Source organism: Numenius arquata, chromosome 17, assembly GCF_964106895.1.
Source record: "Numenius arquata chromosome 17, bNumArq3.hap1.1, whole genome shotgun sequence".
Taxonomy (NCBI): domain Eukaryota; kingdom Metazoa; phylum Chordata; class Aves; order Charadriiformes; family Scolopacidae; genus Numenius; species Numenius arquata.
Genome location: NC_133592.1, coordinates 734,898 through 1,023,255, shown reverse-complemented (window position 1 = coordinate 1,023,255; position 288,358 = coordinate 734,898). Strand labels below are relative to the sequence as shown.

The window sequence follows — 288,358 nt, the reverse complement described above, 5'->3', positions numbered from 1 at the left end:
TAACACCCAGCTGGCAGTAAAATTAGGTGCTTCCTGAGCATTATGTTCTTTAAATTGCTTTCTTAATGCTTTCTGCTCTATCAGGGCTGTCCTGCTGAGGAAAGGGCTAATATCTTCTCCCAAATTCAACCTTTCTCTCAGCATTGCAGTACAACCGAGAACAATATCCCTGTTGCAAATGTGACTTTGTATCACAGATGCTCGACAGGCTCTCCAGAATTCCTGCAAACCTTCCATGTCTGGAGGTGTTTTCAGATCCCCAGCTTCTGGGTTCGTTAGAGCTTGCATGATACTGGCTTAATGGGGACACTCCCCATTGCGCATCCCGGAGCGGCGAGGGCGACCCCTCGGCTCCGTTGCCAGGGAGGGTTTTGGCATCCAGGTGAGCACGTTGTTGCTGCTGTTCTCTGAAACAGAGATCGGATTCTGGCTCTGAGCCGTGAAACCGAACCGAGCGGCAGGCGGCAAAATCTATAGCAAGTCACAATAGTTTTCCTTAACCTGGAAGGGAGGGGAGGGAAGGACCCTACACCAGACATCGCATGTCTGATTACGCTCCATGCATCCACGGCTATTGAAACTCTCTGATTCCCCTGTTTGAGATTTAGCTGCAACATCCCATTTGTTACAAGCAGATATGTAAAGTCTCCTTGGTATTCAGGTTCATTTAAAGATTTACATTTTGTATTTCCTTGCTCTTTTTCTGACGATGTACATAAAACAGAATTGTAAATGTTTAGGGAAATCAAAGCTATTCTTAGATGCTTGCAATTCCACTAAGTTTGTATTCTCTAATTTGCGCCATGAAAGGAAAAGGAAATCTGGGAGAGGAGTTTGTAGTTTGCTTTTTGAGGTTTTCTTTACTGCATTTCCATTGAAACTTGGGGCTCAGACTTGTGTTTCCCAAGGCAATTTGAAAGTCTTCTCAGAAATCATTCCCTTCGAAGGACATGTCTGCAACCACCTGTCCTACCTTTGCAGGGAGCTGTAGTGGAGAGCTTTAAAGTTAATTCCAACAAAACCAGCTCCAGCAGATGTCCAGAAGCTCAGCTAGACTCCTCTACCTTGGCAAAACTGGTGATATATGAGTAAATTCTGCCTAACTGGCTTTTACATAAATGTTATGATTTTCAGGGCAGAGTGCGATGCCCAGCACAGCACTGAGGCAAAGCCCTGGCTGTAATAAAATTGATTCTTAATATTGTGAGCCAAAATGCCAATCCCCTTCTCCCCCGAGTGCTTGGCCAGCCCCATTGGTGCTAACAGATTCACGGTCCGTCCCTGCCTACGTCAGAGATTGCAAACTACTATGGGGGGGAGTGGGAAGAAGCGGTTTCAGATTAGGATCTCTGGAAGAAAATCGCTCCCCGGGTAAATCCAAGCTAGATGAAATCTGCTCTTCTTTTTTTCTTCTTTCTGCACAGTCAACATCTTGAGAAAGTTCAGCCCCAACTGGGAAGGGAAATGCTGAACAAAACTCCCAACCGGCAGAACGAGAATTTTCAAAGGAATGAGAATTGCATTCCCTGAAGCCAGCCCCGGCACTGCTCTTGGATCTCTGCTTCTGAATCTGAAATTTAAAAAAAATAATGAAATAAGTAAGGTTGTTACTTCACCCTTTGCCCAGGTTTGCAGCTCTGTGGGAAAGGTAGGTTTATCCAAACAAAAGTGTTGGAGAAGCTGTGTGGCTCGAAGAACAGAGCTCTGGAGTGGAATTCAGGAAAACCAAGCCCTCTTTCCTGCTCTGCCACCGGTCTGCTGGAAAAACTGAACACTTTCTTCTCAACATGTGCGGTAACGGGAATTTCCAGTCCAGAGAAAATTTCTCATATCTAAAATATTCCTCTGAATTAGAAAAAATAATAAAAAATCAGAGATGTGGAATTTTCCACAAATGGAAAATTTCGTTTTTAGAGAACACAAAGGAGAACATTCCTCCACACCCATGTTCAGCCGCCGGCGCGGCGTCCCTGTGTCCTGCCCAGCTCCAGGGACCAGCAAGGTCCCATGGCTCTGGCTGGGGACAGACGGCGAGGCTGGAGCCCCGAGGAACCTGCTCCACGGTTACCGATGAAAAACATTAGAAAAAAATTTGACATAACAAATTGTTTCTGGTGAAGATTTTTTTGATTCTCTTCTTAAACCACAAACGTGCTACCGGCTGGCATGGAGAGCACACGTGCTGAGGACAAACACGTGCCTGCTGTAGGGGACCTACCGGCTATATTCAGTGAAGGACATGCCAAGCTTGTGACTACCCCTCTGACAAAAATGTGCTGAACATCCCCTCCAGTCCAGCTGGCTAAGCCTGGCCAAAGGGCGGACGTTCAGCACATCTTGGTGAAGTTAGAGGAATTTGGCATGGTGTTTTACCTTTGGAAGTCAGCACCGGAGGAATGCTTTGCACACATGAACTATCTCATGCTCACCAAACTGCTTATTAGTTTCAGGCACTGGCCCCTGTATTATTATGGCCTTGATAACTTTATTAAATTCAGCCCCAGCTTATTCATCTCACAGAATGGCCCTAACTATTTGTAGATATTTTAAAGTAGCCATCCTTGCATCGTGATCGCTTCCAGACCTTGCTGAGAGACACGCATGTGTTTGAAATGCCTGCTTTCCTTCTCCATTTCACCATAAAGTAGCCAATTTAATTTTGCACAATACCATTTGATAACAACCATGTGTGTGTGTCTTCAACGTTTATGTACTTCAGAGAAGGTACTGCTTGGTCAGTGTGAGATAATTTCACAAAGAAAAACGGAACCAGATGTTCCTCCTTTTTACTTGGCCTCTCCATCCGCCGATCTTGTTTCTAACGTCAATCTCCACTCAGGTTTTCCATTACCTTGGAAGGGGATATCTTTACACTTTATGTTTTCATTACCAATGTGCCTGACAAAGTGTGCGGAGTAGCTGAGGTAGATGATTATCAGCTTAGCACCTCTGAGATCGTTATCAAATGGCGACAATGCTCGGGAGACAAACAAGGGGAGAGGGTGCACGTTGGGTGTGTGTTTGGAGGAACTCCAAAGGGAAAGGTCAACTTTTGGACCAAATCTTGTGGACAGTGTCCAGATGCCTGGGATGCAGCCTTGAGCATGCCGGGGAGGAGTGAGGGACATCCTCAAGTTCAACAAATGGGCAGGAAAATCTGAAGGTGAGCAGATGTACTCCCCCAGGAGCTTGAATGGGAAGTTTTGGAGACAGTATTATTTGGTGAGGTCTTGTTGCTGTTTATGGACCTCCTGCCTGGCTGGCAGGGTCCAGGTGAAAGTGGAAACACTTGGGTGAGTTACTTGTATGTCAGGAAAGAGAAGGGGAATTTTCCCAAAGTTGTAGAGCGGTAGGATGGGGAGGACAGAGGGATTTGCTGATGGAAAGAAGGAGGAGTTACACTACGTAGAAGTGCAGCTGGGCAGGGGACACCCCGCACAGGGTCTGAGTGAAAGCAGCAGCCTGGAAGAGTAGATACAGAAGTGCTGGAGACCCAGGAAAGCCCACAGTCTCTGAGGCCACAGGTGGAAAGTGGGATGGGACGTTTTGAAGTCACCATGCAGCTTAACGGCTGGTAGGCCAGGAAGGGACCTGTGACTGCAGCACAAGCTGCATCTTCTTCCTCACCCCACTAAACACGGTGTGCTGGGGGGCACCGAGCTCTCCTCCCTTCCCGGCCACCGGGGCTGAGCAGTCTCACTTCAGCTGTGGTCCAGCACATAGCTCGTCTCCATTTGGAGTATGAATGTCGGACACGTCACTGAGGGACGGATCCTGTGGACACATCGCTCCGCAGCAGTTCGAGTCCCAGCGGTTTCGCTGATCATGATGGGCAGAGAAGCTGAGCTTCCTCACTGGTGTTTGCTGTCACACACCGCACTCACAGCTTGCACTTCAAGGAGAGGAGGGAGCGTGTTATCTGCTTGGATATCAGAGTCGGGGCAGTCCTGTCCTACAAACAACCCACCCTTGTGGCAATGACACATCAGCCCCAAAGCCGCTGCAAAGGACAAGACTGAACAGGGATGAAGCAAGTGCAGAGACCTGCGAGCTTGAGTTGCCCAGCAGTGTTATTGCAAGGCTGTAAAGTTATGTACCATCTCATTTACAGGTGCTTTTACCTTGACACTGGCTGTTATTAAGCTCCATTAAGAGAACTACACTTTGTGATTGTCCCGTGACTCACCAGTCTTGTGACATCCTGGCAGGAGAGAGCACTTGGCTGCCTCTCGTGTGCTGGCGGGGCCAGAGAGCTTGGAAGGAGCCGTTATTGCAGGGAGTGTCCGGCCTCGCTCACAGCTGCCTTTCGGATGGGCAGGGATGGATTCCAGAGCAGCGCCTGGTTCCTCTGGCTTGGACCCATGGAGACCTGTGGACGGTTCAGAAGACAACAGCAGGAGTCTCTCAAGGACCTCTAAGAGAGACCAAGTCTTTTGGCTTTGAGGACATCGCATGATTTCTGCTTGTTGCCTTTCTTCACCCCTTTTTATTTTGGTTAGAATAAGAGTTCAGCATGAGCCTTGCATGTATTACTTTTCATTAAATCAAACCAAATTTGCAGAAAATCTTATATAGGCGTGAGCTGATCTTACAAGTCATGCTCATTGCCATGAATACCATATGGCATATGGTAAAGCACTAGACTGGGACCTATTCTCCAAGCAGCTGGCTGGAGTTGTGCAAATCCTGTTACCCAGAGGCATGTAGGCCAATGAGCAAAGGTCCTGTAGAATGAGGTCTTGATAATCACCGTTTCTTAGCGGCTAATCCTAAATGCCTTTGCTCCCTATCACTGCTTGCGGTAATAACAGCAGGTGCCCATGCAGAAATCCTTTTCCCAGCACCTTCTTCATGTCCTCACTATCCAAGAGGGAAGTTGAAAGACTTTATGACAAGGATACAGAAAAAACACTATCAATTTTTTAGAAGTCTTTTTCTCTTGAGTTGTCAACTGTTTGTGATTTTTTTTTTCTTTTGCAGCCGTTAAAGAAGTAATTTTGTCACTCTATGCACTTTCAATCCAGTGAACTGTAGGAGAAGGCAATTCCACCAGAGGCCTAGCTGGAAGGAAGGAGAGATATTTGCTTAATACATGCTTAACTGGAAATCATCTTGGCAATGTCTTAGCCTCACTGCAGTCAAGGTGGCTTTCATCACTGGAGGTATAATTTGTCTCTGCCTTTCCAATTGCTCCTTCCTCCCTTCCTCTCATCTCCCGCCGCAGCCTACCTGAACTAATAAAAACCCAGCTCCTGCCCCAAGCTAGTGAGATGCACAGAGATGAAGAACAGTGCTCTGCGCTGATTAGCACAGTCACAACACTAAATGGTCTGTGCTATTGCCTACTGGAAAGGTACTGGTGACAGCAGAGCCATTGCTCTGCCTTGCAAGGCTGGCTGTGACCTTTTTTCCCTCCAGGGCTCCTTGGAGCAGCCACCCACAGTCAATTGTTCCATTGATTTCAGGGGATATCAGATGAGATCTTTGGTTCCTGAGGGCAGGATTATCAGCCTGGGGTATCTAAGGTGAGGGCTCAGCTCCACATAGAGGCGCATAGATAAGGGACTTGATTTTCAGAAGGTGAGTTCAGGTATTCAGAGTGGCTGCAAATTCTGTTTACTAATTTAGGTACCGAAACCCTCATCCTCAGGTGTGTCACATGCAGCCTCAGGTATGTAACTCAGGTCACCCAGTTCGAAAAATACAAAATTCAGCTCCCTGTGTCTTGTCTACAGAAAGCACTTTATGTAAAGCAAAGTGTAAATCTTTATCAGTGGCACCATACCTGACCCACGTCACCTCCATCAGAGTCCAGATCTTCTGCTACCACTCGTTCGGATAGTGAGAGTGATGGAAGAGTGTTGTGAAAACGAAACTCAGCAAATACTGTGATGATTTTCATGCAGTTACAGGAATTTTATAGTCTAGCTTAAACCATGTTGTCCAAAGCACTTTGAAAAGTCCTGGAAAAGTGCCTTTGAAAAGAGACTGGTTACGATCTCCAAGCCCTTGTTGCTTTTCCTCATCCCACTATCATCCCAACACCCTGGTCCTTATTTTCTAGGTCATCCAGGCATGGCTTTCTCTTCTGTGAAAATGCTCAGGTCATTTGTTAGTGACAACAGGAGACAGATCTTTTGGTGATGTAAATCAATGTCACTTCAAAGCTTCAATGAAGCAATACTTATTTACACCTCAGATATCAGATCCTTATGTTTTGCTTTTATGTGTGTCAAAGTTCTTTTTTCTGAAAGGTAACATTTTGTTGCAAATTTCTATAATTAAGCCACCTCGTTTCCATGGCAATAGACACTATACAAATTAATAAAATAAATATTCCAGCACAGTTTAATTCTGGCAAAGCCATGCTAAAAACCTTTCCATCATTCCTCATTATGAAGGCAGCAAAACGTGCTTAACAGACTATCTTATCAAAATTAGTGAAAACATTCAACTTCCCAAAAAAACCTTCTTTTGAAAAGTTGTTCTAAGCAAGTTTCTAAAATCTCAGAAGTATTAAATCCTCATTAATATAAGCTCAATGTATTTATGGTGTCAAAAATGTGTTTTATAAAAGCCAAAAGCAGAGTTGCACAAGTTGCCTCATTATCAATAATCTAGCATCGTCCCTTTTATGTGTCATTTCTTTACACAATATACTATCATTTATGACTTTTAGCAAATACATCATGGCAAAGGATTACTCTCATCAGAGGCAGTCTTTGAAAAGGATATGCTAATTTCTAGAGAGCAAGAAAACATCAAAACAGTGCCAGCAAATAGCCAAGGGACTTTCATGTCTTAATATCCTTCAGAAGTGCTTTATCTCCTAGTGCAACGTGTATCATAATATAAACAGGAAATGAAACAGCCAAGGCATCAAAGAACCACCAGTGCATGGCTGTAATTTTAGATCAGGTTTAATAAAGGTTATCTGCAGCAGGCTAATCAAACAAAAGGGTGTATGTTTTAAAGCGCCATTTGATAATTTTCATTTAAGGCTCCCGATCAAAGAGATCCTAACAATGTCTTACTGACTCCAGATAGATCCCTTTGCCTCACTTTTCAAAGTAGCTTCGTTTATTGCTGGTAAAACTGGTTTTGATGTTCTAATTTTTTAGGTGGAGGAGAGATCAGAAACTGCTCTGGTTTCCTGTGCACCTTAATTTGAAAAGCAATAGAAGGAGAGCTGAGAAGGAAATGAGCAAATGCAGGAAAGGGTCAGGAAGATCTCAGGGTCACTTCTCCAAGCTTTCAGTGGACCACGATGCCCAGGCAGGGGCTCCCATCCCAAACACGATGCAAGGAGGGGAGACAAACCTGGCCAAGTCAGGTCATTGACTAGTTAATGTGAAGGCAAAACACCTTGGAAGTGAGAGACAGAGGCGAAAAAAAAAAATAGTAGCTTGATCTTGGCTTGTTGCCGAGGCAAGGCAGGAGAAGCCAGACCGGCAGCTTTCATGACACTTCTCATCCTTGGCCACCAGAAGTAGCCCCGCTGGCACCACCGACACACTGCCCAGAAAGGCAGAAAACTGCAGTTTGACTGTCCTACCCTCAGACTAAACCTGCAGATATTTTCCCCCTTGTTTTGTGGCTGATTCCTTGTTTGCACTTTCAGGCCAGATCTGATTCAAGTTCCTGAAAAAAAAAAAAAAAAAAAAAAAAAATACTATTTGATGATTTCTGGAAGCAGAGTAATCCTAATAGGAGAGACTGAGAGAAGCTGCCCTCCCACATCAAGGGAGCTCGATCAGGATGCCAGTGTCGTCTTCTGTATTTCTGGTTTATTAATTATTCTGTTTGGGGAGCAAAGACAGGGCTGAGAAATTTCTCCAAATAAGAGCTTTATCAAAATAGTTATATTTCTGGCAAGACTGATATATCCAAGGAACTAAACATAGTTCAAATATTTTGTCAAAGCTTTCTGCACCACTCAAGCCCAGGGATGTTTCACACAAAGAAGATGCTTCCTATTAAATATGAACTCTCGCCTTGAAAATTCAGACATGAAAAATTCTCACTGGGAGTGGACCATGGGGGAGACACAGTGGGACAGCAGAAAAAGCCTCCAACCATCCCAACCATCAGGTCTGGGCTGGTCTGTCTGTTTTGAGGAGAAATCTTGGCTCTTTGAGTCCAGCCTTCCCCCAGTTGTGTCCGGCGGAAGGGGCTGGTGGGGCAGCAGCCGCCCAAGCAGGGTTGACAACGTTTTTGTGACTTGTATGTTTGTAAAGCTTGTTGTTATTTTTCATGTCCAAAAAGCAAAAGCACCATAGGGGGTAGTGCTAAAGAAAAATCCAAATAAATAAAAAATTCACCCTTGGGTGCACTTAATACAGTTGGTAAGAAATGTGCTGACTCCCAAATGTTCTCCTTCCCACACACTTCACGAAATGCTAGTTTTATACATATACATGTGTATATATTTCCTGCTGATGCTCTCTTAAATATTTCAAAGTATTCTTATGAACCAATATACTTTTATCGTGGTATTTTTAAGAGCACAAGACCTTGGTTGTACCCATACAGCCTTGGTTTGCTTCTTTTTCTTTTCAAGTAAATTTTAAATTACCAAAGAAGTGCTGATAGTCACAAAAATCTAGTTATTGGCCATGAAAACTCAACCATAAGTAATCTCCCCCAAAACCAGTCCCATGAAATATTCATGCTTCAGGAACACTGTTCCTTGCAGGGCGGTCGTTTCTGATAGCAAATTCTTCAGGAGAAGCGAAATGGTGATTCCTCTGTTCTGAGAAATAAGAACCTGCCAAACTGCTTGGCAGAATAATCTGCTAAAAAAACAAACAAAAAAACCAAAAAACAAAACAAAATAAATCCCAGGACTAGCTGATTACAATACCCACAGCAAGCGTTAGGCTCCCATCACGGGCACTGGAGAGAGCAGTGCCAAGCCGCATCCCTTCGGCAGCTTCCGTATCGATCTCCAGCGTATCTGCAGCTGCCCTGGATCCCTCCCCACGCTGGATTACCGGCTCCAGCGCAGACACCGATCAATAGTCACTGAAGGCTGGTAATGACCAAACGTCAGAGACTTTTCAGCAGCTTTTTTGAACTAATATTGGTACTTCCTAATCCCATTATCAAAGTATACCATGAAAAGCACCATGACAGTGGGTACGAGTTGCCAACCTTTTGCAGATTCATATACTCGAAGCCAGAAGAAACCATTCGATAATCTTTTTTTCTGCTGACCTTTATTTCATGGGCCATTAGATTTCATCCGTATCAAGTCCAATAACCGGTGTCTGACTGAGGTACAACTTGTGCTTGGCAAAAGCATATCTTCAGAGAAGGAAACCGGTCTTGATTGAAGACATTGGAGCTGGACACTTCACCACCCCTTGGCACTTTAGCTCCGTGGTTATGACGGTTTATTTCTGGGCTCTCTTCTGCCCAAGGAAGTTAACTCAGGGCGAGGGAATGTGTGCGAGCAAAGACAACAATCTCTTTCTACTTGACCGTCTGCAGACACAAACACAGGCACAACAGCCATTCAGAAATACTCCACAATGGCTGCTATGTCTACAGGCTTTATTTTGAATTTGTCTGCTTCGGGTTCCATCTATTAGTCCTTTTCAGCGTGTTCCCCTCCCAACCGAAGAGCTGTATATTTCACAGTGACATGCTTTCTTCATGCCTCATCCCCATCTTCTACTTAGTAGCAGTCCCCAGGGCTGGGGCACGGCCATTTCTCATGTCACCTCCACATGTTTATTGTCCCTTCAGTCCTGGCCAAACCGGAGAGTGGGCGAAGCCTGGCCCCGGCTGTATTTGGAGGAACAGAGACATTTCTTTAGGTTCACACCCCTCTTTGCCTGCCAACCCCGGCACCGAGCTCGGAGGGGTTCTGCATCACCAGCAAAGCAGACACCTTGTCATGCGTGCACGTGTCTGGCACGTGGCCCTCCCCAAAGTTACTCACTGGTGGCACGGGGTGCAAGGCTGGGACTTTCACAGCGCCTGGAAACGGTATTTAAAAAGTGGTGCTGAGCTGAGTCCACCCGTGTGCCAGGAGCTGGGGCCGGGCACGTCCAATGCGGGGTGTGGGACGTGGCAGGTGGCTCTGCTCGGGGTTTGTCCGTGACCCCTAGTCTTTGGGAAAATGTGGACACTAGCTGGCAGGTGGCAAATAAAATATACATGGTGCAAAACGCGCCTGAGCTCAGCAAATAGTGTGCCTAAGTCCTAAAATTATCCAAGACAGTCTCCATAATCTTTATGGGGGAAAATTAAGTCTTCAAAGCAAGAAGGAATTTAAACTATCCCTGGTTCAAAGAAAATTGCCACATGCCGACAAACATTAAGAATGATAATATTTTGCTAAAGCCCCAGTAAATCATAGTGTGGTTTCTCTGCATTTCCTTTCCCATTGCTGTTCGTTGCTCATACATCCACATTCACACTGGGAGGTGAAGGAGGAAAAACTCCCTGTTGAAAAGAGAAGAAAAAAAAATCGTTTTAATTTGATACAATGCCCTGGGATAAGGTTTTGACTCAGTAACACCGCTTCCTGTGCAGGCTGCTTCTTCCAAGCCTCTCTGGAGCATTTGCTGAGTACCAGAACATCCCAACCTAAACAGAAGCTGTCAAACATCTTATCAATCTGTCATATTAACAACTGTAATTAAGAGCATTAAGCAAATGCACTAAGAGCCTCTCTGGGAGGGTGCTAGAACCTGTGTTTGCCTCTGTGTTAAAGTAATTGCTTCAATTACAGTTCTGGGTCATTAAATGTTTGTATGTACTCAGGGAATGTGAAGGAAAATGAGAAAGACCTGAGAAATGAATTTTTGTGACATGTTTTTGCAGCGTGACAACGTATTGTCAGTGCTCCCTTGGCCACAGAGGAGGCGCAGGGGGACGCAGAGGTGATGAGAAAGGAGCTCACGGTGCGGGCAGGGGCAAAGGCAGGTCTTTCGCACAAGTCAGGAGCAAAATTAAACCTTGCCCTCCCCCACTCCTGAACATTTTTCCCCCAGGCAGCTTCAGGATGAAGCAAGTTTCTGGATGGCTTCGTGAAGCAGGACAGCAAGGAGAGACCCATCTGTCTCAAGATGCCAACATCCCGTAACTCCAGCCTCTTGTTGTCCATCACTTGTGACTTTGGGGCGTAGGCAATTCTGGAGGCAGATTTTTACATTTGTTTATTAATTGACAAGTGAAGAAGTCTTAAGCAGAACACATGATGCAAACGCCCCCTCCACACACCCCTCCCCGCATCTTTTCCAGGAGGCTGGAGCTGACTCCACATTCACAGCTTGATCACATATGTGTGAAAGGGATCCAGGCTGGAAAACTCGAGGCTGCAGCAGCAACGCTTCGAGAACGGTGTCTGCCCCCGTGTCCCAAGAAAAGGTCTGAGTCCAGCAGCGAGGAAGGACCTGCCTCCATGCAAACTCTTCTTCACCCCACTCACCAGATTAAACCTTCTTGCTTGTGGCCTCGGATCTTCCAAAGTGATGGGTAACTCCAAATCTGGATGGTAATTCAGAACCAAATTCCAATTTAGCAGCTCTCTAAACAGCTACAGAGACTGGTGTCTGCATGCAACGACTGGCAACAGTTAATGGCTATCATAAGGTTAACGTTCAGTTGTAACAGTAAGGGTAATTGAGTAATAAGGACAGAGGAGCTGAGGCCGATCCAGCAGTGCCTCCCTCCCATCGCCGCATGCAGAGACAGTAAATCAGGAAAGCCAGTTCCCATTACGCAGTTTCGCCCTGAAGGAGCTTAGCTACTTTGGCAGAGCAGATGACATTAAACAGATGAAGAACAAAAATGGCTCAAATATGATTATAATACATATGCGTAGCTGTCTCAGACCCCTTTCAACTTGCACTATATGAAAATAACCTCATGAAAACAGAAAGACTTTTAGGGCTGAGCTTAATTGCAAAAAAAGCTCAAAATATAATAATTGCAAGGCCCCAAATATTATTAGTGTGAGCCAACAGCTTGCTCCAAACTTTGTAGAACAAAAAAGTTTGCTCTACACTTGCAAACCTTGCCATAAAGTAGACAAAGCACAACTATCTGCTGGAACAAAGCTATAGCTGTTTTTTAATGTGCACCAGGTTGGTTATTAGTCGTGCACCAAAACTTCTGTCACTGGTGAGTCTGAAGTCGAGTCCTATATCATCCATCCACTGCTCAGCATCGGGCAGAAGGGGGCACATCTGGACCCACCATTAGATCCCCCCACACCCTTCTTCTCTGCTGATCGAACCCCCCCGAACTCGATGATCTCAAAGGTCCCTTCCAACCAAGAAGATTCTGTGATTCTGTGATCTGAGCATCTCCTTTAAACTTAGCAAAGAATTGAAGGTGGAGCTGAGCTTTATTGCTCTGTTACAAGCCTGTCCAGAAAGCTTGGCATTGGATTGTACGGGGCTGTGTGGAATCTTCATCACAAAGCTTAAAACCCACATGAAGGCTGCTACGAATGTTTTCATGTGTGTGAAAAGAGCAGAGACCTTCAGAGAAGATTTGTGGCCCTTGTGACCACCTCGTGTGCGATTTACCATTCCCCTGGTGTGAACGTGGAGCTGGGTGAGACTCAGAAGTTCTGACAGAGTTTTGCTTTCAAAGTTGGGTTTGTTTAAGTGACTCAAAGGGGTGCTGAGCCACCTGGATCGAAGCCAAAGAAAATGTTGATGCAAATCCTGCAAAGTAAACCTACCCCTGCCGGAGTCACGTGCCGTTTAATTGTTTTCTATTTTATGTCACGCAACGTCCCCAATCTATCAGAGTGACAAGCAACATGTTTCATGAGGCAGCATGGAAGTACTTCTGATTTTCTTTCCACAAGGCTGGAAAAATCTACCATGTTCTGGCTCTGCCCTGCCAAACGCCTCATGCTTCCCTTTTTAAGAAACCGGATAACAAAGTTTAGAAACTGAATCAGCCTCAAGACCAGATGTCCCCAAATACCAGGGTAGTTCGTGTTCACTACTCCATATGACTCTGAAGCTTGTTCCTGAAGGTTGACTTGGGCATCCTCTTAACTTCCCACCCCTCAGTCCAAGACAGCTTTAGCTCATTACAGCAGCTCTCCATCTAGGCCGTTCCCCTAAATCCGCTTTTCTTCCCGCACCTCCTTAGAAAGACGTGGGAGCAACAGGGTGAATCAGTGAGTGTTGTCCCCTCTTTTTTATTTTTTATACCGAAGTCTGGTTTCCCATCACTGGCTAATTGATTCCTTAGTACTGAAATGTCAAGCTGTTGTGGTTGTCCATAACGATCTAAAGCTACAAACTCTCCAGTGCTAACACGACAGACAGTGACCTAATACCAGGCGATGCAGAGGCCAACATAACGTAACCGAGGAGCTGCCTGAGAGCCGCTGCTGCAGCATCAGCCCTCCTACTGAAGAGCATCTTCTGGAAGCAGCTCAGTTTCTGGCTGTGATGGCATTCGTGGCATTCCAGGATGAAATTCCTCTCCCCTGACGAGGGGCCTTTGCAGGCTGCTTCCTTCCAGCAGTGTTGGCCAGGAATAGTCTATAGGATTATGCTGGCATTAGATTTCCCAAACTTTTGGGATGTTATACTATTACGTGGTCAAAGGGAGGTGGGGAAAGTAGGAAGGCCATTAAAGATGGGAGAAAAGTGCTCTGGGAAGTGATAAAATGGACCTCAGTTTTCATCAAAGCTGCTTATCAGAGAACGGAAGAGCCACCTGGCAGCACAGCGCAAGGACAACCGCTCTTCCCACTCCAGCCCAGAGGAGGTGGCAGGGCAAAACCAGTTTCCTATGAACCTCTTAATACTGCTCAACCCCTTCTGAGTAGGGGCAGCCAGGTTTTTGTGCCAACACTTTGGGGGGAGGAGGGGGCAGAAATGCTTCTCTCAGCTCCATGTGGGTTTGTTAATTAAGGTAAATGCTCACAACTGGGCAGGTAAGGAGTGCTGCTGGGGCTGCCCTGGGACTCCTGGCAGGGAAACTCCTCTGGCACCTGAAATAGCTGGTCTTGCAGCTCTGTGGGGATTTTTGGAAGGTAAGAGCCTAACATTGTTCTTTTCTTTATTGAACTTTGGTGCTCCAAGCTGGAGAGTGAGTTCTGCTCTTGATGTAACCCTCAGCTTTTTGGTTTTGGAGGCACAGGGAGCTTGTTGTTTTCTGGATGGTGCAGAAGCTGGGGCTGATGGCTGCTGCTTTTTGTTTCCAGTGGGAGTTGATGCAAATAAATCCTGCTGTTTTGATCCACGTGGGTGACAGCAGCCCCGGAGGTTTGAAATAATGCTAAGAACAAACTTCATTAAACTTGCTGCGTGTCATGTGGCTTTCGTGCAAAAATAAAACCCACTGCCAGTGTCCACAGTTTGATCCGTGTGCTTTCAAAGCTCAGGAGGCCCCATGGTGAACCCAGGCTGGACTTGGGGTTTGCTTGGTTTTGGGATGCGTTGTCAGTCTTTTTTTTTCTCTTGTATGAGGGTTGCATGCATAAGTATGTGTGGTTTTTACTACCCATCAAAACTAAAGTGCCAGCCCCTTTGAAGTTTGTATTGGAGCAGATTAATTCAAGACTTTTTAGGATCTCCTTGCAATGGGCCTGATAGGGAGCAGGAGGAGCAGCCTGGGAACCACCTAGAGGGCTATGTCTTCCCCTCGTTTCTTCAGAGACACCGGATGCGTAACCGTCCGCGAAATGGGCTGTGTTATCTGGGTGTGAGAGATTGAGATACCTTTCGAGAGCTGTAAAGGAGTTGTCAGGGAGATTGGAGTCCAGGGCCTTGGACAGAAGAGATTAAAATGGTTTTGCGTGTTCGGTAGATCAAGGACCTGCTCTGTTTTAATTGAATTTGCTCCTAAATTTTTCTATCAGTGGTATATGGAGCATGAAACACACCTGTGGTCTGTGTGAATCAGCTGAGAAGGGATGAAATGCATTTTGCCACCCGTGATCCCCTTTAGAGTACGTGCTTGTTTTGGCTCCCGAGAAGAGCTCTGGGTTATGACAACAGAGAGGGGGCATTCTGGAGCCATCAGTGACATCTGCAGCCTCGCAGGAATGTGTCAGATAGTTAATTATTGTGTGGAACTGTAATTCTATCATGCTGGAACACAAGTAGTTTGTTTGGGTACTCTTTCCTCCCCCCACCGTCCCCTTTGCTGAAGATAAAGGAGTTAAGTTTAATCATTAAATCTCCATCTTGATCCATGTAGGTCACGCACTGAACCAAAGTCAGATAGCGTAGCATTTAGCAACCTTATCTCCTTTACAATAAAAAGCATGCAGGAAGCTGACTCTGTTGTCTGTTCTATTTTTTAATATACGTTTATTTAAAGAAAAGCCATCTCGAAAATGGTAGGGGGGGGGGAATCTTCCAAACAGCAGCTTCTGTAAACAGGATGAAATCAGATAAAGAAATTACTGTAAAAATATTGCCTCATCTCTAAAGCTCAGAACTTTTTTTTTCTTTTGCTCTTTTTTATCTTTGAGAAAGATAATGAAAGAGGAAGCTTGAAACCACATTTCCATTGATGTTTGAATACACAACTGCTGGATTTAAGAACTGGAGGAGATCAAAGAGAATGGTTTTCATTCCGATAAAATTATAGCAGTTCTGGTATAGGGTGATGGGCTCATTTATGAACTCTACGACGCAAATAGTTGTTAAGGCACCTTTTTTTTTGCAAAGGCACCCTTTCCTTTGCTAAGAACTAAATGAAAAATGCCTAGAATTCCTAAGGATTAATTAGGAGTGTGGCTAATAATGTTATAATAGATACATTCTAAGAGCGTACGTCTCTTTAGAGTATTCTCTGGGAGCATAAAACATCTGTACAATCCAAAGGGAATAGGAATGCCTCTTCCTTGCTACTGTACATTATAGTTCACGTGACATCAAAACTTAACAGCATCAGGTTACAAAAGTATGTATCCTGGCACCACGCTATGGTGATTTAATTTTTTATTAACACATACTCTGACATTCATTACTAAGTATAAGCTGCAAGTTAAAGCCATTCATGTATGCACAGCTGACAAAATTATTTATCACATGCTATGTTATGTTTTTAAACTGTGCAATAAAAGTTATCAGGAAGGGTCTATATAAAATGCAGAAGTGATACATCTGTGATGGAAGGGGAGATCTGAGGCTGCGGTTCTGTAGTGTATCCATGAAGACTTCCTGTGCCTGTGGAAAGATCTGTTGACCTGGGAAGGGTCTGCTTTAGTTGTTGGGAGATTTTTTTTTTTTTTTTTTTTGAGAGCTGAGGATTATATCGGGGCTTGTGTCAGCTGCAGTGTGGTAACCTCGCATTTGCATGCCCTGGGGATGTGAATGTGCTTTAACTCAGTTCATGCAGAAATGAATTTGTCTGTGCCGGTCATACAGCCTAGCTTGGCATGGAATCCAGTTTGAGGGATATTTATCCGCTTTTTCTTACACTTCAAAATTTGAAGTTTCACAGAAATCATATTCCACTTTGGTCACAGTGTAGTGGGAAAAATATGAACTTTCAGAACTATTTTTTTTCTGGTTTGTTTGGTGGTGCTTTGTTTGTTTGTTTAAATTTTGGTTTTAGGGGTGGGTTTTCTTGGTTTCATAATTTTGATATCCAAAACAAGTTGTGCTACCTCCAGTGCAGAGAAAGGATGAGGGCAGAGTGCTGGAGGGTGTCTTTTGCTACAGGTCACCTATTTGCATGGGTCTGTAAGGGTCGGTGTTGGCAGAGCTGAGCTGGCAGTGGGGAGGGAACCTCTTGCCCTGAGAGGCTGAGTGATAAGAGCAGTTAATGACAGTAACCCAGAGGAAGATGATGCTTTTTTGTGCTTGAGGAACAGGCCAGCTCCGAAGTGATGGCCAAGTGCGTGACTAGCATAGCTCTCACCTCAGGTTTAGGTGCAAGCTGCTTGCATTGCCTCTGCAGGGCAGGCACAGCCAGTTGCTACACGATTGCTTGTAAAAGGCTTTTTTTTCTGGGTTTTTTTGTGGTTTTTTTTTTTTTTTAGAGCAGACAGGTTCATTTTCTGTTGTTCACCGGCTGTTGGACTTGGTGGCCGTGAGCCTGAGCCCCACCTCCCCTCCTTTCTCCATTAGTCTTTTTATTAAAACCTTGAGCAGAATGTGGTTCTTGTGGTCTCGCTTCTGCCGTATCAGATGTGGCTTGTACGTCAAAGCACCACAGAAATGGGTAAGCTCTTACCCTGAATTATTTTATTTAGTTTCTTTTGCTGGCGAAGTGCCCCATGTGACAGCACACTGAGCTGCCCAATAGGAAGGAAAACATTGCTTTAACTTAAAAATTGCTTGTGTTCAGGGTGGGCATAGAGGACAGCTTTTGCAATTAAAATGGTGATTATCAAAGTCATGCCTAATAAAGTAATTTGTGACTTGCTGAACTCAAGTTAATGACCATGAAATCCATGGTTAATAACAGGAGGGCCATTAGTGTAATGGGTGACGTGCTGAAGGTAGCCAATGGAAGGCAATAAATAATATAGTATGTTAATGTGTGACAGTTTAAACTGTCACTTGAAAACTTTAATCCCCATAGTGAATGTTTGAAGTTTGTATTTTACTTTCTAAATGCCTTTCAGGAGCTTCTTGCTAGCTTTGACTTTCCGGTGAGACTCATCTTCTATTTGGAGCCAAGCGCTGAGATTGCTCACTCGTGTTTGAACCCCTACGTGTGTTCCTCGTGTCCAGTTTTGGAGTTGGCTGAAAATTAGCAAAGCACCATCAAGTCTCCATCCTGCTCAGCAGGAACTGAAGGGAAGAGTGGAATTGGGGGCAGAGCAGTAGACTGAGGAAAATGCACACTGAAAGAGCAGGCAGCGTGAAAATCGATAGGGAGAGGTGAGGAAGCGCTCGGAGAGCTCATCCCAGGCACTCGTGCATGGGCTGTCGTTGCCGTGACATACTCCAGGAATCGGTAGGGAAAATGCACAAATTCACTTCGCAAATGTAGGATGAAATGTAAAATGTGTTCATACTCCAGGGAGGTAAGGTCCCAAACATAGAGCCAGTCAGGAGAAATGCAGCCTAGTTTAAAACCCGAGCTTGTGCAGAAGGTGGATGGATGCGGTGAGATGGGATCTAGACCTGTTCTCCAGCTGAGCAACGCTCCTGCTAATGGTAGTAGCAGAGTAGTAAATGCACCTGCAGGACTTGAACTTTGAACGTTTCTGCCTTAAAAGTGATGGGGCTGTTAGAGAACACAACACTGCAAAACATCTTTAAATTCCACTTGAAAAGATGATTTGTTTATGACTTCTCAAAATGTGTCAGTCTAGCGCAGGAATGCAAACCACTTCATAAATATTGGAGCAAGGCTCGGCAATAAACCTGCAGCACGTAACAGTAACTGGTGCACCTCAGGTATTTCTAATTACCTGTTATCCCCCATCACCAGGGACATGCTCACCTGGCACAGAGGCGCACAGATTTCCCGAACTCTTCCGTGCGGCTGGCACAGATCTTGCTTGAATCACATGAGATGGACTGAGAAATTAAGATGGAAAACACCGGTGTCCAAGGGATATGGGAAAACTCTTGTTGATGTTCCTGCAAGGGAGGCCAGTGGCTGTATGGGTTTTGCTGTCACTCGAGGACAGTGGGAAGTGTCGAACGGAGGGTGCTGTGGCAGAGTAAAGCACCAGCATGGAAAACTTGAGGTTTCTGAACACAGGAAACAAATTTAACTCCTTCAGGCTTTCTACAAAGCAGTCCTTTCCATATGGCAATGGCTTCGCAAGTGCTTAGATGTGGCAGTGGTCTTGCTACTCCTCCTTCAACAGCTTGCACTGTCCGGCTTTGCTGCGTAGCATCCTTACTGGTTCGTGGTGGGCACTTAGCTTGGAGAGGGAAGAAAGCATGAGGGGTGCCTGGACACTGGGCCGTGCCTATTCCTGCGCTTGTTTTGGTTGGTCTCTAACTGCTTGTGCAGTGTTTGGGGTTTTATCTCTAATCCTAGTTGCAGGCAGCACTGAATTGGTGAGGAATGGGTGGTTCCTTGTTGCCGATACCCCTCGTGTTGGCTCTGGCCCTGCGGGCACCCGCCACGGTGCTTGCCAGGGAGCATGGAGCAAGTCCCTCCAAACCGTGGGTGAGCTCAGCAGCTCTGGAGCTGGGCGAGTGGGTGAGCAGATGGCTCAGGGTCCGCAATCAACTGGAACATGCTCCTCGGTGGTGTCCTGGCCTCGCACGGGGCAGAGGGATGAGCTTTGGTCGGAGGTGGGATGCACCACTGCTGGCTTAATGGCACCAAAAAAAGTGCTCGCACCCGTGGACTTTAGCTGCTGCGGCAAAGCCCCTCTCTCAGCAATAACATCAATTGAGAGAGGAATGCAATACTACATGCAGTACGTGCTCTATTCCCACCTAAACGTAAACATGGTGTTTTGCATCTACAACAGCATTTTTCATTCTGTGGCCTCCCAACTGCTCTTGTCTTGGATCCGGCTGTCGGGAACGGGGTGACTGTGGGTACCGGTGGGTGCTGATACCTGCTGCGTGGCGATGGCTGCGGGTGGCTCCTGTCACCTGGGGTTGGTTGAGCTTCCTTTTCCACTGGCATCTTGTGAAACTGTTTTAAACTAAAACCAGTGTTTTCTTCTGCCTGGAGAATGCAGAACAGCGTTTCTGGAAACATTGAGGGGAAAAATACAGCACTTGTTAAGGTTATTTCAGACATTCAGAAGTTACTGACTTAGACAAATGCATAACAGTGAATAATATAATATCTATTTGTTCCAGCTCAAAATGATCTATAGCTTTTCCTTTGCACTGGGAATAAAGTTTAATCTATTCATATGCTTCAAAAAAAGCCCCGTTGGGGCCATTAAGCACTCATTAATTATTTTTGTCGTAGGTGGCTGGGATGTCATTGTAATGAAATATGCATTGCCTTGTACTTGCAAAGAGTCATGGGCTCGTGTTTATCACGTAGGCAGCATAGGTTTGCTTAGCAAGAGGGGTGGCTATGTTGTTGTCTCTCAGAAAATGGAACTTTTTTTTGCTTTTGGGTTGTGTTCATACATATTAACATAGTTAACTTCCCCTGGGAAGAGTTACCTGCTGCATCAGGAGGAGGAGGGCAGCGGTGCCCGAGAGATGGGAGTGCCATGGAGCAAGGCACAGCAGGCTTCTCCAAAAACCCATTGCAAGGGAAGGAGCGAACCCGTACAAACCCAACGGCGTGTGTGTGTGCAGCCCCGCGTTGCAGCCTGGCTCGTTCTCGTCGGACTCTCCCCCGCCGTGACGCTCGGTGCAGACCGAGGCGCTGGTGCCAGCACAGACCCTCTGCCCTGTGGCCCCGTGCTGCCCGTGGGTGCTCGGTGCGCTGGGGTGTGGGCACAGCCCCCAGGCAAGGCTCGTATCATGAGGCCCTTTGGGTCCCCTTTTCGTGGGGTTCAGCCTCCAGCACAGTCCCCAGTCCAGGACTTGCGCCGTCTCACAGCTTCCCTCGCCGCCTCAAGCCCGGGCTGAGCACCTTGCTGCTTTCCCCGGCTCTTGCTCCTCCTTGATCCTAAGCACTGCTCCTCTTGCGGTCACATCACGGAGCACTGCGTTCCATTGACTTCCAGGGTCTTTGAAGGGGCTTTGGAGGAAGCGGAGACCTGGAATCTGCTGCACAAGCTGTTGGTGCCCTCCAACACCAGCCCAGGAGCTCCGCCAAAGCCAAGCGCAGACCTTCTCGTACACAGGTACTGCCACCGTTGCTTGGTCCCACGTCCCCTGCCAGAGAGCATCCCGGGGGGCGAGAGCAGGCTCCCCTCGGTGCTCTCCCTCCTCAGGCTCTGAACAAGTCCCTCGGGGGAAACAGATGCACAGACCGTGCTGGTGCTAGAGGAGGAGGAGGAGGAGGAGCGCAGCCAAGTCCCTGTGATCTCCCGTTGTTATAGCTTCATCTTGAAGCGCTTATAGCACTCTCTTAGAAGTGCGTTTTCCATATAGATTGTCCACCTGAGGATACAGGATCCCTTTGTAGGCATTAGTTAGTTTAATTAAGTTTCACCATACTTCTTTGAGGCAGGGAAATGATGTTCCCTGGGTGTTTACACCTATGTAAACTGAGGCACAGAGAGGTTACGCATCTGCGGGAAAGTCCAGAGGCAGTTTGCAGGAGATCTGGTTTGGGGGATAGTATTTCCTCGGGAAAGAAGAAAGAAGTCCTGAAAATCAGGAGGGGAAAAATCCAAAGCCAGAAAAGCCTCAGAAAAGGGAAAATAATTTTTTTCGGAAAGCTACACATTGAAGCAATTTTAAATAAAGCATTTGGAAACAAAGCGCAGCAGTTAGCTTAAAATTAAAATCTTCTGGTGGGGAATAGGTTCTGCTTCAAACACCAAGGTCTTAAATGCGGGTCAGCCCTGGGTTTAAGATGGACCAGGAGGATTTTCAGTGCAAAATTAGAATTGCCAAAGGGGTGAATAGCATAAACAAGGAGAGGGGGAAGGATGCTGGGGGAGAGGACGGCAGGGAGCGGGACCGAGCTGGGGCCGTAGAGGCGTGCAGCTTGTGAGAATCCCTCGGCCTGCCTTAGAAAATGAGTTTTGTTTAGCTAAGCCCCAACTCAAACACACTTGAAAATTCAGAGTTTTACCAGCCTGGTATCGAACTGTGAACAAGCCGCTATTGTTCAAGTGAAGAATGACACCCCTGTCACCCGCGTTTCGGGGATGCTGGGGAGTAAGTCTGGCTCCTCCGGGCGAGGCAGGCACAGCCTGGTCTTGGAGTGCAGCTGCATACATTAAAAAACACCAACATTTGTACACACAATAAGCAATGTCAACCCTTTGTCTTGCCCTGCCCGCTCTTCTTCTCTCCGGGGACCGATCCAGCACTGCTGAGTGACCCCCCCAAACAGAGGGGAACAGCCGCTTGCCGGCGGCCGGCACGTCTCAGTGCTCGGCAGAGGCACGGCCACACTCCGGGATGGGAATGGGTCGTGCCATGGATGGGCAAGCGACTCTTCCCTGCTGAGGAGCTGGGAAATCGCAGCTGCACCCGAGGACTGTGCTCGCTCCCCGCGATGCCAAGGTCTCATCCAGCACCCTCTGGAGCAAGGCTGGGTTTTGGCAGCTCGGGAAATGCTTTTTCCTGCACGAGACACGAGAAATAAATGAATAAAGAGAATAACAAGATGAAAGCGTGGTGAGCTCAGACAGTGTGAAATAGCCCCGGGTGATGGGGAAGGATGGGTGGGAGATGACGGCAGCCAAGCCTGGCTCGCTCTGCCCTTTGCTGTCGTTCCTGCCCAGCAGGACCCTGCATGCTGAGGCACCGGTGAGCGCTTGCCAAGGTGCCAACGGGCTACTGGCTGGTTCTCACCCATTTCTGCTGCTTGGGCACCACTACAAAAATCCCCAAACAGGCAGGAACGGGCCTGTTTCCAAGGGGAAGTGCAGTAGGCTCTGCTGGCAGTTGGGCTTTTGGAGATACTTGAGGGTTCTCTCATATGTGTATCCCTCCCATCAGCTTCCACTTGGGCCACGAGTAAGACCTGTGGTAGGAAAGTGATGTGTACCTGCCCTGTGATGGAATGGATCAGCACTATTGCTTTGATATGGGACGGATCCTGGCTGATTCTCCAGTTGCTGTTGCTTTCTAGGCCATACTTGCTATTTGAATGACTTAAAACTGCAATTACTTCACAGGAAAATGTCTTCATCTAGAGTAGATCTGTCACCACAATGGTGGTGGTGTGCTTCCACCATGGTAGTAATTTAAGGTGATAGCTAAAGATAGTATTGGTAGCGCTGTTATTAGATGCTCATCCGATCCCAAGTGTTAGACACTACCATGGTGTCTAGGCATCTGTGCTTGGCTTTTAAGCATCTGTGCTGTTCCCATCTTTCTCTCCATGACACCCTTCTCCAGACCCGGGGAGATGCTCTTTTCATGGCTTTCTCCTTGCAGCAATGAGGGGGGCAAGGGCTGGAAGTGCAGCACTTCCCCTGCTCCATAGCCACCTCTCACCCTCCAGCCATGTGCTGGAAGAGCAAAGAGCTGTTTGTGGGGTCTGTGGGGTGCAAGCAGGACACAAAGGAGGCAGGAGAGAGAAAAGAGTCCAGCCTTCCCAACCTGGTTTACTCTAAGTCACCCAGGAGCGGGCTCTGTCCACCAGCATGTCTGGACCAGTTGGGGACTGGCAGAGGGGTCTCCAGTCCCATATGTGGTTCCACAAGCCCCCTGACCCTTATCCGAAGGCTGTGATATTCGCTGTCGCTGTGCAATGAGGAGCATTAGAGCCGCAAATGATGTTGGTCATCGCTTTGCAGAGCAGGGGGTTTATCTGTGGGCAATTCATGTCCCACAGAAGCTGGGGAAAAGAAAGCAATAATTGAAGCTCATGCCCATTTAAAATACCTTACATCAGAACTGAAGAACTGACGCTGTTTTTTCCATTGCAGAAATTATTTGGCCTTGAACCATTCAGACCTCACTTGCTATTCTGCAATTGAAAAGAGTCTTTTGTGAGGATTTTTTAAAATAATTACTACAAAGCACTTCAAGAGGAATTCTGATTGTCGTCTATTTTTCATTTCATGCTTTCATGACATTTTTGTTCAAGGATGAATCTTTTATGAAATGTCTATTTTAGGTTACACCCTCCAGAACCTTATTATTTGCCTTAAAAAATCCATCATGGGCAGGAGCATATTCTTTAAACTCTCCCATTAGTATAACTAAATTCATCAGAGTAATATTACTATTCATGCAAAATAGGTGTCATCTTTCTTTAAACCTCTTGGCAAGTGGTTAAACTGATTTTAACAAGTATGCAGTGCCAACTTCTTAAAGCCTTAAAAAGTCTGAAGATTCCCAGGCTGCAAAGGACTGTTTACATGGTTAAAATTATACACATATCCCCTCTACTTAAAACTGTCCCCTCATCACATAAGACCCTTGCAAATCCATTCTGACTTCAAACGAAGGAAAAGTTTCTCTTCCAAGAATTTTTTTTTTCCCCCTGTTAGCACAGCCTGGGCTTTCCAGGTTGTGAAAGCCACCAAATTTAGCTCAAGGGCCAAATTTAGCTTGTAGTTTCATGGGTGCTTCTCTCATTGAGAGAGAAAATTAATGAAAGGCCTTGTATTTTTAAAGCCTATTGAAAATGTAATTGTAGAAATAAAAGACCTAAAAGATTTTAGAGATCCCATTGTCCACTCTTGTAACACGTGCTGTGAAAACATCACAAGTGATGCCACCAAATCCCATGGGGCACTTTCTTCTGAGCTGATTGTCAGGTTCATGAATCACACCTTGTCTCCTTGGCTGCCCTTGCCCTTCCGAATCCCGACTCCTTTCCCGCAGTTGCTGCAACGAGTGACTCTTAATGACCCTGCTGCTCAGAAAAAGAAAACTTCAAAGTTGCATCCACAATGAATTCATGGGAATTAATTGTTTTAATTCACAGAAATGTTCAAGGTGGGATATTTGGAAGCTTGTTCAGCCATGGAGCAGAAAGCCGTGACGTGGCTAACACAGGCAGGTGTAGCACGGGCAGAACCTGCCCAAAGTATCTGCAATCACTGCGTAGAGTCACAAATTGGAAATGCCATTAAAAAATTCAGAGAATTGTTCCCATCTGAGATCTGCAAGTTATGGGACTGCATTTGGGGAGCTGCTTTGGCCTGAATTCTGCATCTTTATTACCCTCCCTCCTGGCCTGAAAAACTCTTGATAAATTCATTGAAATTCTGATTTTCCCAGGAAGGTACCAACCTAATGTCCAAGAATCCCATTTTTGTTCAGGATCCTTCTCTCATGTCCAGTCTCACACTGGAGGATGTCTCAAGCGCTAGGAAGTTGCTGTGCTGATCCAAGCACAAAAACCCCAAGGATTTGATAAAGTGCTCTGGCACAGGGATCGCACAAGCTATTGCATCTACTACATGTGTTCCTACTGTATTCCTGCATTTTATTTTATTTTCTAACTGTTTTTAGCTGGGCTAATCTGCAAAATGAAGTAATATTTTCAGGAAAACGCTGCAAGTCGTATGCTAGGCACGTTTGTGTAAGTCCTCTCATTTTTACAAATGCAAGTCAGAAAACTGAGAAGCCAACAAGTGCCTTGAAGTCGAAAGCTGTTAACATCTCCTGGTTTGATCTGGGTCATTGTCGGAAAAAAAATAAAAATATGTATACATAATGTGGTGGGGGAGTGGGATAAATGGTCAGCCACAAAGCACAGATCCGGATTTGGATCTAAATACCTTAAAAGTTCAGGAGTGCTCATATCCTGAGAGCTGGTTCAAAGCCATCTCTAGATTACATATACCTGTCTGGTCGTCTTGTTGTTCTACCTGTCGGACCTGAACAGCGACCAGAGGAATATCTTTCTTGCAAGGCTCTCATTAGAGAAAATATGAATTACAGAAAGTAACTCAATACCTACCCAGGCTTGTTGCCATACTGCTTTCCCACTTTCTTCAAAGGAAATTTATCCTGTATTTTGTGTGGATTCAAACCAATGCACAAAGGAAAATATGTATGTTTGTAAGCCCAGAAATCAGATGGGAATCTGCGCTGCGGGAGATGGAGAGATGCTGACTGCAACGTAGTCTGGTCAAAAAGTCTCCATCTTTATTTGCTGCTAATACTTTCAAGATAAAATATTGTTTAAGAAAAAAAAATAAGAAGGAACTTTATAAAGCATTAGGTGTATCCACTTGTCTGGTTGTGAAAGGTGTGCTGGCTGGTGGAATTGCTTAATAAAAGGTATTTTGAGTACTTGATGGGTGAAACAGGACGGTGATGGAGCACGGGGCTGGAGGTGACACTGCTGTCATTCGATGGTCCCATCATTTGCTCTGGTTTGTGTAGCACATCTTTTTAGGTGCTTTTGTAATAGATACAAATACCAGTGTTGGAAATAATTTCACATGTTCCTCTGCAAATAGGTGATACATATTCTTCAGAGTTTAATGATTTTTTGTGTGTGATTGAGCAGTATTTTGGCAAGTGGCTTCGCAAGGGCAAAATCCGAGCTGGCAGGCCCCTAACATTATTTTGTAAAGCACCTCGGGATACCTGGGGTCTGAAAGGAAACTCTTTTATAACGTATCAATCTCTGCGCTTTTTATAAAGTGCGCTGCGTTTATTTGCAAGGCTTCTGAGACGTGTTTCATGGTATAAATCGGGCCATTAGGAGAGTCCCCGGGAGCTGCCGCAGCAGCAGCTGAGGCTGGGCTGGATTCGTGTCCCCAGGACGCCCCAGGAGTGAATGGCCCAGCTCCTCCGCCAGACTCCCAGCCCTTAGTGACCAGCTCGTGACAGCACTAATTAAGAAGCAGTCAACTCTCGCTTTCAAAGTGAAAATGCTGTCAGCAGGCGAAGGGAGAAATCCCTTTCCCTTGGCAGGAGGCTGGTTAGTGGGACAACCGCTGGACAAAACTATGGAAAACACAAAGCACTCTGCCTGCCGCTCTGCATACAATGGGACGTGGAGCTTTGAAATGTAAAAGTTACGTAGCCATCACCTTCCGCAAAGAGGAGAGAAGAAAAGTGGTGAAGTACAGAGCCCAATTGCACTTCCCTGATTTTCTTTTTCATTTTTTTTATTAAGGCTGTTTAAGGTTCTTTTGATCTCACTGAGATATTTATTATCATGGACTATTTGTTATGAATGGTGGCATCATCGAGAACCAAAGAGAATCAGCTGTGTATCGAAGGTGGCTCGCTTTACAGCAGAAAGCCTTGGGACTCTGTAGCTTGAAGGGCCTTGGATGCGGGTTCTCGTCAGAGGGGTGAAGGGCAGCGGGACCATAAATGGGGCAGGATCTCACCTCCTGATGATGTGTCAGAGGGATGGGGCTCCCCCATGATGCGCCACTGCCCGAGCCCCTTGCAAAGGTTTAATCAGCAAATTAGGTTTTGGTGCCAAACCCAGCATGGTTCAAAAACGGTCTCTCTGAGCCACCAGCTGTGAACTGGTTTTCCCCTGTTGCCTGGTTCCACGCAGAGGCACCGTCCCCTTCTAACACGTCCCCAGTAAAAGGAACGTTGGCTGGGTTCACCTTCGGATGGATGCGCTGGGGGCTGAGCACAGAGCAGAGGTGGCCTTGTGCTTTGAACAGAATAATTAGTAAAAGCCAGTTAAACCAGTGTGAATCCAGAGTGACCCAAGTGTCAGCCCAGCATCTCCCCTGGTAGTCACCGAGCCGTGCAGGGCTCATCACTCCTTTTATTTGGCCCCGAGATGCTGCAGTCACTCCCTGATTTGGGCAGACGGCCCCTGGGCTCTCCGTACATGGCAGGGCATCAGTGCAGGCTTGGCTTTGTTGTGTTGAGTGTACAGCGCGTTTTTGTGGGAATACTGGTTATTTCTCAATGCCCCGCTCACAGCTGTGAGCCGTAACGCGGCTGCAGGTTTGCACTTGCCGGCTCCGTGGCAGCACCGTCGTGTGAGATGTGCAGGACTTGCCGGTGGATGGGATGGGGCCCATCCTGCCCACGCTTGCACTGCCCAGAGCTGCCCCCAGTAGGGTTTAGGTGGGTTTTCAAAGCGGGGGTGGTGTCCAAATTCTTGCCTGGCTTCTCTGCAGCATCGAATATTGCTGAGCAAAATCCATCCCCTAACGCCGCCCCGTCTGCAGGATCACCCTGCGACGGTCGCATCACACGTGTGTCCTCCATGGGAGGAACCAAGCACCAAACAGGCTGTAACTGAGGTTTACGGGGGCTTGATCCCGGGATCACACGTTCGTTAGCCCAAGTGATGTCAGTGGGTCCTTTTTCCTGTCAGTACAGGTTGCAGCATCAACCCTCTGTCCTGCGAAGTGTGCGCAGGTACTCGGAGAGGAAGGTTGTGTTAACGAACCTTGTAACATGGGAGCAGTGAAATTTCACCTGGAATATCCACCCTCCCAGCACCTAAAGAGCAGAACAATGTCAACAAATTGGACAGGATTCAGAGAAGAGCAATAAAAACGATGAAAGGGCTGGACTGATTTATGAGGAAGGATTAAAAGAGTTACATATGTTTAGCTTGGCAAAATGATGACTAAGGGTGGGATATGGTATCTGTCTGCAAGTATGAGAGGGGTGTAAATACCCAGGGAGGATGGGAATTATTTAGCCTGGTTCAAGTGGGAATAATAAGATTAAATAAAGGAAATAATCTTTGTGACTGGGTTGAAGGAAAAAACTCTTCATGGTTAGAGCCCATTTTCATGTGGAATAATCTCCCAAAGGAAATAGCTGAAGCCTCGGGACTTGAATCATTAGAGGGGAATCAGGGGAGCGAAGCACAGGGAAAATGACACAGGAGTTTGGAAAACACCAATTCCTGTGATTCCAGCCGTGCCATGAGAGCAGTTAGGATGTTTATATCCAGCCATTAACTGATGCTTTGATGTGGGGAGGGAAATAGAGAGGGAAGAGGGAAAAAAACCCACCCAACAATTGTACAAATTATCTAGGTACTTGAAACTGCAAATTCAAAAGGGAAGAAATTCAGAGCATTAGTGCGAGTCTCCCAAAGAGTGCCATTGCCAAGCTGTCAAGGAGGGTTGTGAAACTTCAACCCGTGGTGTGATGGGGAGAGAGCTGGCCTTGTGCATCCATCGGTGCTCGTGAACCCAGCCCCAAGCCCCTGCCTGACAAACCAGCTCAGGATCAAGTGGGAATCAAAATAAAGCAATTAACAGGCTTCTAGTTACCCTAACAGCTTCTTATTTGTACAGTGCCTTTTCTAACAATAATTATAAGAAAAGGGTTTTCCCCTGTAATTGTGAAAAGGGGAAGAAAAAAAAAAAGTGGTAATAATATGAAGAGAGCAACTCCACGTTACAAACAAGAACCATATGTTGACTTATCATGGGAAATATGTAAATACAGGCTCGAGCTGATCCGGAGCACATGTTGTTAGTCATGAAGCAGCTATTTAAAATTCCACGGCTGGATCATTAACTTCACAGTATCCTTTATGGAAGACAACAGAGGGCAAATAATCAGAGTGGCACTGAAAATAGCCTTTTTCTGAAGAAATCTCATTTAATCGAGGTTTATAGGAAGCCCTTTGTGGTCCGTCAGCTGAATCAGAGTGGGGTCTCCTCTGTGCTGGTTAACTGGGATGGCTTTCTCCTGCACCAGTAACACATCGTGGCTCAAAAATTCTCTTTGAATGCTCAGGTTACACCAGAAATGGTCCGTTATCACCTCGCTTGTACTGTGGAGCAAAATAGCTGCAGAAAGTGCTAACTGATTGCTCACCTCGAGTTCCCATTTGAAATGTGGTTTACCTGGAAGGATGTGGTGACTGATCACAAGCTGGGAGGAAGGTTGGTCCTGCTATTTCTCTAAAGCTGTGGCTGTGCAAAGCTTGTGTTCAAATCTTTGCTTTGCCGCATATTTTCTTAGTCATCCCGGGCAGGTCACTTCTGCCTATCATCTCTTTCTTTTCTCTGTCGATCCAGACAAGATGACTTCTCTCTGGGGCCAGCCATGATCAAAGGAGGTCTAGATTGAAAGAGATTCCATAATTAGGAAAAAACCTCATAAAATGCAAGAAAGAGATCCTGGACCCCAGAGAAGGCTGTGCCTTAAGCAAATGCTTTAGAGCGGTGAAAGGATGGATTTAGACTAATGCAATAACCTGGATGGGCATCGCCTCGTCCCCCTTGGGCTGTGCAGGGAGAGAGCAGTTGTGTCTGGAGCCTGCTCAGGCGGTCCCAGTTTTGGCATTTTTGTGCAGCAGCATCTGCAGCGAGCCCTCGGCGGGAGGCAGGGTGAAGGGCTGGAGCTCAGGCAGGGGCACAGGGTTAAAAGCATTGCTAAGCCCAGGAAATTGGGACCAAACGTTCAGCATCCTCGGTTTCCATCCCAGAAAGTCTGTGCAAGCCAGAGTTTTGCAAAAGTCCTGATTTGCACATGCCGGGGTATTGTTCAATACTTTAAAAAAAAAAAATATAAAAAGACCTGTTTCTGTGTCATCTTGGAGCCCAGCTTGGTCACCCAAGAGCTTGGCAGTGCCTAATGCCAGCTGCCTTTCCAGTGGCGAGGGAGCCCGCAGGCATCCCCAAACTGGCCGCCCAGTGGGGTTCAGGTACCAGCAGCTCTCTGAGAGATGCTGTGCAAGTGGTCCATGGGATGAGCGAGTTTCGGGGGAGATGGGAAGGGCTGAATTCAGGACCAGGTCAGGCCCCACCACAGTGTCTGTCTCCTCGTACCTCTGTGGCTGCTGAGAATCACAGGCAGGGTCAGTACAACTCAGAGACCCCCAGGTAATTGGAAAGGCCTCTACAGACTTTATTATGGGGCAGAACAACCTGCTTAAGATGATTTCTCAATCTAATCACAAGGGACACAGGGAAAGGGAACAATCTCCATCACTTGGTGTTTCCTCCTACGGCAGCAGCTCCTGACCCCAGTGCTGTGCAAAAGCAGCAGCTTTGGTGTTTCATTGCAGCCACCCCTGAGAAATATACACTTGGGTTTGTCTTCACTTACTAAAAGTCTAGGAAAGCTGCCGTGAAAAGGTGTCCATGAGTGGCCTTCTTGTCCTTGAGCCCCAGAGTCCGTGGAAGAAATAACGCGATGAGATGTGGCGGCAGGGGAAGGTCTCAGGGGAAAGCTGGGCTCATCAGCGGCAGCTCCTCCTCCCCTTTCTCTTGTGTGATGTTCAGTCGCAAACTCTGATGTCCTGACAGCCAGCACTGTGTGGGATGAGCTGCGTTTGGCTTCTCATTCTTGTCTTGCCTATTAAGAAACACAGATAAAAGACTTTCTCCTCCTTCCCCCCCAACCCCACTCTCCCCTTAAAGTGAAGCACCGCATCTTCCATGTTAACAACAAGCCCAGATAGTCTGGTTGTCTCTCAAGCAATTTAATCTCCCTGTGTTTAGCTGTGTAGGGCCAAATCCTGGGCAGATGTGACTTGGCCAAGTTGGCTTCAAATCCACTCCTTGCATCTTGGGTGGGTGCCCTGACACGGCCCCAGTGTTGTCCCCACATCGCTCCCAACCCCTCGTCCCACCCGCAGTCCTGAGGGCATCACCCAGAGCTCTTGTGCTCCATGTCCCCTGCACGCAGCCCCCACGGGGCACCCACGCAGCAAGCGCCACTGATGCCATCTCGGGGAGAGGCTGCGGATCAGAGGCAGACAAGCAGCGTGAGGATGGGGGAAGAAAGGAGTCTGGGAGAACCAGAATCATCAAAAAGTTGTTGGAAAGAGTGAGAGCTGAAGGGAGAAGCTTAAAGGAAGCCATTAATATTAATTCAGGGAGATAACAGGAGTTCAATGGCCTTATGAAAGAGGGGAAAAATCACAACTGTAAGTGCAGGAGCCACTGAGGAAGATAGGAGTTGCTCTGAAATGCTCCAAATGGAGCAAATCCTCAAGTGGTGTAAATGGGGAGAGCTGCCTCTGGGGTTTGGGAATGGCAGGTGACAGCGGCTGATGTGATGGGGAGTTAAAGCAGAAATAGGGGTGCAAACTGGCTGTGCTGTCCAAAGGACATTATGGGGTGTCTCACTGCCTTGGGGATGTTACGGGTGTCTTGGTGCCCTTGACTCCCATAGACTGTGCCCGTGCCACAGCTTAGAGTTTGAGACTATACGAGACTGAGGAGCAATCACCAGTCCTGGGGCTTAGTGCAAAGCTGTGACCCTGCCGATACCTGCATCTTAATGGTTAATTATGTGCAGAATTAGGACCTGCTCTAATAAGCTGCACAAGGGGAGCTCTGAGCCCCAGGGCTGAAGCTAATGCAAGATAAAGTCTAGTGGTGATGATCATCTAGTCTCTGATACCCGCCCAAAATATGCCATAGCATCGACTGAGGGTGTTCAAACACTGACTGGAGTAACCTTTTGCCTCCCGGCAGCGTATCCCCTTCAAGCGCTCTCAATTCTGGGTTTTTCTTTGCTTCACTGCTGGACCAGCCACCTTAAATGCAAAGCCCAGGCACGTTATCCAAATTGTGGCTGGGTTTCTGGGAGCAGTGCTCAGCTGTAAGACTCAAAGCCACCAGGAGAGCGCTGCAAAGCAGCTGCTGCCACTCAGCTTTAATATCTGATTTCCTTCTTGATGTCCGGGCTGTGCTTCTTGTTTATTTTTCTTCTCTGTTATTGGCCTTTTTTGCTATTCAGCCCCATAACTTATCACAAGAGAAACATGGCTTTTTTTTTTTTTTTATTATTAAGGTTTTATAGTGCTTCAAACCACAGGGTGAAACCTCTTCACGTAAAAGCCCAAGTGGAGCCTGCGGGAATGGCTCTGCGGGGGAGGATTTGCCGGGGAGGGGACAGTGATGTGTCCCCACGGTGTGCCAGGCGTTGTACCACCCTCCCCATGGCCGCATCCAGCGCAGGCTCCACGGCAGCCAGTGTCCTGGCTTTACTCTCCTCTGTGCATGTGTTCAGTTTGAACAGGAATCACAAATCTGGCGTCTTCTGACTTCTCAGCTCTTGAGTTGACAGTCTGAGCCTGGCCTTTTTTGTGCCTCTTATTAAATAACTCGACAGTAGCTCGGTTAAAGCAATACCTCTTACACAAATGCAGCAATTCCCTAATCGTGCTGTGCCAGCGAGGTTTCGATTGTGTTTTTCACATGATTTGGCTGCAAAAGGGACAAAAAGTTGACAAGTCTGACTCTTAGGGGCTGTTTCTAATTGCACGCCAGCAAACGCGACTGTCCAGGCAGGCTCCTGATGTGGGGCAGGATGGTGTCTCTGTGCATCTCTCCCGCACAAGGCAGTGCCACCTGGGTGTGAAGATGGGGACAGTGATGGGGACAGCAGTGGGGAGAGTGGCACTGTGCAGCCGGGGTGCTGCTGGGCTTGAGATGTCCCAGGGGCGAGTGGGGTTGGGGACCCGGCAGCCCATCTTTTGCGGGGCTATGGGGCACGCACGGCTGCGAGCCGCAGCCGCCTTCCCGGGGAGCTGGGGACGGGCAGGTGGGAAGCTGTGACTAAACCTCTGACTTCAGTGTCTCCTGATAACAATGAGTTTGTTTAAACTTGCATGATTTTTTGAGAGGAAGCAGTGTTTGCTCTTTTGTTGGTTTGGGGTTTTTTTCCTTCTCTTGTGTTTTGACAGTTTTGTTTCACTGGGGCACTTTTATGAGGAGCATTTTATTATTTTACTATGTTATTCATCTGCATTTTAATTGCACACAATAAAACTTGAAAGCTCCCAGCAGAGAAAATCCTATAGTACTTCCCATCCTGTCCCACTGGGGATGAATTGCTGGAGTCACGTCATTTGTCAACAAACAGGGCTGAACCCTTTGTAAGGGACACACTGATTTTCCTGAAGTATAACAGTAACAACTTTTAATTGCTGTTGTCAAATGGTTAAATTCAACCTGCCTTCGTTTTGGGGTAACAGGGGGTGTTTTGAATGGAGCAGGTATTGTTTGGAGGCAGGACAGGAAAGCCCCAAGAGCACCAAGCCCTCTTCCCAAATGTGTCATCTCAAAATCCCTGGCAAACGCTGGTACCCAAAATACCGGGGGGAGCATCCGAGCCCCAGCAGCAGCTCTGCTCTGCGTCCTGCCCCCCGCACTTCCAGCACTGCTCGGGTTTGGGCTCACTCTGCAGAGAATTATCTAAATCAGCTAAAACCCCTTCCCATTCGCTGAGTACGGTTGGGTTTGGTTTTGTTCTTTAATCTCCAAAAACCAAAGAATTCCTGGCTAAATTCTTCTGGGGAAATCCCTGAAAAACTCCCCTGCGAAGAGAGCACTGGAGCGCATTCCCCATCCGCTGCCGAGGGGCTGAGCCCACCCCGACCCCGGGTCCTCACCTGCCCGGACCCCGGCAGCAGATTCAAACCCACAGAGCCCCCAGCGCTGGCTGATTCTGCATCCACGCACCAAAAACCAGAAAATTCATCTGCGTGTCCGGGTTAGACCTTCATGTCTCTGTGCATGAGCTTGTGCTGCGTTCCTTGCAAGCACAGGCCAACATCTTGCACTTGAAAGATTATGGGCTGTAAATCACTTTACTCTCCACCTTTCTAAGCCTCTCTGTTGTCTGACAGTCTTTTTCTCCTTGTAATTATTAAAGGGAAGAAAAAAAAAAAGCAAGTTAAAGTTTTCATGCAGAAAGTGAAGCAGCTCAAATTGCATCCAGAAAAAGAAAAAAAAAAGAAAAAAGTAATCTTCTATTAAAATATCATCCCTCCAGTCCTTCCCTCCACCCCCAGCTGATATTTAAGGGGATCAGAAGCAGAATTGCAAGGCAGCATTTAAATCAGCCCGGCTGCGAGCTTCATATATTAGTGCACCTGTGTTTCTCATCAAACGTGCTACCAAAAGGACTGGTTAAAAGTGCTTTGATCTGACTTTAAATATCCCCAAACATCAGGAACTGGAGGTATTTTAATCTGATTTTACTGGAACTGTGCCGATTTAAGGAAAACAGAACCCAAAATTAAGTTCATATTTTCCATCAATCTCTGGAGTTTGGAAGGAGGAGATTTTTACTGAGAGTGGGGATGGCAGGAGGATAACCTCAGCCCCGCCGCTGTCACGGTGCTCGGCAGGAGCATCCTTGGAGCAGACTCTGCCATCAGCTGCTTAGATCAAGAAATTTGGTGCTCCTTCCTTTTTAGACTTTTTTTTGTGGTCTTTTTTTTTCTTCAATTTCTTTCCTTTCTGCATTTAAAATCTGAGTTTCTCTTCATAACTGTAAAGCACGTGAGACATTTTCACTTGCAGTCTCTCTTAGCAACCATCTCCTCATTCAAGAGGACAGTGTTTCTTATCCTCAGGTTTGAATGCAACTCCTCTGGTACAAAATCCTGAGTGTCATTTCAATGCCCGGGGGTCTGATCTCACCTCACCCTGCCTGACTCCATTGCACACACCCATATCCCTCCAGGGAATACTAGAAATCCCCTCTCCATCCTCCCCCATCTGCAGCCCTCCAAGCGTTGAGATATTCTCCAGAGCATCAATGGTCTCTCATTAGCTCCCAGCCACGTTTGCAGAGGAGTCTGGCAGGACCAAGCCCAGAGACTCAAACAAACCCCTGTTTGTTTCCTGCAATTCCTATTTTCCCTTCCTTCTGCTGTGTTTGTGCAAGGCAAAGCCGGGCTTTGACATGACACTATTATTAGCTCTTTCTCTCCTGCGTCAGAACCTCGGCCGGTGTCACCTGGCAGCGCCCCGGTGACTTGGAGCTGAGGATTCAGCCCGGAGAACAGCTTTAATAAGGAGTTTATTCTCAGGCTACCTGCTCAGCAGATGTTTCTGTTTGTTTTGTTTCATGTTTACTTTAATTCTGCTCCTAATGTGCCTTTTATGATGTCTTCTGGCAATACTTCTAGACCTGCACTGGATGGATGATAGCCTCTGTTGTTGAAGGCAAAGCTGGCACGGCTCTGAGCTCTGTTATCTTCAGATCTCTACAGTTAGACTTAAGAACTTGCTAAAACACTCAGCTGTAAGCTTTTTTCCCAGGACAGCCCAGGATTTTCCCCGTGTGTCTCTGTGCTCCTCTCCTTGCCTTTGCAGGAATTGCTGCACCCTACAGCAGGTCCAGCCGCTGCCCCTTCAAAGCCACCTCTTACCCAGCCATGGCCAACCAGACCAGGCTGTGAGGTGCTGGAGACTCCCTTTCACTTTGTTGCTGGACAAAAAAAAAAAAACCTTGACTTTAAAAAGTAGGATTTTTCAAGCAAATGAAGCTGGCTGAAGCCATAGGAAAGAGAGATGTGCAAGCACAGAAAAGAATGAGACCGTTCTTGGTGTGGTGGTGGGCTCATCAAAAATAAAATGCATGCCCAGGCAAGACAGGCTGAAAGATTATCTCCCAGCCTGAGACAAAAAAAAAACCAACCATTTTCTTTTCCCAGTGGCCGATTGTTTGGCTGGACGTTGATTGAGAGCTCGGGCTCAGATAAAGGCTGGAGGGTTGGTGATAATATCAAAAAAGGCAGTTGGAGTCTGGGGCCAACCAAGTTGTCATTTCCTAATAGTGCTGCTGTCATCCAGCCTTCTGGGGCACTGGAGAGTCTGGAGGGAACTGTTAAAAAGTATTTTAAAACATAAACTTAAACCCTTATTCCAGAGCAGTTCTCTCTTCCACAGACCCAGCCCAGCCTTCTCTTGGATATTGTGCAAAACTTCAGCATTTGATCAAAAAAAAAAAAGAGAGAAGATAAAACATATAGGTAGAAATCAATGGAGCCTTTAAACACTGCGCTCTGAAAAAGGCTGCACTTTACTGTTGTCTTTCTGAACCCTGTGAAATGCTGGGAAACTGTTTTTAATAAACAAGAGTTCAAACAGTGGGGCTCCGTAGCCAACAGTCACGCCTTAAACTCTAAACTTTACATGAAAACTCTCAGATCCCTTTGAACTCTTTTTTTCCTCCCTGGCAGAGGATTCCAGTGTTTATGCATTTTTTTGAGATTGCTGGCGGGATCATGAGGAGGGTTTTAATATTTTTTTTAAACAATCTCCTGCCTTCAGAAACCATTAATGCCCACTAAGAAACATCAAGGCATTGCTTTGAAGTGCCTTCTGGCTACAGCCCTCTTACACTCTTTGGTTACTGTGCAATCAAATAATTAAATGGAGTCTAAAAAAATTCTTTTACCTGGTAATTAAACACCCCATGTTGGACAGTTGCAAGGGTTTTTAAAGGCATTGCAAATCTACAAAGACTTGAAACACAAAAGCACTACATGCTGCTAGAATAAGTGAGTGGACACTTTCTCCCTACTTTGGCAACCTGTCGCCCAGGCAAGGTAGGAGCTCGCCCTCCTCTTCCCAGCGGAACCAGGATCAGGGCAGTGACTCCCAGAGGAGGAAGGACAGAGCAGAGAGTCATAAATTAGCAAAGCTAAACTTTCAAACTTTTTTTTTTTTTTTCATTTGTTTGTTTGCTTTGGAATAAACAGTAAGGAAGAAAAAGTTGGAAATAGTATTTTGGCTACTTCATCAAATGTTGAATTACGGGCCGGCGGCCATCCCGAAAGGCCATGAAGCCCAGTTTGGATGAGAGCTGTCTCTCAGGCTTTGGGCGTTGGGCTCCGTGCGGCTCTGGGGGAGGCCAGGAGGCGAATGCCACCCGCGCCGGGTGGCACGGGGACACCGGCACTGGGCCACAGTTGGCAGGACTCAAGCTCATCCTTTTCTGGAAGGCTGTGGAAGAACAAGGGCATTTTGGTGAGAGCTTCAAAAGAGCGGGGCGGGTATTGTAATGGGGTGTGTTGCTATCCTACGTCCAATAATAATTCCCTGGCTGGGAGGAGAGGGAAAGGGCCACCTCCTCTGCTCCTGTGGAAACTCCTCTCCCTTCAAGGTACCCTTTTGATGGAAGCTTTCTGAAACCTGGTTGTTTCACTTCCCAGAAGTTAGCTGAGAAAGTTTTCTCTGGTTCCAACCTAAATTGGCCCTTCCTTCCTGGAGCTCTGCTTTGATCTGGGCATTTGAATCTCAATGCAAAACGCTGGTGCTTTGCCTGGTTTTTGCATGGCAACAACACGGGGCAGGATTTAACCCCTCCCCAGCCATGCTCCCCACCTAGGTGCTCCATCCGCTTCCCCCTCGTTATTCCCAAACCATCTTTGGGTACCAACATCTGTCCCAGGAGCGGTGTCTGGTCCCCAAACCCTGCCCTTCATCTCCATCCTGCAGGGGCTGGTGGGAGGTTGGTTGGTTGGTTGGTTGGTTGGTCTCTGAAGACAAAGACCCTTCACCTGCTGCATTATTCTTTAATGTTTTAACTTGAAGAGGAGAGACACTTTGGTGAGCAGCTTGCTGTGAAACGGTTGGCAGTGATGTTGTGTTTGTAGGGCTACAAGGACCCTTTAGAGATGTAAGGACTTTAGGAAACAAGAGCTTTGGAAAAGGCACAAACCCTTTGCTCCAAGCTCTGCCAGGCTGCTACAGCCCCTAGCGAATGCTTTGGAGGGGTGGAGAGTTTTGCTGGACTCCTTGCTGTTCGTATTTTAGGGCTGGATGAGACCTTGAGGGACAGCTGGGGTCCCTCGCAGGGATGATGCTGAGGCTGCAGCGCTTCTCTTGGAAGCAGCTCTGCAAGCGGGAGGAAAGGGAAGAGCCAAGGTAGGAGCATCCTGGCCACGCATCCCGTTTATCCTTTGACTTTTGAAGGCTTTTGGGGGGATGAGAGCTCGCTTTGAGCTGGCACAGCAGAAGGCGAGAAGAAGGGGAAGGCGAGGAGAGCTGCCGCGGGAGCGGGGAGCCGGGAGTGCTGCGACTGCAGATGAGGAGGCAGCGCCGGTGACGTGCATTAGGAATGACGGGGTGGTTGTTTCAAAGCAGGACGAGCTGTAGGGTTCAGAGATGTTCCAGACTCCTGCAGGGCCCAAGACAAATGTTGAAAGCCAGAATTCCCAGAGGGTCTTTCTGTTTTTCTTTTTAAAAAATAAAATAATAATAATAATAAAAAAGATCTACCTGTCAAATCTTAGCAAGTGAAGTGCTGAATTAAGGAAGGCAAGACTTAATGGGCTTTCTTCCCTAAAAATAGATCTCATGAAAGAGATGAAGGGCATTGCCCAGGGAGGTCAGCCAAAATCATCTGAAATTATGCTATCACCTAGATCTGATGTCCAAAATTAGCCTCCTCTCTCGTTACGTGGGTTCAATGCTCCCTGAAGATTAAACGCATCACAACACTCATTTAATTTAAAAGAGAGGCTAAAACATATGGCATCCCATGGTTTAAATGTTAGAAAAATTCAGCTTGGGACTCTTGATTATGATTAGTAATATGCTAATGAAGGCAAGAGAGGAGGGAGTATGTGTGTGAGGAGGCTGGGCAAGGCTGCAGGCAGGAACTGGGGACGTTGCTGGGAAGAATGGAAAGGACCTGAACCAGAGCTGCTTTCACCGTCCAGAACTAGTCTGATCTTTTTTTCAGAAGGGGAAGGAAGATGATTTGCCTTAAATAATTCTCCAGCCTCCTCTGTGTGGGTGTTTTCTGGGCTCTGTGATTAAGAGAGAACATTAGAAAGCAATGAGGTAGGAACCTCGTTTAAAGGCTGAATGTTCCTCTCTTTTTTCCTTTTTAATTAATCTGAGGTTGCTACTGGAGTGGAGTAGTTGGATGAAGGTGTTTGAGGAACATGAGGTTAATGGAAGGTGAAAGAGGAAGGGAATAAAATTGCCAATACGAGCCAAGCAGAGTGTGAAGCAGCAGATGCTCCAGCCCAGCCGGCGCAGGGCCGACTCGCGGGTTTAGAGGGAATGAACTCCCTGGGTGGAGGGGAGAAAACAACCTCAGGGAGACTCGGGAAAGGCTGGGGGGAGCCAGCAGCACTGCTGATCCCAGCACCTGGGAAAAGGAGGAAGGAGTTTTCATGGGATTTCACCAATGCAAAGCACCCTTCCCAATACTGGCGCCGTTAAAAATAGTGCATAGCCTGTAGCCTGTCTTTATGTTCATGAAGGAAGGGGAAATTTTGTCACTGTTTTGGGGACTTTGTTTTACCATCTGCGAAATGAGCCTGCAGAAGGGCACTGGAAGGGTATGGACAGCCTTGACGTGCCTTGGGATGCTACAATGGTGTGTTGTGTGAAGGATGGAGCCTCCCATACCCTCTGATAGAGCAGAGGGGCTGCGGGGACGGCAGCAGGTCCATTAGTCTGTGCTTTGGTTTCCTGGAAAAAGGGTCCCCAAATTATTGCTGCCTGGTCCCCGTCTCCAGTGCTGCGGGAGGCAGCCAGCATCCCTCCTCCACCCCTCGCTTCCAGAAAGCAGAATTTTGGAGGTTTGAGTTTGTTTTATGAATAGGAACTACTGTTGGATGTCAGTTCACGTATCAGGGATGCCTGTCCGCCCTGCCACAGGGCTGGAGCATCGCATCCCCAGGCACAAACCTCTTCCAACTGCCCCACGAGGATGTGCCAGCGCTTGAATCAGCCCCTCAGAGCCCACTGGTTTCTGGCACTGACACCGTAAGTGCCTCCTGCTCTCATACCCAATGCTGGGAATTGAAAAATCAGAGGCAGAAATCATGACGAGAGGAGGTTGGTAATTTTTTTATTATTATTTATTATTATTATTCTAAGCTCATGATTTTGGGGGCAGCCTCATACATTTTTTTGGATGCTGGCTCAGATGCTTTGCACCCACTGAGCCCGGCAATGTCAACCAGCCAGGGTAGAGAGAGAAGAACAAAATATATGTCACTCATATCTGCTGTGACCTACCCGCCTGCGAGCAAGGGCTGGGATGCATTTTGCATCCAAACGCAGCCTATTTTTTGCCAAGGGAAGAAAAATGCTCGTTTCCAGGTTCCTTGTTCCCACTCACCTCAGAGAGGAGAACTGACCCCATGGCTGCCCCCTCCTCAGCCCAGCCCCACTCCCCATCGCTTCCAGCCTTTATTTGGGACTGAGTAAGACCATTGCTCATCTCCACACTCCCCCAACAAATCCCAGCTGTGAAACACTTAGGAAAGTGGGGGCTTTTTTCCCCCCAAAAAAAAGCCTCTAGGCGATGGATGCCCATGATTCCCAGCCTGCTGCTCCCTCCGGCCTCCGTGGCTTGAAGCTCCCAAGGACCGTTAAAGGTCCGTCAACGTGTTTTAATTGTGCAGGACCCAGAGCCGGTGTTTTTGTTGGACGGTGACCCAGCCTGCAGAGCAGAGACAGGCTTTGAAGCTCCCCCGGCCGCCGCTTGCCCCGTCCACGCCGCCAATTATCCACCGGGCGACGGGCTAACGCGGGCAGGTTTACCTACCTCCGTGGGTGTTGTGGGGCTTAATGAATGTTTCCAGCGCGCTTTGAAGATGAAAAATGCTCTAAGTGTAAAGTATTAGTGTGATTTAAGCGTGTGGAGCGGTTAGGGCTCGCTCACGCCGACCTTCCTGCGGCGCTGGAGAACTGCTCGGGTTTGCTTTTGCAGAGCAGGGCTCTTGCTATTGATGTGTGTCCTCTGGAAAGACCCAAACTGGGACATTTTGGGTCCCTCCTCTGGAAGGACCCAAACCAGGACGTTTCACAGGTACCATAACGCTGCAAGCGGCTCTGCAGGCACTTTTTTTTTTTTTTTCAGCATGAGTTTACATAGCTTTCCTTAAGCCTGATAAACTTAAGCTAAACTAAAAAGGATACTTGGGTCAAAATAACGTTCTTGCTCCCTCCCCATCTTCCGTACCATTAAAAAAAAAAAAAAAAAAAGGAAAAAGGTTGGATGTTACGGTTTTTGAGCTGTAACAGCAGAACTTTCCCACGCTGCCTCTCCATTTAGCAGCTGACAAGCCAGACCTGTAATCACCATCTTTATCCCGAGACAAGCTAAAAAAACAAAATGTTTCTGAAACGCTGAAGGTGGGTGAACATTTTCAGAGTGTCACATATTAAGGTTGTGTCTAACGAGCTCCATGTCCCACTTATAATTGAAACAGAAGAGAGTATTCACTTTTCATTCATTTTTAAAAGACTATTCAAATACCCTTTCATCTCTGCTAAACAGCCTGCCATGTATTTGAAGCCATTTTATATTTTGTTTCTACAGACATCCAAAAAACAGAGGTATTTTGGAACATTGATAGAAAGATGCAAAGGCTTGTAAGGCAGTGAATGGCTTCAAGCTGCCTCAAACACATTCATCTTCCCAAGAAGAATTAGGCACAGTGTGATTCATTTTAATAGCAGAAGAAAAATAATACTACGATGTAGTGCTAAGTTCCCAACCTTTGATGATAGACTAAAAAAAGAGAGAGGGGAAAAAAAAATGTATCTTTCTTCCCTTATGTTGTTGAAGTCTCCCTACACCCATCCGTTATGTCCAGCTTATCAATTAAGATGAACCCCATGAACTTCAGATGGTTTTTTTAAAACAAGGCACCATCCATTTAAATGTGTAAAACTGCCTGCAGCTCCCTTGAACTGCAGGATTCAGTCCTGAGCTCTGTGTACTCGGTGTGAAGTTGAGCCCTTTGAGAGAAGTTTTACTGATGTTTTAAATGAAGTCTTCTCATACACACAAAATAACCCAGATAATTTAAAAACCTCATAGAAAAAATTGGGTGGAGAGAGGAAAAAAAAAAAAAAAACCAAAACCCTAGTTGGTGCCATTGGTCTAGCAAAAGAAAGGAGGCTGGCTTTGGTTACCAACAGGACAGACCAAAAGCATTTCCACAATTGCTTTCCCAGGGCCACTCGCTTGAGCTGGGGAAGGTCTGGGCGACAGCTGGGAGACAAATCCATCCCTGCTATGGGCAGCTTCCCCCAGGAACAAATCAAGCTCGTTCAGCTATAAAATGGGTTTTGTACCGTACGTAGGGTGAGAGGGAAGGTGTGGGCAGGAGCTCCCCGGCGTTTGTCCTGCTCAGCCGCTTCCATCAAACCTCTCCCCAGTTCGCCTCGGCCAAGGCAGCCATGTCAGCCAGGAGGTTACAAAGCCGGGTTTTGCTCCGGGAGGTGATGCAGGTGGATAGTCCCAGCTCCATCGCACATGGGACCACCCTCCATCACCTAACGATGAAGCCCTCCCATGGGCCATGGCTTTGCAGAGCTCCAGCAGCTGGACCATGACATCCCTTTGGACATCACACCTTGGCTTCGTTATCCCACCTACAGACAGCCCTCACTCCTGGACCAGCCCAGTCCCTCCCCATCAGGTACACTGGGAGATGCAGTCAGACTACACTCAACTTGCAGCCAAATTACCTGAAAGAGCTGTAAATGGTTCAATCATTGCACTGAAGCACAGCCCCAGCCTTTGCCTTGCCTGCCTGAGCTGCAACCACTTCCCAGTAGGAATAGCTTCTGCCAAGGGTCAGCTACTGTTCCCAGCTACCACCATACATGAGAAATAAAAAACCTTTCAAGGCATTAAGGGTGAAAAAAAAGTCAGACAATATTAATTTGAAAAATATAAAATTTTAATAAAGGCTACATCTCTTAATTACAATAATTATTGTACCAAGTAATTTTTTTTTAAATGAAACTCTTTATAATGCATAATTTACAGTTTAAGTAGAACAAAATGCCATGGCAAAAGTCATGAGTACAGGACTTGTAATAAAAGGCATAAAATATATTTATACATAAACCCCTTAAACAAACAAGGGAAAGCTTGAACCCTGAATATAGGGCGACGCATGGTCTGGTAACACCATGCAGGCACAGGTACTGTACTGATTAAATTTTAAAAACACTAGAGATAGTGTATTAATATTTTCACCATACATTTTTCTACAATATATACAGACTTACACAAAGTAGCAATGGCAAACAGAATGCACAGATTAACTTAATCAACACAAAACCCAACTGTAGAAATGCAAGCTCTTTCTCGGGAAAGGGCCGCTCTGTCCCCGCGCACACCGAGCTCTGCCAGGGCTCGCAGAGCCTTCCACCACGTCTCCCACGGCCTCGCCTGGGCGCTGCGAAGGTAAGGCCAAAAAAACCCCCAAAAACCCGAAACAACCAAAAAAACCCCAACAAAACCACACAACCCAACCAAACCCCACCACACAAGGCATCACGCGCTCCACACCGACCGGGAAATGCGCCCCATGGCAGTCACATGCCCCCAAAACAGAAGTTGTGCTGAAGGAGAACAGCGACACTGAGTCAGCTACGGGGAACACACATGGGGCTTTTTTTTTTAAACCTGGCTTTTGCATCGTGTCCTTTTGGTGTGCTACGTAGGGAAACGGGAACTGGATGGCTCCTTCTACAGCTCTCCCAGGCACGGGGTTTGGCTCTGCTCGGACACCGCAGGGAACCCTCACCCCTGGCAGCAGCAAAGCAAACACCTCACACCGCAGAAATCCATGGACAAGGTAAGGTTAAAGTTGCTGTTGCTCTATTGCATCTAACATATTAATGCTTAAGACCTTTATTTCAAATTAGAGCAGCATAGATTAAAATGCACCGGTCTCTAGATGAATGGTAGGACAGTATTTTTATTTTGGCTTTTATTATTATTATTATTATTTCTTTAGAAAAGTTTTATCTTCACTTGGAGAAATACTGGGCACAACGTCACTCCTTCCCTCCTCCCCCTTCAAAAAAAAAAAAAAAAAAATCACGAATGCACTCACAGCCAAACTCCTAAATTTTAGATAGTGGGAACAATATAAAAAAATAAAATAATCCTTCCTCCCATCACCCCACTTCCCAGCCCTCTCTTCTCCATTGTTAAAGCAGCATATCCAAAAACTGGACTTAAGGGAAAACAGACTGGTCAATAAATATCAATAAGGATTACTGTTAAGGTAAGCTATACACAGTTTCTCTTAGTCCATAGATTTCAGATCCCCAGGAAATCATATATTATGTATGGAAGTCTCTCAAACACGGTCTGAATCTCCAATAGCCAACAGTGGTCATGTTTTTAATAAATAGTTCAGGGTTTTTATCATCTCAGTACCCAACTCATGAATAATAAATGCCATTTTTTTTTTCCTCTAAGGCTAATTCAGCAAAGTCTTCATAGACTTCACTTTTTTCTTCATTGGTTCAAAACTTTCCTTCAGAGTTTTTTTTTTTTTTTTCCTTGTCATCACTACTGTTGTGTGTCCAAAGACTTTTCTAGCTTAACTTTTCTTAAGAAACACAGATGCCATCAATCAATCCTTTCTACTTTCCCAAGAATCCTTCCTTCGTACATGGGCAGGATGGTTTCGTCTTCCCAAATCTCTTCAAATACCGCACCGCAGTCAAACTCGTCGCTTGCCTTTTTGAAGTAGTATCTGTGGTAAGGAGAATTAAAACACAGTTAAAAAAATCAAAAGGCAAAGCAAAGGATGCTCTGGCAGTTCTTTTAACCACAACATTTCCAATCTCTCCCTCCTAGGATGCTCTTCCAGCGCCCAGCGTGGCCCGGAAAGACCTCAGGGCTGCTGAGGTCCAGCACCCCAGGGCTGCTGGGATGGCGATGGGACGCAGGGAGCAGGGCTGTGCACACTCCTCCGGGGTGACAACAGCTTCCACAGTGAGTAACTTATACGCGTTGGCAGTGGATATCCTCAACCGTAAAGAAAATTGGAAACCGCGGTGATTTCTGGTCAAATATCTTATTTAAAAAATAAATAAATAGAATTTCAAAGCAAAGCGTTCTTAAGGTTCCCCTCTCTCCCCACCTTCTTTCATGTGTTTTCTTGTTTCAAAGCTGAAGCCCAACATTAAAATTAGCAACTGTTATTAAAAGGAGAGGCTTTTTAGGCATAGGGACGGATTAAAAGAAAACCACCTCAGCTTCCTGCAACGCAAAAGCTGAAACTCTGCCGACTGAAATAAAAAACCCAACAGCCGGGAGCCTCACATTCGAAACACCCAAATGCCTAATTCACATATCCATTTTAAGTGACAGAAACTCCCCTATTTGCTTCCCAGCAGTGGGAGCACGGGACAGCCCCAGTCCAGCCCATGGGACCCGGCACCGGGAGGTCACACGGAGCATCCCGTGTCCCCACTCCTCGGCTCCGGATCCTCACATCACGAAGCCAACGCACCCCCCCACCCCTCCTGTGTCAAACAGTAAGGACCCCTCTATTATCCTGAATTAGACCGTTCAGCTTCTTGATTAAAGGTTCCTTTTATCCCGTTTGGAGCTTTCTTCCTTCTAAGGCTGCTTAATTGCATATGCCCAAATGAAGGGCTTCCATTCAGAGGGGTAGCATTTAGGGAGCCTGTCCGTCTGCCGCCGCACACCTCCTCGGACATGCTGCTCCCTCGGAAAAGGGCTTTGCCATCTGATCGCCAGGGACGGAAAAACCTTCATCACATGGATCACAAAGAAAAATATATACGAAAAAAAACCCCAACCTAACCCCTCCCCCGCCCCTCCCCTGTAGTTTCCAGACAGCTGGGGTCGGAAGATGTTTGTTAGGGGAAAGGGGGTTGCAATTATTATTTTTTTTAGGATGGGAAAGGAGATCAAATTAAACTCACTTTTACTATTAAAACTGAAAGATCCACAGCAGAGTCTTAGAATTTGATTTTTTTTTTTTTTTTTTAAGTGACTGTTGTACTTGACATTTTTAAAATACTCAGTAACAACAGCTTGCAAACCTATCTATTTTTAGGGTACATTAAAATTATTTCGGTAGGGGGATAAAAGCTGGTGTTTTAGTCAAAGAGATGAAACCAGCTCCATTTAGTCAAGGTATGATTAGGATTTATTTTTGTAAAGTCATTCCAAGCTGAACTGACACATGTTGCATCTTTAATGGCTCAGCAAGGAAAAACATCTGAAAATAGGTCCTTCGGACCCTACACTCAGTGAAGTCAGTGGCCCAACTCCCGCCACCTTCCACGCTGCAGGTCAGGGCCACGACTCCCCAGGCCAGCGGCCTTGAAACAAAACCAGAAAATCCCAAGGAAAGTCTGAATGAATTACGAAGAACTGTCTCTTCCCTTTCCCCTTCTCCGCCCCGTTCCAGATAACGGCCGCTCTTCCCAAGAACTTCCTCCACAAGCCCAAGCGCTGGCTGTGTTTACAAAATTTTTATTTGAGAAAACACGCTATGACCTTTTACATAATTACAACCTTATTTCACAGAGAAAAAGGGGAAAAAATAAAAAAGAGGAGGCAAAGCAAAAAAAAAAAATCCTCCCCTACAACATCTTCAAACAAGTCACTCTGCTCTTATTTGCTCAGAAATGGGCTTTCCATTGAAACGTATTTTATGTGGCAAGCTTTTTTTTTCTTTTCTTTTTTTTAATTTTTTGGGACATCTGGCACCAATCGAGGCAAGCAGGCCTGGCCTTACAGCTCTGTTTTGAACCGCTGCCATCTTCAGATTACCCGACACCACCCAGTCTTTTTGTGCATGTACGTTTGTTTTTTGTTAACGCCGTCAGTATTAAATCACTGCTTAATTCCTTCTTTTTTTTTTGGGGGGGGGGGGAGGATCAGGGGGTGAAGAAGGAAAGCAAAGGGGTGATTTCCCGGCGACTGGGTTTTCCCGGGGGCCGGCCGCACGGCTCGGGCATCGCGGGAGCTCGAGGTACCCGCCTCGCAAACTGATCCAATCAATAAAGAATTTAGAGAGCGGAGCATTTCTGCATGTCTTTGTGCATTAAATGAAAGGCAACGGCTTCAAAGACATGCTTATTAAATGTGCCTTAAAAAGAAATCAATGCCAGATGTGACCAAAGCAGCCTAGTTAGTGCCTCCCCATAACACACACGCTACTCCGGGCACTGCGGACCTCTTCCCTGAAGGTCACCTGCAGTTTCGCTCAAAGTCCAGCCAAAAGTCAAAGCTTAGATCAAAATGATTCCCTGGAGGTACACACATTTGTGTAATTAGTTTCACCTTGTGTCTGTGCAAGATAAAATACTGGGCACGTACCCAAGTTCCTTTTATAAATTTCTGTATTGTCTTTACCCAGGTGTAAAGGGGTGAGATCTAAGCAAAACGTTGTTTCATCCTTGTCAGTCACTTAAAAACATTTTCCAAAGTAATTACAGTCTGACAAGGCACAAATAATTGCCCCTGGAGGGACTTTCAGGCCACAGAGGTTTTAGGAGCCTACTCCTGCACTGGGGCATCACACACAAATGTTACAGAAAATAAACAAACATAATAAAAAAAAAAAAATGGGGTGTTTTTTGGGAGGGTATTGGGACTACACAGCCACTGGAGCAGTGGCACACCAGTGATGGGGCGAGGAAAACTGGTCTGCAACTGGGGCACGAGGCTACATCTGCCAGAGGAGGAGTGCAGCAGATCAGGAGAGGCTTTAGGGGCTGGAAAAATGGCACAAGGGTGCAAGAAGCCCCTGGACCTCTCCTGGAGGTTGGCCAGGTTGGGTGCACTTGCAGGTTGCTGCCATCTGATGGCAGCTGGGCAGGCTGCAAAGATGGTTTTGGGGGCTGACTGGCAGTATTCCAGCCCCAGCCCCACTCTTCAACAGCCATAGATGGACCCCCAGCTTGGCTCTTCCAGCCTGAGGGCACCCTTGCGTGACCCACCTCTGAGCTGCACAGGTGGACCTTCCAAAGCTAAAGACACACCAGTGATGGAGCACCGTCTGGAAAGTCCTCATACCAACCCTAAGTGACCCTTTGGAGATTAAATCAGAGGCTGCCAGTTCCAGGGCAAGCATTCTGGCTCTTTGAAGAAGCAAATTCAAAACTTAGAGCTGGAGCTTTCCTCTCCTGTTCACACTGCAGGAGAAGCACCGAACAGATGATCCCACCAGTGCCCAGAACCACCAGGAAAGTACAGCAAAAATAGCCAACGTGAAGCTACTGCCATGGGAATTAGAAGAGCAGAGGAAGCAGCAAACTGGTTAAACTGGGAGCTGGGCCCTGGAAACCAGACAGGCAGGGTATGTTTGCGTTTCTGAGGAGGACCTCGGTATCGCTGGCAGAGCTCTCCCTGCAGGGGAGAAGTTTTTTTTTCCCTAATGAAGAGAAAAGTGAGCTTGCTACGTCTCGGCTACACATCCACTCAGAGGCAACACCCCAACCTTTCACTGGCCGCATTTATGGCCACACCGTTGCAAAAAAAACCCGATTAAAAAAAATTGAATGAGTAGGCAAAGCAGGAGGCCAGCACCAAGATGAATGCTGACCCCAGTGTGGAAGCTGAACCCCACCGCTCCGTGCCTTTGCCACAAGGCCATCCCAGCTTTTCCTGGTATCCAAGCTTTTTGGAGAAGGGTTGGAGCAGGCTGCCTGCCAGCCTGCATCCTTCTGCAGCTGGGGGAGGAGGCTGGGGAGGGAGATGGAGAGAAGGTGTCCCCACAGCCAAGCTGCAGCTCAGGGCCCCTTTCTCCAACTCCAAGTGGCTCTTGGTTTGAGTGGAAAGAGAGTAAGATCTACAGGCTCTGAAAAGCGAGGTAGATGTGTTACTGCAGGTAGACATACTGATTCTTTTGACTTATTAGAATATGCTAAAGAACAAACAAACCACAGATTCTTACCTGTAATTTCCCTTTTTGCTCAGCTGTTCTTTAAAGTGCCCAAGTGTCAAGCTCTGGGCCTTTAACATCCTCCTGTAGGGAATTTCTTCTCCGCAAAAAAAATAGGTGACAACCAACTCACTCGACTGAGAGGTGTGAACAACTGGCAGTTTCTTTGGCTCTTTGTGACTGAAAAACAGAAAACACACATACAAAACACTCTATTTTTCCATTTGAGAACAAGCTGTTTCACCGCACTCCATCCAACAGTGTTTCTGCCACACGTAACACTGGGCAGAAATATCCTGGGTGTAACCCAAAAGAAGTCAGATATTCCTGTACTCGCCACCGGTTTGTCACAACCGCCTTTGCACAGCCCTTCCCTGAGCTCCCACAGCAGCTCCTGCTCGCTGTGATGGTGGGACAGCAGAGACCTCATCCCACCTTGGGGATGGGAGAACCAAAGGATGGATGTCTGCTGGAGGCACCAGAGCAGGGCCATGGCCCAGGTGAGCGTGCGCAGGGCTCACCATGGGCCAACCTCTACCCAGCCAGCCCCAGTATTGTACACCTCCCATTTTAAAAGGCTTGTTTCATCTGCCTTCATAAAAGGCATCTGCCAAGCTTTCTTCTCATGCACAAAACCACCTGCAACCACCAACAGCTAACAAAGCAAAACCACAGCCAGATTCTGCACCTGAAGCACACAGGTAATCTCATTTCTCCCCAGTAAGGATAAAATTAACTGCATCTCCTCATTTGCACTAAGAAACCCTTCTTAAAGAATAATTAAAACAATATTACCCAGCAAAATGGCAACGCTCTAGTGAGTCCGTGCAGCCAAATCTACAACTGCTTCTGAGGCAATGTACACTTGGCATGTCAAAAGGTCACAAAGTGTTAGTCCGCAGTAATTTAGTCTTCCTAATTTGTTCTAAGTCTTTGTAGAGTGGCTTCAGAAAAAAAGCTGCTAGCAAAGACAGCTGGTGGACTTAAGGTCAACCAATTAAAAATGAAAGGCTCTAGTCAGGTGGCTCAGTCTGGACTTCAAACATTACTCATTGCTTAAGATGAAGAGGGTAAGAAAGAAAACTTTAATTATTTAGGCCATTTTAGACCTCTCTGTAGCAGATTTCTTGTTAAAAGAACCATCCTGTAATTAGACTAATCCAATCTTTGTCCACTTTACAGGAATGCAAGTTAAAAAGAGCCAGAGACAAGATTTGAAAATGTTTTGTTCCTTAAGAAGAATGTTTGAAAGATGAAATTTCAGATATAAGAATTTCCTCTCTTCAAAGCGCAATCCATTTAGCGAAAATATAATTATGAGAGAGATATATATATTTCCCAACCCTTTTCTGCGCGTGCAATACTCACTCTTCTGTCATCAGACTTGCATTGCAGAAAGGGGAGTTTCCCCCCTGAACAGCAGCGGAGTGGTTTCGATCCCTCTGCTGATTTGAGGTTGAACATCTGAAGAGGAGAGGGGGAGGGCAAGTGGGGAAGAAGGGAAAAAAAAGAGGAAAAAAAAAAAAAACCTTTAAAAAAAAATTGTTGAAATACAATCTTCTTAATTGAAGTCTCCTGTGGGTCGTTAAGTTCGCTCTTTGTATCAACCCTCACATGTTGTAAACAATCAAAGGAAGAATTAAAAATGCTGTGGGCTAATTTATCCTTCCATACCCAAATGAACGATAACCAGTCCAATTCTCCACTTGGTATGTAGCTGGAGTCCGTCCCAGAGGAAAAATGGGCAAATTACAGCCATCAAAAGAGTGGAAGTAATAGTCTAGGATTCAAACTATTTGCGCCGGGGCAGGGTGGGGTTGGAATAAGGAGGCTCATCCTTGGGGCTCGGCCAAGCCGTGCCGTCACACGTCCCCACGGTCCAGCCCCATGGCTGACCCTCTACCTAGAGGAGGAGGACTCCATCCACGTCCACCCACCGCCTTGCCCACCATCAGCCCAAGCGCTGGCTGAAGACGAGCTCAACCTGCCCCCAGCAAACTTCTGCTCCCCCTGCTGCCCCCCAGACCCCACCGCCGGACCGGGACCATCCCTCTCGCGGCCGTTACCGTTGCTTCTGCGGCTTGGAGACCTCGGCCAGCCGGCGGCACGCTTCCTCCAGCTGCGCCAGGGTGTTGGGTGGGGTGAGCGGGGGCATGGCGGGGTCCTGGACGAAGGGGTGGGCGGGCTGCGCCCCGCGCGGGTGGCTGCCGGTCCCCCAGGGGTGGTGGCGGCCGGGGGCCCCCTTGGCGAAGTCAGAGCTGTAGGCCTTCTTTGTGCTTTGTGTGCTTGGGGAGGGGAAGAAGTTGGGTTAGAAAAGCTGGAAAATATGACTTTAATAGCAGCTCCTATTCTGCTCGCTCCCTCTCAAAAGTCTGTCATAACATGAAAGGAGGTTTATTGCCAAAAACATGACATTTTTGTGGTTTTTCTGGTTCTGCGGAACAGCTTTTATATTAAACCGGAGGAGCAAAGAGTCTCATTTGTTTTTAGCGATTGTAAAAATAGACAGCCCATGTAATATATAAATATTTACCGGGAGCGATATTGGTGTAGACAGCTGCGTATTTACCTATGGGGCTTGTGCTTATTTTGTCTCTCGCTCTCCAGCATCCACTGCCAGACGTTCTGTGCCCGGTCCGCCTCGCCCCCCGGGAGCTGCACCCCACCAGGGCCCGGCAGCCCCCCGTCCCCGGCCGGCAGGGCGACGCTCTCCGCTCCTCTGCCCGGCCTCTTCGGCAGTGTCCCCATCCTGCTGATGGCGAGAAGGGGACAGGAGCCCGCCGTTAGCCCCCCTGGGCTGCCGCGGGGCTGTCCCCACCAGCCCCCATGTAGGGGGATGATGGGGTGATGGTTTGGGGTGGGTGTGATGGAGATGCTCGGACTTACCCGAAGGGTTCCAGCGGAGGGAGAGGGGGGTCCGTGCTTTTGGGGTGGCCCTTGCACTTGGGGTAACAGTAGTAGTCGCCGCCCGCCGGGCAGCAGCACTGCACCCGCTGAGCCGCCTCCGCTTCGATCTGCTCCTTCGTCTTGGGCATGGTGTGGTGGTGGATGTAGTGGTGGTGGACGTGCTTGGTGGTCTGCTTGGTGATGAATCCCTTGCCCACCAAGGCGCAGGTGGCTGGCGAGGCCATGCCGGGCTGCAGCTTGCCCGTTGGCAGGCGGTCGGGGGAGCGGGCGCGGGGGCTGTGCCGGCCCATGCCGGGCGATTGGCAGCCAGGGGTCTTCAGCACGCGGGAGAGATGCTCGTCCAGGATGGCCTGAGGGTCCTCCTCGTAGCTGCTGGAGGGCAGGAGCGAGAGCGGGTGCTGCGGGTGCTGGGGGTTCACCATCTCCCGACTGCTCTGCAGGCTGGCGGGGAGCTCTGAGCCCTCCTTCTCCTCGTCCTGCCGGCCAAGCGATGGCAAGAAATAAATGCAAGGGGACGGGGAGCTGGCGAGGACACCCCCTCCCCACAGGCTCACAAACTGCAGTGTGATCGAAACGCGTTCCTCCCCGTGGACAGAATATGGCCCCTTCCCACCCCCCCAGCCAGGCAGCGAGCTCTCCCCGGCCCCGGGAGGGTTAATCCTCCTACCTCCTTGATTTGCTGCAGCCTCTCCTCCAGACTGTCCATGGTTTCCTGCTCCTGCTTCAGCTTCTCCAGCCGGGAAATGAGCTCTGCGGCGAAGGCAGCCGGCTCCACCGGGGTCATCTCCTTGGGAAGACGGTGGGTCCTCTACAAGGAGCAGGGACAGAAGGCACAAGGCATGTTTAGCGGGTGGCGCGGGGCGCGGGCGCTTAGCCGGAGCGGCATCGCCAGCCCCACTACGCTTGTTGTGTCTCCATGTTTGGATGAAAAGACGACCGCAACTAGGCATGGTCTGCTCTGGATTTTTATGAGCTAGTGCTGTGGCCTCATGGAGTGACATCCTCCCCACCAGCGTTTGCCTTCGGCAGGAGCAGTTGGTCGCACTCTGAGGAACCCCGCTTGTTCTCTCTGTAGTACAACCAGCCCATCAGTAGCTACTCTGAAGTAGAAAATCTTCAAAGACTGTTGTCAAACATCAAAAAAAAAAAAAAAAAAAAAAAAACCTCTGAGGTGGGAGGGAGAGACTTTAACTCAAGGAATAAAGTGAGTATAAACAGAAAGGAGTTGGAAATTAAAAAAAATAAGATGGGGGAGAAAAAGGGAAAGGAGAAAAAAAAAAAGAAAAAAAAAAAAAAAGAAGTCAAACGGTTGCAGATCAGAGAAGTGCTGGTAATTTATTTCCTGGCTACACACTGGGCACCTTTGAGGTAGTGTTGTCTCAACAGTGTCCTAGATCTCTTCCCCCCCCTCCATCTCTTTGTACAGAAAATGAAGAAAGCTGCTGCAGGCTAGCGGTGCTACACTGCTGAGCTTGGCTGCCTCAAGCAGATCTATCAAGGGAAAAAGGGAACATCTCCAAATCAAGTGCAGAATATAAAAAGGCAAAATGCGAATTTCTGCCAAAAGAAGCAAACATGGCAGGAAAAGGGGAGGAAAAAAAAAAAAAAGAGGAAAAAGAAACCACCCACCTGACTCTGCCCTCCCTCCTGCCACCCCCACACACCCCACTCCTCGCCCCCACTCTCCCTCTCTCTCCCCCCCCCCCCCACCAAAAGCAGAAAGCTGAACTGCCAACTCTTTCACATACTACCCACCAGATGAGGTGGGGCCTCTCTCCGGCAACCACTTAGCTCCAGAAATGATGTGAGGGTAGAAAAAGGCCACTCTGCTGGAAATTGTCACTCTTACACAAGCTGGCTCTATTCAGTCCCTGATCAAAGCACTGCCTTACAGAGAAAGTCGATTTGCACGCCCTGGGACAAAATAATCTAATTTACAAGCTCAGGCTATAGAACTTTCTTTATGGAGGAAGGGGAAAAAAATACCAAAAAGAAAAACCACACAAACCACCCCCACCCTCCACCAGAAATATCATCTATGATTTCTTGCTGCTTAAGACAGCAGAAAGAGGAGTTTTAGCATATTAATCTCAAGACAAGATAAGTTTATACTTGTCTGTGTAAACAGTTTATTCACTGCAGGAATCAGGAGTCTGCAAGTCAACTGAATTAGCAAGTCAGCGAGTTAATTTTTGAGAGCACAGCAACGCCACGAATCGGATCCCCTCCAAGCAAGGCACGTATCTGCTGCTAATGCCTCTCTTCTGGGAGATCCTGCTTCCCACCAGCTTCCAGACAGTGTGCTTTCGAAGGCCACCAGCGATGCGCAGGAGGCCAAGCCCCGGTCTGCTCAGCACCACCAGAGGTGTCAGGGTGGTGGCCAGAGCCAAGGCTCTCACTAGACCCAACCAGATCATCTCTGCTTGGATTTGGACCAGGAGGGCAACTCCAGTGCCACTGAAAAGCCCTAATTAGCATCTCATTGTCAGGGAAAGACCAAAATATGAGTGTACCCGAGCAGGTTTTTCCAAGGATGCTGAGAGCCCACGGTTCCTGCCCAACATCAGGCAGCATCTCTTCTCTAGCATCATGTAGGGATGGAAAAGTTCTCTTCCTCTGTTCCCTCTCCTCCACGTGTGCCCATTCCCAGTCCTGGCAGCCCCCATGGCCAACCCAGGCCCTACAGCTCCCACCTGAACTTACCGGAAAATGAGGTAGAGAAACTTGACCGTTGGCCTTGACGCTCCGATGCATTTCCCGCTGGAGCTGCTTCTTGCTCCCAATTCTGTACGGTGGGATCCCATCTCTGCACACGGAAGAGAGGTCACCGTCAGTCGGGGCTCTCCCCATGCTCTAACCAAGATGCTTCTCCACCACCTCTGAAACCAGCCAGGCACACCACAGGTCCACGTTCCTAGAGGTCCTGAGCCCTCTGGACGTCACCCGAAGCCTCAAACATCTGGCAGCTTGGGAAGTGCCTGTGTCATCTACACTTGTAGAAGTGCCATCTACATGGATGTGCAGTAATTAAGCAAAAGCTGAAAAACAAGCTGAAGGCAACTCAGCACGGGAAGACGCCCAAAGATCCCATCAGCTTCACTTCTGAGGCATCTCACAGAAAAGCCTTTCCAATGCTAGGTTTCTGCTTCTGCCCTTTATTTTTGTTGCTTTTTTCACCACTGAATTACGCTCTTTTAAGCCCACAACTTTCCTCAACCTCTGGAACACCGCATGGAGCATTGGCATGCCGGAAACAAGAAGGAAGAGGCTGAAGATGGAGGGCCACCAAAAGGCCGCTCCCTACTTAAGACCAGGGATGTTTCTCCTGCCCTGAGGCTGGCCAGCACAGACAGGCCACCACAAGGCACGAGCGAAACCGGGCTCTACCCCCCAGGCATGACACTGCTGCCCTCGGCCACATCGGGTCATGGCCAGGAAGCCATGAGACGACACCAGGCGAGGAGCACCAGTGGGAACAGCCCCCTGCACAGCCCGCTGGAGGCAACATGGGGTGTTTTCATCCGGCCACGCAAAAAATTACCTCAGTTAGGATTAAAGGGCCTTCTACAGACAGCGGGGACAGCCGGAAGAGCATGCCTGGAGATCCTGAATGTCTAATTCCACCCCTTCCCTCAGACTGGCTGAATAACCTTGATCTCCGATCCCATCCCTTTCATCCACCTGCCCCCACACCTGACTCATCTCCTCAGCGGAGAAAATAGCTCCTGCCCAAGGAGGAACGGCGGCGGCCGAGCAGACAGCGGTGGCCCCACGCTGCTGCCAGAGGAGCCGACATGGCATGGCATCTCTGCATGCCATCTCCTGTGGCCACGGTAGTGGTGGTCACACACCGACATGTTTTGGACACGCAGACAAAGCACAAGGGAAGGCCTTCCCTGAGACACCAGGTCCCTTCTCTTGAGGAGGATGATTAAATGCCATTGCTCCATGCTCAAGGTCTGAAGCACGCTATTGCAGACCTTTGTGAAGGTCTTGGCCCAAAGCATTCTGTTGCCGTTAAAGTGTTTTAATGACCGAGATCAAGCTGCAAAGCCTGGAGTGAAAGACTGGAGCAACTTCATCCTAATAAACTTGGAAATATCTTTATAATGAAAGAAAGCATGCTGGGACCACAAAGGAAGTCCTCAATGCCACAAGATGAACATCAGCCTCATCTAGACATGGTCCATGAACGAGTGTTACAAGTGAAAGGAGCTAATTGTCCTAATGTCCCTATTGCACAACACAGGGCTCTGGACTGTTTTCTGGAGCAGCAGCCCAGCATGCACCAGCCATCACAGCTGGCCATGGCCACCAACTGCAGCCGCTGGTGGCCACCAAGCATTTCTACTCCATGAACCCATGGGGCAACAGGGCTGGGGGCACATGACATGCCTTAGCTTTAGGGGCGGATGGAGGAAAAGCAAATCTAAGGTGCAAACCAAATCTTCTGTATCTTCAGAGAAGCATTTGTTCAGGCTTACTGAGATACGGGTCTCTTAGGGAAGACCTTCATAGGTCCTTCATAGGATAGCGAATAACAAGTAAAATAGGCATTTTAAAGGTAGTAAAAATGCCAGCCTGAGCACATTACATGCATACATACATACAGGACTAATCCCGTTAACATATTCAGTTAAAGAGGAGGTGTCCTCTATAAATGGCAATCCAAGAGGCCAGATGGGGAAGAGTAGGGAAGCAGATGAAGATCTGTTTATTCAACATGAGGCACCCATGGACGTGACCAAGGGGCAACAGGGAGCCTCACGGCCCTCCTGTGATCCCCACCTCCCTCCAGGTCTGCAAGAGCGAGATGCTGTCCCCAGCTCCTCTGCCACGGCCACCAAGCTGGGAGCACCTCTCCTTGACGGGTGACCCCAAGCTCCCAGCTCCAGGAGACCACCTCTGGCCAAAGGGACAGTCCTGGCTATGGAGAAGAAGCGGGGACTCGTGCCATTCCCAGCCACGGTGACTTGAAAAGGAGAAGGAAAAGCAATGCTGACCCAACAGCATGGCTCCTCACTTTATTCAAGATTTGCCCTCCTTCAGGTCGGTACAAAACTGCTCCTTCCTCCTGAAACTCCTCCAGTTCCACCAGAGAGCCCCATCAAAACTCCTGCTCCCTCTCCTACAGCCCTGCCTTCTCAGGAGACTTTCACAACTTGTGACAACACGCAGAATTAAAGAAAAAGAGATTTTTTTTAAAAAGAAGAGTTATTTCACCAGGATGGGAAGGCTACGAAGCAGCTCGGGAAAACCAGCCTGGGGAACGAGGAGGGACTTTTACAGGCACTTTGATGCGTGCTGTCTAAAGCTAGGCCTTCCATATAAAACAGGGGGGAAAGGACAACGCCAGGGTTGAAGGGGTGACCAACCAGTGATCTCCGACCGCAGGAGGGCAGAGGGACAGAGCCGGAGGCAGCAAGAGATACAGGGGGTGGGGGGACCCTGATGCTGAAGCAGACCCTCTCCTCCCCCCCACCAAAGGAGAAAGTGCCTTTGAAATGAAAAGGCTGAGCTTGGCCAGAGGTTTCGGGGCAGGAGAAGGTTAACCCCAGCTCTCCAGGTGCCACCTCTCCCCTTGCTCCAGCAGCAAACATTTGCACTCACTCTCTTGGCTACAACAAGCTGCAGGCTGAGGAGCTACAGAGTTTAGGCACCAAATAGTAGAGTTTAATTATAAACATTTCAGCTAACCAGGCTGGGGCTAAGCCAATCTGTTTCTGGGGGAAACACTAGTTTGAAGTCTTCTACCCAGTCAGCTGCCATTTAAGCTGAGCCAATTATCTTAGCCTTTTGACTCAGATGTGCCTGACCTAACCTGAATGTAGTTTTACTGCTGCTTTGAAATATCAGACTCATGCGCATATGCATTCACTCCCATCTTCATTTGGCAACGGCTCTGAAACAAGCCTCTGATCTTGCCAACATCAAAAGCCTGGTTTGTAAGATAAGGTAATATTTGAAGTTTGCTCAGCAGCATTCCCCTGTGTCCAAAGTAAATCCATAAATAAGATATAAGCAAATAAAAAAAAAAATCCCCTTCCCACCCCCCCCAATCAAGAAATGGAAATATAAATTTGCATGATGCTTTGTGGCTATTACAAAATATATATGCACAGACTGATCCTTGGCCTCTGTAATGAAAAAAAAAAAAAAGGGAGATTGGGCATTATTTGGAGACTTCTCCTAATTCCAGCACAGTTCAGATTTAGATTTATTTTTTTAAAAAAAACCACTCACTTTACTGCTGTGTCTGACAGACTTTTCCAGAACAAGTTTTTCCTCTTCAGTTGATACCAATATAAGCCAAAAGAACTAATTTGCATTCGCACTGACGAAACAGAATAAACCCAGGTCCTCTGTCGAAGCGGGGGTGAAGCCTCGCAGGCAGACGAGCACCGGGGCTCAGCCCGTGGAAGCACAGAGGGTTTGTGCCCCAAACACCTCCACAGCATCTTCAGCAACCACCGGAGCCAGGTGCCAGCAAAGGCAAAAAAAAAAATTCCCAATGTTTCACTGCAACCTTGGCAGCGCCCTCCGCCTCTGCAGAGGAAGTTTTACATCAGCCTTAACTTTAAGCCCAGCCTCCAAAACTGCCAATTTACCTCTCCCACTTCCAAAAACACCCAACATCCCGCCCGCTCCCGGCCCCGCGGAGGGAGCGTGGCTACAGGGATGCCCGGGGGACCGGTTCTGCAGCAGGAAATACTCCTCCAACCTCTGCCATCCTGCTGCCCACCCCCCAGCTCCCCCCCACCGCCCCCCAACCTGGAGCTGCAGGCAGTTTAATCAGCCAAGCTTCCCCAAACTCTCCCAGCCTGCGCGGGCTATTGTTACGGCAGGAAAAAACAGGCAGGCTCCTTTCAGGCGCTGCTTTATGGGGAGCTCCTATTCACTTGTTCAAGCAAATTTCAAAGCGGGCTGCTGCCCTCTCATCCCCGCTAAGCTCCCCTGGACTAACAATGGGCTGAAAGCGATTCAGTTAAGCCTTTCATCCACCATGCACTTTATTTCTCACTCAGTGCTCTCATCTGTATAAGGCCTACAATTGGCATTGCTGTGAAGAGAGGGTATAATCCTAGCCCTGTGAATCCCAAGTGACCCTACACTGGTCCAGAAATGACTAACCCAATGAATGCTCTGTTGACACATGATCACATACAACCAGAGCCAGTAAGAAGAAATAAAGAAGTCACCCTATGATTCAGCTCTTTTATTTAATGCCAATATTGTTCAATAAGGGAATCTGGTGGGACAACAAACTATTTTTTTCCATAATATCAGTTCAAAACACACATGTGCAATAAAAAAAAAAAAAACAACCAAACAACTTTTGTTTACACATCAAGGATTTTTGGTAAATCCTGTTTTCCGTAGCGCATCACAGAGCACTATTGACTTTAAAAACCCAGCATGCAAACCTCTCCGAGGAGCACACAGTTCTCACCAGACACGTCCGACAGAGACACTGGAGAAGTGTCACCCCTGAGATGAAGATGGGGAACGCACCACCCTGCCTACAGGTGGGCTTTTCTACAGCACTTGTACTTCAGTGAGGATCATGGAACACAAACGGCAACATCTGCCTTCTGCCCAGTTGAAGAAAATGGTCCTTAAGGGCACTGAGTGAGTCTCACTGTCTCCCCTACAGACACAAAAGCACCATTTCTCTCCTGCTGGGGAAAGCAAACTGAGGAAGAACAGTCAAAGGACTTGCTCCCAGATGCACACTTCTCGGCAGAGTCAGGAGGAATAGACAGATCCTGCAGTTCCTGGGCTCGGCCACAGCATCATCTCTCATCTCTACGTTCCTGAGACACCCAGACCTGGTCCATGCAGCTCCACTCAAATGGCTCTTTGAAGACTGCCCCAGCCACACTCAATGAGCAGCTATTTGCCCCTTCAGGTCACCGGCCCTATGAATGTACCTTCTGACATTAATGACAAACCTTAATTACAGAAAGTACTTCCTACAGGAAGTAATCTCCTTCTCTTTGATGACTGATAACTAGTTAAGGAAGCCTGGCCTTAAGACAAAGGCTTGGGGAGACATGCTCCGTGGGTTGGTCAGGGAGTACCATTAGCACAGGGGAAAACACGTCTGTCCAGCTGCAAAACGGCAATAGAGGGATTCATCATGTTCCTCCATCCGATACCTCCGGGGAGTGCGTGAAGAGCGAGGCCACCATGCCCTGCTCCACCTCTAGGTTTGGGCGCACACCTCGGTTTCGGCAGCCCCTAATCAAGGGTGAGCAGAAGTGAGGCGATGACCCCGGACCCATCACTCCCGTGAGCCCCCCCCGGTGCATCGGCGCAGCTGAGTCACAGATGGCGCACCCCAAAAGGACCCGGCCCACACAAAGTACTTACACGCTGCTGTCCGTCATTGACATGGAGTCGTCCGTCAGGGCATCACTAGATATTTCACTATCGTTCGCGCTGGTTGCTGGGGCAAAAACATAGCCAGAATTCACATGGTATGGGTTAATGGGATCGTTCCTCTTGAAGGACCTAGGGACAAGCAGAACAGGAATCTGGTTACCAGCCAGCCTTGGGCTAGAGGAAAGCACAGAGGTTTTACGGTAGCACTCTCCATATGGGAACCATGCACACTGGCTGCTCAACCTCTCCAGAGGCACCAAACCATCCATTGCTCAGGCCAGCAGCAGCCAGGACACGCTCTGTCTAAACACACCCAAAGTCCAACTTTAAAGATGTTGCTTTTGACACAGGAATCACACTTTAGAAAATCCTCTGAAGCACCTCTAGGTGCTTTGACACCTTCAAAAACTTGGTCCTTAACACTTGGTGCTCCACTGCTGAGGCCAGCAGGAGTTTTGCTGTTGGCATCAGCAAGCAAAAGATGAGGAAGTTCATAGCTCAAGTCCCACTGAAAGCCATTGAAGCATCAACTAATAGATGCTTAAGTCTGCTCTGAAGACAGGGGTTAGGGCCCCCTTGGGAATACAAGTCACGGTATCTGTGTTGCCTGAAACAAGAGAACTGCCTGAAACTACTGGAGCAGGACCATCACGCGTCAGGGGAGGCATGGACAGGGCTGAAATCTGCTGTCTCAGGCTTGGCCTCCCAAAGATGGGTGCCATCTTCCTGGCATTATAAAAATATGCAATAAAAAGGCCCAGTTTTTAGGAGAACCTACTACTTGTTCAACTTTTGGGTGCAGAGTTGGGTGGGGAAGAGGAGGATGAGGGATGTGAGGACAGGAGCAGCAGGTGGTATCAATGGGGATGCGTGTTACTGATACCAACACCCTTGGCTTCACTTGGAGAAGCAAACCCAGAGCCCAGCCCGGATGCTCGAGTCGAGTACCCAAGAGCAGACACATGAAAAATTCATGGGCAGTGACATGAGCTGTGACGGAGCGTGGCGGGGTCACCATGGCAGGGTCACCGCGTCGGGGGGGACCTGGGCCTCCCCCTGCCCGCTACCTCCCATTACTCCAACTTCCCAGCCAGGATCAATATACATATCTTGGGCAGGCGATAAGGGGATTATGCAGGGAGGGTTGAAAGCCGAGTGTTAAGGTGCACATTTTGTTCCTCTTCCAGGGAAAGACGGGGTTGTTAAGCTTCCGCCTTTGTATATCAAAGCAAAAGGCCTTGTCATCTGATAAGGATGGCTGATTTTAATAATTAGGGCCACTTACCCAGGACTTGGGGGCCTAAGGAATGTGCCAGCAGGCTCGGCAGGTTTTTTTTAATGGGCTTTCCACCTCCCTGCCCCCCTGGGGGTCGGAGGGGACCAGCTGGGTCTAAGCAAGCAGCAATGTCCTCCCACCGCCCCACTCTCCATCCCTCACCACCAGCCGGGCACCCCGCGCCACCACGCATTCCTGCTCCCCCAGCACCGGAAGCAGGAGCCTCCACAAAGGCTTAAGTTTAAAAAAAAAAAAAGTTTGAAAAAGAAAAAAAAAAAAAAAAAAAAAAAAAAGAAAAAAAAGTAGGGGGAAGCATGGTGGGGAAGATGGGCCTCTCTGGTATGAGAGGCGCGGGGCTGGCTGCAGGCAGGTATTCAGCCCAGCCGGGGCTGCATTCCTTTCCGAAGGAGGCCAAGGCACTTCTGATGGGGAGATCAAGATGTTAAAAAATACATAACTGTGAAGAATGGAGAAGCAAAAAAAAAAAAAAAAAGAGAGAGAGATAGTAAGGAATGCCACAGGAAAGAAGTTAAATCTTCAAAGATAAATTAATTCCACATGTGGGTGAAAGCTAAGTTATCCAACTGCTACAAAAAAGTTCCTCTAAAGACCATGTAGCTTCTACTCAGATTCAGGGGGACGTGCAGCCCAGGTGACCCTGCCCGCGTCCTTGGGGGGCTTTTGGGTCGACTGTGTAAGGGATGCAGCTCTCGTAATAACTGTTCGATTTGAAACCATCTCAGGTCTTGAGAGCCCATCCGAGAGGCCCAGGCAGCTCAGGGGTGTGTGACGGCACAGGACCACCACCTCGCTGGGAGGTGGCCGTGTCACCCCTGGTGTCACCCAGGAGGGCCGATTTGCCATGTCCTCCCAGCAGAGGGGAGTGCTGGAGGGGCCGGGGGCGCGGAGGCAGCGGGTCCCTATGAATATGGCACAGGGAGAGGAGGTGTGTCCAAACACAGCATTTGGAAAGATGTAATTAGAGAAAGTGGCCAGAACTAACTCATCTTCCCATCAGTACTGAGCTGCAGCACCGATTCACCCACCAACACCTCACAGACAAAAAGAACCCCCAAAGTTCACATATTTTTAAAGCCAGCTCCCCCCAACTCCACCTCCAACATCCTTTAACAAAACCAATGGGGGCTGTTTGGTATGTTTAATTTTTTTTTTTTTTTTTTTTTAATTTGACCACCTTACTTCAGTAATTGCACCCAGATGCATCAAGTTGCCCAGGAGGGTTTTAAATTCCAGTGGAGAGCGGTGGTCTCCTGCCGCAGATGCTGCGCACACAAACACACGCCCCAGCTCCAAACTCAACATGCAAAGTGTTTTCAGCTGTCAGGTAGCAGTTGCTCTGGAGCTTCAAGGAGAATGTCTGATGTTTCTCAGCCTATTCTTATCTTGATGCGATGACACACAGCGTGTAACTCCCTCTACGCTGTGTTAGGCGATGGGCACAGAGGTATTACAGCACCATGAAAATTTCAGGGGGTCTCGGCTGTGTCCCCTGTTACGAGGGTGCGATTTCAGAGTGGGGAGTTGTTGGGTTTTTTTTATTGTCAAACTCTGTTTCTTAGAAATAAAAGCACTCTGGCAGTTCAAACCACAGATTTATACAGAGAGGGAGCAGAAAATCTGTAAGGAGCATTTTGAGGCAAAACTAAATCTCATTAAGTATTTTCTTGGGACAAACATCACTGGGCAATCATGGGTTTAAAGACAAAAAAGAGTGAAAAAATGTGTGCACGAACCTGGGGAGAAAAAATAAAGTATATTTTAACAAAACTACGTTAATCACTGCTTCCATGCTCTAATTGTAGAACACTGCTTAGAGCATAGCTTTACAATGGCATCATTTACTTTGATAATTGAAGCCAAACTTGGTTCCAATAACTTCACACACAAGGAGCTCCACCGGCGGGTCCTTTCAAAGGCCAGGAAGCGCTGGGAGCCGGCAGAAGGCCATCTGCAAGCCCCAGCCGCCCCAAACCAAGGCCAGTCCCGCTGATGCGAGAGCTTAATGGGAGGCAGATGAGTCCACCTTGGACGGAACAGAACCGCCTCACCGAGCGGCGCTGCAAAGGAAGGAGCCCTCTCTGTGTACACAAAGTCCTGCGTGATAAATTTAGCAGCGCGTATAAATAATAGCTGGAATTCCTGGAGCATGGGGCCAGGTCCAGCGCAGCGTGGGGAGGCCAGTTTTAACCACACCACAACCTACAGGGGAGGGGAGTCGCTTTAAAGGACAGAGGGAGGTTCTGCATCTAAAATACCCCCAGTATTAGGGCTCCCACCAGCCAGCCAGCAGTTCCCATGCAGGCGCCCGTTCCGCAGCCAGGTGCAAACACTGGGCTTTCACTTGACTTCTCCTGTTCACGTCCATCACCGACGCTGGGGCCAAACAAAGTCTTTCAACTCGTTCAGTTTCTGTGGTCTCCCGTTTGCCGCGTTTTTGGCCGTGACTCCATGCCCTGGGGTTTCCAGGTGGTCCCCCATCCAAACACCGGGCTGGCCCGAGATTGCTCTGCTCCTGCCACCAGGTGTGCTCTGCCCAGCGCTCCCGGCTTTGGCTGGTAAAATCACACTGAAACCCACTGAAACGAGCGGCAGGAGCTTGCACAAGCGCTTCAAAACCATAACACACCGAGCAGAAATTCTTTAATTCCATGGCACACGAGAAGGGAGGTGTGGTTTGGCCACTCACCAGGAAAGACTTTGTGCAAGCTTCAGCTCCAATCCTAAACGCAATCCTAACCGCCGAGTGATGAGAGATAACCCATCCATATGCTCATCAGCTTCTAGCACATGCACGCACCAGTGGCTTCACAAACGGGTAGCTCAGGGAGGAACTGAGAAGCATCTCAGCTTGACCTCCCTCTCTTTGCATTGAGATCTCTTGGCCCCATGGAGAGCAAAAGCTCCTGGAAATTCAACAGAAGGTGATCAAAGCAAAATGCACCACCTAATGTCCTAGGAGGGTAGATCTGACATGTGAGGAGCAAGCTGCATTAATCCCCGGACAAAAAAGAAAAGAAAAAAAAAAAAAAGAAAAGGGGAAAAAAAAAAAGAATCCAACCCAGCACTAATCAGGCAAGCAGCCACCGTTCTGCGAGAGCTCTCCTGGACAGGGCACATGTGGGTTTTCAGCAGGGCCTGCAGCTCTGGTAGAACATTACAGCCAAGCCCTTCCAGCACTGAATATCAACAAAGGCTGAGAGATAAAAGCATCAAACATCCCCCTCCTGGAAAGCAAGCGAAGGGCAGCAGTTCAAACCAGGTTCTGCAGAGCAGCAGATGCTCAGACAGTAACATTCAGGCATGAGATGAGGATCCCAAAGCCCAAGTCCTCCACAGACCAGCTGCCAGCGAGCATCCCCCCCAAACAGCCCCCAGCAGGAGAGGTCCAGAGGCCACGCCAGGACGAAGCGCATCCCTCCTGCCTGCACCCACGCCCATCACCCCTCCATCACCCCTCCAGCAGAGGACCAGAGAGGCCCCTGGCTCCACAGCACCCTCACGGGCAAGAGGACCCTCCCAGCTCCCGGTACCGGGAAGCCCAGCACAGCTGGAAGTTCTCTGCAGGGCAGGAGAGGAGGACGCACTCCAGCAAAGCCTCCCCAAGAGAAGCCTGATGCCCTTTGATGTCCATGAATCACAGACACACTCTCAAAATTCCTGTAAAGGAGATGTCAAACACTCACCATACCAAACCCCAGCCTCCTGGGCCAGCAGAGGAGAGCGCCCATCTGCCAGCAGAGCCCTCTCCTCTCAGCCCTGATTCAACAATCCACATTTATGGCAAGGGTGGGGAGAGGAAAGAATACATTTTCAGAGGATTATACAACTCATCATTTGCTCATCAGAGACTCCCTTTTCCCATCCCCCCTTTCACTTCGAGATGGCTCTTAGTTTCTGCACCCTCACACCACCGTGCCTCCAGCATTCCCAACAAAAGAGAAGGGTTTGCCAACGCAGGTGCACCCCAAGCCAAGGGCATGAGAAGACCCTGCCACCACACAAGGCTCCCCAGATCCTCACAAACTGCCATCAGACACAACCGCGGCTTAAAAAGTTTAACTTTGAGCACACGGCCAACAGGAGAGCACCAAAGACCTCCAGAGGAGCACCAAAGACCCACTACGACCCTGTACCTGGAATGTCTCCATTACCTTAAGCACTCAATTTGAAGTGGCCTCCCGTACCCACTGGCTCAAAGCTATCCTAGATGGCTTTGACACGGTACCAACACCCAACGCGATGGGCGAGGCTGCACATCACACCCGTGCGGTCAGAATAAAAGCAGATTTTGTGCAAAGTTGCGGAGTTTGATGTAGTAAGTGCATACATTTCCTCCTCCACGACCACACAATCGCTTCCCACGTAACCAACACAGTTAAACACTGGCTGATGGTGGAGCTGGGGAACTAGGGGGTTACATTATTCATGCGCCTGTATGATCCACTCTCCTACTGCTCTTCATCAGTTGGGAAGTTGAACCAACAATTAACGCATGTCCGGAGGACACGGCTGCTATGAAGTTTTTGATCTATAAGAGAACTGGAAGAGCCAACAGGGCATAAGAGCACAGGATTGTGTTTTCCTCTGAACAGAGGGGATAAAAACCCCAAACCCAGCCAACACCCCCCAAATTCCAGTGTTTGGGGGTATGGGGAAGCCCCCGTGCTCCCAGCCCCATGAGAGTCCCAGCCTCCCTGCCAGCTCCCCAGCACGCCCCACCACCAGCCTTCCGAAGCGCCCTCCCCAAGTCCTGAAAGTTCAGACCAAGCCCAGTTTCCAGGGGTTCCCTTACCTGTATCCGTTCTCCATCGTTTCCGTAGCTCTGACGTTCGCCGTAACCCTCAACGTCTTGCTGGATAGTCCAACTACCGAAGGCAAGATTTTGTTTTTAAAGTCTGCACAGCTCCATTCCTCTTCTTCGTTCAAGGTCGGGAGATAGCCACAGACAACTTTTAAGCTCCCCAGCCCGTTGCTGTTGATGTAAGCAGGATTCTCCCCTCCACTCCTCACATATTCGAGGTATATATCAGAAGTCAAGAACATCTGGTAAGCATTTTCCTCCATCACAGTCTGAATCTCAGTCTGCGCCTGATCAAACATGATGGAATCTATCTGCTGCTTCTTGATGCTATCCCTTATGTAGGTCTTGGTAGCAGGCTTGAGCTGCTTGGAGACGATGCTGTTGTTCTCGATGTACCTTTTGTATATAGCTTTGGCTACTCTTAAAGTTTTGGTATCCTTAAGGTCCATCTGCCTGAAGCCATTGCAGGCAAACCAGAAGTCTAAGGTATCCACACATTTTTCCCTTTCCAGGAAGGTCCGAAAAAGATAGGCACCATCTTGATCTCCCAACAAGGAATGCAAGGATTTGGTCCATCTGGCCAGGGGGGAGTCCGGGGACGCGCTGCCTTCCGGCTCCCCGAGCCCGTTCTCGTTCCTCCGCGGGGCAGGAGGCACCGGCGCGGCCTTGAAGCTTTGGCTTTTGGGGAGAAACGAGCTGGCGAGTTGGGGACACGGTGCTTCTCCTTCCTCCCCCGGGACAGGGGGTCGGGGGGCGTCTTCCCTGAAGCTGCTGCTGGGGTCGGGGAGGTGGGCGAGGACCGCGGCGCTGCTCATGGCTCCGGAGCCCCGGCGGGGGGAGAGGGGCTGCCGGTTCCTGCGGGAGCCGCCTGCTCCTCTGCCTGCCCTGCCTGCCGTCAGCGGGGGATCGGCCGAGCCTCCTCTCTGCGAAGGGGGGGGGGGGGGGGGGAGAGAAAAAAGGAGTATTGATCTAATCAAAACCAGATCCTCCCAACATCAAAGACAAAAAGTAAACAGGCTTTTCAACTCTTCACATTCGGGGGAAAAAAAAAAAAAAAAAGGCAGCGAGAGGGCGGCCGGGGCGGGGGGGCGGCTCTATCGCCAGCGCGATCGCCACTATCGGACCCGCTCCGCCGAACGCCCGGCGCGCTTCTAGCGGGGGGGGGATAAGGGGAGGGGGGTGTTTAGCGCTGCTCCCCCCCCGACGGCTCCCGGCAGCACCGGCCGTCCCTGCCCCGGCATCTGGTTTCCATTCCGCACCCCCCAGCCCCTCTCTCCCCTCTCCCTCCTCCAGCGCGCACGTTGCGCGCCCCCAGCAACACCGCGCTGCCGGGGGCGGCCTGTCCCGCGCCCCCCACCGGGGGGGGGGGGGGGGGGTTGGGGGCGCTTCTCTGTGGAAATCGGATGCTGAAGCAGAGACACCCTCAAAATAAAAAAATAAAATACCGGGGGGGGGGGGGGGGGAGGGGGCGCGTTAAGGCGCGTACCTGGGCTCAGCGGGGTATCCCAGGCCGGGCGGGAGAGCGGCTCCGCGCCCCTCCGCGCCCCCCCCGAGCCATCAAACCCGGCTCCGGAAAGAGGAAAATCAAACAGAAAGGGGCACGGAGCCGGGGGGGGAAGGGGGGGCAGCCCCCGGGCGGCGCCGACCCCCGCGGGCCGGGCTTCCCGGCGCTGGGGCGCCCTGCAAAATGATAATAAATAATAATAATAATAATTAAAAAAATATTAAAACCTGCTCCAGAAATGGCGACGGGCTGGGAGGAGAGAGGTCGGAGCTGAAGGGGGGGGGGGGGGGGGGAAGGGGGGGAAAAAGTCCGGAGCGACTTGGATCCTCCGAGCCCCGAGCCCAGCCCGGCCGCGCCCGCGGAGGAGGCAGCGCGCCCGCGCAGCGCGGACACCCCACGGCGCACACCGGGAAAAAAAAAAAAAAAAGAAAAAAATTAAAAATAAATAAATAGATCTTTAAAGAAATCCGATTTTTTTAAAAAAATAAGCGGCCCGCTGCCCCCGAAGTTGCCACTCACCGCGGAGCCGGAGCTCGCTGCGCGCCCGCGGCCCCGCCGCTCTCCGCCGCCGGCAGCGCGCAGGCTGGCCCCGCTCCCCCCGCGCCCCTCGCTGTCCTTCCTCCTCCTCCTCCTCCTCCTCTCCTCCCCGGCGGTGCAACCGCATCGGAGAGCATCGGGAAAGGGGAGGGGGGGGGTGAGGGGGGGGGCTGCGAGGGAAGGAGCCCACTGCGATCCGCGCCTCCCTCCTCTCCCTCCCCTGGTTATTTATTTTATTTATTTTAAATACAAAAGCGCTGGTCCCTCCCCCGCCTCCTCCCCCTCCCTCCGCCCCCCGCCCCTCCCCGCCCCCCCCGGGCTCTCCCCGCCAGCGCTGCGCGCATCAAAGCGGAGGCCGGCGGAGCGGTCCTGCAAGGGCGGTAGCGCGGCTCCGCGCCGCCCGCCACGCTCTCTCTCACACACACACACAAAACAGGCCCCAAAAAATTAAAAAATAAAGAAGAAAGTGGGGGGAGGGAGGGGGGGAAAATGGGGGAGCAACCCCTGCCCCGCCCGGTGCCCCCGCCCCCGAGGAGCGCGCGGCGTGCGCGGGGACAAGCTCCTGCCCGGGGGTGGTGGGGTGGGGGCTCACCATCGTAAGGAAAATAAATTAATTCTATATATTTGGGGGAGGGTTTATTTTTAATTTTTTTTTTGCCCCCGCCTCTCGGCATCCCGGGAGCGGCTACGGAGTTGCCAGGACCTTATCAAAGGGAAGCGATCGCAGCCGCCGCCCCCCGCCCCCCGCCTTAAAGGGGCAGGCGCTCCCTTCCGCGCCGCTCCGCGCACCCTTCCGCCGGCCGCGGCAGCGCCGCGCAGCCTCTTCCCCTGGGCGGCCGGCGTACTGCAGGGCGGGGGGGTTACTCCCAGGCATCAAAACTTGGCGAAAAGTTTTCATCCCAGCGAGAAAACGGGGCGGGTCCCCATATTATTTTTTTTCTTAATAAATAATCCGAAGGCATGTTTTCGCTGTGCATACTAATTAAACAATATCTGATTGCAATGTAACTGGCACACCAGCAAAACCCCGTCTGCAGTTGTGTTCACATCCCCCCCCCCATCTGTTAAATATTAAACAGACACGGAATGGAGTTTTTTTAACTTCGCACAAAAGGTTTTAATTAGGGATTGGCCCCCAAACCTGCCCTCCAGATCCAAGGCGCCTCCTGCCCTCCTCCCCGAGACTGGACGGGGGGGGCTCGGCGGTTCCCTGCCGGGGGGCGGGCTGGGCTCTGTCCCCCCCGCCTTGGCATCACCCCCCCGGTCCCCAGCTCCGCGGAGGGGAGCGCAGAGGAGGCGGCCGGGCGCGGTGAGCCGGGACGGAGCTCAGAGCGGGGCAACGGCAGAGTAAGGCGAGCTTTTGAAGTCGAGCTCTGCTTCGTTTTGATCATTATTATCATTATTAATCCCCAGATTACGAGCCCTGCTCGAGGCCCCGGATGGATTCTCTCCACCGTGTCCCTGAGCAAAGACTTTGGGACCAAGCCCCACTCTTGAAGCACTTCTGCAGGTCAGCAGAAGACCCCGTGTACCGGTGCCCCCGCTCCCCAAGCCCCTGGGCAGGGTCCGCCACAGCCACCACCACCTCAGGAGACCCACGTCTGCCTGCCCCCAGGCTAGCAGCTGGGCTCAGCACCCCGCAATCCCCCTTTTTCCTGGGAAAAAACTTTGGAAAATGAGCCCGCTCTCCCTGGATTGCGGGGTCTGCTGCATGCGGGGGCCAGGAGGGTGCCGGCAGCCGGGCAGGGCTGGGCAGGTGGCAATGCCAGGGGGCAAAAAAAATGGCACCTTCCACTTTGGTGTCCCTGAACATTGTTTGTGGCATCTCCTGGGAAATACAACGGCAGAGTTGCTCATCACTGAATCACAGAATCATCCAGGTTGGAAGGGACCTTTGTGATCGAGGCCAACCATTAACCCAACACAGCCAAAACCACCACTAACCATGTCCCTGGTCACGTCCCATGTCATCAGACCAGCCTCTCTCCCCTTGCCCACCCCCCGCTTGACCTGATCCTAAATGGGAGGATGGAAACGAGAGTCATGGCCATAAATCCACGTCTCCCTTCCCACCCAAGCCACCTTCTCCTTATGCACCATTGAAAAACCAACGGGTTTGCACCACGGCCAAACACGGTGCTTGGCATCACCCCGCGCTGAAGAGCTCCCCGTTTCTTCCTCTCCTCTAGGCCCTGCTCAAACCACCATCTCCACCGAGATGACACGCAAAACACCGACCAAGCCCTGTGTCGCGGTGGCCCTGGACGTGGCACCCTTTGAAGCTGCGATTTCATCGGCTCTGGGGCGGGTGAATCCATCCCAGCGCCACGCACAGCAGCCAGAGCTGGCCATGGACAGTACTGGGTGCCCAGACTGGACAACCTGGGCTAATAATGTGAAATAACAAGTGGGTGAATGTGTCGTTGCTGCCCAATTACACATTTTCCAGACCTGGGAATGGCTACCATTGGGCACGGGAAGCAAACTTTCTGCCAAACCCAGGAGCCGAGCAGTAAAAGCCATTTCTAGGCACAGCAAGCAGTTACGAATCATTAGAATTACTATTAGTTTTGCTAATGATGATGCCAAGTATCAACATGCCACCATGTCAGATGCTACGGAGCTACGCAAAAGGATCCTGTCCTGGGAGAATGAACAGCCTGTGTCCCCTGGGCCCCTTGCGGTGGTGACAGTGAGAAGACTTCTAGCCCAAGACCTCCAGCCACCAGGAGCTGATTGATCACCTCCTGGTACTTCTATCTTGAACTTGCTTTGAAACCAGGTTGGCATAAAAAGCTCTCTGAGCCCCACTTAACCGTAGCGCTGAAAATTAAGCCATTATGATGGAGGCTGAAAGCCTTGGACTTTTCCACCTTGGAAGGAAATCTCATTAAGTATTGTTCACTATATTTCATAAAAACGTTATTTAACCAACTGGTTTCCCCCAGGCCCCGTTGTGCAGTGACACTGCCCTGCACCGGGAGTCACTTCCAGGAGCTTCATTCACGGCACCCCGTGGGATGGCGCGTGCGTAAGAGCAGCCCACCCAAAGACCTGCCCACCCCACCCTCCTCTTTGTGACGGTCACCAAAAATGGATGCTTTGGGAACAAAATTAGAGGAGGGCGAGCCCCTGGGGATGTGGCTTTGTGTGGAAGTGCCGGCGGAGCAGTTTGTCCTCCCCGAAGCCGCGGTGGCCCTGTTCATTTTCGGCGTGTCCGGTCGGGGAGTCTATTTTCTCCTCCTGCCAACAGGGAAGAGTCACGTAGTGCCTGGGATTTGAAAGTAATCTGATGAACTAGGCAGGCGGTGGCAGGTACAAGAAGGTCTTCCAGAGCTTTCTTCATCTTTATCAGTTTCTGGAAGTCCTTGTTCGCAGATCTACAGGGAATCTCTGTGCTCAGGTAGCAGCTGCAGTCATCAAGAAAGCAGAGTATCTTTGAATTTCCTTCTGATTTTCCAGTCTAAACTTGAATCTGAATTCCCAGGCTGAGCAGAAGAAGAATTAACTATTTATATTTTATTTGTTGGCCCTTCTGCGTTTTAGGTAAAAATTCAGTAAAGGTGTGAGAAAATGACTGCAAAAAGCTGTGTGAAGTAGCGTCACGCGGCCGTGCTGATGCCCTCACGGAGCCCCTGCAAAGGCCAGACGCCTCCTCTCCTCGCTGCCGGCTGCTGTGTAACACAGCACCTTCACAGACAGCGCAAAGAAGCTTGAAGTCAGATTGTGGCACCAAAAAGGAATAATTTTAGATGAAAAGAGTCACTTCACAGTGAAGCTACATAATAAAAAAAAAAAGATTTTTTTTTTTTTTTTTTTAGATCAGGTAATAAAAAAAAAATGTAGGAAAGAAAACCCCAGATGAGCCATTAAGGGCTGGAGCGTCGGTCTCAGAGCATCGCTCTCGGCACTGACGGACATCACCCCGTCCTGCCCCAGCTGCACCCAACCCACCTGGCTCCATCGCTGCCTCTCCTCTGCCCACAGGGCTGATAACGTGCTGGTGTCTCGCTCCAGAAGAGACATCCCCAGGTTGTTGTCTTCCTGCAGAAAACTGGGTCGAGCGCCAGGAATGCTAAGGCTCTGAGGACCACACTGGGGCTCTTCTGTTCTTCCCCAAACGCAGCTTTGTGGAGATGACAGCGATGTGAGGGGCACGATGGAGTCCAACAGCCTCAGCAAATAATGACGACAGTAATGCTGAAATTTTAGATTGTGCTTTTCATGAACTACAAGTCCTATAGCAGAGGTGAAAGCCAGTGTCCTCCATTATGTACAGGGAGACACCGAGGGCCGGGGAAGCGCCTTCCTTATGGACAACACCGAAGCAGTGAGGAAGCCAGGAGATGCCGCCCCACGCCCGGCCAGCCCCCCTGCTCAGGGCAGAGGAGGCTGGTGTTACTAACGCAGCTCAAAAGTGCTTCCTCTGCTAAAACTATGGTGAGATCACAGAGACATAGATGGAAACCATGGAGGACAGGTGAAACAAGCATGCCGAGCTCCCTCCTCTCCGTGCACGCCTCTCACCGGCCCCTGCATGGGCCCAAATCTCCCCCAAAGACCCTCCAACCCCTCCTCTCCCAGCTCCCCGCTCCATCCAGGTTGAGCAGCCTGCTCTACTGGAGGTGTCCCTGCCCATGGCAGGGGGGTTGGAGCTTGACGATCTTTAGGGTCTCTTCCAACTCTGACCATTCTATGATTCTATGATCCCTTTGCCTCCCCTTCCCCGGCCACGCAGGAGGAGGGTGAGCAGCGCTATTTACCGTCCCCACCCCGGCGAAATGCACAGCGGTGGAGGGCTGAGGTCCCGGGATATAAATCACCTTCCCGGCAGGAGACCCCTCTGGGATAAGCGCAGCCCAAGGACCCGCGCGACAGCGACAGGGCGCTCTCGACCCAACAGCGGTGTCAGTCAGAGATGGGACTGACGTCAGCCGCCCTGTCGTACGCCCCGCGAGCGGCGGTGCTCTCGCTGGTGGTCATGTTGATAACAAGATCAAAGGCTCGCAAGTATTTCAACAGAAGTGCTGGGAACAGTCTTGATCAAAATAAGAGGAAGGCCCTGTGTACAGACGACATGAGAGGTTTGCAACCCACATCTGAACCTTTGAAGTTATTCTTCCTTTTTTTTTTTTTTCATAAACTAGTTTAACATCATTAGTTTAAGAGGTATAAAACCGATCAGCTGTATAATCTCTCTCTCTCCACTGCAAGCAGAGAGTATGATCCACACGCAGACACGCTTTTGCAGTGGGGAAAAAAAGCACTGCCAGAGATACTCAAAAATAAGACAAGAAAACACACAATTAGTTTTATGGGTTTTGAAGTTCATTTCATAAACCAACGTACTTTTGTTACCGAGTATTGCCAGATAAGTCCGATAACATTTTCCCTTCCTATAATCCTTTTAACATTTCCATTCCCCCCTACAGACTTTTTTCCTTGATGTTTTGTTCAGCGCACTCCCTGCTATCTGCACACGCTTGGCCAGATTTTTTAAGACTTAAAAGGGGCACCGTATCAGCATTAACCATTCTACGAGAGCTGATAAAACACACATAAGCACTTTGCTATCTATTAACATTTCTGAACTGCTTCCTTCACCTGCACGGAATAGTGATTGGAAAGAGGGTGGGGGCCAAAGAGGCGAATAAGGATATTTATGACTGACTTCCCACGACTTATTTTTTCCACAGCCCCTTCCTCACTGCGCACGGACGAGACGTCGCTTCCTCTGCTCGCTTCTTGTTTAAGTAGCCGGTAGGAGACCAGGTCTACAGGACCTCTGATGGGCAACTGCTTGCCTGGATGTGTGCCACGGGGATGGGGTGAGGGGTGCAAACCCCACAGCCAGGGTCTGCTGAGCTCCTCACAGGCAACACGGAGCCCAGACTTCACCCTTGAAGGTAACATTTAAGCCCTACTGAAATTTTTCAGTCAAATACGGATTTTTTGATGGAAAATTGAGCACTGCTGTGGCTGCTGGGGTCATATTCATGTTGCCGTGGCAGAGGCACCGAGTGTGGTCCTCTTGTCAGACCCAGGCGATAACTTCTCAGAGAGTTCCATTCAGGGCCACATTCCTCCTTGCTCCATCTCTGCCCCCTGCTTCTGCTAGCCATGATATTGATTCTGGGTTTGCTTCACAGACAGTATACATGTGCCAAGGAGAATCTGAACCTAAAGTGGTTTAAAGCCCAGTTTTTGTTGGGGCTTTCCCTGCCCTCATCCCGTGGGTGCTCATGGGGTGACCTTCAGGCACTCCACCACACAAGCAGTCCAGCTTGACACAACAACAGCTTGTAGGTGTCCATCACCCCGAGAGGGCTAAATCCCCCCTGCTCCTGGCAGGGTTTGTGGCAGTTTGCTAAAAGCACTAAGAGACAACGTGTCTCTGGCAGCTTGGATCTTTATCTGCCCAACGGCTTCAGAATTAAGGTCTTTAAGGGCTTCCCTTCAAATTTGAGACGGTGCAGGTCCAGCCACACGTGCCCTCATCCTGCCTCCTCTGCGCTCCCACCTCGCCCTTGCCCAGGGAGCGCTTGGCAGCCAGGACCTGGCACGTGAGGTCCAGCAGGAGGACGTAGGAGAACCACGGGGAGGTGATGGAAGCATCAGTGCTAGCAAGTCCTGAAGTAGATTCCATCCTATTTTTTTTTTTTTCATGGAAAGGGGAACATTTTTTCTGTGCATGCTCAAGGAAGTCCTTCTGCCTGCACGGAGCAAGCGGGGTGTGCGGACTCTCCCTCCGCAAAGGCTGGACACTCCTGGAGGAGAACATGGCCAGCCTGATGGTATCTTGGCAGGACTGTGGAGGAAGTGAAATATATGATGTGTTACTAGCCTGAACTGATGGGATTTGATTCTGCAATATAATCCTTTTTGTTTTCTGGCTGGCTTCTATAGCTGTGTAAAAATGGTTACTTAAAAACTCAACTAAGTATGAAGTGTACTCACTGCGAATCTCGGCGAGGAAAGGAAATCCAAATGTTTTGAGTTTAACTATTAAACATAGTTTCCAGCTAGTGTGCTCAGAATTTGAAATTAAACAAATGAAAGAAACATGTTTCAATGGTTTTATGCAGGCAATAATGTCATTAACAGGAAATAAAGAAATTGGGCTTTGCAGCTGCGGCACGAAGTTTAACCCTTCCCGTGCAGCAGGGCGCCTGCTCGCCCGGCACAGCACGGTTTGGCCCCCGCCCGCCCCTGGGCGTCTCCCCCCCCCGCCCCAGCAGGACCCTGAACATCCCCATCCACACAGCCCTCAAAGGGTGATGATAATGGAAAAAACAGGAGGAAAGAGACAACGGTTACGAGTGAATAGGCTTTCCCGACTAGTGGAAAACTTTTAGTTCACAAAGTCAAATAAAACTCTTTGCTTCCAGGGGAAAAAAAAACCCAACAAACCCTTTATGCACAGTTATTTTTAGGTGTGCTGTCAAAGTTGAGTACCCTAAAATTATACCTGTTTTGGTTTGTTTCTGCCTGTCGATTCAATTCCCAGTATCGGGGGGATGGTGACAGGTATGAAACTCCAGCCCTCGCGGTGTGTCAGGAGCGGGGTGATCTCTCCACCCTGCCGCTCACAAGCCGCACCAGTACCGAGGCGTGTTGAGGTCATCAAAGAAACCTTATGTTTTTTAAGGATGTCTGTATTTCCAGGTAGGAAATACAGACTGGAGGGAGGAGACTTTGCATGGAGAAAGGCTCATCTCCACGTCACCCACTGGGTCCTCAGTGCAGACCTGGCCCCCAAAGTCACTGGAGGTTCCTCTACACAGAGAGTTGCACAACCAAGTCCCATCTCTGAGCTCCTGGTGCTGGAAACAGCACTGAGAAGAGCATCCCCAGTATCTATCAGTCAGAGGGGACAATTACCAGAGAGGAACCAGTAGGCAGATTTTTTAGTTATAAGAGGAAACAGTGGATAGCTAATTCTAAAAAAGAAAAAGAACCTACACCTGGGACTTCCCATCATGTAGGGGAATCAGCACGATCCCTCAAAAGACAACAAATGCCCTTTGGTTGGATTCCTCCTTCTCGAAAGCCACCGCTGGCAGGTTGATGGAGACAGCCTGAGTACTAAGCTCTACCTCATTGCCTTGAACCAAAGGAAAAGCCCCAGAGGTTCCCTCTCAGGTACACCTCCGTTCAAACCAGCAACCAAGCGGCCGTCAGGACTCATGCTGTAGGACCTGACCCTCCACCTCAGGAGCACTGACACAGCTCTTGATAGAATTTTCTAGAACTAGAATCAGAAGAAATTCATGGTGCCTGTGGGGCACAGCATAGACCCAGCTGCCAGCCCTTGTCCTCTAGAGGGTCATCAACATCCAGAAACGTTATTTATTACCACGGGGCCACCCTGCTCTCAAGCAAACGCCGCTTGGGAGAGTTTTCTCTGGGCGTCGTGGCGCTGGGTCTGTCGGGGCCTTTCTGCACAAGAAGCACAAAGTGTACATTTTTGGGACCATTTCACCTAGTATCAGATGCACTGCTCCCCCTTCTCTCAATGTATCTAATTTTTATTTTTTTTAGCAGATCTTTCTCTGCCAAAGCCCTATTGATTGTATGAAAAGGTGTTTTCTTCCACTCTGGGAGCCTCCACCGTAATCCTTTCAAGAAAGGTTAAACCATTAATATTGGCATCTTTGTTTCCCCTTTTCATTACACGTAGGGGAAGCTCAGTAAGCATGAGGTCAATCTCTCTCCAGACTGGCCCCAAAAATGGCAGCTGGACACCCATTTCATTAAGAGTCATTAATGATTTTTTTTCTTTTCAGTAGAAATCCTCATGCTGTGGGAGAGACCACCAAAATATTATTTTAATCTTTTCCCCTTCTGCTATTTATGCCTTCTAATCCTTGCATAGAAGCCTGGAAATCACCTGCCCAGTATCCTTTCTCCCCATAAGAAACTGGGGGGACTGGGAGCCTCACTGTATCACTGAAAATCAGGAGAAACTGAAGCGTTATTGGAGTGGCCCCACCTACAGCCACTGAAACCAGGTTCTGGGCTTCTCCCTCTCCTCCCAACGTGCCTGAAATTAAGAAATGTTTTGGTTTTTTTTTTTCCCCCTAACTTGAGTCTCCTGTTACCTCGAGAGCGTATTCCTGCCCCTCTCACATCACCACCGACAACCCCCCACTCCTTTTTCATGGCATTTGCCTCTGTCCACGTGACCATTCCCTCCCGTCCCTCCAAGGGCCCTTCCAGTTTGTGGGGTTGTACAAGACGGAACCATCCCCACGAGGGTCCTCTGGGGACCGAAGCAGTTCCCACCTTGCTATTATTACACTGGAAAAGACCAGCACGTTCCCTCCCACGTGTCCCATGTCCCCCTCTAAGGTCTTCTAATCAAACATGCAGATCAGCTCATTAGCGATGACGCAGCGGGAGCCCCCGACAGGGGATGGTGGCCATGGCAGGAAGCAACGAGGGGAGCAGGAGTTCGCTGTCACCTCCCCGGTCCCAGCTGCTTCTTCCTGCCATGAGTTTGTTTTGCAATGGGAACGTTTCCACCTCGGGGAAGCTCTAAAAACTCCTAGAAAGCAGTAAAAAGTCCTCCCATGGCTAATGCAGAGTCAGGTTGTGAGGGCTACAGGACAACTACGCTGCTGAAGTATCTCAAATTATAAAAATACTGGTTCTGAGGATTTTGTTATCGATACGTGTATCGGTCTGTTTACCCCTGTGCATGTAAATCCCATCAATGCAGCGAGCTGGGGACGATGGTCAGCCCTCAGGACAATGGGGCACCTCCAGCTCCACGCTCCTGCCAGGCCTGGAGGAGGCGCCGGTGGGATGGGTGGCAGCTCCAGAGGCAGAAACGAACCGGCAACAAGAGGCAGCGGTTTCCGAGCACGTTTTGTGCAGACCCAGATCCGCAAGTCAGAGCTTGCCTTGGGCATCTGTAACGTGTTTTAGCGCTGGGTCCCGTTTATCCACCCCATCTGTGCAACTGATAATGGACTCATTAAAAGCACAGCAGAAATGCTGAAATAACTGCTTATTATTCCAGCCATAACTTTAGACAATAACATAAATTCCATAGGTTTAACCAATATACCGTTGTTCTTTCATTACACAGGTTCGTACCGAACATGAGAACAGAAAGAACAGCTTATATTAAATTGATTTCAGTTCATAAAGAATGTAATATCAGTGCAGGCTAAACCCCAAGTTATTTAATACATTTAAAAGTATGCAGTTTCCACAAGCTTATACACGCTCACATCTGCTGTTGAAGCGAGCGCAGATAATGAGACTCTCATGCGATACACCTGACAAGGCTGGAAACGCTGATCTGTCACGCGTGGCCGCGAGTGAAACGACGAAAACCTGCGGGGCAGATCCCTGGGGTTGGTCAGCAGCGAGCCCTCGCCTCCAACAGCTTCAGTAAAGCCCCGGCGCTTCGGGCCGCTGATGTTTTGGCTCTGCCTTCCCGAGCCAGAGCAGCCGGAGGGTTTTGAGCGGGGTGGGCGCTGGTGGGAGGATCATTGGGACCCCCCCGTTCCCCAGCCGGGACACCACGAACCACCCCGGACGCACACCCAGCCCTTTGTCCTGCAGAGCGCTGAGAGAATAACCCGCCCGACGCTCCTCTGCCGTTGCACTGCTGCAGGTCAGGAGGAAAGGGTTACACCAGTATAAAACCTGCTGTACACCATTATAAACCAGTAAAAAATAAACAAATAAATTCCAAGCGATTTGTCTCCTCTTGATGACTTTGCGGAGGCTGAAGCAGCTGGGAGGTTCTCTCTGACTACCTGAAGTTGGATGGAGCTGGGACACCAGCCGGGGGGGGCGGCAGCCTCCCTGCAGAGGGGAGCGGGGGGTGGTTCTTGGTTTTGGCAGGAGGGAGAGCCCGTTCCCTTGGGCCACCCCCTTCATTGTGAACGCTTTGTGCATTCACCCAGGGAACTCAGACCCTTAAAAATAACCCTTCCCTGCACAAAAAAAAAAAAAAAAAAAAAAAACAACAAAAACAAAGAAAAAGGCTATTTATACCATTTATACCCTGGATCAATTCCTGGGCCTGATTCACTGTGCGTCCCCAGGAGCCTGCCCCGGCCAAGCCAGCCCAGGGTGACATTGGGGGACAACACTCGTTGTCCAGGCTGTAAACCAGCCTGACATCTACAGATGACTTTTTTCCTATAACCATCAGGGGTTGGAAATGGGAGGACTCTTATGTGCTCTAATTATTTTGATTTTAGTTCATGCGTTTTCAGTTGATAAATGTATTTTTTTGCATGTACCTCTCATGGCTCCTCCCCGCCCCCCCCAAGCTGAGTCAGAGCTGTTCCTTCATGTGCTATTTCCAAATTCTTGGGTTTAAATGCCTCATACATGGACAGCAAAAGGGCCAGCTCCAAATGCCCAAAGAGGAACAGGTGATTAGCCAAACTCAGGGAGAATTATCCATCCACCTCAGCAGACAAGTTTAAATATGGATAAAGATAGTTGGAATTATATAGATACATTTTTTTCCATGTTGTTTTCTGTTTTTACTTCTTTGGGATCATTCAAAGGGAGGTTCAAGCTTTGATCTTCTCTATTGGCAATATTTTTTTCATCTAGGTTTTTACAGTTTGAGAAGAGATGTTACATGCTTGCAACAGAGACTATCAATATGATGTGGGTCTGAACAAAAAACCTGGTGTCAGGTTCTCCATTTGGAGTGTTACCTCAAGCTTTGAAGTTTGTAATGATTCAAAAGCATCTAGAGCTGCTACAAATGTTAATAAAATTAAAGCCATCTGAAAGTGAGGCTTGCATGTGCCTTTGAAAGTAGGTCTGTGATCAGTTATTACCCTCAATTACCTTGTTGTCCACTCTTTTAGCTCGAGGTTAAACTCTTAACACTTTGCTTTGAAGTGGTTATCCTTTTATCTATGACCGGACTGAGGAATTTAAGGGCAATAATCAATGAGAGCTTCATAAGAATAAAGGGGAGACAAGGCAAGGAAAATAGGTGTGAATGTTCCCTTAACGGCTGGCTGGGGGTTTGGAGGGGCTGGGAGGGACACTGAGCTCTGCCATGATCCTTTAAAAAAAAAAAAAAAAAAAAAAGGGAAAAAAAAGACAGAAAGAGGGGAAAAAGGGGGGGGTGATGAAGAAAGAGAAGAGAGAGAGAGAGAAGAGAGAGAGAGAGAAGAGAGAGAGAGAGAAGAGAGAGAGAGAGAAGAGAGAGAGAGAGAAGAGAGAGAAGCCCCAGCAATTTCCAAATCACTGCTAAAAATAAAGCAAACGCACTAATTCAGGGCGGGGCCGGGAGAGCACGCAGAGGTGAAGCCCTCATCAAAGGCGCGGGACGAGTAATGAGGCACCGAGATACGATTAAAGTATTGGCTTAATCACGGCTTTGATGTCCGCCATCGCACCTCACCCTGCCGAGCCTCAGCGGGGACGGGACGGGACGGGTCCCCCCACGCCGGGGTCCCACCGCCCTTCCCGGCCCCCAGCAATGACCCCCCACCCCAGAGCAGGGGGTCCCTGGGCCGAGCGTTGGCACCGGGAGACGTACAGCAGGATACGGGTGGCTCTGTAGGATGCCCCAGCAAGGGGGTCTCTGCCCTTGCCCGGGAGCAGCGGCATCTCTGCCACCCGCACCCCATTGTCCCCTAGAAGGCCCCCGGCCACCCATCCCAGCTCCCAAAACCCACCACAAAGCCGCCGTGGGACGCAGGAGTCCGTTCTCGGAGGAAGGCAGGGCCAGGGGAGGGGGCTCAGAATTAACCTGGCTGCTGTCTTGGTCTTGCCCGCTCGCTGTCAGCGAGGACGCTGGGGACATCCCTCGTCCCAGCCCGTGAGGACCCAGCACTTCCCCGGTGGAAAGGCAGCCACCCTCCGCTTTCACTCCGGCAGGGGAAAATTGGTGTAATACTCCCGGCCAATTTTTTTTTTTTTTTAATCCGAGGTGCCTAAAGCAAGGTGTTGAAACGCCTGCTGAGCGCGCCGAGTCTGGCAGGGGATCAAGCCCAAATGGCCTGGTTTTCTGAAGTCCTGAGCACAACCTCCACCACCGGCGAGCGAGAGCCGCGTGTGCTCAGCATCTCCCAAAATCACACCGCTTCCCTTTGATCCAGTGCCAAGGTTTGGATCTGCGTGTCTAATTTAAGGTGCTTGGGTTGGAAAATGTTGACAATTATTGTTACTCTAAAATTAAATCGGTGCTTAATTATCGAAATTGATGGTAACTTAGAGTGGCACTTTCAGAAGAGCCTAAGGGAGTCAGAGGAGGTTTTCAAAGGCAGTTTAATGTCTCAGGGCCACGTCTACCTCCTCGCACCTGCAGTTTCTTACTGACTGCTCCTGCTTCGGCACCTTTAAGGCCATCCCAGAGGTGCTGAGGTCTCTTTACCGAGAAGGTACAAGGTGGACCTGAAACCATGAGCACAGACCAGTCTCCAGCCCTCCAAATGCACTTGGCTAATTCACAGTGAAAAATCAATTGGCTTTGGGTGCCTAATTCTCCTATAATCCTTTAGATAATCCCAGCTTTAGGCTTTCAGATACTGATAAAAAAAAAAAAAACCAAAACAACAATACAAGAAATTTGTGCAAATAGAATAGAAAACAAACTTGTATTTCATATAACTTTCAGATACTCTGAACTTAATACAAAATAGGTTGAGGACAATAGCAATAAAATATTGCTCAAGAGAGAGTAAAGGCACCGAGACCACGAAGCCTGAGGCTGAGAACACTGTTTCGTAATTAAGGTAGCCTCCAGACAACGATTGTCATACGCAGGCGTTGCTCAAGGACCCAGCCATTATTGCTTTCATTATAATTTTTCAGGAGAGGATCTTTTTCTGGCTTGGCTCCACCTTCACTCAAAGCTCCCACTGGCCCCAGTCACTAACGAGAAAGCGTTGATTGAGAAATGCTAATGACAGCCTCCACGGGATGCAAAGGAGGGTGCCCGCGGGAGCCGTGCCCTGCGAGGGGCGGCCATGGAGCGGGCTCGTGGCACCGCGGGTCCAGACCAGGAGGTCTGGGAAAAGAGGTGACACCAACCAGGGACATCAAATGCCACGTGTGGGGTGAGGAAACCCCCGAGAGCAGCCCAGCGAGGTGGGGATGGCTGGACCTCATGGAGCGAGGGAGGGCACGGCCGATGCACCCCGGGAGGATGCTCGTGCTGCCACAGCCCAGACCGGGTGCTCACTTGCTGGTTAAACGGGGTCCTGCTGGTCCTTGTGCATCAAACCAGTTGAAAAAGGACTGGCAGGAAAGGTTTTCCAAAGAAAACTGAGCTGACTTTAAAAAAAAAAAAATCCTGATAAACCCTATATTGCAACCAAATAGCTTCTTTTTTAAATTGCAATACAACACGGGAGCTGTAGTTTCTATGTCGTGTGCTCTACCCTTTTCCATAGCCCTCGACGATGGCTCCCAGGAGAGGCCGGGCTCCGTGCTCAGGCACAGGGAGGGTGGGGGAGCCGGGGAGCGGGCACGCGCCTGGGAAGGGGCAGTGACAGGGATCCCACACCACGACATCCACCATGGATCGCTGCTGAGTTTCAGCAGTCACACATTCTGGGACCCGGGCTGAAATTGGCCCTGGAGTTTCAGCTTTGCCACAGAGGGGGGGAAAAGCATGAATGAGAAACTCCTTTCTCTTTGTAGAAAATTTAATTACCCATCAAAATCCCAATTTGACTAAAAAAATTCATTTGGTCATAATTACACCATCTGGTCCTGAGTGAATCTTATTGGAATGGCAGGATTAGCTCCCGTCACCTGATGTTACGTTGAGCATGACCGTGCCTGTCTACACTTAACTGCTGACCTATCTTAATCATCCCAGTAATTAATATGCTGCAGAAAAGTCATGTTCCAACATGGTCTAATTTTCTAGTGAAGACAAGTGCCAAGAAGGATTAGAAACAAATGGGAACACCCTGAGATGGCTTCCACCGAGCCACTGTGGGTCATTGCTCCTCTACCTCCAGAGCCCTTCATGCTTGAAGCCAGAAGGACCAGGAGGATCCCCATCCCAGCTACTTCCTGGCCGAGCAGAAATCCCAAGGCCAGGACTGAGCCACTCGCTGCTGCTCCAGCTGCTCTGATGTGTGGCCAATTATCAGCACCTGGATACTCAGGCAGGAGGGAGGGAATGTAAGAAGGTAATGAAGGAAGAAAGAAACACTTTCAAGTTCTCCTTCCTTCTGTAATAACGCTTCTGCTAGACAGCCTGCCCAGAGACAACTGGGGCACAGCCCGGCTCCAGGGGAGCCTCCTGAGCCGCTGGAAATTCCAGGGACCAGCTGCCTTAACCCTTGACAGACAAACCGGTGCCACCAAAAGACCACACGTTCAGAGGAGCTGTGCCTGGAGCTGCAGGACCTCTCGCCACCCCAGCCCCATCACACCTCCATGGAGGGGGGGGCTCAGTGTAGCAGCAGTTTCCCACAGCCAGACAGGAGTCTGGCTAATGAAGAGCAATCAGGTTCTCTTAAGGCTTTAATTCATTTTCTCCCCCACCCAAGATAAATGGGTCTTCTCCTGGGTCTCACCTTGATGGTTCCCCCACCCACTGCTCCTCCAGCACCTTCCACTGCACCAGATCTTCCCTTTTCCCTTTCCATCAGGTTGAAGAGAGAAGGCAGAGAATGAGAGACACCAACTCCCTGCCCTGTGTTTTACCCATTCCTCTAATATATCACCCCAAAAGCCCCCCCCCGTGACGCTGTGCCGTGTGCGTTCTGGGGCAGACTGGTCCTACTGCAACTTCTCCTTAGTCTCATACGTGATCCACCACTTAAACCTAATCTCCTGTCTCAGGTGTCCCCAGCCGGGCCGTGGTTGATCCCGGGCTCCTGCAAAACATCTTCCTCCTCCTCCCCCTCTCCCGAGGGGCATCCGGGGCTGGGGGAAACCTCGCCGGGTCCCCCTGGAATGGCCAGGGGGGGAGGAGAGGCGCAGCCACCCTTCACGAGGCCGCGGTGAGGTTTTGTGACTCCAAAGAGTTGGCAAATCCCCGGATAAAAGGGGAAAATACGTTCATAATAAATAACACTAAAGTAACACGTTACGAAATATTTACTCCCTTGGAACGGCGGCTGTTTGCTTTCAGTGGGGCTGGGATCTGACCCGCTGCCAAACGGCGCTGAACGGCTGGAAAAGATACTTCTCTGTGGCCGGCGAGAGAAAACCAGGTGCCCAAAAGTGCAAGGGCTGCGTGTGCACGGGGAACACACGTGTGTGGGGGGAGTGGAGCAGAGCAGTGTCGGGGCTCCAGCTCCTCGAGCCCCACTGATGCTTCTGCAGAGCAGAGACACCAAGTTTACTACAACTAATCACACGGCAGTGTAGAGACTGGGGGAAGAAGGGGGGGGGGGGGGGAAGAAAGAGGTGTTGATAAAATACTTGTTAGAAAGAAAATTGGATTAGTGGTGCCATTCTGGCCATGAAGTTCTTTGAGCTAGAGAAAAGAAAATAATAATCTTGTTCCTTTTTTTCCCCTTTTGCCGCAGCCCACAGAAGGCCTCACATCCAAAGCGTCAGTCCTTCTAATCTTATTTTCTTTTTTCTAGCATGTATTTTATTAACCCCTTTTCTCATTTAACTACTGTGAATAGCTCAGTGGGTAACATCCTTCTTAGAAAGTGAAAACCTCCTTGGAGATGCGGCGCAAGAAGAGAAATGCAGACAAACTTCCAGCTCTGCACTCAGAAGAAAAGCCCCCTCTGTAATCCCGGCTGCTGGATCCCGACACCGCACCCCAAGGTGCCCCCCAGCTCCAGGTCCCCTCTTTGGAGCAGGGACAATCGGGGGGTTTATCTGGCGACACGCTAGGAGGTTGTTCCCGGCTCTATACGCTCCATGGACATGGAGCAGAGATTAGGAAATAAATAGATGCCTGTTGGGAACGAGAGAGTGTGAGAGAGAGAGTGTGTGTGTGTGTGTGTGTATACACACACATATATGTATATGTATGTAGCACTATAAGATGAAGTCGGGCACTCTGAGTTACCTTTCTTTTACAGCTTCCCTCACCAGCTCTCGGTCACAGACAGTGAAATCCCCCAGCGTGGGCTGGGATGCTCATGGCAATGAGCCCAGCACCCCTCACTGGGGGGCTCTGGACCACGCACCCAGCTGCTGGTGGCACAGGGGGGCTCGGACTGCTGCATCCTTATCAGCCCAAAACGATACCTCAACTGTCCTCTCACGCCCGTGAGGGGGTTTTGCGCCCCAAGTAAGACATGGTCAAACAGGGATCTCAGGAAGTTCAGGGGCCAGTCGTCCCTCTGCACAAGTGATCTAAATACAGCCAAAAACCAACACACCACCACAATTAAAACATCAAATCCAACGGAGATAGTCCTGCCCTGCTGTAAGTGAGAGCAGAGATTTGTCCTGGCCATAAAGAAAACACCAGCTCCAGCGAGCTTGGCCGCTGCCTCCTTCCCTTCGAGCAGAAAACCTTCCTGGGAGAGGGGTGGGAGCAGGATCCAGCCCCGTGCGATATTTGTGTGTTATTTTCCTTGACAGCTGTGGTGCATAGTGGTAAGTGCATGTTTAATTCATTCACAATTTATGGTGTAATGAGAACAATGAATGTGTCTGAGGGAATAATTGCTTCACGGCGGGGATGCTGGAGAGTTCAAGTTGGTTGGCACCTGGACTTTGAATCGGGGCTGGCGGGGATTGGCTCCGCCGGCCCCACAATAGCCCCCGTAACAAAGCGGCCGGGGACAGGGAGGGGGTTCAAAGTCACCCCGCGCCCCCGTGCGAGCTGCCAGAGCCTTTCCCCGGGACGGCGGTGGCCGGATCCCAGCCCCATTCGACCCGTCTGGCCCTGTTCACCGGGCGAGGGCTGCGAACGCGGAGCTGCCTTTCTTCAACCTGCATTTAAAAGTGAATTTTGCTGGGCTGCAAACCCATGCCCCTTGGAAACCCGGGCTTTTTTATTTTCCCCTCCCTCTAAGACCCCTTCACCACTTGGTCCCCTACCAAAAACCTCCTTTTGTTGGGGGTGCAGAGAGGGGGCTGACCCTTTCCAGCGTCCTCAGCAGCCACATGGAGTTTCGGAGGCCTCAGAGGTCAAGAGCATCCATATGGAGGGCCCAGGAGCTCCGTGCGTCTCCCAGCTGTCCCCACGGCAGCTGCGCTCGCAGCCCCCAAACAAAGCTCGTTAGGGGGCTCGTTAGGACACTTGGGGGTTGCTCTGCCCTGTTCTGGAGGAGCCCTGAAATCAAACCACCTCCAGAAGGCTGCAGCCAGAAGAAGGCATCGCGCTTGGCTCCCATACACGAAGGGCTAATTATTCATCAGGCTGAGAGCAGACAGACCATGGTATCTATCACGGGCTCTTTCCTGCAGCGGCTGAGCGGGGCCAGATTTAGAGTTGACAATAAAGAGATGCCAACAAAGCCTTGGCCCGTGCGGTGCGAGATCCCCAGCAGCCCTCTCCACCGCTCCTGCCTCTTGGCACCCAGCGGAAACGTGGATCTGATTTCTCAGACAGACGTGTCAGAGCACGAGCAACAAATCTTCCATGCCACAAATCCACCCCAAGGAGATCATCTATCAAGATGGGGCTCTTGGACCCAGCATCACACATCTGAGGGAAACAGGCTTGTGCTGGGAGACTCAGATGGAAGGTGCCGTATAACCACAGAGGCTGTTGTTAATTATTACACCGTTATATTGGGGAGCTGCGCTATAGACCATCAGCGCTCGAGCTTTTCCATACATGGACTGCACGGGATGGAGCTGGGAACCCCTTCTTCTCCATATGGGAAAGCCGTGGGCTGGGGATGTGCTTGCCTTGGACATCTTTCAGAGATGCTGAGCCGAGAGCCCTGTTAGACATTAACCCCCGCGCAGGGCTCTACATAGCGTTTTGAACACAACGCAGCACTTGGTGGCAAAGGGAGTCTGCTTTCAGCTGGGGCAACATCTGGGAACGGGCAGATGTGGGCCAAGCTGGTCAAACCACTGCAAGGGCTTTCCTTTACGGACTTTAAAAAAGTGTTTAAATGGTTTAGGTGCATAAACTGAAAAGCTGTCACTTGAGTTAGGAACCTAATTCCAATTAAAAGCATCAAGATTTTAGGCTTCTATGTCCCCTTGAAAATATTCCACCTGTCTACGTGATGGAAATAGCCACCGTTCGGAGCGGGAGAGAGAGCTTAGGTGCAGACAGAAATACGAATTTGTAGTCCTTGACAGAGAACCGTGTTTTATCCCATCCAGTCTGAGGTTAAACACAATGTTCTGTCAAGCCACATACGGAGGAAAACATGGTTTGGCAGCGGCGTCTTGCATAACCACGGTTAAACATGGCATCCTCCGCCGGGCCGCCGCGATTTGCATCGCGTGGAGCGGCTGCCAGCTTCACTTTCATCTGCGCCTCGGGAACATGGAGGAAGCAGCGAAGCTGTAAATAAATCAGCCGTTATGTCCCCCCATAACGCTCTGCCTCGTCCCCGCTGTCTCCCCGGAGCTCCGGCTGCTCTCACCTAAACCCCGACACCGCTCTGCCCGGGGAGGAAAAACAACAGACCCTGCCGGTTCAAAGAGAGACCCCGCCAGGACACAGGCTTCATCTCTCCATGGGCAAGAAAAGGTTAAAACTGACCGTGACTGCAGATGTAAAATGTGAATTTGGCTGGGGCGAGACACCTCCTCCCCCTGCTCCATCCCCTCCTGATGCTCAGCCGTGGCCTGAGCCCCCCAAAAGTCCCATTCACGGAGGAGGATCCAAACCCACCCCTGAGCTCAATCTCCTCCCCAGCCTTCCAACACAACAAACAGCCCCGCTGACAGGTCAGGATACAAATAAAACCATCCATAATTGCACATCGTTAATTACTGAGGGTGTTTGGGTTTCTTGGAGAACATTAGGTTGTGAAGAGTCTGGATCAAAGAGCCCTCGGGGCATTCAAATCAAGGCAAGCATCAAACCCCATAGCTGTTTTGAAAACACAGCTTCAAATGCTGCTGCGGAGGGGAAAGGCTTGAACCCGCCTGCCCAGTAAATGAGACGCCCTGGAAGGGCTCCCTGCGACAAAGCCAGCTGCGAGGGAGGGCAAAGGCTGTGACCTCGGGGGGGACAGACATCTGCGGGAGCCTCCAGGGACTCCCAGGACTCGGTGGAGGGCGATTTCATCAAGGCTTTAGCCACAGCCTTCGCCCCGACACTGGAAGTAGCCACCATGCTGCAGGCAAGCGAGGGAGAGTTTCCTCCACTATTTTCTCTGTTGCTCTCCCAAGCCTCATCCCTTGTGCCCGGGGAACGCAGCTCTGAGGCTGCCCTTGCCAGAGATGCGTTTTACAGCATTGTTCTTCACCAGCTTAGAAACAACTAGAAGAAAAGTCAACTTAGAAAGAAACTTCTGTCAAAAAAAAAAAAGTGACTGATAATTGCAACCCCTGAAAATATTTTTAGCTTGACCAAAGCAATGTATAATATATAATTATGTTTTTATAATGATGGAACCATATCTCAGGCAAGTAGAGTGTGCAAAGAGGGAGTGAAAGCAGCAAAAAGTGAAATAAAAAGAGAGACATCACAAATTAAAAAGATAAGGTAATTAATATACACCAAATTTGCACGATACGTGTCCACTATTAGATCAAAATGAAAGACTAATGGTGAAAAGTCAGAAGGGCTCAGCGCCTGGAAAAAAGCCAGACAAGCTGTTAAAATGGAGATGAAACCTTTCTGTTGCAAGTGATAATGTAAGAATATATTACACACAAACAGCTTACAGTAAAACACGGCTATCAGCAAAGCTGCCCGAGATGTCTCCAAGAGCTGCTCTCGCGGCTCGGCCGGCCCCTGCCACGCTCCGTGACACCTCCCGCTCCCGGGAGAAGGCCTGGGGCACCGCTGAAGAGAGAACTGTTGTGTCAATATTTAAAGCCATGTGGGATGTTCCACATTATTACTGACCTAAACCCTGAGTTTAATTCCAAATGGGATAAAAGTCTGATGCTCAATAAATAAAGATTTAAAAAGAATGCATTATAATTGATGCCAGTCTATTTAATAATGTCCTGCTGAATTAACTTGGTATTATTTTTCCTGGGATTTTAAAATAGAAACATGACGATAACTAAAAGTTAGGAAATTACAACCTGTTGGGAGATTGAGGGAACTTGCTCTGTTCTGCTTAAAAAGGTTTAATCAGAGGGGATCTGACCACAGTCGGTAAGAATGCAGAAGAGGATTTCGGTAACATTTGGGTAGTAGCTCATTTTGAGCAGAGATGTTCTATTTCAGCCAAACCCACTGGATTTGAAGCAGAACATTAATTCAAGAAGTTTTAGGGATGGTGTCCCTAGGCCATTCCCGAGCCCCTTTTGCTCTTTAGATCTCTAAATACAAGTTTCTAAGCGCCCGTGTAGCTATTTCACAGCTTAGCACTCACATGAGTATACAAACATTTACTTGGAAATAGCCATCATACGAAAAAGAAGGTAAATAAAGGTCTGTAGATGCAGAGAGACCTGCAGATATCAACTAGACAGCTTCCAGCAGTCACGTGAATTTCATAGTATTAGTTCAGTTTAAGCTTGGCATTTCTCACCCTCCTCCTTACAGCGACCACGCACCTTACAACGACCATCTGGGCAAACCCCAGCATCTCCTGGAACAACCGCACGTGAGGAGAAGGGCCACCAGTCCCTCCCCCACCAAGCACTTCCCAGCCTGTAGTTTAACAGAACAGCAGCCACAGTTTCCCAAAACCCACGTGCTCAGCCCGAGCGAATCACCCTCTTCCTCCCGAAGGAGCCCCCGCGCAGACAAAGGCCATGAACCGGGGAGGGCTCCCCCCCAGCCCCGGCGGGGACGTTCCCTGGGGGGACCCGGGGCGGTCCAGCCCCCGGCGCACACGCACCCCCGGATGCTGGAGCCCATCTGTCGAGGTGGCTTCACGCCAGGGCAGGAGCGGGCTGGATCCTGCCCGAGGCGCAGCATCGCGGGGGGACGCGGCGCTGCTCACCCCCCAGAACAGAGCTCTTGTTTCGATCCCAAAACACGGTCTAGCATCACCTGGAGAGAAAGGCTCAGCCCCCACCAGAAACACATGAAAGAAAATAGCCCACGGCCCTTATTAGATCCATCCGAAAGGTTCAATAACTTGATTCCACCAACATCACACAAAGTACCACTGACGCCCAAACCCTCTCCAGGCAGGAACTGCTTCTACCGGTATGAAATCCCACCAACTTACTGCGGGTAGGACCTTCCATCGCTCTTTGCAGCCCAGACGAGCCTTTCTACAGTCACCCGACAGCAAAGCTGGAGCTGCTGACACACTGCTCACAGGGTGCAGAAGGATTTTTGGGGTAGGAAGAAGGCAAAGATATGCACAAAACTGCTGATGAGAGAAGGACTGCAGCTTTGAGGAGGCATTTGGGAGCATAAACCAGCCCAGGTGTGTGTAATCTCCTCTGAAGGCAGAGGGTAACCATCAACCTGGCTGCAGGTCTGAGGTTCCCAGAAGGTCTGGGCCTGGACTTAAGTGCAGCCTTAAGGTTAAGGGTTTGCACATGTGCTTTATTGAATTAGGGCCAAAGGTTCAGGTGGGGAGTTCCCTGCTCCATCACTTTACCCAAGAAATATCTGCATTAAAAATACATTTGCCTTCCTTTTCTCTGCAAATTGATCAAACCTACGGGTTATTTTGAAAAAAAACAGTTGATTTGGTTGGTTTCTCCAAGTATTTTGCTACAATCAGTAAAGAAAGGCTGAAATTTCAGAATAATTTTGGGGGCGTTCAGAAGATGGTTTTATCACCTCGTTACATTGAGAGCTGGGTGGGGATGTTCATCTTATATTTTGGCAACTTCAGCTTCCCACGAAACCATTAGGACTCTCCGTCTCCTAATGGGTGGCAGGTTTTCTTCCCTCCTGATTTACAAAGAATTACAGGACCTGGCGAGGGATATTGCTTGGTCAGAGCATGTTGTCTTTACTGATTTAACATCTAATAAAGTGGAAGATCTTTCTCCACTTGTTTCAAGTGTGAAGCACTTGATTTTGTGTTATTTCCACCTGCATTTGAAATATATATGGCGTGTGGATAAATTCACACCACGTAACTTTAGGACTTTTAGAAAGTTTTCCATAACCACCTCTAACTGGAGTGTCCACGCTGCTCTGCAAACAGGGAAAAACCAACAAAACCTGATCTCCTCAGCACAGGTCACTGACAATTTCAGCTGTAACACTCAACTCTATTAAGAGCAGTAATTAACGGTAAACGGAGTTGTTGAATGTTTGCTCTGCTCCAGATCTGTGCCTGGATGCCCAGTGGCTAAATCATCTGCTGAACAGGTTCTTAGTGCCCCAAGTGCAGTGTGGGCTCCGTAAACAAGCGCTCGGGAGACTCGGAGCGCCCGGATGGAGGCATTTTGCTGAAACACTCAGCTACAGGCTGCGGAGAGGTATTTAAGTTTCATACAGTGCTAGCCTGGAATTTATGAGAACAATATGTTTCAGGTATCTGAAAGCCTGAGGAGCTTTATGTTACACCCAAAGTTACCAGATTTGTGGCAGGACACCACGCTGCGTGCCGGTTCCCCTCAGTGCAGGGCTGGCACCCCCAGTGACACGTACGTCTGACACCAGCAGGATGAAAACCTGGGTTCAGCAGAGACTGAAGAAACACAACTCAAGTTCCCTCACTCCATTTTGCCAAAGCGTCTTCACGCAGAGCCAGCCGCCGCTCTGCTGTTCCAGCTCTGAATTTCTCTCGAAGGAAGCAAATGGGGAAAAGGAATAGGGGCAGCATCTCCTCCTCCTCTGCCTGCAAACCTCTACACAGCGGCTTTGATGCAAATACACCTCCTGCCGACCCGGAGGCAGAGCTGGTTCAGGCAGCACGAGCCATGGGCCGGGTGGTTTTGGTGGAGGAGTCGCTGGCACTCAAGTGCCACCAGTGCTCTCTGCCAGCGCCACCACGGCACCTGCACTTGCCTGGAGGTGCAGCCGACTGGGGCTTCATGGGCTGGGGGTGTTCTCAGGCTGCTGGTGGGGTCAGATGGAAATGCTAAATAAAGCATTAAAGATATCCTGGGTGGTCTGGGAGCATCAATTACATACGCAGCCGAGTTGGGACTCTGAGGTTTCATCCAACTGACTTTCACAAACATGAGGTTCAGCACCTCTTCAAGGTAGAGGCCATGACCACCTTCTCTTCATGGGCTACTCAACGCACCCTGCCACCGCCATGGGCACAGCTCAGCCAGGAGCAGCTCCTGCCTCCCAGGGCCAGTTCCCCGTCCCTTCACGGCCCCTCCAGCAGGAACGTGGGACAAGGGACATTTCATCTGCGACCGCCCAGGGAAGATGAGGGAGAGGGGAGGAAGAGATGATTAAAATCAGAGTTTTCATTCAGAGTTTTCATTCTAGATTCAAATCTATACTGAAATTAGTCAGGCAATGACCTCATCCAACAGCCATGAACAAACAAGAAGATGACAAGCAAGTGTCGATAAGTCTCAGAAGACGTAACATCATTCCTGAGCACAATTAAACACAGCCTTACAAACATCCAGGCTCTGACTGTTCATGAAATCCATATGGAGTCGTTTGCCTTCTTAGGTCTGTTTTTCCACCACCCTGAGATGCAGAATGGGAGCCTGACTGTATAAAAACCTACTGAGATTTAGGTAGGCTCTGAATTTAAAGAGAAAGAGCAATTTCTGATTAATTCCTTCCAAAAAATGCTTGCTCAGGAAAAAGAGTGGTCGTGTGGATCCACAGGCCATTGTGGACAAACTCCCAGGATTCAGGGCCATGTTAGGACTGAGTCTGTGCCAGGGCTGGTGGGGGGGTTCAGCGGGAAGGAAACCAGCTGGTCAACAACTGCACCAGTGGTGTGTTAGGGGTTGGTGTTACCTCTCGGGTCGCACAGACTGTCAGTTAAATCTCATTAAACACGTCCTGCACCCTCCAGGCGTTCTCAGCACTCCTGCCTTGGTGCCCAGTGAAGAGACAAGGGTGGCCTTACAGAGTCCTCGATTTCAGCTCAGGATCACTTTGACTGACAGATTTCTTAGGGATTCTAGGTCCAGGATGTTAATAAATTCCTAGAAGCCTTTCTTTGGGCAAAACTGGACAAAGTGAACTCCAGCATTGGTTTGGCTGGGATAAGACAACTGCAGAATTAGGACCCACAACCTTCTTTTGAAACGATGGGCAAATCTCCCTGTTATTAACCTTTGCTATCAAATGGCTTCAAGTGGGAGAAGAACAAAATTCAAAGCATAAATCTGGTGAACAGACGTTACGAAGCTGGATGTATTGTGTTACAATTTAACTGTCCAGCCGAGATAAAGGTATCCCTTTACTTTGCTCATTTTACAAACGCACATTTCCCTGTTTTCATCCCAAGTACTGAGTCTGGTGCATGTGCTGACATACGCAACGCACATCTCGCCTCCCACTCAGCTGTATGTTTATGCACCACGTGAGACACAACAGGCTGTTGGGACCCAGCTGTGCAGATAAAGTTATTTGAGAGAGCTGCTCAGAGGAGGTCACAGCTCTAACTCCTCCTTGTGTGAAGGTAAGCTGCCCAGCTTCCCAAGGCTCTTCCAAAACCGCCACCTTGAATATTGGATATACCTGGGTTAAAACGAAAATTAAGTTCACCGTTGCCAGCAACAGCGTTAGGAGAACCATCAGGAGAGAAAAAGTCTCTTCTCCCAAGGAGGCCTTGAAGCAAGCACAGCACTTAACGGCCGGTAACCGAGCGTCAGGGTGATGGGAGAGAGGCCAGATCAGCAGAGACCAGGGGCTGCAGAGCAAGGGCACGACTCAAGGGCTTCACTCTTTTCCGTTACCAGGTTTGTCTGTCAGTGGGGGAGAGACCATCCCGTGGTAGTAAATGGTAAATAAATGATATTTTGTCCAGGGCCTTGACTTATTTACATTATTACAAATGTCAGATAACATGAAAGAGCTGCATAATTGCTACATGAGTGTCACAAACTGCTCCCAAGTGCAGCACACGCACAGACACTCGTTCTTTCACGTTTTCGCAGGATCAGATCCTTATTCAGTTCTTCCAGTGCTTTTTCACAAAAAAATAATTTCTAATTTAGGGAGGAAAAGTTTTATTTAATTATCTTCTCTTTTTTCGTCTTGAATTGACCAACTGCATATCTTCCACCAGCTTTATCAAAGAAGCCACCAGTACCAGAGCACATCTAATTTTAAGTGGGCTTTAGTTGGCAGACTTAAAACTGATCATGCATTTTAGTTTCAGTAACTTGCAATTTCTGCACTCTTTGATAGCACACTTTAAAGAACAAGTCTTCTTTAATGACAAAGGCTTAAAAGAAATGACCTTTCTGAACAAAATATCAAAGCTTAGAAAAGATAGTTCCTCGGAAAAAAATGTCTGAATTAAAATGACCTTGTGTTCTGAAACTTTTTCATACAATATCTGACGTCTTACTTTTCCTTTGTACCCTCAGAATGAAACCAAGTATAATCTAGTGGTGTGGTGCCTCCAGTACAAATTTTGTGATTTGGGAAGGACTTGCAGTGCATTAAGATAATTAAAAAAAATAAATCAGATCCCATATACACTCACTATCAAGACTGCTCATCGTTAGAATCAAAGCTGTGCATGTTTTTCAGAAAATTCAATAAACCACTGTAAGATATTCTAGTGATCGCAAATATTTTCCTCCAGTCACAACAAAATCTTTTTCTGTGCAGCAAAATAAATTCTCAGTTTGAACCCAGAGTCGGGAGAGATTTGGGTGAGTAACAGGAGTATCTGCTGTCAGCAGCACAATTAGAGCACTGTTGCAGAAGAAAGCAGAGGCCTGGGAGAAGGAGAGAGGTTGTATCCCTTTTTCTTCCAACTGCACCAGAAACGAGCATATTTGTTACGTGAAACACAAGAACGGTGAGTGGCACTGAAATAAAGTGCCACCTCGATAAGGGTCACCTCCCTCGATACTGGTGAAAAATGTTATGATGCCATTTTCTTGTGGGGTTTTATATAGACTGAAACGATCTTCTCTCCCACAGCAAAGATCAGTAAAATTAAATAACTAAGAAGCACAAATAAAGCTCTGACCATACTCACGCAGGTCTCACCAGGGCTTGTTTCATGGGCAATGAAGCCAACCCTGGCAGCTGGCAACTCCCTACCCAGGGAGTGAAGAGAGATAGAGAGCAAGTAATATGTATGAAAACATTTCTAATCCTTCAATTTGGACTCTTTTACTTGTTACAAAAGCAATCAAAGAAATGTTAACATCAACTACAGGAGAACTCCAACCAACCTTGAATTTAATTTCTAATCAGGTTTATAAGCACCTTCAAAATGGTCCTCACTCAGTATTTGATACTTTAAATCTCCAGATTGACCAACATTTACTTCTCTCAAGCTGCTTTTTGATCATCAGTGACACCAGCAACCCAATTCTATCAAAAAGAAGGAAATTGAGGCCTCAATTCAACCAGCCAGAAGAAGGTCCATGTGGTTTTTTATGGATGGACCCCCCTTACCGCTTTCACCCAGACATCATGCAAAAACGCAAGCAGAACAGCAGAATCAAAAATGCCTCATTTCCTTCACGCATGAGAAGAGATTTCTCTGTCCCAGCATCTGCCATTGGACACCAGGCGATATTCCACGGGTAATTCCCAGTGTGCGCAGCTCTGTGAGCTTCTCCCGAAGAGCCCAACCACCGCTGCACCTCTCCGGGTAAACACATTTCATTTTACTGCCCACAATTAACTAAATGCATCCTAACAAATTCCTCCTACTAAAACTCACCGTTGCCCCGGGCGAGGCTTTGTGGCACCTGCCACAGCACCTCCTCGCTTATCAGAGCCCTGACAACCCCTTATCTATAATTAGAAGAATCACTTGTTGATTCAGGGAAGGTGGAGAACCTCCCCAGGCCCAGACCAGCCTGACAACCAGCAGAGCACCCGGCAAAGTTGGAGCCTGTGTTTGGCAAGGAGCTCGCTGCCGGCACTGCCAGGAGGTGGGGGTGGATGGAGCCCAGCCTGCCAAAGCTTCTCCTCATTGATCTCCATGCCAGGAGGAGATAAGAGCGCAGCTGGAGAGCTGGGACTCCAGCCGTGCCCAGCCGCCGGCACTTAAGGGGTCAGGACCCTCCAAATTGTGCCCGGACCGCGGCACGTCGAGTGCCGGTGCCACCGGGGCGAGGGAGGAGAAGTGGCCGTCCCCGTCAGCACTGATACAGAGGGTCTCGCTGCCGCTGCCACAGCTGGACTTAGAAGACAGGAATTTCTGGCCCCCTCTCAAGCACTCAGACATTAACTGTGCCTTGATATGAACACTGCTGGCAGGATGGTGCCTAGAGAAAAAAAAAAAGCTATTCTTGTGTTCAGTACATCTAAATTTACAGATTATGAGTGTACTAATGTACACCCTGGCTCAGGGATGGCCAAGCGATACAGAAACCTTCCTTTCCCTGGGAGGCAGAGCCAGGAGGACTCCCCATCCAGGTCCTTCAGCTTTCCACCGCATCCCAAACCTCATCCCTGCAAACCCTCGGGAATCTGCTTGGATTGCCCAGGATGACCCGAGAGAGCCCGTGCACCTCACGCAGAATCATGGCCGTACCAGTTATGACTCTTTTTCAGTAATGCCCCAGAACTGTGTTATCAGTAAATGACGAAGGACTTCCCTGTGACCGGCGAATGCAACCCCAGTCATCGATTTATATGCAATTAACTGGCAATGGTGGCTGCATTTGTCATCACCGTGTTTCCGTTCTCGCTACGAGATTTCTCCTTGAAACACAGCATGACGTATTTCCCCAGGTAACAAAGCCAGACAAAACTCTCATATGCACTATTGCTGCTGCTAAGGTGAGTGACATGCCCAAAGCAGGACAATAATGTCAAAACAAAATAGTAAAAAATAATATCATTTTAATATTATGTAAACACATGGACACAAAATGAAGTCAAAATATGTTAAAATATTTTGGACAATAATAATAGAAAATGGGATTTTCTTCATGTATAAAAGTGAAAAGAATGGTACTGGGAAGTAATAACAAATATTAGTAGAGAAAACTCTACTTGCTCGGTAAGCAAGCTCAGCACGGAGTCAAACACACAGATATCGAAAGCTAAGTCTGTAATAAGATAATGATAAAAAAAATAATGGGAGGAAGATACAACTAAAACCATGGTGGCACGAGCAATGGATGTGTTCTCATGAAGTTCATCACACCGTATGTGCTAACCAAACAGCCACCCATCTCTGCATTTTAGTTTACAAGAGCCAAATCTTCAAACCTATTCAAAGCAGTCCCTTTGGCAACCGAAGAAATCCAATGGCTCCAGCAGCTACCTGAAAATGAAGAGATTCTCATTAGTTACAGCTTAATATTGTTACCATAAAAACACAACAGGCTGCGAGCAGGGTTGGCTCGGGTGGGCAGCGCGCCTGGGTACGGCCCTGAGCGCGGCTGCCTGGGGCGGTCAGGAGCGTGCGGGACCACCGAGGAGCTCCCTCGCTCCTGCAGCCACGGGCACGCGGGGGCATAAAGCCATAAAAATCAGTATTTCAATGACTGAGGGTCAGGTAAATGCTAATACAAAATGTAGTGAGAATGTAGTCTTGGAAAAAAGATTTGTTCAGGAGGAAAATTTCCCTGAACAGAAGCAGCACAAAAGCTTCTCCACGTCCAGGAGCAAACGCCCGGCCGGGAGAGGAGCAGGGATGTGCCGTGCTGGCTCCATCCCTGCCCCTCTTCTCCAGCAGGACACGGCTGGGGATCCTTCCTCTCCCAGCGTTTCGGTCACTTGAGGCCTGGGCTGATCTATTGGTCTGTGATTAGTCATCTTTTTAAAGAGCTCTTTTCCTAACTAATGCCGAGACTACTGCAGAGCACGTTCGAGACAAAACGCATCCCTTGGCAATGCTACCGCTGCTGTTGGAGAGAGTCTAGAGACACGTTCCAGCTTTGTATTTATCTAACAGTTCCCTGTGCTGCACACATTACCAAGAATCTATGACATTTTCAGTTTCCAATTAGCTTTAGCTAATTGTTGTTAACAAAAAAGTTTAGGATTAGCACTTCCAGACAACTTTCACACTGTCAACATTTTGACAAATGTTTAACTATCTTACAAATGTTTACACTATTTTCACAAGCACACATTCTTATTTGCAGAAATCCTGATGTGAGATATGCAAATATCACCAAATAAATAAAAACAGAAGAGCTGGAGAGGCTTTCCTAGGAAGTTCCCCCTTACTCACCTCTCCGTGTGAATCACTTACTCTAAAGGCACAGCAAGGCTTTTTATTGCTGCAGCACTTGCCATAATTTATATTGGAGGGTGTAAACGCCTGGAAAAAAAAAAGCTCAGGCTCATGAAGATCCGGTGCTTTGAAGATGCGATCTGGAATATTACGCATTGCATCATTGTTTGCTATCTTAAAAGGAGGTGGCATCACTGCGGAGCTGCAGCTGTGCTCCCAGCCACTGCCTCATCACCGGCGCGGAGGCAAAGCCCAGGCTTGCAACGCACCTGCGAGTTCTCTCATCTTGCTCTAATGGTACTGACTAAGCACTGGGAAAATTCTCAGGCGCTTGTTTACTGAAAATAAGGACCTTTTAAAACTGTAACCATATTTGAGTGTTTTAATTAAGCCGTAAAACTTCAATAAGTGGGATCCACAGGTGTGAAATGGTACAAATTGATCAAAGATAATCACGCACCTTCTGGCATGGTAGGTGTTCAGCTCTTCCTGGAGGACAGAGGCTCTTTTCTGCAGAATATTGACCTGTAAAATACATCCCACGTGAAAATGGTGTACAAAATTCTAATTCATAAATTTGCACTCATTTCATAAAGGATGTTTTTCTCATCTGTCCTGCCTAAATAAAATGCAACGACGCTTTAGCTGCAAGCTAGAATTGATACTTGACAGAAGATCGTTAGCGTGGCTTCCCTGGCCCCGCTCCAGCCCCACACTCGCTGCTCCTTTAGGGACAGAGTCAAACCAGATTTTAAGCTGAGCTGGTGGGACCAGATGGGTTATGCAGGGGCTGGGAGCCCCAGTGCTGCTCTCGGCTCCCATACAAAGCCTCCACCCTGATCCCTGCACTTGGGATGAAGGTACTCACCTGTTCTTGAAGTGTATGAAATTAATGTTTATTAATACACCGTGGCCGCTTTCGGAGGACTGACCAAGAGCAGACAGCTGGCAGCATACTTTATATTTAGCAACGTTTCTAGAAAACTTTGCCCAAGCCTCAAGTATTTTCTTTTTTTTTTTTCTTTCTTTTTTTGTTTGTTTATTTATATCACTGCTCAGTGTTTTTACCCAGCCTACCCTCTTCATCCTCCTCCAACAATAAATAATCCTGACAAGTGCAGAGATTCCACTGCCCTTCTTGTCTGATGTTTCCAAACAGGAATTTCAACAATTTTCAAAGAGCAGGACACCTGTGCTTCAGAGAGAGCCCTGCTGCCGAGCGGTCTGCGCCCACCGCGTACCGCAGGAAACTCAGCCAGCAGCTCTGTGTTTCTGGGAGAGCACCCAGGTTTTAGTCTGTGTAGTTACTTTTACTCTTTTGAAACACTGCTGCTGCTGACAGAAGCCCTGCAGGTGGATATCTGATTCTGCTTTTTTTTTTTAACTCATTAAAAGGTGTGGTATTATATTAGCTCCAGAGTAACGCTTCCTCCTAGACAGTGCTAATAGTCAACCACACTTTAAAAATAGCTTTTTACTATCAACTGAAAATAGATTTCCCCAGTAGATCCTTAACTCTTTATTTCCCACAACTATTTAAATGAGAAAGAGCATCCCCTCCCTTAGGTATCCCTTGATATGTAGCAGAGTGTTTACAACACAGCATTGAAGTTATGTCACTACTAGCACATAGGAATACGAAAGGTTCCCCTATGAAAATTTCCTACTTCTATTAAAGGCACACTTTGCCAGGGGAAGTGTGTCATGCACAGCAAAAAATGCTTGTGCATTGTAAAGAAGGGGAAAAAAAGGAAAAAAAAAAGCAAATACATTAAATTACCAACTATCTCCATAGAGAGAGATTGTACAAGAAAGAGAAATGGAGAATTTGTAGATCTGTAATTGCTGGAAAAACGGTCCTGGAAATTGGTTCAGGGAGTGTGCTGGTATCAAGCCCACACTGGCATGCCGTGTCCTCGGGGCTCTGGCTCTTCCCAGAGCCCTCGGGCAGCTCCGAGGCACCAGCGTTGCCCCGTCTTTCTCTGGTTTCTTCCCCCCAGGACAGACCCCAGTCCTTCCCAACACGATTAAGTGCACAGTCCTGCATGGGGCCATACGCCAGCACTGGCAGCATTTTCTTTGTGTTACCATTACTCCACATCTATGATCACTCCTCTTTATTGCTATTTATCCTTCCTCATGTGAGTTCAGGCTATGACGACATTCTGTTTTCTGCCAGCTCCTAATATACCGAATAGGACAGCATCAGATAGCTTCTGCGGGAACCAGGCACAAGAAACACACTCAATTCATTACTAATTCCCTGTTTACAATGACGTTGATATTGCTATTAGCCACTTTCATAGTCGATTGCATACAAATAATATTGATTCTGTATTATTCTAGACGAGCTAGTATTTGGCAATATTAAAAACAAAGCAGTTACAGAAGTCTATTAGAGCCTCTTTATATTGGAAAATGTAGAAATAGCACAATGATCATTTGGTGACTACCTTAAAAGAATTATCCCATTTGCTTTATTATGTAGGCTGAAAGAAAACAAAATGACTTCTCATTCTCTTTTGCACCCTTTACATGCATCCTTTAAATGATTCCTTTGGGAGAAACAGGGTAAGGAAGAAGAAAGAACTGTGTGCTATATATGAAAGGTTGAGAAAAAAACTCTAATACTAAATGCAGCAAAATTTCTGCCTCCGATTGCCATCTGAAGCAAAACCTGGGATCAAAAGATACAATATGGTCGGTCGTTCTCAGGCTGAGTAAACTCGGGGAGAAAAGCCTTGTGAAAGGTGACCGAGTCAGAAGCGTGAGTCCTGCCATAATTTGGTTTTGAGACTTATTCATTATTTTTGGCCAAATTTTAGATGGTCATAATTTCTTGTCTAGATGGTTTTTATCCAGTCCAAAAAGCTGAAGATGAATAAGAAGAATTTACCTGAGATTTTAAAGATACAATGGTGTCTTCAAGTTCCTGTCTCACAGATGCTGGCATCAGACCTTTGAATGTGGTTTCATATTCTTGTCGTATATGGGTCATCTGTAATGAACAAAAAGAGATTTATATAGAGATGGCTGCTCTTGGAAGCTGGAGAGTAACTTTTTTGCTTCTTTTGTCCAAATTGGAGTCCAAATAAACTCAGAATTGGGATATCAAGGGAAAGGGGAGTAGAGAGAAGAAAGATCAGCAAGGACCTATAAAGAGCAAAAGAGATAAAAAAGAGGAAGAAAGGAAGAAAGAAAACATGAGAATAAAGAATATATGGAGAGGAGGAAAAAAATAATGAGAAGGAAACAGTGCGGCATTTGTTGGGACATGGTCTGAAGAAGCAATAATCATTCCTAAATCTATCTCGCTAGAGCATTTATACAGACATACACTTTGCAAATTGATAATCAGAAGTTTTCTTTTTGCCTTTGGTGGGATGAGAACCAGGTCAGTGGAAGGGTATTTGCCTCTCACTCCCTTAGACAAGGTGAATTACTGTTTCCTGAGATTTTTTAATGAAATTTCTCAACTTCTAGGTCCCTTTTTAAGGCCCTTTTTTCATATTGCACAACTATTTTTCTTTGCACTTTGCATCTTCCTCAACTTCATTGATGCTACGGGACTTTCAACAAATAGGTTTGAATATCTTAGACATTATGAACAGATGTTCACACCAAAATGATTCCTTCTAAAGGAGGACATTTTAGTCCATAGCCTTATTCAACAGATGCTGAGTAAACAGGACAGTTACAAAGCGATGTTAAATGAAGATAGATCAGCTGGAAGGATTGTGCTCTGTATCTCTCCGGTGAGGCTGTCACTGAATCTTGACCCAGGAAAAGCAGGGAGAGCCCGGGTCGGCTCCGTCCTCCGAGCAGCAGAGGGCTGCTCACACACTTCAGGACTTGGCTGAATCAGGGCCTCACATCTGCGCTTAACTTCCAATAGGATTAACCGCTTAATTCAAATTAAGCAAGTACTTAGGTGTTTTTCTGGATTGGCGGCTGAATATGTAAATAAAGGATAAAAGGGAAACAATATCAGATTAACTTATAAAATATCTTTAAATTTTCAAATTGAATCTTTTTTCCAATGATTTACACGCTGACGCCATTTTGCGCTAATTTTGTTTTAGTTACCGAAGTGCTTAAATCTACCATTGCGACCACAAATCCTCAGTCTTACACCCGAAGAAGCCACGAGTTGTAACTTCCAGCCCCCAGGAGCGCGGAGCGCACACGCTTAAACACGTGGGAACCCAACACAAAGTTCACTGCAAGATGTGCCAACTACCATCTGTCAGAAAAAGCAGGTCATGCCAAAATCTGCATTATGCACACTCCAATTATCAATACAAAAGGAATAAAACAATCTGATGAAACTTTAGGAAAATTCTGTCTATGAGTCATTCCAACATGCAGAAGAAATCTCCAAATCTCTATGCAAATAGGCAATTAGAGGCTTTCCTTGTGAGCTGCAATAAGTGATGCCACTATGCAAATCTAAAGGAAAAAAAAATGGTGAGAGAGGAATCCTTGTTTGAACTCTGCTGGTATATAACCCGGGATTGAAATGGATGTTTTTGAAAGCTACTCCGAGAAATTCATGCTACTCCTTCTATAGAGGCTCACAATGCTACACATAGGTGCTCTGCCAGGATAAATATTTTCTGAGCCAACAGCTCATTTGGGTGGGGACCTTGATAGATCAGGAACATATATTTCAGTTAAATCAACATCTGACATTTGTTCCTGGTGTGACGGGAGCAGAAACGGGCAGCTGGAACAGCAAAATGCTTTTACTTCCTAAATTTTGAATAATAAAGTTCTATTTCACGATTAAGAGGATCTGGATGATCCATCACCTCCCAATATGTTGGGGTGACCCAACTAGCCCAGGAACTCCATCGCGGGGCCCGACTCGTGCTCCAGCTCCGTGCTTTCAGGCGATGCAGATGTCAAGAGCTGAGCCTGGACTCCGATATCCCTCACCACCCCACGACCCACCCGGGACCCACACTGGTGCCCGCAGGCGCCCAGCACACGGCAAGAGCCCCTTAGAATAATTTTTCCCAGAGGAAAGTCAAGCAAGTTTCATTGCAAGTAGATGCAACAGAAATTTTAATACAGCTCTGTGAGTGCAATAATAATGTTCTAATTGTGCAACAGTCTTCTTTCAACCGGTCACTGCTTTTAATAGATCAATCTGCAAGTGTCCTCCAGATACACGCTTTCACAAGGCTGTTCATGTTTGCTATTGACTCGGCAAAGCAGCAAAGGGATTGTTCCCTTTTGACAAAGGTGTTTCTTGGAAAATCAGAAAGAAATATGTTCTGTGCTTTAAAGTACGGATATATATTACTGGACTGGCTGAAAATGGAGAAAGAAAATGAGAAACAAGCCCTGGTAGCTGAAATTTTGCTCGGGGCTGATTTCTTACTCTATTTTAGAGGGAAAACGCGCGTTTTTTGCAGTGAAAACTGTTCTTTGGGATACAACTGCAATTTATTTGTTTGCTAAGACAAAATAAGTTACTTTCAACTGTGCTCACTAATAATTGCATCACAATAGGATGAAAATAAGATCCCAGCTGTTTCCTGTCCTATTATGATAAACAACATGCTGATATTTTTGGCTGAAGTTACTATCAAGGTTTATTGACCCAAGAGATTAAAACAGTGCATGGCAAAAATCTGAATCACTTCTTACAACTGAAAAATAACACAGTGGGGCTAAAGTATACTAATTTTAATGGGGGAAGGTTTTTATTTTTTAACACTTATTTTTGACCAATGAAAGCTATGTCTGCAGGGATTTTTTTAAATTATTTTTTTTTGTGCCTTAAAGGCTTTTTTGTTCTTTTACAGCCTCAAGCTGCCTCCATAGGATCCCCAAACACTGTGTCCCCTCTTGCACTCTTGAGAGATGTTTAAAATTGCAATTCTTCAGCCCTCAGGAGGGCTTTAGCCTGCTGGATGAGGATAGCTCTATTTCATTTACTGTTGAGTTCGTTTTTCTTCAATCCTGAGAAAGTTTTTTTTTTGAAAATTCATTCTGGTGAGTTGATTTAATCCATGAACCCCCAGGAAGGTTTTATAGCTTTTAATATTAAGCTGCCACACTGGTCTTTGTTTATTCAGGTTGGTGGCTAACATATGAGGTTTAGAGTTGTACCATCAATCATCTTTGGTGTCAGTAGAAACAACGGAAAGCTGAAGTCGCCACACATAGCTCATGTATGCTTAGTCACATCATAAATGCGGAAAAAAGGAGATAAATATTCATGCAGTTATACAAAGTGATGCAAAAAGCAGAGAAGTTATAATTTCACAGACTGCCGTGAGATCTTGTCATAGTTGGGCATTGACAAGTTGGGCATTTCAAGAGAGAGAAAAGTTGGTTTTGATGCCCAAGAGAGAAATATCCAAAACCGAGCTCTCCGAGCCAGGCAGTCAGGCTTCTCTTTCCTTTTTGAAAGAAACAACTTCAGCACATCCAGGAGAAATACAGTATTTTCAGGATGACCAGACACGTTTTAGTCCAAGTGCTACCAGCCTGCAAAGCAGAGGATATTCTGCTTCTCCTCTATTCTTTGCTCTACAGCCACAACCACGCCGCATCTCATTCGGGTTCCTGATGCCAGCTCTCCCCTTCCTCCTTCCCAGAGCTCTGTGATGCTGAGTTTATCATCCAGAACACACTGGCCCTGGTGCAAAATCCCCCTCATTAAAAAAAAAAAAAACACCACAAAAAAAACCCCACAATGCAATCTTCTCCAGATCTCCCAACTGTAAATTACTTGATTTGGAGCAGAGGAGCATAAGGAAAATGCAAGAGAACCTCTGAGGTATACATTGCCAAAGTAAATGAAGGGACCACAGAGGAGTTGTTCAAGTTCCTTTGAAAAAAATAAATCTTGTCTCAAAGGGCACAAAGTTAACATTTTGTTTATGTCAGACAAGAATCAAAAGGCAGTTCACTTAACTAAGGTGTAGTGGTTTTTTTAGAATCTTAATTTCTGCCTGTTTATGATATTTTTGGAGGATAATAATTCCATGCATGCCAGGAACTACTAGGATAGTGACCAAAAGGCATAATTAGGATCATATAATTGTTATCAAATTTTCTCCACATTTCAGGGGGAGCAGGATGAGAAAAATACTTTCCTATCTCTCAAATCCTTTCCTGCATTATTTAAATAAAGGTATGTTACAATGCTGTTTAAAAGAGAAATCTCTTTATAAAGGTTATGCATCTGTTTCTGCAATACACAGCTCTGAAAGAAGACTTAAAAGATCTTCTGTAATAAATCTGAAGACAGGTGAGGGTACGAAAAAGGTAAAATTAACTCCTTCAGCCTTAGGCAAATCATTTAGTCCCAGACTAAAGTCTCATCCTAAATGAGGATAATAATAATAATAATAATAATATTGCATAGGTCAACTTCATTCAGGTGGAGTGAAGATTGCTGAAGTAATTTTCTGGAAGCACTTTGAAAAGGGCAAGTGAGGGACAAATTACTACGATGCCATCCTAATTAAAAAAAAAAAAAGCCATCAACAAAAAACCAAACAACAACCCAATGAATGTCAAAGTAATGATTAATCACAGCTCGTTTGTGTCCTCCCTAATTGCAGTGACTCCTCCTCTGCTTCTCAGCACTCCTGACCTCTCAGTGAGCACAGCTCTACTCCCCCAAAACTGCCACGAGTCTCTACGGGCCCCTTCCTCCACCAGCTGCTCTGGGGGACGCTGGGCAATGGCTAGAACCGAGGAACCAAATCTACCAAAATCTGCCATTTCCTTAAATTTCAGATCTCTCAGGGTTCTGTCGGAAAAGTATATTTAATTAGAGCTTGAAATCAATTTTTCCTAATGATGTATCCATTTTTTCAATGAAGAACAAGTCCCGGACATTTGTCTTTTCACACTATAATCAAATAGGAATATCCACTGCTTTTCAGTCCACATCCTCTCTTATTTCAGGCAGCGGAAATTCCTATCCTTGCTGTGCAATGTACATTGAAATATGGTTCTTCCAGATTTAGAGAAATAGAATGCAATTTGATACAAATGTTCTCAAGTTCTAAAGAAAAATAACGAATGCTATAAATTGCATGAATTTGGCTCAGATGAAAACAGAAACCGAGCAAGATCATCTGAGCCAGTTATTTTGTCAAGTGTACACCATGTCGTTCTCCACTGAGAAAATACTGCTGGAGAACCTCCTCTCTTCTGACAGTTTCAATAAAACATAAATTGGTGGCATAGCTTTCCTCTTTGTTTTTCTGTCTTTAGCTAGTAAACCATCTGAGCATCCAAAACATTTTTGCCTTGTTGTTTTAGTGACCCGCGGGGACCTCCAGCCCCACTGGGCTGCTCGCTGCACGCTCAGCTTTCTGCTATAACTCACTGGATATTTTTTTCCCAACCTGCATCCAAGAGGCCTTATTACTTCAGTGGCTTGTATTTCGATATCTTTCTTTTCTTAACCAAGATCTCCCACCTGGAAAATCCTGTTTGTAGTTAAGCGATACAAGTCTGTATAATTCATAGCCGCAAAGGAAGGGAAGGCAGGCAAAGCTTTAACAAAAAATCACCAGTGGGCTGCACATGGCAAGAACAGCATTCTTGGGATTACGCGAGTTGGAAAGGAATAAAAGCTTTCACTGTCAACACCATAGAACAACCAGGAATGTTGTGGCTAGAAAATTCGCGCTGTTCTCTACCCCCCCTCTCCGGGGCTCCGCTATTGTTCCAGCTGGGATTTGGAGGATCCCCGACTTCTCTTCCCCTCCTTCCCAATGACTCATCGCAGATGCCATCTTTGTCCCCGAGCGCTATTTCCTTCGTCCCTTGTCGATGCCGCCCTTCCACCGGCCGGAGGGGTCGTTCCGGCAGCAGGAGGGTCCTGCCCCCGGTGGGGTGCGGGGGGGCCCGGCCACGGCTCGCACCCCCGAGCTGGAGGAACAGAACCCAACCAGTGCTGTTGGGCCACAGCTGGGAACACACGGGGCTCATTTCTGCCTCCGCCGGCTCCTCATACACTATCAAGATAATTAAGTCTGAAATAAATCTACAACCATCTCCGACACCGCCACTGGAACGTATTTATGTATTTTGGTTTTGCATTCTGGCATGTGTTACCTTCTGTATAATCCTTTCCATCCTGGGGGGTTCAGCAAGTCAAGGTTTCAGCGCCTGATGCGCGGAGGCGCTGAGCGCTCGCTCCCGCCGGGGAGAGCTGAGACAGCCCCGCAGTGGGACCAGCTCAGTACTTTCACACCCACCGTGTGAACAAGCAAATCTTTGTAGATAATAATCAGAAGCTGCTTTTGCTATCACCATTTCCCCTCTTTCAAGAAGAAACATCTAATCAGTATCTCAACTGGAAAACAAGCTGCCGGGTTGGGGGAGCGTCCCCGCTGGCCGGAGTCTGCTCGGCGCTGGGCAGGGGTGAGGACGGGCAGTGCGGGACACGGCCACTGCCGCCCCTCCCGGACCGACGTCCCATCCACGGCATTTTGTGCTGATTAAATGGCAAACAAAACAATACTTTAGAATTTACATTATGTTAAAGATCAGCATAAAGCCGGCCTTTTCCAGTCCTTTTTAGGTCCATCCAGGTACCTCATCACCTAGAAAAAAGGAACAGGACAGTTCACTAATTGAGCACCCGTCGCTGAGAGCCTGCACTGGGGATGAGCTGTCTCTGCTCTTCTCTTCTGCCATCCCACTGCCTCCTCCATCCATTGACATTTCTTCTTCGGTTTTAGTTCCCTGCATTAAATACCAGCATCATTGTCCCTTGTAGTTCTACTTTAAACACTTCTGAAAGAACAAAATTCCCTTAATTGATAATATGCAAGCAAAGCACAGACGCTCTAAAATGATGTACTGCTCTCTTAAAAGAAAGATCTCTTCCTCATTCACTACTATTTAAGACGAAGAGCCAGAAAAATGACATTTTAAAATACTCTCTAATTCCTGCATGCCGGCATATGCTTCCACTCTTTTCTGGTAAAAATCCTCTTTTTCCTTTTAATTATTTGTTCTGTAGTTTCTGTTTTGCTGTCTTTCTCCAGCTGGCCACTTCTTTCCAATAAATCAGTCTGTTCTATGAAGTAGGTATGTATTTGTGTATTTTCCAGTTGTGTCTGATTACCAAAGCTAACATTTGATCATTGCCTTCCACACGTACATCATCATCATCTACCTCTTTTCCCTTTGACAGTTGCACAGTTGGTGAGAGCCTTCTCTCCCGCAGTTCCTGCCATATGGAGCTCCTGGGAACTTTCAACTCCATTGATTTCCAGCTCCTTTCAAATCCCACCTGCAAATCTGTTTTTCTGTGCTTGAAGCTCAGCTTCTATCTCCTTCTGTTAATCTGAAACTTGGTGCTATGCAGTATAACTTCCTATATTCTGTTTAATTCTGCATTCCTTCCGTAGCAGGCTGTTAAAGAAAATACTATACAAAATATAAAATACATCAAATGCAAAGTTATGATTTATTCTAGCAATCTCAGTCTTAATTAAAAATTGGTGGGCGCTTTTGTATCAAAGTGATTAATTAATATCTCAATGGAATTGCATGTATGGTAGACACTAACCAAAGTAAAAGTGGTAGAATTGGGCTCCAAATGCCAGTAGTAATTTCATGGGAACTTTGTCAACATTGCCATACGCCTATAGGGGCACCTATATCCATGAAAGGTCTCTTATGGAGATATAACCTGAATCAGCCTGATTCTTCCCCAGCAGCCTCTGTCGGGAAGTCTGAAGAGAGAACAACACACTCGGGGATGGATGTCTTGGTCTGTGCACACCAAACAGCCTGACCAGCACGCTCCCGCTTACGTCAGATCCTTCACTGTGTGTATGAGGCTCCCCACCATCTTCTTTTCAATAGAAATGTTTTAAACTTGAAATTTGTTCACCATAAGTAGTTAGAAAAGAAATCTCCTATTGTGCTGTCTGCAGACATTGAACCAGCAGATGTGCAGGTGCCGGCCTGTGGGGAGCTACGCCACCCTCCCTGGTTATCGCCTACACTTCTCACTATATACATACGTATATGAAATGTTTTATGGAGGAAAAGAGCCGGAGTATGCAGTCCCCTCCTGACCCCCGTGCCTGGGGTGCCGGCAGAGCAAGGGATGGAGAGGGGAAGGATGCAGAACTGCAGAAAACCAAGCGCTCTTCAGCCACAGCCTCTACGATCTGTGCTGGTCTCATACCAAAACTGCAGGGACTGTTTTAATGTGACAATATTTGGTGTTGCTGTTCTTGAAAGTCACAGTGGAAACTTCTTTCAGATCTCGCTTCCTTCCCCAGGGCAGCAGAGGCTGCGGAGCCCCGGTGCCCACGCTGCCCACCCAAGGGGTCACCATCTGGTCCGCAGGCAGGGACAGGCAAGGGCTGCTCGCTGGGCATCACTCCCGGGGCGAAGATCATTCGAATGGAGACTAAGCTTCCCACTTCTGTGGGAGCAGAAATCGGTCTCTGGGGGAAGATTTTGGAAGCGTTTCAGTGACGTGGGTTGAAGCAACGGGAGCAAACGGCAGAGTTTGGTCACCAGCTCCAGTGGGTGCTGGCTGTTTGCTTCTCAGTCTCCAAAGTGCTCGTCGGCTCTGCAGGACAAAGGCTGCCTCAATCCTCTCACCTGCAGCTGGCCACAAAGCAAAATTTCATTTTTAAATACTTTGAGCTTATCAGCCTGATTTTAGACAACTCTAACATGTTCTGAGAAAGACAACCCGTTGAGAAAGAGTGGAAGTTGGAGGCAGGGGCCCCAGAAGCAGTGCCCAGGTTTCCCAATTACCTGGGGCACCTGAGCTAAGAGTCCCGTCAGGGGAGGGGGCTGGGCACGGAGCACCCTTCCCGCAGAGGCTCACCCACCTCCAGATTGAGGAAACTCCACTCCTTCCACCTGGTTTTTCCCGAGCGTATCTAGTAGGGCAGGACGAGGGAAGTGAGGGCGAAGATTTTCTGTGAATTTATCCGATTGCATTTAAAACTCTGTCATAGCTTTAAAAATGAATCTGAAAAGAAATATGGACCAAAAAGCCCTAACCTAAAGGGATATTAATCTTACTCAGGTCTCCCAGCCACCGTTGTCTTAAGAATTACGTGGGAGCCATGCCCTGGACTCGCCTCTCTCGCTGGTCCTTCGCTCCCAGCCCCACAAGCTGCAGGCAGGAGCACAGTTCCCAGCCAGGAGAAGGTGGCAAATGTTAGAAGTTCTCTCTGCTACACAGCAACCAAAATCTCAGAACGACGCATCACAGCATTCATCTGAGAACAAATATATTTAGTTGGCATGGAAACAGTAAGTTAGGCTGAATGTGGTAAATATCCAGCAGTCATAAAAAATTGAGCAAGTCAGAATAATGAACATTAAAAATGAAAACTCGCTGAATGTTTTTGAATCATAGCTCTTTTACAATTATCACTCCTGTTTTCATTTGAACATGAGTGAAATCCACTTAACAAACTAAGCTGTTCCATTTTATTCCAAATACTTCTACATCATCTTTATTCTGATAACTGCTTTCTCCCTTTTTTATAATCTATTTGAGAAAAAAGAAATTAAAGGGCTGGAAATCTACATTGGTATTCTCCCTCATTTCCTCAGTAATATTCATGAATTGAACATAATTGATTTTCTCTCTTCAGAGAATCTCTCTCCTTTAAGACTCTATTTGTGACTTGACTGCTCGGAGGAGCATTCCTATGGTTTGAGTATCTATACTGTTGCTACTTCATTTGTTTGTGAACATGAGGAACTTTTTTCCTTCTGTTATCCCCAACTAGAAATTTTACATCATACTCAATCCACCTCTATAGTTAAAAACATTACAACAAGGAATTAAAAGAATAGTTGGGTTTGTTTTCTTTTCTGAAAAAATTCTTGCGTGTAATTCTCAAAGGAGAGATTCTTGGAGCTGTTTAGTATACTGGCTTGGGGGGGTTACCCTTACAAAAAGGAATTTGAAATGAAATGAGGTATTCTAAAGAAATCTAGGTAATAAAGCAAGAAGATCACTACCGTTCATTTGTATACGGGCCCCAATTCAGCAAAATTTGTTGCAAGTGCCTAAATTCCCTGATTCATTAAGGCACACACTTCAGCTCTCAGTGATGTGCATCATTTTTAATTACCCATTCACAGGATGTAAAGTCTGCTGTATGAACAATTCCGATTTTTAAATGATGACTGACAACTGCACAAAGCCACATGACTCAAGAAAAAGCAACATTTTTACAGGAATGAAAGATCTTACAGAAATCTCGTCTTGCATTAGACCTAGGCACGAATCAGAGACAACCAGTGATACCCTACCAGGGCACGCGGTGCAGGAACACAGCCTCAGCGGGGTCAGTTGACAGGAAGCTAGCTCCCGGAGTTCCACAGGACTGAGATAAGAGACACCAGCATTGCTTTGCAAGGAAAAGGTTTGGACGCAGCCAGGTTTCCCAGGAATCTTCCCAGACTGCTTTAGCTGTCTTGGGACTATAGATCAAAAACCCTATATAAAAAAATCTCTATATTAAGTGTGAGTTACATTTTATTTACTGCTAGTTTGCTGCTTTCCATGAATCCAATTACATACATCTCAAGAAGGGGAACATCTAATTTTTGAAGGAAACACCCAGCATTTTACATGAAGAAAGATGGTAGAGTTCTGAGCAATCTAGAAGCACAGCATCGCTGAACACATGGACCATTGTCCAGAAAACCATGCTTAGGAGAGAAAGGAGAACCTTTGCGGAAAAGATAAAATTATTTAGGGTAGTCAAAGTGGGAGAAGTTCCCAGGCACTTTTTACAAACGTCCCTTCGTGTGGGTTGGAACTCATCATTCAGGTACCGTTGCCGTACTGCACCTCTGATGAAACCACACACATCTAACGTGACTGCGTCTGCTCACACTGCAAAGAGGATGGGAAAAGTGAACAGGAGTAAACACAAGTTCATACAAGAACATGAAATATTGGAATGAAAAAGCTCCATAAAAACACCAGCTCATCTTCAGCTGCAGCGCCACGCTACAGCTCGGGGCTTGCCATCAGAGCCCTTCCAACATATTCCCCCCCTTATTTATAGAATAGTTTGTCTCTCTGGATAATTATAATAAAGAAGGGTTAACTCTGTGCAAGAGTTAAGCTTTGTGCATCCGTCAGTCACTCCTAGAGACTGGAGAGTTATAAGGACATTGCACTGAAAAGAAGACAAACGTGGAGCACTAAGATACCACCCAACAAGCCGTAACGAGAAACAGCTTTTTATTTTTAATTAAAAGCACAACAAAATGTTTTTTCATGTCTCATTCATTTGTTTGTTGTTGTTATAGAATCAAAACACAAGAGTTTTCCTTTTAATGAAAAACAGAAGCTTTTTAACCCTCTCTCCTCCTTATTTATAGACATGTAAAAGCTCACAAGAGTGGCCTTTGTAATAGCGCCAGCGCAAACTGTGATGATTTATGCAATTCTGATTCAGACAATGTTTGGTAAAAGCAGAGAGCAAGTTCTACGTTACTGCCTTAAATATTTCAATTCCCTGATTGGCTGATGAGTCGTTAGCTACTGTTAATACTTGATGAAGATGTTTACAGGTAGCCTGGCCCAGACACAACAACTGGCCCTATGTCAGAGCTGTCACTTTTCCATTTTCCTTCTGGAGAGATAAGCATAACTAATGGATTAACCACTCACAGAGAAGACACACTAACAGCTTTCAAAATGTTTGTCTGCAAAATAGACCGAAGCCACCTAAACAACAACATCCTCAATGGCTATGGCTTCTTCAGAAGATCCCAAGGGATGAATGGCAGAGACAAGGCTGTTGATGACCTCAGATATGAGATTACCATAACGCTGCTAACGTATTACCACCATGCAGGAAAAGCTCCAAGCTGGACGGTGCACTGCCATTTAAGTAACATTTCTATTCCATTCATACTGGGGAGGGGGACATTACCAGCTGAGCTAGTCCTGCATTCATTTAGCACGGACAGGACAGCCCTGTGGGTTGGGTTGGACGAGGTGCTCATGTAAGAGAAAACCTCAAAGTCACAAAGGGGGGAGCATCCTGTGAATCTGCATGTCCAGCCTTCCACCTCTCTATCTCACAAGTCATTTTTTGTTTCTTCTTCTGGATCCTCTCTCAAAATGGGTCAGTAAAAAAGCAAAATGCTAGTGGCAAAGATTAAAGAAAAAAATAATAAAAAGAAGAGATTTGGAAGAGGACTCTGACAGCGTGCAGGCCAGTGCTGGTCCCTGCGAGGGACAACCAGGCACCAAACAGCTCATTTTCCTCCTTTTCCCGGAGACTCTCTGAAGCCAAAATGCAATGCCTGTAGGCCAGCTCACCCTTTACACCAATCGCCTCCAACGTGCAAGTGGTGCAGCTGAGGGTGACCCTGACCAACATCCTGATCCGGGAGGCAGAGGGGGAAGAGAGCAGAAAAGCTAATTGCTGACTCTCCCGGGAGGAAATACGTGAACATGAACACCAGGGTGAATAAGGGTTCCCATGTACGAGTAGGATGAGAACAACTGGGGAAAAAACATTTGAAATTCACGATTATTGCTCTTCTACAACCACCCCAACTTACTATCCCTGCAGGTGTAGATTTATATAATGCTTTATATAGGATATATGTAATGGGTATTATTTACTCAGCACCAAAGTTCTCAAATGCTGCAAAAACTGATTTGTATTAGAAATGCGTACATTTGTAGGTGATTCAGATATCCACCGGCTGTATATTTTCCTGAACACTTCAATTTCATCTCGTTTGAATGCAGATCACTGACTTTCCGTTTCAATACTCATTTGCAGACTACATACACTATTTTGCTTGAAGTACACGAAATCTCCGATTTCACAGAAAGTGTCCAGAATAATTTTAGCGCTATTAATCATATGGAACTGTTTACAGACAACATGCCAGGACAACAAATGCATAAGATCAGGAATAATGATTATTTTTAGCTCAGTCATTGTCCAATTATAAGTCTCTTCATACAAGCCATTAAACAACAGGTGAGAAGAGTCTCAGAAACCTCTGTCAAAACAGTAAAACAGTTCAAAATAAATACACCATTTAACAGCTAGAATAGTTGAAATACCAACTTGAAATAGCGAGCATGAGATAAGTATTTGCCTGTAGGGTTCAGACAGTTTAATTCTCTTTTATTACCAAAAAAAGTAGAAAAGGAAGCTAGCTGAAAATTTTGCAGGAAAATATGTGCTTTTGCTTTGAAGCAAGATTTTATTTTTAAACACGGAACCGCCTTGCCCAAGGGAAGGGGACGGGGGGGGACAGCACCGGGTACCTGCTCTTGGGCCTCCAGCTCCCTGCGTTGCAGCTTCCTCTCTGCAGCCCGCACCTGATGGCGGTAACTTTCCACTTCGTCCTGTAAGGCCTGAAACAACAGCAACAAGTGCAAAACACGCGTGAGAAACACGGGACGGCAGAAGAACCTACAGGTAACGTCGTTCAACGAGCTGACTAAGAGAACAGCGTCAGGAGAGCTCTGCAGCTACAGCCGCTTCCAGCCACACCGGACAGACCCAGTTTGGCCACAGTTATTTTGCAGAGGTAGGGCCAACGATTGAACAGGAGTCGATAAATCTTAGTGGTTCTGTCTTATTATAGGCTACAAGCATTCATACTGAAAATGTAATAAATATCCTCAAAGACTGAAATGGAAATGTTGCAATTGCCACAACTGCACTTGCAAATGCCTCAGATTTTTGTTATCGTCTTATTTGTACAATCTGTGCTTCCAATGAACACTTGTGTACCAATAACTTTTCCTTTAAGCCAGAATAATAATCCTCTCCCTGGAAAACCACGTCTGGAATTTGCAGCGAAAATGTATTCCATATTATTGAAACGGGATGCTGGCCGAGACGAGGGGCTCCCCTCCCGCCCTGTAGTCAAGTCTAGCATGTGATCTACAAATGAAGTATAAATGGCAATAAATAAAAGGAATATTATGATCATGTCACTTTACCACAACTATCCAGTCTTTATTTAGTTCAGAAATAATCACTTCTAAATCAAGCTCATAAAATGCATTGACAAATTTATTTTGTCATTGTTGTTCTTCATATATATTTATTTTTATTACGGCAGTCCCTCAGAGCCTTGATCTTTTTGTTATACGCTTCACAAAAGAACAGCCATGCCCCAAGGAACCGATAGTCTGTGTTATTTCTAACAGATACACACCAAACAAACAATACAAAGTTTCAAAGATTTTTTTTTTAAAGTTTCCTAGTCATTGTTGAATGTTTGAATACACACTTAACATTTACTTACCCATTTACTAAAAGCTCAGTTCTGTTGTCAGCTTGAATAAAGGCATTGTTAACGGCAAGTGCTGACTTGAGGCAAAGTGCACAATGTGGATGTGACTGACACCAGCACAGCGGCGGCTGGGGCAGCAGAAAGGGAATATCTGGAGTTATCTTTTGTATGGCAGGAAACCAGGGCACGGCTGCCCATCAGCCCGAAAGCGCGGGCAGAGGCAGGACTGGGCCTGGGAAGGGGCTCGCGCTGGAGATACGCTATAAATGACACCAAAAGGCACCGAAAATGCCTCCAGGTTGGTTTTTAAAAAGCGGAGCTGCACGGACCCCTTCTGCAGAGCACCCTGGAAAGGGGAGACCAACTCTGGGACACGAACTCTCAGCTTTGCAGAACCTGCCATACAGTTAGTATCTGCTTCCTCCAAGGAGAACACCCGTACATAAACCAGGATCATTAAAAGTACTCGCAGTGCAAAGATTTAACAGAAAAAAAACCCCTTGCTCTTTTCCACGGCACTGAAATACTGTACTCTCAAATCATTTACAGGATAAAATTGCTATTGAGATAAGATAAGAGGACTACTTATGATAGATCTTGCACATTGTTTTGAAGTCATGCCAGGCATTAACTTTAAAGTCTTCTAGCTATAAGACTATTACATGTTCTGATGCCAAAAAATTTAACCAGACCCAAGCATGAACTTCAAATCTGCCCAGGGACTTTTATGCTATCACCGCTTCTGAGAAACGTAGAAATCCAGGCTTTGAATATATAACCCATCTCCACTACTCAACAAGTCTTGCAGTACTAGGAATTTGCATTAATGTAATGAAATATATGTGTGAATTGTAGGCTTTTTGTACATCTAATTTTGGAAGGTAAAATACAAACAAGCACACTTTGATTTAAAAACTAAAATGCAGAACCGTAATAAGGGGCAGGGCCGTTCCAGGTATCAGAAAGATCCCCAAAGACTCAATTATTTTGACAAAAGTCCTCCTATAACGCCAGAGTGTCCAGACATAACCAGTACAGGACGACTCTCGGGAACATTCACAGAGCATGCCTTGGATAAATTACCAAGTATGACCCGTCTTCTCCTGCTATTTCCACATGATCAGCTTATGCAGCCCAGATAGCTTGGTATGGGGAAAAATAAGGAGGGAGGAAACCTCTCTCCCCCCCGAGCCGTCCTGCCCGGGCTCCGTCCCTGTGCTCAAGAGCACGTTTCACCCTGTCACAGGACTCTGAAGATGGCCAAGAGACAGCTTATATGCACCTACATGTACAAACGTATATGCACAGATACGTACATATCTGTCTTGGAGAACAGATTTCTCTCGCGCTCCATCACACAAATCGGCAAGAACTGAACACAGAACAGGATCTCAAGCTGTTCCTGGTCAAGGCAGCAGCCACATGGTGTGAAGAGGAGAATGGGTGCACTGCTCTCCCCGTCCTTCCCGTCTCCATTCTTACTTTTCTTATTTACAACAAACAAATATATTTTGCGGAGCATAAAACGAGCGGTTCCTTTGAAAGAGAGGGTTTGCAATGCATCTTAAAGTAAATTAATTTGGGAAGTTCAGATGACACACATTCTTTGTTAGGCCCAGCTACTCTAGATAGTGTCTGCCAGCCTGGAGAGCACATACTGTGTTCATTGTGGGAGCAGACTATGTCTCAAACAAGTACAATTTAGAAATCAGGTATTTTTACTATAGCGTAAAAGTATAGCAAACTGTTAAATCTTATAATTATCCATTCATCAATTATCCAACCCAAAATATACTGTATGAGTTTACAGAGTTTTCCAATCACATGGTAACTGGCTGTTGGAACGTTTTGTGTTGGGATGGCAGAAAAAAAGAGTAACTCCTTGGATCAGCCATGAATCCCTCTAACGTGACCGTTTCTGGTCTGTTGCTGTGCTGCACGCCAGCTCTCCCACCGGTCACTTTGCAGAATCTAGTTCTGTGTATAAAGGATGTTCCATGAGTAATTAATGTTCATTTGGGTATTTCAGCTTTCCCAGCAGCACAAGGACAAAAAAGTAAAACCAAAAGACCAGAATTTGATCAAAGCCATGCCAAAAAAAAAAAAAAAAGTAACATCAAAATCTCATGGTTGCTGTAGATTCCTGCATATGATTAGCTCTGAAAACAGTAATTAGAAGTAAGCAAGTTTGTTGCCCATGATTTTAATTTTCTAGGAGGACTCATGATGGATGTCATGAATAATGCGCCCTTTTGAAGATCACACTGAAAATTCTCTCTATTGTCAAAAAGCTTCCTACGGAGTGGCCAGAGCCTGAATGCTGATGCTGTTTCTGAAGCTACCCAGTTCCCTCCAATCACCCGCTGTATCTAACAGAGAGGCTTTTGTCACGTAGAATACTCTTAAAAACAGCAGAGGACTTACCCCAGGTACGCCACAGAACATCTTTGTACTATCAAACAATGGGGTTTGTTTTGTTTAGAAATGCAGTTTTTATTCTACAGCTTCAAAGTGTCAGATTTTGCCCAAAGACTGACAGAGCTTATGTTTAATAACTGCTGAGATGAAGAAATAGGGATAAAAAAATTAGAAAAACAGGCCAATTTTTAAGTGTCAGAGGCTTTTTCCCTGAATGGAAAACAAAGCCTAACTTATTTACTTAAATTTTTCCAGGTACAGAATTAATCCCTGTCCCTCAGCTTTGCTAAGTTGACTTACATGACTGTTATAAAGACAGTATTTTTTTTTTCAGTTAAACCGGCTTTCAAACGCCATGTAAACATGTTTGCTGTTGAAAGTCTACACCATACCTGACCTTGGAAGTGCTTTGTGTTGGCCTGAGAACAAAGAAATGAAATGTTTTGCTTTCCAGCCCAGATATCCTACACTTTGAAAAGCACTTAAAAATGTAAATGAGATAATAAGCTCTACTGCAACAATGTGGGTGAATTACAGCTGTATAAAAGGAACATTCATTTGATTTATTTGTAAAAATGGAAAGGATCCTAAAGTAAAATCATATTGTAAATGTTTTGGTAGCATACAACATTGAGAGACACGAGAAGGATGGAAGGGAAAAGTAACGGCTTCGAGACTACGCCACTGAAATATCCTGGTCAGATTTTGGGACCTCAAGTGGAGCTGTGGACGAGCCCATCACTGTCACCGCGAGACACCAAACGTTTGGCTGGTACGAAAGGAGAAAGGAACATCTGAACTGCATTTCTGGGTAGGCAAATTTTTTCCCCTAGTGTTCTATTGTGGCTTGATTATCACCAGCAAAATGTTTAATGAAGTTTATTTCAAACCCAACTCTGCTCATGGCAACGTGGAGCACGTTGGAGCCAAGGGAGCAGCACACGTGGCGTTAGCACGGAGATGCTGGGACGATGCATGAGACCAGAGGGATCCAGCCCGAGCCCTGGTGCCAGCCTGAGGCTGCAAAGGGAGGGGGGGGGGGTTAAAAAAAAAAATCAACTTGTAAAGCATACAGTTTTGACAAGGAGCCACAGAGAGACAAAAAGGTACGATGCCAGCATTACAAAATCCCTTTTCAAGGCAGGAATAAATTTTTGGCATTAGTTACAGGGCTTAATCTAAATCAACTAAAAGCTGGTAAGAGAAAGAGTTCTAAGAATCACAGGAACAAGTATGAAATGGGAATATATGAAGGATTTAGTCTTTAATATATGAAAACTGATTTGATTATCCTTTAACCACAGCATATTTTTAAAAAGAAGTGCTGGATTCCCTGAAAGAAAATTCATTTCTGGAAGAATTACATAAACAGAAATCATTATTATTTTTAATTACTTGGCATTGATTATTACTGTGATGATTCTGTATTTTTAAAGGTGTGATGTTTTGCTTCTTCAGCCTGAAATAATCTCCTACTTTTGGTGTGTTCCTGAGAGTAGACAGGGCTTGATCCCTGCTCCCATCACATCAATGGCACCTCTGGGATCACAAGGATTTATCTCTCTGGTACTGAGGGTTGAATAAATAAGTGACACTTACAAGGAAAGGAAAATCTTCTAAAAAGTGTTAAATACCAATGTATTCTCACTTTGAAACAAAAAGTGTCAGCAGGAAAATCACTGTTCATCATGATCAAATTATGCCAGATAATGGCAGAGTCTTTTTTTGATATATATACATAATTCTTATTAGCTGTGCCAGCAACTCTGCACACATGGACATGCATCTGTATCGAGAGAAGACCTCAATATTTATGACCAGTGCAGAGTAATACTAGAACTAAAGGTAGTAATAGTTAGCACTTTTCATCTTCAAAGATTTTTTCAAACATTACCAAATTAATATAATTAATGAAAGATGCAGTAATAAAAGCTACCATAATTACCTACTATAGTTTTAATTATCTCCTTACTAATGCCCACAGAAGAAGGCTTCCACTTTACATCCTCAAAACATGTGCCAACAATAATTCTGAATACAGGCCCCTCTTTAAGCACCTTCTAAATTCAAATTACATCCATTGATGTGTCTTCTCTCCCTGTTCACGAGAAGAAAACCCAGCCCTGGAACTTTTTAAAGAAAATCCATGTGAACGTTAAAGAAAATTCAAGCAAATTTTGTTCCAGAAAAAAATAGAGAGAGATACTTCAAAAATTTTTCATAGAAACATTCAATCTTGAGAACCTTTATCTCTCCAGGTAGCTGTAAGTTTGGGCTGTCTGGGCAAAAACTTCTCCTTTATACTTGGTGGTCTCACAATTTACAGAGTCAAATGCAACTCTTATTCAAAGAAAGCAGTCCAAATATCCCATCAAAATTCATCTCAGAATTTAAAAGTAATTAATATTTTTGCTAAAATATTTTATGGAGATAAGTAAATTTGTCTAGGCTCATTACTACTATAAATAAATTGGTAAAATATATCTGTGAAGATCTCTGATGTAATGCCATGAGTCAGAGCAAAACACATGTATTTTTAGAAAGTGAAATACTGATGTTTGAGCCAAATTGCTGGTGCATCCTCGAAACTTTTTGGGTTTTCATAGAGCTTTTGCCCACTGACACTGCTCCGAACCTCAGACACTGCGCGTTCTCGGTGCTGCATTCCAGCGCACGACTGTTTGAAAACCTCTGTACTTAAGTTCTCTCTTGTTTTTGGTGTAAAGCAAAGAAAATCTTATGGTTTTAACCTAATACATATGTTTGCTGTTCACATATGGCAAAATTCCTTTCTGGTGGGAACTTTTTCGTTGTTGTTGCAACACGCTATATATCCAAGAAGTCTCCTTTGATGTTGAACTATTGCTCCACTACTCATTATGCTACTGATTCAATATGAAAGGCAAAATTTCTGTGGTTTTTGTTAAAACAATAGCTTTGTTTTTGCAAACAAAGTTTTCCGCAACCTATATGCAAGGGCCAACATTACTGCAACAGAAAAGAAAATCTGTTATTTTATACTGAAAATAGTTACGGTGTTTAATAACACAAATTATTCTTCCATCCTATAGGTAACATGACAATTACTATTATGACTGTATAGAAAATTTATGCTTTATTGCTCCCCAGGAACAGATTATTATAACACCTTAGGTGATATTTTACATCTCTTGAACACTTTCCTTCCACTGTCCTCCCAGCCCTTTACCGTCAGTTCAACTTCATTGCCTGGGTGAAGGTGCCAACAGCTACGGGTGGGTGGGGGAAAGGAGAAGCCCTGCAAAGACCAATCTGCACGGTGTCCTACTACGCAATGCCTGAACAGCAAATGTGGGAATCTCCAAGCCTAATGTATAACCACTAAACACTATTTCATGAATAATGAACAAAAATTACAACACAGAATGAAAATGCAAATGGTAATAGCTTTTTATACGTGTCCCTAAAAGAGCTGGTTGCCCGTTTTCTGCCATCATTACGAAAAGAAGGTTTCTTCAGTTAGGAATCAGAGAAAAGGTGTAATTTTCAAAGGTACAGAATTAATAAACTCCCACTTGAAATAACATGAGCTCCAATACACTGGGCACACTTGGAAGCCTGGCCCGTTTGGCTGACATTTCAAATGGGAGTGGGCTTTGCCTGTTGGAGCAAGTCAAGAAGCTCCCTTCTGCGCCCGTCTGTATCGCTCCTGAGTTCTGCCAGTAGGAGATGCCATTGAGAAGTACAGGAATTTCTTCCCTTGAGGGAGTGTGGGAAGAAAGAAAGGGGTCCAGGAAGGAAGGGAATAATTTGACTGTGGAAATAAAATTAAGTCTCTCTAGTACTAGTGAAAAAATTTAAAAGTAGGTCACTTAACATAAAATAAACATATATGCAAACATTTTTCCAGTGTGGTAGGCTCTAAAGCTACAGTATTTTCATTTTTTGGAATTTATGGGCAAGAGACTGATTGGCAGTATATTATATGCTTTGGCTCTTGAGTGGATCATCAGCATTAGGCCCTTAACACTATTTCACATCAGACTTCATCTGGATTGGTGTCTTGTGGAGATTCCCCGAGCATCAATAGGATTGTCAAACACCCATATTTTTTCCTGCTTTGCTCGTATAAAATATTGGTGTGTTTTCAGCATTTTCTGTAAATACTTAGTTGAGCTCACCAAAGTTTTAGGACCATTTTTCTGCAAAGTCTTTAGCCATATATCCCTAAAGCACCCCGACAGCACCAGCAGAGCTATTCATAGGCTTAAAATTAGGCAAGGGCTTAAGCATTTTGCTGAGTCAGGACTTCCCTGCACGGCACTATAAACTCAATTCTTTTGAAACAAAAAGGATGTCATAAGGCAGAGCAAGTCCTGCAAAGACAAAAATTCAAAGAAAAGAGCTGTATAAATTGTAAAGTTAGGCATTTTTTTCAGGGGGAGCCAAGGAAGGAATTGTTTTCGCTTTGTTTTTAGTGGCTTGGGTGATAGGAGAGGGGGAGGGAGGCAAGGTTCAAAGAGCAGTAATAAACTTGCTTTCATCTCTTCTTCTCCGTGAACCACAAAAGCCCATGAGCAGTTGCCATGTGCAAGCGTTGCTTTGTCTATTACCAGGGCAGCTTAGGGTTGTTGCGATGAAGTCATTCGGAAAGCTTGTCAGCTCCCAAGATTTACTGTATTTACCTGTAGTCTTTTGTTTGTATGCCTTAAAACTGGTTGCTCCTTTTTTCCAGCCTCCACGAGTTTCATGGTCAAGAGCAGGGGCAGAAGTTGCTGAAAGGAGAAAACTGCTCAACTTTTTCCCCTGTCGCTCTCAGAGGTGTAGACAGAAACACCAACGGTTCACATATAACCAGATAAAATGAATCTTTTAAACCCAAAGATACCATGACATCTTAAGCATACACTTATGAAGGAAAAGTTCAAAACTCCATTTTAAACCACTTATGAGAGGATTTACCACGATTCTGCCTAATGTTCAGCTGACGCATTGTCAAAAACATTTATCATGAACCTTTTGAAGTTTCTTAGCTCCCCCTTAGTTATTAAAACTTGAACTGCAGAGTTTGTTATCAGCCTCAGAGCACACACGAAATACATCAGATATTTTTTAAGTCAACCTTTCAGTCTGATTTTGAGACTATTATACAAAATAAAACATTCCCAATCAGGTTAATGTCTGACAGATAATGCTGAACAGGCGTAACTGCTGCGCCTGATTGATCCACGAGACAATTTTCATTTCCTAATTTGCTTTTTATTACACACTTTGCAATCAAAGGGAACGGCAAGGAGCCTGCCACTCTCGGAGCAGGTTTCCTGTGAAGACCCGATGTCGGCTTCAACATTTTCAGACAACTTCTTGAATTTTTGATGCTATGTCGTAAGAATGTCTAAAACGTCATGTCAATAGGTATACTGTGCCAGTGAAACACTGCCATTGGGAATACAAATTAACGAGTAAAACATTGGGTTTCGCTGTATCCTTACCAACAGCTCTACAAAAACAAACATGAGGGGTTCGAGCTGAATTTCCTGCAGTGATTTAGAGAACGTCTGACTCATCATAAAGCATATTTATCAATCACTTGCTGAACAAGGCAACCTTCTCACCGCCAGGGGCTTCATTCCCATCTAAGTTTATCACCAAACTGCCACTTTAAGAGGGTGTTTGGAAACTTTACACCTGGAGACGGAGCAGAGGTTCCAGCAGACCCCTGGTGCTCTACAAATGTCTCCTTAAAACGTATTTCTCATCACAGATGCATGAAGACCTGGAAATATAAACATTTCTAACTGCCTTTACAAAACATCTTATATTTAGACCTGGAAATATAAACATTTCTAACTGCCTTTACAAAACATCTTATTTTCCTATGCTCTTTTTAAAAGTAAATATGAAAGGCTCAGATATTTCTAATCAATAGCCTAATCTGATTCCCAGTAAGTACAAGAGAAAACTATTTATTTTTTGCAATGAACTAGCAGACTGCCCAATATTGCTGGAATTCTCCCCATTACATAAAATAACACACATTCTCTTATACAGACACAAAAAAAGAAATATAATAATGTCTTTATACCTTTCAAAGTAACCTAAATCAACAATATTAACTCACAAGGCAAACCACTGCTTTTTGAACTCAACAAGAGCGAGCTTGACTCAGCGGTGCCTGCACAACTCAATACACGTACGATGTGAGAGGCAGCAAAGTAATATCTTCTAAAATTATGTCTGTAAGCCAAAAACGGGATGATTCTTGACAGGGTAGGACGCACACTTGGAAACTTAGAAATACTTTTATTCAAAGTCTTTAATGACCTCCAACCCAATTACATTTGCAACAAGACACGATAATGCAATTGCTCCTATTTAAAACTTTGTGTGAAAACTGAGCATTTTTGAAGCTTGATTATTTTTTTTTTTTTTAATCATGTTGAGATGAAGCTCATTTACTTGAAAAGAAAAAATGAAAAAGAACGTCCTCTGCAGCTGGTCAAACAGATTATGAAACTCTAATCTCACTAGCCTGAGGAAAACGAAGACTGTTTTTCAAGTATCTATTTTATAGAGCATTGGCTTTATACTTTTTAAAAGACGCATTAACATAACTGATCAGAACATCCCAGAGTGTTTCTGATCTAGTCAGTCACATGATGTTATGACAGAGATACTTGCTGTCATAATGCCAATGTTTCTAAACATTTCTAAAATCCTTTAAGTTCATATTTTTTCCAAGATTAGACATGGGTAGGATCTATTTCAGCTGCTTTAGAAGTTTTTTTTCCATTTTAGTGCTCTAGAATACTAGTGCAGAATATTTTAGAGAGACAGACATATACACATTTAGCAAAGAGCAATGTCAGGCCCCACAGCCTACTTAAATGTTTCTGCTAACTTTTTATTAAAAATATTTTACTCTAATTCCGCATAACTCATTTATGGGAGTACCCACCCCCCTACTTCTTTAGCTCTAAAGTAATCTTTTTTCCTGAACCAGAATCATCAATAAAAAAAACTAAGCGTTTGTCTAGCTTAAATTTATTCCTTCCTTTAAAAGCCACACTTGTTGCCTCACTGGGTACCGACGTGGGTTGGGTGATTTTGGTCTGCACACTCTCAGCAGGTCCGTGCCCTCCAAGCCAGCCCTGCTGAGATGAGAGGGAGGATTCCCCCCCAGAGACCCCTGACACCAGCATCACTGAACCAGGCGACTGCTTGGCTGCACTTCAAACACACACCCTCCATTTGATCTTTTGACTTGATAATACAGGTAACAAATCAGGTGTAATTTATATACAGGCAAACCAGGAAGAGAATGAGAAGGGGAAAAACACTTGCCAAAGCTATTGCTGTGTCTCATATATAGATTTTGTGGAATGTCAAGAGCTCTTATCATGGTTGTGACCAAGAGGATCTGATCTCAATGGGAGTTCTGATTTATTTTTATTTCTATTTTTTTGTTAAGTCTTCTTTGAGCTGAATGATGGCTCAAAGAGTGTACTAATTCAGTTACCGGATCCTTCTGCTGTGACAGGGAAGTCTTACGTGGAAACGCACAGACAGGAGGGGACCTCAGTGCCACCCAGCAGAAGTTTTTGTTGAGTTGTTGTGAGCCTGACGAGCAGCCCCACGGTATCGCTCTGCTTTTCCTTCCAAGGAACTCCCACAAGTCGTGACAAGGCAGTCAAAATACTCCCTACAGGTACCCCGAGGCCAGAAACCGTACAGTGGGGGATGCTTTTCTTCAGACCATCATGAGTGCTAAGGGCACAACGACTCAAATGGCGACCATGCATGTCCACAGAGCAAAAAGCCATCCAAGACTGTTAACTACGAACAGCAACTCCCTTGACTGTACCTTGCTGGAGAAGGGGAAAATATACTGAGGAAACGTCCCTAAATCTTCAGCCTCTTCTACTCTTTCCTGGGCATCTGTTATCAGATACCATGCCCCAGAAGATGGAGACAGATGGACTCCAGTTTGACCCAGCACAGCACAGCACAGCTCTTCTCTTTGAGCCAAAACAATCTTTGCAGTTTCTCTTCTACGGGACTTTTAGGATTTTGAATGACAGTGTCAAATCTGGATATCCACAATACACTTTAGTCATCATCCAAAATGCTCTGAAGAAGAAAAAGAACCCAACCAGTGTCTTCTGGTTTCAGAAATGCTTGACGAGAAGGTTTCTGTGCAGGTAGAAAATGCTGCAGGAGTCGGGACTGGCTGCGGAACGCCTGATCAATGCCAAACCAGCGACTGCCAAACCTGTTTGGCACATCTAAAAGGAAGGCAGGCTCTTTTCATTTTCTCTCTCTTTTTTTTTTTTTTTAATATGTAAGTAGTTCCAAATATTCTTATATGGATGACATTTTAAAACGCAAAAGCATTAAAAATAACAGAAAACAGATCAAGTTCTAAAGCGCCACCGGTTTCTCATTTGTGCAGTCTCTCATTAGACCTGTGCAGCACAAAGAGCAGAGCTTTCCACCTACTTTATGCACACTCAAAAACTTTTCCTTATCACAAATAAGACGTGAGCTCCAGGGAAAAAAATAATATAGCGCAGTGTGAAAGAACTAAGAATTCCGGTACTGTTAAAGTTGCATAAATCTTGATCTAGTTTCAGGATCTGGCAAGGAAGCAGAATAAGCTCGTCCTCTGCAGAGGCAGGTTTTGCAAACAGCCAGTTAAGGAGGGAGAAGGGACATCACAAGGGACATCAGCCACGAAGGCGGGATCAATAGGGACAGGCACCAGCAAATGAGCCCACAGCAAAGCCAAACCTGACGTGCAAACACACATCCCCCTGCGATTCAGGACAGAGAGGAGACCTGGTAGGGGACAGCAGAAAGGAGAAAGCAGCTGGTAAACACTTAAGGCAAGTATTAATGTTATCAGTGATGGCAAAGATCTCACTGCATTCTTTGCCCATCCATCTGTTCCCATTTTCCTGTGTCCTTCTTGCTTTTTGGATCTACACAAACGTAAGCAGAAGCAAGGTGTTATTCTGGTAGGAGGGAGAAAACATCACATGAGGTGTGAGCTGCTCCGTGGAGCTCAGAGCTCAGCTGTGGTCAAAGGTGCTGCCAGGTTTGCAGACAAATAAAACCGACTGATACCACTGAAACTGTTAGGTTGTCTTCAGCAATTGCTGTTTCCCCTTGCTGAATTACAAGTGCAAAAGCGTAGAGAATAGAAATTATAATAACATTAGTAATAAAACTATATGGAATTTAGATATAGCCATCTCGAGAGCCAATACACATCCGGGATTTCTCCTTTGAGCTGCCTGCAGAGCTCTGGCTTGTTCCATCCGTGCTGGTGTTCCTGCAGGTACCTAACATTTGGTAGCCTGAATTTTTATTTATACAGTTCCATTCTGCCCCTCCCAAGCTTCTCAGTAAGCAAACAAACTCACTTTTCATGTTTAGTTTTCTCTCGTTCGTACTTTCACCCTCTCTTACACAACAAACTGGGAAGAAAGCGGCGGCTGGGAGAGCTGTGCCAGGGACGGGATGCCCTGCCGGCACTGTCCCTCCGGGGATAAGCACGTCCTCTGCCCGCGTCTCCTCCAGGTTCAGTCCCGGTGGTGGAAGGGCGGACGCTGGGGGAGAAGGGAGTCACGCTGGCAACAGCAATGAAAGGGCCACGCTGGACCATGGCTCCACACGGGGGTACCCACGACTGTCCCTGAGCAGTCGGGTAGAAAACACAAAGGAAAATGTTACAGCACTTGAGGATTTAACGTCTTTCCCACAGTTCTAATACAGAGAACTAGTACGGCCTTCTGCTGGAATGAACACGTCGCACTCCTGCGACAGCGACTCCCAGGAGCCCGGGTGAATTTTGGACTAGCGCTGCTGCCCATTTGGCAAGAGGCAAACACCTTCCTAAACCACAGCATACCTGCGTGAAGCTTTGGTGCTGACATGTCCTAACTAATTATTTCTCAGGAACAGGGACTGTTTTCTCCTGATCTCATTCTAGGAGAATTTGTCTTCATTCATTTTTGTTTCACAAATGATCTGGTTTTGTTTTCCGGACGTGATGGAGTGATGCTCTGCTTCCTCCCCACACGCCAAGCGTTATCCCTTTGCCATGGTCTAAACTGTTAGAGAGTAAACCCCAACGCAGAACCGAGCTCTGATTTTACGGCAGATCTCAAAAGAAAGTGAACGGTGCATTGCATGCTTTGTCTTCTAAGGCCAACAAGGACAGATTTGAATCCCATCATCTCATGCCGTGCTGGCCCAGGAAAATGGCATGTTCAGGGCATAGGTTTCCAGCAGAAAAATACTTGTGAGGTGATCTGATGCGGCTCTATTCACCTGCCAACAGTCCTGGCAGAAAAATAAACAGGTTCTGGAGATGAGCTGCTGCTGGAGGCAAAGCAGAAACCATTAAAAGAGCTGCCCTGACCTGTGAGGAACTGGCCTTTTTGCTTTGAGCTGCAACAGATCTTAATGAATTCTTCATAATCGGCAACCTGGGGTTTTCACTCAGGATATACTTCTCTTGAGGTGCCAAACGCAGGAGACATACTCAACACCAGAAATACTAATTTTGGGTCTTGTGGTTGGTTGGCCAAGCTGGTGAAGGCAGTTCCAACAGGTATCTTCACCACTACTGCAGGTAATTGTGTTGTATCAGGAATTAGGTTCACACATGAATATGCATCACTGCTGAAGGACTTGCTTTCATAATTATTAACATATTGACTTAATTGAAGTTATTGACTTCAGGGCTGTGAAAGCTTGAACTAAAAATAAGCAGAGACAGCTTCAGTAACAGAAGAAGTTAAAAAGTGGTTGTGTCAGAGGAGGAAGGCTTTTGTTGTGCTTGACTGATCTCCGCTTTACTGCTCTTCCAGTCCTCTGTTATCTGGCAGTTTCAAAGGGGACATTGCCAAGAAGCTCATTTAGAGACCTAAATTTTATCCTGCAGGCAACACTTATTTCAGTTTCCCAAGAATACATTTCAGAGACAGAACTCTGAAGAAGAAAACAGGTGTGTCTTTTTGCTCCATAAAATAGTCTGCTCGCTGGAGGACCTCAGGCTCTCTGAAGAGGCCAAAGGCACAAAACTATTGATGCCTGCACAGACGAGCTTAAGAAAAAGCTTCAGCCTGGAGGTTCTCAGTCTTCCCTATAAACTTCACCCTCGAGCCCCCAGTCCTCTTCATGCATTTTTCAAGGGTCAACTAATAAATATTTACTATATCAAATCCTGCCCATCAACGAAGAGAATCACCAGAGTGTAGAGGGTGCATGAATGAGCAGCACTAAACCATGCCCAGGGACGGCATCCCAAACCCCGCTGTAAGGCAGAGTGTGCACATCAAATGCAGAATCAACGTGAAAAGGCTCAAAGAGTAAAGTATACTTTCAACAAAACTAACCTAGTTTTTCACTGTCTTATATACACACGTACTACACGAACGGAGAGAGGTGGCTTCCCTGAACTGCAAGGCAGCAAGGTGTACTGGGCCGAACTGAAAATGTTTACAATCTTTAACGGGAAAAGCAGCAAAGTACGATATACGGAAATAGATTTTTTTTCTGTTTCTGGACGCTGGTGCTATTCTGGCTGCCAATAGCATGTAACATTCCCACTGAAGGGCAAGACAAACCAATTTCCCTTAGGATGGAGGCATCCAAAAACTTACTGAGGTTATTATATTAGTGCCTACGCATTCTTTAAGCAGATGAACTGCTTCATTTTGAATCCATGTCAAACCACAAGAACTGGCTGATAATAACATCCAATTAAAATGATCTCGTTCTTCTAGAAAAACTTTGGCTAACAGCTACATCTGACATTTTCTAGCTGGGCACAATAGAATGATTGATGCTAGAGGGAAACAGCATAGGTTCATATCAAGGATGCGAAGGGCCAGGTTTGGTGACAGCATTTGTAGGTTTAACCTCTTACACGAACGCGTGAGATGAAAAAGCCACTTCTACCGAGCACGAAACTGTGAGAAAGTCAGAGCTAGAACTTGCAAATATGTAAGTTGTGCTAATTAGACAGATATGTTGAAAAACCCAAACTTTACACTCAATGCATATTTGTATCTTTTGATGTCGTACTTGGTGCTGCTTCACACCACTCAGGGCTCACTAAGAAGAGCAGAAGCTGCTCCCCTGCTAGGCTGTCTGGGGGAGTCTGCCATCTGATCTACTGAATACACAGATAAAAGTCGCCGCATACTTTTTTCCTTTTCAAGTACAGTACTGTAACTTGGAAAGTTCCTTTATTCTCAACTCCACTGACGCAAGAAAGTGGCAGAAATATGGCAGCTTTGGCTGCTTTCCTTTAGTAGTTCTTTGTAACTAATCCTTTAATGCTAAGGAAACAATAGGTATTTTCATTTTGCCTGGGAAAAAATCCACTCTAGTTAGAGAAAATAAAGGGAATGCCTTCCAAAAACTGTAAGAGTGCTACTGACCACTTGGTTCCACTGCTACCCTGCCTTTAAATATCAGTAAATAGTTACCCTGTGCAGGTATCAGATTGAACAGGTTTCTCTTGTTACGCTTAAGAAAAGCCCAGCTATTATGGAAATGGTAAGTTTAACAAAGCTATTTCTATTTCACTGTGATCTGCCATTCAAAAGTGTTTGCCAGTCATTTTTAAAAAGTACTCTGATATTTGATCTGCTGGAGTTTCAGTTACATGCAAAGCTGGAGAGCCAGCAGAAAATTCTAAATGGAATCTGAAGATTTCTAAAGTCAACATGAATTTTGGCAACAGCATTTTAATGCATAAAGCTGAAATCCTTGGAGACTCTCTCCCGCTGATAACCCTGGAGCAGCCAGCACCACGATTAGTACAAAACCAAAAGCAACTTCTATTAGAACATACAGTTTTGCAAAAAATGTTTACACAAATGCTGGCAATGGTGCAGGCCTGCTGGAATCAGCCAGTGAACCTGGTGCTACTTCAGCTCGCTCCCGGGATGAGCCACACCATAAGAAAGATATCTCAGGGAAATATATGTTGATAAGTAGAGCAGGTCCACATCCCCCAATCTCTCTGCCAAACCCTGCAACCTGTGTTACTGTGCCAGGCTTTAAACGTCTTTACTACAGAGTAATAAATGTTTGTGGACTATGGAAGGCTTGCTTTGAAGATGTCCTTTTCTCCAGCAATCTTTTGTTGGTTGAATATATAGTTCACACATATAGTGTTTCCACCTACACGGCTGGAGGAGCCCTGCAGTCGAGGCTGTTCCAGGAGCACGGAAGGAGGCTGTGTTCCAGGAACTCACTGGAACTGGAAGAAAGAACAGCCCTTGGAAAGTCTACACAGTCCTATGCACAGACTGTTTTACAGATGCCCTGTGTTTGGAGGACATTAGACACTTGTTTTAATCTTTATCTTTTTTTTTCCTCTCCAGTAAAGTCCCAGACTCTTGAGCAGAGGCTCTTCCTCCCTGGCAGTCTGCCTCCTAACTTCTGGGTATCTCCCCAGCTCTGCCTCTCTAAGCACCGCTCTCTCCTCCACATAAAAGCCCCTGTGCTCTTTGGAGAGTAAAATAGCTTTGAAATGCAACAGTAAACTGTAACCATCGCAGCACTCTTAAAAAAAGCTAATTTTCATTTTCTCATATCATAGTTACAAGCATTGTCTGCCCTTTATTCGCTACGTGGGCTTATGTCAGTGCTACTAAACGCTCACCAATAGAGTGTGTCTCTGCACCTTCTGATGGCGCGGGACGCCACTCGGTGCTACTACTCCTGTCTCGTCAGTTAAAAGCAGTGAATTTTATGGCTTGTTTTCAATTCCTTTTCACCTTTTTTTCCAGTGCAAAAATAGTGTAGTCCACCTCATTAAAAGAACCTGACAGCTTAGCTATATAAGATTTTATATTTTGTTACACATTTAGGGAATCATTAATTCCATAATTTGGAGACTGGGAGATGTAAGGTGGCATCCCTTCTAGGGCTATAAAAGAACAAAAAGGACTTCATGCAGCAAAGTGCGTTCTGGAGGTAAAGCAAAACTCTGAGGACAACAATGATAATGGAGGAAAAAGTAAAAACACAAACTTTTAAACCTGCCGGATAAAACTGGACCGCGGTTCAGAGGACCAGACAAGCACTAGTTCTAGTCTTTTATAAAACTTGTAAGTATGATTTTGCTGTTGGCCATGGTAAGTTCTTTAATGTGTTGAGACATGAAAAGTCAAGAAAAATGCCAGAGTGCAAAGCTTGCTGCAGGAAAAAAGAGATGACTCAATTCTTTGTCTCACAAAGCATGTCAAAGATATTATAAAGTACTTACAGATGCTCAGCCACTTGGTTTGCCTGATTGGCCAAACATCTGAAACCCTGTAATTTTGGAGAGAAGGTACTACACTGCAGACGATGAAATAACTCGTGCAGCAATAGAGAGAGAGAGATGATTATGAAAAGGAGAGAGGACTTTTTAAAATCAAAATTTCAGTTGCAAATAATAACTATCTAACCCTAACATGAAAATCAGCCTATTTTTATTATCATTTATAACGAATGTGCCAACACAACCTTTCAAAGATAACCATGTCATGGAATCAGGAGACAGAGCATGAGCAAGAGTTGAAAAGCTTGGGGCTAAACCCTCCTTTCTCTAACAGACTGAATTTAGGTGAAACTAGTATTCATCTAAACAAAGTCTGTGAAAAACAGGTGCCTCAGAGTTTGGATCCCATGTAAAAGAGAAAGCAAAACCATAAAAGCCCTGCAGATTTCATCTACCCATTCTTTTGGAAGACACAATTTCCTTTGCTGATGAAACAAAATATAGGAAATTATGAGCAAGATATGACTGCTTTACAATGCTAGGGTAAAAATGTTGGTGCCTTGTAATTCTCCCCTCCTAAAGACACTGCAGTTATTAGTATTATTATAGGCTAAAGTCAATGACAAAGAAATAGACATCCATGAAAAATGACTCCATGTATTTAACATCAAGAGAGTCCCTTAAAACTCCTTATTTCCCCTTGCCAAAGGGTTTATCATGGTAACGCTTAGCCACAAAAGCAATTAGACGGATTTGAGATCCCTCCGGAGAACTCTGTGACACACACATCTCTGAAGATCTTCAGTGACTGACAGAATTTGGCACGTCTGTGGCCATCGAACCATCACAGACGGTAACGCACGTCCTGACCAGATGTCGTGTAAGACTTGAGTCAGCATCAGCTTCAACAGTGAAATGCTGACCTCCCTTTTATAGGCACTGTTAGCCCAAAAAACCCCAACACCTTCAGCCAAGTTAAAATAAAAAATACAATAAAATGTTTTAGAAAAACTTATAAATAATGTGGGTCTTATTGACAAAATTTTATTATGCAACTGTTCAACAGCAGTCTAGAGCGTAACAGCTCACCCTACTGCATCTGTGTATGGAGGAGAGGGAGAGAGAGGGAAAAGGAGAGGGAGAGGGAGAGGGAGAGGGAGAGGGAGAGGGAGAGGGAGAGGGAGAGGGAGAGGGAGAGGGAGAGGGAGAGGGAGAGGGAGAGGGAGAGGGAGAGGGAGAGGGCAAGTCAAGACTCACTTGACAAAAGTTACTTGAAATAATGTATGTTTTCACTTTACCCTAAGTTTTAGGTGTTCGTTTTTAGTTTACACTAAGCTTTCAGGTTCTTTTTTCCTACTGAATGTCCTCAGTGCTATCAGTTACACATGCTTGGAGCCTTCTGAACAACCACTCATTACAGTCATTCTGCGGTAAATACAAAGAAAATGCTGAACATGTAAATTGTTCCCCCTTTATTTGCCACGGCTTGGAAACTTGTCAGCAGCCTTAACAAAAAGGCACAGAACTGAACTGGCCCAGCTTTCTCCAAAGGGCTGAGGAGACTGCAAGTGTGCTTGTTAGATGTGGCTTTAACACCGGGCGACCTCATTGCCAAAATCACTCTCCGGTTTTGTTACTGTTTGGAACCTGAAACTGTTCTTGCGGAAGGGCTGATGCACCAACTGACGCACAGATATGGGCCTCGGGAGTCTGGAGTTAAATTCTGTCTTTGCCACAAACCTTGGGCAAGGTCAAGGCTCTACCCTCCAGTGTCTCATTTGTAAGACAGGACCAAAAATGCTGCTTCTCCTCCCTCCAGATGAGGTCAGTTCAGGCTGTGTGCTCTCTGACGCCTCTCCTCCCTCAGTAAGCACTAATAAGGACATCTAAAACACTGAGAGATAGCCTTGCCTGGGACTTTTAAACCAACAAATCAGAATTCCTTCATTCTTACTAAACCCAGCATTGGCTGTTGCAGAGTAAATGGTGGTAATTCCAAAAGGTATTTTGAGGACAATGGACTAAATAGTTCTGCAGGACTACAGTCACTCCGTTAATGTTCCCATAGCTCTGATGTGCTGCTTCTTTTAATACAAAATATTTTTCGTAATTACAAGTGGAATTTGGTAATAAACATGGCTGATAATGAAATATTACTAAACGCAAAATTAGCTTGTTCACAAAATTTTTAAAAACAGTTTTTCTGATACACTGCATTTCAGAGATGCTCGTAAATACCATCAGTATATTTTGACAACTACTTTCTGGAAACAAAGATATCAGGTGCCCTTAAAGAAATGTTCTGAATGCTCTAGAACATCCCAAGGTTTAAAACAATTTGTTTGACTTTTAGCAGGAATCGAACATGAACAGGAGGGGGGATGATGAAATAAATCAAGAAGGGCATGAGGGCAGGCCCACATAGGTCCAGAGAACTTAAAACCAGAAGTTTTCTCTTTTGTTCTGCTGTGGTATAAAATACACTTTTGATATTTTTTTTCCCTCTCTGAACATTTTTAAACATAACAAAGAAAAACAATTGTTTCAGTTTTTCACACGAAGGGGAACATTATTATATGACATTCTTTCCTAGAAATCTTTTAAATCTTATTTATTAACAGAATTAATCTGATCATAAGCTGGCTGACACACAAAGTGTTGAAATATGTCATCTTCAAACCATGTTTTGCAAATGAAACTTTGGTGTTAATTCAGGGGATATAACAGAATCCTAGAACCTGCATTCTGAGCCAAACAACAAATGTGGTTCCTCTGGCAAAAAAAGCGTCATTTTCTCCCTTTTCTGTTGTGGGTTTGTCACTGCATGCTCTCCATCATCCATTTCTTTCCAGAAACTACTTTTTGATGTGGAGTCCCCACTTGGCCATCAATTTCTACATTAAAATGCTCTGAACATGTTTTGCAGTTCCAGTCCCAGGAATTGTTTTGCACTTTCAATCCCAGGGATCGAAAAGGATTTCTTAAAAAAAAAAAAAAAAAAAAAAACTAAGGCTGGGATTTCATAAATAACCTGGAGGTATCTCTACAACGCAATCAACCTCGTGCTGGAGCTGAGTCCAGCCAGGAACCGCTGCCAAAACCAGCAGCAAAGCCAGGTAAATGCTCCGACCATTTGACTGAGCTGAGCCCCGGGTTGTTGTGGCCAGATTGCTATCGGGATGCAAGAAAGCTCATTTAAATTTAGCCTTAATAAGTCTACACTACACTTCAGTGACCAGCAGAGCTCCCGCACAGACATTTCTCAGGAGCTCAGCACCCCAGACCCTTACTGGAGGGTGCCTTCTGAAATCCCAGACTGAAGCATCACAAATGGGTTAACAGACATGGCAATTTAAGCAGCTTTTCCAAGCATCTGCAGGGCATTAATATAATTGTGCTCTCAACTAATCCTAGGGTCTAAACCAATGGTTCCTGATCTTTGAAGTGTAAGCACATTAGAGGAGAGGCATGGCACAGGGGCAGGTGAGCTTTGCTGGATTTGCCCCGTGCCAGCCCAATTCAGTGTCCTCATACTCTGCTCCTGGGAAGTTCAAAGTGAAGATCCCTGTGTGGCACTGCAGGGCGAGCTGTGCTATTGGGATCGCTCCCTATGTCAGCGCTGCCGTAATCCCAACAGGCTCAAACTCAACAGCAGCGAGGAGGAGACCACGGGAGACACTCTGTGTCCAACGCCATGGCTGACCACTGCTTAGCTCCTTGCTATTAGACACCACAACGCGATGGCATTACCTCGTAAGCCACAAGAAAGGATTATGATGAGCCAAAAATGTTACCCTGGTTTTATGACTGTGATGGCACAAACTGACTTCCCTCAGGCCAGACAAATCACTATGCAACTCCGAATGCCAAGTACTTTGAGCACTTTTCTCAAACCGACCCAAACTGAGGCCCTCTGAAGCCAAAAAGGTTGCTCAGATGGGGTTTTCAGGTTGTCAAGAGAAGCAAAACGTTCTTAAAAGTTTCATTTATTCTTTTTCGCTACTGTTTAAAGTAGTATTTAAAAGCAAATAATCAAGATGAAGGAGATAGATACAATTGTGAAATAACTTAGAAACCTTTAACTAGCAAAGAGAATCAGGAATTTGAATTAACATCAAAATCACGTATTATGGCATCCACATCTGGATATCACTTCACTGACTAAATCCAAAACTTCTCCCAGAGCCAGTTGGTTTCTGTAAAAATGTATTTCTCCCTTTGAAAGGAAATAATAATTGGAAGGTCTTACAGGAAGTCAACCCAATACCATACAAAGGAAATTGCAATCTGTTCCTCAATGTTAGTTTAAATCAATGTTATATTTAGCAAATGCCCGTTTTTTTTAACGATAGTCTTTTCAATAGCTTATATTATATTAAGTCTTCTCAAAGGCTTATGCTATATTAAGAATTGCTTTGTCTTTAGAATGTTTCTTTAACCATCCCTCAAGGTCTCCAGCTTACCCTAGGTTAGATGATGTTCCCCATCTCTAGGACATCTAGGATTCCACTTTCATCAAAAGCAACTTTTTTTGCCCCAGGGTAATAAAAGCAAAGTATTTCTGCATATGCTCATCTAGAAGTACGTGTGGTTCTTAAAAATACTAAGTGATTGAATATTAACAACACCTCTTTCTGCTTCCAGAAGCATACACAGCAGTTTACCTTACTAAGAATTTTCTGTTCAGTTATCTGGCTTTCAGTAAATTTCCATTAAATCAGTGGTGTCAAAGGAAGATATTTTTTTTGAAGTACAATATTAATGACACCAAACAAAGTTCAAGAACTCCAAGCATAACAGCTCCTGCAAGTTCTTTCCCAAATTGACCAAATCTTACAAAACATACTCGCAGCACCAGCACTAAAAACTCTGGGACACGGCTCAGAAACTGCAGAATTCCCCTTTGGTTTTTATGTATTTCCTTACATTTTGAGGTAATCATGTCAAAATTAGGTTTATGATAACTGAACACAAGTTTACATACAACCCATCATCATTAGTGTTCAAAAACTGTTGTTAACAACAGCTGAATTATTTCCACTGAATGTAACTTGGTTTAAGTGAATCCATAAATTCAGCAGCAGCACTTGCATCAGGTGCTAAGAAAAAAGCTGGTAAACGGTCTAATATACATATCTCAAATATGTAACTCAAGAAGGTACAATGCATGATAACTGTCAATTGACAGCATATTTCTGACTACATGGAAGGCTATCCCACTGTCACACGGTTTCTGTTTTCCGGGTGGCCACTGGAGAAGTAGACAACTACAAATTGTACATTTTCCTAATTGGAAAAAATCCACCTGTACCACAAAATAATGTGATTTAACTATTTGCAGATCCTAGTGATAAGAAAAGCTACCTGTAGTTTGGATAACAGATTATAGCCAACATCTGCATGGTTGTACCTTTGAGAGAAGAGACTAAAGACGGAGGAGAAAGAAAATTCTGTTCCTCAACACACACACGCACAAATACAGACACTACCCTGAGGAAAAAAACCACCATTAAGCAAAAAGAACACTCTGCAGATCATGAGATAGTAATGTCAACCTAATTTCCTTACGCAAATCATTCGGATATAGAGGACAACATTAACCGTACCGTAACTGAACATCAGATAGTTCCAACATTAAAAAACGCCCATGGCTTCTTTTCAGCACAAAAAGTTAGAAAAACTGTAGGAACTGATTTTTTCATGAGTTCCTAGATTTAACAATGCAATACTTTGTTTGGTATGAAAAAAAATAGAATTTCCTTCTTCTACTCAACTTTTAATGAAGCGTTTTGGTTGTCAGCCCTAGTAGATTACAGAGGTTGAAAAGTCTTCCATGGCTCTTTACTACTCTGAAAGGAAAATGTTTAAAAAATAATTCTACTTTGAACCCGGGTGTCAAAGCAGAGTCCGAATATTCAGAACCTGCAGTCTCTTAAAGCTTTTGTGAGAAAGGCCAGAGAATGCAGGCGCGTGATCGGCTGGAAGACACGGCGCCTGAGCCGCCAGCTACATCAAAGCCCAGGTCCAGTGAGTGGAATTAGCGTGTGCTGTGTGATACCTGCACCCATCTGCCCACTGCAGAACTTTTAATTATGCTCAAACAGCCAGTAGCATCAGTGACTACAATCCCCAGATTACCTTGATTGCTCTGTCATTATCTGTAATCAGCTGCTGCTTCTTATCTTCAAACTTTTGTACAACTTCCTGGAGCCGCTGCTGCTGCCGGCTGTTCTCCTCCGCCAGAGAGGAAACGGTTGTCTTCAGTTCAGCTATGATCTAAAAAGAAAACAGCACGCTAAAGCTCTCTTCAGTAAAAGCCGTGTATTTTGCATGTTTTTATGCTCGCTACAAGCATGGCATTGGCAAACTCTGCTGTGCAAGCTAAATATTTTAAATTAACATATTACACACCAGCAAGCATGAAATTCCACGCAGAGAAAAAGGAATATAGTAAAGCTGCAAATGACAAAAATTGCTGAACGCAAAATATTTGGGAGGGGTTTCCACTACGACATTCCAAAATATTTACTCATGAGAACAAAGCACATCTGTCACCTTCACACTAGAGCAAGTTCCCAGTCCTCCGCGGCCCTGAAACCAGTCCTGCCCCCTTACACAGCCATGGTGTGCTCGTTTTCTAGAAGGACACTTTAAAGCTTGATACTGCAGAGAAGAAAAACACCTGAATTCACACACTGGGCTGAAATTTAAACTTGACAGTGAGATTTCTGAGCTGCTGAAAGGAACATGTTCTGCTCAGCAATACAGTGGGAACCCGCTCCAGCGTCCAGGACCCTTAAACTAGACCTTTTACATGATTGTCTCGTGATTTGTTGAAATTTACTTGTTTCACCTTTTTTATCACTGTGGAAAGCCATAAATAAAGCCGATCCTTCAGGCTAATTACAGAATTTTATGCTGACATGTAAGTCATCACCCAGCAAAGCACTTAAACATCTGGGAGTGTCACTGACTTCAATGTATATATTCAAGCTTAAGGTTAAGCTGCTGCAGCAGCGTAACACAGTCTAACTCTAAAGACCCCTCAGCACACAGGCAGCTCAGGGAGAGGGTACCAGAGCGCCCAGACCTGTGTGTCTGCAAGGTCTCCTCACTGAAACATTTAACTGTACCACAGTTATTTAGGAAAAAATGGTGTGGTGGTTTTTTTTGGTTGGTTTTTTAATCCCTAAACTACTAATAGAATAGAACTAACATAGTAAGAGATGTTCTACAAATGAAGGTACTGGAATCACTGGCTAAGGGGAAAAGGATTGATTAAAACTCTACTGTAAATTTATTTATCTGCTTTACCAGCTGAAAACCCCAGAAAATAACAGAGATTATGAGTAAAACCTACATGGATATTTCTGTATTCATTTTCCAAACCCAAACACATACTAAAAAAGATAATATGCTGATAAAAAGGAAGGCTATTTGCTCTTAATGAGATCAATGGGCCAAAGTTTAGAGATTCTCTGGATAGGTGTAACTCGTTGTCGGAATCAAGCTGTGTCACTGCTTTTGCAATTTAGATCATCATTTACAGGAGAAACAATTTGCACAAGTGTGGCTTTGCTCGGTGTGTAACATGCAGAGAGAAAGAAGGACAAAGTGATGGATCTTATAAATTATTAAACTAACTTGAGGCCATGCAAACCTCTACCACTTTGTGTATGTTCCATTTTGTCACTTTTTAAAAAGAAAACAAAATAACAAACCCTTTAATATAACCCAAAAAATGACATTTAAAGCTTTTACTGGGTTAAGACCCTGGACTAACATAGGAGTTCTGAACTGCATGCAAGGAAATTTCAGCAGGAATTGATGGAGAAAGACCTGCTTTGTGCAGTTTTTTGCAGAGAAAAAAAAAAATCTGTTTACTTTGTATAAACTTCAGAGAAAATTTCTTGAAATATCTTCTCTGTGTGGGTGTTAAAAGCGAATGTTCCGAGAGGCCACAGAGAGTAAGATTAGACAGATGTTGTCAGCAACATGACCACAAGAAAAGTTGCAATTGACCTATTATTAATACTGAGCTACAGAAAAAGCTATGTTCAAGTAACTTCAGGGATTTGATTCAAACCCACAAAAGTAAAGAAATTCAGACATCAGGGTGAAACTCCTTTATTGAGCCAAATCGCTCTGACACATGATGTATGTGTTGTGTCTGCCACGGGAGGTGCGGAGGAAAGCCAGTCCTGGTCACTGGGTCCATCTCTCCCCAATAAAGAGAACACTGTACTAGCTACAGCGATGCCTAGATTAAAAAAAACCTCATGTCTCAAAATTTTTCCATTTTGAAACTATTCTACAGGCCAATAAATTCCAGTCTGACAAAATTTATTACGTCATTTAGGTTAAATAGTTGCCACCTTGCACTACACTACCTAGGTGTTCCCACTGTAACACCTACAGCAATCTCCCTCACCCCTTGTTTAAAAATTCAGAAATGCTTAAATGATTCCATCTGTCTTTAACAAACGGACCAAGACCCATTTCTGTATTGACAGTAGATTCTGTCTGGGGTGGAGAGCCTGATCTTTGATCACACCCACGAGGCTGGACAACAGCGTAAAAACGACAATGCCAAAAGGTGAAGTCGAGTTAGCAATGAAAAGGGTCTCTTCCTTACGGCCTGGCACACGTTAATGTTTCCTTTTTGAGCTTTATCAATTTTCTGCTATTCAGGTTCACATGGCAAGATAAAAAAAATAGGGGGTTTTGTTGTTGTTGTTTCTTTCTTTCCTTATAAATAAAGCTCTCGACAAATGACTACAAAGGCACGCAGGAGAGCATTCTCTCTGATTTCTCACGGAATCGTGGAATTGGTGAGGGTGGAAGGGACCAGCTCAAAGCAGGGTCACCCAGGACCGTGTCCAGTTGGGCTTTGAGTATCTCCACAGATGAGACCCCACAACCTCTCTGTAGGCAAAGAAACGTGCAGAAAATACACGTTAGGTTTTAGAAATACGATGTAAAAATACATTTAACAATGATTCTGATAAATGCTGTCTCAAAAAATGTGGTGTGAAAAAATGTGATATTCCAATAAACTTCACTGAAATAGCTCAAGCCACAATTTTGGACAAGTTTTACAGAGAATGAGACTCAAAAGTAGCTGAAATCAAGACTTCTGGAATATTTTGAAGTGTTTGTTAAACAATAAAGTTTGCAGTTTCTTGTCATTCTCTTACTGATCACCTCTGCATAGTCTGAGGCTTCTAAAACCATTCTTTGTAGTGGTTTTGTCGATTTTAAGAGAGTATTATCAGACTATTGCTCCTATTGCTGAGAGCAGGCATTCTGCTGGCGCTGGGAGGAATGAGAGGAATGACACCTCCACATAAATCCTTGTGGCAATTTTCTTATTATTAAAAGCTTCACTTCTGGTTGCACCTCCATCATTTTTCACACTCCAGTATTGCCCGTCAATCAAACTCAAAGATGAAATATTTAAAAATCATCCTATCTTACCATTTTTAAGCATATATGTAAATTCAACCCACATTTTCATCTTCTGTAGCCAGAAGACTACACTGGAGAACAAAAACTCAAGTCAAAACCAGTTGGTTTCGGGACACCGACATTCTTCAAAGTGTTATTTCGGGCAGAAGAGCTGAACTGGCTGGAGCACCCACAAACGTCCAGATGGCACGGCTGGGACCGCCGTCCTGCCATCGGCTCTGCCGGCAAACACCTCCGGGTGACACGACATGCAAGTCCCGGTTGGTGACTTTATGAGATGTGGTCATTGATGGGACACCTTACCTTCCCTTCGCACCAACTGACAGAGGACTCAGTCCTCTTGGGTCCTCAGGAGATGAAAAAGTAGATGAAAAAGATGAAATTTAGAACTCAAAAAACCCTCACCCGTTTCTTCTAGCCAGCTCTGTGTTATTGAAAGGTTAAAATCTGCAAGAAAGACACCGGATGTTTGATTTGGGAAACGGTTATGGCTCCTCTTGATTGCCAAGACCCACACTTAAGAGCAGAAGTATTTACACTTTTCACCAAGTTTCCAAATCAGGTGGATTCACGTGAGGTTCCTGCCTTCTTGCTGCCTACCTGCGAGGATTTAGCCAGCTTCTGACCGTACTCCTTCTCCGTCTGCTTCAGCCGGCTGTTTGCCTGAAACACACACAAAAGGCAACCAGATTAGCTCAGACGAAGAACGTGTAGAGACACTTTGCCACCGATCCCTCCGCTTGGCACCTCATCCACATGCCTATCGCTGAGCGCCGGGACCCGCGCCAGCTCCAACGCCCTTTCGTAGCAGCCAAAAAACCGCGAGGGCTTGCCTTTGATCTTGGGCCAACTATTCATCACTTAAAAGAAGGGAGAAATCGTACCTCTGCTGCCAATTATTAGAAAAACATAAAGACTTCTGCGGATTAAAAAAAAAAAGAAAAAGAGAGAGTGTGTGTGTGTGTGGCGGGGGGGAGGCAACACACACTCAGGAGTTTATCAGGGTGGCTTCCTTTCTGAACAGAGGGAAAAAAGGTCCCAGGCAGCGGCTGCCAGGGAGCAGCGCAACACGGGGGACACGACTTCGGGTCTCAGCTTGGCGTCTGCGACTCCTTTTGTCCCATCGCACGTCCCTTCCTATTTAAAGGGGGCGACTGCACTGAAAATCGACCCCAACGTGCAGCTGAACCGACCGGGAGCTCCTGGACATACAGCTCCTTCCTTCTCCTTCCATTGTTTATACAATTTAGAGAGAAAGAATGAAACAAACTGAAAACAAGGCTGCTTTGTCGCAGTGGAATCCAACAAGCAAATATTTGTATAATTCTGGGGAAAAGCAGGTTTTTTTCCTCAAATAATTTAATTTCAGATACTATTCAATAGTAACAATACTTCAAAAACAATTTCAATTTAATTTCAGGACACAATTCTGATGTGTATTTTTCTTGCAAAGTGTCACATTATTATATCGACAGACCGTCCTCAAAACACTGTCCTCAAATGAACTGCTAAAGCGCTCTCCTCTTCTTGGCTCTAACATTTGAGGACAGGTGTCTAAGAAAAATATTTTCTTAGGGGGCACAGAATCTTACGAGGCTGAGTTCTGAAGCAAATTTAAGCTGATTAACTTTTCAAAATCTATCTGACCTCATGTTCAAATCTTTCATCTGTCGGCCCGCGTTTTACGGCAGCGCATCCAGCACACGAACACCGGCTCCTCCCGCTGCCCGGGCACAGGGTCCGGGGGCCACGGACGCCCCTGAACCCCCCTCAGCTCCAGCCCCAGGACTGAGGACACCAGTTCTGACCACACCGGAGGCTTCACCCAGGCAAAGAGTCTTATTGATTTTACTGGACTATAAATTGAGAGGCTTAAAGTGGCAGGCAGTGTTTGCCAATCACCGCCAAGCGTGATAGGGCTGGAATCGCGGTGCAGCGATGTGCGGCGCAGCTCCATGTAAGTCTGTTACAGCCAGTTAAAAATAATCCTCCAGTTTACATGATACTGCAATTTAAGATCTTGAGTCCCTTCAAATTCCAACATTATGAAACATATGGAGGTCTCTATATTTCATTTCCTTGTTGGTACTAAGAAACCTACTAAAAAGTTAATCAAAACCAATCCCAAAAATTATGCACGTATTTGGTAACACGTTTTGGTTGGGTTTTTTTGTTATAAATAGGGGTAATGGCACTACATATTGGTTTAAAACAGCATATACAAGAATTCTGGAGCACCAGACAAACTCAGTTCCACTTCTACATTTATGAATGCCCGTAATTATGTGCCCGTAAGGGCACATTGTGGGGCTGCAGAACTAAGGAGGGCAATAGAGCTGTGAGCAGGCTGCGCTCCGCTCCCTGCTCGGGCTGACCCTCGGTAACGCTTTTCCACCGCACCAATGTCCACTTTCAGGTTACGTTTTACCACCACTGCATACCATAAAGCGACTGGAACTGCCAGTTTATCTTCAGGGAAAAAAGTAAAAAATAAATTACAGTGATAGTATAAAGTGCTGTTACTCCCAGAAAGGGCGAGATGCCCGTCAGCAGGGCTCGGCAGGAAGAGCACATTACTGCTGCTCTCGCCCGGGGTAAAAGTCTTCATCTCTCATAGAAGCTGTTTTATAACCCCCTGAACCCATAGAAGAAATCCCAATAAATAATAAAAAACCACTCATAACTTTCATAAACAAATTAAAACTTGTTTGTTTGCACTGAGTAGAGCCAGGATGACCTCCGATAGCCACGACAGCAATCCAAAAGGAAGATATGCTGAATTTCAGTGGTTTAGTCCTAACTGAAGGCAAAGAAAGTGATCCCACCAGTTTATTTAAAGGCAATTGCAACATTTTAAAATGGCGTTAACAAATTCCAATTAGCAAAATATAAGTTGTCTCCCAGTCATCAACAAACCACAAATTCTTGCATTTACCTGCACCTCCAAACATCCTTATTTGAGGGGTCTGAGCCTCAGAAGCATTGAGCTCCCAAAGCTTCCACTGGAGGTAGAAAACCCACATTTAGACAGGTGCTGGCTGTCTAAAACTGGCTACCTCGGCCCTGTGGCACTGAAAATTACGGACACGTGCTGACTTCAGCCTTTCTCCTGAGATGTGTGACTCCGCTCGGGACCCGCATGGTCAGGACCTGGGCAGGGAGCACCAGCCGAGCTCCGCAGGAGGCAGCTCCTACAGCTGGTGGGCTGAGCAGCTCTAATTCACCGTGATGCACAGGAACACTCTTTCCCATCTTCTTTTACAGCAGAAATATAAAACTTTTCCCTTTTTAAAACCTGCGACTAAACTAATTTAATACCTCCTGACTATAGGCTGCCGCTTCGCAGCCGAGGGAGGCATAAACCTACTCCCCTGGGGCACATAGCACTGCCACACACACAAAAAAGCGCCTTTTAACTAATTTTTTTTTTAAAAGAAGTTACTTCCAGCAAAGTAAATAGGTATCGCTGTTACAGAGAACATGGTGGAGGATTTATATTACATTTGTTTTGAGAAATGAGAAGGTTAAACATGGCACGGCGTGCACAGGCAGCAGTTTCCTGGGCTCCTCCTTGTCTAAGGGGCTGCCGGGCTCCTGCATCGTACCCAGCACAAGCTGCTTCTGTCTCATTTTAAGGGCATTCCCCCGCTTTCAGGTTACGTGCTATTTCAGAAACATAATGAATACGAATCCAACTGGAAGGTGAACATTTGGAGGGTCAGCCAGTATTTGTTAAGGTCTAACTCTTTTTATAGCAATGGGCAGCGCTGCAAATAGAGTTAATGGTCTTCAACTAGTTTTCCGTGTGCCAGAGGGAGCTGTTCAAATTCATGCTTGGCAAAAATTTGTCAGAAATATCAATTGTAATATCCATTTTTATAATAAAAAGGTTTAAATTGGATAAGCCATAGAGGAATCCCACTGATTCAGAAATTAACTTCTGTTTAGTTTCACACAGTTAATACATATTTTAGCTAAAATTATCTGATTATGACAATTTTACATGCAGTTATTTTATATTACAGAGTGAGGACTTTTGCATTATAAAGATTATGTCCTTGTTACACTTAATTGGTTTTAAAAACCAACTATAATTCTATAACAAGCCTTAAAGCATCATATTGTGGTTGCTGAGCAAAACTGCACCGACTTCAACAAGAAACATTTCATGTAGAAATCACAAACGGTCCTAGCCGTGCAGAGGTGGCATCTGAACGCAGGGACACTGTTCTAACACAGGCTGCTCTGCATTTTTTCCTTTCATGAAACACAACGGCATTACTGAGAATAAAAGACCAAAGGATCTAGGATGGGAGCACACTGCAAAGGCATACCATGTCCCACCCTAATTACAAAGTTTTTATATGTTATTTTTAAGGTATAAGATGAACGAGAGGGGACTTGTAGCTCTAGTTCCACTCGACGGAACGCATGCACTAAGCCGCCCCGGGGGCTGCTCACCGGTTCGGCCACGGCCAGTGGGGACAGTAGGTCTACCCGCACCACAGGGCTGGTGGGCAACTTCATCCTCCACCAACATTCCTGAAGGCGTTCAGGACATCTTGAACGTTCATCAAAAACGCGGCTGGTAAGAGTTCTTTGGAACGGTACAAACCTGTGCACAGGGACATGGGTTAGTGGTGGACTCGGCAGTGTGCGGTTTACAGTTGGGCTCGATGATCTTAAAGGTCTTTTCCAACCTAAATGATTCTACAATACTATGTCTTCCAGCTTTGGAGTGGTGATTTTTGGATAGAAAGTTAGATTTCAACTATGCTACAAAATTAATAGGAAAACTAACTTCTACGACCCAAAGATGGATAGATGTGCAAGAGTGAAACTCTGCTCACGTATATACGATTGTGACTGATTTCAATCTCCCCAAAACATAAACAAACAACACCACCCCCACAAGTATAACTTGTAAACGGGAGGGTTTTATACACACACTCATATTCACTAACAGAAAAGCAGTTTTAAGAAATCTGTGTAGGGCATTAGCAATGAAATAGCCATTTTTCAAAATGCCTGCAACTAGCTAAATAATGGCCGTACATAAACTGATCCTCCATAATTAGTTAGATAAAAGTGTAAGCAAGATAAAAAAAAAAAAAAGGAGGAAAAAAAATCAAAGGGTGGGGGAAGGAGAAGAAAGAAAACTTGCTCCAGGGAAGAAGCAACTGTTCTCTGATGTGCAGCAAAGAATTTAACATCAAAGAACTAATGTAAATGGGGCCCATTTACCTTAAAAAACAACACACCACTCCACATTCTGGAATATTTCTGTTTAAGTTTGACAGCATTATGCTTTGTACCAAAATTCAAGATTGTGTAATTTGACAGATGTCAAAAGAAAATGACCTTCAGAATGGCTAACTGTAGCAATTTCTGTTATTAAGTATGATAAAACACTCTGTACAATATCTGCTTAGACTTCAGAGATCAGCAGATCACCTTTTAAGTTCATCTGATTGTACATAAAAATTTAATTTTGACCTCAAAGCCTGAAACCTATATTTTCCTTATGTGCTTCTCACACCGACAGCGAGGGACGTCCTACGCCAATATTCTTGGTCTTTCTACTGCTCTCCCCACCAATCAGATAACAAACGGAAAGCCAAACCTCCGTGTAACAGTGAAAATAGCATACCAGTTCAAATGTGTAATTTGAGCCACCCAAAAGACCATTAAAAATAGTTCAATATCCAAAATGATGTTAACAGAATAATTAGTCAAGTACCAAATGACTTCAAGGGTTTTGAAAATGAATGATAGAAATCCCAATCTGTCACACCCACAAATCCTATTAATATTGTATTTTACATTCCACTTTTCTAGGTCTATAAATCTTTTTTTTTTTTTTTTTTTTTTTTGTTCTTCTTTAAACATACATCTTTAGGAGAAAAAAACCCCTCTTATTCATGTGCTAAGTACTTTTTATTGGGAAAAAGACAAGAATGAATAGAAATGGATTTGACACTCTACCTGTATGGAGAATTGCCTCTCTGCGGTGCATTGCGATTCAGTGCTTAATGGAGGCCTATGAAAAACTGCTTCTGCAATTTGTGCCTTAGGAAACCCCGATTTCCAGCCCTTTCATTTAAACTAACAGTGTATTTCTAATCATTCTGAAATTATGTAGAGAAATTAAATACAGACATTTAACTCTTCCAAAAATGCTTCTAAGACTCCAACTGCACGGTCCCTGCTGCCAAAGCTATTCCATCCTCACAGTGGTACACGATCACCAGCCTCATCTGAACGGATTTACTGAGCATCTAAATATTTCCCAGCTTCACTAATACTGATTCCTATTCCACGCTGCAGTCAGCCAGGCTCCTTATTTAAAACTAACTGCACGACTGGGCCCAACAGACAAGCCTTGTGTACAATGCAAGGTTTTAAATCAGATTAAAAGTCTAGGTTTGCCACATGAAATTGTTCAATACCTTAAATATACTTTATACAAGACAGTACTGACGCACACATCAGGTGTCTAAAGGACAGACAGAATTACAGTTTAATCTGAAGATGCACCGTGACGTTGTGCCAGAGCAGCTGGGAGGTGGGTGGCTTTTACCTGATGGCACCATCCCCTCTCTGCTCAATGTTCAAGTAAGATGAACTGAGTCAGTGAAGATGCTGAGACCACAACACTCTCCACATCAGGGCACTGAAGCCTAGTTTTCCCCCAGCTATGTACCTAAATCTGGTACAGCACAAATACATTCCTTGATCACAATTTTTAATATTTCCTGGGTTTCTTCTGCTCTGTCCAACTAAATTAAGATGGTTATTTAAAGTGGCTTTAAGACATTATATCAAAAGTGGTGGCGTTTTCTTTTTCAGAGCCTTAACAAATAAAACACACACCCAACGGGAATTACTCGAGCTTTGACAAGCTCCCTTTATTCGTCAGAAATGCCGGGCACCTCTGGTGCTGGTGTGCGCTCGGTCTCCCCCTCCCACTCTAAGGGAAGAGGTTCACACAACACTTGTAGCTCTCAGGCCCGGCTGGTTTGGGTACCCCAACACCCGGCTGGTTTGGGTACCCCAACAGCTGACACCCCGTAAAATCACGGGGGGACGGGCTGCTGGACATCTCTGGAGATGCAGGTCAAAGCTAATGCTTCCTCCGCAAATAGAAGGCAATGGTACCAAGGTGTGACACTGATCCAGGGTTTGTCTCAGTCAAAGGCTACTTAATATGAGCTTTACAACACACGATTCTCTCAGAAATGCTGAGACCCAGGCACTTTACCATTATTTATCAGCTACGTTTACACGCCTTGGCTTTTGCCAAGGAGGGGCTGTAAGGCTCCTGAAAGGACTATAAAGGGATATGAATGTGATTTTTATTTTTCAGATTCTCTATTGCTGTTCTAAGTTGAATTTTGGGGCAATAACAAGCGTTAGGAGGATAATGACTACCAAAAAAATCCTACGTATGTACGATTTTGAGAAAGAATCCTTTTTTTATGAAATAGAAGGAAAACTGGAAACAAAAGGACAGACTCGGTACCACTAAGTTAACTGGGTATTACCAAGTTACATCGTTAGATGAGAGCCCAACAAAAGTTAAGCTTCTACAGCTGGAAAGACAAACACTGAAAACACGACAAAATCCCCTAACAAATCTCTGATCTGAAGCAATCAGTGTTCCTTGGCAAGATTATGTTGGATTACTTTTTGTAGTTTTAAATACAACAAAGCTTCCCCAAAAGAACGACAACTTCAGGGAGCCAGGAAGCATTACTGTACCGATGAGTAACTATGTGCAAGTCCAGCAACGTCCCAATTAAAAAGAGAATGGAATATATTGCTCAATCATGAAAGCAATTAAAAACATAAATAAGACATTGCGAGAGTCTTAGCATTCCCAATGTTTAATTATTTATCCGTTCTCCGTCCTGCAGCTGTAGGTCAGAATTAACTCCTCTGAACTAAATACAGGAGAACTCTTTTGGGGATTTGTACCTTATTCATTTCCAAGCAAACACCCAAATTCATTTCAAATTCACACAAGAACTGCACCAGTTTCACCTAAATCAGATTTTCTACAAGTTAAACACCCCTCCTACACTCAGATGTGATTGTGAAACTACTTTGATCTCTGTTCCCAAATTTATTGCTCTGTGTAATCCATGACAAAATATAATGTGATTTACTGTATCTCTATATGACAGCCCAGCAGCTGACAGAACTTAGTAATTTAGCATAAGAAAAAAACCTTCTGGCACCAAAATATACAAATCATAATTGAGGCACTTTAGTATCACATTACAATGAAGCATATGCAGACTGATCAGAAGAACTTCAAAACAATTAGAATTCTTTCTCACCCATCTAATGAAGGTGGGTTTTACTCCATGACATGTTCTGCAGCTGTAAGCAAGTTGTTTTGGAACACTTTTGTTTCTTCACATTAAAGACTCTGAAAGACTAATATCATCGTTTTACCCCTTCCCTATTTCCCAAACACTCCTTCCCCTCCAAAAAGGGAAAAAAAAAAAGCCACCTGCAGCTTTTCTCTATTATAAAGATGTGAAGAAAGAGCAAATTAGTGTAAACAGTGTCTTCAAATTGTGCCAGAATTTAAATGTGCAATAAAGATGTTTTATATTAGTTCGGTCTATTTTGTTTCCTAAAATAAAGCTACAGTGAAAAATATCCAAATACTGACCTAAGCAGGGCTGCGACGGACCACGGGATGTTCCACGGGGCAGCTTTTGGTTCAGCTTGTGCCAACTCTCAGGTTTGGGGGACCCGAGAAAGTCTGCGTAAAGGATGCATTACCCCAGAAACTTTCCAGAAAAGTAAGAACGTAGAGCACATGGCATGGGATGCAGGAGAAATTTCCACTTAGCATTTACTAATTCCAGGTAATGAACACCAGTTACCCCTGTTTGCGTTGAAAGCCCACGAAGGAGCCCCAGTGAAAGGGGCGGTGATGGCTGCGGGCACCGGGAGGCAGTAAGAGGGCACCGGGGGTAGGGTCTGCCCCCTCACCCCTGGCTGGGCACACGGACCAGGGGGCATTCCTTCAGTAATTCTGAGAGAATTTAAGAATGAATTAGCCAAGTTGTTCAAAAAAGCCCCCAAAGTAATCTCCCATTACAACCAGCCACTGTACTGGAGAACAGCCAATGTTTTTCCTAATGTCCCAACGTACCCTGGGATGTAAAGATAACTAAAACTGGTAAATTAGAGAAAACTGTACCTACATGCAATCAGCCTTCTCCAACACACATAGTATTGTGAAAAAAAGGAGAGAATGAGGTAATGATTCAATTGGGCTTTAAAAAAATATTTAATGAAGTTAAAATAATAAGCAATTGTGTGTTACAAGAAAATGTTGGTGTGTTACAGGTTGTTTGGACAGTGAAGAACGGCACAGGAAACCATTGAAAAAATAATTAGAACAGTCATTCTGCCACTGGAAAAGGCTCCTGCACTTCATAACCAGGAAAGTTAAGACTGAAACATCAGTTGTACTAAAACCACCAGGTCTGTCCCTCCAGAGTCAGGCTCGTGGGCCACGGAGCCCAACATCCCCCCCAGAGGCAGGGCAGATGCTGCTCGCAGAGGCTGCAGAAACCTGTCCCCTTTCTGCGGTCCCTGCCCCTCGAACCCCCCGCACCCACAACCGCTGGGTCAGGGCAGTTAGAATTAAATCCCTGCTCATTGCCATTAGTGATGGGTCACAAACATGCAGCTCATAAAACTGTTTAATCCTGTTTTGAACCTACTGGTAGTATCTGTCTCCACAACCCCCGTGGAAATCAATTCCAGAAGCTCACTACCTGTTGTTTAGAGAAGCACCTTCTGTCACTGGTTTTAAATCAATCTCTTATTTGTTTCCAGCAACTCCATCCTAGCTCTTGGGCTGTAAACAACAACTCAGCATTCAATTATCCACCACCTGCATGGTTTTGTGAGCCTTGATATGATGAATACACACCAAAGGCTACAACCTGGAAGTCACAGACTGGAGAAGAAGCAGGGAGTGCCCTTGGCGCAGCAGAACGAGAAATGGTTTTTGGACACAGACTTGAAAAAGAAATAGGAGACAGACAAAAAAAAACAACACTCACCTGTGAATACTTCTTAGACAGAGACCTTAGATTATTACCAGTTGGTTAAAAAAACAAAAACAAAATCAAAACCAAAAAATCCAACTAAACTTCTCAAACAGCTAGTCAGCTACAACCGATACAACAGGGAGTGAATGGAAGTGTGCTGAAAGACAGGCCATATGATAGAGCTCTAAATTTAATTGTATCAGCCCTTGCCCTGTGGAAAGCTATCTTCTTAATTCCATATTTTGTAATGATTTATCATTTAGCTCAATTATGCTGCTTCTTGCATGGTTCTAATTTCTTAACAGTCTTACATGGGTCATTTCAATTTTTAACCCTATGGTGTTATTTGTGAATGCAAATAAGGAGGTGTGTGATCTCCCCAAACATTCACACAGACGTTGAAGAGTAAGCTTCATGCTCAAAGGTGCGTATTTTTTTCCACAGTGACAGTTACACCAACTACTCTTGGTTGCCTCCGGAACCAGAGTCATAAACACAATTGAAGGGCAGAAATCCTGCCTGTTGTTTTCTGTTTGTTTTTTCTGAGTTGGTTTGGGTTTTTTGTTGCTGTTTTTTTAAGGAGGCAGAAGCAGAGTAACGCTCTGTGAATAACTGAGACTGTTGCTTTGAAATATCTCCAGGAGGGAGAGAGCCACAAATTCTGTTTAGTCTCATTTGAGTGAAATATCCCTGAGATTATTCTACCATATTTTTCTTCACGTTTGGCTCTGTTGATTGAAGACTCCTCCAAATGGCTCCCCCAAGGGATGATGCAATTCCTGTGACCATGTTCCTGGTCCATTATCATCTTTCTTGCCTTTTCTTTGGAGGAATAAGAAGGAACAGTGCAAAAGGGGACATGCTACAGAGGAAATTTGTTTTCTCCCCTCATCTGTGAGCACAGTTTTATTGCAAGAGTTGCTGTAAAGGTACTATAAAGACAGATTAAATAATCTGCACTTCTTGTGCTAACATCCACGAACTTTGCTATACAAATCTTTTCTCTTTTTGAAATAAAATTATTTTTTCTTGATCTTCCAGGCTTTTGGCAGAATTTCTGCAACAAAGTCAAAGCAGTATGCTCATTTTTAATATTATTAGTTGGTGAATCACTAACACAGTGCCAGAAATGTTCAAGAACCAAATGTGAGTAAATGTACACAGACCCAACAGCACAAAACCAACAAAAATATTACTGCTCTGGAAAACAGATACAAGATCATAGACAATAGCTCCTCAATTGTAATGAAAAAAAATTAAGAGGCTCAGGGAATATCCAACTCTTCTTGGTAAGAATTAGAAGCTCTTCAGATCATTCATAGCTAAGGCCTAAACAAAAGAATCTATGTAATAAGATTCAAACAAACATTTAAAATCTTAGTCTAAAAAAATGGCACCTATACAATGACTGGTAGGGATCCTGAATGCATTCAGCAAGGAGAAAAACACACATCTACATTATAATTAGATACCAATTTAATGGTATCATTATACTCAGGAAGAATACATGTCCACATTTTATGGTTGACCTATTTGCCCCCATGTAAATAACCAGGGTATCGCTGCCACGAGTGTGAAAAAAGTTCATCTGGATGCTCACATAAATGACGCTTTCTATACAACGGCTATCAGTGCTCAAGTTAATGAAGTGAAAGGTGTCACTCAGATCAAAGACTCCTTTATGCTACAAAGCCTAAGCAGGAGCCTACAGAATTGCTGCAGAGATGGTCCAGCTCCCAGAAGGTCTTAGATACAAAGATGGAACCGTTTCTGGTAGTTAATGAAATGTGGAGTTGGCAGAGAAGAACAACAGCTAGAGAGACAGCACTCCGCAGCGGGAGCTCACGGAAAGCGTGCCATGCCCATGCTTTATGAGCAGAAGTAACTCAGCTGTGATGGGAGAGCACTTGTAATCAAGTATCTCTTGGAGTATCTCTCTAACCTCTGAATATGTCATATTCTTTCTCTTCATCTTCGATTTCTTTGCCAGGGCTGAACAGCATGACATCACCTGTGTGAGTCCTGACCATAGAGCCAGAACGGATACTGTGAATTAAAGATGTTCCAACATATCCAGTATGAAAACATGCCCAATGAGTATGTCCAACTGGACGGCATCCTAGGGCTGTCCTTGCTGGTTCATTAATCCAGTATCACAACGCTTGATGCCAGAGGAAGGTCTGAAGTGCTCCGTAGGGCACGTGACCAGTACCTTAGTTGCAAACCAAATGCAAGTAGAAGTTGTTAAAAAATGAAGTGTCCAATCATAGGTCACTGTCTGCAGATTCTTGAAAAAGGCCCCGTTACAAACACATGATATTACAACATAACTGTCATATAGAATAGTTAATTAGGGAAGTAGTCACTTACACAGTGACTTAACTTTGAATTTCCTGGGCATTTCAGTTTCACATGGACTTCCCACCGGACGTAGATGGAGTGACTGTAACCGGTATAGACTAGAAAACATTATAAATGTCAAATTTTATTTAAAATAACAGAAATCTCAGAGTACAACTGACTACTACATCATTAAACCCTACACGTACAATTTGCATGGCTCTGGCCAGATTTCATGCTGTCCTGGGGTCCCATCTCTCCATTGCACATCTCTACTGAAATCAGAAGAATCGCAGCCCAGAGACTTGACTCTCCTTTAGTTTTTTTTGACTACAGCTTCATCCTGTAATCAAATATCAAGTACGTTCAGTACAGTCAATACATAAAAACTTCTCCACAAGAAAAGCAGCACTGAAAAAGAATTAGATGTTCCTGGAACCTGCATAAAGATTTATCAGGATGAGTCAAAATATCTATTTAAATATAGAAAAGAAGTCAATAAAAAGCTAAATGTTGAAAATTATTTAGAGAGGAAAAAACCCCAGCCTTTTTCTCCCACTCCAATTTACTCCTGTGCGCTGCTCAAAGAGAGCTTTTTTATGAGGTATTTTCAGTTCCAAGGTTGCTTCCTTTGAGCAGGGTTAGCATGGCTGCGAGCTGCTGGGGTCATGCTTTCCGAATGCTCATTTTCTCTGCCAAGAAAATACCACAGCCCAATGCTGCAAGCCGCTGCGTTAGCCAAGCTTCACATCTGCACGCACTTAGAAATGTGGTTTCTCTCTTGCTTTTAGCGATTTCTGGCAAACCTGGAAGCGTTCAGAAGGTTTGTGCAGCCCCTTACACCTGGGTGAGGGGTGTTCGTGCCCCAAGTGCTGCTGATGCAACCTCTAACACACCTGTCCCTGCTGAGATTAGTCATTACTGGAGCCTAACTGCAGCATTATCTCTCTCTAGTATGTTTATTTCTTGAACAGTTTGTTTCATCATAATGAGGTCTGACTTCAAATAAAAAAAAAAAATAAAATAAAATTACCATCACATCAGAAAATGCTATAATCACTTGCTACAATGAAATGCAAGCAAATTAAATCTATACTTTAAAAGTAAATCAAAATCACTCTGAATACAAGTGTTCTTCTGAAGCCATATTTAAGATGTCTTAACTAATAGACAAGACATAATTTGGAGATATTCTCAAGTCATTTTTATGCTAGAGACAGATAACAGATATTATGAAAGTCCTGAAGTCCTAAGAACACGTTAAGTACCATTACAAATTCTCCATGCTGTCAGCTTCAATTTTTGTCTGATTTATGTCCACCAAGGCTTATCTGACCTTAAGGACATTAAAATTTGTTATCCTTACCCAATAAGGTGATTCTGTGTTCCACTCTAACTACCTTGTCATGGCTTAGCAGGTGAGCAGCGAGGTGACTGCGCGTGGTGGGGCAGGGACACCCGACCGAGCCAGGCTGAAGACAGCCGGACACGCTGTCCCAGCAAGACCAGCCTCAGCCCGGCACGAGCCGAGCTGCCCCTGTGTCACCCCAGCCCGCCTGTACCCGCCAGGCCGGTGACAAGGACCCTGCTGACAGAAACCCTCCGGCTGCAGTTCGGGTAGAGCCCTCGTCAACCCCTCCTGTGGCTCGGGGGACACGCAGACGTCGCAGAGGTGCCCGGGTGTCCACACCAGGGTCCGACACGGCTCGTAAGGTGCTGTTTAGGTCAGCCACAGCGCGCTTTCCAACAAAGCGCTGCTTAACTGAAAATATACCTGCAACAGGGGAGGTCACTGGAAAATGATGGGCTTTTCCCTTTATTACTATTTCCACAACGGCAGGTGCCATGTTTATTTTTCCTATGGAGCAGGTTACACCGTGCCATTTGGCCACCTGGTAAATATTTTCCCACTTATGGTTCCCTACTGATTGGGAGACGCAGTAACTGTCAACAGATACTTGCTTTTAGAGTCACAGGCTCAAAAGCGTTACCGTACTACGCTTGGTGAGCAACGTTCTGGCACTGCATAATCCCCAACACAACGAACCAGCCACAATATTACAATAAACAATGGACTATCTTTAAGTTTGAGATTTTTAAGCAACAGACAACTAAAAACCTTAGAAAATTAAATTATGTGCCCCTAAATATTGACAAGCTGTCTACAAATACCAACCGATATTTAAATATCCAGTGCTCTTGCAATGAAACCTGTTCCTCTATCTCTGCCCCAACCTCCCACCCCACTGCAGCGGGGCTTTGGGGAGGGCAATACCATACGAACCCTGCATCTCCTTCCACTCATTTTTACTTCAATTTTTATTTTCACTCAAGTTTTAGCATTTCTTTTGCCTTTTATCACGTTCACGTGAACAACAGTCCACAATTACACAAAACAATCCACAGAGAAATCAGTGTTACTCACAAAAGAGACCACAGAGGAACGAGATCCTTCACCTGGGAACGCACTGACCTTCAGGAAATCCCGACAGTCAGATGTTCCAAGCTCAAACAGTGAAATTCAGCTTCCCTTTGGGTTTTTAAGCAATCTTTACAGAATTGGCAGAAAAAAAGTAAATTTAGAGGACAAATTTTTCTCCTATGTTGTCCTAAATTTCAAGGTAACAAGACTTGTTAGAAAAAGAAAAAGACCTTTAAAAGCAAGTTTCAAGACTCAAAGACTCATGCTGCAATTAAGATGCTTTCTTCCCCTCACCTCCCCCCCTTGGATAAAATCTCCTTCATCAAAGTTCTGTGGACTTTAATAGGATCAAGATTTGAACTAAGTTAGCTGGAACTGTAACTTTTGAGCTTTAAATGGAGTTTGCCCTCTAAGCTACTTTGACTTTTGGACTTTGTGGCCAATTTCCACAGCTCTACATTTGGAAGACCGAAACGAAGCAGAACGGTAAATGGAGATTTGAAGGTAATGCAAGGTATTTTCATGTGTCTGTAAGAGACTTTCCAACAGAGATACTTTTCCCCGCCCCCCCTCCTGTCTTTTACTCAACATGTGCTCTTCTGATTAGAGGTAAAAATAGGGAAGTAGGTTAAATAAAAAAAAAAATAATTCAATAGCAGTTAATATAGCTTAAAATTAGCAATTTTTTTTGAAAAATAAAAAAGTCCAACAAATTAAAAAAAATAGTATCTCTGACAGAAATGACAATTCAAGACTATTAAAGATATTGCCCTATGAAGGATTATTTGTAACTTTAATTTGAGAATGTAAAGAAGTTAACTTTTCTTTTGCTATACTACACATGTAAAAAAAGATCAAAGAAAGAAAAGAATTGAGATTCAAATTCCATTTTTAAGCAAAAATGACAATGTCTTCCTGAGTTAAAATTAATCCTTTAATGATGAATTTCAAAGGTTTAAATACTTTCTGTGACCTTGGCTTTAAATAATTATGCCAAGCGGAGCTTTCCTTACATTCAGAAAAGATTGTGAATTGTTGATCACAGCCATTTTAATGGCTTCAGGCTGGCTGATTTCCAGCATAATCCCCCGAATGCTGTTTGAAATTACAGACCAAGAACCTGATGCAGGTAAATGAAATGTCACTTTCACAAAGGCGGTTCAAACAGTATCCGCAGATTGTTAATTTGTGCCACTGTACATCACTTTGCAATAAAACGTATGATTTATGACATTAAGGCATATAAAAGATACTTCAACAACTATCTGCTTACATATACACAACGTCTACCATAAATATTAAGTGGGGTTTTTTAGTTTAGCTTTTGAAATAAAACTCTCATGTTTTAGCCCATATCATCCTTAACGCTGTGAAATCCTTGAATTGAAGACGCCGGTAGGAGGGGATGCTCAGCAAGCGCTGACGAGCACCAGTGACCCCACTGAACGGAAAGGGGAGGGAAGCCTTGATGTATCTGAAACATTAATTTCTATTTTCAAGCCTTTCCCAGAGCCCTTGCTCACCCGATGCACACGGGCAAAAATAGACCAGCCATTGTTAGCAACGAGACCCAATTTCCTTGCAGTTTTAGCCTGAACTTTTTCCTCCTTAAGAACTTTCCCTCTTTTTAAGGGAGAAAAAGCTCAGTCAGAACCGCCCTTTCCACTCTCTCTGTTCCAGCAAAGGAGAAGTGATTAGCCTAGTCCTTGGCTGGCTTCCCCTTCAAATCATCTGGATTTTTACAGTCCCGCCAGCTCCCGAGCACCGCACGGTTGTCCCCGTTCCACGCTCACCCAAACAGCCACAGCAGCGACCGCCCGCACTGCACGGCCAAAGGGACATCGTCTTTCACCACAGAACCACAAAACTTTCCATGCTGGCACCGTGATCGCATCATCCCATCTCACATCTACATCATACATCTCTTTTTTTCAACTCAAGTGACCCCTACACAGTTTTCCTCAGTGAAACTTATCTAACTTTTGGGGTGATTGCTCCCCTTTTGCCGTGCCATTAGCAGCAGCCCCACATGAACCTCTTACCTTTTCCAAGGCCGCCTCTGTTTCTGCAGCGTGTATCTTTTTCAGGTCTAACGTCATTTTTTCTGCCTCCACTTTCAGCTTGTTCAGCGCCTTCTCGTGGTCTCGAGCCACCCTCTGCTTCTCCTCTTCCCACTGGTGGCTCAGCTCCAGCAGCTGCTGCTTCCGCTGAGCGTTCACCTGGATGAGCTCTTCCCTCAGCTTGTGGATTTGGTTCTCCATGTCACAGATAACCTGAAATACAGAACAAACAAAGTATAAAAAACAACCCCAAAACCACAAAAAAACCCTACTTGATTTTCTGAGTCAGGCTGTTAGCCGGGGTAGGAAGGAGATGGGGAGGATTCTCTATCCCCTTCCTTGGCCCCTCTTACTGCTCTTCCCCCTCTCTTCACTCCCGCAGGCGAATGCAGCCCCCTCCCTGCCCAAAGCACCGATGGAGCAAGATTTACCTTTTTGGAGGGGGTGCCCCCATAGGTGAAGAAATTTAGTTTGTGGCATATAATCACTATGTATAATGTCCAGGCCTTCTTTTGGGATTTTGTTTTTCTCCCTTAAGAAATGACGTGCCACCTTCCAGTGAGATATCAGCGTCTTATCAGCCATTAATCAACTGATACTACAGATTATGGACTGTATTTCATCACGATGTGCTAACGTGCACCGGGAACGTATCAAAGAACGTCCTGCTCCAGGTGCAGGAACCAGAGCACACCGAGAGAGGACGACAAGGGCCAACGCACGGAACCCTTAAGACTCTGCAAGCACAGTACGGAAAAGAGACAGGACCTTTAACACGCAAGACATGGATTTCAGGATCCACAACTCTCTTTCCGTGATCACAGACCATCCCTCAGTCCTTGGGAGCAAAACACGTCGTGTGACACAGCAGTGGCGCGGGAGCAGAACAGCTCACTGCCCTCCCCAGGGGAGGGGAAGAGGGGGAAGTTGTACACGGTAAATCTGTGCTACCCCCGAAGCACAGAGGATGCACGTTGCTGCTGGACAGTAGCAGCAGAGCACACGTTTATCACTTCACATTTACATTTGCATACAACTCTCATTAGTTACTTTTCTAATTGCACTTCTTCTGTTGCTTCTTAAACAAAGTATAGGAGCATTGTATCTGTGACATAAGACCATTATCCTTACAGCCAATTGCAATGCAGGATGTCGGAAGCACATATATGTTTTCATTCAGAAATACAATTCTGAAAATTAGCATTTTTCACTAAAAACCTTACACAGTATCTCCCCCTTTTTCCACCCTGCTTCACAAGTGACTATGCAGTTCCCCGGAACTCTTTCACAGAGGATATGACAATATTGAGATGATAAATTGATGTTCTACCAAATAAATGTAGGTGACTCAGCTCAAGCTTATTAAAGGTTTCGTAAGAAAATCTGATGAAAATTGCTGTGTATTTAAAGATCCCATTGCCCTGGAACACCAGTTACTGCTCCTAGAGCTCTGAACTGATCTCTCTCTCCAACTACTATTTTTTTTCTTTAGACATTTTTAATATACTGTCTGTATTCAGCTAAACCATCTATTTGCAGTCTCTGAAAACCACATTACTACAAATCTTTGAAAAAGAAATATTCATTCCTGACCAAGGTTGGGAAATGAATGACTATCAGAAACATTGCCTTGTACATTAATATCCCACGACAGATTGTTATAAATACTCTGATCTGAAAGAGAAAAATCCGGGCTTGAAAGTTTGCCTATTTTTCCAAGCTATTTGAACTATATGGTGTAATAAAAGACACGTCGTCTCCCCTCAAACCTCCAGTTGTGTCCTTTGACTATCACAGCTGTAGCGTGTATTAAATAACATTAACCATCTTGGAAACGTGACACAAGACTGCCTTTTGCCTCCACACTTTCTTAATTACTCATGGGCATCCTTCCCTCTCTGTCAAAGGTAGGACTGTGTGTGTGTGTGCGCAGAGACGGAACGCGCATACCGCGGTAGACAGCAGTGTAACACAGGCCACATCCCTCAGCTCTATCAGCATCATCTCAACCACATGTTCCATAGAGTGTAATCTGCACTAGAGCCTTTCCTTCCTTTCCTGATCTTCTCCTCTACACGTGTAATTTTTTAAATCTGTGTACAGACTAAAAATGTAAAGTACATTTTAGTACATAATTGTACAGACTAAAATGTAAAGTTCATTTTAGTACATAATTATAATCTACAATATACTTTTGTAATTCTTTTAGAAAATCATTTCACCTCCAGATCGTAACAAAACTTTAGCCTAACTGGCTTTTACTTAACCAAAGAAATGCTATAGAGCTACAATTTCTATAGGATGACATGGTCTGAGTTCTAAACTGACACACGGAGTAGCATTTGGGTTTTTTAATAGCCATTCCAATGCAAGTCCTGCCTGGAATAGTAACAATTATCTTTTAATCTGTGAAAGCTTTTTTTGAGAGCTCATTCTCCCTCCACTACCACATTCCTTTTTTTTTTTTTCCTTTCTTCTTTCTTAAAACAGAAAACTTCCTTAAACTTTTTTCTTACCGTATAACTAAGATATTACATTGCGCAGAATTTTCCTAAGAAGTTTGATAAGGACCCAATGCTAACTCTTCTTATAATACAGGAAAAATTTATTCATAAATCATATTACCAGCCAAAATAGAAAATGGGTGAATTCCTGACTCAACTGTTAGGTCTTTCTGCTTTATTTGGTTCTATATTCAATAATTCTTATACAAAGCCATTAGAAAATCAAGTAGCACAATACAGTGTTTTCTACTGCCTGCGCATGGAAAAAGTAACAGCTCCGAGCCCCCAGATTCAAAACTGGGATTCAAAAGATAGTGGGCTGAATGCTATAGGTAAAGTAACAGTAATTAATATGCAAAGGAGCATTAATGTTGGACCTAATAGATGGCAAAAGCAGATTTGGTTCTATTAGGAAAGAAGAAAGAATCTGAAGACGGGGTGATGGCAGCGAAACTAATATGATTAAAGGAGTCCTTTTGGAGCAACTTCGCTGCTGGTAAGATGATGTTAAGAGACATCTAATCTCTCCAAAGTGACTGGAAAAAGCTTATACTGGGGATCACAGCCACAGTTCTTGTCAATTACTTTAAAATAAGTCTAGTTCTCACAGCCAGATTATTTTTTCCATAAACAAAGTCCCTGGCAGAAGTCGCTTACAACCGAACAACTTGCTGCACAAGACAACGCCGTGTGACACGGATATCTTCAGACTGCAAACGGACATGGATCCCAACCTCCCCATCACTGACATTCTGCTATTCCACATGCCAGGTTTAATAAACTATTATTACACTTAAATGTAGGCAAATTAGTACTACTAGGAAAAAAAGACCCCAAGATGACATAATTCTCAGATGTGAAAAATTCATGAAATATAAAACTTAAGAGCAACTGCCTTTTCTTAATGATTCTGTGGAAAAACAAAAGATGCAATTACAAAATCTCACTTCTCGTGCCTGAGGTCTGAGGGCATGATGCTGGCTGGGTTTGTCTGTGAAACTGAACCCCCTTTCTCAGTACTGGCTTCTTCAGTTCTTTCCCAGGCTGCTCAGATCTGTGTTTGTGAACCGGGTCTGCCAAAGGGTTTGCATGCCCCAAACAACAACCTGGGTACCAGAGCCGCTGGGAGAAATACACGTCTCAAATGCTCGACAACAGCAAATTATCCTTGTGCTAGACATCAGGCTTAAACATAAGAAATAAAGACTTCCCACTATATAACAGGTCCAAAATTCTATTGCTACTTGCTGCCTTTTTTTTTTTTTTTGATCAAAATGTGATAGTCTTTATTTCAGTTGTACGGGGACAAGAAAAAGAAATAAAAGGGATCTCTATCTTTTTTCCAAAGGCAGGAGTTCACAGCGACTCCGCAGGATGGCCACGCCATGGCAGCACGCCCCAAACAAGAAAGTGTTTTGTACAAAGACTATTAATCCACGAAAAGAAAAACAAATAGAAAGAAACCACTATCTTATAGAGTATCCCAACTGGAACAAAAATACAAATATTTAAAGTAAACTGTGTGAGAGGGTAGAGATTTCTGATGAATTTATACGGCACACTTGTATGTATGTGTATGCATGTATGACAATCCCTTCGCTGAGGAAACTGCTTGCTGAGATGCTGATTTCTATTTCTGTTTCAAAGGAATAACTTAGAATTCTAACTAAGAATATCTGTGCTGAAATAGTGTCATAAAAAGGGTGGGTCATAAGCCCACAGCAATTTGCCTGTAGGGAAAAAATAGACTTGAAAGAAAAAAAGAAGGTTGCTCACTCACTTTGGCCTATTTAAAATGCCAATAAATGTTCTGCATGTTATTTGGAAGGAAAACATGTGCTCTTAATTTTAAAAAGTAAATTGCATAAGAAAATATAAAGCTGGCAAAAACTTTAAATTAAAATCTGTTGCCGATGTCTGAAACTCTGCTACAGTTACATGCAGCAGAGATGAGAAACGGAGCGAATGACTACAGTCTAATTAAAAAAAAAGAAAGATATATTCTCTTTCTTTTTTAGGAGCTCCTACTTCAAGCCCATGAAGCATTTTCTTGGCTCAGTTTCTAAAGGAAGAGGCTGGAGCATGACCGCATCTTTTATACTCACAGTGATGGAATACACGGGCTTCACTGTCTCCCTCTCAGCGTATTACACACCAAACCACATCCACCCCATCACCATATTTAGCTTCAAAGAGTGTTGAGGGCATTTTAAACTCACAAAAACAAGGCAATGCAGAGTTAAGATCAAATCCACTTTTAACTTATTCCCCGAGGCTCAGATCTCGAGTCATTTAGGTGTTGCTTCAGCAGATTTTACAGAAGTGACTAACATCTCCCAGCAGATGAAGCTGCAATAACCCTTCCTGGCTCTTCTTTGCTGAGCGTACTCGGGGTGATGGGAAAAAAAAGCATCACTTTTAAAGACATTTCTCAAGTGGATCGTGACAACTCTCCAAACGGAGTTTCAGAAGTTCTGCATTGGGCTAACCTGGAGACCTGTGCAGGCACCTGCAGCTGGAGCCATTTGCTGTGTTTAAGTTCGCTCACATGTCACATTTTGAAAAAACCAACAAAACTCGCCAAAACCTCTGAGCAGTTCCACGGACTTCCTTCAGACACGAACTGTTAGGTTATACGATCACCATGATCCTGTCTAGGATAAAAACGTAAAACATTAGCCCGTAAGTAAAGGCCCGATTTGAACATAAGTAAGAGCCACTGCCTCTGCCTGCGCCGGCACTGTCTCAGCACGTTCTCACCTGGAAGAACATTGAATTTGTGGGTGTGTTTGAACAGTGCGTTCTGTGGGACCGTCAGCTGAGCCCTTCTGAAAGGGAGATTTGTTCCTTTGTGCCTTGGTACTGGCGCGATGTGACAGAGATGGATGAGGTATCACAGAACATCTGTGATGGGGGAGTGGATTATTTCTGAAAGGAGATCAGTCCAGTCGGGGGAAGAGAAGTCTGTAGTAAAAACAAATCTCACTTTGATGATGAAGAAGGAAAGGAAAATAAGGAACAAAGTAGAAGCACTCAGTGATTCAGTGGTGACAATGACTCCCTTTTCACCCATGATCGTCCCAGGAGAGGTGGATGAAGTATCCCATCCCAGTCATGCAGCAACTGGTGACATATTGAGCGTAAAAGACCTTAGAAAGGATTATCTGTTGAAAGTGGGAATCTGAACTACTTTAGCTTTCTTATTAATAAACAAAGCTTTATAAAGTGCTGAGAAACAGATAAGACAAGTTGCTCTACCATCACAAAAATAACCAATGCATCTAACATAAAAGCATGCTAAAAAAGTAAATGAACATTGTTTGTAGCTCTAAGCTAAGAAAAACGTAAAGCTGTAAGAACTTCAAAAGATGAGTAATGTTGGTTTGTGTTTAGAACAAAATTGTTTTATACTAATGAGTCTTAATATTGCAGTTTCAGCAAGTTTTGGTCTTACACTTGATCTCATTCTGGTTTTAGGGAACTATTCCCATGATTTTTACCCTCAAGTGTTAAAATAGGCAACCGAGGGCAGTCCCACAGGCCAGGCACAGCCCTAATGGCTCTTGGGTCCTTTTGTCCACAAAGCATCCTACTGAGCTGCACCCACTGGTCCCAGTTCACCTGCTCTTCCCCATGCCAGAGGAATTCCCAGCCAGTTCAGCCGGTCGGCAGCTACATTTGTGCCTCCTTTGCAACGCGACAATAATACAAAGGTACAGAACAGTGCTGAAAGAGGAATCTTTTCATTTAAGCTACAATCTAAATCTGAAGACAAATCAAATCTAAACTGATACTTTAAAAGAATTTTGCATTAGCAAGAGTCATTAAAATTCAGTAACTCAAGCTTTTATCATCATCTTCTATATAAAGCTTTGTAATTAACTCAACTATCTCTGTTTTAACCAAATATATTGAAAATATTTTCTATACCATAACAATTTTAATTAAAATAGGTTAGAGAATTTATCATCCAATTTTTCTTGTGACTGGTGAAATCAGCAATTTGTCAATATTATGAATCCTTAAAGAGATAGATTTGATTTGCAAAGAAAACTACTTCCGCCAACGTCACGCACATTATCACGTGCGTAATGATGTGGCAGAGAGCAAATTAACAGGGATAAGTAATAAACAGCTATTTAGCTTTCCCAGCACAATCTATTACACTGTCAAGTTTAAATGCCTCTTGGGTAAGAACACATAGGCCCATAAATATGGTAATTAAGGGAGCAGATAAATGAAATGGTGTGAAACAAAGTGAAAATGAACAGCAGTTCAATGACCAACAGGTTGGTCTCACCTCCTAAGAGCTGATCCAATTCTCCAAAAGGCACGGGCCGTGCAAGCTCTTCCGGAGGAAATCACGGGAGTGCGGGAGCTCTGCTAACACCCCCCTAGTTATCAGGAGTCCTGGTCAATAGTCTGGTACTGCCTGGAAACACTAAAAGCTAAAACTTCAGTACTCAGAGAGATGCATTTTGTTACATGTTTATAGAGTATTTTGTGCACACTGAAGTGTCCTCATTCTTGAGGGAAAAAAAATTTGTTCCATAAAGTTGTTACTATTGCCCAGTTTGTTAACTAGAAGACAGCTTTATCCTGTATGTGACTCCGCTGCAGTGATGGGGTGAAGTCACTAATATGTTCATAAATCAAACGTTCACAGTTTATAAATCAGGTCGTATAATCTCAAGTTTAGGTATCCTCTTGTAGGAAAACTGTTCCACAACCCAAACTGTTCCATTAACCTGCCCCGCAAACAAAGAGTGGGAGTTCTCCAGACTCAAACAGAAAGAAAACTTCAAGCAAAACTTCAGTAAAAGCAGTGCAGATGGCAACCATAGTACCAGCAGTAAAACGTTTGCTGTTCAGCAGTGTAAAATCCAAATCCCCATGTTACAGGTCTATCAACTCCATCTCAACACAATCCTGGCTTTTCTCGCCTTTGCAAACGTACCTCTGACATCTCTTGAAAATACCCACTAGGACTTGTAAAGCGAGGTGTTGAGCTGCCAACTTACATATTTATTCTATTAATTTTAACAGCATTAAGCTGCTTTTAAACGTTAAATCTCCTTTGTAAGATTCTTTCCTTGGATTGTTTCAGCACTTTGTACACTCTGAGAAACACCTCTAACATTTACAAACCTGATAAAAGTACATTTTTACCAACCTTGCTTATTTTCTATCTAGCAGGGTGCTAGTTAGGGTGGGGGCAGGTTTAACACCACCTTGCCTGTACAGCGCTGCTGGGGGCTAAACATCACTCTTTCTTCATATTCAAACCACGGTCAAGTATTTTTTCCCTGCACTTCACATAGTCCCCAGAAAAGCCCAACACCCTTTAAATGTTATTTCTTAGCAATGCATTTGCCGTAAGATGTCTGCTCTTGCTCTCCAGCATTTTCCTGAAACACGATGCAAGCGTTGACTCAGGAAGAACAATAAAGAGAAGTTACCTTCTGCTGAGCTCCATTTTCAATAAAATTAATGAAATCTAAACCCGAAACTGTTCACTAACTTTGCCATATATTTCTGAAGGCTGAAAAGAAACATGCAAGATACAGGTAACAAAACGCCTGGAGGAAAAGTTACACCAAAAATATTGTCACCATTCTTGTTTCTACATCTATGACTACACATGAGAATGGAGTGGAAAATTCTCAAGATCTGCTCTGACAAAATTAAGCAAAACACAAATTTTGATCTATTTTCCCCAACGGAGTGCACTGAAATAGATCTGCTCTTTTAAAGAAGCCAGTTTGCTGCCTAAACCCCAGTTAATGTAAATGGCACTTAAGCTACGAACTACTGGGCTTTAAAGAAAAAGGTGGGGGGGAGAGAAAAAGAAGGAAAATCAGACATCCATTTGAACAGCTCCACAAAGAGCTTAAAATTAACGGAGCTTATTTTGATTTCTTCATTTACATAAGTCCATTTGATTCTAATTTAGTTAACAGCAGCCAGAAAGCAGAACCTCATATAGGTTGGTTATTGTCACTGCCTTCCTAGGAAAATGGTCTTTAGTCAAATGGAAGACCCTCGAGCCTACACGTGTAACTAAACAATACCCTGGTGAGTGAAAGGATTTCTTCCCAAGTTGAAACTGAGATAAATGGAAATAAATTTTCCATTTAACAGTTCTGAGACCGGGAAAAGATTGGTCCCTCTCGCCTGGAATTCAGATCCAGAACAGTTTCTTATTGCCTGATTTACTCTTTGATTTGAAATAGCTTAGCAAGTCAAAAATTAAAACATCCAGCCTTCTTTCTCCTCTCTTCTTGTCTGATGAAAGAAATGTTTACATTTATATTTTTCTTTGTACAAACAAAATGATTTGAGTAAGACTCCTGAGAGACCTACCTGGAAAGGACCAGGTGGAGGACTCATTTCCTTCTGTCTCTATACTAAGAAATTTAACAGAGACACTCAACTGGGAACCCAGTAATCTACACACCTGCACTAATGTACCTGAAATATGACGGAGGCCAAAAAAAATAAACTAGCCTTAAACACCTGCTTAATGCAGTGATGAGTGAAAATTACCCCAAACAAACGTTCAGTCTTCCTTTGTGAAAAAATATCAAGCTTTATTTTCTGTATTTCAGGATGTGAAAGGAAAATATTCCTTTCGGATGAATGTTAAAGATATATTCAGTTCTGAAACAATATTGGAGCAAAGCTTGTTCTGAAAGTGAAGAAAAGCTACTGATATTTAAGGAAGGATAGGACTTTCCTGCAGTGGAACACAGAAATGGAAGCTAAAGATCTCTGCAGGGGACTGGGAAGAACTACCCGTCAATCAGACAGAGCATTTCTGTGTCCAGCATCCCCTAAATCAAAGCTTCTGAAAAACATTTGCATTTAAATTTTCCACGTATTAAATTTAAAAGCATTAGCATTTCCTGAACAACATGCAATTCTGATTTAAATGCAGACATGATGTATTACAGATTTAAGGATTACTACAGACATTCATCTCTATCAGGCAGCAAAATTAAACGTATTATAATTCCTAATTTGTCCCCAGAAGTGGTACAGGCTGTATTGTCTATGAGAAATGTCTTTGCCCTGTCAACTAAAGAAAAGACTTCACTGTAAGTAAAAACAACCCAAACAAACAACACCAAAACAACTCCACCTCCCCCCAAAAAACCACCCAGAAAAGCATCACACACTTCACTTCTGCAGGCATTTGTTCAAATTACTGGTCAAACCACACACATCTTTTGAGTATTCCAGAAATTTTACCCCACGCATCCCATAAGGGTTTTAGGGTGACCGTAACAGAAACGGCATCGGTTGCCAAACTTGGCAGGACAAACATAAGACACGATGCAGACACAAAGCCTAAGTCATAAGCCACACGCCTAAGATATCTCCCATCTTCGACTTCTGAAGCTAATACTTGTAGAAATGCAAACTCTGTACACTAACTCCCATCCGGGTCATCTGCCATGACCATGTCCTCAACATGGGGTTGAGGGACTTGAGGAGGACTCGAAGTTTGTGCCTCTGTCCCAGCTCTGCCCTGACAGTTAATCAAGGTGAAAAAGACACATTTTTTGAAACTCCAGCATAACTATAGGAAAACAACTAAGGAACCTAACGTTGTTATTCTCCGGGCCAATGACTAAAGATGACTTCAATGCACAAGCCTGTATGTACTGATCTGCCCTACTGAAGAACCTAACACACCAGGAAACCCTCTCATTACCGATGTCATGCTGCTAGAGTGAAGGTAACAGTCTTCAACCAAGCATGAAGTCCTCATTCTCGGTCCCACGAATGGCAGTACGTGTGGGCAGAAATCCTGAAATCTAGCAGCTTCAGAAATAAAAATTGTGCCACTTACAGGTTTAGACTTTAAAGAAATAATCAGCTTCTAACTTTCAAAAAACCCCTCGTTTTTGGACAGCAGTAACCACTGCTGCAGCATTGCTGTGAGTCAATGAGTTGTGGCAAATTCTTATCTGTCCCTTGGCTGCTCACGCAAATAAGATGCAGAATTACACAGGTGCAGCTTTTGACTTTCTCTTTTTTGAAATCAGCTCCTAATTGGAAGCAGCATATTCTAGTTGACCATCTTTAGTGTCAATCTTCATAACAAAAAGATAAATTTGTCACCTCCATCTGAGGAGGAAAGTCCTAGAGAAGGAAGTCTTCACTCCAACCTAGGTGTTAGGTTGCAGTGAAAGGCCTCAGCTGATGGTACCTATTGTGTGTTTTGTGCACCCACACACAGAGCTGACACCATTCCTGGTCTCCCCTCTCTGCACCTTCATCCTCAAGTGCTGGTTGCACCATTCCCGTCATCTCGACAGTGGCTCCTCTGAGTTCAGAGACCTTTTGGAAGCATCATACTCCACCGCCACTGGTTCAGAAAGACAAGATCAATCACAGTACAAAATAAATGAAAACTCTCAGCATAACATTTCTTTTCTTGGAATTGAGAGTATTTTTGGCTCAGTATCTTCCTCTGGCACCTTTACATTGATCTCTATCCTTTTCATCCTTCTCAGTTTGTCCTTGAATTCAGTGGATGCCACTTTCGTTTTCTGAATGACAAATAGGCCACTGCATCCTGGGGCAGGAATTTCTTCAGACTTCTTTATGCAGCTGTTTTGAATCTAGTGTACTTTGAATAAATATTAATATATACTTTAAATGTAAAAATCAAAATACACAGTAAACACACACCAGTACTAGTAAAGTACCGGTAAAATAAAACAAACAATTAAATATATCCATTTATAGAGGTCCACGTTTATATTTATATAAACCCTCCCCCAAAAAAACCAACCTCAACATTGCATTAAGAGATCAGGAACAATGTATTACTCCTAAATGGAAGACTCTGGCAGGTTGTGGGGAGGCCCTGAAGGAGAACCTGCTGTCGGGAGGCAGAGCACCAAAGGGAGCAGTCTCCGCTCCGTCCAACAACGCGGCATGGCCTTTTCAGAGGACAGGATCCGCAGATGTTTGAAATCCACTGCTTTAACTTTTCTGGAAAGCATCGCTGGTTTGAAGGACACAATCTGACTATGTAAAAGTAAGAGATCATGACTATGTACCACATTTCTACTCACATGAAGCACGAAGATCAGGGAACTACTGGAGGGACTATTTCTTGACTACCAGGGGCTAACGGCATCTGATGCATTTGTTGAGACAGAGATTTCAGTTTTCTCCATATGCATGCCTAATTATCACATTAATGAAGGCTATTGCTGTAAAGGAATAGCAAGGCTGTCTCTGCTAAACCTCCTTGAAACTCACACACAGAAAAACAAACATTGCCTTCCATATAAATGACTACATTAGAAGCCATTACTGATTAATGCCGTGTATTTTCTCTCAGCCTCTGATGCAAAAGATGCCAAAGAAACGTTATCACAAGGGATTGTTTGCACAGCTTTAGAAACGATAGTAATCTACTAACTACCCGACACAATACTCAGGTAGAGCAGGTAAGAATTAATTGGTACCTCCCCCCCCGAATTTCAGATGCTGGAACTGTTTTTCCCTTTATTGAACCAGCTCGGCCCAGACTAGCTTGTCCCGCAGTGACATGTATATTGAATACAAATCAGACAGCATAGCTTTAAATCTGTGTTGCAGCTCTCATTTCCAATTCGAGAACTGTACTATAATCATAAGCTTCTGGTGGATGAAAGGAAATCAGCTCTCTGAATATTAGCTAATGCCACATTTGCAAGTCCTGAAGAGATCTGTGCTGTTTAAAAAAAAAATAGATCATTTCTCGTGAACCTATATATATGAATCGCTTTGTACTGCTCGACTGATAGAAGCGATGCCTGTGCTGGGATTAAACCCTTTTCATCATAAAACCTCATCTGGTTCGGAGTCCAAGTCCATCAAACCTTTTCCCTTTAAAGTCCCGCCTTTGATTCTACATCAATTTATTCAAACCGCAGCTGGGTGGCTGAAAACGAAAGGACAGCATCATTTAAACCAACCATGTTCCTAACTTGAAAGAAGGGCTATAATTAAAAAAATGGGCATAAAAGAATGGAAATGGGATAATATTTTTTAATGGTAGTTCAAAGGCCGACAGATGTCAGAGCCTTTGAAGATGTCAGTACACTGAGCAAGAAGTTGCCATTAAATAGTTTGCCTGAGAGGTGAAGCAGCTTTTTAATGACTGAAAAAGCCCTTGCAGACACATCCTTGTGTTTTTAATTTGTCAGAGTTTCTGCAGTATTTTCTGATTAATGACACATGATTATAACTGCATAGCATACATATTTTTATACTTGGTTAAATGAATACTTTATTCCACATTCCTTCAGTGCCAGATAAGAACAGGAAAGCTTTACTACAGAGTCCAAAACTATTCAGATTGCTCAAATATTTATGGTAATTTGAGGGGATTGGCCAGATACAGAGCTACTATGTGTTGCTACCTTTTGTTCTCTAATGGTGCTATTACTACAGCCATCACAACGCGCAGGCATTGAGCGAGCATGTGAGCTGTAGGATTGGAGCTTCTTGTGCACTAAACAATCAGAGCTTTCATAAGTCACAGACAAAGTCATCAAATCAAAATAACATTTAGAAAAATCCCTCATTTGATCCTAAACAATACAAACAATGGCTGCCAATCCATTGTAAATGGAAAATAACTATTCTCAGAAAAAACCAACATATTTCTAGGAAACATCATGCCCAGAGAAAAAACACCAATATTTATAAATGCAGATAAAGTCCCCATCTTGGGCTGGGAAGATGCTCCTGCAACATCCTTCATCTCTCTGTTAATATATGCAATTTTTTTTTTTTATTTTCACCATGAATGGAAAAGCTAGTACCCCAAATCCAGGGACAATTTCTTTTGCTCTCAGGAGTAAGCTCTCAGATCACTACAAGAGTCTGCAGTGGAAGCCAAGCGCCTGCCAAGCCGGGCTGGTGGAGCTCAGGGAAGCGCCCCAGCCCTGGGGAAGGACAGGAAAAGCCAGTACTGGGTGCCTGGTATCGCGCCTTGGAGGAGTCATTCATAGGAAAACACAGTCATTACAAGGGAATTTGACTAACGTACTGTGCTTTCTGCTCTTCCAACCAAGATTCAGCTTGTTAATTGGGTCATAAATAGAAATACGATGGACTTGGCTAAAACAATGTACAAAGAGACTGGAGGTACCTGAGCAGAGCTTTGTGAAACCAGCTGCTGGTCTCCCCAGAACATTTACATGATTCCATAAGCATGAATACATGGCTTGTTGCAATCCATATTCATCAGGAACCTCTTTGTAATAACCGTGCTGCCCATCACCACCATGAGCCTCCCCAAGGGGAGGAAGGTAACTGTTGGACACTCTGGCATCTCATGCATCTACAGCTGGAGATAAAGAAAGCTGTCAGCAACAAATGTTCTGCCAAGCGTTCAAAACACTCTATAGTTCTCCAACTGCAGAAGCAAGCGCTGGAAATTTGGAAAAGGAAAAGTCAATGGCTGCAGAGAGAAGAAACGTAATTCTGAAATTTAAGTCTCCCACAGCTATTTATTCAATGAATACAGAGTCCTGCTAGGAAAAAATACGACTATGTCAGGATTGCACTATAAAGAACGTAACGAAGTGGACTACTTGCAGTACAAACAGCTGTAAATCCAATTCCCAACTAACCTGCAGATTTCTTTCTCAGGTTATTCTAAAGTTACCTTCAAAGACAGTTTTATTTAAAGAGCAAAACAAACCCTAATCTACCGCACATCACTAGAACACTTGACTTTATCATGAATCTTGCCAAGGTTTGAAACCTCAATCTCCACACATTACATTGCACACCTTTGCCACTTTCCCTAGAAAACAAACCACACGGGATGGACGTGGCCACCAGGAGCAGCAGCTACAGCCAGGGTGTCAAGCAGAGACGTGAGGTGAAGAGCTCAGTCCCTCTGCCCCCACATCTCAGGAGCTTGGCAGCCCCCGGGTCCGCGGGGCTCTGGGCAGGAGCGTGGAGACAGGGGCACACTCTGGGTCTAACACAGCCTGGGAGTGAGCTCTGCTCATCCACTTCTCCCCAAAGGCCATTGATGTTGCCATCGTACAGAGACATGGTACTTTCTGTTCATATTCCGATATTATTTTAGCACTATGGTAAAAAGAGGAAAAGAAAATAGTGAATTTTAAGCAGCTATAATTTAGCTGAAACAAAACTTCAGAGAACAAAGAAAAGGCACTTCTCTAAGCTGTGGGACTTTCTACTGAATTTCAAATTAATTTTACAAACTAAAGAAACATTACCCACAAAAGATGTATCAGTCTTATGAATAAACATTACAAGATTCTTCTAAAATGGAAAACATCAGACACCCTGAAAATGATGTTTTGCTACAGAAACCCATATAAGCATGCAAAGCTGAGCCATTCAGATTCTATCCATTAGAGGGCAATAATTCATCCATACACATACATACATACACACAAACACACTCTCACACACCTCCAACTGATTTTAGCAGGAAAGGCAGTATTTTCTCTCTAATATTACCAATGGCATATTGACAGCTCGAGTCCTGTTCCATTCTCTCCCCCTCCACTCCCCAACAACAGTATCCAACAGATCAAAATTTACAATAACAAATTATTCTTTAAATTTGCTTTCCTACAAGGAAATCAATAAAGTACATCGATTTAGAAGGCTTACAGTTAGTTGTTATTAAACATAGCTTGAGTAGATTGAGCAACTGGCATTTATACAGGCATGTAAATATGGATAAAGGTTCCCAAACTGAGCAGACAAAAATGTTCTTCACGTGCTCATCTCCCACCTAATGTCAGACCCTTTTCCTTTTCTACTCAGTCACATGAGAAACCCTTGATAAGGGCAGCAACTGCAGACATGGCAAATATCCAATGTACTTTAGATGTCTCTTAACGTTACAGACAAACCATGGAAAGGCATTTTCACTGGGTCATCAGCAGCGCCACTCGAGGGAAGCAGCTCACATGCTGTGTCTTCTGCTTTCTGGCTCCCACCACGTCAACCTGCTGATAAAACCTCACCATTTATCCTGGGGCTCAACCTCTGCTCGCTGCACCCGCTGCTACCGTCCCATAAGCACGTTATGGGCTTAATGGGACAGCCACTGCCTGTGATTATATATTTTCACTAACACAACGTCGTGGACCCCGACCCCTGAGAGGATTCCAGCCATACAAACAATTACCATCAGCCCCTAAACTACTGCTTATCAACATCTTATTAGTTAGAGGATTGCTGGAGTTTACAGTAACGGGGAGCTGTATCAGTCACACAATGAGCACTGATTCCTGGGAGCATCTAGGCTACAGTGATTGGTGCTTGGGTTTTTTTTATTTTTTAAAAATATATTACTTCGCAATGATCAATCTGTATTTCACTAGAAACAGTAATTCAGGTAATGATTTCAACTAACAGCTAGTTGTTTCCATTGCCAGTTGCAGAAATATTAATTTTATACTATACTAGAGGTGTAACTGAAGATCTGAATTCAACTTTGTAAGGTCCAAGATGAATCTGCAGACTAACGCGCTGGGCACTTGTGCTTTCCCAGGCAGCACGAACGCGCCCTCGACAGGGGCCACCACCTCGACCTCAGAAATCCCAGTGACACCAGTCACAGCAGGACATGCAGCGATTTTCAAATATCCCAGCGCACCCTGTGTGTGCAGTGGCTGCCTTTCCAAAATCACTTTCCTCACTGTTTCTCTTTTCTAAATTCATTTTACAGATGCCAATACAGCAGAAAGCACAGACGACAAAAGAATTGAAGCTGTCAGAGACAACTCTAGAAGAACTGTATCACCTGTACGGAGGATGGAGTTCACTCTTCCTGGGATTTTCAGGTCTGTTTCAAGTAAAAACACTGTGTCAGGTTTTTTTGTCTTCTTTTCTTTTTTTTTTTAAACTACATCAGTGTTGTTTTTATGAACTCTGAAGAACAACTTTAAAACCTGAAAATGGAATATTTGCAATCAGGCCAATAATTTAGGGGCCAAAAATAAAGTTTTCTTATTTGCAATATTTCAGGAGGACTTTCATACACACGAATACAAATTACTATGATACGTGTAATTGCAGTTTGAAATATATTGTTTTCTCCATTAAACTGAAATCTACGGCACCCTTGACATCAATTTCTGTCATTTTGTCATGATAAACACTCAGGTATTAAGTACCTTCCACATCATGCACCCAGGCATGATTCCAATTAGTGCTGAATAGAAGACAAAATGTCAGCCTAATAAGCTTCAATTTGCAAAGTCTTTGAACATTTGATGATATCATCACTTTGCCAATCATTTCTTGTACTCTGGCTTCTTTTTTTCCACATCACCTTCCCTGTCAAAAGGAAGTCTTTCAAATCTGCAGAAAGGGAAGACGTGAACAATGTCAGTCACGGGTCTGACTGAGCTAAAAGATCCAAACCCGACTTCCCAGAACATCAACAGGGAACTATGATGTGCCCAATATTCCCTCAAAGCTAATTTGCTGCCAACATGTAGAGTAATTGAGAGGAGAAAGTCTGCTTTAAAGTCACACTGGGAAAAATATCTTTTCGTACGAAATCAACACTAAAGACCTTAAATCACTGTCAGAGTCTGTGCCACTCTTTCAAAACGAAGAAACAGTAGTTGTTAAAGTAAGATGGCAATCATCTCTCATTTCTTCAAAGGTGACTGGACCAAAGAACAGCTCTGCTGTCTGACTTCATATTGAAAATACCGTCTTTTAAAATAATGTATTTTCTTTCTAATTTATTTCTTAAAGAAAAGGAAAAGAAAAGAAAAAAATAGGGACAAAAATGTAGGTTTCCAAGAAGGAAAAAAGACAACTTGCAAAAAGGGCATATAGAGTTGTGTAAGCTTGAACACACACACACACACACCCCTAGCACCTGCCCAACGCCTGTAGCTGAGGACACACAAACCTTTCTTTATCTGCAATTTCCCCAAATGCATAACCTAAAATGCCTGCTGTTATCTGAGTTGAGGGAAAACAGGAACACAAAATGGGAGCAGAAAAGACAAGGAGATAACGACTCAGGATGGGAAACGTGGAGCAATCCAAAAGAGAACACGGGCCCTCCAAGGCCCTGCCAGGGCAGATGCTCCTGCCCGAGGACCAGCCGCAGAGTCCCAGCTCTGACAAGGAGAGACAGGGCATGGTCTCTTCTGAGCTGACGCCCCGGAGGAGGTGGTGCCACAGCGGGGCTGACCAGACACACGACCGGTGACTGACAGACTCCACCACCCAGGTCCAACACCATCATTCCTTGTACTGCGCTGGGTTGCCCCATTTCTTTGGTTTGCATGACCCATGGATCATAGAATGGTTTGGGTTGGAGAGGTCCTTAAAGATCATCTAGTTCCAAGCCCCCTGCCACGGGCAGGGACCTCCATGGGCATGGAGTCCAGTCAGGAGACCTTTGCTGGCATATATTTGTTACTCGCTGCTCAGAACTGGCCGGAGACAAAGCCCAGCCTACACCGCACATGGTGTGGCATGGCAAGAGTTGGCATTCTGGTAGAAAAGGAGATCGAGCAGCTTGGAAGGGGTGGATCTGAACCTGCCTCCTGGCACTGAAGCAAGGGGAGGGTGCTGGGAGGACACACCAGCACGGCTCTGGCGTGAGGAGCGGTGGTGAAAGAGTGCAGAGCACTTGGCCACCCCTCCAGCTGATGGGTTAGCAAATTCCTAACATCTGAGGCAGAACCGGAGACTTCTCGAGGAGCCGCTGCAGACAGCGGGGTTGGGCCAGTGGGCAAACAGCTGCAGAGACGTTTAACAGTGAAGTACTCGGCCTGGTGCCTGCGCCAGTAACATCACCTTCGGGTCCACAGATAGCCCAGCTCGGGGGCTTGGGTTGGGTTTTTCCCCTCGTAGCTCCCGTCTGTGGAACAGAGGAAAACCAGAGAATTCTCCCCTTTCTCTTCTCGACTAAAGCAACAGGCGGAGGAGCAAGCGGCGCAGTGGTGGGGCGCCCAGGACAGTGCAGTTTGCCATAAGCCTCTCAGCTGCAGTTTGTTACTGGTTTTCCACTTGAAGGTTTCTCTGTAATACTTTAATGTGGGAGCGTGCGGAGCCTTATGGATGGTCTCATATTTCTCAACTGACATATCTTCAGCCAAAGTATGTCAGCTACAGGAGAGCGCAAGGCTTCTCTACTGGCTTTGAGATTTCTTCTTCCCCCATCACAAACCACATAAAAGAAAAATACAAATAATCAGCTCTCCAAAATTGCTATTTATTACCTCATCATGAAACCGTCTACTGGCCCCTGCAGTGGTATTGAGTAATATCATTACTTAAACCATAAAGAGGTTGTATTTATTGCTCAAAATTGGGAAAATTAGCATCCATATGGATCCTATTGTTTTAAGACCAGTAATACTGCCAAAACAAGTGGCGTTAACATTCCAAACTACAGATTGTCATAATTTCTCCTCTCGTGTTTCATTCTTTCATTTGGTATTTATAATACCTTTGAATTGAGGAACTGAATGCATCATAAAATCTCTCCTATCAGATAAATCATTTAACAGCTAGACTACTGTTCAAAACTCGATTTATGGTGGGAGTGAGTGAATGGAATTAACATCTGCTGACCTAAGGAAGAGAGACTAAATTGATTTTGGATAATCTTTCTCTAGAAAAGGGACAAGGGAAAAAGCACAGGCTAAAAAATTTAACTCCTTTATTTGCAATAGACAGCACATTAATAAGTAGTCACAGACAGGATATCCTAACCACCATCCCTGCAAAAATTACAGAGTAAAACTCCATGAAATTAATTTCCAGGCACACGAGGAATAAAAGGGTCACTAGGAACAGCCAACCTGGATACATCAAGGGCAAATCATGCTCGACCAAACTGATTGTCTTCTACAATGAAATGACTGACTCTGTGGAAAGGGTAGAACTGTCAATGTCTTTTATCTCGACTTGAGCAAGGCTTTTGATTCAGACTTTTACAGCAGGCAAACTGAAGAGACGGAGACCGGATGGCTGTACTACAACGTGAATGGAGAACTCCCTGGACCACTGGGTTTGAAGTGTAGGAGTCAACAGGCAATCAGCTACAAGTGGCATTTCTCAAGGTTAAATGGGGCTGATACAGCCGAACATCTCCACCAATGACTTGGATGATAGAACATAATAAACCCTGTGGATGGCACCTCTTGGGGGGAAAGTGGTCAGTATGTTGGCAAACATGGACCTCAAACTCTACAAGCTGGAGGAATGGGCCATTAGGGCCTTCAGGAAGTTCACCAAACTAGGTTTATTCAGCCTGGAGAACAGAAGGCTAAGGAGAAATCTAATTGCTGTCTTCAACTGAGTGCAAGGAATTGTAGAGAAGACTGGGGCAGACTCTTTGGAAGGTGGCAGTGAAGAGACAAGAAGCTACAGATCCAAATTGTAACAACAGACATTCCAACTGGATATAAAGGAAAAGAAATTTCACAAGGGATTAGTAAAGCACTGGAGTAGGTTGCAAGGGAGGTTGTGAAATCTCCATCGTTGCAGATTTTCAAAACTCAGTTGGACTTGGCCCTAAGCAACATGATGTCATTTTGAAGTTAGACCTGCTTTGAGTAGGAGGTTGGACAGGATGACCTCCAGAGGTCCTTCCAACCCAAATTACTCTATGATGCTGTGAAAAAACTTCAGTATGAATCCTGATCTTGCATTAGAGGTCATCCCTTTAGCCATCCAGTGGAACATTTGAAGTAGACACTGCACTGCTGTTTTCCGAATTGCTGTACTTATTCTATGGATTAGAAGTCAACTGCCTCAAGAAAATTATAAGATAATTCTAAAAAAGCAATTTTCAAAAGAACTAAAAAACATTTATAAAGAATGCTGTGAGTAAGCACTCCCTTCGCTGCACAGCAAACATTTACCAAACAAGTTTAGTTGTAATATTTGGAACAATCTACTATCACAGAAACTACATTCAACAGAGAAGATTTAGATTCTCATACTTGGAAGTAATATCAATAAGCAACTTTAGAGTCTGGCTTTGCCACACGCTGAGCTTCAAGTAGAAAGCACGTGCTCCTTTTATTTCAAAACCAAGAGCTTATATTGTAAGTTGACCATTTCTGCAAAGTAACACAGGATTTTTGACTCTCTGCTTAGAAATTACATTACACCATCTCAAGCACTGCCATTACTGTCATCTGTGTTTACTAATGTACTTGATCATTTATTACTTCAGTATTCCTTTCTATAACTTTAATTTTAAAAATAACATCACACTGTATAGCTTATTGTCGATTAGTGTTAATCATTCATCGTAGCCGTTCCCACACAAACCCTATAGGCAAAGCCACACCCAGTGTCTGTGTGTGTTAAAAACTGGCACAAAGATCCTTTACCCCGCTGATGAGCAAGACTGATCTCATTGGGCTTTTTTCAGACAAATTATTCTGTATGCATTAACTTCTATGCAGGAAATAATCACTTGTTCCTAAACAGGGAGTAATGGTATAAAATAAAATTACTGCCATATGATACACACCCCGCCCCTACACAAGTGAAATGACATACTCCACCTTTTCAGCTGCCAATATTTAAAATTAAAACAAGAAATTAATATAAAATGTTGACTACAGTGTAATAACAACTACCATATATATTCAATTTCATATTCTATACACAGAAAGTCCATTTTGCTGAAAAGAACTCCGTCTCGGAATCAGAGTTCGTATTATGTGATGAGCTAGTTTCTATGGCAACTGCTTTCTCTTTTACATACACTGTAGACAGCACAAAATGTCAGTTCTCTCCTAAGCTAACTTAACATTTTTAATCAGCAAATGACAATTTATGGACCATTATGTATGGCTTCCAAAAATGTCTTTACTAAATATTTCAAATGCCAAACAGCCTGAGGTACACAAGGACAGAGGAGCAGTAACGTCACGCCTCCTGCACTGAACTCCTTACTGTCTGCTTTCAGCCGTATCGTAAAAAGTGAGCGTCAGGGGAAAATGTGGAAGAGATCATAGATGATCACCCACTACAGCAGGAGAACACTTTGACGGTCCCATTAAGCGAGGAAGCGGCAGATGTTTATAGCTTGTTCAACAGACGTTGGGAAGGCATCTCAAGCAGAAGCAGCAGCTGAGAAGTGGGGACCAGGGGCAGAGCCCTCCATGCAAAACAACAAACGCGGCACCGTGGCTTTGTCTGAGCAGGGACGGGGAAGGTCCACAGGAGACCCCCTGTGACGGACCCCTGAGCCTGAATGTGTGCTGAACCGTGTTTTAGAGCAAAGACCCATCTTCCCTCTGATCTCAGAGACTACGTCTGTGCCACAGCCCAAACTCTTCCCACGGCTCCTCTGCGTTCACCCCAGGACAGCTGGAAGGAGCTGTGTCCATCACCAGAGCCCAGTACGGGACAGTACGGGAGTATTTCCCCAGGAAACCTGTGCATTAGGCCATTTCACTCAATTCTCAACTTCACAGCAATACTATCAAGTTAAAGCCCAGCTTGAATATCTCTATAGGACCCACCATCAGATCCTTGGTTTTAGTAGATCCTCCCCATCAATGGGATCCAGCCCATCCCCGAGTCCGCAGACTCTGAACAACCACCACAGAAAAACACGCAAGCGCTGCAACAAATATTTGGTATTTTAAATATTTGACATCAACAGCCATGTTGATTACCCTGGGCTGATCGGTGGTAAGTGAAACATGCTGCAATGTAGCCAAAAAGCTTTTGTTTAGGAAAGGCTAAAAGGGAACAGCTGTCTGTCTACAGAAGTCCGACTGTCAGCCCAACAGCTACTCGCCAAGTGAAATAGAACAAACAAATATTTAGACTGCAACTCCATTACTTAGACTGTCTGCAGAGAAAGCCTGCATAGCAAACAATGCATTTCTTCTCCTGCCAAAGACATCTTCTACTGAGAAAACAAAAAGAAGTAAAAAAAAAAGTCACAGAATTTATTTACTCAAAATTGTATAAAGTATTTATACATATATATTTATATACATATACATAATATATTCACTCAAAATTGACTTCAGTAGCACCACCGAAATCTGAACATTTCACAGGCTACATCTACCTGTACCCTCCAGACACCATCAAGCAAACTGCTTCCACGGGTACTAGAAGAATATCTCTGCGGAAACTGGTGTCTGGAGACATTAGAACAATGACACGAAGCAGAAGAGCTGATGGGTGATTTATCTGTGCGGTAACAATGGGGTCTTTCAGATCAAAGTTTCAGAAAGTCTCCTATTGTGAAACAAATGCTCCCGAATTCCTCCTGTATTGGTACGGCTCCGAAAAGTTACTGCTACAGCAACATTTACACACACACAGAAACTGCGTGTATGTTGGGGTATTTAGTTATCATTAAACAAGTCTATGACATTTCTATTATTTTTTTTCTGTATTTTCTCCTGTCAATAGCTGATAAAGCTTCTCTGTCAGACAAACACTCAGACTGACTACACGTATGGAGGCAAGATAAATCTCTTCTGTTCCCCCGACTTTGTTGATACAGTAATTATCTGTACAGACCATAAGCATATACCAAGGATTTGCTGGAACAAAAATAACGATCATCACTGTATTGGTTTTTGTTGCCAACTCAACAGGCTCAAACAGCCTGGAATTAATTCAGACAAAACCAGGTGTAAAGCAACAGCTGCACAAAGATCACTGTTTACAAGCGCAAAGCAGCAAATTTTCAGAGGAGAAGCCAGAAGAGAAGGGAAAGGATGCCCCATAAGGGACACCCGATGCATTGGGCCCCAGGGAAGGAGCCACTGGTTCCTGGGAAGGCAAAGCAAACGGGCTGGTAAAGGCCCAGGGGATTACAGGAAGCGCAAAAAGCAAGAGAGGAAAAAGGAAACAGGTATTTCAGCCACGGGAAAACACCTTCACAACTCTTCTCGCCACCTCCAGCCTGCTCCTTTTTTATAGGAACTTCCATTCTCAACGTGTGCATTGGCATGACTTCAGAACTGCTCGAGGTTTTCCTTTCCCAGCCAGGAATGGCTTATCGAGAGCTCCAAGACATCCCCAAACACCAGCGACCTGCTCTTAACGCAGCCTCTTTTGTGAGAGCACGAACAGCGTATGTCCAAATTAAACTCTGTGACGCCAGTGACAAACACGGGCAAAACGTGCCCCGGTGCTGGAGCTACTCTTGACCCAGTCACCCATGGATGAGATCAGGGGACTTGCCAATTATCTGTGAACAGACCCTGGAAAGAGAATTCAGTTTCCTCACAGAAACTTTTCCTCTCGCTGTAGTGTAAAGCGCTCTATTTGAAGTTACAGGGGTACATTTATTTTTCTTCTTCTGGCCCACAGGTCAACGGTCAAAGAACAAGCACAAAAATGATCCACGTTTGTAGAGCAGCTGGAACATGAGAATCGTTGAGCTGGCTGAGGGCACGTGTCAGACGGTGGGGAGAGAATGACATTCGCAGGATAAAGGGAAAATATAAGGGTACAGCTGGCACCACAGCCCAGCGGTTATTAAAATTTCCTAACCTTGCTATCTTATTTCGCAGAAGCAAACTCAATGTATTATTCTCTGCAATCAGAAGTCCTGCTTCAGAAAATCACCAATTCAGTAGCAAGGGTGTTTTTATTAAAACAAAAGGAAGATCTCTATCATCCAAGGAGTTTCCCTGTTTTGTGAACTAATGTATAGAATAAAATTATTTAGGGAGGCGGGGAACGAATGACCAACCACATCGTAGCTTAGAAATGCTTCTAAAGAAAATTCAGATAATACAAAAAAATCTAAATTAAACAGCAGTTATTCTAAACTACCCTTTTAAAAAATAATTCCTATATTCTTAGCTACTATTTAAAGAATAACAATATTATGGCAGTTCATAGAAAACGCATAGGATTTAAGAGACTACAAGGACACAGCATGGTATAAAAGCCTTTGTACTGCTTTGACTTTTATTGACCTGTATGTCAATTTACTCCTCCCCGAGCATTACAACCGTAGGTGAAAAAAATCAAAGCAAGCCTCCTAGAAATGGATAAATCCAAGATCTAAAGTGGAATGCAATTGTTATCCAGAAACTCATCAGCAATACAAAAGGTGATCCACTTAAATCAGGTTCCTTTCCCGAAAATATATTGAACTTTCATTTCAAAGAAGCAGTAACATTGTTTTATTTTTAATTAAAATCTGGCAGTGCACTGAAATCTTAATTTTTATTCTTTAGTTCTGATCAAAGCATTAATAAATGTATTCATATTTTAGTATACAAAATGGTTAGATTTTATTATCTTTCACAGTAGCTGAAGACCTATGTGAAAATAGAGACCTTGGATACACAATTAAAAAAATCCAACGAATCTTTTCAGTAACAGTATAATAAATTGTTCCGCAGTGCGCAGTCATAGCTGTCTTCAGTAACATAGTAAGAAATAAGTATTTTAAATATTTGCTACCCTTTCATATGGAAAAGGATTTAAGAAAGAATAACAGTGAATACCTTTAATAACGGTGCTTCACATCAGCCACCAAACAGCGAACCGATAGGTCCTTCAAACCAAGCTACTCATGTGTGATTAACACCAATTATTATTTAAATTTTTTGAAACACCCAGAAAATGCACTTTTCATTTAGCGAAGCAAAATGGCCTCTTCTCCTGTTTCATCGCACCTTCACTGTAACATAAAGCAGCCCTAAAAATTACTGCTGTCAAACATGCTTCCAATTTAACATGTTTTTTAAAAGCTATGTCACAAACTCATTAAATCACTGTGGTATCTTTAGTAAGAGACTGCCAAATCTTCCATAAACGACACTGGACATTAGTCACGTCGGATGTCCAAAACACACGATTTAGTAAACATATGCAAAGACTAAAAATTTTTTATTAAAAATGTGCCATAATTCCATAAGAAACACCAGCATTGTTTGTTGAGCTCTCTGCAAAGACAAAAGTGAATTTCAATACAAAGACCAGAGGAAGGAACGAAGAACGATTTATTTCCCAAAATGGAAAAAATATGCGTCCTTAAAAGCTGATAGATTCTTACTAGAATTTAAATAAGCAACAGCTCTCCTAGTCAAAGGCAACCGCATTTTCTTCCCTGATTTACATGTCATTCTCATGGCAGCAATGTTCAAATGACTGTACAGGGACATTTGAACTACAAAGAGAAGCCCTGTAAAAAGGCCAAAGTTTTTGCTATTCAGACTGTTCAGGTTTTCCTAATTGCTGCGATAATTTCCAGCTTTCTACATAGCTCCCGTCGTAGCATTATATACCCCATTGCAAATAGACAACACAACCAACCTTTGGGCTCCGATCTCTGCCAGAAATGACCCACAGCAGAACGAGAGAGAGATATACTTACACAACACCTCCCAGATTCTCTGAATTTGCTCAAGAAAGTCCCTTTTTACCTTTGTATTCAGTGTTACAGATAGCAACACGGTAAGCGTAATGAACGCTGGCGCGTAGACAGAATAATTCTATTTAATTCTAAAATTGTTTTTTAATGTGAGTGCTACAGCTCTGCCCCTGTGCGCAAACACACCACCAGGGCTGCAGGTGAGAGGACGACACAACTTGGAGCAGGCACTCGCAACCAGCTGTGCAGTTCACATGCATCTTGGGCCAAAGTAAAAAAATCCAAAGATAAAAAACAGTCCCTTTAAAAATTTAGGTCTTTGTTCACTCTTACAATAGAGTGGGGAATAAAGGGCAAGATTTCATTTTTCAGAAGCCACCTGAATATCTTCTTCCCAAGCGTTCTCACAAAAGTATCTCTGGTTTTCCTTGGAAAACCGTAATGGTGGAAATGGAGAAATAAGTCCTGGCTCTGCTACACGTCCTCATCCTCCCCCAACAAGCCGTTTGCTTTCCCGTAGACTTAAGACAGGTTTCGATAGAGTCTGAGTTGTCCAAAAGTAACAAAAAAACCCTAATTTAAAAATTAATTATTCGATTTCACTTAGGTACATTATGATTGCCAGTAAAAGGCAGAGCCTACCAGTCTATGGGGAAGTAAAGTGAAAACGCCTCAATGTCAGTCTTACATCTCGTAGGGAAGGCAGTGGTGCGCGGAAAACATATGTCGTTAGAGATGCCTTACCAAAATGTCCAGTTTTGGTATAAAATAATCCATGCATGATAAGTAATTCTAATGCTGATTAATAAAGATTATTTCCTGAATACTCTTTAAACTACAATTTTTTAAATATTGCCATTGCAGGCCTTTTTAATATAGGCTGTTAGGAAAATACACCGTGCCATCCTTACAAAATATACTGAAAAAAATGCAATACGATGTTTTTTGAACTGAAAACTCATAAAGATCATTTTCCATGCTGACAGTGCGCATTTCATCCAGTAGTTTGAAGAGTCAAATGCTACCCCAGCTGGGGGTTATTCTGCCAAATGGCTTCCAACAGTGACCACAGAGATGGAGGATGGGAGGGGTGCGTGCGTGTGGAGGAAAACAAACGTGATGGTAAGCAACCCCAAACCAGCCCGTGTTATCAAACACCCGACATACGTAGCCAAACACACAATGCAAATCTAGGATGCCAAACTGAAACAAAAAGACACGAACAAAATGAAATAAAGCCATTCGTGAGTTACCTGCAGAGATTTAAAACAAAAAAAGCATACGAATGAAGCAGATATAATTCATATGGATTTGCCCAGGAAGGAGGAAAGGAGGGGTGAGTGTGAGGGCTGTGGGGGGAGAAGAACAGATACCTTTTTTTCTTAAACAAATCCATCATGAAAGAAAATGAGACAAGATTATAAATAGGCCGAGTTATAGCGCACCATGGGATTTTTAATCTGGCTACCTGTGGTTTTTGCAGTTAAAGCCCTATTCAGCAGTGGGAAGGGAGGGGGGAAAGCGGGGAAAAAAAAAAAAAAAAAAGAAAAAAGAAAAACAAAATCAGGTTTATGTGCCAGTTTCGCAAATGCTCCCACAGCGTGCATCAACAATGCTGGCAAACAGGAAACACTAATTGTTAGCATTTTCTAATAAGCATACGCCTTTCAAACATTATTGATCATTACCTGTCCATCTCGTTTCCTGCATTCTTGAGTTTTACTCTCGTGCTCTGCCATGGCAGCGCGGAGCTGTTTTTCCAGTTTCTCGATTTCCCGTTCATGGTCTCGGACCAGGCAGTCCTTCTCTGCGTTGTGCTGCTGGAATAGGTGCGTCTTCTCCTGTTCATGCTCCAGCCTCAGCTCCACTATCTGATTGGACAGTGAGGAGTACAGTTCATCAATAGAACATCCTTGTCGTCATGACAACTCGTCTACAGCTTAATTTTCCCCTTAATTTCATCAACTTGGCAATTTTATTTTTACGTCACTATTACCTCACCTTTTAAAAAGCCACCGTTAGCGTGACAGAATTCCTCCAGACAATCCCAACAATGGAGACAACCGAGCAAATCCAGCGCATCCTTAACCAATTTGTTGGTACAAATGTCGGAGCGTACCAAAAAAAAAAAAAAATTGCATTGTCGCATTCTGCGGCCGGTCCCCCCCGGACCCTGCTGCCGCTCCTCGGCAGGGCTGAGGATCCGAAATGGTTAATAGGCAGCCTGCTCTCCCCTTCGCTTAAGTATACACACAACGCCCCCCACCCCAGCAATTAAATCTTTTAAACATTTCTTTATGATTTCCAAAGCGAAAGCTCTTCCTTCAGTTTCCCTCAACGCTGCCGTATATACAGTTGGCTTTTTTTTTTTAATAGAAAAAAGAAAGAAAATTATAAAAAACAAAGCTCTATTATCCCGTTGTCAGCTACGCTATCCCAACATAAACAGATGTATGTGTTCCAGAAGGGCACCTGCTGTGCCGCAAGCTTGCGCCATGATTTCATAAGAAGCCCTCTATTCTCAGGATCCTTTCCCAGTCCGCACCACACTGGATGCTGTGACCTTGGCCAGCCTTCGCCTCTCCCTGCTAGCCTGAATGGCAGCCCGAGACCGAGGGCCTGGTTGCCGCAGCTTTGATACTAATCCTCCCGCCTGCGCACAATGGCACCCTACCTGGCCCGCACACTGGAGCGGGCAGCCCGCCTTTGAAGCAGGTGATGAATAGGGACGGCAGGAAGCCGCTTCCCCACTGAACTCCGGGCCACACAGCTGCTAAGAACAGTCACTTGGATTTTTCTTCAGTTTTGGTGGATTTCGAAAAGGGGGGGGAGGACGGGGAAAAAAAAAAAAAAAAAAAAATGCTGTTATCATGAATATGGTGGGGTATTTCAGCGTGAGAAAAAAAAAAAAAAGGCAAGGGAACGGGAGGAGCTGGCTGTGTGTGCGCCGAGAGCGCCCCGGCACCTTATCTTAAAGCTGTAGCATTCAATTCTGGAATAATATTAGCTGTCGGCACGGCTTTCGGGTTTCAAATTTGAAGCAAAGTTAAAAAAAAAAAAAAAAGCGTTTTCTCAAACTATGGATCAGCGTGTTCCAGGTTTAAAGGTACAATATGTCACCGTTGCGGCGGCCGGGAGCATCCTTCCGAAAACGGAGCAAGTAGAACAGATGCAATATTCTACGGTTTAACATATCTACGTTATTTAATAATACTAAAGAGCTCATTAACAGACGTCTGAAGTCCCTGAAGGAGTTAACCCCCCAGGAGGCACACATTATCTCTGCTGGGCCTGGGATCCTCACACAAAGTTCTTTAAGTCAGGTTTTTGCCCAAGGTTTCTTGGTTTCTTCGAAAGCAGAGAGACCGGTTTCCCGGCAGACGCCAGCGGTGGCCCCAGCGCGCCTAAAGCACAGAATTCCTCCTCCCTAAAATAACAGCAGAGGCTTTGCCTGAGCGACGGGAAAAAGTGTTCAGCGGTTTTTCATAGATCGGACCCGATTAAGAAGAAATCATGTCAACGGGAGAGGTCTTTTTAGCCAGACATTTTCTTTTCCTAATCACTGGGTTTTCAGCTGGCTGTGCCACGCATGGCCCGGGGGGAGGTCGCCGTGGGGACCCTCCATCCGTGAGGCTGCCACGTTTCCCATGGACAGTCAGAAAGGGCCGGAGGCAGGAAGGCGTGCTGGACGGGGACAGGGGACGGACCCCGCTCCTTCAGCCCGTCCCACGATACACGTGTACGGCACCACCCGACCACGGTAATTACAGGTTTATTTAGTACTCTCTTCACTCACAGTACTTATATTAGAGACACAAGGTTTTTGAATTTCAGAGGTAGGAAAAGCTAAAAGGGACGGGTCCTTCTGCACGTGGGAGGGCTGTCCCCCCCCGCTGCGTGGGGAGGGACGGGGTGGGAGGGCGAGGGGAGGGGGGTTATGAAAGGCAAATTTGTTGGAGGAAAAAAAGCCTCACCACTTAAAGCAAAGTATTCCCCATGATGTTTTTGTTTTGCTTTTTAGAGATTTCTGGCAGGGAGCGGAGATGGAGAGAAGGGAAAGGATGGGGACGAGAGCACTTTCTTCCCTCAAGTTCAAAGGCCTAGAAAACCCATCTTCGCTAATGAATATTAACAAGAACCCCACATTTGTGACCAGCAAAACGTGCTTTCCTGTAAAAATAACATGAAGTGACTGAGCAGCTATTTGACTGCTCTGGTGAGTGTTCACTGAACCTCCTCTTCTCCTCAGAACTGCTGCCAAGCACTACGGTTTCTCTCCCACTCCTCCCTCTCGGTCTTCTATTGTTGTTGGTTGGTGTTTTTTTAAAAAGGAAAAAAAATACGTATACCAACAAAAGGGAAAAACCCAACCCATGCTGTTTGTCAGCAACAACAGGACTTTTCCATCACTGGAAGCCTCATGAAAACTATATTAATTCTTCATAAATCAGTATGGATTCTGTCTCCTCTTTGCGGTAGAGAGTGCCCTTATGAATGATAAAACAAAACCGCCTCCTTTAAAAACTGTACCGTGTTGAGATCTTTCTGCACCTCCCCCGAGATGCTCAGCACTTCATCAGATTACATTCAAACGTCCGCTCAAATCCAGCATCTGAGTGTCTGCAGACAGACAGTTTCGGTGCTATACATTTCAGACAGACAAGCAACACGATATTCACAATGGGCATTAGGGGCGACGCTGAAAAGAAACATTCATTAAATAATAGTGTGTGCCCTATTACCATAATCACATCGTATTCATTGTGGCTTAGATGTTTCCTCATTTTGCCCTCCCAAAGATGAAAATCTCTTACTCTCTTCTCCGCGCATCTGTTCCAGCCTGGGCCCTGGACCGAGCCGCACTGTCTGACCCCACCGGGCTCCTCCACACCGTGACCGACTGGTACTGCCCAGGAACACAAGTATTCTAAATTTATGATCTCCTCTTGCCTGAATCCTTCAGTTTTTAATTCTTTCAGCACCAGTATGAGAGAACCTTAGTCAAGGCACTAGCCAACAGCTGATTAACTGAGCCATCACAAGAATGACACCATTTATTTTTAAATCTCTGCTTTTACCTGAAATTTAACAATATTTCTTCACTCTTGCAGAGTAAAGAATTGAAAAAAGGAGACAAAATTCTTAACAAAAAGCTAAAAAAGAAAAAAAAAAAGATTAATCCAAGAACTGTGTCAGTCTTTTGTCATTGACTCACACAAATACACACACCCCCAACTGTCAAACAAATCTGGCGAGGGATGCCCTTCCAGCACAGGCAGCCTTCCCTGCACCCAGCCCCGGGTGCCTTAGAACCACCTGCTCAAACCAGAGACCATCTCATAAAGACCTAAAGCCAAATCACACTGTTGTTTGTACATCTGAAGAACAAAGATCCACAGTAAACAGCCTGCTGATTGCAGAAGCCAAATACTTGCAATATAATCAACACCAGCAAATACCTTTTTAAAGTCCCTAGACTAAACCTTCTACTACCCAGATTTTGCTTTTACATCACACGCTAAGTTTAGGCTTTTCAATTTTAGAACAATTTCGACTTGTTCTCCAGAACAAGCACGCCTTTGAAATTCTTTTTATAGTCCCCAAAGGAGGGAAAGGAAATTAGTTAGCTCACTGCCTCTTTGAAAAATGTAACTGCTACAATAAATATTTGACACCAAAGTATGAAAATTCATGTAAATTTATGTCCACAATTCCAGAAATATTGTAAGTAACACCTACATAAAATATGGTCCTGCGTGGCAGGATGATTTTCTGAGCACTATTTTGACACAACTGAACTTCCGAGGGCTGGAGAAGCCACCCATCAGCGACAGACCTCACGGCAAAGGACTGGAGGGAGCTCACTCACGCAGCATGCGTGTAGCACGGCTGTTTTTCAGCAATTCTATCTTATAAGCATTTAAGAGTGGTCGTAATTCAGGTGTCTTCATTATCATTACCCTGCTCAAAACCCATCCCTAACCTCTGCCCAGCACAGCATCTATCCCCAAATAACAACTCCAGCAAAATCTAATGTTTTCTGTCTCCTAAGCCTATAAATAAATGTGCGTGTTTCACGAGGATATGGGGATTACTCTTCTCCACAAATACACTGCTTCTAAAAGTAATCTGATATAACAGGCTGGAGGATGGAGTATTAATCATGCTGGGCTCTGGCTTAGCATAACTTTGGGTGGAAAAACGGCCTCTTCCCTGCAAGGCGAGGGAGCTCACCACAGCTCCTGTGCAGCAGAGGAATTAAATGGGTTTTAAAAGTACACCTTTTTTTGAGATTTCGCTGTAATTTGGAACACAAAATACTCCCAAGGTATAAGGCTGTAATGAGCCAAGGGCAGTGAAAAATCCATCAGTGTAGAACCACATATTACCACTGAAGCAGCAAATACACAGGGCAATGAACACGCACAGCGAATGCCTTTCACTTCCGATTTCATTGCAGGCTGCAATAACTTAATTGGTGTGACTGTGTTTCCTGTTATACTTCACCTTATAATCAACCACTAATAACCGTATTTCAACTGCAAACTAAGAATTGCAAGAGATTCTCCAGGAGAGACAGGCTGGGCTATTAGCCCGAGTGCAGTTTGATTTATCCTCCCCGCTACGACACCACACCTGAGCGCTCTCACTGTGGAGGTCAAATACATACCCCATCTGTTAATTGGTACTTACGAAGGCCTTCCAGAATGTTAATATTTTTAAAGTATGGGCAGCATAAACCTCACCTCAATCCTCCTGCCATGAGTAAATCACCAGCCTATTGGAAATGCAGTTGCATCCCCGGGATTCCACCACCCAGCGCCGCGGTGAGCACCAGGAGACCCCACCCCCCCGTAACGCCAATAGTTCTGCAAACAGAAATACTTCTTTCAAACCAATATACCTGGAGTCACTGCAAATGCCCGTCTGTAGCAGGCTCTGGTACAGAATTTGCTGTACGTAGGCTTTGTTTAGGGATTCAGAGTTTATTCAAGGACCTTCTTTGAACACAGGGAAGCGACTCCGCAGGCGTTCGCAGCCCGACTTGCTCTTCAGCGCAGGCAGCAATTTACGTTCCTGGAATCGTCTCCCATCTCCCTCTTCCCCCAAAAATGCCTTCTGTTGGCTGTGCAGGGAGCTCGGGCTTTTGACTCGGAATCACACACGTTAGATGTCTGAAGGAGACAGCGTAAATACCCATCTGTCTGGTTAACAAGTCTGTAAACAGCAATGCTTCAGCGAGAATTTCCACCCACTCTTTACTTGAAGGTTAAATTCGGATCCTTTTCCCATTTGCGAGTTTTAGCTATAACATGCAGTGAAAAGTTGATGCTGATGATTGAAGTGACTATTCCTCAGCTATTCTGCGCAAATGGCATTCATTTGTGTGTTAGGATGCTTCAAAGGAAACATTTATGCATCCTAGATTAATTTATTAAACGAAATTTATGCAGCTTGTTGCTGATGACATGAAAAATTTAGAGCCTCTGCTAACGTGCTCCTTTGGCCTCCATGCAAGAACAGACTGTATTTCAATTATCTTAGCGTACAGACAAAGGAGAGAAGAACAAAGCTTTTTACAAAGACTGTGTCCTTACAACTAAACCAGCATACTAAAACCGACCCTCAGCCTCTGCCTGTAACCGGACTGTTCAAAGTACCGCTGAGAAATGCCTGGACCATGACTGTGTCTGAGGAACACCACATTTCAGGCACATCTTAGGAAATGTTTTCTTCTCCTGAGTGGATAACAGGTGGGTCAAAAAGCAGCTAGAAGGAACGGAAAAGGAAGGACGAGGCCAGAAGAAAAGCAGGGACCTAAGTGCAGTGGCAGGAACTCTTCACTGAGAAAAGGTACAGGGACAAAGCCAGCTGGGCGTTAAGGTCGTTATCTCTATTACTGTGTCCCGCCGAACCCCTCTGAAGGCACGAGCTCGGCACTGGAGGCAGAGGTACACACATGGTGACTGTGTCTTCTGATAGGCCTGATGGTGTCTGCAGCAGTTCTGAAGACAAGGCCACCAGCTGGACAATAAATTGAGCTAAAAGTAATATCCCAAATAAACACAACAGGACTGTAAACCCAACACATTCAACATACAAGCAGCCTTTCATCCTCCTGCTTCCTACCTTAGAAAGGCAGCGTGGCCATGGCTGCAGCAGGAGGTAATAAAGAACGGTGCCTCCTGAAGCGTTCAACAGACCCTTCAAGCCTGCACCAACCCTCCAGCTGACCCCGTCGGCAGGACTTGCTTCTCCCAGTCCACAGGACTAAATGACGTTTCTTCAGCCTAAACAGCTCTAGGCTCCATTGCACTGGCTTTTCACAGACAGAACTTATCTTCCCTGAGGAGCTTCCTTTCCAAGTCCCATCCCCAAGTCACAGCAGTTTCTTGCTTTAATGCTTCATCCCCACTTTTTGCTCTCTTCCCTACCCAGGCTGCATTCTCCCCTCTCCCTCACGAGCTCACAGCTCTCATACACCACTCTACACCACTCTCATACACTGACTGTTCCAGCTGTTCCCAGAGAGGACATTGGAATTCTCCATGAGACTCTTCAGAATATTTAGCTGCTGAACTCCTGAACATCTGAATTAAACAATGCTTATTACCTAAATACACTTGAGGAGATCTTAAAGGGAAAAATATAAAACCACACCCGTCTCAAAAGTACCCAACCTCCAGCATTTCCAGGGATTATTGCTACTCTTTTAAGCAAAAGCAAAACAGCATCATCTCAGCCTTGATCAGCCAAACACTGGTGAAACCTCTTGGCACAAAGCTAAACAGCTAAAAATTAGCGGGGGAGATGCCCAACCATTAAACGTTAATCTGAATAAGACTTTAGAATATTTTTAAATAACTGAGCATGAGATTGTGCTTGGAACCTTAATACTAAATAGTGTTGCTGGCACTGAATAAGATGTTTGTTTTTAAATGCATACACTTATCCATAAAAACAATGGTTGTGATTACAAAATTTGTGTTTTACCTAAGAGAACCTCCCTCTTCTTTAAATTAACCTCACGAGGAAGTTATAAAAGACATACAGAAAGATCTAAAGAATATTATTCTTCTCCTCTTAATAATCTTTTCCTCTGCTCCAGCACACTGCTGAAATAAGAACCATTTCCCAGCACTGCCACGGGTCCTTGCTGCTGGCAGGTAAGATTCCAGCCACGCTCTTCTCACATTTAACCACTGATTCTGCACTTCTTTACCTCTCTTTCTTTAATGTAAAAGGCATATTTAAGCTCAACTACACCTTTGTCTTGCTCCCAACTTAAAAGTGTAGACTATTTCTCTCTTCTTTAACATGATTTCAAAGGGATTTTGTTAAATACCTAGTAAAATATTTGGGAAGGTGTCCTGTTTCTTTCCTATTTGGCTGAATAGGAGAAGACAACAACTAATTATTCCTTCACAAGTTTTACAGAAGTCAGAACTCAACAATAAATGTCGCAAGAAAGGATTTCCTGAGATAGGGGGAGATTCCTCAGCTGTCACGTCGCAGCTTTCCATTGCGCTATGGAAGCATGAATAATTATTATTTTAAAATGGAATAAACACAGTTAAAGAAAAGACAAACCAAAAGGTTTATTTATACATTCAGGTTGTCCATAACTCAAAGTAACACCATCCTGCTACCACAAAAATTCATCAGCTTTTTCATGGTGCCTTCTCCCTGCTACCAAAATGAAATTTCACAGACTTTGGCTCTCTTACTAATCTTGCATCTCGATTTGTTCCCACTCACCCAGTCATAGCACTTCAGCAGATTTAAAGATTAAGATCATAGAACCATAGAATGGCTAGAGTTGGAAGGACCTTAAAGATCATCGAATTCCAACCCCCCTGCCAAGATCTCCAAAAGTTCCCTCAAAGCGTTCTGTCCATGACAATTCATGAAAACCTGCTTAAGAGGCAGGTGAGCCCGTAGGTGACCCTGCTGTGAAACACCCCCGCGTGAGGTCCTGCTCCACCAGGAGCGCTCTGCCACGGGACCACAGCTCGCCCCGAGAGACGTGCTCTCCAAAAGTGCCCAACCAACGTGCATGTGGGGAAAAAAGCAAATTCATTAACTTTTCTGTCAAGTTGGCCTGCCTAAAATCCTTTACTGCAAACTTTGGGCACGTGCTCTTTCAAACACTGGGGCTCGTGGAAAATAATTTAGCAGAAACACTTCCCAGGTATTTTGAGCTAAACCAAGGATGCAATTAGAAAGTCGGGGAAAAAAAAAAAAAAGAAAGAAAAAAGAAAAAATGGGAGTGGGTGCAAAAAACCAAACAACCCTTTTTCCTGTGCTGACGGTGCCATAAAGCCCAACTATAGACACTGCAACCATTTCAAAGGCAGGAAAGGCTGAGGCCTTCGCTGTGGTGTCCACTGGCTTTGAAGTGCCGAGAGCAGCTGCTCCCAGCAGATAGGAACTGTGGTGCTGCTGGAGCTATTTTTTTCCTCAAAATATACTTTCAAATCTAACAGCTGCAAGTAGAACAAAGTTGAGCTAAAGTATATTTAAAGAAAAAAAAGACACCAGTTTCTCCCTAAGAGTGCTCTCAGTGGATACTTCAAAAGAAAGTGGCACTGAATCAGCAGAAGCTGGAACCAGGAGTGACACGTGACAGCTGAGACCAACTACTGCCAGATCCAAAATTTCTTCTTTGCTTTATCAATGGGCTCAAACACATTAGAGAAGTTAACAAAACATTAACTGCCGTGGTTCTGTATGGTTTTTCCTAATTCTTTTTCAAGGAAAATTTAAAAATATTGATATATATCAATATATCTCAGGTTATTTATTGAGATAAATATCAATATATAACCTATCAGTATATCTCATCTGTAGGCAGAGCAATCTTTCAGCCCCACGGCAAACAGTCCATGTCCACACCAGTAATCTCTGAAATCAGTATTCAAGGAGAGTCCTGCGATTCACAGGCAACCATTCATGTAAAGCAGAGAGGTAAAAGCACGGCTCTCAAGTTCCAACACTGCTGAGATGTTTCTCAGATTGGAGAACTGGACAGCACATCAGTTAATTTGGATCCTCATTACCAACTTGATTAAATTTATGGGCAACTGAATTCCCCAGTGTTTCTGCCACTCACTGTGCCAACCTACGCAAAATACATCTGACGGCCAATTTTCCTACACTTTGTGCATAAATTCCCTTTGACAACTAGATTCACACACTTGAGGCAGAACATCTCAAAGCCACTGCTACATTTCTCAGGAGCTAAAGTATCCGCTTTTTTGGTCAGGTGTCTGTTTCCCGACTGGAACTCTGCTGGAGCCCTCCTGATACACACCACCAATTCTCATCATCTGCTCTATTTGCACAGTTTAAATCAGACCCCAAGTAACAACCAAAGAAATATGCAGTAAAACAAGGCAAGGAGAAGTCTGCTTTAAAAGTGGTTCAGAAGTCTGGAAGAATAAATAGAGAGTAATACAGAGGAACAGAAGCTGAAACTCCTGAAAGGCAATTTTAAGAGGGGAAGAACCGAGCTCATTCCGCGCTGTGGCTGGGCTGGAGGAGCTTCGCACTGCAGAAATGACAACACACAAAAGACATCGTTCCTAATGATAACCCACTGCAATCTGCAGGAAGGGTCACATACTTTTGGTGTTCCCAACCTCTCAAAGAACATTCCAAATGAAGCACGAAGAGAAATAAATTTCAAAAAAGGGCATTAACAGGATTCCTCTGAAAATTCTTCCGAGGCTCTCATTGTTTAGCTGTTTAGTGCTGAAACCCTTTCCTTGGGTTTCAGTGATGTTTCGTAAAGCCCAGTCGTTCTTTCCTACCGGAAAAAGTAGTTATCCTCAGTCAAATGAAAGTGACGCAGCAAACACCTCCTCCGAGTGGAAAAGGCTCTCACTGATGTTTGCCACAAGATCAACATTGTTACAGAACACCAATTCTGGAAAAAGATTCACCAAAAAACTTTGAAGTATCACTTTCATTTCTTGTTTTATGAGGGTTTTTGACCCAATCTCAGCAAGGTCTGAATATAATAGGCATGATGATACAAGAAAACAAATAAAAATAAACTGCAACACTAACAGGCATTATCACTTTCCTTTAGTGTGCAAAACCAGCAGATTATTTGGCAGAAGATTGGATCTATGGCTTGGTAGCTCTTGCCGTGTATACTGAAAGCCAAAAAATTACCATTTGTAGGTAGGAACAGAATTGTCAGAACATCTGATGAACTGCAGGTTAGTACTTATTTCTACAGATCGTGTTCCTAAATCTGGGAACAACATCTTTGAATAAATGCTCACTTAGGACTTTAAGGATGCCGCACAAGTTATGAGAACTATAAAGAAAAAAGTGAACCAACCATATCACTAAAATGATGTGAACATGTGATTCCATAAAAAAAAAAAAAGTCACTTTAAAGCAGATGCCCAAGTAACCCCAGCACCTCCCACCTTCCTCCCTTCAGCACCTCCTTCAATTGACTCAAACTTCCTCACCTTTAATCATAGAATCATCTGGGCTGGAAGGGACCTTCAAAGGTCATCTAGTCTGACCCCCCCCGCAGTCAGCGGGGACACCCCCAACTAGACCAGGTTGCCCAGGGCCTCGTCGAGCCTCACCTTGAATGTCTCCAGGGAAGGGGCCTCAACCACCTCCCTTGGCAACCTGTTCCAGTGTTCCACCACCCTCATGGTAAAGAACTTATTCCTAATGTCTAATCTAAATCTGCTTTTTTCCAGTTTAAAGCCATTACCCCTTGTTCTGTCATTGCCGGCCTTTGTAAACAGACTGTCTCCAGCCTTCCTGTAGGCCCCCTTCAGATATTGGAAGGCTGCTACAAGGTCTCCCCAGAGCCTCCTCTTCTCCAGGCTGAACAACCCCAGCTCCCTCAGCCTGTCAAGCAATTATTGCAAAGCCCTTGACACGAACAAATAATTTGAAGAAAATCTCTTGCCATGATTACATAGCAGTGAGTGCATTTGTGATTTCTAGCCTTTATTCCAGAGACCATACTACATCACAACAGAGGGGTAGAATTCTTACTGCAACTGAACTCTTTTGGCAAATGAGTTCATCTGCAAGACAAAACCCACGAAACAAGCCAATATCTGTGAAACCTGGACTATTCCCGAAGCCTTAAATAGAAGAATCGTAAAGAAATCACCCAGCGAAACAAAAAGCCTGTGGAGATGTATCTATGACATGGGACAGTTTCTCACCCTCTGCCAGGTGACAACCCAATTAGTCATGTTGACAATTCTGAGTGAGGATGAGGAAAACACTTTGATCTGAACCAACAATCTCCCTTCGATTCCAATCTTTGTGGCGAGCCACGCACAGAGCACACCATTGTTCCAGCCAAGCTCTGGTGAAGAGCTCTCTCAACACCTCCCAAAGTGATCCCAATCCTCAATTAGTTGAAACAGCCCCCTCCAGATGGGCCAGAGCAAGTCCCGTTCCACAGGCCAACTGCAGTAGTTCATCCTCTTACCAGCACCGAAGATAAACAGAAATGAAACCATATTTCTCTGGTGGAAATGTAAGCTTATATCCATGCAGAAATATTGACTAGAGAGAACTTCAAGCTTATGGACTAACTGTCTCATTGCTAAAACTTTTTTTTTCCATCCCTTAACAGGTGTCACCAAACACACCACTTCAGTTTCACGACAAAGAACCACCAAGTGCCTGATGGGCTGTTTCAGCCGCGTAGCACTCAAGTCTGTATCATACAATAATTTGTCTGCTTCTAGTTCTGTTTTTTCCCTTTACGCCTCACAGCACCACTGAACTCAACTCTCTTGTCTCCACCCAAATGTTTCCTGAATATTTCCCAACTCTGAAATTACATTACAGTAATGAAAATCACTATCAGTGGGCGAAAACAAGCATTCATATGAACACTCCCCGCATTAAAAATGAGAAAAAAGAATAAAACGCTGTTTCTTGACAAGAAAAACAGATAACACATTGAATAATTTCATCTGGCCGTTATGAAAATAGGTGTTACCACCTGTAACCCTGGGAAACAATTTGAAAGAGTCAGAGGTACAAAGGACTGCAAAGAGGAAAGAAAAATATTTTCTATGGAGATGCTTCCCTCTCCATCTCCCACCACATAAACTCCACGTACCTATAAATTTTAGCTTTATACAAAGAACAGCAACGCAGGGAGAGGACAGGGCTGATCTACCACAGGACCTGACCTACAGCTGCATGAGATGTCCCTCCTCCCCTCCACCCCACGCAGCAAACCCACTGACCGACCTGTTGCTCGTATCTTTGCTGGAGCTCTTCCAATTGCCTGGAGAATTCTTTGGATTGCTTTTCCCGGAGCGATTTTGATCTGCTTAGATCAGCTTCAACCTTTTCCATCTACATGGCAAAAGAAAGGGAATATTTAATTATTTTTTTTTTAAAAGGCAGAGCTTGAAACATCCTGACGTTTCTACAGTTGTTTGCAAACCATCAAAGACACGAAGAAACCTTGCTGAGAATGATAATAATACTACGTACGGAGTGAAAATTAATGTTCAGTGAACATCAGATTAATAGTTACTTAAGGATATAACGATCACCTACACCACGCCACTCCCTGATTACAGACTTCTGGCTCCGTTTCTCATTTGACAGTAGTGCACATCCCAGCAAAACGAAGTGAAGACTTTTTCTAGACATATTTAAGACTCAAATACGTTTCACTTAAAAATATATTGCCTGTGGAAATTCAAGGGAAATCATGTGTGAGTCAGTGCACAAACTACACACTTAATGTAAGTTTACATTAAATCAGTAAAATAACTTAAAAGAGAATTATTTGGCTGCAAGTAAAGTTCTCTGAAGATAGTCATCGCCTATGAATAATGAGTCCCACAGATTCCAGCACACAGCATCAAGGAAGCAATTTCATAACCCAATTAACAAAGGCTTTTGTATCAAAAGCTCAACTGTTAGCTGTACGTCAGGCATGCTTCCAGGGGAACATACATACACAGTGCTGTGCTGCAGCGCACACTCCTCCATCACTGATACATCGAGGGCCAAACACAGGCAGCGAATAAACTGTCTCCCTGCAGAGGGCAGGAAGGGGTGTAGCTGTCGGGAGGACCAGCGCTGCCACCGGCCCATCTGCTGCACCAAAAGAAGAAACGCGTGAATTCCTGAACCTGGAGCCAAGATCCTGCTTGGCCCAAGGGAGTGCTCCGTCTCCACCAGATGTCTTTGCCAATCGACCTGGACACCGCCTCCGAGCCAGGGAAAAGACAGTTCTCAGAAAAGCATTTTATTGGAAAGAACTGCAGCAAGAGAAGAAGATATAAGGCTTGGAATTGTTGGCCAGATAGAAAGTGGAAAAACAGAATGCAAAGGAAGAAGCGATCCTTCCAGTAGTTCTTGAGCCTCACTGCTACTACCTGCTACTAAGAAACAGGACTTCAATGAATATTTTATAAATAACCTCTTCTGCCTCCATATTTACTCCAGTTGCATTTTCATAGCCATATTTTACTCTGCTCAACAAAAACCAGAAAAATAAAAGATCTTATTACTTTATTAAAGGAATTTTATTTTTAAGAGAATGAAAAAATCGTAAAAACATATGCAGCTTCGCTTTATCTCTCCTGGCTTTTGCGCTTTACTCCTCAGGTCACATTCATATATTTCTGACAAGAGCAACGAGGACTCTTGATCGTTGTTTGCCAAAGCCAGGAAACACAAGATCTAAAGTACCATGACATAGTCTATGTATGGTTTCTCTTTTTCCTAGTTACTATGAGAAAAAATGCAGGTCTTACAGCTAAAACTGTACCATTCACCCATCAAGGGGCATGAGGGGAGCCTTAAGAATCACAAGCTTGCCAAAATAGGAAGCAGATGGCAAAAAATATCACAGAACCAAAGCAACGAATCCAATATTGATTACAAGAACTGAAAACGTCAGACCTCATTTTGTTTATCTCCATAATTAACTTTACCACACACCAAAAAATGGTTTTAGAAGCCCAATATTTCTAATCTAGTTGAAAGTACAGTGTTGCCATAGCTACAAGGGTTTTTGCTTTATAAGTAATACATTCCACCTAACTACAAAAAATAGTTTTCCAATCTGCTACAATCTAAGGGGTGATTTATCTAAAGAGTACGTGTGTGCAGAAGAATGAGAAAGGACAAAGCTCTGAAGACAGCTTCAATAGTGTTTCTTTGATGTATTTCCTTCAATCTTAAGACGAGCACTGCACACTCCTACAGCATCAGTTTCTATTTCTAGAGTTTAGCTTGCAAGTGGGGACAGAATAACCCCATGGCTGGTTCTTGGAGAACAGCAAGATTTATTTTCAAAATTTCCCAGAACACAGCAATATTCTCAGAGAAACTTGCAGTCATTTTTAAATGACAATTAATTTTGTAAGTTTTCCAAATTCTTTTGCAGATTTTCTGTTTTGGATTGGATTTGTTTGCCTCCTCCCCTCCCCCCCCTTTTTTTTTTTAATTGAATGAAACAGTTATTAGTCTTTCTAGAATTAGATTACATCCCTTTTGGAGCAGAAATTAGGTATTATTTTAAGTTATCGTGAAGAAGTTGGAGGAGAGTCTCATGGCACAGAAAATGTCGGATTAAAATTGTCGGATTTGTCGTATTGCCCTCACAGGTCTAGTTTGCAGACCAAATCTTGCTTTTATAAGTTTGTTCTTGCTTTTTTTATTTCCAAGTTTTATTATTTGCTGTCTGCATGAGTCTTAAAAATATCAGCAGTGCCTTACTTAATTTCTCATTTTTGTTGAAGATTTTCAGAAAAAAAAAACTTCGTAAGAACAACCAGAAGAGAACTTGTTGGATTCTGAGGCAGCGTGCTTAGAAAGCCCTTACAATATCAGATTGCAGCATCCCACTGTCAGCAGCGAGGCTCGGTTATGAGAGGTGAGGCTGGAAAACAGAGCCTCTGGTCAGGTAGAATTACAAGCTTGAAATATGTAGAGAGATTTCAACCACGTAAGCAAGTTAAGGACATACTCCCTTCTCTCCCCTTCTTTTTGATCACCAGTTGCTTGTTCCTTATTTCACTCATCACACTGCATTTATAAAATCCCAGGGACAATGGTTTAACTACTGTTTGCTCCATAAGGAATTTAAGACAAAATCTTTTCACGTAAATTCCTGCTACTAATTTTCCGGGACAGAAAGATGGGGTTTTTTGTCCTCTGCACGTGACTGCCAGCAGCCACGACGGCTCTGCCCCTGTTTAGGCTCAAACTGATTACAGGACCTCATTAATGGAAGAGAGCGCCGTTCCGAAAAGAGTAGGAAGGGACACACATTTAAGTGGAAAATTATAAACGCTGTTCCACAGGGGTGTATAAACTAACACTTTATACTCTCACTCCTGAAAAATCCCTAATCAGTATCACAACCGCAGATATCTTTATAACAATGACAATTCTGGCTTTGTTAGAAAGATGAAACATCTGCTAACATCCCTTTCTGACTCGCTAGCAAAGACACTACATTGTGAAAGATTTTGATGTAGCACTCTCAAGTGAAGCATGTTTCTGGCATTGTAAGATCAGAATATGCTATCCTACTGAGACAGAGTTTCAGAAAGGCTGGCATTGTGACCTTCTCACCTGCTGTTTCATTTCAGCATAGACTTTTTCTGAGTTCAGCTCCACCTGCCGCTTAAACTCCTCCAGGGCAGCATCTGCCTGCTGGGCCTGCAGCCTCTGTACCTCTGTCACCCGACTCAGCTGCTCCTCCTTCTCCCTAGAAAGTCACAGAAAATTTTCAGAGTTCAAGTATCAAATAAAAGAACAAGTGTGCTGGTGTAAAAGAGAGGCCTTTAACCCCATCAGTTTAAAATAGGATTCAGATTTCAATTTCCTGTCCCGGCTTCTGCCAAACTTCCCTTAGCAATACTTTGAAGAAGGGAGCAGACGGCTGCAGTTATTTGCGCTTTCTCTCATTGGATTTCGCGCTCCCAAACACGTGTCCATCGCTTACCACGCTACCTGCATCTTCAAAGTCTGCATTGACTCCAACGGTTTGCTACCTGCTGTATAACCCCCTTCTTTTAATCTCACCTTTCAAAGAATATTGCCCCCCCAATTACTTGAATTAATTCCTTTCAGCACGATCGTCTTCTCCCATTAAAAAACAAACAAAAAAAAATTATCCCAGCACCATCTTTGCTCAGATGCAGGATTATTCACTGCTTGACACGTATCAAAATGCAAAGCAGAGTAATGCGTGACATATGGTACCTTCTTAATCTATTAGAAACCCCTAATGCTGTAATATCTATTCAGCCTTTAAAGTAATGACAGATGTTAAGTCTTTATGCAAAGATACTCCATATTAACAGCCTATAGCATTTGACATATTGATGTCAATACATATATAGAAATTGGTTTGGGTTTCTTAAGACATCACAGTATATCAACAGTAATGCATGCACAACATTTTATGGACATCGATGCACATACATGTGTGTATATATATGTACACCTAAAAAATAGACACATTCACCGTACTGACAGACAAAAATTCTGCTAACTTGCAAATATTTGAGAAACGCTGATGTGATTCCTCCCACAGAAGACAACCAGGCAGCGCTGGTAACTTTCTATTACACGTTCCTGTTTTCGCAGGTCAGCAGAGTTGCCCGACTTTGTGTTAAGGCCCAGGGGAACACAATGGTGGCTTCGATGGACAAAGCTGGCTCCACCAGTGGTTTGTAACAGGAGACACATTCAAACAGACCTGTGGTTGACATTTTCATTTTACAGGCGGAGGAAGTACCTCGTGATAAATTTCCCATTTTGACAGAAATTATTTCCATATAAAACAAAGAATCTGACACATAAGAGTCGGAAAAGACCAACTAATTCATCCAGTCTGTCACCTTGCCAGCGCTGAACCAGCTCTTACAGCACTGAGCAAGCCTTTTCTAAAGGTCAGGGAGCTGCCAAGCCCAGAGCTACAGCATTCACATCCTCTTCTGCGGTTTTCATACCAGAGTCTGACAATGGGACAAAGACCATAATCCTACATCTTCACAAAGTGTCCGTTTGCAGTCAGGAGAGCAGGGTAATTCTATTAGCAAAGAGATCAAAGAAATGCCACAAGCCCTGAGTAAGTCTATTACTGTTTACTTTTCTAGTTTTTTCATCATGCATATTTTAAAAACAATATTTGATTTTGGTACCTTCCTTACAGCTGACAGAACAACCGAGACATAAGGAGACTGCTATTTTCCTTACAGAAAAGGGAAAATACCTTTCTTAGCCAGCAGAAACCGGAGCGAAACAGAACAAAATCCTGTATCGCATTTTTGGTGATAATTGCTTAGAGGGGTTGGGTTCATGTTCACAGAAAAGCGTGTGCAAATTTTCTTCAGATTTGGTAGAGAGCATCCACCACCCCCACACAGATGTGCTTTATTTCTGCTGCCACAGCAATTCCATTTTCTAAACTCCTTTGAGGGGGAAGCATATCTGTATATTAATCTAAGTTATCATATTCTCCATTTATTTATAAGGCAATAGAAATTACACAGCAAAAAAGAAAACACCATCAAAATCAATATTTTTTTTTTCCCCATCTAAATTCGACTCACAAAAAGACCATTTAGGATTTAAATTTCTACTACAGAAGATCCAAAAGATCAAAATTGCAAGCACAGAACCCCTCAGAGGTTTCTCAGAACGGGCACACACTGATGGCTCCAGAGCTACAGCCAATGGAACCGAGGAGTTGGTTACGCACCGGCTCCAGCTGCAAAGGCGTTTGTGCAATTACCCCCCCGAAACCCACGTAGCAGGGAGCTGCTGAACATAGATGTTTCTAAGTTAATAGCTGTTTGATACTGAATTATGGTGGTTGTTCCCCTCTCCCACAACAAACTGTACCAGTAGTTCACAGGAAAGAATACGTAAGAGGCTGAAAGATCCTCCAAAACCCACGCAGGGCTCAGCGCCCCACGGGAGAAGAGGGAGAGGCAGCGGAGCAGCAGGAGACACCGAGGAGGGAAAATCCCAACCTCGCTGTTGGGTCCCTCACACTCTCCTCCCGAAGTTCCGAAGGTCAGCGACGGGCACTGCGTCACAAACCTCCCTCCCCGCAAAATACATCCCATATTTCCAATCCGCACTGGAAACAGACCCCAAAGCTCATTCAAACGTACACACAGAGAAGTGCCCAGAGACGTCGGAACAACATTTTTGGTCCAGTCAGATGGAAATGCAACAAATCTAAACATAAAAGGACCAGGTGCCAGTCCCTGTGCCATCAGTGAGCCTCCACATTTATACATCCTCTTCCTGAGGAACAGATTTTAATTCTGAAATATTGTGATATAAACTTTTAGGAGTTGGGTTTTCTGCACCTTCCTTTCTTTGAAAGGCCTAATCCCATGAATAGAGGCAACATCTCATTATAACCAGGAATAAAACTTCATTTTTTTTTAAGGATTTGGGCGCTAGCACTCTCAACTTTCTGTGCAGTTAAGGTTTGTACAGAAGCTTAGAGAAGACGAACAACAATGACCATGGCTCACAAATATAAGAAAAGCTTTACTTTTTTTCCCAAGACACTGAGCAATGTGCCTTGCATGAAGCACTAAAATATTCACTTTGAAGATTATTTTTTTCAGTTGGACTAGTTGTGGGGCCGAATACAATACAATTACATCACTTCAATCCCCTAAAGCTGAGCCGGTTTGAATATAAAAACAGGGTGAAGTTACTCTTTGGCCCCAATTTAAAAAGCAGCAAATTCCTCTTGTTTCAGGGTACAAAGGATATGGCAACAGAATTAGCAATCTTATACAGCACAGACCATCTCAGGAGAAGTCGACTATGAAGCCCAGAACTGCAATTTCAGAAAGCAGCACTCTGAAGTGTACTGATAAATGGAAAATATAAACAACTTACACACTTCCTCTTCATGCTTAATCATAAATATTTTCCTTGCTTCGTAAAACGTCTTCCAAGAGGTAACAACTAAACACAGCAAGACATTACAGCATTGCAAGTCAAGTAAATGAAACACAGGGCAACCCAGCGACTTGCAGGAGAGGTTCAATCAACTCAAGACGTCCCAGGAAAGGTGGCAGGAGCCAGTGCTGTCACTCGCAGGGCTCTCCCATCCCCTGGAGGAAAGCAAGGGCTGAGACACAGCAAACAAGCAGAGGAGATGCACCTGGCTCGGTCACAGCGTCTTCAACAACCACAAACATCAGTTGTGACGAAGCGTGACTGCAGGGAGGCACAGGAGGGTACAGGACGTGGAGCTCCACAGGTTACACGTGGACAATGTCTGGGGACAGCCAGTTGGCACATCCACACACAAGCACCCAGGGCATAGTCTAGAGAGCTTCTCAGGACAGAATAACCACCAGATTGGGAAAATCCTGATGTTGTCCTATAAAAATTATACCAGGCTTTAATTCATGAATATGCAAATTCTTTGCTAGGTCTTCAAATCCCACCAGCAGCAGCGAAAACCCACTCGTGTCCAAACAGATCGTTACTTCCCGACTGCAGCGGAGCAAGGGATTTCTGGGGTAAGGATGCATTTTGCCATGGAATAAGCTTCTGAAACTTCAATTCTGATGGACTCCACAAGAGGGAGAGGCTTCATCTGTTCTCTAAGTCTGTCACAGGTGAGTGTGACTCCGGGGTTATGCCCACAGAGAAAAATGAGTCTTGCTGGGTAAGGCTGAGGGTCGGGAACACAGAGTAAGGGCTGAGCCTTCGGTCCCGCTGGTGAAGCCAAGATCTTCCAACGGTGACCTGCTTGGAATGGCCAGGCTCTCCTCCTGCTAATTACCCTGATGATCCCACATTACATATCTGCACTCATCCTATGTATTTGGAATTGCCATACTTACACGGGTCTCTGCCCATTCCTTCCTCTCCTCCCCAAATATTGATACTTCTGAGAGAAAATTGCTTCTCTACCCAAGCGGCAAACTAGTCACTTGCTGGAAGGCAGTGGAAAAAGAATATTGCTGGGTTTGCTTCTAAACTATTTGTTGACACAAGAAATAAAAAATTGACTCTTTTACTAATCTGTGTTGAAACAAATCCCGTTATCACCATTTATATAGTCTATCTAGATTTAAAAAAAACCCCACAATATGAACACACGTTGCCAAAGGAGAAGATGACTCGTTATACAACATAACACACAGCGCAGTGAGCAGCTAAAAACACAGCCGTCATCAGAACACGTATGATCTGCCCCTGCAAAAGCAAAACTCAGGAAATTTACCTTAGTGTCCTTTGTGTATGAGCTGCGGACAGGAGTACCCGTCCGGGACACGGACACACACTTCCACATACCAGATCTTATTCAAGTGACCCAGGGTCCTGCTCCCGACCTCGGGGACTCTCCCGCGGAGGTGCCCTGGCGCTGGCAGGACTCCACAGCAGCGCAGCAGTTCAGCCATTCAGAGAGACACTTTTTAGCTGGGTGTGATAAGCATGAAAGCCCACTCCATGCAACAGCCCCTCTAATTTAATTTCTAGAATTCGGACTATTTCTTTTACGTAAATAATACATTAAGGCCTCAAGTCCCATATATTTCTAGAGAGAAGGGGTTACTGGTTTAGTTTATTGTTACAGAAAAATGTTTCAGTAGTAACAACAATTCTCTGAAATACTCAAAACCCAACTTCTCCCACTCTACTGTTTTTAACAGACGGTGACAGTTAAGTGACAGCTTTCTGTGTAAACTACAGATCCGGCCTAAACGCCCCCACCGTCGCCGTGGCTGGAGCATCTCTCCGCGAACAGGGAGGACCGAGGAGGGCTCTCCTGCGCCGCGAGCGCCCAAACATATGGAATATGTGCAGAGCACTTCTTTTGGTGTGGAGAGGAAGAAAGACAGTGTGAAGTCATTCAAGCGGAATGATAACTAAACCAAAGCCAGATCAAAGGAACGAAGAAGAAAGACTGAAATGTGAAGCTAAAATATTTATTGCCTTCAAAACATCATCCCTGTCCTGTCCCTGGGCACTTTAATATTTCGAAGTTGTTAGAAAGCATTCTCACTTGTTTCATCATTTCAAAGAAATAAAGCCAAAAATATAAAGTAGAGAACAATTTTATGTTTCGTTCCCCAATTTTAACTATAAGATGAGCTTGTCTTTATGAGAAAAAGCACAAATCCACTTATAAATTGTTTACGGTTTGCATAATTTGAGATTTTAACATCAAAAAGCTGGTCTGCATTCCTTCAAGTAAGCTATAACAATGAGTGATATTTACAATACAATTACTATTTTAAACCATATACTTATGTTTTAAATAAATCATGAGATAACATTAACAAACTAAACCACCACTTAAAGCCGTTAATGAATTTAGAGTAAATAATATTCCACATGTGTATATCACACTTCTGTGAACTAAGAATAATGCATTACATTCAAAATTAATGGCTCACGAATTAACTAGACATTGGTTAAACACACTAATAATTATTATAACTATTTCTCATTATAATAATGACAGGGTACTGTTGTACTAGGTGCTATGCAAACAGAATAAAAACAGCAACTGCGAAATGATGAATGAGATGCAGATTAAAAGGCTGGGCAAGCGTAAATGTGGCTGGAAAGGAAAATGTTGTAATTTTGCCCAACGCTGCAGAAACTGTCTACATGATTTAGATACACCACATTTATGAAAGGCCAGAGAGGCTCGGTTATCAAGAGAGGATTAAAACAGAGGTGAATAGTCCTGGCTTTTACAGGCTGAGATGACAGCTAAACCTCAACAAGGAGAATGTGGAGGGGAGCACTGGAGAGACAGGTGTAGATGATGGCTCAGATAAAAGGAGACAAGACTGTCATTAAAAGGTGGACCAGAAAGTCAGCAGCACAGACAGTAAACAGTTCCATGAGATACCCCGAGAAGAGGTGCAAAGAAGGGAAAGATAGGAATCAGAGAAGTGTGCGGTGGCACAGAAAGCTGGAGGGCGAACAAAATAAACCATCTGAAGGACAAACTATGGGAGACATCATCGAGCGGAGGAGAGCCAGGCAAGAAGAATCACTTCACACCAACAAAGAACAGCCCAAGACGTGTTATAAGTGATAGAGCCAACAGAGGTTGGCAAATCAAAGACAACGGCGAGGAAATAACAGTATTAAGATTGTCTCAAATTTTTCCAATACTGAGTTCTAACTGGAACGTCTAACTAATTACCACAGCTTAAAGCATGCGGGTTTATTATGTCAAAGAGATGCTGAGTCAAAAAGCGTTTAATAAAATACCTAGAAAGTAAATGTAAACATAATATTACCAAGTTTAATTCAAGTCTAGGAATCATAATCATCTACCAACAACAACAAAAGGAACACTTATTCCTTTTACTATCTTTGTAGATAGTTTTTAACCGTCCCCAAAAAGGTGACAGTCTGAAGTATTTCATGCTTATTAAACATCAGTAATTGAACTGAAAGTAAGGCTTTCTTTAGCCAACTGGAGGCTCTTCTCATTTCATCAGCATTTTGGGCTCTATATGGTCTTGAAATACACTAACGTGAAACAGAAGCTGTTCAGAATAATAATGGAACAATTCTGACATTTGTGTTAACTATTTGTACGTTCATTTAGTGAGGTCAAAAATCTATAGCCCTTAACTGCATTAATTATTAGAATAGAAGTTTAGAACAGTTAACCTAAGTGTTACAGCATAAGACACTGATGCTGTCCATCTCACAAGGCAAAACTTTTCATTTCATTTCATACAGCCATTTATTCTATTGAAGCATTTTCATAGTTGATACTGTTAAAAAGATGTCATTTGATATCTCTATAACCATCTTGAGGGACATAACAGTCCCACAGACAAGGATTAAAAATCAACTGTTACTCTTTTTGTACAACAGAAGATTTCCTTTAAATACATATTTCATTATTGCCAGCGGGTCTCCAGAGAAACTGGTGAAAGAAAATGAAAGGCTGTAAATAGTTAATAGAACACTTTATTTTTTCTTTTAAGTGAGACTATTAAATAAAGCTACCACATTTTTTTGTCCTCTGTTCATACTTTACATTGTGCCCCCTAGAGTGAGGGTTATGTCAGCGTGTTCACTAGGGCTAAAGGAATGTTTACAATATGCTGGAAACTTTGACTGGTTTTGCTCTAAAAGGTTTCAGATGCTCGAACAGAGCACCAAGTGGGGAACAGCTGGCTGCTTTTCCACTGGTTCTTAGAGGGGGGAAAAAAACCCCAAAACACTAAAAAACACACCGCCCTGTTTTAAAGTGTAAAATTATATCCAAACTCTTCAGTCACTTAACATTACCACTGGTTTTAAATGAAAGTTTGCTTTTTTGTATCATATTGCAACTGTTGCAACAAGACAACACTAAACATTTTAATAAAAGAGAACGATGAACACAATGAACATGAGTATAAACTCTTAACAATGTTCTTTATTACAACATTTGGAATTAAAGACAATGCCTTTGCATATTTCTTTAATTATTTCCGGCTTTAAATAGTAATAGCTTTTCCATTCCTGCAAGAATTCCTCCACACACAAATACTTCATTTTCAAGGAAAAATGGAATTAACTACAGGAAAACAGCTACACTTAGGCAATTATCCTAAAAATATTAACAACAACAAGCGATTATTCAGAATCTGGATTCAACTCAGAGGAGCAAGAAAAAAAAAAACAACCCAATTTGCGGTTAAAGCTATTGCTCCATTTATTTATTTATCATCGTATTGATGATTATCACACAGTTGTATTTTTCTGTGTGCAACAGTATTTATGACATCTACCACTACAGGGCGTCCACACAATACGATCCATACAATAGCGCTCTGAAGAAGCAGCTGCTTGAAAATAAAGTTCCTCAAGGGTTTGGTACCATTAAATTCTCCAAATCCACCGTAAATCACAGGGGTTTAAAAATATAATTTCTGTATATTTTGAAAGTCCAGATTTAAGATGTTGGGTTCCAACATAACAGCAAATGCAAAATTATGCAACTGTAACCTGCAACACAAAAGGAAAATGTATTTATTTATTCTACCTCCTTCCATCATCTATGTTGTTATTTATCCTTGCCTTTATCTATTTCCCTTGTCATTAGCTCAGAAGCATTACGTATACCATTTATTTCTCTCAGATTTACATATCCTCATTTCTTTTATATTGTCACTTTCACAATAATACAGAGAAAAGAAAAACGATATAAACGCAATGGGAGTTTTGCAGGAGATTAGCAATCGCATAGACTCAAAGCCCCTTTCCACAAACTGCTGGTGCTACGACCTGATGGAGTTCTACGTATTGGGAACAAAGCAAAAAGAGCCTTCCAGACCAAGCAAATCTGGGCCTTCTCTTTGTATATGAAAGACGACTATACAATGAAAAATGAGTCATTACACACCCACAGCTGTAGGAAGAAATAGAACAGAGATTCTGCAAGGGACCATCTTGCCCCGTTCCCGTGTTTGTCCTGTCCCTGCTCCACCAGCGGAGGTGAGCCGTGGGGAGCACCAGGCAGAAGACATCTGCCGCTGGGGCCGGCAAGGAGTCTCGGAACAAAACACCAAATAAACACTCAGGGCAGCATGATAATGGGATCACCTAAACTCAAATCATTCCTCTGCACCCGAGTCCCAACCAGATCCTGTGGAATAAAACCGAGAGGAAAGGGGAACGTCCTGAAGCTGTGCTCCAGCATCCCTTTCGCCAGGAATTCAGGCTGAAGTTGCAGAACAACTATAATGAGATTTCTTCCTGTGAAATGCACTGACGCTAGCTCCTGCTCTTGGGTAAGTGCGATACAAAAGCCACTCTCCAAAGGCTTTACAAGTAGCACCACTAAGTTTAAAGCCTGAGGACAAGTGTGAGAAGAGCTCCAGCTCCACCGCTCCACACACCTTGTGACAGTGTCAGGTAGGGGACAAATGACTCCAAAGGGAATAACCAATGACTGGCCAACCACACTAGGAGATGGCAAGCAGAAGCCCTTTGAATAAAGAAATGACTAAGATTTCAGGAAGAGTAACTGGTACAAAAAAATTGTGATTTCCTTCCCAAAACAGCGTTTTTTCAACTTTAGTTAATAAAAGTGGAAATGCATTTTAATCAGACACTTTCTATGAGACACAACTTTGTAGCAGTAATAACCACACCCAAGATCTGAAATGTTGAATATATATTAGTATCACCGAACCACACTTAACAAGTCCCTAGAAAGCGGAGCCCGGCACCAGCTCGCCGAGGTGTGTGGCCTGACACCGGGATCACGGAAAGCAACGATCCGAGTCTCTCTACAGCTACAGTGAGGAACCTCCACAGCACCATCCCCACGACGAAATCAACTTCTTGTCCTTGATTCCCTCATCAAGCATTCCCAGAGAAAACATGTGCATGTACACAAGAACACTTAGGAAGAGAAAGGTAAATTACTTTTATTTCTGTGTGTTACTGAACGTCCACACGCACCACCCTCACACCATGCCTCTGCTTGAAGAGACTTTGAAACATTTTGGTCTAAACCAAATCACAACATACTGTGAAAACTGTATGTGTGCTTTAGAAACTGTTGTAAAAATACAAATCTGCTAATAGATAGGAGCGGCTTTGCTGGTTTCTGGGAAGTGTAGCCCCTCTGTCTTCCCCAGAAGAGTTGTAAACAAGTTCAGATGAGGGGTAGAGAAGCAATGGAGAAGAGGTGTTGCTAGTTTCTTATGTAAACAAACAATTTTATTAAGTGACTTTCAATAAACCAGCTGCTAAACATTTGCTCTGTATCATCACCACTTGCAAAGTGCTGAGATTTGGCTCCAAAGCAGGTTTAAAAAAAAAAAAAAAAAAAAGGCAAATATTGAGAGGGAGAACGTTAGGAAGCATTTGACTGTGGGTAGTGTGCAGGCATTCCCTGACACCCAGTGTCCCATTCCAACACCTGCACCTGCAGAGGGAACAGATCATTTCTCCTAACGTGACTTTTAAAAAACTGTTTCCTTCAATCACACTTCAGAATAGAAGAATGAGAACTCAGGAAAGCTCTATTCCAGTAGCACAATGAAATACTAACTTGTGTATGAGACGCACAATCCAAAAAGCATTAAATCAGATCCTATAATTATTTCCAGTATGTGAGAACCGTCCCAACCATTATCCCGAGAAATGTGCTTCCATGCAGGGGACACACGGCAACAGCCTCCACTCGTATGTACGTTTACAGTTTAGTCCAAAATCTCTGTCTCAGGGCAGACAAACTTGCCATGTCCGTGCAGTCACAAAGCTGTTACGGGCTCCCGAACGGAAGTGGCAAAACCCAAACCACATTCAAACTGAGGTGGCCTAAAGATATGTTGTATTCGCACTGCAAAAACCTGTAACTATGACTATTTACTTATACAATTAAATCCTCCCTTCTCTACCATTTCATCTTTAGGTTTTTTTATCTATTATTACCAATAACATAGAAATGGACTTACACAAGTGTTTCTGCCTGCACACCCGATATCCCCCTTGCTGTAGGTCGAGCTAGCAGTTACGGACGGTACGCTGGCAGTACACTGACGGAGGATATAAACCCTAACAACGCACACGGCTGTTCTGCTCTTTCCTTGGAGCATAAAAGATTTCTTACCTCTCGTCTTAAGCAACGCTGTTCTAAGTTTCTCTGTTAATTAGCAAATGAATGAGGCCCCCCTTAAAGTATCTGCACTTCTGCTGACTGCAAATAGCCTGGCACAGAACTGTGGTTCTTCCTGGGGACACCTTTTGGATCACTGCTGTGACTACCACACCAACATTAAATTCTGAATATTTAAATTGGGACTGCAATATGTCCTTATTGAACACTCACTGCTGTTTCATGAAGTTACTACTATCATTATTTCTGAAATTTTCACAGTGACTAGGAAGACTGTTGTCTGTAGTTTACAAGGATATTTTGGAACCAAAAGGAACAGTAGAAAAGGAAAGGTATTGTTTTCAAGAAAATAAAACCTTCAATATGTCTTCAAGCAATTCTGTAGTCAGAGGGCTAGAGCTGTTTGTCTTTATCTTGAGGTCTAATATCAGAGGTCACTATTTAGCACACTGGCTGTTGAAAAGAAATATAATATTTGTGATTGACACATCAAACTGAATAAAGCATTAACAGCTCAAAACGTTTGTATCTTCTTATGAAAATAAGTGTCCTTGTTTAGTAATTAAGGTAGATATTTACTAAAAGCTGCTATTTATAGACACAGCAAGAGTCTTCATAGCCAGAGAATGTGTGAAGCAGGTCCAAACAAAAGGGAGATTAAATACTTCTACTACTCTTTCTCTTCCATCTGATTTCTTCAGCAACAAGTAGATACAGACATTTTTTCGTAATATTTTTTCTGTTGTATTCAGCTCAGTCTATAGTGTGACAAATTGCAATGTAACTATACCTCTTTATTTCCTATTCCTCTACTTAAAATGAAAGAGATAAGAACCACAGAGATTTAGCCTATTTGTAACCCACTCTTATGACATATTTTATGCAAACAAACTAAAGGGATTAGAGAAACAACCTTTCCCCCCAAGAACACTTTGCTATTATATAAATGCAGTTTAAATGACATTCTAGAAAAATCCTTGGAGCACTTCCTATAGTCACTTTTGTTATTAGGCAACGCCGATGTCATGCACTGCTAAACTAAATATAAAATTTCTATCTACAAGTCACCACCAACAGTCAGTAGTATTAGAGCAATTCTTTGCAAAAGATTTGGTTTTGACAGATATTTCTACCTAAAACTTCAGAAGTGAAAACCCATGCTTCAATAAAGTACGTATACTGCAATTCAGTATTAAAACTCTGGCAACACTGTTTATTTGAAATGAAAGATACTTTCAGAAATGTAGATTTTACTATTCCACACAATGTCTCAAATCACTTTCATTATGCAACTGTGTGGATACGTTTGAAACTGCAATAGCACCGTTTGCTGTCACATCACTGGAAAAACAATAACAATAATAAAAAAAGTCTCCTGAAATGCCTGCCACTTCCCTCTCTGCGCCTCCGCAGCTGCCTGGCTGCTCACCACCCAATCCTGTGGCCATTTCAGAATCAAAGTGCATTCACATCAAAGTGGTTTATGAGAAATCACTGATGCACCTACTGGGTTCTGAGCTGCAATTCCACAAGGCATCCTTTCTATTGAAGATGGTGAACTATGTTTTCACCCATCTCAAGGAATATAAGGTTGTTTTTTAAAGGTTTACTGTGCCTGCTTTGGCTTGTAATTACTTAATTAGAATCCACAAATAGTCAAAGAAATACAGTAAAATAAAGCATTTTCACATACCACATCTTGTAGATTCATACATCAATTACAAAATAATTACTTATTAGCATTACTAATTCCATTACTAATCTTAAAATTAACGCCAAATCACTGGTATAAAACAACCAAGAGAGCAGTGGCACAGACTCATTAAGGAGTAAGCCATCTCCAAAATTAAAACATTTTCCACTTTAAATTACAACAGTGATATACCATTTACTACATTATTTTCACCACCTTGAATCAAAAAATGAAATAAACAGAAGTGTAACAGAAAGAGCGTGCACAGGACACAGGAGCCTGGGAGAAGTACTCCCCACGCTGAGTGGAAGTAGCATACACAAGACACTTGGAAAAGCCGGAATTAATCCCTGCTGCAGGGAAAACAGCCTGGATGTAGTTTTACCCGGTCGTGCAGTCCCCAGGGCTCTCAGGTGCCAGAGGCCGACGCACCCCCAGCTGCGGCCAAGGGAACCTCTCACACAAAGCCCACGGCTGGGACTGGCCTCTGCCAACACCGTCTTAATTCGTGCCCACCAGGCAACCGGGCTCCTGAAACTTCTGTCTTCCAAATCCTGACTCTAACCCAAGCATTAGACCTGAGCTTAATTACAGCTAGGGAATATCTGAAATAAATGAGGCACAGCGCTGTTAACCAAAAAGCAGGTTCCAACCCCGCAGCACAGAGCACACAAACCCCCGGCACCAACACCGGCCCCAAGGGAGCACGACCGGGTTTCCTCCACACCCAGAGCGCCCGCACGGGGAACACATCCCGAGCAGCCAGGGGACTGCAAAGTCAGACTTGTTTCATCAACCTAAGTGCAAACCAACATGTTATTTGAAAGCCACGGAAGATAATGAATGCAACTACATGATCAAGGGATCAGACGTTAAAATACTAAAAGATTAAGTTTAGTTGATAAACATTCTATCTCCCTAAAATTATAAATAATAGTCAGTGTAAGGAATTTAAAGATTAAAAGCTAGAGTTTTTATTAATGTCTGTAGTGATTTAAGATAGTCTCTATTGATGTCAAATAACTAAGAGATTGCAGAAATAACGGAATACAGACTTCAGCCCTATGACTTTTATTGAATAAAAGTATCTACACAATGCCTCTATCAGCCTAGATAAAACACATTGTAATACTGAACTGAATAGTTTTAGCAAATAACTTCTGGTTTCTTTCAGAATAATCTGCTTTCCCTAGACATTATTTCCATAGCTTTGAATTTAAACTGGATAAACATATGGAAATAATATTTTACATAACAAAAAATGGAAGCAGCGTAGCAAGATGTGATCTTGTCCTACACGCATCTGCTGCATGTAAACCACTCCTCCGCTCCAAAAACATCAAACTTGTTGCATCCTGATTAGGTCTTTAATGTACAAGGTCAGCAAAAAAGCTGTTCCGAGTTACTTAATGAAAAGTGTCTTCTGTTTGCTGCAGCCCATTTCTCTGAGCCTCAGCTACATGTGAAAACGAAGTATTCACACACAAACGTGCAGTTTCAAAGAGGAAAAAGCCACATTAAAGTTGTAATTTATGGATAATAAAAGAAAATAATATCAAAACCATCATATAATACATCAAGTTAAAATATAATCTAAATACATACATCTTTCAAATTTATCCCTCTAAAATAGTCCAAAGCAAGCAGTCTGTAGCTTGGATGATTTGCCCACCACATATCTACCCTCCACAGAAGCCGGTTTTGTGTATTTGGCAGCACAAGACCCATGACATCTCTAACTGCAGTTCTGGTTTATTCCTACCACTGAAAGGCAACAAATTTGGGTGCCTTGGTTCTTGCTCAACTTTCTAAATTATTATAGCTGAGTAGAACCCTGAATATGCAGCTTTACAACAGGAAGATACCTCAGATAAATTATAGGAAGGCAATTAGATGAGACAAAGCATAAGTTTATTTAATAAATTTGACTAAAACAGTGGGGAAGGCTCAGCAATTATTCCATATTCACTTACTTCAAAGTCTCCTCCACTTTGCGAATCTTCTTTAGAGCATCCTCTCTTTCTTTATCAAGATCATTCCGGATGCCATGAATCTACCATTTGAAGGAAAAGAATACCATATTTTAGCTAAAACAAAGTCTGATTTAAAAAAAAAAGTTTCTTTTGCATTGATGTAGACAACCATCTACATGTTTCTAAAATTACATAAAATGCAAGAATAAGGATTAACAAAGAGGAAGCATGAGAATATAGCCAATAGAGCTATATTTCTTCTCAAACTGAACGTTATTCTCCAGAATAAAGAAATACCAGTGATTACATAAAAAGGCACTAGATTTTCTTTCGATAAATACAGGAAAGCATATAGAAATCTGCTTAAAATAATGACATTTATTCTCTATGGTGCAGAGTTCCTACATACCAATTTGTGAACACCCAAAGTGAACTACTTGTTATCAATTCTTACAACAATAACACCCCTGTGTATATACTGGGCATGGCATCGATGGTATGGAATATTCCCTTGGCCAGCTCATTCTGTCCCTGCTCCCTTTCAGCTTCTACGGGAAGCTGAAAAGGTCCTTGACTTACTATAAACATGACTTAGCAACAACTAAACAATATGTGTTATCAACATTATTCTCACACTAAAGCGAAACCGCAGCAGCTACCAGGAGGAAAATTAACCCTACCCCAGCTGAAACCAGGACACTGCCACTTCCTAAATTCACTAACCAGGAATAGACATTTTTAAGAAGAATTCTTCTGGATCAAGAGAGGAAAGCAGCTTCAGAATTTGGCAGCCTCCCAGGCATGGTCCAAACCATGGGTTTCCATAATATTTTTTGCCAAAAGCAGCTGAAGTACAGAAGTTTGTTCTGCTTTTAGGATTGCTCAAGTAACAAAGCAGCAATGCGACCTACTGACCATGCTGTTCCTTGCTGGATGGATCCTTAGTTGGCTACAATCATTTGTACTGTTACATGCTATTAAGTCACTACAATAAAGAATAATGTGTTTTAATAAGTGCATAGTCAGAAGCATAAGAGTATAGTCCACTGAAAAAACACATGCAGAGATTCTCTGCTGTAAGCAGCTCTGTGAAGGCCTTTACTACATGGAAGTCCAAACACTTGGTTTGAAAGAGCGTCCAAACCGATGGACTGTCTCTCAGCGAGTAAAGAAGGTAATGTCAAACCTGGTAAAATTATATACATTTAACAGCCGGCTCAAGAATGGCTCTCAGGAATAATCTGTCACCGTTCTTGTGCTGAGCTGTATGTTTGGAAAACAAGCAGTAGATTATTTATAAATCCAGGTGTTTCCTTTGCTTGTAAAACCATTTAGCCTAACTGGTTCCTGATTCAGCAGATAAGCACATTTAATCAGGCAGTGACATTTAGGGTTACTACCTATTATTTGTTTGATGTTTAAATATCCTAGCAGGCAATAGCCACTGTAGACTAATAAAGATTATTAGATAACGGGTAGGTTCTTAAGTGAACAGATTGCACCAGAGACTTCACGATTCCTTTACTTGAAGGCAAACTTGTTTTAGTATTTTATGGCCCAATCTGTACTATTATATGGGTTTATATCCATAGATTGTTCACCTGTATTTTCCTCCTCTTTCTCAAACGTTGGGTTTCAAAAAACCACAATTCTATCAAAATCTATGAATAGGCAAACTGCTGTAAAGTTATCGTGCATAAGATGTAATATTTTCCTGAAAACATTACCTGTTTTTCATAGACACGCTCCAAGTGAAGTTTGTCCTGTTGAAGCTTGTATTCTTGATCCTGCAAAGGAAGAGATGTGTATTCTAATTAAACAAATCACATTCTTCTTTCATTTCAAAGCAGTCATTAAACACACATACATTTGCTATTGTATAGAAAAGTCCATAAAAATTAAAAATCTACTCTATATCATCATTAAAATATTCTTTGACATAGAAAAATTTCAAACAACAGCAAAAATATCCACCCACAACAAAACTATCTCGAAAGTCATGATTCACGTTTTCTAAAGAGAAACAGCAACTTGTTCTTCTGAGCTATTAAAATGCCATTCTGTACTACATCAACTGGGAAACGAAGACATAGGAGGAAAAGTAGATGCCAAAACACAAACAGGACTGAGACATGATACAGATGTAGAACTTATTATCCTGAGAGAGGAGGATTAATTTAAATATCTATAGGAAGACAGAATATTGAATTGAACTGTTAAATAGGAACAAAAATAAAAACAATTTTGAAACTTACTTAAAAAATGTTTACAGCTTAGGAAAGAAAAGATATTCATAATTCTTTGACATCCTTCTCTCTAATCCACTGATCCAGGATTATACTGCTGTAATATGTGTATTACAACAAACTGTCAACAAGTTCCTGTGAACTCTGCTCTTATCAATAAAGTGATTTCTTTTAGTAATACTTTTAAAATCAACCTTTAAGGATAAGGCAACACTTGATACACTTCTATGAATAAAATCCATCCAGAGAGGCATGTTGTATAGAACCGCATTTGAGTACAGGCAGCTAAACAGTCCAACCACTGGAGAAGGTAAAAAGCGCTGGTCATTCTGGAGTGAGAAACACAGGGCTCACCCTCAGCTCCTGCTGCCTTTGATGTTCTGAATCTTGTAACTGTTGTTTTAATAGACACACACTATGCTGCAACTCTTCAATCGCATCAGATGCCTGTAGGGATTTAAAAGAAAAAGGAATTTTTGTGCTTCATTCCCCATTAGTTCTACAGATACATCTTTTGCGCTTTTAAATTTATTTCTCAAGGGTGCCTGGAATCCGGAGAAAATTACCAACTTGGGAAAAAAACCTGTATGAGTATACAACTCCAGCTACATCTCTTCTGCCCATCTGGTGAACTTAGAAATGTAAACAAAACCATAGAAAAAATAACTACTGATAAAAAAACCCTTGGCACTAACCATTGAAAGAAGGAAAAATACCTTGTAAATTGAGTAAAGAATCATCAAAGCTCCCAGAATTCCAGAAAATGAATGCAAAAGAGCTCATTTGTCCTATGGCTCTAAGGATTAGCAGATGGTGTTTAAAACATGAGCCTTTTCCACAATTATTTACCTTGAAAATTATATTAGATATATACTATGTATCTACTTAGGTATATTGGTAGATATAAACCTGATAGATGTTTTTACAGACACAAACCAAAATTATTACATTTTGGGTGGAATGTATGCTCACAAAATTTAAAAATTGTTCCTTAAACACATAAATATTTAACATAATGTTCCATATTAAGGTTGTACAAGACAGTTTATTTCTCATCGAGGCGGTCTTATGAAAACATTAAGTCTTCAAGTGTTCTGAGGTCCTCTGGTATCTGGAATTTTTACAGAAGCACAAACCAAACGAGCCCATGAATTGTGCCTGACCTGCATCAGCTGTGGAAATACCACCTGTACGCACACGTACACACCAGAAGTATCAGTCAACTGCAGATGATTTATCAATCAAATATGGGAATGAAAAATTAAATCACTTTATTTTTTTAAAAGTTCTGCACATGAATAACTTAGGGAACTGAGCAGTTTATTCATAAGCATTACATTTATACGGAGGAGACCACTTAAAGAATAAACACCGTTTTAATGCCTGTTATCTGTGGAAGCATACCTTCGCTGCAGAGAGAGCATGTTCCTGTTTTATAAAATTTATATCAACATCAAATTTACTTTGTAGTTGCTGGATGTTCTCCTCGTATTCCTGTATAATACGGTCCTTGTCTTTCTGAAGTAAGCTGTGCCTACAAGTAGGAAGCAAACAGGATATGGAAATTGCTTTCATATTTTGGCATCTTACCCGCTCAGTATCAATCCTGCGGAGCACGCGGGTCTGCCTCTGCCACGCGCCCAATGTAACAGAATTAAATGCTTATAAATAACGGAAAGATAACACACTCTTTGTGATGGTCATTTGGGTCAATTCCAAAATGAGTTTTACATCAATTAATATGTTTTTGTGACAATTTTCTAATGCCGATTACCAATCGCCGAGTTCTTGAAATAAAATTAATCATGTTTGGTTTTGGAAATTCCATATTCTTCAATGTTACAAACAGCAACCGCTATTCAATTACCTTGCCTTCACTTCCTGAAGCTCAGCGCATACCGCCTGGTACCGTTGTTCTGCATCAGCCTTTTCTTGAGATAATTTTTGACGCTGTAAATTACTATTTTCAGCCTCAACAGTCAACTGCTGGACACGAGCCTCCAGTTTTTTGACCGTCTGGTTCTAAAAGAATAGGTCATTGTTGAGAAACTCCAGAATAAATGAGGATATACCTCTGTAGTTGTTCAGTAGCCTAGAGCAACCAGGTTCTTTGGTGGTCCAGAGGCACAAGAGTTACAATAGCAAAGCTGTCATCAATCATGACAGTAAATTCTATGTTGCATATAAAAAAGAAATAAATCTTCAAAATATGGATGTCTATTTCCCCCCTCAAAGTAATGTCTTCTCCCCTAAGCAAAACAATATGTGCAATTGATTTCTAAACTACAAATATTTTAAAATGAGAGAGATGACAGACATTTCTGTGGAAAACTGTAACAGATGATAATACATGTAAAGCATTTTTAGACCTTCTATTAACCAAAAAGTATCTTATCACTAGCAATATGTACAACCTGCATGTGGGAAAGAGTATTGGAGGAAAAAAACATATATAAAAATATTTTACTGATCATTATGGGGATGAGGAGCTATAAAAGTCATCTAAAAAACATATTAAACTGTAGAGCATCCAGTGAAATCTGTAGCTCTTTCACTCTAAGATATTCTTCTGAGTACTTTTACGACCACCATATGTTCACAGATATAAAAATATATATCAAATTTCTAAACTAAACCAAAGAGCAATGCACTTCAGTTGCTAAAGAATTACAGATTTTAAACAACTGCCTTTTATGTGCACACTTTGGCAAAACCACCTCCAAGGATATAAACAATAAGATACAGTAATATCTGCTACAGATTTGGAGGATATAAGAACAATGTTATAATACAAATGCGACACAAACAATGTGAATGCTTCTAGTTGTGTTTCAAATCAACTATCAAATATTAACTAGATAATTCACCGATCACCTTGTACAGTAAGTATATTGTCTCCATTTTCTTACTAGAGAACAGAGGCAGACAGAGAAGGAAGGTGTGCACAGGGATACAGCAGATCCCTACGAGGACCGAGTGTGCCTTCCTCCATCTCTGCTGGCACAGCTTTCCTAATCCACCTATCCATCTCATTTGCTTAATTACAGTGATTTCCTTTCAATAAATAACAAACATCTATCAAAGGCTGTATCTTCTTCCCAGAACTTGATCCCCTAATAGAAAATTTTTTAAAAGTGAGCAGAATAAGAGCCGGCAGGTAGCACATGACTACTCTACTACTTCCCCTGCTTCCCTATATTTACGTTAATATGCACGGAAATGAGAGAAGAATTCCTCAGGAGGCTGGAGTCAAAAAATAAGACACAGCTGCCCTTCCAGGATGTACGTATCATAGTTATTTTTATATTAACAAAGGTCCAAAGATGAGGGAAGTGGAACAGTACTTTCATCCTCTGTTAAAGCAAAATAAAATTCCAACATTTGCCATCCCAAGTCAGTGCCCAGGTGTCACAGAGCTGTGAAATGAGCCTGGAGCAACGCGAGACGCGCTCACAGCCAGGACGCTCACCCCAACTCCTCAACTGCCTTGAGATACTTCATCTGACGTACAGCAAACTGCTCCACCGACGCACGGCCAGCGGCACCCTACGGGGCTTTCTCTGGGGCGGGATTGGTTTTGGTTTGTTTTGCTTTGTTTGTTTTTAAAGAACAACAACAAAAAAAAAAACCCCCCAAAAAAAACCCCACCAAAAAGAGCCACAGCTAACATACTACCAAATATCATAACTCCTCCCTGCTCCCCCACCCCTCAAGGGTAATTCTGGTTCCGTGGTGTTAGTTGAAGTGTTCAGCCAGTTTCACTTGCTAACAGCAGTGCCATTCCTGCCAGCGTGGAACACTGAGCAAGAAAACAGGAATACCAACAAAAAATAAAAATCTGGAGAGAGAGAGAAAGAGGGAGAGAAAAAAAGAAAACTAATTTCCAGTGACAGTCTAGTCTTTCATCTTAAGCCCTGCCTTGAACTCTACCTTGTTTAATTATTAAATCAGAAGCTGCTCAGCAAGATCTGTCTAGTTTTGATGGTTCTTAAATTCAATCTTGCTGACAGACTGTGTCCGTTTTTCTCTGTATTTACTGTTACCTATGACATGATCTGAATGCTAATTTTTAATTCAACATTCATTAATAAAGGAGTAAATTTTGTTTGACATTGTCTTTTCACTCATTCAATTTTCTTTATAGCTCATCCTGATAAGAAGTACAGGATGCTTTCTTGAGGATACTTGTTAATTTTTTGCTTTTTACTCATTTACATAGTGGGCTCAAAATCCAGATTACACCTGCTAACATGATTCTAATTATTCTAGGAAATTAATGCAATAAATTAGAATACTACAATAATTACTTTAAAAATCCTTTTTATTTGATCTTTAATCTAACAGGAGCATTTGATCATTTGAAGAGGTGGGTAAGTAAGAAGTCACAAATATCTGTGAAAATAGATGTACTATATAAATCCTTTTTTATAGTGTACAAACCTACAGAGCCAGAAGTTGTGCTAACTTCAATCAAGACCAGCAAAAAATCCTAGAAATGGTCCTTCCATACAAACGTACAGCTGTACAATATTCACTGAAGGGCTGGACTTAGAGGAATTTTATCCAGGGGGAAATATCCTTGGTTGGCCTGGCTGCCAGGACACTGTTCTCTCCCCAGACAGAACAACTGCTCTGCACTATCAAAACATGGCTGGGGTCAACAGTATTTATGTGAGCTTTTGTGCAAGTGCATGAAATTTGGATACTGCAAGAGGCACCTGCTGTCATGACATATTTACAAAAAAGACTTACAGTTGACTTGATCTGTTCCAAATAATCTTCCTCCATTTTGCCCAGACGCGCATTGGTGTCCTCAAGCAGTTCCTGCATATCTTCCGTGTGCTTCTTCCGAATATTGAACTTCTCCTTCTCCATCTCTGCCACAGCGTTGTGAAGCTGCATCACAAAAATAATACCAAATAAGAAACAGCATATAAAACTAGCATTTGTAAGTATTACATTATTATAGTATATAATATCTAGAACAACTAACAAGCACAGGCCACATTTCTGTCCTCTAGCAAAACTAGATCATTGTCTCACTGAACATTGTCTCACTGGGGCTCTGTAAAGCAGTGATTTTGGGGCAGAAGTGCTTTCCTCTCTTTTACCCCATCCCAGCTGGGGGGAGCGAGGGAGCGGCTGCGTGGTCCCAGTTGCTGCCTGGGGTTAAACCACGACAAGAAGTCGTTAAAAACGTACAGATGGCATACCTTCTCTGTACAGAATACTAAACCACGTACATATTTTTGCCACTCTCCGCTATTTTATTTGTTTACATCTTTAACTGAACACCAAGGACTTTTGCACAAAATTAGTGAATTTCTATTACAGAAACACTAATAATCCCTCCAGATACTCACACGGCCGGTTTATCTGCCTTTCCGTTGGTAAGCAGCTGCAGAGCATTGACTATCTACTTGTCTAATAAAAGGCCTATTTGTGCCATTACTAACCCTTGATTTATATTCTGAAGACCAGTGGCCTCCCTTTCTAGTTAAGCAGCCTCAAAACTAAGTTTTCCATCTATACAATTGACACGGCATTATTCTTTACTAATTAGCACACAAAACTTGTCTGGTGTAGTGGTTGTGTAACAGCTAATATGTATTTCTCAAATTTCTAACAAACCCTTTTCCTGGCTGGGGGAGAAAGCTGCAATATACAAAACAAAAGCATCATTCTAAACACACTGCTAAAATCAGGTTAATTTGCACAAGTATAGACTTTTCTCCCCAACATAAACACAAGCAAAATCCTGGAGGTGCCTGTGAATCTGGACCATTATTTAACAGACTTCAACAGCGGGCAGTAACTTAATATAAGATTTTTCATACAAAAGATAAGAATGCTAATAATTTATTATTATAAGTATCATGTATATACTGTGGTGTTCGGAAGATTTGCTGAATTTGCAATCCTTTTAAAAATAATCTGGGAAAATAAATAAATAAATAAGTATTTAATCTCCAGGTACAAAAGTTATAAATAAAACCAAGAATTCTGGGAGTGCCTCCTGTACAACAGACGGTTGGTAATATTTGCATTATTGCCAGCAACATCTATTCAAATAACCTGCATCTATTCAAAGGAAAAATACACAGAAATAGTAGTATATAAAGTTATAAAAATATTGCAGTATTAACTTTTACTGTATTTCCATCATAATTCCCGCTATCCACTTTTTTCCATAAAATACATGCTCTGATTTCACTTCTATAAATTCATTAAGTTAAAATTAATATTTGCTTTTTAATTTGCCCTCTAGTTTGCACACTGGCATCACTGATGACAATTACAGCTGTAGGCAGAGCTCTTGCCAGGTAACTGCAAAAAGCGGGATGACCCCAGGCTGAAAATAACGCTTCTCTAAAACAAAACAAAAACCCCCAGCAAACACTGAGGCCTCCGGGTCTTAAGCACAAAGGAAAAGATTTATGATTTATCTCTTACAAGACAAGAATTAAAACCAACTTCACTTCCAGATGCAGGGCTGCAAAAAAATTAGATTAAAGAGCATACTTCATCTACGAAGGGAGGTGGTTTTGCCCTTTTTGTGACACCCCCCCCCCCCCCCTCCAGAGAGGGGGAAGCAAGATAAATACTGACAATAATCCGGGCAAAGGTGAAGCTGTCTTGCAACAAACACGCTTTTCTCTCTGCTTTGCTGCTGTCTTGAGTCTAACAATAAATAAAAATACATTGAAGAATTCATGACCCAATGCAAAAATAACAGTTCAAAGGAATCACCGTGGCAGCAGGTAGCAGCAGGTTTACCGAGATTAAAATTCCATGTCAGGTCAACCAGAAATAAACACTTCCCTAATACGTCCAGGACTTGCCAAGAGGGGCAGATGAGCGACCGGCCGGGCAGGGACGGGTGTGCAGGAACCAGCAAAGAGAGTCTTGCAAGATTACTCCAGAAAAAAATAAAATCAGCATAAGAGAATATCACTAAATGTAACATATTCCTTATATTTATTTTTTTTTAAGTGACGAAATGTATTATCCCAGATATGCACTGTAGGTGTCTTTCACGGAACACAAGTGTTATTCATTACCCTTTTCTCCCACTCATTGTTCAAAGAATCATTGCTTTGCTCACACATCTTCTTCAACTCCACAATCTGCTTCTCTTTCGCTTCTCTGACGACTTGTGACTCACGAACAAGGGTCTGAACTGTCAAAAATGAGAAAATAAACAACCATTCAAGAGATACCTTTGGGATTTTTCCGTGTTGGCAGCAGATGCAATTGGCTCACATCAGTTTTCCCATTGACCTGGCTTTCTGATGGTTTTTGGCGTAATCCACGTGCTTTAAAATTTAGCACTTAAGATTCTGTGTCACTAAAATATTACAAGGTGTTTTCTCTTCTCTATTTACAAGATATTTCACAGTGAGTTTTCCTTACTCAAGCAGTAAGCATACATCAACAAAATTCTGTACAACCCAAAGAAAACAGGCATTTTTAACCTGATTCTATGTGCATCCTTAGGAGAAAAAGTTCTCGTGAATGCCCAAGATACAAAAGGAAATTAACTTCCCCAACTTAATCAAGAATTCAGAGTCTGACAAATTTTGCAGCAAATAGAGCAGGTAGAAGTTCACTTTTCAGAAGTGACTGATTATTTTCCCTCTCTGGCAAGAGCGTACGTGACACAAACACAACCCCTTACAGCTGAGCGCAACCACCAGAAGCACCAGATCCCTGGCTGGAATTTACTTTCCCAAGAAGCAGGAAACAATACACATGGAACTCTCTCCCTTTTTGTACGTAAATTACTAAACTAGTGTATTATTTTACATTGTGGTTTAGTCCATAGTGTAAATGGACTCCAAGTAATTCTAAAAGAAACTAACGTTCAAAAACTGCTGACAAGCCACACTCAGGCCAAGTTTAGTATTTAAGGCATATTCAAGCCGACTACTCGTCTTTGAAATCTCTTGCCACAATAGTCCTAAATAATACACTGTGGTTTGACTAAAATGTACTGAATGTAGAAATAAATTAACCTTGAGCCAGAGATTCCAAAAAGTTTGAAATAAGTGGTCAAAATGCTTCGGTATCATCAAAGAAACTTTTTCTGGTGACGCTCATAAAACCTGTAAGTATCAAATATAACAAGATCACACTGCCTCTTGGAAAATTTGGGTTGGAAGCTGTACAGCAAAGACTACTGGACAAGCCTCTAAAAATCTAAAGGCAAAAATCAGGTCAAGACCTGCAGCTGAAGAGGAAAGGAAGATCTGCGCAGAGAAGGAACACGCAAGCCCATGGCCACGAGAAGGATGCAGTGCGATACCACCAGGCAGAAAACAACAACCATAGATATAAAAATCACCTTTTTTCTCCAGTTTTCTAATTGCCTCCTCAGCTTCATTCTGTTTATTTCTGTAGAGGGACTTCAATGCCTCTATTTCATCATTCTTTCTATCCAAAATCTGTAGAGAAAATTCACAATAATTTAACAAAAGTCCAAAGCCCCAAAACTCCAACCAGTGCACAAAATAACATACACGGGTCTGCAAAAAAGGAGCTGCCTTCAAGAAGCGCTCAGGTCGTGCAGGACTAAGTGACTGAATCTAAGTAATTTTCACAGCTAAGACTGTCAAGTTATAAACAAAAGATTGATTTAGATAAATGTAGGCAGTAGAGTAGATTAAAAAGGAGTTTCATGTTTTAGTAGGGTCTTTTTGTTTTCCTTTAAATGGGCAAACCCAACACTGCTTTTGTTGAGTTTGGAATTTTCACGGTGCCACTACTGCAAACAGAAAGATTTGTTTATCTTCTCATATTTATGTTCCCTAATACTATTCGAAAGCATCTAAAATTCTGTGCAGGTTTAAGAAATACTTAAATAATTCGTGAACTTCATTACACTCTTTTGTACTTCACCAATTGCAGTTCTTCACGTGTATTCCAAGAGACAATGGTTGGAACAGAGCGAGAACACGAGGTGGAACTACACACACATTTCTGTACACGCTGAGTTTGGGGGAAAAAAAAAAGCTCAAATATTTTCACACTTTGAGATAGTATTTTAATTTAAACTTCATGTTTAAGATAAACATTAAAGTTACAGAAATTTTATAACAGTGCCCCAACTCTCTCATCAAGCGGAAGCTTTCATCTTAAAACAATATTACTCCATCTGCATTGAACGGTTTGTGTCTTTAAAGATTAATATGACACTATTTAACCTTTTCTAAAATATCCAACGTTATTAAACAACTTCAAAAGACGGAATTCTAACATCAGTTAGAAAAGGATGACAACTCCAGCGATGAGAAAGCATTTAAACTATTTCTTATTCTCACAAAGCTGTTTCCTCTAGAATCCCAGCTTTGCTAACTGGTTTTGCGGGCAGGCTTTGAGAGCAGAGGAGCCAAATATGCACCTGACCAAATATTCACATCCTTTCAGGAGGCTTTGATGTGTTATGGTGTTGTGTCAACAGACTTCCTCCAAGTCTGTGACTCAGTCCTAAGAAACACAACAGAGGTGCTCGGTAAAGCAAAGCTTACAGTAGGGTAAGTCATCGTGATCCCGATGCCGAGCGCTTCACTCCCCTTACGTTCCTGGGATCAGAGAGCTTCAGGAGGCACTTAGGACCTCGCAGAATTTGACTCCACATGTTTAAAACATGGTATTACAAGTAACAGTGTGGTCTTTGACAGTCTTTTTGTAATCTTCCCAAAAGTGGTGTTACACAACACAATACAGACAAATCCAACCTAACCCGCAGGAAGTCTCTCTGGTGTCATTCTACTGCTATGGGGAACCGAAAGCCACACGCAGCTCCAAGGACGCAGTAACACCAGTAACGGAGTGTTCACTGACCAGCCTCTGCTTTGAGATGCAGTGTCAAAAGGGAGACATGGGAACAAGCGCCATTGCTGTAGCAGTAGGAACAGGTGATGTACTCGCAGATTTTCCTACTGGTTTTTTTGCATTTTGTCCATAAAAATTTCATTGTTTTAAGTATATTTGCTCACATTCTTCTATAATATGAGTGCTTCCTCTCAAAAAAAAAAAAAATCCTGATTTTCTGATTTCATCAGCATATGAATCCATAGAGCTGTAAGGCTGGAAAAGAGATTGTCTTGTTCAACAAACAAATCCTCTTGTATTTTCATCTGCTTTTTGCAAGCCTTTTGCCCTCCTGCATTCCTGTCAGCTTCTACAAACTGTGACCTACAGCCTTACTGTAAAGGAACATTAACTGCAATTGTGAAGAAGTTGAAGTACAACTGCAAATTATTTATTGTAATCAGACTATTATTTTGTTCTATATACTGTCTTTGGAAAAAAAAATACAAACACTTCTTACCTTTTGAACATCAGTATCATGCTTCTGCTGTAATTTAAGTTTTTCTTCATGAAATTTACCTTCTGCTATTTTCATTTTCATGTCCAGCTTTAAAAGCAAAATAGAACATATATATAACTAAATTAAAGAGTAAATTACACGAATTACCTTTGCATGACTTTAAAATTATTCATTTATGTCTTTGAGAAGGCAATGGGAAGACACTAGCAAATAATTGCTACAAGAAAAATCTATATTCAGTTTGTCATTATTTTCTTATTTATTTCATAAAACTGTTACAAAAGACCTCAACCAAAAATATTTATGTAGAAAATGAATTTGTAAGATGTTTTAGTTGGCAATAAAAACAACTGCTACTGCCCAGAAAAAGCTATCATCCTTTATTTAAATAAACACTTTTAATATTCCTGTTAACATACCAGGGGTGGTAAACTTGCTTTTATTCTTTAGGCAGGTGTTACATTTATATAAAGAATGTCCTTTAGCCCAGATGCATGTTTATTTTTGTTTGTTTTCTATTATTCAGAGATTTCACACTATAAACACATTTCCTTTTAAAGGTGACTTATAATGGGATTGAGGATATTGCTGCTGAATTTGATTGCTAAAATACATTTCCTGCCTCTGCCTGTGTTTGTTCAAAGCAGTCTACGTGAGCCCTCTGACACAGGAACACACCGCCACTTACTGACAGTCTAAGTTTTCATCTTAGAAGTATTTTTAAATCTCTTGCATAGTTTCATTCCGCCATTAAAGACTGTCCTCAGAACTCTGCAAGCATGAAAGGTGTTTTCTGCTTCTCAGAGTTTTCTAAAAACTAGAAGTGACACCTTGAGTTCAGATTCAGGCTATTCCACTTCTACATTTGAACATTTCCACTGTTCAGAAAGCAAAGTGGACAGAAAAGTTTCCCCAGAGTGACGTCTCACCAGAAGATGTCCTTAAGTGTTCTGCTGCTGACAGAAAAGTCTGTATTTGCCTTTTGGATGTTCTAAGAGCCCGTGGTGCTGAGGTCCACCCACCCTGGAGCTGGACGCTGGACTCTCACCACCATCTAGCTATTTCAGTTCTCAAAATTTTGTTTAGCTCAACTAAGAACCTGACTTCTAGCCCTCTCAACTGAGAAACTCTAAAGGAACCAACAAGCATTAAGCATTCTGCCTTTATTTTTACTTCTTTGACTTATCAAAAGTAGTCACTCAGGCATGAACCTTTATCTAACATATACAAACAATAAACACACTGCAAATATCCTTTTATAGGATTACTTTGTGTTATCTTTTTATGTTTATTGTGACTTGAAAATGTGAGCTACAAAAATCTAAGTCAAGTCAAAAAGGCAATATTAGGAAGAACTTCTTTGCTGTGAGGGTGGTGAGAGCCTGGCCCAGGTTGCCCAGAGAAGCTGTGGCTGCCCCATCCCTGGAGGGGTTCAAGGCCAGGTTGGAGGGGGCTTGGAGCAACCTGGTGTGGTGGGAGGTGTCCCTGCCCAGGGCAGGGGGTGGCACTGGGGGGGCTTTGAGGTCCCTTCCCACCCAAACCATTCTGTGATAAGACTCCTCAAGAACTGCAAACTGAAGAAGCAAGATCCTTTTGATTTCCAGACTCCACATCCACTGATACCCAAAGTACACGCCCGGTTATTACACCATGTATAAAGAGGCTACCTATCTCCCAAGACTAAATAGGAACAAAGTCTTATGCAAATTACCAGAAAAGTTAGATTGACAATTAATCCAAAGAAAATAGATAGTATTCTCACTGTCAGTCATCTCTTTTATCATCCAAAAATAAGTATCATGATAAAAATGCATGTTCTATTTATAAAATATACACATATGTATATATGAAAAGAAATATATGCATATATCCCTCCAACAAAGTGACATTAGAGAAGAAAATCTTAGTACTGGGTGATAAATAAGTGTTGATTTAAAAAAAGAGCACAGTAATCCACTTCCAGATAGACAGTTTGTGAATATTTCATAAATAAATATGAAGGCCTTGTAAAAACACAAATACTAGAAACTAAACATGAAAGAGACTCCAATCTGCTTGAATCACATTAAAAGCTTATGAATTACTGATGTATAGCTATTGCCCTTGCATAGCTATTAAATCCCCACAAACACACTACATTCAAAAATCATGAATAAAGTGGGAATGTCGTGGCCGATATAAATTAATCCTTGGCGGTTTGCATCAGCTGAGATCTGGGCTACACTTTATTATTCTGTAGGTTGAGAACATAAAAATAAGTCACACTCTAAAATTTGTCTTGTATTAAATACGGACATCTATTTTCAAGTGACGGAGATTGTTCTCAGCCACGTGGCTGTTTTCTCGCAGGTTGACAGCAGAAATCCCTCTGCTTGAAGTTGGCTGCCCCTCCTTGTCATTAATCTTCCACTTAGCACCATTCTTGCACTCACACTCGTTCTCATCAATTTAAGTTCATAAATACATTGTACAACTCCCACTGGAACAGGCTTCCCTTCATATTTCACAGATTTTTGGGACTACTTTCCAAAAAGGATCGACAGCTTGGCCTTAGGAGAGCAGTTACAACCAAACAACAAATTTGGAAAACATGTCCAAGATCCGGAAATTGGCTTTTAATGAAGGCAAGTGCTCTAATAACAGACTAGTTTTCCTTTGAATACTAAAATAAAAGAAATCTCTTACTTGAAAAATCCTAAAGATCAGTCCCTCATCAGTCGAGGGCTGAAAAGGTGACACCTTCACCTCGAGGTCCCCGACTTCGATAAACTTACAACAAAAAAGCCTACATTCTCCCACCCTGTCTGCTTTGTCCATAACTTACAGAATTTTGTCCCTTCAGGACCTACTGTAGAAACAAGTGTGAGGAGCCCCACATTGAAGAGTTTGAAATTCAATAGCACATGGATTTTTCAGATACTTTTAAGAGGAAACCTGTATTTGTAATGAGTAACTGGTAAAAAATAAAGCAGAAAAATCTCCAACAATAATTAAATTTTATAATGGCCTACAGTTCCAAGACATACATGTATCTTCATCACAGCTTCTGGAAGCATTATTTTGAGTATTTGTTGTAAAAATAAAGATATATTGCTTTAAAAATCCTACACTTACAATTTCTTCTATGGAAAACTGCAGGAACAGCCAGAAAGCAGAATGACAACAAAACAGTGTCCTGTGGCAGAGCCTGGAGCACTGGTTTGATGTATAAATCTGCTTTTTGACCCACCCCCACATAAGGCAGACTTCCAATCTCACTGCACACGCAGATAAAAAGGGGAGTCACGTAAGCACATTTTTAAAAGTGATCTCATTAAGGCTGGGGGTGAAGCAGCCGGGTTCATCGCTTCACAACCGCAGTGAAACTTCTTCCCTCCCATTTCAAAGTTTAAATGTGTTATTAAATACTAATTTCAATAAAGGCATATCTTTCAAATTAAAACCATACCAACCTGCGTCAAACACGTATGTGTAGTTACCAAATGTCAAACCTCATTTGCTGTCAGTCTCCATTTCCCGTGGAACAGCGCTTCGCAACCTCCCGTGCTGCTCTCCTACAAAGCCTCCTCTGCACTTCAGCTTCACTTCATTTATTAAACACACACCGAGAAACAAAATAACCTACAACAGTATCAAAGCCCTCCAGAAGTTTTAGACATAACAGATAAAAACAACTTCGAAAAGTCATTCACCTTGTTAGAAGCAATTCACTGTGCACATGCTCATCAGTTTTAATACCTTTTTACCAGTTAATAGGCAGCAGAGAACATGAAATTTATGGCATGTTACTCTTTAGAAAAGAAAAAAAAAAAAGTGTAGCTGTTTAGCTATAGCTGGGAAGTTTGCAACTAGGTATGAAATGCAGCCATCGCTGTTGCCTGAACATCATTCCTTTGGATTTCTGTCATTGTTTATTCTCCTCACAAAGAGTAAGAGGCAATTAAACCCTAAGGCCATGTAAACATCACTGATGTCAAACATCTGTGCTGTCCCTGGTATTTAAAGCCATGGAGGGTGGTATCAACAGAACTCCTTTTATGTGCCTAGTCACACTTTCTTCCTAATTTAAAAAAACAAAACACTACCAAAACCAGCAAACAGTTACCTGAAAATGGGATTTCATCGTATCGGTGTCCTATACTCTCATAGCACAGGTGAGGTGCTATGAAAATTTAAATAATAACCGTCAAACCTAAACCAATAGAGTCTAATCTGCAACTGTCATAAATCCTTGGCAAAAAAAAAAAAAAAGGGGTGATATCTCAGTTTTTCATGGCAGAAGACAAACATGCATCTTGTCATCATTTTAAAAAATTTGTAGAAATATTTAAATACCTGATTTAAAAGTAAATGAGTAAGTAGAGTAACAAAATTAATCTGAGGCTGTAGTTCAGAGATAGCTTTGAACTACTGATCACTGTTCACTTGTCTTTATTACAGGGATCACCCTTAGGCCAGAGGTGGCATCTTGAAGGTTTAACACCCATCAGAGATTTTTTCTGGATATTTGACAAAACAGAACTTGTTTGCTTGCCAGATTTTCTTCCAAGTCTATGAATATATGGGGGAGGGAGGGAGGAAGCGAGGAAGGGGGAGAAGGATGTAAACAATAAATGAGAACTTCAAAGTAAGAACTAACAATGTAGAACAATGACTTGTATATCTTACAATATACGACAAAACTTATTTGTCTTGGTGTTATGCAGCTGCTAAAAGAAGTCAGTGCACAATACAAAGCTTTGATATTTTCATAGAAGAAAAAGGTTTCTTAAAAAAAAGCAAACAAACAAACCAAAACCAACAAACAACTAGAACTTTCTACCCAACCGTGTTTACTCAATTTTCACATCCACGGTTATAAAAATAAATATTGATAATTTATACAGTGTTTTAAACTATATAGGCAGACGATACTGTACTTGCAAAACATTTGAGATTTATTATACGTAAAGACATGTTGTCTTCAGACAAAAGTCATTTGGAACAGTGCATCTCCCATCATCGTTAACAAGCTATCTTATTTCCTTATCTTACATTGTACCCTCAAAAATTGTTACGAGTATCTTTAAGGTGTATTAATACATATAACATTTAGAGCAATTTAAGAGGCAGAATAAGCAGCTGAATATCTAAAAGAAAATTTATTTGTAGAGAAATTTCTGCACTAAATATAAAATTTAATCATACTGGAACTAATCTTCCATTTTCTGCTGAACCGAACTACTGAAAAACTCGTCCTGTTTACAGTATGTGGAAAAATACTGTTCATTTCCAGCTTCATTGCATTCAGATGTCTGTAACCAGCACACTTCTCACATCACATATAACTTAATATTGCATTTTATATTTAATAAGCCGCTTCTACACCCCCACTCAAATAATTTTGAAGATCAATGTCTACTCTTGAAGAGTTTTTAGCTGAAGAGAGCTGCACTGTAGTACGAGAAGCAAGGAAAGGGAAGGGTAGGACAGTGTAAGACGCATACAGAAATACACCTCATCTTTCACACACTGATGAGGGTGGTGATCACATTCCTTTCTCGTGATGGCCAAGAGCTGGAAAATCTTCACAATTAGAACAGGCAAAGTGCATTCGGAGAGAAGACCCACGGATGTTCCAGGTCTATACCACAGTGAAATGTGCAGATTGTGACCAAAGCATCAAATACGACCAACAGGTCTTAAAAATGTAACCAGAGTTGATTTCCTTGCAAGAAAAGATGGTATTCAAGGAGCAGAGTGTACAGGAGAGATTAGTGACCTTTACTCAAAGTCTAAAAGACAGGCAAGAGGAAATGTTATTTTTTGCAAGAGTTAAATTGCAAAGCCTCTTTTTTTCGCTTAAACTACTTAGAATAAACTTTTCTAAGGAGTAACAGGTGAAAGAACCTCAAGACTTGAGCAAAACACCAGACCGACCTGACGTGGATGACCTTGTGTGGAACAGGTCACCATAAAATTCCAGGAAGGCTAAAACCAGGAGAAGTTTAAGCTGTGCCGATGTAAAGCAAAGTAAGTCCACAGACAAGCTTACAGCTCTACCAAAACTCCTTACAAACAAGATATAAGGATGAAAGTTTTGTTGAAAAAAAAAAAAAAAAAGAAAAGTAAAATGCATTGTTGAGAAGTTTGCTTTTCTTCACAGGTTAAGATTTCAAGAGGAGTTCTGGGTACAGAAACAGCACTCGCGGCGTCTCCCTGAGGTTCAGCTTGGTTCCCTGGATAAACGGGGTTCTATATAATAAAAGAGGACTCTTTTGAGTCTTTAACACAAAGAATTTTTATGATATGCAAAGGAGAGTCATTTAAGTATCAAGGGTCATTGTTTCTCACTGTTTCAGATGCGGACATTTCCCAAAAACCTCTTGGGAGGGGCAGGGGGTGGCGCTGGTGGCGTGTACTTCTGCCACCAAGCTCTTTGTACTTGATTGAAATTTCCGAGGCTCGATCAGACTTTAAAAACAAATCCTATAAATTAAAGGAAGTCATAAATAATATTTTTCCTAGTGGAACATTATACACAATAAAAGCCGGTTTTGCATCTGGGATTCACATTAACGTTGGGCTTTTTTCCTGATGTTTGTGCTCTTCCTTTGAGTGTAACACAGACATTTGCCAAAAAGAAAATAAATTTATAACTACATTTTTAAACAGCAGATACATTAACCACTGCAAATTCTGCACTGAGTACCATCAGTATTTATATCCGATGCAATGCCTAAGGTGAAATAAATGTCTTGTAAAGTCTCTGTTGCAAAGAGCTTACAGTCTGGATGAGCCTGAGCCAGACTGAAAGAAAAGAACATGAAACAAGTGAACGATGCAAGCCAGAAACTAGAATGTAAAAAGACTCTTTATAAACATGGCAGTTTGCCCAGATTCAAAGGTCCCTCCACAAAAGTCTATGTTTATGATCTGGACTATATTATTTGACCTAACAAACATTTATACTTCTCTCCACATATCTAACGTTCTTTGTGTCTTTACTCTTTAAAAACACTACAGCTACTACTTCCAGTTATAATATTTTTACAGGGTACTCTTTGAAGAGAAACTAGACACTCACTTAAGTAAAAAATTAATATGACCATTTTTACAGCCACTAAAAATGAAAAGCTTTATCCTAAATCAAATTATACCGGCTTTCCTTCATCAAGAGAAGTCTGACTTTTTAAATGACACTGAACATTAATACACATTTGCTGTATACAGAGAAATAATTGAATGGACAATTGTTCTTATTCATATGTAAATGTCATTAGTCTCTTTCAAGAGAGAACAATGTATTTTTCATAGATTTCCAAGTCAGGGGTGGTGGGAATAGGGAGAAAAGCGTACAGCTTTGTGTCCCAACAACTGTAATAACTTGAAATGGGATTTTCACTCTAAAGAACGTTTTCTATAGCTAATAAACATAACACGGTATCAGCACTACAGCACATCATGTTACTTAACAGCGTAATTCAGAGCAGCAAGTGTCCCACTTCCACACAACACACACGTCTGCTGCTTGTAGTACAGACTCTGACATCAGTAAGTACCAAAAAAAGTTCAAAATATGTTTAGGAATTGTGAAAGCTTTTACATGGTCATAACTCATTAGATGCAATTTCATAAAAGACAGCTCAAAAATGCAACACGTTGTATCTTCAACGGGCGGCACTGAAAGCAGCCCAGCTGCTCCTTGAGAATATGCAGAAATCGGACTGATTTCAAAGGGACTTCGTAAGGACTGAATATAATAAAATAGTAGATACTACTTGAAAACTTCATGCAGTTCCGCGTAGAGCCAAGTCCAGTGAAGTAAATGAGTCTGCACACACTGAGTCAACAGCACTTACTTTCTTCCCTCGGTGCTATTCCTTATTTTTAATATTTTGTATTTCAGTAGCTACTGAACTTTTTACACTCATTTCAGGATCTCCTAAAGCAATCGTTACAACTGTACTTTTACCTTTACTCAAAATTGCAACATGTAGCAAGAACAGTGTGTAGTACCTATTTTGTCTAGTCAATTTTCTCCCTTAAGAAACAGGATCTATAAATGTAAAAAAAAAAATTTATTTTTTTTTTTTAAGGGAGAGACACTTTGAGGTAAAGATTAATCATGCAGCAAAAGATTAATTCCCAGCTGCTTGGCAACCATCTGGACATTCTACTGGTTAAAACACTAGTTTGAATTGCTAACCTACCTCTTTGATCTTTCTCAGTGTCTCCAGCACATATGTGCAATAATTAAAGACATAGTTCACAAACTATCGCAAAATAAATAAATAAATAACTGAACATGTACTTCTGTATCTCCATGACCAGACCAATTAGTATCAGGAATTATAAATCATGTCAGTTTATGAAAACATGTCTCATCCTGACCTACACTGTATGTCTCACACCAGTCTAGCAATACAATAAGGTTTGGGGTTTGTGACATTACATTCTAAGAGTTATCAAAGCGAGACAGGATGCGATTTCCTCACACAGAAGACAATGGACAACTTGCACATGTTCTTTGGAACAAGACATTAATCAGCCAGAAATCGTGTTAACAGAAGTCAAGATTGCTGTGTTTTTTAAACATGTACCAACAGATTACTATTCAGAATGATTACTGGGCGGTGAGAATCAGTTTACAACTGAATTCTCAATACAAATCTGACGCCATTCAAAATAGACATTGGGTTTGTGGATAAAGGAGAAAGTTCAAATGAACCAGAGAATATTCAAAGTCACAGTACACACTGCTTGGAATAACTTTACGGGGAATAAAAGAGTATTTTCAGAACCAAGTTATCACAAGAAAAAAAGCTATAGAAAAGTGAAAATCAAGATGAAGCAGTAATTATGTGTTATCTGCTTTTTTGCATTTTCTTGCCCCTCCTTCTGGGCCACACCTGTGTTGACAGAACTCAACGTGCATTCCTATATTTTAACAAGAATATTCACCAGAATTAAAAAACCTTAACAAGTTTTACCTCTTGGAAAATAGCAAGAAGTTTATGAGCAGACTTATGACTTGGACAGTTCTGGATGAACAGGACAAGAAGAGGGGAACAGCGAAGGAAGAGAAGGGGAAGTAAAGACCTGAAGGATGGGAAAACAAAAAATTCCAACACATGAAGCTCCAGTTATTGTAAGATTCAAGTTTTGGGCCCATCTACAGATGCCTCTGCAATTCAAAGGTTTTCAGAACGTCCATCAAAAACACTCTCCTCTTGTTATTAATAACTCTGAGCTTAGAAAGTGTAAGCAAGATCACCAGTGCCATTACATGCTTAAGGAGGTTTCTTTAGCCAGACTCAGCTCTCCCAGTTCCATACACACACGTGCCCATATCCATCTGCCACAGAGACTTAAACTCTAGTGACATACATACACATGAGCACACAAACACTTTTATTTCATTGTAACAGAAAAGAGAACAATACTGATATATTTTGTTAGCATTCTTGGAAGACATGAACAAAATATTTGTTTTAAAGAGGAAAAAATATCAAATCTATGATGTAGCTAAAAGCACAATAATGTTAATTTTACATTGGGAAAAGCTCAGTCTAATTACAAGAGTCCTTTTAGGATACTATCTCTACATTAGTTTTACTTACTGCTTTTAATTTGGTATGCTTTAAACCTTTAATTAATGTATTTAAAGACTTTTCTATAGAACAGAGCAATTAAGAGGAAGAAATCAAAACCAAAAGGACAATGTTCACTGATCACCATCTCCTCTCAACTGCAGGGACATGTATTTTTATCTTTGAGTTTGCTTTTTTTCTTTTCTTCCTAAAACCCCACCTCTTTTCTATGACAACACCAGCAAGTGTTATTCACTCTCCCTCTCTAATTTTACAGCTTTCTCTCCTCCCTGCGTTCTTTCCTCTACATTCTATGTATGGTCCCTTTTGGCGACAATCTGTATCACAGCCCTTACGCAACTCTCTCCATTTCACATTATAATCTCTTGTCGGGTAAGCAAGAAGCACAGAAAATCTGCTGCTTTCAACACCTGAAATTCAGAACGCTTTCAGCCAGACCAAGATTTAACTATAACATCATCACTGCAGCATGCTGATTTTATCTTAACATAAATATATCACTAGATCCCAACACTTTTGGTGCAGTAAAACTATATACATGGCTTGATGGTCTTTATAAACAAAAATTGTGTCATGTAACAAGTGGGAGTGCTCGTTCACAATAAAAGGAAAAAAAACATAACTAAAGATTACAAAGATAAAGGTTCTAATTATTTAGGGTTTTTTAAAAAAAGCTTCATCTTAAAGACAGAATTCCTGAATACATAAAAAAACCCCATTTCTTTTTCATCTTACTTCCCGTCCTCAATCCATGAAAATGCATTTTCAGCAGAAAAAGATGTCTTTTTCCCATTCTCTACACTCTAAGTTATCTTTCACCACCCAGCTCATCTCTCCTTTTCCCTGGGCACGTACTCTCTCAAATTGCTAGAAATTATCCTGCAGCTGTTCTGTATCCTCTTCGAAATTCACCCATTGCTTTCCCCAGAACTGCTCCTCCTCCCGGTTGCTGGGCTTTACCTGCTCCTCCAGCTGATTGCAGGAGAGAAACCTTTCTGCCAGGCTGCCCTAGTACACATGAGGCTCAAAAAGCACCCCTGCTCCAGTGGCCAAAGACTTTATCAATGGATTTCTGAAAATCAAAATGGAAAAGTGACAGGAACACAGTGATAAAGTCAACAAAAACACTGGAAACACTTTATGTTCTCAGTTAACCCAGAGAGACGCGGCTTCACAACAGTTACTGCACAAAGCACCGAGCTTGCCAGTTTGCCTAAAAAGAAAAATGATTTAAGAGTTGGTATTAGCTCAGTATAAATTTACTCCTGGTGTTAATTATAATCCTCAGTTTAAAAGAATAAAAAGAAAATTGTTTCCAATATTCTTGCCTCAGATTTGTTTGGGTTTCATTTGCTGAGTCTCGATAAATAAATATTTTTGCTTACAGAAATAAAACAGAAGGAGATTGAGAAAAATGCTAAGAAAAATTAAGACTGACAAAATGAGAAATTAAGAAACAGAACTTCTTTAAAGGAAACATCAGATAAACTAGTTGTTTGCAAAAGGTTAACAAAACCTCATATTTTATCAACATTGCTAAATTTGGATTTTAATCCAGAATTTCAAACCCATATCTTAGCAGTGGTATTGTGATTTTTCAGAAAACCAGAACCAAAGAACTTTTTCTTTCTCCCTCCTCTGCTCCATGGAGTATTGGGTGACACTCGGGATGACCCAAGGTGAAGTTCAAAGGGACGCTTTCTCCTATTTATCAGGATAAGGCGGTCATGCCATCTGTTCCGCTCTGCCACACTGCTCAGAATCGAGATATTCCTGGTTTGTTGCTTTTTCGAACCCACGATTTTTTGGTAATGACAGTTTCCCAAATGGTTTAATCCATGTCAGAAGTATTTAGGGAAAATATGAGTAAAAACCACCACCTGATGGCACTCACATTTTGGCAGAACTGTGATGTGGTTATCACTGCAAAGCGCCATGTGTTTAGCATTACAAAGTCAAAGCAGGTGCAGGAATGGTTCATGGACAAAGGTCTAAAGGTTAAAAGCAAAAACCCACAGTTATCCTATTTTATGTTCTCCCGTTCTACTACAAAGAGGCTGAAAACAGTTAAAGGTTTATCAAAACTCTTTTGTACAGCACTATTTTTCTGTTAATACATTTACATTCTATAAATGAAAGGCCTTTATTCTTAATTGAGCTTCACAAACAAAATAAGATGAAAACACATTTAAGTTTTCTACTTAATAGCACACACATGGCGATTGTGAAATAGTCTCTAACCTTCCCAGTTAAAACTAGCCCACAGTCCATTAACATTAGCAAAAAAGTACTGGATTTTTACTGTGTGGTTTAGAGGATTTTTCCACTGAACTAGGAAAGTATTAGCTGAGTATTTTCTGTAGCTACTTGGCATGCATTCCTGTTTATTTCATTTGAAAATATTATTTAAATGACACCACTGTGCTTTCAATTTCTTTATTATTTTGTCTATTTTCACATCTTGTGAAACCTTGCCTTGCCGCATCCCAAGGTGGTGGTGGTTTGATTATTGTCAGTACAAGAGCACAGTCAATATTAGACCCGGGCAGAGAAAGCGAAAGGCACCCGCATCGTGCAACTGCCCTATCAGGCTGCTCCTTCAAGCACCAAATTAGACCGTCAGCTATCAACATAAAGCAGGCTTTCACATCCATCACTTTATTAACAAGAAAACTATCTGCAAAACAAATTCACCCTCCCCTGTATCAGTTAAAGATGTCTTCCGAAGGCTCCCTGCAAGTAGCTTTAAGACAGCTCTAATCCACAAGTGTCCTCACAAGGTACCATGTAAAAGGAGGGACCATTTCATGGTTTGCAGATGATGCCCCTTCCTTTCCAACTCACAGGTCCAAGTCCTTGTGGATAGCTAGGGAACTGCACATACGCCTCGATTTTCCAAGAGCATATGGCCGAAAACAGAAATTTGAAGGGCAAAGAGAGAAGAGTGTTTGGACTTTTTTTTTTTAATCATTTTTCTAATACACATTGAATTTCCTTTCCTGAAGTCTGGACTACCAGACCTCTGATTCACTGACTCTCCAAAAAAAACATGTAATGCTTACATGATTTCAGAAGAATGTGAAATATCTACGTGCTAAACATAGTATATTTGAGTTTTATCTTATGACTGTTGTTTTAAATAAACTGAGTAGTTTATGACAAAAATATCATAGGCACACAACTTCCCTAAACCATGGAAAAGGCAAAAGTGACAACAGAACTTTCCTTTGTACACATTCAAAACAAACCACCGTGGTATCAGAGAATTAGATAGGCAATGCTTTGACAGTAATCTCACCAATTAACAATGTACAAAAGAAACAACACAAACCCCCACATGAATAAAGAGGATTGGAGCTACACGAGGCAGAGATAGAAATAATGTAGGTCCTAATAGAAATAAGGTCTAGACCTGAAGATTTTTAAAGGTATATAAAAAGTAAACAAAAATCCTCTCTAAATCAACAGTTCCATTGCTTCTGTTAGAAGGTAGTTTGGAAAATTCCTAGAATTCAAACTCTTCTACGTTAAAAATTCCTTTAAAGGAACAGTCAATGTGTTCAGAAAGTCTTTTTTATGCCCTAAGTAACTAGGAAACACACTATGTTTTTAATGAAAAGCCCTGTCATTTCAGCAAAAATTCTCTTACATGAGATTTTCCGCTATAACAAACTGCTTTGTGAATACCCTATTTCCAAAGAAAATTTCCCCATTTACTAATTTGGGTGTAATTTTCTAAAAAGACTCTTACCTCTTTTTCATGCATTCGAAACATTGCCTGTTCATCACGAAAAGTGCTACTTTTTCCGAGGCCAATTTTGGGTGTCATCTATTGAATGAGAAAAAGTTCAAAACGACTTGTTAAGTTCAAAGCAGTAACTCCAAGTAAAATCAATCCTAACCAGAAATGAAAAATATGACGCATGTTTGTTTGCCCTTACAAAATGTCAAGGGAATACCAATACCTACCAAAGACACTGGCACTGGTTTTTCCCGCAAATATCTTGGATTTTCTAACTGAAAAACAAGTTAGAGAAAAAGTAATCACGTCAGCAATGCCTTATTATTTCTTACAGACTGTAAGAGATATCGCCAATCATTCAAACAGGTTTGCAGTGACCACTTTGGGTGCATACTTTGTGCAGCAACCTCCATCAGCGAGGGTGTACTTAACCCAGCAACTGTATCTCTGGAAAGACCAGCAACAGAACAGACTGGAGGATGCCTTTGGACACACACACCAGTTCCACAACTGCCTCCCACTAGAAAATCTAATGATCTATCTGTAAATCACCAAAACAATTCCATCTCTAGACACATGGCTGTAACCTAGACGTAACAAATTAGCTTTCCTGTGCATAATTCTCTCCTTTACAACATTTCAAGGATCCTTAAGAAAAACACTCAGCAGAGCATAGAGGCCCAATAACACACTGCCAGCTTTTACAAGTTACAGAAATTATTTTTTCCCAAACTCTTGTGGTTGTGTAAATTCCATCAATGCATGTTTTAAAGGAATTTAGGCAGCTAAATACATAGCTTATACAGAAGATTTCCAACTATATTGGATAAACTTTCATTAAAGTCAGTGTAAAGCTAGAATAAATTCAGAGATTACAATGATTTTAATCTAGTGGTTTTGAAAACTACAGTTGAGTGCATTGAAACTATACCCACAGCTGTAACTCATAGTGACAAAACATAAGGAAATAATTCATTAACAGCACTGTATAATTAAAGCAGCTCTTTCAATCACTATTTTTAAGAACTGAATACAAAACCCTGTTCACAACCCACTTCCTCTATCAGACAGCTATATCTTTTCAATTTTCTCAGACGATGAGGCTCAAACGTCACATCACAGAGAATGCACAACACCCAAGAACAGCTTTCAAGGGTATAATCTTGTAAAATGTGGCAGCGAGATTTGGAATACAAATGTGATTGCAATACACATCTTGCAACATTTAGCCTTCCCCTCCCCCAAAAAAAAAAAAAGATTAAATTGATCTATGAGGCACAGCAAATATATCAAATGCCTGTACTTTCTCCAGTATTATTACATACATTTTTGTGTCAAATTTATCAGTGAAGAAGAGGCTTAATCCCTCTGAAATTTCAATTTGATACAGTATTATGCATTTCCTGTCCTAAAAGGTTAGGTAGGTTTTCTATATGCTGTTGAAGGGTTGTCCTATTTCACCCAGAAGTAGCTGTAGATACTAGCAGGTTTAACACATACATTCAATTCCAACGAATAGCACTAATAGTTTAATACTGTAGCTGAAAGTATGTAAAGCATCCTGGGTTGTTTTTATTTTGGGATTTCAGATGTCTTTTTTTTTTTTTTTTACATATGCCACAATGATTGGCATGCGAAAACCATGGGTAGATAGTAGTGAATAAAGGAATCACCTACTACAAAATAAATACAAGATTGGTGAGGAGAAGAATACAGGAGCGAGAACATCACGGGGCATTGACCACAGAAGACAGGTAACAGTGTGGGGATAAAGAAAATAATCAAGAGAGACAGAAATAAAAAGTATAGAAACTCTGAACCAGGAAAATTTAGGAGGATTTTCTTTGTCCTACACATTCGTACTTGCAGTAGTATTTTCTATCTAAAATTTTCTAATTTTACTAGTATTATACTCTTCCTCCTAGCTCATTCTGCCTGCTTTCCCACCCGTAACACACACCTTCCCGTGGCCTGCACAGAGCCCCAGGACTGATGGCGACCGGCCAGGAGCCCCCTGATCCGGCTCCCCCAAAATCAGGAATCATCCCCTTCCCCAGCACCTGGGGGAACCCTGAGGACACTGAGGCTGCACAACCAAATTTCAAAGCCTGAATTACTTTCCCAAAGTGCACTCTCTCAAGCAAAATGAATACAAACACCCTTTACTTTTACTTTTTTAAAGCTAAAAGTTATTGTAAATATTTACAATTAATTCAAATATTTTATCTAACCATGAAATTAAGCTGTTTACGGTCTTCATTTCAAAACCAATCTAAAAAGCTAAGGTATATCGTACTTGTTTATGAGAAAGAAGGAAAATGTGTCTCTAATACTTTGTATGGCCTAAGTCTTGCATTTTTTGATTCTGTAACAGCAGCCATATGTGCTTTGAAGTTAAAATGTTCCCACTTTGTTACTTGTTGTGGATTATATCCACTTAAACTGATCTGTAAACATTTAATGTCTCAACATTCATTCTTTTCATGCTGGCCTTCTGCAAAACTTCTTGTTCTCAAAATTATACCACATTAAAGAGGGAATATCACAATAAAGAATGCCCAAAAAAGAAAAAAGCTTGTATTTATGAGAAACATGCAAATTTAAAAATAATAAGCAAAAGGTCAAAGACAAACCAAAATACATATGTATGAAACTGAAGGACTGCCATGAGAAGAACAGTAAATCACATGCTTTTTTAAGAGTATAAACCAAATAAATGTCATCATGAAAGACATCTTTATTTGAACTAGAATTGAACTCTAATTTGTAAATACCACTTCTTAACAAAAATGGCATTTTGAATTTCTTTGTAGAAAAGATTTTGGATTCTCCTGTTCTATGAGGCAGTCAAAGAAACAACAAACCAGGTTTCAATTTTTGAGGACTGGTACGGTCACCTTCTGGTGCTGGAGTCCTCCTAAACCAGAGCTGGGAAGGCTCTGGGTGATCACATCCCCATCACTTAACAGAAATACTATTAAGGATTTCTGTTAAATACTAATTCTGTTAAATACTAAGAAATACTACTAAGTAAGTCTACTTCATAAGAATAGACTTAATTCTCTTAAGTTGAAAAACATATGGCAGATATCTGCATAAAGATACAGATTCCAGAACTGAGTTTGAGGTAAATTAGCCATCATTTCTACCTTTAGCATTATCAATTTCTATATAAAGTGATCAAAACCAAACACTTCTGAACCGTACAGTTTTAAAGCTACCAATGCAAGCGATGAGTGAGGCATTGCAGAAGTGAACCCCGATGAAATTATTTCCCCCTCAAAGCAAGGAGAGCGCAGAAAAAGCCCCGCTGTGAGCACCAAGTCCTTCCACAAGACTCGTCCTCAGGACAGTGACCGCGTTTCCCCCCTCAGGCTGGAACCAGCCCCAGGCTCTGGATCTCTCATAGGCCAGAAACTTACACCAAACCTGCTGATCTTTTGCCACAGTAAATCAACGTTAGTGTTCTACTTTCATTCTACCCCTTCCCAAGTCATATTTTGGTTTTTTGGAAGATGTTCATCAAGGTACACTCATCTTCAGCAATGCAGAACTGCAGCTCGTTACGGTTCAGAGTCCAAAGGTACGCTCTGTATATTAAGGTTCAGGAAAAACCACATTTGGATCAGCAGGCTTGTTATGCATTCCCCCTTAAGCTTCTTCAAAGACAAAATGTGATTGTTTTCAAAACAAAGATGGATAAAACACACATGAAAGAGTTAAGAACACTTAAGATTTTGAAATGGTAAACAACCAAACTGAACCTTGCCCCGAGTTCTTACTTTAATCTAAGAAATGCAGCCAGCCAGCATGTTCCCTACTGAAATAACTGCTGAGTAGCTTCAGGAAATTTGAGTAAGGACATTCTTATCTAACATCATAATTTGTAGGGAAGTTCACTTTAATGCTGCTTCTGCAGTCTTAGTGGAAGGACATTAAAGCACATGAAGATTGTTTGTCAGCATGGAAGTTGAATTTATTTTTTGAAGTCACACCACCACTTGGAGTTCAGTGTGGGAAAGTTTTTACTGTGTTGCTGCCCTCCAACACCACAACATATACAGTAGGTATGTTTATAGTAAGCAGACAGACTAAGAAACCAAACAAAAGATAATCAAATGGTTTGTACAGAAATGGTTGAGCTTAACTAGACTGGAAAGACACAGGCAGATGTGAGCCAAGTACACAAAACAGGCAGAACATATACTGCTGCTGCAGCCACCCAAGAATTCTCTGTGCTTGCATCTCCTTTAACCCTCTGATATAGAGAATTCCTCCAAGGAAGGAGGATGGAATGCGAGCCACTGACTGCGGAATTTCTGTGGTCTAAGTCCCCTTAAACCTTTACTAGGCAATAACATTTGCCATGACAAATTCTTCTGAGCAGGACCCGAGTGTCCAGGTTCTTTGTACTGAAGATTCACATCATTTCTGGTAAAAGCTAAAGAGTTAATTCTTGTCCTGGCTGAATTCCAACGATGAAAAATTATGTTCTCCCTGATTAAAAACCCCTTTGCCATTTCCCCAGGGTACAATCTCTTTGTATGCTTTCTACCCAAAATGAAGTGCTGAATTTCCTGGGATGTTTAAGAGTTGCTTTGTCACACCTAAAATTGGCTACAATTCAGCGACAAATGAAACTATCAGAAGCATCATGAAAAATATATATATAGGCAGGTCAGGTTAAGAATATGCAGTGTTTCATTCATTGTTGTTCATAATTTGAATGTTCTATCCAAAAGTTGTGTTTGTCTACAAACTAAAAAGCTTAAAAATACAAGAGGGAAAAAAAAAAAAGGAAAAAAAAACAAAAACACCCAAAAGGCAAGTTTAATTCTGTTATCCAGGAAGCTTCTGTTCCTGACACTACATATATTTCACAATATTTAATTATTTTTTGAGACATAACTAAAGGGAAGGTGAGGATGTCCGTGTACCAAATTTGCAACAATGTGTAGAATTTTATTGACAGCTATTAATAAAATAAGATAGTTGAGGAATTCTTATCGTATTCTACAATAGCTGAAGAATGACAAAGAAAGTTCAAAGTAACAACATGCCCAGAGATCACCTGCATTTGTCTAAGCTCCTGGCTCTGAAACTTTTCCCTTCAAACAGCTATACAAAAGGATTTCTTCTTTTCTACATTGCAAACGCAGCTTCAAGGCATGACCACTTCATAAAGGAAAGCCCCCCCAACAGCTTAGATAAGAGTCAGTAAGGGCCAAGAAACACATATTATTTAGAATCTATTTTAAATGAGCTTATATTAGTATTCCATGCATGAAAGGCAAACTTATCACAATCAAAACTCAACTTTTTCTTCTTTTTTTAAAACATTTACCTATGCGTGACTAGAATCTAAAGAACTTGAACAACAAAGTGTTTGACAGAGATACTCAGGAATGCTGCAAGACAAATTCAAAAAATTCTTTTATTACTCAGAAGAAGCAAAAATATGAGCAAAGTAATGCAACAGTCGTATTTCTGGTGCAGAAAACATTATTGCTACTAATAACAAATATACTGAAGTATTCTTTTGGGTCAAGGGTCTTCTGTATCTGAAGTGAGATTGCTTGTAAATTAAGTTTCTCAAACAGTCCGCAAATGCGGCTGGCAATTAAAAGACAACTAGATGCTCCTACAGAAATGTAAATGCTTACAAATAATAGCCACATCTTGCACTCAAACTTTACCAATTCTAAAGTGCTGCCATCATTTAGTAAGGGTTCACACCCCCCTGCCATTTTTAATTATTACATATTCTTCTTTAAGTATGAAACTCTACTTAAAACTTCCTGACCCTTTAAGAACCCTCTGGAGGCCGTGATCCATAGCAGGGAAACACTGCTCAGCAGCAACCGCTTACAGACCTCCCTTTTACAGCCTCAAACCCTCTTTGTCATGTTAACTCCCAACAAGTCTTATCAGGCAATCAAAGTCTCTCACTAGTGACTTGCTTAATTACCATCCCTGGAGAGGAGACTTGAAAAACTGATTTATGTGTCACGGTAGCCAATTTGTTATCCAAGAGAGCTCCCATATCACTGGAGGTTCATCATAGTTTAATAACCATCCATTAGCAACACAACACAACTGCAAAATGGAATTTCAATTAGAAAAAGAAATAATAAACAAATAAAATTAAGGAGATAAGCAAGCAGGCAGATCAACACTGATACAAAAATGCTGGATATAAAGAGATTCTTTGTCAGCATCAATTGGAACAATTTGTAAAATGGCCACAAGCAAGTTTCCCCCTTAAAGCAGCTTTAAAAGCTTGGGATATTACAACTATCTGTTCATATAATCCAGGCATTTATACAACCCAGATATCCAGAATCTGCAAGTGACTGCTTGCACGTTTGTTTCAGACATCTGCACAGTGCTTTCGCGAACTGGAGTTGACTGCTATTGAAAAGCTCTCCAGAGATCCACTCTCCCACTTACTTGTCCAAGTCTGGAAGTGCCAGAAATTGCCTTGATATTACTCTATGAGACAAGGAGCTCCAAGGAGCAATACCATCCACCCAGACTAATATTTTCACTAATCTCCACCTTCAGTATGGAGAAAGTCGTCAGGCAGCTCTTGGATTGTCTCAAGGTCAAGACTTTCTCCTCTCTCAGAAGTAAAGGAAGAAAGCAATTTGCACTTCGAATGGTAACAGGCACCAAAACAGCCCGAGAAGCACCAAGGAGGCCACAAAAACATTAACATTCTCCCATATTATTTCTGTTTTTACTGAAGAGAACTTACACTCAATGTTTTGCATTGACAGCTAACAGCCAAGATTTTTAAATGCTGTCATATCCCTCTGGGCTGACAACAGCATAAGAAGAATAAGGATTATTCGGTAACTGATTAAGTTGACAACATGAAAATACATGACTGCTTTTAAAAAAAACAAAGCTGAAGCAGTTCATTCGAAACTAGCTCTCATCCCTCCTAACTTCAGCTGCCCTCTTCTCCCAAACACAACTGAGTGAGCTTTCAATGTGGGAGAATAAGCGGAAAACGTGAAAGAAAAAAGAAAAAAAACCCTTTTTATTAAAATAAAAGTGATCTTAATAAAATTAAATGGTTATGAGAATATTAATCCTAATCAAATAGGTTCAAGTTTTGATGGTACAGGGGAAAGGGTTAAAAAAAGACAGAACACCACAACAGAAAAAAATATAGCAAAATATAGCTATAGAGAGAAGGAACTTCAGAAAATACAAGAAACTGATACATAGCCTGAATTTCTACCAAAATAAGACACTTAGTTTTGACCAGCAGGTATTAATATTTTGCTTGATTTATCAGTAAGTATATTAAATACAATAAGATTATTATTGCTTAAAAATGAGGTATTTTTAACGTTTTCTTCCAAGATGGCATGTATTCATAATTAACCTTTCCAAGCTTTACCATTTCATTTCTAAAACACTGACTCCTACATAAAGTTCTGTTGACTAAATTCAGAGAGGCAGACTACATTGCTAAGCAGTTTTCAATTCTGGTCAATAAATAAGTAATGTACTCTGTTTAGTTTACCCCAAGATTCCAACTATTGAGACGTGCTTCGAGGTCACTGTCATCCAAAGAAACGGTTTTTTTATGATGATGGTCCTGGAACATAAGAAAGTCAAACAAAATATCAGAAGAGCTGACAGATACATAATCTAAAGGGAAAAAAAAACAGCTTCTCATTAGACTTGGCCATGCCTACACTGCACTTCCTAATAGTGTCACGATACCTGACAGCTTTAATCTAAATAGCTCAGCTACCAGTAGGACACTGTGCTAAGAAAGGAATTCAGAGGATAAATTAGCCTGCCTCCTCACTTTAATATTCTTTAGTTCACTTATTTCCAAAGCAAGAGCCTGCTTTACAAGGGATGAGTTTACTAAACAAAAACCAAAATACTCCATTCTTCAGGCAGCATATTTATTCTAGAAATGAGCCATCTCCAAAGTACATTTGTGGGGCTAATCCAGAATTCAGAGAACACTTGATCAGCCTCCACACAAAAAAAAAATTAAAAAATTAAATGAATCCACAGCAAGGCAGTGACAGTTACAGTGGGCAGAGCTGCAAAAGCAGAGGACAGAGTAGCTGCTGCCCTGGTCAAGGCTAAGGGTCCTCTTTGTAGAAAGAATTCACACCATCCAGCCAGGAGCGTAGCTACTGGTGCTCAAGGTATGTCGTTGAGAGGAAAGTTACTCCTCAGGACAGCAGTAACTACTGATTGCATTAAATGTATCAAATAGGAGAGCTGGTACATGATTTTTCCTTAACTGAGATATACCGCTATTCAGAGAAACAGAACATTGAAGCATGAATTACTTTATCTCATTAAGCTTTGCTAGCGAGAGGTTTGTGCACTGCCATGCAAGCACCTCTTCTTTAAGTCTGCTCATTCATCATGAACATAGAGTGAATGAAGCTTTGACTTCAGTTAATCAACACTTGGTTGAGACAGTTCTTAATGTTTCTTAAAAGACTCCCTGTTCCTCTACCTGGGCCTGAATTATGCCAGAACATCTGTGCGTCACTGACAACAGAACAAGATACTATTTGTTCCAGCCAGCCAAATGTTCATCAAACTGTTTGGCAAAGCAAGAGAGGATTATTTCACTTAAAGGCTCTTTTAAAGCTGTAATCACAGTAGAATCCAATATATGGAGCTGAAGAACAATGAAGTGCAGTGATTTGTCTAACATTGCCCTGGAAGTCTGTGGCAGAGCCAGGAACAAGAAAAACCCCCAAACAACAAATCCAAAAAAAACTTTAAAGCCCCAAATCCAGATTTCAACCAAAGGAAATCCTATTCTTTACAATAACTGTTCCATAAGAAAGTAAAACAAACAGGAAACCAATATGGAGAAATTTAGTAAATCCAGGATCTGTTTTTATTTTTAGTTATGGCATATTGGTTTTAATTACATTTTTAATGTATACAATGAACAAACACATTGTAAGTACATTCACGCCAACCACAGTCTAGAGCAGAGGCATTCAATTTTTGCCCACAGGCCATTTGTAGCCTGCCATGATAAAGCATCTCCTTGATGCTCCTCTACTCCAAATGCACAGCAGAACACAAACTTCCCCAGAAAGGAAGCTTCCAGTTTGTCCCACTAGCACTTCACATCCTCCTAAGTTCTTAATTGTGCCCAGTAAAGAACAGTAAGCACAGTCTACATTAATTACTCAGGAGTCAACAGCCCACTTCCAGCTGCAACCTTTCCAAACTGTTCCTCTGATACAATCAAAATAAGTGTGGGCAGACTGACAACGTACACACACCAAATACAGTGGTTCCTGGAGGAACGAGAGCTATTATCAATGCACTGACTATGGGGAAGGAACCACAGGAGACAGACCTCTCCAGTAATAGACTGGGCACTACAAGGCTACAGAACACATTTACAAAGGAAAATAACATACTTGTTGATAACCTATATTTGTCAGGAGTAATTTCCAGTTTAAGTGCTTGCAATTATACATACAGTATCATTAAATATTTTGGACTAAAAGGGTTTTACATAAAGTCTGTTTAGTGTCCTTCCATCAGCCATAATGCTAGTTGTGGAAAGCCTGATAAAACAAACTGTCCAAAATTCACTCTTTCAGAGGTCAACCATCATTAAACAGAGCCAAAGACATCTATGCAGCTTTCTTTAATCTACTATTGCAAAATACAAGATGATGTCAATACAGTCAGCTTGCCAAGCCCAGGGAAAACAATGCAGCAGACATTAAACACACTATACTAAACAGAGGTCAACCACTGGGATGAATGGAGAGCATCCTACAACAAATTCTTTTCCCCTGCACTTGCAGAGGGAAGATTTTGATGAGCTTTAGTCCTTCCTATCAGTCCTTCCCAAATGACTGCACTTGTACACAGGAATCATGACTTATCCAATTAGAAATAACAGCTTTATGGAGATATACAAAACCAAGTCATTGCAACTAGAGCAAGCTTTATGACAAAAAGGAGAAGCGTCTTACAGACAGTGGTATGGCTGGGTTATCTTCATCTGTCCGGTGAGGAGGACTCATAGAATGGGATCTTGATGTTGGCTTCTCATGGTACTTGAATCTTCCCCTGTTAGTAACAAAAAGACCAAGCAGAAAGAGAAGAATTCATTTTCAACAACTTGTGGCACACAAAGGATGTTAATCGTGTAATAAAATCTTTTAAAATATACAAGAAAAAATAATTGTCAAAATGTAAAGATCAAAAATAGTAGAATAAAAAAAAAAGAAAAACTTCTTATTAAGGGCATGTTAAAGGCAAACAAAAGCCTTAAGAACTCCATTAAAAAAACAACAGCCAAAAAACCCCACACCAACAAAGCCACCAGAAATATATTAAAAGGTGTTCTTCACATTTCTCTGTTGCTACGTGACCCAACATCTCCCCACAGATTTTAGAATAAATCTAAGTTAACTGAGAAGGCTGATCTAAGAGAAGGTTTTTGAAACAAAATGGCTCAACATACGAGACAGCATAGGATAAAGTCCAGCAACTCAGCAAAGAAAAAGGAATGAAGGTGATGGTTGGCCACACCATATAGGAGAAGACTTTGGGAATACCAAAAAATATATGAGGTTAGATCAAGGTATATCTTCATATAACATACAAACCGGAAGAAAAGGGCAAGAACCACAACACACAGCTCAATAGAAAAGCATAATAGAAAGGCCAGGGTGGAGAATAACGTCAAAGAAACAAGTCATAAAGACTGCTTTAGTTGCATTTCATTTCAGTTCTATTTTATGGACTAAAGTGGTATATATGGGAGGATGGTAAAGAAAGGCTGGCAAGACAGTTGGACTCGATCTTAAAGGTCTTTTCTAACATAAATGATTCTAAGACAGGATACAAGTACAGCATGAGCAAGTACTCTGTCCAGCAGAGGAAAAAAGCAGACAGGGATTTTTTGGAGAAGCTTTTGTCATAAATAAAGCATTTGAACAAAAGGAAATTAAGAGTAGCAGATCGGTGAAGATAACCGTCACTGATGCAGCTGGTCAACAGGCCTTTCTCAACTATAGAACAGCCTGAAGCAAAATAAAATAAAAATTATAAGAGTTTATTAGATAGGTTGATATAGCAAAAGATCCAAAACAGTAACGAAACACCCTTCGGTATAAACCCCAATGTCAAATCCATACGTATTCAAGTAGTTAAAGGCCCTTATTAGTCCATTCACCTTCCTATGACTAGCTATATTGTATTAAAATCAAGTCAGGCCATTAAAATACCTTTCATTCTTTCCACGCAGCAGCAAATTAGACAGGAGGTTATGCCAAAAAGACACTGAGACGAATTAAGTGTTTATGAGCACAAAGACAACTGTTGGATGTACAATGTAAACTAGTCACTTCTAGGAAGACAAACACAGACAAACTTTCCACGAAGCCCCAGCTTTCATCACAACAGCAGGGAACAGTGAAATATAACAACTGGGAGCATACCTTCCCTTCCAGCCCCAATACATACCGACAACATCCATGGACACAAAATAACAATTACAAAACAGTAAATAATTTAGATAAGCTTAGAGGTAAAAAAGATCAAAAGAAATATAATAGTACAACGAGTGTCTCTATGTTCCAAATCATGCATTTCTTACCAAGACTTCATTTAATACAAAATTATCTTTCATTAAAAGGAGACAAATCTTTGCCTGTCAGTAAATCTGCACTTTTATCAGATTTCTTCTCTGAACAATACTCAGGTTACCAAACAATTCAATAAAGTTCCCATTGTTTAAAATGAGAGAAAATAGAATTCACACCCCTTTCGTTAAGAGATTAAGGAATATCAATAAATATACAAACGCAAGTTACCAGTAATATTTTTAAATTTGGGGGAAGAAATGGGGAAAAATAATTTAGATATGTTCTTAGTTCTGTTTGCTGTTTTGAAGAGGAATTGAAAAGGAAGTTGCTTTACTTGATTCTATAAATGGGATTTGGATCCCATTAAGGATGGACCATGATTTTGCTCATATCAAGCATATACTACCCATTCACTCCCTTTTCCAGCCTCCTCCTGATATAAGTCAGGCTCCAGAAAGCACAAGATTATTTCTTTTTTTTCCCATGGCAGATGAGTGGAGAACAGTCACAGTCCTGACACCAGCCCTGTGACCTCCTGCTTCAGCCAAAACAGCGAGCTAGCATGGGAGGAGGAAGCAGTTTGCTGCTAATAAAGGAGATCAGTAAATAATTTCCTACTAGGAACAAAGTAAGGGAAACTCACTGGTTCCTCCTGGTACAGCACAGCAACGTGCCAACCTTTATAGATCATGATGCTTAAAAAGCATTCTTAAACATACAGTAGAACTTTCCTATGGGTCAGAAAGACCAGGTTTCTGTTTAATCCAAACTACACATTCCTAACCCCAATTCCTTCAATGTTTTAAAATGAAGATGCACCTTTCTAGCACCACTTGCCTTGCTCTTAATCATTTACACCCGAGTTTGTAAGTAAGGTTTGTCTATCTACTTTTTATTTAGGCAGAAAAACAACTTCTTATAGAAAAGCCAAAATCTGCATACACAAGAGTATCTGTATTGCAAGATAAAAATAACTGAAAAACACGTCTCTGTTTGTTTGCTTCTTTTAAAGCAGTGAATCTTGAGATAAATAAACATCAAAAAATGTTCAAACATTTCTCACTGACATTATCTATTTTACCCTGAGAAAGTGCTGTAGTCTCTCTGTAAGAACTGAGTCACGGTCGGAATGCAAGATTTTCCCCCAGCTCCATGTACCACACGCCCAGGGGTAGAGGGCTCCCAACGCGCGTCCTGAGCAGAGGGACCAGTGTAATGGAACGAGATCACCATCTGCTGGATCCCTCCACAAACTGCAGATTTCAGAAACATTTAATACTTGACATCTTTGCTTGCACTGATAGCTCATTCGAAACTGTAGATACAAAGAAACACCGGAGCTATATGTTGAGTATAGCTAACATCTTAATACAGGCGTGTAAATAAGTATTAAATAAGCTACTTCTACAAAACGTAACAGCTGAACATTTACCTCCAGTATTTCTTCCTGCATAACTCACACATTTAACTTAAGTTTCTCATTGCTACGAATATTAATTTATGTAATCTACAGAGCTGTCAAAACTCGTAATTGCCAACACAAATTCAGATTTCCATAGACACAGCTCTATTCTTGGCATGAGTGCCCATTAGCAGAGCCGTGCCCATACAGCTCAAGTTTCACTTTCAGGTTTCTTTAAATCAGTAACTTATTCCATCACATTTACTTGCTTCTCTTGACCCATATTATGCAATACGGGTCTCCAGAGAACTCGTCAGAGCCTTGGGAGCCATCTGTTGATCACCAACATAGGTATTACTATAGTCCCACAGGACAAAAAAACCCAAAACAAATTAAATAAAACTTCACTACCCCACCCATATTTTAGGGAACTTTGCCGGACCAAACCAACTCTTAGGTTCACATAATGAATGGGAAAAGGGGTCAGATTCCCAACATTCTACCATAAAGCAGATAGCAGAGAGAGAAAAAGTATGGCAAAGAGGTCAATGGAGGGAGTAGGCAGAATGGCACCTCCGCCTTCCTAAAACAGGGACAAGCACCAGTTGGATGCAGAGGGAGGAGTGCGCTGCTGCATCCCACTCAAGTAACACCCCAGCTGACAGCACACATAAGGAATTCAGAGGAATTAGGTGTATTTTTATGCCACAAATATGGCTTTGTAGAGATATCAATATGCTAGATCGGGCTTAATAGTGGAGAGTTGTGCTGATATTGCTCTGTTGCTTCTAATACCCAGAGTGATACTTTATCACGACGGTGCTACTCCAAGTGGCCGAGACAACCTAATCAGATCCATGCCAAGTACCTTGACATGGCACAACACTACCAAACACAGATTTAGCTGAGGTCTCAAAAACCATTTGTAAAGCTTGTTTTCATAAGGTAAAACCTATTTTTTTTTTAATTGAGGGTATTTGGACAGCTCTTCCCAACAGTTCTCCATATCACCGAGCCTAAAGCAGTGATATGGTAACCCAGCTGGCCATTTCTCCATTCACCACCTTTGTTTCTTAAACCACAGGTCCATTATCAAAACCACGGGTTCATATCAGAGCATTTGATGTAAGCAACCAGAAGGCCCTTTAGTTTTAACAACTTAGGACTTGCAAAGAGGAGATGCATCAGTCCTAAGAGCAACTTTTAAAATGACTGTTAGAATTGCAGGCAGTTAATGGATAAATAAGAAGAAAAGTTTCACAATACTCAGTATCAACATGATGTAGCTTGCAAGAGTGCCTGTCTGTCATCTATCCAAATCACAGCTGAAAAAATTAAAAACACAAGATTTGGCACACTGACATACAGCATAAACATCACTGTTCCTAAAAAAACTAGACAGAACACAGTGATGGCTGCTTGTGAAAAATACAAGTGAAGACAAAAAAAGGCATCAGACTTCTGAAACACCACCTGAGAGCATACTTACAATGCAATGAAACCAAACCAGAAGTTACATACAGAAGTAGAGCACTTACTTCCTCTTGGACAGAGCCTACTGAGTTTCCAACAATATTCTCGCCCTACCTCTAAGAGCACTTTTTTCACCAAGGATTTCAGAGAGTTTAAATATTAACTAAACTTCAAAACGAGCAAACAAGAGGCAATTCCACCCATGACTGAAATGCAGCCACATAAAAAAAATAAAAAGGAATATAGAAAGAAAAAACAGAAAGAAAGTAAATATTTAATAACAGAAAGTAGATTAAAGTAAAATTTACCTAAGATTCCCAAAAAATAGGACAGAAAAAAAAAGCCTGTGATTTTCAACAGTGTCCAACTGACCAGCTTGGCACAGCTTCAATACTACAGGGACTTTTTTCTAAGCCAAGAGGAAAACAAGCCTTAATAACCTGACACATTTCACTTCACCTGCTTTGTAAACAGCTCTATACCCAGCTGATTGGAACTAAGGATGCAGCTTAAGCCTACTGGCTCCTGCAAACCTACAAAAAGAGACTGTCCAATGGATTGTCATAACAAAGTGCAGCTACAGATCCTCAGCATTCTGCTGCACAGCTGCAAATAAGCAATACTGAGTTTTTTGTGTTATCCTAATGACAAACATGCAAGATCTAGGCACAGGGGGTGCTAGTCACCAACAAAGCACATGTATTTGTAATGGACAGAATGATACAAATCAAAACATCTTAGACCAAACTCAGAGATTGTTCAGACAAGGATGGATCATCGCAAACAATCCTCCCCACACAGGAGGGTAAAACAACACGGCACAGTATCCTACAGGCACCACCTCTGATTTTTAGCCTTATTAAGTTTTAACAAGTATAGCTGGTCCAGTCTGACCTTCTGTAATCCAAGATTCATGAAGCTTGCAGGAAATAAAGAGAAATCTTGCTATTTCATGAAGAAACCATGATGAAACACAAGACAAACAGGTAAGTGTTTAATAAGAACTAACATGTTCGCAAAAAGATGGATCAAATCTCTCTTTCTTTGGATGCATCTAACTTCTTCGTCACAGAATAGCAAAACTTGCTTATCTGCAGGGAGCCACTATTCTGTTTCCTCTAAAACATTTGTGAGCAACCATGATAGAACATCCTTTAAATCTACCATCTGTATGCTTGTTTGTATTTTTATTCTCTATAGAAAAAAGCCATTAAGAACTATTTTATATAAAAGCTCCTTTCACCATTATGATCTTAGACTACAACTATTTTTTTAAAATATTGTATGTTTACTCTCCCTACATTTTTATCACTTGCTTACTGTGCATTCCTTTTATTTTGAACTGTATAGAAATAGTGAAGATTAATCCACCTCGGCTTCATTAGTTAATACCACTTTCCAGTTTCCATACATCAGCATGCAGAAGATAGGACTGTACAAGAACTTTAAGGCAACTGTTTTGATCTATTTTAAGATAAATCTGGCCTGAGAGTCTGCTGCATCTCTACAGCCTTTTACCACACCACTTCTTCCTTACTGCCTGTCCACATTTGTCTGCGCTTCCCTCTCCCAGTTTTTGTATGAATTTTGTATGAATTCTGCCTCTTGCCTCGTGACCACTGTGCTTTGCCACCATAATATCTGAGGTCTGAAAAACATAACCAGAGTACCAGCTTATTTGAGAGATATTCAGAATGTCAGAACAATAGCTATTATCTACTTGTGAAGTCTACAGAGTATTAAGATGAATAGAGACAAGAACAGTGCAAAAAAGTTCCTATTTCTATGTTAGCAAACAGGCTCTTCACACAAGTCCTGCATACCCCACAGTAATCACCGGTCCAAATCACCAGAAATCCCTCTCTTCAGTTGCTGCTACATTCCTCAAACTATCGGTTTGGCCTGTTGAATTTCTATGCTAAGTGTCTGTAACTGAGAGGGAAGGAGAACAAGACAAAAGGGAATATAGCTATGGGACACGGAAAAAGACTTACAGAAGCCAGAGAAGACATAACGGAGGAATGCAATAACAGAAAATTATAAAACTTATCATTAAGTTAGGAGCTATTACCACAGTTTCTGTATATAAAGTACAAACATTATATTCAAGATGAGTCCAGGAAGGGATGTAATAAATTCAAACATACAAATGCATACAGACAGAGCTTATCAAATCAAACATCTATTAAATATGAATCCAATACCAAATAAAGCAAATACAGAAATCTTACCCATACGTAAGTGGTGTTGGTGAAGACAATTCCTCTTTAGAGGATACCTTCCACAATTCCTCATGCTTAGATTCACTGTTTCCTAGTTCTCCCATTACCCAGTCAGGTAAGCAGTCTGGGCTACTGCTCCGAACTCGTGTTGAATTTGGTTCATCAAAATAAATTGACTGTAATTAAAATAAATGCAAAATCAACACTAGCATATATTTACACAAATATATACTTTACACTGTTAATGTCGCTTCCTGCAGGTATATTTGCAGGATAAAAACTCTTTTGCCAATGAAGTCAATGAGATGTGCAAATAATACCTTCCCAACCCATGGAAATTAGTACAAGAGGCAATGAGGTAAATGTTTTCCAGTACTTTACTTCTCTAACTACGGGCAATTTTAGCACAAATTAGGACTGTTATGTTACTAAAGCTGATGCCAGTGATTGACCCAGTATATTCAGGTCTTGACAGCTTAACAATATCTACGTGAAACACTTTTCTTTCATAGAAAGACCGCAACAGTCACGTCAGACTACTACAGTCACCTCATTTAAGCTCATTTTTCCTTTCACAAGAACTATCTGCTGATTAAGACAAAAATATAACCTCGAGTCCTTTATTACTATTTTCAAAGAATTAGACAAAAATTATTTTTCTGTTCCTTAAGAACATCTATTTTCATAGGTCTTCTTAAACTCAAATTTTGAAGAAGAAACAGGTCTCATAAAAGGTTTTGCACACTGAAAGATTTTTCCAACACCAGTTACAAGATATGCAACATAAATGCCTGTATTTACCACAAGGAATTCCACCCAACTCATTCAGAATTGTTTTTCGCTTTTATGTGAAGTTACACCCACCATGTACGAAGGTAAAGTTTTCAGTATTCCTGGTTCTGGTTTATGTGTAAAAGGACCTTCCAGCACCCCTCGCTTTAGCATGTGGAGCAAAAGTTTTGCATAGAGGTTCCGATTCTTCCTTCCCACTATTCCTGTGCCTGCTCCTGAGGGCTCGCAGAGTTTTTTAATCCACAGTGCACATCTTTGTCGTTCTAAAAATATAGATATACATAATCACTATGCATTTTCAGAGCAAATTGAACACATCGAAAAACCAGAAGCTATTACTGCTCATCAGTTTTGTAGATTTTTCCCTTCTATCCAAAAGTTTTAAGCAAAACAAACAAAAAACCCAAATGACTGAATCAAAGAAAAAAAATGCTTAAATACCTAGATTAAAAATAAGTCTTTAATAATACTTCAAATTTACATCATCCAGAAACGTTTTCTATAAATTCATGTTTACCAGAAGTTTACGCGACTTCCAGAAACAGCATGTTCAGAATCAGTAAGTACAGAACACAGAAATCACCAGGAATTCTAACTCACTGCAATAGCTGCCATTACCTACAACATACAGACTGCATAAGCATTAAATTTTTTTAAACACACAATAAATCTTCATTCATTTAAAAAAAAATAAGCATTACATTTTTTTAAACACACAATAAATCTTCATTCATTTAAAAAAAAATAATCTCTATTTACACAAGCTTGTAGCTTGATTGCTACCAAACAATGAAATTATTCATTTGATTAAATGTTTACAAAGCAAGGTCTTAATTTGTAGGGTTTGTGCCCTTAATAACCACCTTGTTCTAATCATTAGATTTATAAAACATTTATTAATTGCTGTTTATATTATTGCTCATTCCTAAGCCAAATTTTGAAAAACCTTATCTCTAAAAAAAATATTTGCAGTTTTGTAAGTGCAATCTCAAAACAAATGCCATTCAGAAGCTTTTCATTTCTACTTAATTAGGTTTTTTTTAAAATACAGATGTTAACGTATTTATGCAAAAGCATATTTACATCACCAAGATAAGCTCAAACAACAGCAATAGGTACCAAAAAAAAAATCAGCTTTGTAAGTTGTGCAAACCCCCCCTCAAAACAGTGCTTTGTTATATCAGACATTAAGCATCTAGTTAAAGAAAGTGATACAAGTACACATAATCATCAGTAACCTAGAATGTTGTCGTTAGTGCTTCTCTATATGCATGTTTTACCATATTTACCTGACCTATGCTGGAGTTTTAGAACATGAGGCTTCATATCCACAACACAGTGATCAAATTCTGCATCTAGTTTTTCCCATATTTCCTCTTCACCATTCATTTTGAAAGAACACAGTGACCTGCAAAATTATTCACACTGAAGTAGAAATGGTCAAATACCCCTACATATTAGTCTCTGTTCATCTTAGGCCATGCAAAGATGTGCTTTGGAGCTACACGGAAAATAAAACTATATCACGGAATCATGGAATTGTCAGAGTTGGAAGGGACCTCAAGAGGTCATCTCATCCAACTCCCCCGCTGAAGCAGGATTGCCTACAGCAAACGAGAGCTCTTCTTTGCAAACGACAGATATTCAATGTAATCTACAAGAACATGTTTTGTTTAGATTTGAAAATGAATAGTCAACCACACAAGAAGGTATTCAATTACACACAACTTGTATAAACACCTAGAGGCATTTGTGTCAGCATGTATAAAACACCTAATTGGTCATAGCCACGTTCGTAAGTTTCTCTTCCTTAGAGTTAGTATTATTCTTTTAAAGGGGAAAAAGGAGGAAAACCAGCACAAAGACCTGTGAGTGACAAGCGGCAGAACCAACAAATGTTGTCAGAATTGGTTTTTAACGAGAGTATTGAAGAGACAGCTCTTTAAGGTCACCTGTCACTTAACTTCCCAGCAGAAGCACATATCTTTTTCGTGCATTTGAGCTTAAAACTGCCACATATCTTCACCAGCAGAAGCCGAGCACAACAGCTGAGGCCGTGGGGGCCCTTCCCTGCGCACAAACCCCCCCGGCCCCGGCCCACCTCCCCCGAGCAGCGGGGCCCGTCCCCGCTCCGAGCCCCAGCCGCCCTCCCCGAGGGGAGAAAACAACCGCTTTCCCACCCCCCTTCCCTCGGGCCCTTTATCAAACCGCTTTCTGCGAGCCCCGCGCCTGGCCCCAGCTGATTAACAGCGATTTACCACAGCGACCAACCAGTTTGCAGGGTTGTTATGCCACAAACCGCCCCCAGGCCCCGCACCCCGGCCGGGCACCCTCCCCCGGGCCCTCTCCCCGCGACACGCCGCCCCGTTACCTCGCTCTCCGAGGGATCGGGGGGGCCGAGCCGGGCCGGCGGGCCCCGGCCCCCCTCAGCGGGGCAATGGCCGCCCCGCGCAGAGCCGGCCCTGCCGAACGGTTCAAACCGACCCCGCTCCCGGCGGCCCCCGCCGGCCCCGCGCGTTTCCGTTTCCGCGGGTTACCAGGCGACGCGGCCGGCGACAGCCAGGCCCGGCCCCGCGGCGGGGAGCCTGGGGCGGCCGGTCGCCACGGGGCCGGAGGTGAGGAGAGCCCTGAGGGGAGGCGTCGGGGGGCGGCTGGGTTCGGGCGGGTTGTTCGTGCCCGGAAGCTGGTACGGAAACAAACTCTTGGACTTGAGGGAGTAAAAGTGCGTGGAAGGAGGTCCTTTGACACCGCAGAAACACAGCCACCGCCTGTGATCGTTAATTAGTGTCTGAAGTGATTAACGTCGGCAGCGGTTGTCCCAGCTGGGCCCACCACACCCAGCTCTGCAATCATCGCTACACCCAGCGCTTCCCCCCCAAAATACATATGGGTGCATAGAGAAATATTTATTAATATGCAGGTTAAGAACCTCAAGAGGGCCCATCAGCGCCTGAGGGAGCGCCAAGGGAGGGGTGGGAGATGCCCGGCGTTTCCTGAGGGGCCCTCGTTAGGCGGGGACGGGCACGGGAGAGGCAGGGCCCAGGGGGCAGGAGCAGCGGGAGAGAACTCTGGGTTGTTGCTTTTTTTAATTGCTGCTAGCTGGATATCGCATATATCTACTTTTATACAGAATCATAGAATGGTTTAGGTTGAAAGGGACCTTAAAGATCATCTAGTTCTAACCTCTGCGGGCAGGGACAACTTGCTTCTCTGGGCAACCTGAGCCAGGGTCTCACCACCCTCACAGCAAAGAATTTCTTCCTAGTATCTCATCTAAATCTCCCCTCTTTCAGTTTAAAACCGTTCCCTTTTGTCCTATGGCTCCCCTCCCTCATCCAGAGTCCCTCCCCAGCTTTCCTGGAGCCCCCCCTTTAGGGACTGGAAGCTCTAAGGTCTCCCCGGAGCCTTCTCTTCTCCAGGCTGAACCCCCCCAACTCTCTCAGCCTGTCCTCACAGCAGAGGGGCTCCGGCCCTCCCAGCATCTCCGTGGCCTCCTCCGGCCCCGCTCCAACAGGTCCATGTCCTTCTGCTGTTGGTGCCCCCAGAGCTGGAGGCGGCACTGGGGGGTGTCTCCCCAGAGTGGAGCAGGGGGGCAGAATCCCCCCCCTCACCCTGCTGGCCACGCTGCTGGGGATGCAGCCCAGCGTGTGGGGGGCTTTCTGGGCTGCAAGCACATGTTGCCAGCTCATATCTTCATTATGATCAATATTTGGGGGGAAAAAATGCTTCCACTCAAAGCTTAGTGGAAAATATTTGCCACTGAAATTAAAGGTCAATAAATCAGATGTAGTTTTTGAGTCCGAGCGCTGTATTCATAGCTCTGTCATGAGGGCTGGAAGCATGACCGATGAAATGAGACTGAAATTGCAGGTGCAGGCTGAATAATTGCAGAGACAATTTTAGCCACAGTTTCTGAGTATTACTAAGTAAAATTTGTTAAAGTATATCCTTGTAGGTAATAGAGTGATTCTGAGTTCACTTTAAAATATTTAACATGCTCAATATTGGTCATTTTTCATGGGTTGTTTATGCCCCATCCCAAAGACAGAGAATGTGAGGGGGTGTTGTGGAACAGGAAAAAAAAAAAGTGCATGCCTGACTGCTACACAAAGGACACACATTATACTTTTTGTTTTGTAGCCATGTCAAAAAAGCTATCAATTAATTCAAATGACTTAGAGAAATCTCCCTTTCCTTTCAGGTCTTCAGCATCCTCCCGAGTCAATGAAATGATTGTGTGTATGTACGATCCCAAATAAATGTCTGACCTCTTTGATTATTTCTCTTTCCCCAAAATCCGTCACTGGCCTTACTGTGTGCAGAGCATCTAAAGTGCTTTTATCTCAGATGAGTAAACTCTTCAGCTCTTCTAAGGTTGATTCACATACACATAAACATCAAACAAGAATTTCTTAGAGGTACGATAGAAAATTGGCTGTTTTCTCTGATTTCTCAGCTGCTCTTGAGCAGAAGTGGTTCTGCGTTAGGGCTCGTTGGGTGATAGCTGTGACAGCGACACTGGTTGCCTACTAAGATTGCATGTAGCTCGTTAAATCAACATTTGACAGAAGCAGTGCAAAAAGCAGTGATGGAGTATGTAACCCATAGTGGAATCTCATGGGTAGATTACAAAGATTATTTATTATCTTTAAATTCCAAATTTAAAATAATTGTAATCTAATGTATTTTGAAGATGTGACAACTTTTAATCTATTTTAAAATAGTGGAAGATTCTTGCAACACAGTAAAACTGCTGCGTGGCTGGCTTTCTCAGAGCTGAACTTGCTTAACTGCTCACTTCTGAATCACCACGTAAGATGTTCAGATTTATCACAGGAATTTCGTAATCGCTAAGAAATCAATTTGTCCAAGTCAGTCCAGATCACAGGAGACAGATAATGGTTTTGTTCGTCGGTAGAATATGGAAGGCTGAAAGGACTTAACAGCATGACTCTTTCCAGGGGGGTTTCCGGAGGACAGCACGTTGGCCCTCGGTGAGAGGTTTGCATTTCTGTCCAGCAAATCTGCTTGTCGACAGCTGAAAAGGGTTGGGATTTCTAAGCCAACTTTTTTGTATGTTGTTGTTCATGGATTCATATCTGCAGATTGTCTTCAGATCTGAATATATCTCTGTTGTGCTCATCACAAAATACTTTGAAAAAATAAATTTGCTGGTATATGATGAAAAAGGACATGAGGCAGGGCAGAACCAATAAAATTGGAACCAGTGCTCTGGGAGAAATGTCTTGGGGGCATAGATCCAGTCTCTGGGTCTGCATACCGATGCAGAGCAGGGTGGCCAGAGAGGTTGAAGCCTACCTGCACTGATTTAACAATTGCATAACTTCTGTCCAAAAAGAAAGAAAAACTAAAGATTCGAGAAATGACCGAGGTCTTGTCTCAGCCAAAGCTGCAGCCTGGACATGATGAGTACTGATGTGCGCTGAGCCTCCAGAGGAAATCACTATAGATACACAATTGTAGAACACCTAGATATCCCAATCAGAATACAGAACAAATTTCCCAATTTAAATTGTAAAAATATCTTCATTTAAGTCAAACCCATTCAGTACTTCTTTTTTCATCTCATTTTACCATGCTCTCTTATCTCCGTAACTGTCTCAGCAGGTTGCCACAAGTAACATGAGCACAGCTTAAGGCATTATTTCAAACATCTTAAAAAAAAAAAAAAAAGGCAGATTTCACTCACTCGTTCCAGCCTTCGGAACACCTCTAGTAGCAATATATTTTTGAGACTTCCTAAGCAAAGCTTTCGTGTCTGAAAAGTTGTGACTCACAAACACCACATCACTTCAAAGACTTATCAGGTCACAGGCTTTTTTATCGCTCTTCTTGCTTCAGGAGACAAGATAGAAAACAGTGTATGAACATCAGCTCCTAAGGGTGATTCTTTAAAATATTCAAATACTGCAGATGCAGTGAGGAAGCGGAGCCAGCCGATGTGATCAGTTGTTCTCCTGCTGCACAGGTAAATAGAACTGGGAAAATTTGCTTAGAAAATGTGAACGTTCCTGGGGCAACTGTTACTGTGCAAAATACAAATAATTTCAGGGAAAGGTAGTGTTTCTGTGGCAGTGAATGCTAACTTAACGCCAACTCCGCAGGGTTTTGTGGTGAAAGACATGTTAATATTAAACTGTGTTTGGATGTCAGCTACCGGCCTGAACATCCCAGTCCCAGAGATGCGGCCACACAACATTGAGACTGGATTCCCAGACAGATAGGTTCCTGCCAGCTGATCTACGTGTGTGTTTAAAGTAGTGATGAGTATCTTGGCCTAACAGTCAAATGTCATTCAAGGATCCTGCGTACATGTTAGGAACCAAAACACTGCACATTGTACCAGCACAATACCCTCTGCAGTTGCCAGCCTGAATTTGTCTGTCTCTACATTCGGGAATTAAATTGCTGATGAGTACTAAGTATTAAATACTTAATAATAGCTGCCTCAATCTGTCCTTAAAAATAGGAAGTATAAGAACAAATTATATCAGTCATACTATTCAAATATTCATGTGCAGCCTTCAAAAAAAAGATAATTAGAGTATGTTCAGAGTTTTTTAATGGTAGCTGTAGCATCTTACAAGTAGTTTGATCTTAATGTTAAATGGTCCTTTTTAAAAGTCCTACAGTAGCTTGCTTACTGTGTAGCTAACTTCTGCTTTTAATCACAGAGAAAGCTTTTATACTTCAGAGGGAACCACATATGACTCATGACAATTTATCATAAATGCAACAAATATTTCTCTATCACTTTCTAGTGTGTTGAAGTTGTAATTGTTTTTTCTGAATGGAAATACAGACATCAGCACAAAACTTGCCAGACTGGATCATACCAGTAAACTACCTGTAACATAAATCAAATTAAAAGTACAGTTTACTTCAAAGCTGCTTAATGACCAGAAATCATTGCTGTTGCTCAATGGTGTACAATGCTCTTTCTTTTTAAAAAAAGGAATCAGTTATATTGCGTAATATTGAAACAGTGGTAAAAATTAACAGTTGTTTAAAACAACAGTTTCAAGTGAAGTTAGAATCTCAAAAACATAAATAGTCTTACTAACTTTATTTTTTTTTAAAGTATAAAAGAACCCTTGATCTGATGCTATTGACATTTAAACCATGGTTGGATACTTCGCTTCTAAACTCGTTTGGAAATCTCAGTCTTTCTACTTACGTGAATTCTAGAAAATCCTAGGCTGATGACCTGCTGTCTGATTAAAGGTCCACTCCCTATCACAGGGGAGTAGTAATGGAATCAAACCCCAGCTAATTACTAATGATGAAGGCTTTTCTGTATAAATCAGTTAAGAGCTAAAGATTTGATTGGTCATTAGGTAATGTTAAATAAGAACACATTATTGGCTGAAAATTACTTTATTTTAAAGGGACCGCTATTGAGAAAGTCATTTGCAATTACATAAATGTTGGAAATATGGAAAGAGAAGCGGTATTGCAGGGCTTTTGAAGAAGGCAGAGAAAAGAGAATGGAAGTTAATGGCTGAAATAATGTGGCACATGTTGTGAAAGAGGCTGGGAGGGAGGGATGGTGGGAGGGAAAATAGCTGAGACTGTGTTGGCAGGGAGTCCAGAGTTCACCTGGAAATTTACACTCATGGGACCTAAGTTTCCCTCTCTTACATGTCATGTTTTGTCTCAGTAAAGCTGAGATGTAGTACTGTATCAATTCTCTGATTCACGCTTGATCTTCACACGGTTTCATGTCTGATGGGTCCTTCTTCATAAGAGTTGAAAAAAAGCCACGTTCTGATGAAAACAAGAAATTAAGGTCTGAGGTTAAATTCTGGAAACGTGTGAAAGCTGAAAACATTATGTCTCATGGACCCTGCTAGCTGAGCAATCAATCTTTGCATCATTGTAAAACCACTAGAAGAAATACACTATTTTAATTCTCTTTTAATGAAAGCTGAGCTACATCCATCAGAAGCTAAGCCGAATGCGAGGAAAGATGTTTTCATCGGGCATAGGCTGTGTTTCTTCCTTCACTCGCAAATGACAATAAAACTGACAAGGAATATTCTATGAAAGGAATATTGATAAAACAAATGCAAAGCATTTCCTCTTGCTAACAAACTTCAGTATTTAATCTGTTTATTTATCCTAAAAACCTGTGTGCCTGTGAAGGAGTTCCTCCAGCATCAGCTCCTCCCAACCTTGTCAGCTGCTTTTTAACACTCTTGGGCCAAAGTCAGGACCCGTATGTTATGGGTCAGCGTACCGTGGGAGCAGCGCACAGAGTGGGAGTGAATGCGTCAGGTTCTCAAGCCTGCAGCAGTGTTCAGGCTCTGTTCCCCTGGAGAAGGTGTTGATCCAAGGATTCATGAAATCCCAGAATGCTTTATGTATGGCGTTTTGTTTGGGCGAGGCCACTTCTAAATAACACCTTCTAAGAACACAGCAGGGATCAAAGCAGGGCTCTGACATATCCAAAAGAAAAGTCTTGCTCTGCTTTCTCTCAGGCCATTTCTTCCTAAATACTCAAGAAGTTTAGTCCAAGGCAGATGAATTAGTCAGATAGGGCTCGAAGATGAATGATGACATTGCCCCCATGCTGAAGTACTTGTTATTCCATCACCAGAAGCTGTGTTACGATTAGCCGAGCTCGTACCTTTGAAACAGGCGGGGAGAGTCAGGTTGCCATCCACACATGGAACAGCTACAGTGTAGGCACAGGACTTTTCTTTATTCTTGCAGAAGAAGGATATAGTTTCACCATGCTGAATGCCTTCCTTGAGGTCGTTCTGAACTCTCTTCTTCTCACCGTTGTATAATACTACAGCTTTTTTAACTGGTATTTTACATGGGCCTGTAAAACAATCCAGTTATAAGTAACATGTAAAGATAATTAAAACTTTGTTTTGAAAAGTGGGTAGAGTAGATCCCATCAGAAATCTGTACAGGTGACATTTGGGAATGAAAAATAATTTCTTCCCACACGTACATGGTACTTCTGCTGATATTCCAATGTTGAAGAAATTCAGACCCCTAAGAATAGAGTCAAAAGATTCCAGTGAAAATCCAGCCTCAGTAAATTTTCTAATTAGATTAAATAAGAAGAGAGGAAAAACTCAGGCAAAATAAATTTACGTGGCTGATTACTGAGGTCGATTCTGATGCATCATATCATACAATGTTCAGTGTTAGGAGTCTCTTAGATTAGCAGGGTCTTGAAATTACTATTTCAGTTTTCTTTTGAGGACAGCTCTTGCACAAAGGTGTGATAGCTCATCAACAATCAGAGTGGTGGTCTTTTAGGGAAATTCTATGTGATAGGTGGTTTCTAACAGACAATGCATATATACCTTTGCAGGTTGGCTTTGTGGACCAGTTTCCAGTGTTTTCACAGCGGGAATGCTTAGGTCCGTCCAGCACGTAGCTGGGCTGGCAGCCGAAGCTGACACTTTCGTTATAGTGGTACGTTCTACGGACAGCAAACTCTATGAATCCATTTTCTATTCCTGTTGGAGTGGGGCATGTGACAACTGCGGTACAAAAGCAAAAACAAAGCTTTAGCAATGTTGCGGTTCTAAAAGACACACTATATACTTTGAAAAATACATAAAAGTTTCATGGTGATTCATTTCAGCCTTGTGCACAGGAAAACATGGCCAGGGGAAAGATAGTTTAAAAAACCACAATAAATGAATATTACTTGTTTTAAATGCACATCTATTGCAATATGTGGTTATATCCAAAATACTTAAATGTGGCGTAGTTTCACTGCAATCAGTAAAGTTCTTAAGAGTAAGTTTTTCTATTTCTTAGCTTAATCCTAGCACTTAGTAGAATAAGAAAGTATACTAATATAATAAGTAGAATAATATAATAAATAAAAGTAGAATGCTGGCTGTGTTCTGGAGGGCAGGCTCCGATTCCTCACTGGGAACTGCTTTTAGCAGGTTTTGTTTGTACAACCTTTATACCTGCAGTAAATATTTCGTCAATCCCATGTTGCGTGCAATGTTGTTAGCAATCACCTTGCATTCACGAGTCAGACACTCAGAATAATTCTACTGTATGTTTGCAATAACAATTGTAAAAAAGCCAACTAAGGTTGTTCATATAGGTTTCTATATACAATTCTAGGGAGTATTTTAGGTGGTGATAAAAGTCATTTACTTACCCTTGCACTCTGGAATGCTGCTCCAGCTCCCGTTGGCCATGCAGGTTGCTGTCTCATTCCCAATAAGTGCGAGAGGAGGCATACATTCAAAAGTAATCATGTCCAGGAAATAAGAAATATTTCCAGGTTTTACGCGACGGTAAGAAAGGACTCCAAATTCAGGAAGGGAAGGAGGTGCGCAAGTCACCGCTAGAAAAGCACAGCGTTCATAGAAATTAAAGGTTAAAGATCAAATTATTACTAGAATCACGGGAGCAACGTGCTTATAACCACAATAACCCACACTGCTATTTACAGAAGCATAGCTAACAAAACAAAAGTTCAGATTAAAAGTCTCAGGAGCCATAGAGTATGTAATTCCTGGTTTTTGCTATATTTTTCAGACAATATTATGCAGTATATTGCTTTTTCAGTAAAGTGTTTATGCAGGACAGGTTATAGCAAAAGCACATGTAACAGTTGCAGAGGCATGACAATTTCCTCTTTTTATACCCAGGGAGAATGAATTTGAGTGGATAAGCATCTTACTCTCAGCTGTAAATAGCATCCCTGATCCTGGCCTTTCATACAGACCTTTAAATTCTGTTTCTCTAAAACTAGAATCCGCATGTCTAAACCCAAACATACAGGGTTCTTGATTTTCCCTAACCGTTTTTTGCACAGCACTATAGGAGGTCTCCGAATAAGAATATACGTAATTCTGTGTGATGTAAAGGAATCTTTCTGCAATAAGAATAAGGAGTAGTTCTGTAGTATTTGAACACGTACGCTGACACTGTGGAAAAGTTCCACTCCACTTCCCATCTGCCATGCATTGGCTCGTTCTTGTCCCAATGAGGTTGTACCTGGAAACAAAGAGACCTGGTTATCAGGAAGCTTAACAAACACGGAGAAGAATCAAGTTGTTCTTTGCAAGAAGGATTTCTCATAAGCAGAATTAAGAGCCCAGTTCTGAAATCTTTCTCTAGTTCCGGCACTTACGGACCTCAAAAGAATTTTAAATTCCAATACGAAAACTAGTGAGTATTCGAGTGTTGCAAGTGTCCAGACAGAAGGCTTGATACAAAAAGATGTTTGGCCATTTCAACTGTATATTCTATCTTCTATATTAATTTCTACAGCTGATTAATACTGTGGATATATGTAAGTAGTGAGCACTGATCTGTGATTGCTGATATAAATGTTATGGTTTCTTGGGAGGAGTTCCTAGATAATTACATCAATTAGGATCAAACTATTGCAAAGAACTCAGCACTCTCAGGAACTAAAGTGACTGAGGCACATTATTTTATTGTAATGCCAGCTGGCCTAGTTTAATTTCCATATGCACTCTAAAAGCCTCTCTCCCATCCTCTGTACTTGTATTATTGGCACTTGTTCTGAGTTTTAAAGAAATGTTAATCGTGTATCTATCATTTCAATATCACACAGCTGAAAACCAGTAAATTAAAATTAGCAAAATTAAATCAAGTCCAATTGCTACATTTGGTGTCATAGCTGAATGTATTATTCCTTATCTTGCTCCTCTTTTGCAGAAGGAGGTAGCTGACGCTGTTGAGACTCTTCAGTGAACTCTAGCCTATGTCTCACCTATGACCTTCCCAGGTAAGCACGGTTTATTAATTAATTACCCAAGATGAACTCTATACTACTGTCAAATATTTCCCTGTATTCACCACAATCACTTTTCTTTAAATGCATCCTCATTTCTAAAACAGGCAAGTAGCCTTGATGCTCCAGGGACCAAATTAGGATTAACCTCATGTTTTCATTTGCTGAGCTCAGAAGGGCATAGAAACAAAATTTTCACTCTCCAGAGCCTAACAGCATAACAACTTAGATGCAGATTATCTTCTCTCTGCTGTAGGATTTCATCTCATGATGTAATAAGAGGATTTAAAAATCAGGGAAAAGCAGTCCAGAATAAATCTTTGCATAAAATCTCTGCTATTTTGATAGTATCTGTAAGACATTGCTTTGGAGCAGCAAAGCTCCTGACTGAACAGAGTAGCCAAGACTGAACAGAGCAGGATGACCAGATATGCAATTTTTTTTTTTTAGTTTCTAAAGTGGAGGTGGCCGTTTATGTGCAGTTTTCTAAGTTCCCTGGCTTGCAATGCTGGGGCAGGTGATACTAGAATGTAATACTGTAGTTCAGGTTATTCATTTAACAGCATGAGGAAGGGAATGCTTACCCTGGTTCGCATGAGAAACTTATAGAACTCTGATAGTGGAAGTCTGTAAAATCGATCTTTCCATGCTGCAAGGGTCCAGGAGTGGGACATCTCTTTGCTGTTAATTAAAGATAATAAAAGGGTATTATTTCATGAGGTATGAAGCTAGGATTATGGAAATGAGTTGATCTTAAAGGGGCCCTGGTCTTTCATGTTTCTCCACTTCCATGTACTGCATTCCATAAGTCTAGCTACTCCACATTTCTCTCAAAATATAATAGGATTTGTGATTAAATAATTTTTAACACTTGATTGTCTGAGGAAAGTAACTTATATGCAATGAAATGATAAAAAAGAACAGAGGGTTACGATAAATGCAGGTGTTATCGAGCAGCATACATCATTAGAGTATAAGCACTGCTGGGCTGAGTCTGATTAGGGTTCACCTTGTCCAGGTCCAATTCCATCACCATCCGGGAGCAGAGGCTTAAGGAAAAGCGTGGGACATGGATGAGAAGATCTTTCCCCTGTAACTTGCCCCTCGTCTCCCCCCCACCCAGCTGTCTTCCAACAAGTAAGGATAGAACAATCGGAAAACAGAAATATATCAGTTTAAATAGATCAGAGTAATCAGGTGGACTACAAAATACCCTTTTCAGGTCAGTGCACGGCATGTCAGCAAGATGGGACAAAATCTAGGAATAGGATTTACTTTGTTTTACTTACGTAGGCACAGCAGGGTATTGATAGGCCACTTGCCCGTCGGGAGGCAGGTGTACTTCCTTTGGCCGGAATTGGGGACAAACCCAGGCCTACAGGTGTATTCAATTTCCTCACCCACATCATACACGCTTTTGTTTACATCAATTGTGGCAAAGAGCACTTCTGGTGGCCTGGGACAGACTGGAGGAAAGGAGACGCTTTACAAGAAATTGGGCAGAAAAGTTGGCGTTGTTTTCATTTCCTAAGAGGAAGCCCAGGTTTCTGTATTATCATCAACTGTAGTATGTTCCTGCACTGAGCTAAACCTTCTGTGATCCAGAGCTACAGAACTTGCTGAGGCAGCTGATGGCTGCTATAGGTATTAGCCAGGAAAAAATGTGTTCTTCCTCTGCCCCTCTAGCACTGGCCCCAGTTACATTTTGTGTCACTTTTTTTTAACTAAAATTTACTTTTGTTTCAAAATGGATTTATGAAGGTATTCTGCAAAGCGAGTCAATTATGGTAAGTTACCTTGGACAAAAGAGGGACTTAGAAGCAAACTAATGCATTTTACTTTTAATCTAAATTAATTTGGTGGGGTCAGCCTGAAATTAGATCATTATTTTTTTTAAATTAAATTTATTTTTCTCTCGTTTCCCCAGTTTTTCTGTTCAGTAGGGCAAACGCTGCATTACATGAGAGAGTTCTGATTCCAAACCAGCTTTAACATGTTGACAGCATGAACAGCTCATCACCCGGAGAGTGAGAACAGGAGGGGAGCAGCAAAGGAGGAACGGAGGGTGCAGAGTGTGCTCCCGCAAAGGACATGGAGAGAGGCTGCTGCTGAGACTGTGGGGAGAGAACACGACATAAAGCTCGTGCTGTAGAAATGCAGAGCAAACAGCGGGAGAGAGAACACGACACAGCGCCCAGAGCCCTTGGCGTGGGGGAAAGGAGGAGAAAAGCGAGGCAGGAGCGATGCCAGGCTGCCCCACGGCGGAGGGGAAAGTGAGGTGAGCAGGGAGCTGGGCAGAGGGACGGAGCAAGGTTAACTACTTTGGCACACACCGGGAGCCTGGTTTCCACAACTACCAATATTTCATCTGTTTTCCTCCATTTTATACCTTTGTATCCAGCAGTTCACCTCACCCTAGGAAGAGACGGAGGAAAGAATGGAAGGGAAAAAGAGAGGAAGTAGCTTTCAGAGAAAATTCCCCTTCAAAACACTTGACCAGAATTGTCTGAAAGCTTTAAAAATCCTATTGCTTTCTCCAGCTTCCCTCCTTCACGCTTCAGGACAGTATTGGCTGTTAGAAAGTGGAAGGCACTTACCTTTCACTGCAAGAGCACAGTGGCTCAGAGCAACGATGCACACGGCCAGTGCCAGGGGGTGCATTGCTGCCAGTCCACAAGCCCAAATGACCCTCCGTCCAGTGTTCCTCCTCTTCAAAATAAAGGCATCCACAAAAGCACGGTTATATATTAACTCTTTGTATTTATTCCCATCCTAGTAAACAGAAGATAAAAGGTTCCTTGTGTTGCTTGTAATAAAGGATGAAACAGCCATCACATGTTGAGTCGCACATAATGCAGGAATTCAGACAGTGATCTGGGCTGAAAACATCTCATCTCCGCTTGTTTCTGCAGAGCATCTCCTGTTAGGACCGATGGTTTTGAAAAAACAATATTATCTTCTCAGCATCTTTAGAGGATGAGGATGTTTGGAATATGATATTGGATCAAATAATAGAACTGTAAGAAGCTTTTGTTTATCACTCCAGTGTGTACGTTTCTAAGTACCAAAGATTCCTGAGAGTTATAACTAAATCTTTCTAAGGCGAAATGATTAGCGTTGGAGTGACATCGGTATTGTCATACGCCTCCAGTCATGATACCAATCTCATGCCAGTTACACGAGATGATGATCTGGCCTGAAACTTCAGGCTTCAGGGGCCTGTTTGATCAGATTCATGTCGTCAATAAGCATCTTTCAATTAACAGATAACTAAAAGCAGCAGAGACAGCAGCCAGTGCTGCAGGAGGAGTGAACTAATGATTTTAGACTGTGCTCATTTGTGACAAGGGGGTCAAGCTTAAATCATATTTTCGGGTGGTATAAAGACTTGTTTTGGTGCTGCAATTTGGGGTCATCAAGTGAAAACTCCAGAGATACCAGCTGAGGTTCTGATCACTTCGGTTCTCCTAATTTAGCAGATTTTAACTGCAGGAGCATCTGAAGTGCAACCAAAATAACATTTGTGTAATTATTGTTCCACAGTTTGATGTTTCTAATCTGAGTATCCTCCTTCCCTGCTGACTCACAGCCTGTGAGGGGGAGTGAGGGACATTTGAAGCTCTAACGAGAAGCTAGGTTATGGCAAACTCTTGCTGCTGTCATCTTAAACCATTTGTTTATTTTTGTTTTATAAACTTTTTCTGTTTGCATTTAAAACACAGTTTTTAGCCACCACGTTAAACAATTAGGAACATGCTATTCTCTTCAGAGAGAAAATGCCGTGAGTGTCCTGCTCAAAATATTTACCAAATACCCAGTGCCAAAGGGCGAAGTACCACTGCTAAATCAACAGAAAAAACTGACTTCATTTTCTGTATTTACATCTGATTATTTTTTCATTTGTCACAGCCTGCTTCTTCCTCTGCTTTCTCTACAAAATTTCACAAGTATCTTTTCCCTTCCCAGCACACTGCGATCTGTAATGAACTGTCTTGCCTCTGGTTTGAAGATCCTCAGATCTGCCTGCTCTTTTGATTACATTCTTTCCTGGGTTTAGAATGGCACAGGAATGGATGGGCACAATTTTATCCATTTCCACATTGACCGTGTGAGCATTTCTCCCTATGCTCAGCAGGTGGCAGAATGTCCTCTGCCATATACCGTACAGGTATGGGCGTGAACAGAGAAGTTTCCTATGCTACTTTGAGAAGAGGGGGGAAAAAAGGCTTAAATTATGTGTACATTAACTTTTCCATATATTTTGTGTGTGAGAACTTTACTGCTTTAAAATTGAAAGTAAAGCAATAATTGCATGTGAAACTGAGAGGAATGAATAATTAAGTATGCGTTTCACACAACTGCATAATCGCTGCCAATATTGTGATTCTTTTTGAAAAGGTATTTCTCTGCAATAAGGAGCATTAGAATGTACGTCACAAATAACTGTGTCCTTTCCAGCAACTGGAGCGGATGTGATGGTTGTTGTGTGGATTCACCTTGGCGGAGCACGAGCAAACCAAGCTAGTTCTTTCCGTATGTGGTGGTAGTACACAATTACACGTAGCATCTGATTTTCCATCAGATCCGACCCACTCCCTTAGCACGTGCTATTTCTTATTAGAGCTCCTACAAACCCGGTCGTTAAGCAGAACTTGATTTCATTAATGGCCATATAAACAGGGAGCAGACTGATGGTCTCTACCACAAATAGTATTATACTCTAAGGAAAGAAATGGTAGCTGCAAGCGGAGAAAGTAGTGCAAGAAGCCCCTGAGATGGTACCAGCCCGCGTGATACGCAGAGTGTCGGTCTCATAGCACTCTAATGGTTACCCGGGTTTGTGCGAGCGTAACCTAAGAGGAGAATACGCAGGAGCGATGCGAACAAACTGTCTTTGCAGAAGCGGTGTCACCCAGACAAAAAGGTGAAGGGCAGGACAGCAGAGCTCCAGGGTGCATGTCTGCAAAGAGAGCGATGGAGTGGTGGAGACCGGCACCGCTGGCTGATCCGAGCGGTTTTGGTAAGGAGTAAGAGAGGAAGAGGATAAGCCAGCAAAGGCCTTGAAAGTGGAGGTAAAAATGTCATATGGAAGAGAAGGAGGAAAAAAATAGTAGAAGGATGTTAAGAGAAAAATGGTGATGAAAAACAGTCTCTGCAGCAACGTTCTTCATTGACAGCAGGGGTCAGCTGGAGCTGTCATGACAATAGGAAAAGGCATTGTAAGCGCCGGGACAGCAGGTAACAAGAAGGTAGGCAAAGGCTTTCAGCAGGAATTGGTCTCTCCCAGAGATATGATGCAGAAGGTTTGCAAGATGTAGACAGACTGAAGGTCAGTGCAAGTAACAGTTTCCCAGGTAAGGAGCCAGACCCCATGTCCTTCCTCTGATCTCTCTGTCTGCTTCTCTAGTTGAGGCTGCAGTTTTCCTGATATTGTAGGATATGTCACACCTCTGATCCTGCCACTGACATCCTGGCAGTCTGTCCTTCCGCACAAGTGTGGGGTCTGCATTACCCACCAGATTCTCCAGATTTTCTGACTGTTCTTCAACCAAAAAATGCTTGACACAGCCAGTCCAAAATGCAGGTGTTTCTCAAACCAACAGGAACATCTTGACTGGGGACACTGAGGTGGGGTATCGCAGAGAAGCTGAACGCAGCGCTCCCTTGTGTGCCGCCATCCTCTGGCTGAGGCACTCTCGCTGCCGTGAAAGCCGGCCTTGGGACTGAACTTGCACCAACAACCTCGTCCTTTTCCTACAAGGGTGGGGATATTCGGGTTCCAGCTGTTGTTTCACCCGTCAGTCACTGGGTTTCCCTGTGCCCACCCATCCCTCCCTGCAGAGCACGGCGGGGCGATGGTCAGATGGGTAGCGGATATATCCCTGTTCCTCTGCAGGAGCAGGTGTTAAGTCACGGGTCCAATCATGGCCCTGCACGTTGCCAAGACAGTTCTATTAATATTTGTTCAAAGTTCATTTATGCTCCGCACAAACATTTTTATCGCCTCTTCTCAATACATCCAGTGTTGAAGTGAGTGCTCCGTTGTGCTGAAAATAAAAAGTAAGAAGGTAAACTGAGGCATTTGTAGCCTTAGAGAAAAATAATGGCATTCAGTTCTGGACAAGTTGAAACTGTTCCTACTTCCCAAATATTAGTTGCATTTCATACTTAATGTAGACCTGTATAGACAATTTAGATGTGGGCATTCGTTATTAGCAAAATATTCAGCCAGAAGCCAAGATCCATTTGCAGTGAATTATTTTCCAGCAGAAGTTTATATTTCACGTGTTTGGAGATGTTGGGAGTAAATGCACAGTCACTGCTACTGACCTGAGAGAATGGCTCGGGGACATGAAAAGTGAACAGTGTCCATGTAGTTCTTACAAAGATTATTTTCACTTAGTAGCATGTTTCGGGGTGAACTGCAGCCCCAGTTACCACTGGTGTTCCACAGTGCTTTTTCTGAAGTTACTGAAATAATTATCATTTTAGTCCCAGACCTTAAACCGCTTTACGCACCCACCAGCTTACTGGAAGTGGAGTATGGAATACCCGATCCTGTGTCACTGGGAGGGGTCAGAGGGCTGGCACTGGCAGCCTTTCCAGGTGACAGCAGCCCTGTCTTCTGCGGCAGAGACGTGAAGGTGTTCCAGTTTTCACGTATATTAAACTCGCAGCGTACAAAACCAGAGAGCGTTTGAAAGCTACTTCCTCCTCTCCGCCTTCTCATTTCCTGCAGAGAACCCAGAGACTCTCTCTCTCAGTTCTACTGCCACCCAAATGCTGTGACACAGTCTGTTCCTCTGAAAAATTCATCCAAACTCTGCCTAAAAAGTCCTGCCTTGTATTTCTGTATTGGGAATGTTAAATTATGAAGCCTCGGGGGCAAATGATTCTCTGTGAGAGTTTGACTCCGCAGTGAATGGGTCTGCAAGGGACAGTTTTTGAGATGTGGCCATAAAAGCGCAGCAGGAAGCCGCACAGCTTCTCACCCGTTTTTTACCTTGTCCCACCTTTTTGCCTTTTCTCTCAGTGCGGGCGCAGGGGTTCACAGCTGCGGTCAGAGCAGCAGCCGGGCATCGTAACGGAGGCGTCAGAAGAGACGGGGTGCTCTCCAGGCTCAAGCCAGGCTGTTTCCCTTCTCCCATCAAGCCTGAAACAAAGTTTTAAAGATTCCCTTCGTTGTTATTGTTCCACTTTCTAGTAAGCCAGATGCCACACACTTCCCTGACAGCAGCATCTAGCCTTTAATTTCTATTTTTTACATATATATATGCGTGTGTGTGTATATGTATATATACGTATTGCGTCGGGTTGTCATCTTGTTTACAAGCTGGAGAGGGTTCAGACCTGGTGAGGATCTGATGGAAGTTCTCCCAGGAAGGCGCAGTGCTGCCGGGATGCACTTTACACTCCCAGTCCATCAAAACTGCCATTAGCATTTTACCACTTTGTGATCCAGCGGAGCAATCCTCCCTGGTTTCATCCCAGCACGACTCCATCCCTCCCGATAATGGACATCTCCGGGTCAACCAGAAGGTTCTTAAACTGCCCGTGCCTCCCTTGGCACGTTGCCATGATGCTATCAGAAAGCCCAGCGAACACCAGACTTATTTACTGCCCTTCTTTGGTTTTCCCAAGTGACGGATACGGGGATCGATAATCGAGAAGCCCTTTGGTATATTCATCCGCATTAAAAACTTCATTGCAAAGCGCGTGTGTCTGAAAGCAGCCGGGCAGCGGTGCTCTTTGCATCGGAGGCATCCGCTGCTGCCACCTAATCAATCCGCAGCTTCAGGCTGGATAGGTCTGTGATCTCTATTAACCCGCGGGTATCAGCTCTTAAATTCTCTCCGGGCAGAAATCCAGAGTGTTGCAGGTGAATAATTCCACCTTCTCTGGGATTCAGCTCCTGGCCAGGGTACTCCAAGAGCGGGCACTGATCTCTCCTAAAGCAAAGCCTTCCCAAGGCCGAGCCGTGGCTTTGCCTTCAGCTGGGGCTCTTCCAATGGGATTTTATCATTGATTGTGATTTGAATCAATTTATATACAATTAACAAAATTACAAGATTAGGAATTATTCCCAAATATTTATTAATCAACACGAACAGTTGACTGTAATTTTTCTTCAGATATTTTTAACCTGGTATTCTTAGCAAATTCACTGCAAAAGAGGGAATTCCTCACTTCACTGACTCACAAGCCTGAAAAAGTTAAAAATGTAATCTCAGAACTGAAAATTTCAGGAGACATTGGATCCAGAGGGAAGGCCATTGACTTTTACAAGCTGATTTTTAAGACGCTTCTTCAATATTTAAAGATAAGTGAATGAGTTTAGGGCTAATGCGACAGGAAAGAGTAGTTTGTCCTGAGCCAGGCGTTTTGCTAGAAAATGTGTGCTGGGGTTGAAGCCTCCTCGTGCGTCTCCCGCGGCGTGGCCTGCTCTGAGCCTCGGGACACCGCGTTACCCTGCGTCTGGACGCCGGTAGCAGACTGGCATTGTCCCCCGACCATGGGCTGTCACAGTGTGGCCATTAGAGAGTAGGAAGGTACCAATAAACTAATTTGCCTTTGTGGCAGCCTCAATCTCCAGCAATAAATCCAGGGCAAGGCCTTTCTAAGAGGAAGCAGATTTTGAAGGGGCCAGTAGCAATAACTGGAATTGGATTTTCAGAAGGGCTGAAATTCTATTTAGATGACTAAATGAAGGCCATGCTTTTAAAAGTGCTCACTTTATTAAAGTACATTTTTGGTGCATTGGGTTCTTTGGAGAACGCAGTTCTCTCTTTTGGTTTCCAGAAGCCACTCGGCTGCTTTGACAACCTCCACGTGGGTGTGCATCTCTGTCCATTTTCATTCGAGTGTTGTAATCTGCATCATCACCTAGCCAGGGTTTCCTTGGAAGTTTGGGATTTATTTTGTAATTTTATGTACAAATAACAAAAATATCAGAGGTGAATTCTCCTTTATTCATTGCCCAGGGTGACACAAAGCCGCTGCCAGAATTTTGGCAACAGAATGAAATAAAATTGCCATTGTTCCAACGTTGCCAGAGCCGATATCAGGGGCATTCTCACAAATTTAAGTCCTGGAAAGAGAAGATGTCCAGATGTTTTGGAAAGAACAGGTCATGAGCATTCTACGAAGTGCAAAATATTTATGGTACAAGTTGAAAAGGCACAGCGAGCACGTGTGTGTGTGTGCCCACTGGGCATTTTCTTTCATTTTTATTTTTGTATTTCTAGAATTAAATAATCTCGTTTTTCTCCCTCATGTCACCTAATGATGTGGTCATTAACGAGAGGGTCATTGCTTTTCCATGGCCATCAGAGTGCAGTCAAGGTGACTGGTATCGGTGCGCTGTACAAGGGACAGGTTGGCTTACCCGCTCTCCACGCCTTTCCAGAGCAAACTGCCCAGCTCTTGCTCGCACTGGAGCCAAACCCTCCGGCACTTCCCAAGGGATGCCCCGGGTAATTTTTTCCTTAGCGGCGTCGTTCGTGAAATGTCTGATTTTTAAAGTTACGTCTTCTGGAACAAAACTATTTTAAACCGTAATTCATGTTGACAGAGCATCCCTAGCATTTTCTTTGCACACAAACAGCAATTCTGGGCTGTTAAGGTCACCAGCCCCTGTGGAACTGGAGAGCAGCGTGAGGCTGCCGTAGCACACCCCGAGGAGATGCTCCCTTGTTATGATACGTATTCGTCTGCTAATCTTTTCAGTCTGTAATCCGCAAGACTGGATTAAAAGACCAAAAATAGGCTCTACTGTCATTAAAGGACAGTTTCTGGGGGTTTTTTTGAAAATGAAATTTCCAGTGGGGAGGTGAATGGCTGTGAAATGCGGCCAAGCAGAACCCTTCCTGGTGTTCCCTCGCTGCGGCAGAGGTTTTCCACACTTCGCTTCTCCGTTAACTGTCACTTGAGGTTTTTGAAATGTTTTTTTGAAATTAATGTCAGCTTGTTTTGTGTATCAGTGTTTTCTCTTTTCAGTCCCTCTAAATTAAACAAATATTTTAAAGCTGTGTTTGTCCAACCGAACTCGTCATTTCAATTATTAGTGTTTCCATAAGTGTAAACACTCGCATGGAGCACAGACGGGCACGGTGTAATTGGAAATCCTTCCGTTGAGGATGGTGCTCTGCCTTCTCGGCATCAACACGACGTAACTGAGTGGTGGCACAGAAAAAGAAGTGAATATCCCGATCAGATTTTGTTTTCCTTTCACACATTCTCTAGAATAAACCAAATGCAACATGAAGGTCACTATTTCCTGTATATGGGATAAACGATATTTAGCTGTCAATAATTTGAAGTTGATATATGTAATACCTATTTACACCTCATCTTCACGTGGCAAAATTGTACTCAGCTTTCTCTTGCAAAATTGTCATCCTTTCAATGGAAGATTTGTGGGAATTTGGTAAATAAAATACCACACCTTTCTGTTCACATCGAAATAGTGGGAAATTTCACTGCGACTTCAGCGTCAGCGAGATGACATCGCATGACCCCAAACCAGCATGAAGCAACTGTAAGTGTTGTCCTGATCTATCAGGGGCTCTCTGCTGCCAGCCGTGGATATTCCGAAGCCGATGTTCTCCAGCAATCCAGCAGTATAAGGTCATTTCCTCTTCGTACAGTTTAGTGTCAGAAAAGCGCACTGGGGATTCCCCAGACTCTTGGGGGAAGGCGCCAGGACAGCGCAGTGACTCTGCTTTCCTGACGCGGGTGGGAGGGACACTGTGCTCTTCAAGGGATCACATACGTGATGGAGGGACATCACGTATGTTGGACATACCAACAGAGATTCTTTTACCTGCAAAATTGTAACGCAAAAAGATGGCAAAAAATAGTTTTTTGAGGGTAACTTTTTGTCAGCTGGCAGCGATACAGTAAATATTCTTTCTTTAACTAAAGAAGGAAGCGGCGGCTGCAGAAGCAGAGGTACTGGTTCAGGCAGGGCCCATCTAACCCTCTGAGTAACCTGGCTCCAGCAGTGGCCAGAGGCGCACACCTAAGGAGAAGTGAGAAGAGGGCAGCGGATACGACACTTCCTCCTAAGAATCTCTCACTTTCTGAGCATTTTCCACTTCGGGGATTTTCTGAGCCAGCTGGGGCTGTGTTCAGTAACAGCCCCCGTTTGTCTCTCCCAGGCTTCCTCCCTCCCCTGAGCCCACCTCAGCGTCCTGCACCAGCGCTGGTTCTTGCGCTTGGATCTTCTGGACAAGGAATTCCAGGGGTGAATTGTCCATCGCAAAACCCACCTCCTTTGTTCCTCACAAGCCTGTGCGCCATGTTTCTCAAAACAAATGACAGAGACTCCCTTGTTGGGCTGGTACAAGGGAGGTCTATTCTTTTTCCCACATAATTTGAGTGCTTTGTTTGTATTTCAAAGTCTGAGTCTTTCTGCCTTTTGCTGTGTGTACAGTTGGAGACTGAAAATTTGCTGACACCAGAGAATTGTTCTGATGGGCTCAAAAGAATGTGAATTACTTTTTGGAAGAGACATTCAAAATTTTCCCGAGTGATTGCTGGTGGGAGGGATGAAATCTGCAAAGCAACAACGATAGCAAATACTCCAGCTGAGGCAGAAATTTTTATTTATACAATCTAGAAAGAGACAAACCCCATGAAACATCCCAAAGGGCCCCCATCACCTTCAGTGTGTAACAGCATCAAGCTCTGACTCGGCTCCATAGCGAGGAGGAGGTTCAGAACGCTCCTAACGCGCCTGGGAGAGGAGAACAGAAAACAGGAGGTTGTCACTCAGTATTCTGATGGGAACGCTGATATAAAAAAATGTATTTCACAATCAACATTCTATATCTCATCAGCCCTTTATTTCCATTCCACAGAGAGCTGCTGTGAGGGTAGTTCACAGGCGGTGACGAGGGGTCTGCAGGAGGAATGGGTTCTGCACCCCTTTCCAGGAAACATGAGCTGAAGTGGTGGCACCGTTTCCATGTCACAAAGGGAAGGAGGATTTTGCTGGTTAGGACTTACCAATGAACTGCAATTTCATCCCTGGCAAATGATTAATTATTATGATATGCCATTTTTTTCCTCAGAATTTTTCAGAAATATTTCTTCTGCGACATTTTGTTTCACACAGGACTTTTCATCTGTGCTTACTCTGCTTTTTGCCTGTGTTTTAATACCTACATTCAAACTTTCCTATTAGTACCAGCACATGTAAACAAGCTGTCACATGGAATAATTTAATAATAAAATCTGTCTAATGACCCAGGATTTCCCGACCTGCAATCGGAGTGACTGTGTGGGAAAAAGGGCAGGGAAAAGAATCGGAGTAAATACAGAGACACAGGCAGATCTGTGCAGTCTGCAAATGCACAGATGGAGAAGGACAGGAAGATGCAGAAACCAGTGCTGATAGAGAGACACAAAATATTTCTACTTCTTTCTCACCTGGATCTGGAAAGCCCATAGGAGCAAGCGAGGATTATCTGATAATTAATAGTTACTGCTCAAAACATGACAAACAAACTTATGAATGGGAGCTGCAACACTGAGCTCTTCGGGTGGTTTCAGGCAGAGAGAGAAAGAATGTGTTGTGTGGAAAAAGAAACCAGGAAAACCTGGTTCTGAAATTTTACCCTGAAGTCCCTGCACTAGTGGAAACTGATAACTGCTTTTGAGTTAATTATGGCAAGTAATTATTCCACAATAGCTGTTGGTAGAAATGGCTCATAAGCTGACTGTGGAAATTCCTTTGGAAGATGAGCCTGGGTGAGGCAAGTCATTTTTAGGCAGCGGGATTGCAGTGATCAAGTCACCCTTCCTAAAGGGATTTGGAAAATAGCTGCTTGTTCTGCAAAGTCTCTAGAAAAGGAAGTGGTTGTAATTTGCTTTGAAATGTGAGGAGAAATTGGGTTGTGAACTTCCTTATAGGTCTCAAGCAGGAAGTGATTCCTGTGTGTTGAGTATTTCTTACAAGCAGGAAATAATAAAACAGCGAACGGCGGCCGCCAGAGGAGCTGGTGAAGCTGTTCTCCTTGGCCGCGTCTCGGAGCTGATCTGAGGCAGCTCATGTAAATAGGAAGAGAACAATCCAGACACTTTCCCTGTAGGAAAGACACACTTTTTAAATTGCTTTTGGATCCAAAAATGGTGCAGGTGGTAGCGTGCTGATCCAGCAGAGGAGTGAAAAGAGAAGGCATTTCACAGGCTGCAGAATGGCTCTAAGAAACCTCTTTCAGAGTGAACACAGCGGCTTGCACTTACAGACCCAGGGTGGGATTGATGGAAATATAGAAAGGACTTGAAAAGTTGTGCTTGTTACAGCAATAATCAAATTCTTCACAGAAAACCTCACACACGATCCAATGGGAACTTCTATCGGGGACAAACTCCCTGGGATATTATCCAATATCCAATGCAGGAGTACACTCGTTATCAGAAGACCTTGTAACTGGCACTTTGGAGCCAGGATCTCTGAAGCTGCTGGCCAGGAGGTTGGAAAAGCTTTATATGGTGTATATCCATATAACCGTGTATCTGCCTGAACACAAGCAGCCGTAGCGCTGACTCCTGGTCCAGATGGCCCCCATCAAATGAATTGCAACCACCCCCCGAGGCGGCAGAGCAAGTCAGGGCTGCTGGTGGGAGTGCGCGAGCGGGAAGGGGTGGCAGACATCTTCACTCCAGCAACAAATCTCGCCATTTGAAGGTGAATATATTTACATGTGCAAAAAAGCCTCATGTGAGTGCTGTGTGCCCCAACCAGAGCAGTAAGAGGAGTTATAAGTTGTATACAGTCCGGGATGGTTGTGTTACAACAGTTTACCAAGTTGTCTGAGGATGGCTATGCACACTTAATAGATTTCTTCTCTTGCCTAATGTGTGTGAACCCAATGTACAAATAATTATTCGGTTTGAGATAAAATGTTGCTTTACAGAGACAGAATAAAGCGATCCTAACGTGACCCTGTAGTGTCACGACTGGTGTCACTTGGCTCTTCCCTGGGGCCCAGCAGGGCAATGGGCGGGTGCTGAGGGGGGAGCCGGGGGCTCCCAAGGATGTTTCGGTGAATGGATCTCGATCAGAGTCGCTCTCGGGACAGAAACCGGAATCGGGAATGACTCAGCAGGTCTGCAAGATTTTAAGGAACAACCGAACATACAGGTTGCCCCAAACCTGACGTAACGCCAGTTGTGTCTCTTCAGCCAGACTCGCCCGCCTCGGTAGCGCTGTTTGTGATGCAGCACTGAAGGAACAGGGATAAATACGTTCCATATTTCTTGATGGAACACTTAATGAGAGTACAAAATGTTTCTTAGTGCTCTTCATGCTTTGGCATAAGTTAATTAAGGCAAGGAAAGTCTATTCCCTCTGAAGAGGAATAAGGGACTTAAAGCATGTGTAGAATAGGTAGAAACCAAATTAATCTTTAGATTTTATTGAATTTCAGATCAAATTTGAAAGCAGTTTCTAGAAAATAAAAGTCCACGAAGCAAGGGCATATGGAAACAGCTTATAGGGCGTATGGCTTGGTTCTAGAAGTTTAGAAAAAAAGCAGGGCTGACCCTGTCATCAGTAACTGGCTGAAATGCCATGGCCGTGCCAGCTCAGCCAGGCTGCACCCAGAAACCGGGGGTCTAAAAGAGAAAACGAGATAGTGTGTAACAAGCTATTTCTGTTCTGCAGTAAATGACGCTGTGCACTTTTCCCATCAGCCAATTAATTGGCTGGCTTCCATTCTAGGGAAATAAACCATACCACACATGCTTACACAGACAGACTCAGGAGCGTGTAGATGTGTTGGGGTGGAGGAACTTTTAATAAGCACCCATCTCCCCAGGGTGAAAATGTGTAGCCATGGGGATAATATTTATTTAAAAAATTATGAATAGGACTTGGCTTTCTTGTTTAGTGCATATGTTGTGGTTTGCCGCACACACAGTCATGATTTATGTGGTGTTTTTCTGAATATACGGGGGCACTATAAATTGCAGTATGAGAGAATGTGTGTATGCCACAGGTGGGCCATGGTTCTGCGTCCAGGGACCTGTGAACATTTTGTGCGCAATGAGTGCAAATGAAGATGAACGGCTCTAGTATTTCACAGGATACTTTATTACATTGTCAGCGTGCGGCACAAAAGCAGAGTAAAAGTCTTTTGTGTATATGTTGGGTGCATCAATTAGTGAAAAAGACTTGCTGTGTTTCCTACGCTTTTTGTTGAGGATATTTGTATTGTAGGTGAACTACAGATATACAACCCACTGCGGTGGCGCAAGACGGCGAGGCCGCTCTTGTATTTGTTGTCCATCCAGTGGCATCGGGTGATGTTCAGCCGCTCAGCGTGGCCTCAGACCCCAGCGGCGCGGGGTGCTGGGTCCCGGGGCTGCAGGACGGGGAGAGGTTTGTGAAGGAGAGCGCCTGGGCTGCACCTTGGTTTGCTGTGGTGGTGGAACAACACCTCTCGGGCTGGCACAGGAAGCGCTGAAGGTGGTGGCTCTAAGCAGCTGGGTATGGGTTACCCCCGCTCTCTGCGGTGGCGGTGGCTGTGCCTGAGGCGCAGGGTGGCAGCCAGTGCTGCCGGGCACCCGGGCCCGTCGCTGCCAGGTCCCTGCCCGGGGGCGGAGGGCAGCAGCCCCGCTGGTGCTGGGGCCGATTTGGAGGGAAGGTGTCGGCTTCCATGGCTGACACCGAGGGAACTGTGTGTCTGTGCCAGCTGCCCTCTGTGTCTGCGTGTGTAAGGGAGGCAGCTGCTGTGCGTGAGGCAGAGAGAGAAGGGAGCTGAGGGGGTGTGTGTGAGGGGAGCCGGTGTGTGTGAGGGGAGCCGGTGTCTGGGTCTGTGAGGGAAGCCTGGGTGTGAGGGGAGCTGGTGTGTGTGTCTGTGTGTGAGAGAGAGAGAGGAAGGAACCGGTGTGGGTGTGAGGGGAACCAGTGTGCGTTTTTGAGGGAGCTGGTGTGTGTGTGTGTGTGTGTGTGTGAGAGAGGCCTGTGTGTGTGAGGGGAGCTGGTGTGTCGTGTGTGTGTGAGAGAGAGAGAGGAGGCAGTGTATGTGGGGAGAGCCTCTCTGTGTGTGTGAGAGGAGCTGGCGTGTGAGGAAAGCCTGTGTGGGCGAGAGAGAGGAACCGGTGCGGGTGTGAGGGGAACGGGTGTGTGGTTCTGGGGGAAGCTGGTGTGTGTGTGTGTGTGAGAGAGAGACAGAGGAGC

General features: G+C 43.6%; 3 protein-coding genes across 6 annotated transcripts; all 3 read right to left on the bottom strand.

Annotated features, from left to right (window-relative positions):
- Positions 1 to 44,419: 44,419 nt before the first annotated feature.
- Positions 44,420 to 66,991, bottom strand: AXIN2 (axin 2). Of its 2 annotated transcripts, XM_074160095.1 has the most exons (10): positions 66,168 to 66,991; positions 60,067 to 60,207; positions 54,397 to 54,499; positions 52,361 to 52,501; positions 51,673 to 52,169; positions 51,356 to 51,538; positions 50,853 to 51,071; positions 50,155 to 50,250; positions 48,799 to 48,966; positions 44,420 to 44,613 (listed from the first exon to the last, which is right to left on the bottom strand). In XM_074160095.1, the coding sequence occupies exons 1-10, from the start codon at positions 66,989 to 66,991 to the stop codon at positions 44,487 to 44,489; spliced, it is 2,499 nt and encodes an 832-aa protein (XP_074016196.1). In that variant the 3' UTR covers positions 44,420 to 44,486. The 2 variants fall into 2 exon arrangements, with proteins under 2 accessions (XP_074016196.1, XP_074016197.1); XM_074160096.1 differs by lacking the exon at positions 51,356 to 51,538.
- Positions 66,992 to 97,107: 30,116 nt separating this feature from the next.
- CEP112 (centrosomal protein 112) lies at positions 97,108 to 262,899 on the bottom strand. 3 transcript variants are annotated; one of them, XM_074160337.1, is made up of 27 exons: positions 262,765 to 262,899; positions 261,683 to 261,801; positions 260,466 to 260,656; positions 259,611 to 259,777; positions 252,885 to 252,981; positions 250,421 to 250,495; positions 243,111 to 243,158; positions 242,893 to 242,970; positions 229,549 to 229,635; positions 227,560 to 227,659; positions 226,277 to 226,395; positions 223,968 to 224,111; positions 221,083 to 221,237; positions 220,620 to 220,749; positions 219,570 to 219,662; positions 218,697 to 218,756; positions 216,970 to 217,049; positions 202,287 to 202,422; positions 198,933 to 199,040; positions 186,362 to 186,544; positions 158,784 to 159,014; positions 142,498 to 142,560; positions 138,568 to 138,705; positions 114,763 to 114,852; positions 101,368 to 101,469; positions 98,932 to 98,996; positions 97,108 to 97,553 (listed from the first exon to the last, which is right to left on the bottom strand). In XM_074160337.1, the coding sequence occupies exons 2-27, from the start codon at positions 261,780 to 261,782 to the stop codon at positions 97,550 to 97,552; spliced, it is 2,844 nt and encodes a 947-aa protein (XP_074016438.1). In that variant the 5' UTR covers positions 261,783 to 261,801; positions 262,765 to 262,899; the 3' UTR covers positions 97,108 to 97,549. The 3 variants fall into 3 exon arrangements, with proteins under 3 accessions (XP_074016438.1, XP_074016440.1, XP_074016439.1); XM_074160339.1 differs by having other exon boundaries at positions 261,688 to 261,801; positions 262,765 to 262,885; XM_074160338.1 differs by lacking the exon at positions 250,421 to 250,495 and having other exon boundaries at positions 262,765 to 262,880.
- A 4,878-nt stretch (positions 262,900 to 267,777) lies between these two features.
- Positions 267,778 to 274,849, bottom strand: APOH (apolipoprotein H). Its single transcript, XM_074160336.1, has 8 exons — positions 274,767 to 274,849; positions 273,459 to 273,635; positions 272,754 to 272,850; positions 271,327 to 271,403; positions 270,559 to 270,747; positions 269,738 to 269,917; positions 269,044 to 269,241; positions 267,778 to 268,181 (listed from the first exon to the last, which is right to left on the bottom strand). Exons 1-8 carry the CDS (start codon positions 274,828 to 274,830, stop codon positions 268,111 to 268,113), a joined length of 1,053 nt encoding a protein of 350 aa, XP_074016437.1. The 5' UTR covers positions 274,831 to 274,849; the 3' UTR covers positions 267,778 to 268,110.
- Positions 274,850 to 288,358: the final 13,509 nt, after the last annotated feature.

Coding starts and splice junctions, on each gene's coding strand:
- AXIN2 (XM_074160095.1), bottom strand. CDS start 66,991: ATGAGCAGCGCCGCGGTCCTCGCCCACCTCCCCGACCCCAGCAGCAGC. Junction 54,500..60,066: donor TCAATGACGGACAGCAGCGT/GTAAGTACTTTG, acceptor TTCCGTGTGCAG/AGATGGGATCCCACCGTACA. Junction 52,170..52,360: donor GGCTGCAGCAAATCAAGGAG/GTAGGAGGATTA, acceptor CTTGGCCGGCAG/GACGAGGAGAAGGAGGGCTC.
- CEP112 (XM_074160337.1), bottom strand. CDS start 261,782: ATGAATGGTGAAGAGGAAATATGGGAAAAACTAGATGCAGAATTTGAT. Junction 218,757..219,569: donor AAAGGCAGCAGGAGCTGAGG/GTGAGCCCTGTG, acceptor CTTCCTTTGCAG/GATCAAGAATACAAGCTTCA. Junction 202,423..216,969: donor AAAGTGGAGGAGACTTTGAA/GTAAGTGAATAT, acceptor GTGACTTTCTAG/GGAGAAGGAGGAGCAGCTGA.
- APOH (XM_074160336.1), bottom strand. CDS start 274,830: ATGCACCCCCTGGCACTGGCCGTGTGCATCGTTGCTCTGAGCCACTGT. Junction 273,636..274,766: donor CTGTGCTCTTGCAGTGAAAG/GTAAGTGCCTTC, acceptor CCTTTCCTCCAG/TCTGTCCCAGGCCACCAGAA. Junction 269,242..269,737: donor CACAAAGCCAACCTGCAAAG/GTATATATGCAT, acceptor ATTGTTTTACAG/GCCCATGTAAAATACCAGTT.